General features: G+C 39.9%; 12 protein-coding genes, 1 long non-coding RNA gene and 1 pseudogene across 26 annotated transcripts in view; 11 read left to right on the top strand and 3 right to left on the bottom strand.

The window, feature by feature from the left end:
• Positions 1 to 910: 910 nt before the first annotated feature.
• On the top strand, positions 911 to 23,495 carry LOC120439311 (transmembrane and immunoglobulin domain-containing protein 2-like). 5 transcript variants are annotated; one of them, XM_039610163.1, is made up of 6 exons: positions 911 to 988; positions 5,708 to 6,076; positions 17,041 to 17,409; positions 17,698 to 17,799; positions 22,767 to 22,867; positions 23,171 to 23,495. In XM_039610163.1, the coding sequence occupies exons 1-6, from the start codon at positions 934 to 936 to the stop codon at positions 23,231 to 23,233; spliced, it is 1,059 nt and encodes a 352-aa protein (XP_039466097.1). In that variant the 5' UTR covers positions 911 to 933; the 3' UTR covers positions 23,234 to 23,495. The 5 variants fall into 5 exon arrangements, with proteins under 5 accessions (XP_039466097.1, XP_039466096.1, XP_039466098.1 ...); XM_039610162.1 differs by lacking the exon at positions 911 to 988 and adding an exon at positions 2,460 to 2,526; XM_039610164.1 differs by lacking the exons at positions 911 to 988; positions 5,708 to 6,076 and adding an exon at positions 11,563 to 11,873.
• A 10,113-nt stretch (positions 23,496 to 33,608) lies between these two features.
• Positions 33,609 to 34,568, top strand: LOC116335823 (protein S100-G-like). The gene is made up of 2 exons (XM_031759595.2): positions 33,609 to 33,839; positions 34,327 to 34,568. Exons 1-2 carry the CDS (start codon positions 33,702 to 33,704, stop codon positions 34,465 to 34,467), a joined length of 279 nt encoding a protein of 92 aa, XP_031615455.1. The 5' UTR covers positions 33,609 to 33,701; the 3' UTR covers positions 34,468 to 34,568.
• A 430-nt stretch (positions 34,569 to 34,998) lies between these two features.
• Positions 34,999 to 35,824, top strand: LOC116335821 (protein S100-G-like). Its single transcript, XM_031759594.2, has 2 exons — positions 34,999 to 35,228; positions 35,579 to 35,824. The coding sequence occupies exons 1-2, from the start codon at positions 35,091 to 35,093 to the stop codon at positions 35,720 to 35,722; spliced, it is 282 nt and encodes a 93-aa protein (XP_031615454.1). The 5' UTR covers positions 34,999 to 35,090; the 3' UTR covers positions 35,723 to 35,824.
• A 17,162-nt stretch (positions 35,825 to 52,986) lies between these two features.
• On the top strand, positions 52,987 to 65,179 carry kiaa0232 (KIAA0232 ortholog). Of its 2 annotated transcripts, none has more exons than XM_031759583.2 (8): positions 52,987 to 53,317; positions 55,086 to 55,655; positions 56,027 to 56,167; positions 59,892 to 59,961; positions 60,069 to 60,153; positions 60,282 to 63,633; positions 63,782 to 63,871; positions 64,307 to 65,179. In XM_031759583.2, exons 2-8 carry the CDS (start codon positions 55,419 to 55,421, stop codon positions 64,370 to 64,372), a joined length of 4,041 nt encoding a protein of 1,346 aa, XP_031615443.1. In that variant the 5' UTR covers positions 52,987 to 53,317; positions 55,086 to 55,418; the 3' UTR covers positions 64,373 to 65,179. The 2 variants fall into 2 exon arrangements, with proteins under 2 accessions (XP_031615443.1, XP_031615444.1); XM_031759584.2 differs by having other exon boundaries at positions 52,988 to 53,317; positions 63,763 to 63,871.
• Positions 65,180 to 69,720: 4,541 nt separating this feature from the next.
• tbc1d14 (TBC1 domain family, member 14) lies at positions 69,721 to 112,093 on the top strand. Of its 3 annotated transcripts, XM_031759579.2 has the most exons (14): positions 69,721 to 70,193; positions 73,164 to 73,926; positions 85,179 to 85,302; positions 96,577 to 96,701; positions 98,948 to 99,030; positions 99,204 to 99,321; positions 100,470 to 100,576; positions 102,029 to 102,109; positions 102,200 to 102,288; positions 102,539 to 102,610; positions 105,702 to 105,830; positions 106,302 to 106,411; positions 107,850 to 108,108; positions 108,213 to 112,093. In XM_031759579.2, the coding sequence occupies exons 1-14, from the start codon at positions 70,145 to 70,147 to the stop codon at positions 108,279 to 108,281; spliced, it is 2,178 nt and encodes a 725-aa protein (XP_031615439.1). In that variant the 5' UTR covers positions 69,721 to 70,144; the 3' UTR covers positions 108,282 to 112,093. The 3 variants fall into 3 exon arrangements, with proteins under 3 accessions (XP_031615439.1, XP_031615440.1, XP_031615441.1); XM_031759580.2 differs by lacking the exons at positions 69,721 to 70,193; positions 73,164 to 73,926 and adding an exon at positions 78,520 to 78,749; XM_031759581.2 differs by lacking the exons at positions 69,721 to 70,193; positions 73,164 to 73,926; positions 85,179 to 85,302 and adding an exon at positions 89,969 to 90,101.
• A 1,244-nt stretch (positions 112,094 to 113,337) lies between these two features.
• On the top strand, positions 113,338 to 114,344 carry LOC116335815 (C-C motif chemokine 3-like). The gene is made up of 3 exons (XM_039609408.1): positions 113,338 to 113,507; positions 113,604 to 113,715; positions 114,025 to 114,344. The coding sequence occupies exons 1-3, from the start codon at positions 113,438 to 113,440 to the stop codon at positions 114,116 to 114,118; spliced, it is 276 nt and encodes a 91-aa protein (XP_039465342.1). The 5' UTR covers positions 113,338 to 113,437; the 3' UTR covers positions 114,119 to 114,344.
• A 6,476-nt stretch (positions 114,345 to 120,820) lies between these two features.
• LOC120439210 lies at positions 120,821 to 130,041 on the top strand. Its single transcript, XM_039609986.1, has 10 exons — positions 120,821 to 120,979; positions 121,061 to 121,172; positions 121,911 to 122,001; positions 123,185 to 123,265; positions 123,882 to 123,942; positions 127,024 to 127,266; positions 127,388 to 127,543; positions 127,837 to 128,001; positions 129,302 to 129,413; positions 129,722 to 130,041. The coding sequence occupies exons 1-10, from the start codon at positions 120,910 to 120,912 to the stop codon at positions 129,813 to 129,815; spliced, it is 1,185 nt and encodes a 394-aa protein (XP_039465920.1). The 5' UTR covers positions 120,821 to 120,909; the 3' UTR covers positions 129,816 to 130,041.
• Positions 130,042 to 136,641: 6,600 nt separating this feature from the next.
• LOC116311232 (regakine-1-like) lies at positions 136,642 to 137,996 on the top strand. 2 transcript variants are annotated; one of them, XM_031728289.2, is made up of 3 exons: positions 136,642 to 136,783; positions 136,863 to 136,974; positions 137,712 to 137,996. In XM_031728289.2, exons 1-3 carry the CDS (start codon positions 136,714 to 136,716, stop codon positions 137,776 to 137,778), a joined length of 249 nt encoding a protein of 82 aa, XP_031584149.2. In that variant the 5' UTR covers positions 136,642 to 136,713; the 3' UTR covers positions 137,779 to 137,996. The 2 variants fall into 2 exon arrangements, with proteins under 2 accessions (XP_031584149.2, XP_039465426.1); XM_039609492.1 differs by lacking the exon at positions 137,712 to 137,996 and adding an exon at positions 137,360 to 137,654.
• Positions 137,997 to 143,557: 5,561 nt separating this feature from the next.
• Positions 143,558 to 144,388, top strand: LOC120438149. The gene is made up of 3 exons (XR_005611703.1): positions 143,558 to 143,687; positions 143,821 to 143,976; positions 144,267 to 144,388. It is a non-coding gene; the product is annotated as an uncharacterized LOC120438149 (long non-coding RNA).
• Positions 144,389 to 146,945: 2,557 nt separating this feature from the next.
• On the bottom strand, positions 146,946 to 150,946 carry LOC120439208 (annotated as a pseudogene).
• Positions 150,947 to 159,051: 8,105 nt separating this feature from the next.
• Positions 159,052 to 165,155, bottom strand: ccdc96 (coiled-coil domain containing 96). Its single transcript, XM_031728293.2, has 3 exons — positions 164,405 to 165,155; positions 161,118 to 161,465; positions 159,052 to 161,028 (listed from the first exon to the last, which is right to left on the bottom strand). The coding sequence occupies exons 1-3, from the start codon at positions 165,125 to 165,127 to the stop codon at positions 160,714 to 160,716; spliced, it is 1,386 nt and encodes a 461-aa protein (XP_031584153.1). The 5' UTR covers positions 165,128 to 165,155; the 3' UTR covers positions 159,052 to 160,713.
• A 176-nt stretch (positions 165,156 to 165,331) lies between these two features.
• tada2b (transcriptional adaptor 2B) lies at positions 165,332 to 171,606 on the top strand. The gene is made up of 2 exons (XM_031728292.2): positions 165,332 to 165,631; positions 167,190 to 171,606. Exons 1-2 carry the CDS (start codon positions 165,362 to 165,364, stop codon positions 168,393 to 168,395), a joined length of 1,476 nt encoding a protein of 491 aa, XP_031584152.1. The 5' UTR covers positions 165,332 to 165,361; the 3' UTR covers positions 168,396 to 171,606.
• A 1,249-nt stretch (positions 171,607 to 172,855) lies between these two features.
• Positions 172,856 to 176,551, bottom strand: grpel1 (GrpE-like 1, mitochondrial). The gene is made up of 4 exons (XM_031728290.2): positions 176,406 to 176,551; positions 175,234 to 175,381; positions 174,791 to 174,872; positions 172,856 to 173,991 (listed from the first exon to the last, which is right to left on the bottom strand). The coding sequence occupies exons 1-4, from the start codon at positions 176,471 to 176,473 to the stop codon at positions 173,645 to 173,647; spliced, it is 645 nt and encodes a 214-aa protein (XP_031584150.1). The 5' UTR covers positions 176,474 to 176,551; the 3' UTR covers positions 172,856 to 173,644.
• A 22,892-nt stretch (positions 176,552 to 199,443) lies between these two features.
• sorcs2 (sortilin-related VPS10 domain containing receptor 2) overlaps positions 199,444 to 243,793 on the top strand; it is a 377,677-nt gene continuing 333,327 nt past the window's right edge. For all 6 annotated transcript variants that reach the window (XM_039609304.1, XM_039609303.1, XM_039609302.1 and 3 more), the window contains exon 1: positions 199,444 to 199,883. In XM_039609304.1, coding sequence (XP_039465238.1) covers positions 199,548 to 199,883 — 336 coding nt within the window. In that variant the 5' untranslated portion in view covers positions 199,444 to 199,547. The remainder of the gene's footprint in view (positions 199,884 to 243,793) is intronic.

Genomic DNA, 243,793 nt, shown 5'->3' with positions numbered 1-243,793 from the left:
AGAGAAACAGTAGTTGGCAGGCTGAACATTGCAAACACATTGCGCAGGGCGATATCTTATAACTTAGAAGGCGATCTTGTAACTGACAGGATGATGTCAGTTACAAGACTGAAGACTTAGTGGTTTGTGGCTAAAGGTCTTCCTGTTTGCCATCACACTGACAGGCCAGAGGAGAGGACTAGGCCACTTCAGTTTGGTAGACTGTAAACTACATTTTACCAAACGTATTCATAAAGACTCTAAATAAGAGTCTTTATGAATACAAGAAGAAACAACTTCCATTTGTTGTCACTTAACAGTAGGAAGTGTGTATTGTTGTTTAATGTTCATGAAAGTTCCCCAATAGCGCTACAGTATCAAGGGGACTCATATACAGACTATCTTGAACTTTACTGCACTATGATTGTATGCTATGGAATTTACTCTTCACCTTATGTTGTACTACACTTTTTGTTCAAAGTAATGTACAGTAATGTAAACTTGCTGGATTTTCAATTCAATTCAATTCAGTTTTATTTATATAGTGCCAAATCACAACAACAGTTGCCTCAAGGTGCTTTATATTGTAAGCTAAATCCTACAGCACCACAAAGATAACAAAGAAAACCCCAACAATCATGTGAACCCCTATGAGCAAGCGCTTTGGCGACAGTGGGAAAGAAAAACTCTTTTAAACAGGAAGAAACCTCCAGCAGAAGTAGGGTCAGTAACATTGCACTCTCTGTGTTTCCAGTTTTTGCACCTTTGGATCAACATTAACTTGCCTCTGTTAAGAACCAGATTTCCTCTGATGCTGGTCCTCCTTCCTGTCTCACTGCATGCCAGAAACTTATCTGCCAGCTACTGTTTCTCGTACCTCAGGTCTTTGTGGAATAAGTCTGAAATCTCACCTGCCTGCCCTGCTGGTTGCTGCAACATACCTTTGGTCTGGAAATGGAAAGGAAAGGTCAAACATCTCGTTCTACAAGTTCCATCTCTCAGCCATTCAGTAGGTGAACAACCCCTCTCGATGGCCTTGTGTCTCACTGCTAAAAAAATAAGCAAACCTTCTTTCACTCCTTTTGCAATCATACTTATCTTCAACCTGAGCTCTGGAAGTAACTCATCTTCTCCCGCTATTGCAGTGGGTCCTGCTCCTGTGACGTTCTTTCTCTGCTACTCCTTGACCTTAGTGATCCCTGTGTTAAATAAAGTTTTGTCTAAAAAGCTGGGTTTTGAGTCTGCTTTTGGGCAATGCCTTTGCACACTGGCCACTTGGCCTTGATGGCCTGCTGTTAAGTGCTGAAGATCAGGCTTTGGCAGCAAGACTCAGCTCAGCATATGCTCAGTTTTAAACATCACTCTGGGTTTGCGTTAGCATTACCATCCCTCTCTTGTCCCTTCTCGCAGCAAAAATAAAAGTAATGTCCATGACTGCTGCTAAAAAATTCTTTCCTGCTCATTTTTGAGATTCTAAGAGACTGAGTTGGGTTTTTCTTTTTTTTTTAGTTGATAAATGGACGAGAAAATGGCACAACAGGGACATATTTAATTAAATTCAGAAGTATGTTATATAGTGCCTTAATATTTTATTAAAGACAAGTAACATACAGTGGGAACAAGTCTGGAAGTTTTAGTTTACCTTCTGTATTGATTGTGAACCAACTACGCGATGTAGCCACAGGACAGCTAGCTTTGTCCTATGACCACAGCCTCTATAGGAAAGACACAAATTTAACATTAAAAAAATCCAGTAGGAAAACCTCTCTTTAGATTTTAAATTTGCACTTCTCTGCATAAAGACTTATTGTACCAAATAATTGTGACACTTTCTTCACCATCAGGTCTCCAAGTAGAGTTTTATTTTCCCACGCACTCTGAATACCTGATGGGACAATGTACTCAGTTATTCATTGTGTTCGATATGTTTCCTGTGTACCTACATTGACTACCGTAAAGACTAATGGAAAGATTATACAGTTTAAATAAACTTACCGTAAATATGAGAAAAGTTGTGCAGAGTAAAACAGAAACAGTCTGGTAGTTATTTCGGTGCAAAGTGTTTTCAACATGTGTTTGAAATATTAACAGTGAACGAACACTTTAAATATACTAAAGAACACAATCCTACCTAAGCGCTAAATACAGCGCCATATAGCTGTCTGATGTTTTAACTAATACTCATTAAAGAACAGTTTTAATGGTGTTGGCTTTTGTATTACATTTTCTAGCCTGTGACTTTTAATCTAATGCTGCAGGGAATCTTTTCTTTTCATGTGTTTGAGTTCTGGCAACACTGACAATATTTTCTTATGTACTGAATTTTGCATAACAAAATATTAATTTTATTGAGTAAAGGAAATGACATAACTGTTTAAAAAAAAACAAATTACATCTTGGCGTAGTGGGGGTGGGGAACAAAGGTGATATCTGTGACTCTCAAGGGAAGCTGTCACAAGTATCAGTATTCAACGGTGAATTGTTTGAGGATGAGTCTTCTGCAGAGCAGTCTGCTACTTTTGTCCCTCCGTGTGCTCTCATCTTGGTGTAAGTAAAAACACCAATATTAATATAGAATTATGTGTACTTCTAAAGATGCAAAATTATATAATTTTTAAATTAACTTTGAGAAAATAAATTAAAAAATAAACCAAAGCTAAATTTTTGGGCATAATCAAAATCTAATGGGTACTAAGCTTTTGTGGAATTCTCACACAACTTGAAAACTAAAGTTTCTAAAAGTACTCAGATTATAAGGAATTATTTTTTAGCATTCAAATTATTGTTGACTTTAATCATCCTACTTATAATGCACAGGAACTGGACAAGATGAAAAGGGGGACCAGCTTAAACATAAAGAAAGAAAGACATATAATTGAATTTAAGTGCTTTTATGCATTTTTAAGCCCATCACTTTCATTTTATGACAAATTTACAGTGCATGGCTAGTTCTGAGCAGGAAACTGAGTGAAGTTTAGTTGAATTCACATGAAGGAAGTGTTAAGTGACTGAACATATAGTGAACCACATTAAACAACTTATGGACATCAAACAACAGTTAAAAGGAGAGCGAATACATTTCTGACTAAACTTTGAATGAAGAAGTTATATTGATTCAAGGTTTTTGAAACAATAGATGTAAAAGACAACCTAAAAGTTGTCAGGAAGCTGGGTCTGTGACCCAGCATTTTGTATGTTTGATTTCTTATGATGTATTACTGTAATGCTAAGTTCTAGTGTTACTATAAGTATGTCTTAGTTAGGTTTTGTTTAGTTAAAGTCTCATCCATGCTCCCTTGTTTATGTGTCGTTTTCTGTCTCTTGTCCTCTATGTATGTATGTATGTATGTACTAGTTACTAGGGAAAGTAACTTTGGTTTTACTCAGAATTCTCTTGTTAATGTGTTGCTTCCGTAACTGGATACCAGCAAGACTGCCAGTCTTCTAGCTTGCTTACTTGCCACAATTGCATTGTGCCACCTACCAACAGAAAGGAAAAAATAATGTGCACATTTCCACGAGAGAAATCCCACGCCTGCACCGTCGTTGACCGCCGCCATGATTCTAGCCTGCTTTTTACATCCAACACAAAAACTGCAGTCGTGGTGCTTTTGATTGTACTCAGAACTTGGAAATTCTGCCTTCTGAATAGGAAGATGTAGGTAACACCAGACTGCAGATGAGCTGCATACAGAGCTGGACTGGGACAAAAAAATCGTCCCGGGCATTTTGACTAGAGACCGGCCCACCATTATAGGAAAAATCATAAAGCCTTTGAATGAAAACAAACACTGTTGTGACAGTGATGTACACTGTTCTGATGGTATATATGTATCAATCTATCAATCGTTTGTTGTAAGACTCAGATAATTATTTTTTTAAAAGCGAGACATTTTAAATGAGAATAATAAAGAAAAGTATTTCCTTGTGTCCCCCTTTCCCTGTTAATGCCCTACCTGGCCCCCTGGCAACACTTTGCTAGACCCGCCCCTGCACAGTTACCAGCTGTCAGCTACTTAGAAAAGGATCCTGATGTTATTTGTCTCTCAGAAACGGTGCATAACTTCAACTCATCCGTGTCACCTAAAAGGTAAACCTGTTTCTCCATCACCTGTTCAGCTCTGATGATTCAGTAAGGACATCTCCTGGTTTCATCTGCATGTTTCCCTCTCACCAGATAACCAAACCGATATCATGACCAGCAGCTTTACAGCTGTGGCTCCAGCAAACATCAGCTGATACTAGAAATTAATATTAAATAAATTCTAACAACAGCTGATCAAGCTTAAACGTGCTGCTGTTGTTTAACGCGACATCCGCTGGTTTCCTCTTTCTGGCGCAAAGTGGGCGATAAATAAACAAGAGAGAAAAGCCGATCAGCTGATCATTGATCAGTTTCATGATTGAAGTAGAAACAGGAGAGGAGAGAATGAGAGAAGAAGAGGCAGCTGTGCAGCTTCAGCTTTGTGTCTTTTTCATTGTAGCTGAAGTCCGGGACAAACTGTGTTCCTTTTCACCTCAGTACGAAACGCGTAATATTTTCTCTGAATACCAGACGATGCTGTTTTTTACGGGACGGTTGGCAACTCTAATAATTAACCGTATGAACAAAATAAAGTTCAACATCAGTAACATAGCACCCACCCAGCTGTATAGAAACTCCGTCATGCTAGCTAGTACGCAGTACGAAAATGTCAGCATACCGAAAATAAACTCCACCTAAACTTGGTTTATATCTGACTCCGATAGACTGCAGGTCATAACTTCTTACCTGAAGTTCAGTTCACCTGACACGCGGACCGGCGGCCGCCGGGTCTCTCCTCTTGCCTCCTTTTCCTTCATCCACCTGCTGGCCTCCACCACTTGCTAATGTTATTGAATCTGTGGAAGCTCCGCGATATCCACCACACGAAGTAACGAGTAACGAGCCTATCTAAATCCCAGTAACGAGTAACGCGTTCCTGGTTTTGGCATAATAACTAGTTACCGTGCTCGTTACCACAATAATAACGTAGTTACTGTAACGCGTTACTTAATAACGCGTTAGTCCCAACACTGGTTATGCCTGTGCCTCGTTCCCTTTATCTGTTTCCGTGTTCCTCTCTTTGTGTATCATTCTGTCTCCCTAGTCTGTTATGTGTTTCATGTCTGCGTTTTCCATGTCATATTGTCAAGCTCCTGTTGTCATGTCTACGTCTCATTATGTTTCCTTTCCATTTTCACAGTCTGGTGTTCCATGTTCAGTGTGTTCAGTTTTGCTTCCCTTGTGGGATCATGCTCATTTGTGTCAGCTGTGTTTGCCAGGTGTTTCCACTTCCCTCATTACCCTTCTGTGTATTTAAGTCTTCTGTCTTCTTTGTTCATTGTCAAGTCGTCTGGTGTCTTTTGCACCATGTCTCCATGTTCCAGGTATCTATGTATCTGCGCCAAGTTTCATGTTTAAGGTTTTTCATATTTATTTTTAGGTTTCCCAGTTTAGGTTGTTGTTTATTCTTATCTTGGTTCGCCTTGTGCATTGCTTTGTATTTCTCCATCAGCCATAACAAACAGCTTGCTTTGAGTTAATATTAAGTTTGCTTCCATGCTTTGTTTTGTCTGGATTTAGGTCCTCTATTCTCAACTCCACACAGTCTTCATCCGCTGACCTTGACAAAAGTTACTGTCATGTCTTCACTTTACATTATTTTTTATTTACTTACAATATTATGTTCCACTCTGTCTCTTACAGGTGTTTCATCAGGCACATTAGTTGTGACACAGAGTCCTGATGATATTTCTGTCATGGAGGGAGCGACAGTAAACATCACCTGCTGCTGGACAGTGACGTTTGGAAGAGTTGGAGTGAACTGGCTGAAAAATCAAACAGTAATTAAGAATGAGGTCAAACAGAATCAATCTCAAGGGTCTCTGAAAGAGGAAACAAAGATGTGTTCATCTTTGAATTTCTCAAACATCCAAACAAAGGATTCAGGGACATACATCTGCAAGGTGACTTTGGAGATACCATCTTTATTTGAAGCTAAAGGAAATGGGACAGTTATCACAGTCAGAGAGAAGACAGAAAATGATAATGGAAATAGTAACAGAAAAGAATCCGGTAAGTGAATAAATATCCAATGCACAAGGTTCAGTATAGTAAAGGAAATGGCACAGTTATAACGGTTAAAGCGAAAAAAAAAAGAAAGATAAGAACGTGAAGAAAGGTGACAACACAGATCAGCATATTACTCGAGGTAGGTGACAAATCACCAGAATGCTATTAGTGTTATGTTGTTAGTGAATGTTATTAGTAATGTTTCACTAAAAATATGTGAATGTATACTAACAAATCAACGGCAGTGTTATACATCTGCACTAGGACGATGGTGGTTCATAGTCCCATGTGCAAATGTCTGTGTACATTTCTAAAATGGCACAAAGCCACAGTTGAACCAGGATTGCAAAAATTAAGTTGATATTTTGTCAAGTTGTTAAGAGGTGAGTGGTGAGGACCCAAAATGCACAGGAGTGGATATAGTGAACAAAAGCCGAGTCGGTAATTTGGCCGACAAATAAATACAAAAACATATAAAACGGAACTGAAACTCTAGCCCAGGGGTGTCAAATGTATGACCTGCAGGCCACATTGGGTCCGGGAGATAATTTAATATGTCTGAGAATCCATGCAGGCGGGGGTTGGACTACTTTAATGGGCGCACCATGCGGCCAATCACGTGCAAAGACAGAGATCACACCATTATGTGAAAGAAGGAAGGGCAGCAGACATTCCTAAGACACAAAGAGACATGAGCCGGTGTTCCAGGTTAACTGGTTTTCATCTTAGCTGGTTAGATCTGTTTACACAGTCCACACTCCATGCTGCAAGTGTTGGATTTTTTTACTGAATAGTCTTCTCTGTCTGTCAGTGTCTCATGGAGTTTGTCAAGGTCTTTAATCTTGTCAAAGGTTTTCATCTCCAGCTCATGCAAATAGATACACACATCAATATTATCCTCAGACAATAATTTCATTGTTGTTACCTGCATACATCCTGTTCACCTGCTGCTGATTTAGAAAACATACCCACATTACCTGGTGGTAGTCACAGTTTAATGTGGGCAGCTGCTGGTCTATATATAGAGACGTTGTAGGAATATTCTGCACAAAATAAGCAAATGTATCTGGTTTCCTGAGCATAGAGCTGCTGGGTTCTGCTCAGAGTGATTGATAGTTTCTCTTTTTCACTTTCTACTATAGACATTTCTGTTTTTTGGGGTGTTTTTGTTTTTGTTTTTTTACAACTACAGTCAACTTTCTGCTTTCTTTTTTTCCAATAGCAGCTTTTTCTTCAGTATGTAGAAAAACTGTTAAATATGTAACTTCTTTACACTGACAGGAAGTAGTTTCACTAGTCTGGCCGACTTAATTCTGCTGAAACAAAAAAAAAAAAATTCCCACATGTGGGACTAGGTTATCTTATCCATATGGCCTGTGGTGCAAAATGCGTTTGATACCCCTGCTCTAACCGAAACCTTTAATGGGAGGCAATACTAGAACTTTAGGAAGAGGGGACATGAGGGGATGGTCACTAATGCTCTGACAAAGGATAAAGGGAGACTCAGACAAAAAATACACAGGCAGACGATGAGAGGAAGTGGATACATGGGAACACAACTGAACTAAACACCCTAAATGATTCAAGGGGAAGTGAAACAGAACATGATGCAAACAAGACAAGTGACTACCAACATAAAATCAGGAAATAACACAGACAGCAGAAAGCTAGAGGGACAGAACACAGACACACCAAACAGACGTGTCGACACAACCAGAGAGACCGGGATCACAAAAGGGAACCCACAACCAAGGAACAAAACTACAAATGTGGTTAAACTCAAAAGTGTGGGGGGAAAACCTACAACAAGTTATAAACCCACAAAACTCAAAACACTGGCATTGAACATTGAGGTCAGCAGTTATCACTCCAGCCCATGGACTGTGTATAACCTGTGTGCACCTGATCAGATGCCTGTGTCGACTAATTTCAGAAGCTCCCAAGGAAGAAGTGTTCACTTATCTCATGAGGACTCTGCCCGTCCTCGCCTTGATCACAACCTTCTTCTGGCTCTACTATGTAGGAACCAGAGCTCAGCAGAACTCACAAGGTACAATACAACACAAAGCTCCAGTGACAGCCAAGCAGTTTTACTGCATTATACTGAATAATGACTGATCGATTGCCATATTTCAGCTTCTTCTGGAAATAAACCAACTTCAAGTCAAAAACAAGAGCAAGACGAGGAAGAGGAAGAAAGAGATGGAAGAGCAGTAGAAGCAGCTAATGAATGAAAAGTTAGATGAAAGTCTTATAATTAAATTTAATTACCAATAGAAGATCTGTATTCCTTTGTTACTGATCAAATACGAGTATGTTTATAGTTTTATTCTTCTCCATTTGTTTAAAACAAATCTTGGCACAACAAAAAGAGACTGCACATGTAAATAGGTTGAAAAGAATCTGTGGTTGTGAATAATCCCACAGCAAATGAGAATTAAAATGACTCGATGGCATCTGAGCACTGTGTGGAAGTATTGTGTCTGAGTATTGGTTTGTGACAGCTGTCACTGTTGATTCAGAGTGAAAGGATGAAGGTTCTACTGTGCCCTCACATCTTGGAGTAAGTAAAACACAACTCTTTGCTTTCAGATTTTTTCCTATTCTTTGTTTTCATGTTTTATTAAACTTCGGGTAATTCTGCAATTAAGCTACTAAAAAAAATTTCTTGCACATATTTCAACAGCACATTTGTTGTGACCCAGACAGTGTGAACAGATGTGTCTGTTCTACTGGAGAGATAAGTCTGACAGAGTGAACTGACTAAATAAGACAAAGGAAATGGCAGACACCAAAGTTGTAAAGATGGTAATACAGATAAGCTTGTTGCTGGGTGTAGGTAACAAAACACCAATGCCCTGCTATACTTACTTCATGTTGTTACAGTCCCCTAATGGACTGTATGATATTAGCTTGCTCACCTTTAAATGAGCAAAAACCAATAAAAATCTAGGTTGAGCACCTGATCCTCTAGGATTAATGTATCTTCACAAAGTTATACAAGTACACTAGCATTTTGCATCATTGTTATAGACCTGATCTTGTGGAAGTCTTCTTCAGCAACTGAAGAAATTACAGTATGTAAGTGCTGCTACAGCCATTGCAGCTATATCAGTCTCATCCATGCTTGTTGCCACTTTTTTGTATACCTTGGAGATCACATTTGCTCTAAAGACTGAAACGCAGACTTTGATTTCAGATGCTTCACCAGCAAGAATGAGAACTGATGGCTAGAGTCTGTAAGGTGTAAGCTGTAAGGTCCAACTGACTGGAGCATTGGGGCTAGCAGTTGCAATCTAGCTGTGCCTTTTAATCATGTTTTCATCTGATAAGAAGCAGTTCTTGTTACCTGGTAGTGTATAACCTGTGTTTACCTCATCAGATGAATTTCCCAGGTAGACACGTTCATTTCAGTCCTAAGACTCTACATCCTTACCCTCAGAAAAGTTTTCCTCCACTGATCGTGGGGCGATTGTGGCTCAAGAGTTGGCAGTTTGTCTTGTAACAAGGTTGCCGGTTCGAGCCCCGGCTCCGACAGTCTCTGTCGTTGTGTCCTTGGGCAAAACACTTCACCCGTTGCCAACTGGTGGTGGGCAGAGAGCCCGGTGGTGCCAGTGTCCGGCAGCCTCGCCTCTGTCAATGCACCCCAGGGCAGCTGTGGCCACAACGTGGCTTGCCATCACCAGTGTGTGAATGGGTGGATGACTGAATGTAGTGTAAAGCGCTTTGGGGTCCATAGGGACTAAGTAAAGCGCTATACAAATACAGGCCATTTACCATTTATGTGGGGCACGTAAGGCTGAAAAGAAACTAGTTTTCATTATCAAAGTGTAAATACTAGGGCTGGGCGATATATCAAAAATTTATCGTTACCGAAATTTATGACTCTCATCGACGTCATTTTGCCCATGTCGGTAAATTCGGTATTTAAAAAAAAAAGAAAAGGCATGTGCAGGTTGGCGATGTTCATGTCCCTTTAAGACGCTGTGCTACGTTACAGACTTGACGGGGTGGAGTCACATGACTCTACTACCTGGCCGTTTATCAATGCCCAAGTACGCGAGTACGTACTCGCGTGCTCGGTGAGTACGTACCCGCCGAGAACGCACGGGAGTACGTACCCGCCTAGAACGCGAGCACGGACTCGTTGGCCGTTTCTCAATTCTCAAGTACGCGAGCACGGACTCGTGATTTGTACAGTCGGAACACCAGCGTACGTGATGATGTCACAGGTCCGGAGTTTTTACTGCCGTCCCCTCTTAATGTAACTGTAAGTAACATGTTATGAAGCTTACCTTTAATCACAGCCAAACCGGTTTACTCAGGAACAAATAAAACACTGAAATGAACCAAACAAATTTAGAAGTGATCTACGTGACTTATATATCATTTTTAACCTCAGTAGTGAAACCTCTATTAATAAAAATAGTGTACATGTACATACGTGTACATACCTTAATAAAAACAAGCAGGTGAGATGTTAGAACGCTTTTATTTCTATTCTAGTGGACACTCAATACTATAGACAGCTGCTGGGGTTTCTTTAACCTCAGTAGTGAGAAGACCGCGAGCGGGGGGGCGATGTGCCGGGAGTCCGCTGTTGAGTTTTGGACGCAATGCATTCTGGGATATATAGCTGTCCCAAGTCTACACCGATGCATGCTCGATAAAACGGGCGGATCGAGAACACATCCGGGACTTTTTCGCGTTCTCGGCGTGATGCGTACTTCGAATTGGAACAGTACTTGGTCTCCGACTGATGACGTATCACGAGTACACGAGAACGCAAGTACGCACAAGTACGCATATTGATAAACGCCCCCTGTCAGTGTTGCCAACTTAGCGACTTTGTCGCTATATTTAGCGAGTTTTCAGACCCCCTTAGCGACTTTTTTTCTAAAAAGCGACTAGCGACAAATCTGGCGACTTTTTCTGGTGTTATTGGAGATTTATTTATGACGACTTTTTGACGTGAAAGTGGGTATCGCTTTTACTCTCAACAAGCAGCGGGTGCTGCCGTGGGCACCTCGCCCGTACCAAAGCGCTCACAGGCGGAGGATAGTCCTCCCCCAGCTGCTATCAGGGCAGACGATGTTCACACCTATGCGTCCGAACTGCAAATGAATCGCGCATGAGCGAAGCCGCTGCTCCCGCACTGACTGTAACGCAGTCAGTTCTTCTTTTACTGTTATGCTGTTTTGTGGATCACGAGGTTTAAAACTACTTATAAACACACACACACAGAAAAAGTAACTCCACCAGAGTGCCTATTTCGGGTCTTTTTTGCCGGTCCAAGCCCGGATAAAGGAGCAGGGTTGGAATTCTGACTTTAAAAAAAAACAATAGTTGCTAAAATAAATTTAATTTGTAGTTCTAAATAAATTCTAAATGCATTTAGGACGTTTTTTACTCACTTTATGTCTCTAACACAATGTTATTTCTCTCTCCAACAACGTAGGTTACAATTATATTAGCATGACCAATTATGCAGATTAGGCGATGATGTCATTTAGCGACTTCTGGCGACTTTTAGGACAGCCAATAGCGATTTTCCTTACTGAGGAGTTGGCAACACTGCTACCTGTAACAAGACGAGACACGGGTGAACAAATGGAGGACAATTTAAATGTTGAAGCAGCAGCGACGGAGGTAGAGCTGGTGGAGGAGGAAGAGGAGACGCTTGTTAACAAAAAAAATGCATCATCAATCGTTTGGCAACATTTTGGATTCAACAAGGATGATGTTGATCAAAAAATTGTTAAATGTAAACTCTGCAAAAAGACTGTTGCGTCAAGTCAAGGTAACACAACCAACCTCTTCCACCACCTGCAGCACAACCATGTGATTCGTTTGTTTCAACGTTTGTTTTTTTGGCACTTGGGGTGGTTATCGTCCATTTATCGTTATCGAGGTTAACTGCTCAATTTATCGTGATATTGATTTTAGGCCATATCGCCCAGCCCTAGTAAATACAAAAACTATTTATCTATTTTCTGGAGCCTTCCATCTGTAGCACTACATTTCAGTCTTATAACCATTTGCTCAAAATAGTATGATTTTAAATACTGTTATAAAGGATTGAATAAAGAAAGGAAGAAAAGCTGTGGCTTTGAACTCTGCAAAAACTAAAACTAAAAAGACAGATCATATCTGAGCTTTGTGTGCAAAAATTGGGTGTGAATAATTTGACCACAGACGTAGGTGTCAGTTGTCAGTGTTGGTTCAGTGTGAAGGAATGAAGCTTTTATTAAGTGGTCTGCTGCTCTCCTTTATCTGCATCCTCTCATCTTGGGGTAAGTAAAAAACACCGTGTGCATTTTCTTTTCTCTACTATTTTTCAGAATTTTATAAATCATTTATGATGACTGGTAGTTCTGTCAGGTACTATTTAGCTGTAGTAGTGTTAAGGCTCAATTTCACAACTTATTTTTCTCTCATTCTTTGTAAAATATTGAAGATTTTTACCTCTATATGTCCAGTGTGATAAAGCTATTTGAAAATCTAATCGATAGAAAATTACACAAATTCCTAAAATAGCATGTTCTGTCAAGGTTTAGAAAAAGGAGGAGCACAGTAATTACACAGTAAGAGTGAATGTACTTACTGTCTAAAATTAAACTTCCTGTTAATAATTTCACATATTAAATATGGTGTAAAAGTCTTTAGCCACTGTTGAGAATAATAGATTGCTTGGTATACATTGGAGTTAGAGAGACTGTAGAGTTTGTGATTGCTTGCAACATTATAATATGGTGGTTGCTAGGGGGTTAGAATACATATAGAAAAATAGTCTTGGAATATGAACAAAGGGCTGGGGAGCAGGGCAGGAAAACAGCCAACCTCCACCCCAAGGACAGGAAGCCACAGGTAAAAGCCTGGGGGAGGGCAAACCCCCTAAAGCACAAATAAAGACGTCTGATTTTGGAAGTAAACATCTCCACCTGATCGCTACCATCAAAATGAATCCGTGAAGTCGGCGTACTTCAACACCACTCCTCATTTTCAAATATTCATTCTAATACGTAATTAGAGAAATACAGCTGTCAAGGTAATCCACACTGTTACAGTAATTTTGAGATTAATGCTCTTGGGAGGACAATCCGTGACTCTAGTATACGTTTTTCTATCCTATCTATATATATATACTATTTAACTGCATTTGCAGTGTGTTTGGAATCATTGTAATGCTGAAAAATGAAACTGTTGTTCCAGATGGTACTGTATGATGGATCAAAATCTGTTGGTACTTTTCTACATTTAGAATGATACATATCATAATGATATGTTCTTTGCAAAGTTGTCTGTCATGTGTAGACTAATGTTGTCAGCGTTAATCTCGTTAAAATGACATTAACGCGTTAATCTGTGCTAACTCGCTAACGATTTGCCATGTTAATGTGGTTATGGCGTTATCGTCGTTTTAACGAAATTAACGCATACAGCGCTAGTGTAGACAAAACACTTGTGTCATTTTTGTGCTGGGTCTTCAAGTGATTCAAAGCTCACTGTTAACAAAATAAAAGTTAAACAATACAAATAAAAAAACAAAACGATATTAAACTGAAAATGGCCAGGTATGAGGAATGGACTGAAAGAAATGAATGAAATTCAAAGGAAAAAAAGAAAAACTTTGAACTGTTGTTAAGACTGAAGGATGGCTCGTGTGTTTTGCACGGTACTGTACAATGTTGTTTGGTTTTTGTTCTTTTTTCTCTGTGTCATTGTTTATGCAGCTTTTTGGTCATCCAGGTCATGGTAGACCTGAAGTATTTCAAATGCAGTTTCATCAGCCTGTCCAAATGCCTTGCTTACCTCATGACACACAGGTTGAGAACGACTGGTTCACCAAACAATAAATCTAAATGCTAAAGGCTATCAATTGAAATGTAACAGCTTTATGTTGCTCAGCATGTGTTCCATTACTTGGAGAGGAAAAAGCAGTGATGGCTGCTACTAAGTTTCCAGGAAGTTGGATTGTTAGCATGGTAACACTAGGGTAACACTAGGGTGATCAGATGAACTAAATGCCAGCATGACAGCATTTAGCTCAATTCGCTGCTGTGCTTACTTTCAAATTTACACAGAGTACAGCTGTGTTAGTAGCTCTTAACAGCATATCCTAAAAAAACAGACTCTATAAAAGATGGATTTAGATTATGATATAATTTTAAGTGGGTTTTCATTACATAAGTTGAAACTATAGGTGATAGGGAACTGTATTTAATTGGTATCCATGCTTAAAGGTACAGTGTGTAAAATCTCACCACTAGGTGTCAGTAGATTACACATTGAAGTGAAATGAGTTCTGTTTTCTTATAAGTCTATGAGAATGCATCAAATTCTTGGAAAATGTAACTCCACAGTAGACCATGTATATTTATGAGTGCAATATTAATTTTAACCATAACCTCAAAATATTACTGACTCACTAGCACTCTGAGTGCTCCGGGAGAGTAGAACAGCATTGTATGATCACTTCATTTACCGTTTACCGTGCCCTAGTGATAACTGACTTGTGATTGACAAGTCACAGATGAGCTGGTTGTTACAATGTTTCAAAATAATATTTCATTTGTAACTGTACATTCTAAAACTGATGCAACTGATAACACTTTAAATAGAATTATAACTTTGATATAATATCAAAGATAGGTTAGTAAAATACATGTATTTACACTGTTTTATGTTCTCACTGCAGTGTTACAATAAAGTCTTTTGTGACTATTATGTTTTGCACTTTCTTATTCATTCCTATCCTGTTGCTCACTGATGAGGTTTTGGCACTGAAAACTACTCAGCATGTAAAGCATGTAGCGTGTTGTCTGTGGGTTCACTTTAACAGAGCCAATCAGGGGAATTCACAGCACACTCTAAATAACAACTCAGGTTTTTCTCTGCTTGGACTGGCCCAGGCTGTGAAAGCTAGTGTGACTGGCTGCTTTGCGGTCTGGCTCAGCTCCCAACATGCAACTGCATGGCACATATGCAGTAACTGTGCCAATCAGCTCCACCCAGCACCACAATCTGCTCCACCTTTCCTTCTGCAGGCAAAACAACAAACCACTATCACAGTTAGGTTTAAGCATCAGTGCTGAAGGACACCTTGTAAGCCGCAGTGTTTGAAAATATGAGAATAATTGACACCTCTGGAATGAGACTGTGATGGTGTTTTTTGTTGTTGTTGTTGTTGTGTTTGTTTGTTTGTTTGTTTGTTTGTTTTTGGCTAATAGAAAGCTCTAGTATTTATATTTTACGACTCTTGTTTATCTTAAACTTCTTTCAGTTACAGTAGTGACCAACACTTCTGATGTGTGTGCCTGCAGCAGTGCTGACATTTCATCCTGTTCTCGTTCTGTGTCTCAGTGTCGCATCTGACATTTTAAACTCTGGGGACTTCTAGTGGCTAACACACAGCAGTGTTTAACATATTCGCTTTACACGTGAAAGAATCTTGGTTTGAACCTGAGAACAGGTACAAACACAACCTTGAGGGGTCACATGCTAGTGCAAGTCCCAAGCCAGGAAGGAAGAGCATCAGGTGTAAAATCTGTGCCAAATCAAAACATGTGGATCTGTCTACTGCTTCAAACCCTTGGGAAACACAGTAGCAGCAAAAAGTAGCTTCAGACTCTGAGGACTTCACTGAGTGACAATTCGCGTCATTTATGTACTCTCATTTCACCTTATCAGGTGACCTACATTAACTTCCTCCCGGATGTTTTCAACAAAATAATAATAATAATAACAGAAGAAAAGCCATACCACTACAATAACCTTGCAACCTAAAAACCCAAAAAACTGTGCAGTTAAAAAAAAAAAAATGTAAATAAAATAATGAAATAAATTAATATTAACATGTAAACTTTGTATGTATGCTTGTCTGTAAACTTGCAAAGATTGACTTTCAAACAAATTTAATGAGAATTCTTGAGCAGAAATACAGTTTTTTACATTGTCTGTCCTTCAGCATCTTTGCATGAGGATAAAAAAAGTGGCCTTTTCAGTCGCCTCAATCAATCGTAGGAAGAGAAAGTCTGAGTCTTAGTCACAGCTTCTATAGTTTGTCTGTAGCTGTTGTCTGTCTGAAGGAGGAAGCAGCAGCATCTGTGGGTTTTCACACTTCTCTAGAAAACAGAAGATCTTTGAAGAAAACATGGTGCACAGTGTGTGTGCGTGTGGTGGGTGGGACTTAGAGAAGCTGTGACAGATGAAGCAATTGTAACTGTTCAGTAATGAATCAGTGTAACAAGATGAAGATCTTGCTAAGTAGTCTGCTTTTTGCCTCTCTCTGTACCCTCTCATCCTGGAGTAAGTAGAAACACAAATTAATAAATTCATATTATTTTTATTCAATTCATCCTAAAATGGAAAAGTTAAGTTTTCCTAAATTTTATTTTTAATTTTATTAACAAGTGATAAATAAATGTATGATATCATAATTTCCCCTCATTATCTCAGTGTTCTAGGTTCAAAGAAGTGAGACTAACTTCGATTTTGAATGAGGAGCTTATAAAGATTAATTTTTTTAAATGCTAGATGTAATAGACAACATAAAAGTATGTCATGACGTCTTTATTTCTGAGGTGCAATCACTAGTTTATATTGTTTTTTTATGACAAAAATCAATATAATGTATTTAAAAGCATGTCTGGGTCTGTGTAGGTTCTCAGGCATCCAGGTCATGGTAATCTAAGGCGGATGCAAAGAAAAGCAACTGAACTACTTTAAGTTTCGTGAAGGCATCAGAGAGAGTTCTTAAAACTGAAGAAGCTTCTCTGATGAGAGGTGAAACATCTTCAAGACACTTAAAAAAGTTTAGTTGCTTTTCTTTTCAAACGCCTTAGAAACATGTCTGCATAATATATTTTGTACCAAAACCTGATACATTTACCTTTAGCTTTGTAAATCATGCAATATGTGTGTCTTGTAATGACTTACAATATTATGTTCCACTTTGTCTCTTACAGGTGTTTCATCAGGCACATTAGTTGTGACACAGAGTCCTGATGATATTTCTGTCATGGAGGGAGCGACAGTAAACATCACCTGCTGCTGGCCAGGGAAGTTTGGAAGAGTTGGAGTGAACTGGCTGAAAAATCAAACAGTAATTAAGAATGAGGTCAAACAGAATCAATCTCAAGGGTCTCTGAAAGAGGAAACAAAGATGTGTTCATCTTTGAATTTCTCAAACATCCAAACAAAGGATTCAGGGACATACATCTGCAAGGTGACTTTGGAGATACCATCTTTATTTGAAGCTAAAGGAAATGGGACAGTTATCACAGTCAGAGAGAAGACAGAAAACGATAATGGAAATAGTACCAGAAAAGAATCCGGTAAGTGAATAAATATCCAATGCACAAGGTTCAGTATAGTGACATGTTAAATCCCTTTTTACGAGTGTAGTAGATATTTAAACAATATGAACGGTAGACTGAAATTAACTGTACTGTCACTGTTCTTTTAGGTGGTTTTGGTGGTCTTAATAGTCTTAATGCAGTTTCTAGTCCTCTTTTTTTGTGAAATATTAAACAATTTTACCCTGATAGTACCAGATGGGATTACATTTTTACATTAGATAGACGGATGTGATTATTATTATATTATTATTACAAATTTTACAGATTTCGGGGAAGCACCAACCAAAGTGATCATTTCCCTGGCTGTAGTGGTTCCTTTGCTCCTCACCACACTCGTCTGTTACTGCACTCTGCGAAGAAAACAAGGTGCCAACTTTATATTGTTATTGTGCCATCTGAGGCACAGTTATAAGTGGTGGACTGAAATAAATTACAAAACACAAACATTTCTTTGTTACATCTGTTTTTGTTTATCTATAAAGATGTGTTGTATTTAAATCCTTGACATGACACAGGTATCACACACAGGTACACAGGTTTATTTTAAACAATAAACAAAATAATCACTCAATTATAAATGCGTAGTTGTTTTATGATGAAATAGTTCTCAGCGATATACCTCAACCACTGTGTCTTGATGTTATTAATGGAGCCAATTCAAACAAGTTAGGAGCTAATATTTCCATACATGTAATTAAAAGTTGCAGCAGGAAATATGAGGAATATTTTGAACTGTAACAGCATTCATCTAGTAACTTTTGCAGACTGCAGTTTTCACATAGACGTGGGAGGTCTGAGTTTCAGGATCATGCAAAACTCCTCCTGAAAAAGACAAGTGCCAAACAACCTGCATCAAAAAGCCTTGAAATTGGGACGCGTAATGTAGAGGCTGACAGTTTCCTCACTAATACATTTGCACAACTGTCAGTGTGCATGGCTTAACTGGTGCGGTAAAACTGATGAAAGAAGAAATAGTAACTGACCCACAAGGTTATTGTACTTCAGATTAAACTAAAACCAGGTGTGAACAAACACGTCTGTTAACTGAAACAAGATAATACTAGACTTTTACAAAGTACTAACTACAGTGTACTCACAAAGTAGTGAGTAAAAAAATATTTAAGTAAAAAAATATACATGAACTGTTTTTAGCTTGAGTCTTTGACAGCCTGTGTTGAGGCTCTGCTGCACATGTTTACGGGACATGTTGGTCTCTGCATGACTGATAGTCAAAGGCCTGCAAAAAGTGCTGCTTGTTTTGTAATATCTGTCACTTCCAACACACATCCAATTCATTATATTAAATACAGCAAAGCTGACCCTGAAACCAATAAATCACAACATTTTCAAATAATACAAACTAAGTCAAAATGAAGAGACTAACTGAATCTAAGCTGACCAGCTGGTTAAATATGGCATCTTCGCAGAATCTACACTTAATGTAAAAGTTCTTTGAGGGATCAGAAAGAGCAGAAGAATGCAGTTTATTTACTGTTCTTAAAAGAGATATTACTTTTGGTATCAAGTCAACCAGTATAACTAACGTAATGTATTTTAATGCTCCTGCCTGATAAGTTTCATTAGAAGAAATATCTCAAAACCTGGAAAATAGAATAGAACAGAATAGAATAGCACTTTATTGTCATAGTACATGTACAACGAAATTATGGGCGCTCCAGGCCAACTGTGCAGGAGTATAGAAGACATCAGCAATAAATAGCAAACAGAATGATATATACAGTGTAGATGAATATGTAATAGAAAGGCACACAATCAAAGCGCTTGGAGGTAGTTCAAAATGAAAATGGCGATTTCTCCTACAGGACCCTCTGTAAGATATTATATGATGTTGTTTATACAGAGCAGCGAGGTCTGTCATATATTAGTGGAGGAAAACAAAGGCGAAGTATATTTGAATGTTGTTGTAAGAAACCAGTTGGAACACAATTAGATGTATCCAGGTGCTAGCGTCATTTCATCACATTAAACAGTCAATATGAAGAAAGTAAACATCTACTTTTTTCTAATAATTTAGAAAAATATTTTGACACTATCAGTTCAAATTGAATTGTCAGTTCTTGTAACCTTATATTTAAGGTGTGCACCACATACACTCTCTTTACCTGTAAAACACTATAATACAACGTGAATTTCTAAAAACCTTTTCCTAAATGCCAGTGTTTTATATGCAATTCATAGAGAATAAGAGTTAAAAGAAAATATAGCAAAAGTGTGTGTGTGTGTGTGTGTGTGTGTGTGTGTGACTAAAATCCTTCTAAACCTATTTCTAAAAGTCATATTAATTGAGATTTTGCAGCAAACAATTCTAAACACATCACTACTGCTGTGGCGCTCATACAGGAAACATTAACAGCACAATGTTAAACAATAATACTATGTACAACCCACTGTAATGAAATTTGACTTGGTAGGAATAATTTGTAATTCTGAACAATCTGGAAACCTGATAGCAGTTTTTCAACCAGAAAACTTTGAGTTTTTGGATCAATTCAACTTAATTTTCAACAGTAACGTCCAGGTTTTTTCTTTTTATAAGTAAAGACCCTACAACTTTATCATAACACGCATATTTACATATTTTATGATATTTATAACACTGAAAACTCAAAGTTCTTCTACACTACAAGCTGCATTCATACGTTTATTAATACATGATTCACTAGGAACAAATTGGAGTTCAACCTCAAACTAGCAGATTCCCTGTTGATAGATGATCTACTCATGAAACAAGTCTACATTTAAAAATGTGGGATTTCGGATGTACTTAATTAAATTTATTTCAATTTAATTCAGTTTTATTTGTATAGTACCGATTCGCAACAACAACATAACATTGTTTCAATTAGAACTGCTGGCATCAGATTAGAGAAGAAGCACATATAGATATCGGCAAATTTAAAGTCAGATTTAATTAAAAAGTGGAAGCCAGTCAACTAAGTTTGGGTAGTCAATGAGCTGAGACTGGCACACGACGATAGCTGAAACAGCTGGTTCAGATACTGCTGGAGGTGATTAATTAATGCAGATATGGAAAACAAAAGACTGTGGTTGGTACTGTCTTCCCATAGCAGGAAGGTTCTTGGTTTGAATCTCCACAAGTGCAGATGTAAAACAGATAAAGTGTCCAGAATAAAACACTGTGTAGAAAAGTGAATGTGAATTATCGTAAAGTCCATTTCATCCCATAATAACAGGATGCCACAGTTTAAACACTGACTAGAGATAAGTTTGTTAAAATAAAATAAAAATGTAAGGAGGGATGAAGTATTGTAACATGTTTGTAACATTACAGTAACAGTAACAGAGACTGAAAGGATTGAATGCGGTTCCTAATTAGGTCATAATTTAAAAAAGAAAATGCAATTTCCATCCTAGTAATGTAGTCGCAAATTTTGAAGCCATCATGATAACCTTCTCCCACCAAGGATGTGGAGATCCAACCTCTTTAGATCCAATTAAAATCAAGACACTCAAAAAGATGCTCTGGAAAATCGTAGCATTCTTGGAACAGAGTTTAATACACTGAATCATGTGAACAGCAGGAAAAATACATACAGACATTTAGCAAGAGAAGTACAAAGCAGAAAGCAAGCAAAGCAAAACCCCGGGGTGTACAGCCTTAAGCACAGACAGTAGAGCAACACAGAAACAGACAGAGAGAAACAGCAGAGGGGAAAAAAGTGCTGGGGTGTCCTCTGGTCCCCTAATATATAGGGACCAGTATCCCTGCCCCCTGCTGCTGGGTAACTTTCCCACCCGTCCAAACACAGCTGCAGGGGTCAGGTAGCGGCCAAGGTCTTGGCCAGAGGCCAGTCAGGACTCCAGCTACCCTTTGGCTTTGGCTTATCACAATAGGTCATGACACGGTCAAACATCACACATTAATCCTAATTGTTAAATCTTACACAGCAAGTGGCACAATCTTATAATATATAATCTTATAACTACATAGGTTACATGCTTTCTCATATATAAAAACACCTCAGTGTATGTTCAAAGAGTGTGTGTGTGTGTGTGTGTGTGTGTGTGTGTGTGTGTGTGTGTGTGTGTGTGTGTGTGATTATATCGTATGATATTTTATCGTGATGTGTTCAGGATCTCTGTTACAATGTTACTGTTTTGGTCGTGCTGTATGAAAGACGTTGAGTGTGTATTAGGGAAGGTTAGTAACTGGAGCTGGAGAGTGAGTTATTCAGGAGAACTCTCAACAGCATTAACTGCCATGTTACTGTAAAACCTTAATAAACCACGGTGAAGCAAAATGTCTTGTGCTTAAGACTCTACGTGAAAGTGTCTGTGAAGGTTCTCAGTCATCCAGGTCATCGTAGTCAAAGGAATTTGCAAAGAAAATTTCCCTGCACGACATCCCAGTGTACTTCAGACCCAGCAACACACTCAGACAGAAACTGGTTCACCCGAAAGACAAAACTCCAAAACACAGACTGAACAACGTGGTGTATGCTGTACAGTGCAGCGAGGAATGCCCAGACCTCTACATTGGAGAGACCAAACAGCCACTTCACAAGCGCATGGCACAACATAGAAGAGCCACCTCCACAGGACAAGACTCAGCAGTCCATCTGCATCTAAAGGATAAAGGTCACTCTTTCGAGGATGCCAATGTTCACATTTTGGACAGAGAGGACAGATGGTTTGAAAGAGGAGTGAAAGAAGCCATCTATGTCCACTGTGAGCGACCATCTTTGAACAGAGGTGGTGGTTTACGACACCAACTGTCTGCCATCTATAATCCAGTTTTGAGTTCCCTCCCCAGACGCCTTAACGCCCACTCACATCCTGGGCCATCTGACCTCAGGAATTCACATGACAAGGTGGGGCCAGGTTTCACAATGGGCTCACCCGAAACCCGGGCTGATTAGGTACCACACCCGCTTTCACACCTTGGCTCATGTGATTAGAGGATCACCAGGGGTCCTTTGTCCCTCTTTGGGGGATACTCCCACTGGGTTTAAATCTGGGACTCTCGGCCATTTGACCTTAGAACTGAAGAAGCTTCTCGGATGAGAGGTGAAATGTCTTCAAGCAACTCAAAGAAGTCCAGACGCTTTTCTTTGCAAATTCCTTTGACTACTCTACGTGAAAGTTAAAATATATATGTTCAGTGCACACATATATATATATATATATATATATATATATATATATATATATATATATATATATATATATATATATATATATATATATATATATATATATATATATATAGTGTATATAGTTACATAGTTATATATATCATACAGAAATCCACCACAGTAATCATTTCTATGTGGATGTGTGTGTGTTTTCAGCACTAGCAGCCAGGGTCATCTACGAAGTTCCCCACGTAGACTCCGATGTGGCAGAGATGGACAAACACAGCACGAACTCCTCCTTAGGCTCATCTCAATGGGTGAGAACGGGGTGCATTTCATGGTAATGTTTTAGTTAGTTTAGGGGGACGTTAGCGAATAGTACTGAAAATAATTTTTAAACAGTCCAAATACATGTTGATCCAGTTTTACTGAGTTATTCAGGGTGACTTCAATATTGAGACATCATAAAAATATAGCTGACATAATATTTCTACCTATGTGTTAAACTCAGAATGCCTATTGAGTTTTAGGTTGTGCATTTTAGGAAACACTGACCTGTGGAGCACCTCAGTCTGTGATGTCTGACTGATGAGCTTCTTCTTTATATCTGTCTTTTTCAGCGTCAAGTGCCTCTGTATGAATCCTTCTACTTCGAACATGTGGATCCCAAAGAAAGTGAATGAGTTTCCACTCTGGAGTTTTCTCGTGTACTTTCTGTCCTGTATATAGCATATTTTCATTTTACATTTTTGCATGATTGCAAACAAAACCATATATGGTTGTAAATATGTATGTATTTTTCTATAAACTACATGTTAATTAAAATTAATTTCAGTGATGGAGAAAGTGATGGGGTGTTAGTCCCATAAAGCCCAGATCACAAAATAATAATATGTTTATGTGTTTATTTAACCTTCTGACAAATAAAAAAAAAATAAAATAAATGATGAATTTGCATAGTGTTTTAATTTGTGGCATCTTTGCTTTATTCAGGATTTTTGTGCAATTTCTTGCTTAAAAATGTATTGTGTAATTTATTTTGGTATTTCAGGGGGAAAAATCACTCTGATCATGCAGACATCAAATAGGACACACCCAACATCACAGGGTTAAACACTGATAATGGTATCAGGCAGAATTTGATCGGACTAAAACACGATCAGTAGTAGTGAGGGTTAAAAATGCGACACTGAACATGCAGGTTTTGTAATGATTACAGCTTACGATTAGGATGCTGAATGGAAAGTGTGGTGTTCAGGGGTCGCTGTATAGTAGGTCAGTGACAGGAAGTGGAAAGTACGCCTGTGACGGGCGAAGGTTTGCTATGTGCGTGTTTGTCATATCAACCACACAAAACTTGTACATCTCAAATAAATCTGAGACCTTAAATGCATGTCACTGATAATATAAATGTATCCTCATCATTCAGTAGATCTTCTCTGTATTTATGTTATAAGGTCAATGTTTCAGTGTTTTCAACATAATTGAAGGCAGAATCAGACTGCCAGTCAGCGAAGACCTCCTAAAATACCTTTTCTCAGAACACTGACCTTCAAGTGACTAAGCAGCCCATTTACATACATGATGTATATAACTGTAAACATTTTTCTTATCCTGATTCTCGCTGGCTCAGTGCTTCCACAGTACAAGCTACAGTCACACATTCATTCAAACATTCAGAACAATTTGACAACAATTGAAATTTGCCCAAGGAAATCAAACCAGCGGGTTTCCTGTTTTTAGATGACCTAACTAAGCAGCTGAGCCAAATCTGTCCTAGTAACATTTGGCGGTGAGCAAAGACTGACAGACCTCAAACTGCAACATATACTATTGCAGAAAACATGAGACGCTTACATGCAGTGCTCCGTCTTTGGGACAACAACAGCATGACGATTGTCACTGAAACATTCGATATGTATTTGAAGTGCAGACTTTCAAGGTTTAATTCAAACTATTTAAGAATTACACCTATGGTTTAATCCTTGGATGAACAAACAGCCAATGTCTTTAACCACTGGGCATCCCCAAATGATGTGTTTCTTCACTTGAGTTGCTCTGCTAGACCTTTACATCCAGTTCTGTTTGTTTGTGGATCTTTCTTCACTGACTGTTATATTTAATTATTTAATTATGCAGAGCGTAGCGCTGTACATATCACAATTCATCCTGCTACTTCTATCAGCAGTCACATCATTAGTGGCCTGGTTCCACTGGCAGCCAATCATATCCATGCCATAATGCTGCCTCCACCATGTCAGACAGTTAATCTTGCATGCTCTGGATATTTCATGAGATGTGTCTCTGTATCTCTGTACTTTTATCTTCCCATCATTCTAGGACAAGTTAATCTTATTTTCATCAGTTTTTATTTATTGTCCTCTGTGGTCTTTGAGGCCTTTTGGAGTTGCTGAGCTGGTTAGTGTATTGTTTCTTTTTACCACCCAGCAGATTGTTGATTTGGCCACTTCTAAAGTTTTTGCAGATAATTTGGGGGTTTTCAGCCTAATGATGGACTAACTCCTGTCTCCTTGGGCATCATATTTAAATTACATCAAATTCAACCCTGAATCAACCTCAGATATAATGTCTGCTTATTTGCTAAATGTTTTTTCAGTAATTTAGATTCAATTTATTTATACTGACAGGAAGTAAAACATTCACACCTCCCAGAGCTGGTGGTGTAAACCCTTCTAACAACTGAAGTTAAAGTCGGCTTTTATTGTCAAAGACCATATTCAATTCAATTCAATTCAATTTTATTTATATAGCGCCAAATCACAACAACAGTCGCCTCAAGGCGCTTTATATTGTACATTAGATTGTACAATAATAGATACAGAGAAAACCCCAACAATCATATGACCCCCTATGAGCAAGCACTTTGGCAACAGTGGGAAGGAAAAACTCCGGCAGAACCAGGCTCAGGGAGGGGCGGGGCCATCTGCTGCAACCGGTTGGGGTGAGAGAAGGAAGACAGGACAGAAGACATGCTGTGGAAGAGAGACAGAGATTAATAACAGGTATGATTCATGCAGAGAGGTCTATTAAACACACAGTGAGTGAGAAAGGTGACTGGAAAGGAAAAACTCAATGCATCATGGGAATCCCCCGGCAGCCTACGTCTATTGCAGCATAACTAAGGGAGGATTCAGGGTCACCTGGTCCAGCCCTAACTATATGCTTTAGCAAAAAGGAAAGTTTTAAGCCTAATCTTAAAAGTAGAGATAGTGTCTGTCTTCTGAATCCAAATTGGAAGCTGGTTCCACAGAAGAGGGGCCTGAAAACCGAAGGCTCTCCCTCCCATTCTACTTTTAAATACTCTAGGAACAACAAGTAAGCCTGCAGTGCGAGAGCGAAGTGCTCTAATAGGGTGAAACCGATGTACAGTCATACACAAGAATTTGCTCCCATGGCCCTCAGTGTACACTCAAACAATATAAAGATTAAAAAAAAAAAAAAAAAGGAATCTTATGTACAACACCATACAATACAATACAATCTTATATAAACGGCAACGTCCAACACAATCATAGTGATTGTGGGCAAGTTCGTGTAGGTGTGCAAGTGGGGGTAGGGCAGTCAGTGAAAGGGCATTGGTGGTGGGATGTCTGTGAAGGTTCTCAGTCATCCAGGTCATCGTAGTCAAAGGAGTTTGCAAAGAAAAGCGTCTGGACTTCTTTAAGTTAAAGAAGTCCAGACGCTTTTCTTTGCAAACTCCTTTGACGGCATTGGTGGTGGTTCAGAGTTTTGTATGTTTGGGGGTTGGGGGATTCAGAGGGGCGAGGTGAATGCAGGTCTGGAGTTCGTGTGTGTGAGAGCAGGGAGTCAATTCAGCATCCTGACAGCCTGACGGACGGAGCTGTCTCTCAATCTGCTGGTTCTATCCCGGAGGCTCTTCAGTCTCCTTCCTGATGGCAGCAAACTGAAGATGCTGTTGGAAGGATGTGTGCAGTCACCTGTAATACAGAGGGCTTTAGATGCAGGTGCAGTAGATGTCTTGGAGAGAGGGAAGAGAGGTACCCACAATCCTCTCTGCTGCTCTCACTACCCGTTGTAACTTTTCCGGCAGGACCTAGTGCAGGAGACATACCACACAGTAATGCAGCTGGTGAGGATACTCTCAATGGTGCCTCTGTAGAAGGTGCTCATAATGGGGTTTAAGGCTCTCACTCTCCTCAGTTGGCTGAGGAAGTTGAGTAGCTGTTGGGCTTTACTGATCAGTGATGCAGTGCTTTTTGACCAGGAGAGATCTTCTGAGATGTGCACACCCAGGAACTTGGTGCTGCTTACCCTCTCCACAGCAGCACCACTGATGGTTAGTGGGGTGTGCAGAGTGTAAATTCTCCTGAAGTCTGTGATGATCTCCTTAGTCTTCTCCACACTCAGGGACAGGTTGTTGTTGCTGCACTACTCAGCCAGATGGTAAACCTCACTCCTGTAGTAGGTCTCATCATTGTTGCTGATGTGACCTACCACAGTTGTGTCATCTGCAAACTTGATGAAAAGGTAGGAGCTGTGTGATGGTGTGCAGTTGTGGGTCAGCAGAGTGAAGAGGAGGGGCCTCAACACACATCCTTGGAGAGCCCCTGTATTTAGTGTTATTGCGCTGCAAGTGTTGCTGCAGACTTGTAATGTCTGCTGTCTTCCTGTCAGGAAGTCCAGCAACCAGTTTCAGCCAGTAACTGAATAGGGCCTGTAGCTGTCTCATGAGTTGGTATGAGTCAATGACCACACCGAGTATTATTCCACTGTAAACTTTATACCGTCCAAGCACATATACACATAATCGCCAATACCAAAACATATCCCCCCACATACTGTTCCGATTGGATTAGCCCACACAGGTGGCTCATAACAGACAAATGCTGCACAGTGATCATTTAACCAAATGATCTACAGGGCCTGTCAGTATAATGAAGCTGTATGAGATAACAGAATAAAATGTTTTATGGATAGTTACAATAAAAAAGCAAGCTAACTTTGGATCAACCCCCTTTTTAAAGTCAGTCTATAATAAAACAAGAATAAATGGTTTGTGCAGTTGTCTGCACAAATACTGTACACACCAAGAACATTACTTATCTGCTGTACAACATTTACTGGTAACTTTGTTACTACTTTGAGTAAAGGTTTTCTCATGTCTTTAGTTAGAAGATAGACAAAACTACACCAAGCGACGGCACTACCGATGATAAAAGGGTGTTTCCTCAGTCCTTAGTATAATGAGTAACAGATGCACCTTGCTCCAAGCTGTTAACTCTGCCTGTCTGTGGCTTTTGTGCAGAGCTTGCAAAAAGCATTTGATTCATGTAGTCTGAAATTATAGTTTATTTTATGATGCAAAAAGTTTTACAGACCAAAACATTTGAAGGGACTTGACACAAAAAGGACCGTCTGGTCTCCTACCACTTAGTGTATGTGTTTAAACTTTTAAATCTATTGATATTAGTGTTTGGTTTCATGCCCTTTATTAAAAACAAATATGTGTCAGCACTACTTTCTTTCAGGGTTAGTGGTATGTCACTAGTGCTATAAAATACAGTCCATTTACTGTTACAATTGAACAAACTAGCTGTTGTATTCTGATTTACTGGCACCTTATAATCAACATTGTCCTACTGAAGATGTGCACCCAGAGAAGTATCACCTATGGTCCAGTCGTTAATTCATTTCCAGTTTCTTTGTACCTTGACACTCTCTTAACAGTTTTTATAGTTTACAAAGGCAAAAGTAGCCCATCGTAGGTGTGATAATGAACTAGCCTATGTTTGAAGTATGGGCAGCACATACTGCCCATACTTCAAACACACACGCTACTTTCTATGAGAGCTCTGTATGTGAGAGTGTGCTACAATACTGCTATAAATATAAGTTCTCTGAAAAAGTTTTTAAAAAGAAAAAAAAAGCCTTATTCACAGTGAAACAACTGTTATTTCCTGTGGCTGTAGCTTCAGATGTGTCAGGTTAGAGAGCCACAGGCCTAATCTCACCCTTTACAATTTCACACCTCCAGTGTGTTGTAGTATGATATACATTCTTAATCTGGAGGTTTGCTACTTGGTCATCTTCTGAAACATACTCTGTTATAAATTCCAACAATTAAAGAAAAACAAGAAAGGCGGAAACATTTTAAAAATGGTTAGAAAGGCCTGAATGAAATTAAAAAGGAATTGGTGGAACAGCAGGTCTAAACTGTCCCATCCTTACATATAACGTTTAAGATAATTCTTTATTGTCATTGCACAGTCATACAAAGTACAATAGTACAATGAAATTGGAAAACTGTCCCACGTCGGCATTACGTACAACACGACACGACACATCACAACACAACACAGTAACTTCACTTAGTAATAAAATGAAGAATAAGTGTATGTGTATTCCACACTGTTATTATTGCACATTAATTATTATTGCACCTTGTTATAAATCTAAATAGTATTATTGTTATTGTTGTTACACCCCCCCCCCCAAAAAAAAGTCCAGGGAGGTAGCCAATCAGGTCAGCTGTTTGCACTGATTAGGGCTATTGTCCTGTTGTAAAAGCTGTTAGTCTATTTAGTCTATTTGTCCGGGACCTCAGCAGCCTGAACCTCCTGCCAGAGAGCAGAAGCTTAAGCACCTGGGTATGTACAGTCCCATAGGATGCTGCGTGCCCTCTTGAAACAGTGCGTGCTGTACAGGTCGTATTATGACCCTCTGAACAGCCTTTTTGTGTGCCGTGGTGCAGCTCAAGAACCACACACAGATGCAGTATGTCAGCACACTTTTAATGGAGCAGCGGTAGAAGATGATCAGGTCCATTTTTCTGAGGATTCTCAGAAAGTAGAGATGCTGTTCGGTCTTCTTCAAAACCGCAGAGGTTTTTGAGCTCCATTCGAGGTCTGTTTCTATGTGCACACCCAGGAACTTGAAACTGGACACCCTTTTCACACACTCCCCATTGATGCTGACAAGCTGCAGCTCAGACTTCCTCCTTCTGAAGTTGACTTACACTTCTTTTGTCTTGGTGGTATTGAGGTCCAGGTTGTTGTCTGCACACCAATCCAACAACTTCTGAACCTCAGCTCTGTATGCCATCTCGTCTCCCCCAGAGATAAGCCTCACCGTGATGGTATCATCTGCAAACTTAATGATTGCATTGTCTGGGCAGGAACTAACAAAGTCATGTGTGTACAGAGTGTACAGTGGGGACTCAGTACACAGCCTTGTGGAGAGCCGGTATTAAGGCAACAAAGAGCAGCCTGGCGTAACGCCCCTGTTGTTCCAGGTGAGAGATGGTGGTGTGGAGCGTTGTAGCAATGGCATCTTCAGTTGATCTGTTAGCTCTGTATGCGAACTGGAGCGGGTCGAGTGTGGGTGGCAGGCAGGACACGATGTGACGTCGGATCAGTTTCTCGAAGTACTTCATTATAGCAGGTGAGGTGTTAGAGCAACTGGTCGGTAGTCGTTGAGGCTGCTAAAGGCTGCTATATTGTACATTTTATATATATATATATCTTTTTCCCTATGTTAATACTGTCCATATGTACATAGCACTGCAGAACTGTACCCCCCAAGCATGTTTACACTGAGTAGGAGATGCTCTGTATCTCATTGTACAACTGTATAGTGACAATAAAGGCATTCTATTCTCTATTCTATTCTATTCTCTAAAGTCAGTATGTTTTGGCAGTGGGACAATTGTGGCCGACTTTAGGCACGGCGGGATGCAGGACTGGGACAGTGAAGTGTTGAAGATCTTAGTGAATATCCAGCTGGTCTGCACACTCTTTTAGAACCCTTCCGGTCACCCCATTTGGACCGGCGGCCTTCATGGGGTTCACTGCCCCCAGTGTGCGCCTCACCTCATATTCCTGCACCATGAGGCTTGGGCTGCTGCTGCTGTCCGATGTTTTTGCTGCTGCTGCCTCTGATCCCTTCACTTCAAAGCGTGCAAAGTGTGCGAAGAAGTGGTTCAGCTCCTTAAACTGATGATCTTGGATTATGCAGTTGTTTAGACATGAGTCCAAGACTCCTTCCCAATTTACATAAATCCACAATTCCTTCCGAGATCTTCACGGAGTTCCCTGGACTTTCCTATTGTTCTGAGTATTGGTCAAACCGATAAGCGCTGTCAAAAAATGCTGGCATGACAAACTACCAGTCGTACTCAATCATGTTTAGTGACAAGAAGTTAATACGCCTTGGTCTTATCAAGTTAAAACACACAGTAGAACTTTCAGCTCCCCTTGTGTATGTATACTTTTGACCCCGTGTGGATTAAAGAAAATCCAAAATTTATTTAAACTTATGAAAACTTGGAAAAAGAACAGTTCAAAGCAATAATTAAAACAGCAATGATGGCAGTCATGTCCACAATGAGTTATTACGAACACAACTGTAAATATATTAGAAGTAAATATTTATGGTTGTCCCCCACTGATGTGTCAGTAGTTGGTATATTCCAGTTACCATTCCCTGTTTTAGGGAGTGCTGCATTCCAGAACCATCTTTTGTTCATATGACTCAGGCAATAATCTTGTCTGAGTCATATGACTGTAAAAGATAAGATAAATACAATACACACCTCCATGTGATGCTATAAACAGAAGCAATGCATTGTAAATCGACTGATTCTTAAATAGCGTTTTTTGAGTACTCAAAGCACTTAATACAACATGCCAGATTCCCCCAAGCACTTAATTCTATGATTTTTACTAACGTACTTCTTACTGACTAACATTTACACACATCCAATAGACGCACCGGAGAGAAACTTAGGGTTAATATCTTACCCAAGGATATTTGGCATGGAGACTAGGGGGAGCCACGAACCTTCCGATCAGTAGATGGTCTGCTCTACCTCCTGACCTACAGCCACCCTGAAGTCAAAGATTATGTTTTGTTTGTGTGTATCAAAAAAAAAGTTGTATAAAGTGTCGATGCATTGGGTTAGCAGCCTTAAGACATCATTAGATCTCTGCACCTGTTTATCCAGGACTCCACCCAATACACCGCACCGTGTGTATAAGCACACTGTTGAATTTGGCATAATGCCAATGTACATCACACATTGTACATATTTTATGTTATATATTGTATATACCACTGATCTTTTTTACTGCTATTTCAAGATATTGTGCTCATCTTCAGCTTCTATAAAAATAATGACAATATTATCATATCATGTAATATCATATATGATTTTACAATAACCAGGGACATGAGTCTTGGAAGGCGCTCTAATGTTTTTTTAAATAGCAAAAGTCAAGGCACCGCCTTTCATAGGAACTCCTGACAGTGAACTTCCAAGAATCACTTTCATGTTTGTAGAGTTTGCATTGTTTAGCATGTCTCCAGGTCAAACTGCCTGTCAACAACACATCTGAATAGAACACAGCTTTACAGTTTACAGTTAAACCCAGTGTGGTTACCATACATGGAAAACTAACTGCTGTGCAAAGGAAAGATATTATCTCTCAGCATGTCTTTTGTGTCATAGTGAAATACATACAGTATACCCAAATGTATTTGCAGGATTTGTTGTTTAATACCTAAAATATTTGTCAAGTTGTTTGTTTCACACACAGAGTTACACACGGTGGACAACAAAAAGCATTTTCAGGGTGCATATTTAAATAGCTGCGTGCGAATAATTAAGTCATCACAATAAAGCTGAGGGATTTGGCTGCTTTAGATGGCAGGTGCATATAAAAGGAGAAAAGAGTGGGAGGAAAGAACAGGCACGTACAGATCTTTTATCACCTTTCACCACAGTGAAAAAGCCAGTGGCACAATAGAAACAGAAGCCATGAGACTAAGCTTAGTTTTCACCATGAAGTATTGAATACTGACAATATACAATCTGTGATATGAAAAGTCTACACCATTTGGCAAAGCTGTAAAATGTGCTGTACTGGAAAATATTTTGAAAATGGTGTGTTTTTAAGGTTTTTAAAATTAAAATTCCAGTGTATTTTTCATAACAGCTCTGCCTCAAGCAGAAGCTAAACACAGTAAGTGATACCAACAGCTACAAGACAGATCAGTTTTAGTGTCACATTACTTTGCATTAACACATTTGGGTTTGTGATAATATCAGAAAGTGGTGATTAATATGTACTAGCCTCATGGACGAAAGTAATGCAAATATTTGACCTGTTGAGTCAGCCAGGTTCAGACTGACAGAGGGACAAACCAAACTTACAGTGTGATACTACACCTTGCCTGCATGCCATGATGTACCCTCCAAAACGTGTTAACCACTATTCACTGGTCAGGTTTACAGTCTCACAAGCTTTCTTCTACTTGCAAGCTTGCACCCTTGCACTTTTACCACATCCACATGCTTTTTATTTTTTTAATAAAAAGTGAAATTCGAAAGCATGACTTGGATACTCGGTCACAGAACGTCATCATCTTTGATTCCTCCTTTGCCATCCATTCTGCATAAGAAACTTTATTTCTAATTGTGTTTGACATAATGAAGCAATGTGTTGTGACATGTTATCTGACCACAAAATTGCTTTTGATGTTTCATGCATAGATATATATATATATATATATACATATATATATATATATATATATATTAAGAGAGCACAATTTCCACAACATCATTTATGAGAGAACAGATCACCGCTCGCGTGTACTCAGTTTTCGTAACTTTCCTATTGTGGTTTAAATCCGACCCTACATAGACACGCAGACAGCCACCAACCACAGTAAATGCTGCACTGACAGCTGGTTTAAACTTGTTTCATTATCGTGTTTGGATGATAACGACAACAGACTTTGCAGCTCAGCTTGCATAATAAAACAATCGCTTATTTGCTGCTTGAAATCACAGAATTTATTACCTTTGTTGTTCTGTTAATAGATAGGCCTCGCCTTAAGTCAACAAGTAAATGACCAAAGCTGCATATGGCTTTTCAGGTGATGCTAATATTGGGCAATGCAGGTCCAAGGTTGTGTTTACTAGAGTCAAACATTTGAGGAAGCACTACCTCAGCAATAGAAGCTAGTGTTATCAGTGGTGCCAAACCTATTTTTCAAAAGGTATAAAAAGAATCCCCTCTCTAATCCTTCATTCCCTGTACAGCTACTGCTCTGTCCACCTCCAGTTTTTTTCTCTCTTTCTGAATAACCACCCATCAAACAGCAACCATGACACAGCTGGAGACATCCGTGGCTTGCATGATGAAGGTCTTTGATACGTATGCAGGAAAGGAGGGAAAACCGGACAGCCTAACAAAAGCCGAGGTCAAGGCTCTGCTGGAAAACGAGCTGCCTGGACTGCTCAAGGTACTGTTGACTCCTGGAGAGGCACGCACGTGCTGGGCCATGTACATGTCAGCGCTGGGTACAGTGGTGATATCTGCTCAGCAAGGATCAGGCACATAGGCTCAAATTTACATAACATGATGTATTTAAGTATATTTATCAACTAAATATACTCTATGCAAGAGTTTATCATGAAGTTAGAAAACATCCTGACTCATGGTAGGAGTTCAAGTACAATAAAGGCACTGAATGATTATAAAAAAATTTGCATCATGAGCTCCAGAGCTGGCTATACTTGTTTTTTGTTGGTTAAACAGTAATGCAGTGTTTCGATATCTTTTGAAAAGTAAAGACAATCAAACACATCTCAGGGTTTTTTGTCATCGAACTGGAACAACATGATCTTGAAAAAGGCTTTATATGAATAAAAATGATACTGACGACGACAATTTTGGCAGTTTAGAAAATGTAATGTAGCACTAGTGACATAATCTTTTGATTTATACAGGGAGCACAAAATCAAGAAGACCTGGACAAATTGTTCAAAGAGCTGGACTTTAATGGAGACGGTGAGGTCGACTTCAACGAGTTCATGGTGCTGGTAGCTTCTATCACCTGCGTCTGCCATGGCCGCCCTTGCAAGAAGTGAGCGTAGCGACCACACCCTGGGAACAACAGCAACAACTCCCTAGTATCTCTGCAATGCCTCTTGTTATGTAACAGCTGAATAAAGGGATTTATCTACCTGCACATGGTTGTGATTTAATATAAAAATGCATAACCTAGGATGATATTTACACAGTGTACTTTTTTTTAAACACAGGGTTAAAAATGGTATGGCTTTTAGTGGCTTGAGTCCAGCCCTATGCAGAAGCACAGACAAATACCAACCACAGGAAATGCAGTGGTGGAAAGTTAAACTCGTATCCAAAGCAGCACAATGTTTATCAACAATGAAATATTCATTTAATTTTCACCAAAGTCCACTAGCAAATGACTAAAGCTGCATATGGCCTTTCAGTATGTGCATACTGGGCGTTGGGAGAATGAGGCTGTGTTCTCAGAGTATGAAACCTGATATGTGCAACATCCTTCAGTAAACACTGCCACACCTTTAGAGGTTTTGTCTTCCCAATGTGGCCAAGCCCATTTTTAAAGGTATAAAAAGAATCGTATCTCCTCTTTTCCTTCACTGCCTGCACAGGTATTGCTCTGTCGATCTTCCATTTCTTTTTCTCTACCCGTTTAAAAACAACCCATCAATCAGGAAACATGACTCAGTTACAGGTCTCCATGTGTATGATGCTCGACACCTTTGAAAAGTATGCAAGAACTGATGGCGACCCGAACAGCCTGTCCAAATCTGAAGTCAAGACGTTGCTGGAAAAAGAAATGCCTGAAATGATCAAGGTAATGTACATCCCAAAGGGCATACATGTGTTTTTACTATATGCTGCAAAATATACAGAATTATGTGTTGGTGATTGGTTTTGGTGGTTAACTTGCAAAATGAAAGCAGTAAGGACATATCATCCTGCAGCTGCATGCTTCTGGATGTTTTTAGAAGTGTTTCCGACAAGTTGTGATGTTTAAAATTTAACAAAAGGTGTCAGCCTAACGGTATTTGCAGACTGATTGTTTAACTTTAACAACAACGTTTTGTTTAATTTTAACTGTTTTTATTTGACTAAAAAGCGAGGCCCTTTTTAGCAGCTTGCAGACTGTAGCTTACAGTATTGGTGTTCTGTTGGTCCTTATAGGGAGCAAAGAACCAAAAAGAAGTGGATGAACTGATCAAAGCTCTTGATTTCGATGGAGACGGCGTGGTGGACTTTGAGGAGTTTATGGCAGTGGTAGCAGCTCTGACCTGCTGCTTCCGTGGTGTGCCAAGGAGCAAGAAGTAGAGACCGCACCCTGGGGTGGAGACAAAAGCACCAACATCTGCATAACACTGCTGAAATTCCACTTGTTTTGTAACAGATGAATAAATGGTTTATCTTCCTGAACATGGTTGTAAAGTGTTGTCTATATGAAATTGCATACATTTAGAAGATTTTTACATCTAATACACGGTGTAACAGAAGTAGCAAACATTAGCTGTAGTAATAATAATGACTCAGGGCCAGCCACACAGAAGCACAGACAGCTGCAAACCAGAGTAAATGCAATGACAGAAGGTTAAAACATGATTCAGGATTATCTTGTGGCAACAAACATCAACCAGTGAAAATTGAACTGACAGTGGAGTTAAACCAAAATGATGGCACAGCAAGGTTTATATCTCAACTGACACAATTATTACCACATGTAATCATTTTTAAACTTCAAACAGAATGAAAAAATTACAGAAAATATCTCCAGTAAATGCACACAAATGCAGTATATGACCTTACAGAGCATGTGTATGTAGGAATTGTAGGTTGGCACAGTCTGAAACACCAGCTGTATGAAATACTTCCGTGGGCTCTACCTCACCTGTAGAAACTTGTCTTATTGTTGGGGCCCAATTTTACGAAAGCAAGAAAACAAAAGGGACATAGCTGTGCTTCACTCTAAGCACAGCTATGTCCACTTCCCATGTTTACTCTTTGCTTGATTAACCTATCATGCAGTGGCATTGTCAGAGCTACAGAAACCATGAATTATGGATAATGAAGATGTGTAATTAAATCCAGGTACATGTTTTTAAAAATGTTTTATTATGATGTTTTTTTAGCAGTAAAGCTTAACACAGTCTCAACATAACTTGTAGAGCACATAAATACAAATATGTTGTGCTGAATTTGAGTTACAAAGGACAAAAATGGACAATAACAGCTTACAATGCTGGTGTAAAATCCCCCCAAATCAGATGTAAGAGTGGTAACAGTAACATTTTATGAATTTTACAACATTATACTGTAAAACTGAGTCTATACAGCAAACGAAAATCATCTACAGTTCACGAAACAGTTTAACAATCCCAAATATTGCAAACAACAAAATGTGCAGTTTCTGCTTTAGATGCATTCTTTGCATGAATTCTAAATATTTAGGGATTACCAAGCATTCTCAAAACGAATTGTGCAAGTATAACCAAGTATAACATAATCATCGAGCTTTAACTGAAGCACATTTCAGTTCCCGAAATGCATTTCCTGAAAACATTGGGGCATTTTCTTAAGGCTCTTACAAAGGGTAAGAAAAATCAAAACCAAAAACAAGAACGGCAACGGCAGATTCACATTTCCGTATGTGTGCAGAGAAACATGACCTTTAGAAATATATCTGCAGTGGATGGCGAGTTGTTGGAATGGACAGGAAATGACAGAGTTAAGACAGAGGTGCTTGTTACGACTTAATTTAGCAAGTTGTAACAAGTCGTAACATACTTTCTACACAGACATTTGTATAGGATCACTTCTTACATGATGGCATCTGTATTAGGGCAGATGGGGTTATTGGGGTGGCTGTGGCTCAGGTGGTAGAGCAGATCAGCTACTGACTGGAAGGTTGGTGGTTTGAGCCTTGGTTTCCCCAGTCTGCATGCCAAGTATCCTTGGGCAAGATACTAACCCCAAGTTGCTTTTTGATCCGTCCATCGGAGTGTGAATGTGTGTGAATGCTTGGGTTGCACTTAGGTATAGAAGGAAGTGCTTGTATGAGTGGGTGAGGCATGTTGTATAGAGCGCTTTGAGTACTCAGGGAGAGTAGAAAAGCGCTATATAAGAATCAATCCATTTACCATGCCTCTGCAAAACCATACCCATTCTTTTTATGCATACCTGTTTTTACACTATATTTATTTCATGAAATGCCCGTGAGTTTAGAAACATGGAAAAATATTTAGTGCAAAATAGGAGATGTTTAAAGCAATAAGAAATGCACATGTGAAACAAAGTCAGTCATGTATTTGTATGCTGGGAAAATGAAGAGTGTGCAGGCCTGTATGAGGGAAAGCCTTTAGTGTTGTCAGCCAGACTCCCTGTCAGTACTGCGCACACGTTTTGGGCAATCCCTCATTTCTGTATATGACGCTAGGAAAATGGGAAAAAGGAAACAGAAATGTAAATCAAAATAAACAAACAAAAAAATAGTCACAGCCTAAGCTGTCCTAGGAAAGGTTGCAGTTTCTTTAAACAGGCTTCAGAAATAGTTTTTCAGTCTTCTTGCAGGAGGTTCAAGAGCTCTTCTCTGAATTTCAGCTGCTCACTTGAGGTTTGGGCTCAAGATGTTAGAGTGGGTTTGTGCTATTGTGATTATGTAAGATTCTCCTGTGTCACCTGATGTCATTAGACAGCAAGTCTATGAGCTTGAAGTGCTTTGATGTGATTAAATCATATGAAGCTCAGAACCAATCGGTGACATTTTCCATGTATAAGGCTTTCAATCACGTTGCTGAGTGTAGCTTTATTAGAGTATCACCAATGCTCGGAAAAAGTCCCTCTGCCTGCACAAGCAGGGGAAGAGGACATGTTCAAAATCTCAAGCGAGTGGTCAGAGTTGCGGTTTTGGTTCTTGTGCAACAGACTTACAAGTAGGCAAGCTTGTTGTCTGCTCACAAACACATTTTCAAACATGTGAGTGGTTTCAGAGTGGGCCTGTTTTGAACCTGAGTGGGAGTTTAAAACAATGCAAAAAGCAAATCACGATCTACACAAAGGCTGACAAGATTGTGAAGCAGTTTCACTCCTCACTATTGCCGACCTGCATTGTGTTTACACCCAGTTACTCAGACATCACAACAACAACAATTGCTGCAACAATAACAGAAGGACATGGAGCTGCAAAGATGCTGCATGGAAACACTTCAGACCAGCTTCTAGTTAATCCTCTGACATTTTAATCCACCTCTGTGACACTTTAAGTCAGGTCATTGCTGTATCAGCCATCCAGGAAGCACAGGCCAAGTAACACACTTTCTTCAGCTAGGACTGAAGAAAATGAAAGGCTCTGCTTCCCTCTAGTGGCAGAGGAACACTCTGCAACTTCACGTACACAGTACAGAGGTCATACATGTCCCTGCCCTTAACCTGAACTACATATGTCCTGATTTGTGAACCTTTCTTTTCTGTGTCAGCTGATTTTGGTGCTCAGGCTGCTCCCAAGGCCGTGCAGAGCCGTTTTTGAACCCTAGCCAACCTGTAATCCACTTGCAAGGTCATTAAACTCGAACTTGCCTTTCTTCACTTCCTCTACTCCCTCTCCCTGGCCAGGGCATTATGAAAGCTTATGGGGATTAGGTGTCCAGAGTGGAGGAGGATGTGGCTCTGGATTTTGGACATATAGGTGGAGAGGGAAAGTGTATTATGGGGGAGTTTACTGTGTTTGCTGAGGTTGCCTTCTTTTGAAAAAACAAATCATATTATACTTTGATTTGCATTTGTCTAATCATATATTTTTACTGCATTATTAATAATCAAACACAGACACATGATATTTATTCAATTCATTTTTATTTATAAACCACTAAATCACAACAACAGTCACCTCGAGGCAAGTGAATTGTTTATCTGAACATTGCATCCATGTCAGGTTTATATTGTGGATTGTCATTTATGCTTAGAAATATTTACCCATATATGCTTAGTTTTATAATCGATTGCATAATGATGGGATGTGTGATCCTTAGCAGTCTGCAAAGACTCTGTGTGCATCCCAGAACACTCTGGCATACACACACATCCTGGGGTCATGAGAGAGGTCGTACCTTCTTTTATTGTTTTATGGTATGATAAACACATCTATGTCTGTTTTTGTATAAGTGCCTTTTGTTTAGATGAACTGCTGGACCCCCCCACACACACACACACACATACATGCTTATATGTACACACAGACAAGGTACTCTTTGTTTACATGTATGCCTATGTAAGACGTCATATGTTAATGAACTTACGCATAGTCATGTAACCGCAATAAAGAGCAGTGTTATGAGGGAGCAGACGAGAGCGACAGGAACACGCTTGTCACAGTTCTCTCCCTCGTGCACGAGATCAAAGAGCTCTGCTTGATGTCCAATGTTTTTTGCTGTTGTAGTAGAATTGTCTCGTTCCAGCGGTGGGTCTGTGCTAGACAGACCCATCACTTCCATATATATTTAGACACTGACACAAGCTATATATTTTTTTACCTGTTTACTGACACATACATGTATTCCACTGACATAATGTGTAGACTCTAAGCTTTCATTTGAGGTTATCCACATTCAAACTGGATGAAGTCCTTTCAGCTCCGTAACAGTGGCCACTGTGTTTTTTTAAAGGGACTAAAAGGCTATTTTATGGACAGGTGTGGACAATTCCTTCATTTTGTCATTATCAATTAAACAGATAAAAGAACTGGAGTTGATTTAATGTGTGGTGCTTTCATTTGGAAGGTTTTGCTTTTAACAGACAACATACGGTCAAAGGAGCTCTTCATCCAGGTGAGCCGTCCTTAACCTGCGAAAACAGAAGAAAAAAAAACATCTGAGAAACTGCTACAATACTAGGAGTAGCAAAATCTCCAGTTTGGTACATCCTGAGAAAGAAAGAAAGAAAGCAAGCATTGTTGAACTCAGCAACATGAATTTACATGGAAGACAACAGTGGTGGATGATCGCAGAATCGTTTCCATGGTAAAGAGAAACACTTTCACAATGGTGATGCTGGTGATGTCCATGAGTTCAAGACATCAGATTGCCAGCAAAGTATTAGAAATGAACATTTTATTTTTAGTTATTTATTTGTCCAATTACTTTTGAGCACCTGAAATGAAGTGATTGTGTTAAAAATGCATTAGTTCATCACATTTTTATGTGTTTGTTCAAACCCACTGAATTAAAGCCAGAAGTCTGCACTTCAACTGCGTCTGAGTTGTTTCATATATAATATATATTTTGCTAACCAAGATTAGCAGAACCAAGATTATAAATATTTATGGAGCTAACTGTTTATAGTTTTTGCCAGAGCTCAAAGACTAGACAGCTGATATAGGGAAAAGAAATGCACACTATGTCCACAAAACAGAGGTTACAAAGTTAGAAGGACAGCAGAAACTCTGTTTACTTTGAAAAAAATACAGCAAGAGGCCATTAATTCTATATAATTAATAAGCCTACACATTTGGCCACCTGCACAACAAATTGAAGGTTTTAGATGCTTTATCATGATGTGGCTTAAAGCATCTGATATGCATTAATATGCAGTGTTAAAACCACGTGTTTAATGCACTGATAAAGGAATGTAACCACAATTACCAATGTGCAAACAATAACTGCTTAAGATAGCATGATGTATAAAGCCAAAGAGACACAAGTGGTCTAATGCAGCGGTCCCCAACCCCCGGGCCTCGGACCGGTACCGGTCCGTGAGTCGTTTGGTACCGGGCCGCGAGAGTCGAGGCTCAGGTGTGAAATGTATGGTTTTCAGGGTTTTTATCGGTTTTCAGCGTCATTTTGTTATCGTTTTTATCGTTAACTCGGTTTTCCTGGGTCTTTTCACGTGTGTTATGAATAAATCTTCTTTTTTTCGGTACCGGCACTAGTTTTATTTTGTTGTATTTATCCGCGACACCTTATTGCCGGTCCGTGAAAATATTGTCGGGCATAAACCGGTCCGTGGCGCAAAAAAGGTTGGGGACCGCTGGTCTAATGAATTCAACACACACACACATACGTAGTAATCCACTGTGAGTACAGAATCTGATTGTTATGTAAAGTGATACTATACTGGAACTAGGCTGTACATGCTGTAAAATTAAATGGTACTACAAATATAAAAAGACCATCTTAGGGAAGCAGTATTTCTCAGAAGTAAAGATTGGCGTGGTTCACTGAACTACAAAAAGTGCGTCTGCAAACTGTGGAAAGTTTCAGAATAACGTTCCTCATCATAAAATTGTAAAGATTTAATTATCTCATCATCTACAATACATAACATTATTAGAAGATTCCAAGAATCTGGAAAAATCTCTGGGAGGAAGGCTGATCTTTGGGCCTCTCATGCAGCACTAAAAAACAAACATGATTGAGTTGTTGAAATTTGGACCAAAGCTCTTTTAAAATGGACTGAGGCGAAATGGAAAACTGTCCTGTGGTCAGACAAATTGAAATGTCTTTTTTAAAAACATGGGCGCTACATCCTCCAGAGGAGACCAGAGGGACCATCTGGCTTGTTGTCACTGCTCAGCTCAAAACCTCGCGCCATGGAACCAGAAGTGTGTACATCTGAAAATGTACCATCAGTGCTGAAAGGCGTGTACAAGTATTGGAGTAACATATGCTCCCATCCTGAATGTGCATTGTTCTGGGAAGGCCACATTTAAGCAACACAGTGCTATCTACAGAGAATCCTCTGTGCCAGACTCCTGTTAACACAAAGTTAACCAACTTTACTGAGATGTGATCTGTTAGGTCATTTCTGATTCGCTCGAGCGAATGCTGCTCCATTGTCAGTGTGCTCCAGGAATCAGCAAAAATTGGGCTAATAAACAACAGCATGCATTAGTGACCCTCCAGGGGTAAATGTACACAGTTCCTATTAACCATCTTACTAAATTAAACTCTTTACAAACTGCAAACTGACTGACTTTGCATTATACTCTCAGTATAACTGTAATATTATAATTTTGTGTCTTTTTGTCAACTCCGTAATGTTTTTGACTTTGCAGTTGTAGAAATTCATCGGGTTTCCACAATATTTGACCCTACAGTGAGAGCTTGTGAAGGTGGAGAGTAGTTAGTGAAAGTCTTCTCTCAGCCTTCTTCTAATGATAAATCCCCATGGGACACATGATTCTGATATTGTATATTATAGCCAAAATATTATGACACAATAATTATCCAGAATAGCCAATCTCACTTTCATAAGATTAACAGAAGTCTCCTCCTGCCTGTCCCATCTCCTCCCACCAATACTACCCCCACACCTCACTCATCCGAATTGTAGTGACCGAAAATGAAATGAATAGTCTGAAAGGAGTGCACAGAATGCAGAGAGATGTGTGAAGTGGGCTTTTAAACCAGAGCAGTGAAAAACATGGGATGTTTCTTTATACTGGAAATGGCTGCTGAGAGAGCCTCTATAGTTATACATGGGAGGGTACTTGTGACCTTTTTGCATTGCAAAGCAGGACAGGATCACATGCCAAACAATGGCTATGTAAATAGGCATGTTGATGCGCTTTGCCTTCAAACCTCTCTTGCAGAACCAGTTTGTTCTACTTATATAATGTATCACCAAATTCCTCCCGTACCACACATTCCTTTGAACTCAGTGTCTTTGTTTGGAATTCTTGCTTTTCCTGTTGGATGCTGAGTTATGAAGACTGAGAGACAGAGAAGTCCAGTCAGACCAAAAGTCAGCATCAGTGTATCGGTACCATGACTTTTCACTCACTCACAACACGCAGGTTTATGATGTGGAGCACTTACTGTGAATTAAATTCAGGTGAACTGCATCTTATTCTCATCACTCTTTTTTAAGAACTTGTATAAATAATGTCCCGAGCCCTGACTGCATTCTTTGTTTTCTTGAAATGTCAAACAGTGAGTTCAATAAACGAATGTGAAGATATTTACTGACATGCACGAAGTCTTTATTTGATCTGCTTTTTGTCATTTGATTTTTACAGCTGTCACATGCTTTGATTTTTAACAATGGCTCAGAGATCCATGACATCAGAAAACACCTGAGCACTGCTGTTTTCAGGAAATATAATTTCAACAGGAGGAAAAACAGCAACTGGTCAGGGCTATTTTTAACAGTGGTTTGGTTTAGAGGAAACAGAAAGTAAATGGTTACTTCTGACTGTAAATGGATGTAGGTTTTGCTTAAACATTGAGAGAAGCACTCAAAAAGGACATGGGTGTCCTGTAACAAATTTGAAACATCAGGTACTTTGTTTCCTGTGTTCTGGGGCACCGTTCCTGCATCAGTTTATGTTAAAAATATGTTTACTGTCATAAAGGAAAATTCCAAAATCAGACACTAGTCAAAAATTCCATTTCTATTTGAATTATATTTATAGTACTATGTCTGATGAGTCAACACAGCAACACAGTTGCAGAGCTGATTTACTCTTGTGTCCTCTTTTGTGTCTCCCTGACTCAAGGCCTGAGGGTCAGAGTATAAAACGCTGATGTAATTCTGTCAGATATTGGGCTGCCTCTCTGTCTTTTGTTTAGTTAAGTAAGCTGCTTAAATGTGAACATGTGTTCAGACCAATGGCAATTTATTTTTACCTATTAACCAGTGAACTTTAGCAGGTTGGATGTGATTCAGCAAGCTTTTGGCCCACATGTCATCTATGCATCTATACTACAGGTATGTTATGGAGGCACACTAAAAACTAAATGGTTAGGAAACATTACTGTGAACTTAGCTGGCTACTGTGACTTACAGCTTGGGTTTCAGATTTTTTTCAGGACTAAACCTTCCTCAGTTTGTTGAGTGACCCACATAAATAACCATAAATAACCATAAAAAGATACCACAAAATCATTAACTATATGAACCATTTGGGGAGCAAAGTAGACTCAGTCATGAAGAGAAGAGATTCAAAGCTATGAGTGTCTGACTGAGTCACCGTGCTACGAATATGTGCTGTAAGTACTTCAGGGACCTTAAGTATAAAATGGTTAAACATGACGTATTGCAAAAATGCAAACAGCATGAAAGTTCTGGGCTTGAATGCTCAAGTCAGCTGGGGCCTTTCTGTATGGAGATGTATGTTCTCCCTGTGCCCACATGGGTTTCTCCTGGGTGCTTCTGTTTTACCAAAGACATGCTAGGTTATTTGTCCTACCTTCACCTTTGAAGTATTATCACAAAAGTATTATCACAAAGCTGACAGGAAAGTTGGTAATGAGTGCTCATCATTGCATCATTGCTTATCATTGCACCGTCATTGTGTCTGCATGGAGTGTTCTTTGCTCCTAGCTTTGTGTTAACATGCTGCATGCTAACTTACAGGTGCTAAGTGTTAGCACCAGTGGGTAATTGTTTGTGACCTGGGCCTGTCTAGCACGTTCTTGTTTTTTCATGCAATAAACATTAAAGAGCCTCTCATATTAAAAGTTGTAGAGTTCTATTATTTACCCCCTTCCATCACATGAACTAAAGTCAGATGACTGTAGTGTGAGTTTGCAGGAAAAAGGCACATCTTGTCATCTTGCTGATAACCAAAGAACTTTCGTAACATGAATCACAAAAAAACACACAACAATTGTTTGGTTAGTAACTGTTGCACGATTACGGAAGTCAGTACAGTAACATAATAATAATGTAAGATAATCTAAAAACAAGATGGTTTGTACCAAATCTTTTACTTTGTATGAAAATCTGGGTAAATTTACTGTAAATTTGCATTTTCAATCATTTGTTGTTAAACTCGATCTGATCAAACAGAGCATGAAAAAGAAAGTTCACTGTTGTGCTGTGTATGGCTGAAACTGTAAACCTGGTGAACTGACTATCAGTTTCATCATTTGCAAACAGCAGACAGGTTGACTGAGGCCTGCGAGGCCAGGGCATTTGCATCGAGAGCACATTCATGCCTGTGCTGCACTGATAACAGGCTCTCTGTGGAAAGACTGTGACCCCGTGCTGTGATCCACATTTTCATTGCTTTCACACCCATTTGCCTCTGACGTAATTAAAACCAGCAATGTATGTGTGCTTTCCTGACGTGAACAGGGCCATTCTCTGTATTACTCGATCATTTACTGACACGCAGCCAACCACATGACAGGAAGACTTTGTCCGCCTTTATCGTCAGTGGCCCAAGAAAAACCCTTCAGCACAGACACATTTACACATTGTTATCTTAGCGTGACATCACTCTCAGCCAGCACATATCTCAAAGCATCCAAAACCATTAGCACACACAGAAGGCCTTTATTTGTGCCTTTGCTTTCACAGTTACTCTCCCTGCAAAACATGTGCTGTGTTTAACATCTGCAGCTTAAATCCCTAGATATCACCGAGGATTATTATCTACAAAGACCACAATCAAGAGTGAAACCATTCAATCATCAGCTGTTATCAGTTAGCATTTGCTTGTGTGCCAAATTGTGCTGTTTTACAACACAAACTAGTCTGCTGTTGATGATCATAATGTAATAATCAATTAAATTTTACCACCTTGAGTTAAGGGGCTCCGTGTGATCACAGGAAGAGGCCCAGAGCTGTCGACACATTGATCTGCACTGAATGACTCACTGAGAGAGCTCTCTGGTCAAGTCATAACTGTCAACAGTGTAAACAGCTCATTTAGATCATGTACTGATGAGTTTTCCTACAGCAGAAACCAGGCTGACCTTTAACATGAATGTCGTCAGTAGAAAAGCATCTTCAGACAGTATTTGCTGCTGCTGCTTGGCTCACTGACAGAAATCCATATTTACACATTAACCCACAATGATATTTGGAGAGTAAAGTTATGATGTGGTCTACAGTTGCTCTGTCTCACATGTAGCACCCGATAGAGGAAGTCTGCATCAAAAGCATTCTCACTGTTGGAAATACTCTGTGTGGTTTAAGTGAGGGAGCTGGTAGGGTATTTGTGAGATAAGTAGACATATAAGGATTAATGCTTTGCACAAGTCAGGACAGTTGTTAAGCCTCCACTCAGCTAGTTTAGGTGAACTACAGGAGTATCATCTGCATCAGTATGACCACATTTAAAAAAAAGTGTAAAAAAAGTGGTAGAAAATTACTCGCATTGTTTTTTCCTAAGGAACTTAACCTTTTCTTTTACTAAATTTCTGGAAATTTTCTTAATATTTGAATGATCACGCATTCTTAATTTTTATAGATACAAAACCTCATATGGCCAAGTTATATGAGTTACACATTTACAGATCTGCACCATTCTATCAGCATTTTAATGCTACAGCGGTTGATACATATTTGCAAGCCGAGGCATGATTACAATAAGATGCAATAAAGACCAGAATAGGAAAGCTGACAAGACTGCAGTCAGCACTGCAGGTAAAATACTGGCATTGACAAATTGAGAGAAGATGATGAATTTGTTTTTATTAATATCTCTGTGAATGGCCTGAGGAGAGGTACAGTGTGCGGGCTGAGTGCTAGCAGGAGCATTGTGCAACTGTGAGCACAGGAAACAAAGCATCACTCAACCACACTAGTCACAGTTAGAGGAGTTGTTGTTAAAGCACATACAAATGCATGTATGCAATTAGTGGCCAGACAGACCACAGACAGTCGTAAACATGTCTGGAGATGAAAAAAAATGAACTTAAGTCACATTGGTCTTCTAATTATGTTGAGTGGTCTCTTTGAATAATGCATCAAGCTGTGATTGGTCTCTCCATGAGCATTTACATTCTGTAAATGGATTAGCGTTGTAAGAAGTGTGTCAGCCTCACAGGAGGTGAGAATTAACTTGCTGTTTGCGGCACATGTGAGCTAAAGTTTCTACAGTCAGCACTGAATCCTAACATGTGATTAGATTCTTATAATAATGAGGAATATGTTTCATGAATTCAATACGATTATATGGATAACACATAAATAACTTCCCTGTCTGAAATAAGCCCTTTAAAAGAAAAATACACTTGATACAGACAGTATCAATCTGCTCTTACTGATACTTACTGAACAATAACTAACTGCATTGTGTAATTGATAACAGTCCTTTAGTACTCAAAATAAAAATATAAAGTATTTTACCTAACTCTACATAAATACACACTGGTAATAAAATATAATGACTGGTGTTCTTTTTTCATTTATCATTACTGTTCGTAGTTGTATTGGTGGATCAGGAGCTAGTAGAACTAGCTATTTGTAACCAAGCTAACACTTACTTGACCCATTTATACCATCTCTTACCATGTGTGTTATACAAGTGCTCATAAAGCCCAGATAATCTGGTTAAAGCCAATGAACTAGTTTTTATATAAAAATTAGTTTTCCCTAACTACCATATGCATTTGTTGCTGAGATGACTGAGCTAGTTAAAACTCTTTCTTATATTCTTTGCTTATTGTTGTTTACAGTATAAGGAAAATGATCATTAGACTATTAGTTTTGTATTTTCCATGTTTTTTAATAATATATTTTAGTTTAGTTTCAGCATTAGGTTTCATTTTTTCAGAACATGGTGTGAATTTCTCAAACCTAATGAAGTCAAGTCTCTATGCTCATTGTGTTTACAGATTTGACCAAAATTAATTGTTGTTTGTTGTTGTTTGTTTACTTTTTCACATGCTACTCTTAGCACCAATAGCTAAGTGGCTAAATCACACAGTTAAATTAGGACAGTAACTATAAATCGTTAAACTAAAAAGGCTGCACAACCCAAACTAGTTGTTACTTGAGGATTAACTGTGACTAGTATTTATTTACACAGGAAAACTAGCTGCACTTGTTGTGTTGTTAGTGTTGCAACAAAACTTACTTTAGCTTATTAATATGAGCTATTTTGAATGGCATTCGGTACTATAAAATGTATAGAGTGGTTTACTGTACAACTGATAAAGTGCTACCTAATAATGACATAAACGGGGGACCTTTTCTTATATAGTTTAACTAGGGTGACCATATTTTGATTTCCAAAAAAGAGGACACTTGGCCCAGTCATGACGAATTTTAATAATACTGTTTGTTTAAAGAAAATGTTAACATATTTAAAAGATGCCTTCTCTGTGTGGTTAATGAATGGTGAAATAAAAAATGTCATATAGGCTTTTACAAGTCAACAAGTGCAAAAAAAATAACTTAAAAACCTCTGGAATTAAATAATGTTACAGAAATAATGCCTCATCTGTATAAGAAAAATTACCAGTGAGGTACCAGTGAGGTATTGTGCAATGGTTTCTGCTGTTTCATTTGGCGTTTCTAACCTCAATTAATTTTGTTTGCACGCCACCATTCTTCCAGTCAAAGTATGATTGGGAATATTTTCTCTGTTCCATGGTTACTGAAGTCTGAGAAATGCCACAGTAATGGATTTCATTAGCTTCAAGAGTGACAATAGCTTCAATCTTGGTGCAGGCACTGCTGAACTTTTTAGCTGTGTTAAAGTCTGGAAATGTTGGGGTTTTTTTGGGGTTTTTTTTAGCAACACACTAGTGCAATCCATGGGTCTAGGTATTCTGATGCCTCGTAGTATGGAATGCCAGTGCACCTTCTGCTCCAGATACAACAGCATTCTCGTTTTTCCCAGGTGTAACAAAGAACTCAGTCAACTTACTAGATGAATTTTCGCCTCGAGCAGCCTTTTTATGTTTTTCTGTGTCCATGTAAGCAACAAGATCTCCGGCACCTTTGTTAGACATACAAACGTATGTGCCAGCTCTGCACACAGTGCACTACGCCTCCCATTTATTCCGACCGGGATGGTACGAGGTAAATTTCTTTTGCAGTTTGTCTAAAAAGATGCACTTGCGCTTTGGCATCTTTTCAGCGTGCCGCTCCACGCTCTGTCCCATCTGTGAGCGGGAAACAACCACTTACAACACAGTAGTTCGGGGATGACGTTGCACATATGGGTCCTCTGTAGGAAAACCCGGACATTTTCATCCATCTCGAAAATCCCCCCGGACGCCCCAGATAGAACGTGAAAAGTGGACATGTCCGGGGAAAAGAGCACGGTTGGTCACCCTAGTTTAACAACATAGCTTACCTCAAATTACAAAATATCATGACTCAATGTTAGCATTGTTAGCAAGTTCGCTAGGTAAGCACAGATTTTTCAGTTATTCTATATACTGCACTTAGTCTGAAAGATGCTCAACTGTAATTTCTTGAAACCCACTAAAGGCTTTATAAAGACTGCTATACTCTCCACACCATTTTATTTGAATATCTAAGTTTTTCACAATTAATAAAATGTTAGGCCCTCAAAAATACCACAATGACATATGTCAATCTTCTAGAATATTCTCCTTAAAATACTTGCCACTTTATGCTGTAGATGTGAAGGTTACTACAAAATAATGGTGACTAGTCGTTGTCCTGTCTCTCTCTCATCATTGTTGTGACTTGACACTATGTAACTTAAATTGAAAATACACAGCGGAGTAGTGACCTTTAATGAGGCAGTCAGGTGTAGTAAATCTCTTCACTGAAGGGAGCTAGTTGTTTCTAAGAACTTGAAATGTATGTATCCCATTGTGTATAGTTTCTTTGAATGTTTATTGAAGCTTTCAGTCGTGAGTTCGTTTATATTTTTTGCAGCATGAAAATAGAGAAATTTGCAGGAAACTTCAAGTAATGAGGTGATATTTTAAAACTCAAATCAGTATCAGCTTTGGTTGCTCTCATGCTTGTGACAAATAAAAGATTTGACCCACCATGTGAATGAGAACCAATTTCACTTTGAAATGGTACTGTGTGCTCTGTTGAAAAGCAAAGCTATAGCATTATGAGAAACATTTTACTGTCATAACATTGTAGTGGAATCACCCAGAGGCATCCTTCCCTACCCCCACTTCCCTAACCCCTTTTGCTGCGAGAGGATTATAGGGCATCTTTTAACTCTGCCATCTGTTCCAAATTGACTTTCAATTAACACTGGCAAATGAGAAAGCTGTCAGAGCAAAGAGCAGAGCAGATTGAGCTGTTGCTCTCTGAATGGAGGGTCCTGTACCACATCCAGTCCATATTCAATTCAATTCAATTTTATCTATACAGCGTCAAATCACAACGTCAGTTGCCTCAAGGTGCTTTATATTGTAAGGTAGACCCTACAATAATGCATACAGAGAAAAGCTCAACAATCATATGACCCCCTATGAGCAAGCACTTTCACGACAGTGGGAAGGAAAAACTCCCTTTTAACAGGGAAGAACCAGGCTCAGGGAGGGGCGGGCATCTGCTGCGACCGGTTGGGGTGAGAGAAGAGTGGACGATTTACTAAATTTACTAAAGAAATCAACTTGTAATAAGAGAAAAATGAGGCCAAAATTGATATATATTTTATTACATTTGATTCTTGTTTCTGTAGATTAAATTTGATTTCAATTTGGATAATTTGAAATCTAATTTACATCTAATTTAGACTGCCTGATTGATTGTATTGATTAGGCTATCAGGATCTGCTAGATTTTTTAACCCGACTCTGTGCTTTTGATGAGTATAGGGAAACTTGTGGTATTACAAAACCGTACTTTCCACAGAGCCCAGCGTTGTGTATTTTAATCCTCACAAACCGTTTGGACAGTTTATAGTTACTGCTGTGCAAATTTGGTGATGAGATACATGTGAAGATGTCAAACAGCCTTGGGCTAAACTGCTGCTGTGCTCATGGCTGAGGCTTTCATGAGATGTTATCATGTAACAGGAAAGGCAAAAAAAAAAAAGTGAGACAGAAAGTAAACAATGAAAAAAAAAAACCATCTTGAATTTGCAGTGTGCACAGAATGTTGATGCTGAAAACTTATAATTCTTCCTCATGGCTTTAGTTTCCAGGTTACAAAAAGTCAATATGAATTTGACTTTTTATGCCCAGTGCTCTTGCAGGCAAAACAGAAATTCATATGTGGCTGTTGTGCACAAGCTTTGCATACCTGAATTTTTACAGGACTTCCCCGATAAAGTTATATATTACAACACAGTTGTCCAACACTTTCAAATGGGATATTAACTTGCCAGCTGCCAAGTTCACAGCCTATTTGATGTTGAATTGTTCTAATTTTGGAATATTGTGGGTAATATTACGATGTATTTACAGTTAGCTCTCTCACCATTAGTGCTAACCTGATTGAAGCACACTGTGCTGTGTCTGTGTGTGTGTATCTGCACACATGGTGGTAGAAACAGCTGGTCAATAGGCTTTGGCTCGTCTCAGCACAAAGGTCATAACCCCTGGGGTCAGATAAAGAGTGCCACACTATAGATCCGTATTAGAAGGCAGTCCATAGAACAAGCACCATCAACCCCCTCTCAAAACACACAGTTTTATGCTTTATTTATGTTTTTGTGATTGTATTTGCCTACAGAGAGGGGATTTTTACAAACATGAGCATGCTCTCAACTGTATTGCTTAACGTGATGACACTGTGCATTGGTTGAATACTTGATCAACATGCACAGTATAAGAGAGAAGCACAAAAAAACCATCAAAGATGAAAAAAATCATACAGCACAAAAACTAAAGACAGTAGCTGTTTTTAACACTCAGTTTTACTTTAATACTTAATATGTTATAATTTCTCCACAGTTGGCTGATGGATTAATAACAACACATGGAAAAATATGTGGGACTGGCTGCATCACATATTTTTGACACCGCTGCCATTTCTCAACAAATGCTCTCTGCAGGTAGACGGATGATCCATAACTGCCAGTGGACTGTCAACACACTACTGCCACTGAACCAAAATTTCTCTATTTGCAGTAGTCTGGAGATGCTGATTGTTCTTGTTACTAAATCCTACACTGTAAATCTTTTTTTCTTGTTGAATTGCAGAGCTATACATAGTAATAGTGGTAAAAGTGAATAAAAGCTGCACTCAAAGTAGTAATGACAGACAGTATGAGATAAAGCTCCAGCTGTAATTAATAAAGAGCAAAAAGTCAAAATGGTCAGATTTTATTCTGACATATGTACTTGTATTTGTGAATCATACAGATAAACATGCCGAGTGTGTGTGGTCATCAGCTGCATCAGTTCTGCATCAGTTCAGACTTAGCCTGCTTTATTAAAAATATATTTTTTAAAAGTGTCAAATTAAGAGGATACCATTTCATTTTCTATTTGGATTTAAATGATGTCTGATTGTGGTTTCATTTATAAATGTGTAATATGTGAAATATAAGATATTGGCATTCAAATGACAAAGAGACAGCATGTCACAGTAAACAATATTATTTAATTGTACCTAAATGTCTACATGAAATTTGAATAATGTCTACAAATTCTTAGAACTCAGACAAGAAGGCGTCATTACTGAATGAAATTTGCATTTAACTTGGTCAGTATCATCCGTTTTACTATAGGACACGGTGATTTTCTGACTTCTATCAACTCAAGTTTGTATTCCCACATAGTGAATGTTGGCGTTTCCTGTGTTAAAACAGCAATTTTTAGTGGGGGGACGCCGGAACCGAAACTACACTTCAGGGGGCGTAGGGGAGACCCCGTCAGACCCGCCTTTGTGAGTATAAACGATGACAGTACTAGATGGCCTTCTGATGCAATACCCCAGCGGAGGGATCAACCCATACGAGCAGGAACAGCAGCGGTTTGCGTTGTTGCTTGGATACGAACGCAAAGGGCGGTGCGTTTGGAGTCCGTTTCTAAATGAAACTGCCGTTACTCAGCGGACATTTTGGCTCTGCGCGTAGTCTCGTCACAGTGTGACCTTCTCTCATGTTTGAGCCCGAATGACGCCAGTTTCCTTGACGCTGTTGAAGACGCACTAGACGTGAAAACAGCGCCATTTCTGTCGGCGTCCATGATAGCTATGCGACTGGAACAGATTCCAGAGCTCGAGCTCGGAACAGCAGCGGGAGAGAAATTGCCGCTCCCCTCTCGCTGCTTCTCTTAACTTCAGCCAACGGCAGGTACGTAAACCAGCGACTCACATGGAAGTTTTCTTTTTGCATTGAAATATCCTAGTTCCTACTTGGTGTTCCATGCTTAAGCAGCTTACTTCTTTGCCTATATACGACGATATGACGCACAATTTTGAAGGGAAACGTCTGAAAGTCCTCTGTAGGCTACCGGGCAGCCGCTCCTCCTCCCCCTCGGTCACAACAACAAGCGTAGCTAACCTTATGTAATGGTTGTTTCGGTTTTAATAAAAACGCATCTCCGTTTTGTTTTGACTCTGTGCTTGCTATTTTCATGTGCCGTGTTACAGAAAGTTGCTCAAACGTTAGCGTGTTGATATATTTAATAGAGAACTGTCAGGTCTCTGTAACCGAAACAAGCTCCGTTTACCTGGTCACCACTTCAGTAGCGTTTGTCTTCAGATTAAAAAAAAAAGAAGAAAAGAACCAAATTAAACAAACGCCTCGTTATAATTATGTATGGTAGGTGGTAGTCGTATTAATATTAAGGTCCGTCCTATGACCAAAAATGAGAAGCTGTCGGCAGCTAACTTGGCTAACGGCTTATTAGCTAAAGGTCGGTGGTCAAGCTAACCTTGCTGTTTGACTGCAAAATGACTCTTATAGCATAAGTCAGCGCAACGTTAGCTGACACCACAGCTGTTGGCTAATGACAGACTAAATGGTATATTGGCATGGTGATGACATTTCTGTCTAATACTAAATATTGTTTTAGATTTCCCTGTAGTTGCTTTGCCGCACTCGGTAGCTCAACGGCGTAACGTTAATGTCAGTTAATATTTGCGCGAAGTCACAATAAACTCGCTAAAGCCGCACGCATTTGTTTTCTTATGTGGGATAATTTAAGTACTGCTGCATAAAGTTGGTCTGTTGGTGTGGTGTCGTGCAGTGAAAAGCTAACTGCCGGCCGGAGATGGTGTGCATATAAGAAACAGCTGGGTTGGAGATACTGGTCAGCCATATTTAGTAGTTTTCGAGCTAGCTAACCTTTCAGCTGCTGTCCATCTGCACTTCAATAAACATTCTTATACATAAAGGTGTCGGCTGCTGGAATCACGTGATGGCAAGCTCTAAGGCTTCGTATCTCGACCTTTTTATGTCGTAACTTATAATATACCACCGCTGAATGACGAGCACTGGAGCCAATCAAATCGCCGCAGCCTCCATTTGCTCTTCACGTCGGTGTCCTAATCCACCGCTGCTATACGAGCCTTCCCCTGCTCACTGCCCGCAGTTACACTCAGTTGTTGGGTTTGTCGCTAATACAGAACTTGTTGGCGATATTAGTCATGAAACAATGCGGATGTTTTGTGATCGTGATAAGTGGTATACAAAAGTAGTCAAACAGGAAGGATTTCTTTATGCCCTGCACTACAAACATGTTTCACTTTGTCTGTCACTTAAATGGCATGCAGACCTGAATAGCATGGACATTTGAGATTTATGTGAAGGGTCACAGTCCATATTTTGAGGAAATGCAGCATTGCTTAAAACAAACCTTTTTATTCTGCTGAAAGAGCTTGGGCTTACTTCTTAAGATTTTATAGTAACAAAAAATAAATAAATAAAGATTTGATTATCTGACACACATGCTGCAGTTGGACCTGTTATAACATTAAATTCTCCTTCGTTTGCTCCATAAAATGCACTATATATTCAGCTGAAAGGAGCAAAAAAGTCTTGATCCACGCTGCTTTGCTATGCTCACTTGCATTCTACACTGAAAATATATGTGAGAAACTTGTTTGCTCTGTTTCAGGTTGTGCCGGTGAAGTAAGACGTAGCCCCAAAATGGACCCCTCTGACTGAAATGCAAACACGTCTTGTGTTTTGCTCAGAAGCTGAAATCTATCAGCAGCATTAAGCCATGCCTGATGAGTAACATCCCCCCTTTTTGCTCAAAGCAATAAAAAAAAAGAAAAAAGGAAAAAAAAACATCCTACATGCCTCCTCATGTAGTTTGTACTGCTGGAGTGACGGCCTCCTCTTCCAGATAGGTTAATCGCCTCTGCACCTTTCTCCACCAACCACTCAGCAGTAAATACCTGTCATAATGTTGCTCTACCCGAGAATGGCCAATACCTGAGGTCCCATGCGTCCAGTGAGCACCGATTCAGACGGTCCTGCTCCTCCTGAGAACCTCTCTTGCCCCTACCCTCTTGTGGGCCCCCTGCCTGCCTCAAAGATGTCGCTGCTCCATTCGCTGGGTCCAGTGCAAAGCTGGCTAGGCCAGGAGCTTGAGAAGTGCGGGATTGATGCCATGATCTACACCCGCTATGTTCTCAGTCTTCTCCTGCATGACAGTTATGATTATGACCTACAAGACCAGGTGAGAATTTACAACCCTAAAGAAAACTTCTTTTACCCTAAAGAAATTATTTTCATTGCTGATGTAGGAATAAAAAGGTCTCATCAGGGGAATAAGTCAGTTTGCCAGGAGAGGTTCACAGTGTGGATTTTCTTTCACCTGGCAATTGTACCACTGATTCCTCTTTGAGTTTTGCTCTTTGCCTTTACATTATTAAATACACTGTTATATTTATCTGCAGATTGTTTTGGTACATAATGCTGAACAGAAATATTATTACATATTTAGGATACCATATAACAGTTATCCATGACTTGTGCAATGTTACTCAATGTTACCCATTTGTTTTGTACGTGCTTTGTGACTGACTTTTCTTGGTTTGTGTGCTAAAGGAAAATGACATCTTCTTGGGATGGGAGAAGGGAACGGGGAAGAAATGGGGCAAGAGCAAAAAGAAGGGAGGGACCGATCTGAGTCTTGAGGAAATGAAGAAGCAAGCCGCTGTGCAATGTCTCCGCTCTGCATCTGATGAAGTAAGCTTTCTTCTATTTGGCTCTTGTAACTCTGCGGTTGTTCAGATGTTCATTATGACACAACTTAGATTTTATTTTTTATGATTTTATTTTCTGTATAAAATAAACTCAAATCATCTTTGCTTCGGAACCTGATAAACTGGCTGGTGACTGTCACTGACTCGACTTTTGGGAAACTTGTGAATGAAAAGCAGTCTGAATGCAAGAGACATGGTGGTGCTAATTATGTAAGGAATCTGTTACTGTAGTATTCTTGTCATTTGTTAAGGTGCAGTCATGCAGCTCCTAATTGATTGAATCGCAGTGGATAGACTGTGAATAAAGCAATGTCAGTATGTGAAGCCAAAGCAGTGGAAAAGGGAGATCTGTATTGAAAATGCATAGTCACCTTTTTTGCTGGATGGTCACACCTTCAATTAGTCTGCATTAGAAGGGCTATATTACTGTCAGAAGTTAAGTTTTTATTGAACATAAAATGGTGCTATTCTGACTTCTAAATGACCTTCAAAATCAACATCATTTGTGTAAGGGTTTAGGGTATTACACAAGTATAAATTATATTGCATTTCTATGTTTCTGAAGGGGAAAGACAGCAGAAAAAAATGCTGGGATTTTCATGTATGGTCAGCTGTAGTAAGGGGGTGTGTGCTTCAGCTGAGAATGACACAGTGTAAATAGCTGGAAGGAGAAAGGGGGAAGGATCTGCAAGGCAAGAGGGAGGAGTGTGGAGCTCCTCCCTGGGGACTGGACTCTGCACTCTATTTTTTAACCAGTACACAGTACATGGAATTGCAGCAGAGTCTGTGGGTTGTCAGCTGACCGGCATTTGCACAATGATGCAAGAGGAAACACGGGGAGGAGAAAACTTTGGTTTCCTTTTAATGAAGTGGTATGGTAAGAAATCTTGTTTTCTGGAAGAATGAACAACAAATATGTGATAAACTGCAACAGGGCTGGTGTTGAGAAATGGCTGTTTTATTTGTTTCACGCTGGTTGCTCTGATTCCTTGGTTTAAGCTGGCATTTTAAACACGTTGTTTTGTTTATTACAGTTACTGTTTTTCACATTCTGTTCAACTGTTGAAGGAAGCAGTGTATTGTAACAGTATATGTAGCAACTGCACATTGTTAAAACATGTAAGTCAATTACTTATCGTTAGTTTTTTTTTAAATTTATATACTTTTTAAAGCATTTCTGTACCAAAGCTAAATATTGAACAGTCTTTTCTGAGCATGCCTGAACTTTTGTATTTCAGTTGGCTTAAGTTATGTCCATCTTGTGTTTTTCATTCTTTCGTTTGTGTCAGAGTAGTTGTGTAGTAGTAGTGTTAGGAACACTGCAGTCTTACCTAAGGCAAGATTGTGCTGTTTTTGTTTGTTTGTTTTTTTTTTCTCCATATTTGTCACATTTGCATGTTGCATTAAAAATATTGCTTGTCGTATCCTTGACAGCAAGAACTGCAGTCATTGCTGTGGACACATTTTGGCCCACTTTTTATTTTAATTCAGGCACATTGGAGGATCGAGGCGGCATGGTGCTTAGCACTGTTGCCTCACAGTGAAAAGGTCCTAAAAATTCCACCATCAGAGTGGGGTCTTTCTATGTGGAGTTTGCATGTTCTCCCTGTGTTTGTGTGGGTTCTCTCAGTGTACTCTGGCTTCCTCCCACAATCCAAAGACATGGAGTTAGTGGGGTGAAGTTAATTGGAATGTTGGGGATGTTGGATTTTCAATCTACGAAAAATCTGGGATTTTGAATCTCAGTGACCTCTGACTTTGAGGTCGAGGTCAAGTTTTCTAAAAATCTTGTGAACTCAATAAATCAGAACAAGGCGACGTAGAATATACAAACTGATAGAAACCTAGACGTGTGTACTAGCAGGCTGAAGATTAACACTGGCAGTTGCCAATATTTTTATTTTTTTCTTTAATTTTTGTTTAGCAATAACTAAAGGAAATTAACCTTGTAACTAGGGCTGCTCGATTATGGCAAAAATGATAATCACGATTATTTTCACTGAAATTGAGATCTCGATTATTTGACGATATTTATTTAACAATAACAATGTATTGAGTAATGGCTTTAAAGATTGTCAAAAAATAATATAAAATAGTGTGCAAATACTGATTACAGTGCAAATGTTTGCAATATAAAAAATAAATGAAAATGTAAACATCTATGTTTAGTGAACTTCAAAATACTGCACAATATTTGATCCACGTCTGACTCCGCGAACCCATAATGTTTCCACACCACTGAAGTCGTTTTACCTCTCTTTTCAACCAACGGCATTCTTTCTTCAGCAGCTGTTATCCTCTCCTCTCCAAATAACTTCTGCTTAGCTTTCTGAGCTTCCCTCGGGTCCTCTTAATTGTTGTGACGCGAGTTCGAAACGCAGACAGGTGCGCTCGATTTGCCGCACGGAGCAGCGCGAGAGTAAAGCACGAGGGAGGTGCTAATAATTGGCTCAGTCATTTTTAATGATCGTTGAAAGCCCAGATCGTAATCTAGATTAAAATTCGATTAATTGAGCAGCCCTACTTGTAACCCTTTAGGAGTTACGCAACAAGTGAAAAATGTTTTCTGCCTGGAATTTTGTATCTTGGGTCAGGCGTTTGGACCACCCCTACTTTGCTACCATGTTACTGCATCAGTAATTTCCATTCACCATTTGCTCTTCCTGTCCTACAAATTTGAACTAGTGGGTGCTTCAACCACACTTGGTCGAGTCATTTGTTTATATTTGGGTCATGCATCTCCAGCTGCTAGCATCTCCTCTTTCGTAGCTTGGTTGTACAACATGTTTTTAGATCACGCGGTGAAACGAGTTTGTGTTTCCGTCTTCAGAAGGAGCAATTTTCTTTCATATTTTGCACTGTAACTCTGTTGTTGGAATTTTAGTACCTAAAAAGAGAGAGAGTTCTGGATCAGACATATGCCTAATGCACAACTTTGGCTCATTGTTGCACATACTAGGAACATATGCGTAAAGATATATATTTTTTTATATATATATATCTATCTATATATAAACAATAATATGTGTGTGTGTGTGTGTGTGTGTGTGTGTGTGTGTGTGTGTGTGTGTGTGTGTGTGTGTGTGTGTGTGCAAAAATTCTTAGCAGTAGTATCCCAGACAGTATGCATCCACACAGCTGAGTTTTCTCTATTTGTGGATAATGTCACTCACTGTGGTTTGCTGGACTCCCAAAGTCTTGTGGCATGATGTGCTTTGTGTTGAGATGTTTCGGTCTACTTTACCTTGTCAGATGGGTTCTATTTAAGTGATCTCTCAATTTAACTGGAATGGCAGTAATTAGGATTCATTTGACTACGGAACTCGGCTTTCCAAAATATTGTGGTTAATCACAGTTCATTCATAGTTTAACAAAAGGGAGCAATTACTATTTCAAAAGAGGGCCAATAGGGTTGGATGGCTTTTTTCTCCCCCCATCACTGAATGAAATAATTATAAAGCAATAATTTTTGCATTAACTCTGGTTACTTTATTTAATATTACAATTTGCTTGTTTTGAACCATGTATGACAAGTATTTTTTATAAAACAATTTATATTGTTACTACACATAGGAAAGCAAGAAAACTGCAATGTCTTGGTAAATTTCCCTGTTGAGATTTGCTGTCCAAAGTTGGGTAGTTGTGGGAATTAAGTACAGCATAAAAATATGCAACTCTAATCTTTTTGTCTTTTTTAACCTGTGCAGAACTCCGGAATTGAAAGCCTCGTTGAAGAGCTTTGCTCCAAACTGAAGGAGATCCAAAACAAACAGAAAGGTTTGATATTCTGTGTTATCAAATCTTTAGTCCTTTCATTTAAAAACATGTGAAAACATTGAGTGATTGTTCTAAAGTGATGTTTTGGTGTTTAATGTTTTGTGCAGAGGAAAAACAGATTCGAAGGAAATCTGAAGGCTCTCAGTCTCCAGAACGTGTTGAGTCCCCCTCTTCAAAGGACCAGGTGGAAATGTAAGCTATATAATGTGGACGTTTTCATCCTAAGTGTTCGTTTTACTAAAAAATAAAGGTGACCTTTTACAGTTGTAATTGAATTAAATTGCATGTAACTCCCATTTCCCCATCTCTTATACCTGCAGGTATTATGAAGCCTTTCCTCCTTTGTCAGAGAAATCTGTTTGTCTCCAGGAGATTATGACAGTGTGGAACAAGGCTAAGGCCTGTACGTATTCAAGTTCCTCATCCTCTGCAGCCCCACAAACTAGCACAGACACCTCTTCCCCCAAAGATTGCAACAGTGAAGGCGAGGCTGCAAAGGAGCGAAACCTAGAGGCGTGTGGTACCATCACTACTGTAACCAGTGAGAGAGGCCAGCAACGACGAGGCAAGAAGGAGAAAGAAAACAGATATCACGGTGGTGCAACAGCAGAGGAGAAACCTACTGTCCACTCTAAGAGACAGATGAGACACAGATCTGAGGGCAAATACCGACCAAGATCTTGGTCTTCTGGCTCTAGTGAGGCAGGCTCGAGCTCAAGTGGGAACCAGGGTGACTCAAAGTCATCAAGAAGCAAGGCAGTTAGAATAAGGCACAAGTCCAGGGAGGCTGCAAAGAATAGGAGAACACGCAACAGTGGGCAAGTGAAGCTGCAGGTGAAGGTTCTTGATAAAGAAGAGCGAAGAAACACAGGAGGGAGCAGTAGTGGCACCACCGGTGGCACTGCCAAGCAACCACAGCCTTACAAAAAGGGGAAGAGACCGCTGAAAGAGATTCGTAAAGATCCAGGCTGGGTGGAAGCAAAAGAGTCCGGAATTGAGGCCAGGAACAGAAAAGAATACATGGAGGAGCCACTTTGGTACACTGAGCCCATAACAGAGTATTTCATACCTTTCAGCAGCAGAGAAAGCAAGCTGGAAACAAAATATCGAAGCAAGGTAGATTCTCCCGGTGGCTTTTCCTTGTCAACCAACATGGAGAGGCTGCCGGAGAGAATCCAGGGAATCTACATCGCCAATGAGTACCAGAGAGCATACCTAGCAGCAGGCTCATTTGTGGATGGGCACTTTGTAGAAGGGCCTGGCGAAGCAGACGATGAAGCTGCTGAACTCACTGGGACCTCGAGCTGCCCTCAGCCAGAGGATAGTAGAGATTTAGATGACAAGCATCTGTCTGAATTCACTCACTTCTATGAAGTAGATATTTATCAATCCATATTGGATACTAGTGCCTCAGATTCAATACAAGAGAGTCGGATCTTAAGCATGATTCGACAGAAAAGCAAAGAGCAAAGAGACGTTGAGGCAGAATGTTGTTTAGTGTTAGATGGCCTTGAGCAGCAAGGGAAAAGTGCAATGCAGGAAGCTTCAGGATCTGTTGGATATTTAATGGAGGATCTTGAAAACATGGCGCAAGTTTGGGGATGTTATTCACCATCTACTTCAGAGGATATAGATGGAGAAAGCTTCATAGGAGACTCTCCCATCCGTCTCTCTCCTCTCCTTGATAGTGTTTCATTCACACTGAGCAAACTGTCAGGACATCTGGAGGAGTGCCCCGTTCCTGAAGCCACCAGTGAACCATCCTGCTTCTCTCTTTTCGAGCTGCAGTACGACAGTCCTACTTTTCCTTTTCCTGGCGACTCCCTCACCGTTGGTCACGAAAACAACACCGATTCTAGTAGCTGTCTCGACCCACATTCTAATAAACAGTCTCGTTTGCTAATATGGACCAAAAATAGTGCCTTTGACGAAACTGAACACTGTTCCAACCTATCAACGCGAACGTGCAGTCCGTGGTCTCATTCGGAGGAGACTCGTTCTGACAATGAGCAAGGAAATGTTCCAGCAGAAGATGTTGCTCACATTGGCAGTGAAGAGATTAACTGTATAATACCTCCTCTGACCAGTACATATCTCGAGGATGAAATCTTGGATTTTTTGCAAGAAGACTCTGGCTGCAAGTGTGAGGAGGTCAGTGTTAGCACAGCGTCCAATCAGACCTTCACCAAAAAATCTAAATTGGAGTCCATTTGTGGTATAGCTTTGGAAGAGGACGAGAGTAAACAGTATAGCACTGGCATGTTTTCAGACAACACAAACCAACAGAGTGACAACTACACCTCAGGGATAATAAAAGACATTTGGACTGCAATTGGAAACGGCAAATCTGTAACGTCACGTCAAAGAGCAGAAAAATCAAGCGAGGGCCTCTTCTCAGAGGAGTCAGGTGGTTACTGCTGCAGCTGTCTGGAGGTGCAGGCGAAAGGAGCTCCAATTCAGGGACCTCAGAAAAAAGCAGTGCAGCGGTCAGAATATCACCTATGGGAAGGCAAGAAAGAAGAACAGGACTTGGCCAAAAACAAACTCTCCAAGGTAGATGGTGCTGGGGATTACATGACTCCGTCCAAGCCCTGGGACTTGAACTCTGACAAGGAGAGCACGTCGTTCATCCTAGGAGGGGTATATGGAGAGTTGAAGACACTAAGCGGTGATAAGAATTGGGCTGTTGTGCCGCCAAGTAACGCCCAAGGTAACCTGCTGCAGTGCGCTGCTGCAGCTGCATCTGCTTCAGGCTCAGATATGCTCACCATCACTGGCACTGATGTGTTCATGAACACGAGCAGCTGCTTTGCACCTGGGCACAGGCCCCTGTGGAGGCCCCTGGTGTCCTTTGGGCAGAGTGACCAGGCCATTAGAGGAGGCGGCGATGGATTGAATAAGGGATTTTCTTTCATCTTCCATGAAGATTTGCTTGGATCTTATGGAGGCCTGCATAGTGAGGATCAAGGTTTGGAATACCCATTTGCATCCTTCAACCTGAACAATCCCTTTTCTCAAGTCCTTCATGTTGAGTGTTCCTTTGAGCCTGAGGATATGGCGTCATTCAGTCCAGGGTTCAAGCCAAAATCTATTCTTTGCTCAGACTCTGAGAATGAAGCTTTTCACCCTCGAATATATGGCATCAATCGGACACAGTACAGGGCCATTCGTATTTCCCCCAGGACCCATTTCCGACCAATATCTGCCTCTGAGTTGTCTCCTGGTGGAGCGAGTGATTCTGAGGCTGAGTCTGACAAAGAGGAGACGAGTTTTCCCGTCCTAGCGCCAGTCGACGTCTTCGATGATCCTCAGGCAGACCTGAAACCTTTGGAGGAGGACGCAGAGTGCGAGGGCCCTTATTACGGGAAGTCAGAACTGGAATCTGGTAAATTCTTACCCAGATTAAAGAAGTCTGGCATGGAGAAGAGTGCTCAGACCTCTCTGGATTCACAGGAGGGCTCCAGTACCCTCCTGCCAATCGCTGAGCAAGAGATTTGCTTAGACTGCAAAACAGCAGCAGCTGTTACCAGTGCAGGTGGACAGACGGACACTTCAGTCACCAAGATTCAAAAAGAGGAATCTTCAGGAGAAAAGCGGTTCTGCTTATGTTCACCAACTGGTCACATTCCCAAGTATGGGATTGCTTACGACTTTATTGGAGATGTGTCAGAGGTAAGTCTTTATTCAAATGATTTCTGAAGATTGTCAATTTCTACACAGTGTTTTGTCATTTGCTGTGAAATCAGTCTGTTGGATGAATACTGATTTTAACAAAACTAACTGTGCATTTGTCTTATTTAGTTCTCTCTGTTAAATACAGGTGAACAGGAAGGAACTGGGAACCAGCAAGATGAGTGCTGGTGGCAGAACACAACTTGTTCCCCCCTCTTCCCTGGATCTCAGTGCACAGGTAAAACTCGGAAAACATTTGATCCTTATCTTATTCATGCCATTATTGTATAGAACACATGAAAAAAACTTTTTACCTCTCAGCTGTAAAAGTCTGATGGGGTATAGTCATCACCCCGTTGGCTGGGTGGGCAGCGTGGGCCTCTAAGTTTGTGTATAATTTGAGAACGAGGCTACATGGACAAGTTTGAATCTCAGTGACCTTGACTTCGAGACAACAGTTTTTTGGAAATCTTGTAAAGGCAATTTTATTTTTGGGAGATTATTGGAATTAGGTTTTTCTCAGAACATATAATTTATTGAACTGTCTGCTTTACTGTAGTTGTTTCTTTTACAATTTTGCTACTCTGGTATCTAGAGACATTGTGCTTGTAGCATTAGTCTACTCTAGTTCTAGTTAAGAATCTAACCATTTTTTCTTTCTGTCCTTCTCCAGGGAGCAGCAACATTTGAATATTCTACCTGTTGCAGAGAGGAAACCTTTCTTCCTCTCCTTTTGTGACTGGACCTCTACCAGCAAAGATTCAGGGTCATCTCAGAGCTGGAAAACCTAATGTAGGCTCATTTTTTTCCTGAGACGCCCCTCCAAATCCCACAACGCATAAACCCTGTTGGTTTTCATTTCTAACTTTAAAAAAGGAAAAAAAAAAAGGAAAAAAAAAAAAACCTTGTGTAATCAACAATCGGATCAACAAAAATAGGAAAATTAAAAAAATATGTTCTGTCTTTGAGTGATGCCATGTGCGGATGTGCATTTTTAGGCATTTTTTTTTTTTTTTTTTTTTTTTTTTTTTTAGAATTTGTTTGGGTTGATTCTTTTGTAAACTGGTCCTTTTTCAAATCTCACAGTTACCAGGAGGGACAATCTTTTGTTCTATTGTTGTCAGTTTTGTTCCCACCATTTTTGCTTTTGAACTAGGTCTCTGATAGTTGGTGGTGTTTGAATGGTTGTTCGGTATGTTTGTCCAGCCTCACTCCTCCTTTGTAGTTGTGCGAAACGACTGCTATCACATCCTCTACTTACAAAAGTGTGTTCAGAAAGACGATACAACATTTTTTTTTCTTTGAATGACATCATAAGACTTTTAAGAGTTCAGTTTAAAAGTTTAAATAGTTTGTTTGGATGACTTTCTGAATGTGAAGTAGAGAATGTGTGCAGCTTCATTCTGAATCTGTTCCCCATGTGTGAAAATTTCTTTCTTTCTTTTTTTTTTTTTGGAATGGTGATAGTCCTTTTAGAATCTAGCAGTAGATATAGCGTGGTTTGTGAGGCGCAAAAATATTAAACAAATAAATAAAAATAAGGAAATCAAATGAGTTTTTTGTTTGGCAAAAAATACTAATAATCTACTTGAAAATGCAATGCTGTAAAAGACACTGGGGGGCAACGTTTGATTTGGGGTAATAACCCATCATGATAAAACATGACTACAGTCTTTGTTTTCTTTTGTTTTGTTTTTCTCTCCAGAGACCTGCATTGCAATTGAATGAGATATTTGTTGTTGTTGGGTTTTTATTTTTGTTTGTTTGTTTGTTTGGTTGGTTTTTTGGGGTGGGGTGGGGGGTTGTGTGTGGTGTGTGAGAGTGTGTGTGTGTGTGTGGGCGGGGGGGGAGAGGTCTCTTGTTTCTTTTGTAATTTCAATGGTACAGACTATTGGTGCTATAAATACGTTCACAAATATTTTGAAGTTGCAGTTTTATTATATGACTCTTGATTTACAGATTATACAAATTTTGTTTGTTGTCCCTCAGATAACCTATAAGAAATTAATAGAAAACTTGCCCTTCCTGGTTAATTTGGCTGGATTTTATTTTAATGAAGCCTACCAGTAGTTCACCTGTAACAGCAGAAGGAGAAATACTTGCAGGTAGTAAGTCTTCATTTTCTGTCCATCCTTGGAAAGGCCAAAACTGGTTCTCCCTGCTGTAGCTAAACAGATTAATAGCAGTGTAAGTGGTGGAGCAAATGTTCAAACCAAAAACAGGCGTAACTACACTAAGGTACAAATGCTTTTTGTTCTCCATATGGGTTTTATTTTTTATTTTATTTTTTTTGTGTTTACTATATCATGTTGAAATGACATTAAGTAATGTCACTGTGTGTGTGTGTGTTGGCATAGAACTTGTGAAAGCACTGGTTCAGAGTGAGTGGTTGTTTTTTTGTTTTTTGTTTTTTTTTCTTTTGTTTTGTTTGTTTGTTTGTTTGTTTTTAAATATATGTCTATGTTGAGCTTCACCTTCATTAATATGGCCTAGCTTGAACTAAAACCCTGACCAAATTGGCTACCAATTTGACGTGGCACACATGCCTCAATGTGTGACCTTTGCATTTGAAACCCCAAACTATTTGCAGATAAGCATGTTTCCTAAAAGGTGTTTTTCTGTCTGATCTTTTATTATTTTCTCATTTGAGGATAGTAGCAGTGTGTGTATATATTCTTTTTTTATTTTCAGACTTAATTTTTTTTTTTTTTTTTTTTTGGTCACACCATACCCCAAACTGAAGCACAGATTACCAAAATCATCCCTCTGTCATGGGTACATGTCAGCAGTGTACACTGTAATGCACTGTCACAGGTAAAGGTGTTTTTATTTTGGGCATGGCTTTGACATGGCTCTGTAGAAAATTAAGATTTGAAGGTCCAAAGTTTTAGTCCAATGCCGCTTGATTTTTAAAAAAGGGCCCCCAAGTAGCTGAATGGAAGGTACTCAACTTCAGGGTTTTTGTCACCTTTCTTTGAGACACTCAGGAATTTTTTAATATAAGCATACTGCATAGTCTACACTCAGACCTGTGGCAGTGCATTGATGCATCAATGTAAAACATTTTCTTTGATTGTTGAACAAGTTATTGACAGGAGTTCTTTCCAAATAGCAGAGGTGACTTTCATTAATTTAGAGCTGTAGTTTTAGGAGGGGGGAAAAAAGAACTAAGCCATTGTAAATTGCATAAGCAATGTGGAAGGGAGTCCCACGAGCCCCGAGTCCTATGCAATACCTTGGCGCATGGAAACATTGAAGAGAATATGGAGAAATGTCATTTAGTTACTTTTGCATGTGGATCGCTTTTGAGTGAGGAACACATGAGACAGAAAAAAAACAAACTTATGGAATGTCTCTAAAAATACAGCATGCAAACATCACACTCCATCTTTTTTAGTTGGATTATTATGGGTAAAAAAAAATAAACTTGCGAGGTTAAAGTGATTGAAAGAATGTTATGACTGTGTGTGTGAAACTGTCAGTGAATGTGTGCAAGAAATCACAAAAGACACTTACTTGGGAGTTCTGTATTTAACTCTTCCATTTTGATAGGCTGTGTTTGAAACAAAACATTTGACGAGTAAACGCATTCAGAGAGGGTTTATGTGTTTGGAGAGACTTCTTACAAGCAAACTTTCAACTGCGCTGTGGTCTGAAGAGCATATCCAGCACAGAAAACCCAAGTTTTCCTCGTCTGTTCATTCCCAAATAGATGATGCTCCTTTGCCCTCCCTCTTCTCTATGTTCCTGAACCCTATGTGTCCTGAGTAGCTGTGTTCTTATTTCATGTTCACCCTGAGCAAATTATTTTGTTTCATTGTGGATTTTCTTAACATCTAATAAAGGATTAAACCAAAATGCAGTCTGTAGGTTCCTGTGTCTTTGCATTATCCAGAGTGTTGAAAGGAAGTAAGAGCAGCATTACATTTTAGCTCGCCAGCCTCACGGTGACACCAGAGAGCAGGTGAGGCACTGCCAGCTGCTTAAGTATTTATAGCACATGTCAGACTGCAGCTTTTATTCTTGTGGACAATGTTTTTAAGATCCTGTATACTTTTGTGTACCAAAGGTGGTTTTTCCAATAGATTATTGGATGGTTTTTGAAAGGCTAATATAACAGCAACAGCCTTGCTTCAGTGCAATGGAAAATAATTTATCCATTGCACTGAAGAATTGTGACTAAATATTTAACATTACGTTATGAGATTATCCACACATACACATTTAGATTTTATATTTCTAATGTAACAGAATAAAATGAATGTGATATTTGTGGTTGTCAAACAAACCCAATGTGTTTATAAGATGTAGAACTATGACCAAACAAGATAAATGATTATCCTGTGTGTGATTGTTGCTTCTGTCAGACTTGATCTGTGCCTTCTTGTTAAAAAGGTGGAGGCTAGCGACATGGGGGGAGGGGTTACACCACAAGAATGCAGAAAACAGGTTGTTTTTTTTTTTAAAACTTTGATATTTCTGAGCATAGCATTTAAGTGTAGCTTTTTATCATCTTGATGTCTACAATCAATATAAAGGCTTTCATTAATAGTAGCAGTAATAATTAAAGTTCACTATATTACTTTTTTAGTGTGTGAATGTGTGTGTGAATGGGTGGATGACTGGATATGTAAAGCGCTTTGGGGTCCTTAGGGACTAGTAAAGCGCTATATAAATACAGACCATTTACCATTTTATAATTATGCATTTGCTAGCAATTTACTATGTACAGAAAACATGCTGTGTACATAGTAAAAAGTATGTATTTGTTTCATTTATTTTAAGTTGACATAAAGCACACTTTATCCATCCATCCATCTTGGATCAGCTCATCTGGGGCAGGGTCACGGGGGCAGCAGCCTAAGCAGAAAAGCCCAGACCTTCCTCTCCCCCTCCAGCTTGTCTGTGGGAACACCACAGAGATAAGTAAAAGGCCAGCTTGTCTAAGTGAAAGGCCAGCCACCTAACACTTTAGATTACTTTTAGAAATTGCACTTAATAAAACTGCAATCCACCTGTATGGACACACTTAAATTTTTAACCTTGATATTTTTTGAGTATGCAACAATAATTGTTGCTTTACACAAAACTTTTATTAGTAATTTGAAAATCTGTTGTAAACTTGTGAACAAAAAGAGGAGTAGGGCTTCCAAATATTCAACAGTATCATATTACTTCATATTTATTCTAGCTATCCCTCATTTAGACCTATAAAGATGTAACGGGAATTGGGAATAGCTTGAGAATAAAGGTTTATAAGAAAATATACATTTAAGTAGTTGATATGTTACAATACAATCCTCCAGAATTCACAACCATGTTTTGCAGCGCTTTTGTCAAGTTGTGAGAATGCTACAGAATATGAAAATGTATGAAAAGCTGGGTATTCTATCAGCAGAAAAAATTATTTTATTAAGAAAATATTATTTTGCTAGTAAAATATTTATCTTTTTAAAAAGTTTTGTTGTAACTACAGGACTTGTACAACTAAAATACTACCATCAACTTTTTATTTATATAGCCTGTAAAGGGATGCTACCCAAAATGGTGCGGACATATAGGAGATAACTCTGTACATTATTTTGCGTCTTAACAACTATACATTTTCCCAGAGCTGCTTCTGTAGAATTCCACTTTATTTATACAGAGTTGATTTTCTTAAAAGTTGCAGGCCTATAGCACTTTAAATGACAGTTTTCACAATTTGATAAGCAGGTGCTCAGTTAATATAGCAATTTGTGAAATTTCAGTTTACAATGCTATTGAATATACTTCTGTTAATATTGGCTCAATATGATTTTAATATTAACATAAATTTAATAAAATGTGTTTCTAACATTAACCCGGCTTTAAAAATGTTGGGAGGACTACTCTTTTTCTACGTCATACAATCGTCTATATCTTAGAAGGAACATACGGTCAGTGATATGATAAATAATAAGCCCTCAGGTTGCGAAGTCGATTAATAATGCCTTCAGGTCCAGACAGGTGAACCATCGACAGGGAGCACTCTTTACTCGATTAGACCGCACTCTTCGTACAAGTTTGTTTTAAAATGGCGGCAGAAGCATCGACACAGGTATGAAATCTTAACGATTCCGGAGAAACTTGAGAAATGTGCTTGCTTCTGTAATTCACAAAAGAGCGGAGAAGCACTTCCTGTCCTGCTGTGATGCCGGGAAGGCTAAACCAACATGTCTCTCTCATTTTAAAAAGAGTTGGTTCCATTTGAGGAAGCGCTCGTGAAATTAGTGAGTTGGCGTCAGGGGCAAGTGCACTTGGCGAGCAAGTGCGGTTCGACGCGGCGTTTGTGTGTTCACTGGCCGCATTCCGTCCGTCTTTGTGGGGAATTTATTCCACAACAAATGAGCTGACTTCAGTGCTGTTCGTCTGGGCGAAACTCCGCTGAGGAGGCTGGGAGGTGATGGTGGTGCAGCACTAGTCACAGCATCATCATGGACCACTCCGGCCAGCGCCTACCTGTCACCCACCTGTAGCTTTAACCGGTGGCATGGCGAACACGGCCCACGACACGCAGGACCGGAGGGAGAACCACTGTGGTACGTTATTGTCGAGCACTGTCTCACTTCTGTCTATTTATCGCGGTTGGACAACTTGACATGTTCACCGTGACCCTGACACTGAGTGTGCTGCCCTCCCTGGTGACGTATGTCACACCAAGCTACATCAAAAAAACTTTTAAAAATCAAAACTATGTAATATCGCGAATTTACACAGCTATTTAACCATGACCAGTTGAGTAATTCGTGTTTTATAGAGACGGGCATGAATTCAGCATAGATTAATTATACATTAAACACCACTTGCGCAGTGAAAATGTAACCCTTTTAACTTTTATTTCGCCACATATCTCAAATATCAAGCGTCACTGAGTGAGTTTGCAAATTGCTATGGCTAGTCTTCAGTTCTGCACATCATTTCAAAATAAAAGTTTCTTGTAAAACTTGAACTTTGATTCAATTTTGTAGAAAGAGATATTAGCATGGAATAAATATGTGTATCCACTCCCGAAAACTGGAATCCCCCATATACGTGACACATATTTGGATTTGGGTTATGCCATAACACGTGTTGCGCTTTAAAACAAATACAGGGAAACTGAAAACTGGCTCCATTGCTTGTGAAAGCATTGGCCCACTTTTCACAATTTCTGCTGTTAGTCAGGGATATAGTGGCGTAATATTGCATTTCCTTATGATGTCCATAGAGTCATCATATAATGACTTGAAGAACCAGATTTGTGTGTGTGTGTGTGTGTGTGTGTGTGTATTCAAATGGGCGGCTCAGTTGGGCAGACAATGAAGGCAACCTTGTTGTTTCTGTTTCATGACTTTTAAAAGAACAAAAACTCTCTGGTTTGGCTGCATGCTTCACAGCTTTTACATTTCAGTGCTTAGCTGTTAAGACCTTTTAATATTTTCATAATACATAGCAGTATTAATAATGATGACTGTAAAGTCATTTTGACATTTGTTGGTGACCTCTCCTCTGCTTGTAGTTTGATTTCCACAGTGGCACAACCTGTTGCTGTGTTTTGGGACAAAGTCTGCCCGCCTCACATGACTACCTGCAGGTCAGGGTTTAGAGCTTGGGTAAGAATCTGGCTTTGTGTGTCAGTGCTTTGGCGAGCACTCAACTCTGTTTTAGGGTTTTGACTTTGAAAGGGTATTTATTTTTACTGATTAGGGCGCTGTTGGTTTAATCATGATCTGTTTACTGTCTTAACATGCCTGTCGTTAATTTCTGCGTGATGAAATTTAGGAAGTCGGGGCACTGCGAGTTATGTAGTAGGAACATTAAAGCCACCATGTGTGTCCTGAAGATTATGTGAGTTTCCTTTGTTGCCAGAGTTCTTGATATCTCCCCGAATCGGTTTAATGAAAGGATTCCTGAAATTCTCTCATGTCACTGCTAATGCAGCTTAGAGCTTAGACACACTAGCTCCTAAGCTGGGGTTGGAGCATGATGTAGCCCAGCAGAAAACATGTTCACATTACACTGCAGACTCCAGTTACAGTCGGGTTACTTTAGGATTAGTTTTCACCTAGTTAGGCTCACACGCTCGTGTATCCAATGTCAATTAGAGGAAACCTTTAATCCTATTGTATTAAAGCTACCAATATCAATGGGATGTGCAGTCAAAAATAACCTTTCTGCAGTTTGTCTGCCTAGACCTTTAATTCTAATTAAGCTGTGGTTATTTGATTAAGCAGGTGTTTATTAAAAGATTGGATGCCCGTATTAAACATAGACAAAGTACAAGTATATGCGTGTACAAGTAATTCCTGTGGGCCAAAAGCTCAGACTGATCTAAACACTTGTAGGATGTTTTTTCTTACTCTTGGGCCTTGACGATGTCATTGAGAGGCATTATCATAAATGTGGTTATTTGAGCTTAAGGTTCTGTGAGCACAGAAGCTTCACTCACCTACTCTTCAAACTCTGTTTGTGAAGGAGAGAAGTGGGATCTTTTTTACTAAAGTCCACGAATAACAACATGCAACAACAAAATGCAAATTAAAACATTTAAAAGATTTCAGTTATGGTCAATTTATGGTGCAGTTATACTAGGGAAAACTGTCATGTGGGACTGCGACATAACCAAAGGTATTCCAACTGTGTGCAGTGAGATTTATTTTCCTAGTTGCTTTGAAGACTGTGCAGTCAGTTGCTGTTGTTAAAGGGAGTTTGTTGACTCAAGGTGCCAGTAAAATGAAAATAAGATGATGTGCTATCAGTTTGCCATTGAATGAGGTCGAGTTGGTATTTGTGTGCAATCTGTTTGATGAGATGGTGATTAGCCAAATCTTTGAAAACCAAAAATCTTTTGGTGTCTGCTTATAGAGAAATTCACATTAAACAAAAATTTGCATGGACGTCTCGCATTCAGAGCAACAAACTGAAAGAGAAATTGAGAAATTCCTCCATAAATAGGTAGATGTAGATGCTGCAGGACAGTGATTTAACTTCAGGAAGTTAAAGCCATGTTCCACACAAGCTGTTTGGAGAAAGGCCGCCTCCCACCTGTGCAATCATATTTGGACCTTTGACCTCCTTTTCAAGGTCAAATAAGGTCAAACTTTCATAAATTGTCTTATCTTTAAAAATGTTTAAAATTGTACAGCCTTCTATTTGTATTGGCAACATTTGATACTGGTATATGGGGATCCTAAATGTCACATTATAGTTTGCATCTAAATGTCATGTCACATTTCACCTCTGATTTCACTCTTATAATGTAGATCTGCATTATTTTTAAACTTCAAGTCTATTAAAAAACAAAGAAACAGAAAAGAGACCATAGAATGAGCTGCCTTGCCAGAAGTTTGCACACTCTGTGCTTCTTTATTTTAAAAATGTAACAATGTGTGTAACAATGGAATTGTCACATTTTTTGCAAACTTTTTATCAAAGACATGAGCAAATGGGCTCAAACTAGTTATTGGGAGGTGAATGTATATATTTATGTTGTATAAACTGTATTAAACTGAAAGCTCTGTTTCTTACAGTTATCTCTGGAGGAACCATAGTGGAGAATGGCTCTGTGGTCAAAGACACGACGGCCTCTCACCTAAATGATCACATCAGCAATCACTGTCATGAGGCCAGAGCGGCTGCACACAGCAACGCCGTCCTGCCCATCTACAAGCCATCCTGCTCGCCCGCTAATGTCTGTTATAGCAGCCCACAGAAAAGTTACCCAGACCCGGAGCCCGACAACCACAGCCTGACTTCCCAGGACTCGGGTATCCCCACTCTGGAGATCAATCCTCCAGAGCCCTTCCTTCACAGTCACCAACGGCAAGGCGACGGAGGCCTTATGTTGGACTCGAGTCACGACACCCCCGCCACATTACCTCTGGACAATGATCCCTCTGATGGCGCCACCGTACGTAAATCCTCCACCTTTCCCCGCAGCGGTTATGACAACATCCGCCTCTTTAGCCCCACCCTCAGATTATCCTCCACTATGGGAGCTGGTGTTGGGGGCGGAGCATTAAACCGTAGTGACGACATCTCTGTGTGCAGCGTGTCGAGCATGAGCACAGAACTGTCGGTCTCCAACGAAGACATCCTGGATTTCACAGTTACCTCCGACTCCAGTGCGATTGTCACTTTGGAGACAGCCGACAGCAGCACTGCCCACTTTTCAGACGTGGCGTTGTCGTCTTCGGCGGGAACCTCCAGAGACTTATGGGTGGCAGAAGTCATGCAGAAAGAAGAGGATGGGAGGCAGAGAAAATTGGGACCACTAGCAAGTTTATTTGCAAGGTAGGTCCATGGTCCTGTACTTTGTATTTGTAAACCCCCACCCCCACAGACTACTTGTTCTTGTTGTTTAATTATGAACAATTATCATGTAAGAATTTAAAAAAACCTGAAAAGTCAATACCTTTTATACCTCTTATACATTTTAGAATATTCAATTAACAATCATTCAAAACAAATGATTGAAAATAATACAGCTGAGAAACATTTTTAGACAGATGTTATTATCCATTTGTCTTTATATATGAAACATTTTTGAGCTGTGTTTTTATTGGATGCATTTTTATTTTTTCAAAGTCTACAATAGATGTTTTTATTGCTTATAGATAATATATTTTAATGATACCTAGCCTATATAATCCATTTTAAATGATGTACTGTACAACCTTGACTAAATCTAGGTCAATTGAATTCATGTGAGGTAATCTCAGAGTAAAAACATCTAAGGGTAATAACTCATTCAGCCATGTATTTATTTCATTACCATATTTATTAATGTAAATTTGAACAAATGTGATTCCATAGTTTTAAGAATGCGTGTAATTCAAGTTGTTTAAACATCAAAACAAAACCTAAGCCTAGATGTAAGTCACTTTCGAAAAATCAACAGTAGTGGTACACGTCGCCAGCGGCTCCACATTTTCTCCCTCTGTACCGGGACGGTGCCTTTAGCACCAAAGGACTCTGCGCGCGACGTCTGTCTTGCCCTAGCATAACCTGTCCCTCTCCTCCTCATCATCAAGTCATCATATTCTGTGCTATGATTTCTTTCTTTCAGGTTTTGCCACATGTGCCACAAACCGCATCTTAGCTGGTACATGACTCTGCTTACAATCAGCCATTATTGTCAGCTGAGTGAGTGAGCACACGTGAGCGTGACACATTTATACAGCAGCATTTTGCATCTCACTACGACAGGAAGGAGTTGTTCCTACCAATCATTTAGATGATCCCAATAAAAGTTACTTTCCACTGTGTTCCTGTTAATGATAAAGTACAAATTTATTACTAAATTACTAAAATATCAATATTTTAATGAGAATCGATTCTAGAACATGAATATCTGGTATCAGAGGAATCAGTATATATGGTGTGATCCACGCACCACTACTTGTAATTTTCATAAATCTTTCATAAGTAGTTCTGCAGGATTTGTGAAGGACATTTGTAGAGTTCTTCTTTGAATATTGGATATTGCCTCTTGTTTTATTTTCAGTAAAGATGATCCCACACTGCTTCAGGCATGAGGCCTTTACTCAGAATGAATGAAAAAGCAGCAGTTGTCCAAAGAAAAACTTTAAACGACCTCCAGTCAGCCTGAAGAACTGATGCCCAAGAGCACTTAAAAAAAAAAAAAAAAAAAAAATCTAAAAAGCCTGTCTCTTGGGATGTAAACTACAAATTAAGGGCTGTAAGCTTTCTTCAAGATTTTTGCACCATGCTGGAGTATAAGAAAATATGTGTGCAGAAATATTGATCTATCACAAATGTTATGAGGCCATAAGAGGGCAGAAATAGAAGAAGAAAAACAAAAAGCAGCATTGTAGCCAGCCTTAGTGAGATAATTTTACATCGTCAACTTCCTCTTTGACTTGCAGAATTTGTATGCTTAAGATTGCTTCACAAACATGCATTAAGCAAAATATCCTTCTTACCCATTCCACCACTCTTGGAAATTGCAGCTCACCCAGAACATAAAAGGTCATGACCCTGACCTCTGCTTATCCAACTCATGGCCCAGCATGAGTCGGATAGCAGCTTTAAACCACAGCAGCGACCTAGCTACCACTTGCATGTTGTCTCTAATGTTTAAGATGCAGAAACAGTATATGAACACCCCTGGTAAATTGTTGCTGTAGCACATGTGAAATGCCTTCAAACACCTGACCCTTTGCTGTCGGCTTCCTCTGTGCTATGTCACGGAGAGGTTCTGTTTCAGTGATGGTAGCATGTTGCTGCTTTCAGATGGGGTCAGTGTCAAAAAGATGTGTTACATACAACTGGTCTGTTGACCACTGTTACTTGTGCTGATGTTAGCAACTCCTGTTTGCACTCGTCATACTGTGTTTTTGGATCTTTGTGGTTTTCTTTTCTTTTTCTTTTCTTTTTTTGGGGGGGCTTCAGTATTCAACAAATCCACAGTGTAATCCAAATGTGCAGTTGGAATTTTTTAGAGGCCTGCAGAGGAGCATATTTGTGTTGATTCAAAGCACTCTGTATACTCTCCCCCTACATCTGACTATCAGATATGTCCATCCCTACCCAGTATCTCAGATCCTGAGGAATTTTCTGTTTTCTTGCAGGGAAAGTCCTTAACAGCATAAATTGTCCTAAGAGAGTGTGCACTGCTTCTCTGTTTGTGAAGACGATACTGTCATGACGTTGCATCTAATGGGCTACTTCCCATTTCTGAATGTGTGCAGCTAAAGGTGTGGTGTTCCTTCCTCTTCCTCCTCCTCGTGCATGTTACAGATAGAGAACCTTAGGGGAACAGTGGTTTACTAAGACTGTTTAAGATGAAGTTGGAGGGTTAAGTGCACAGAAAAGGCAGCAGAATGGAGACCGTAGCCCTTGTAGTAAGGAGCTGCTGATGGTCGGTAAACGGAGCACAAACACTAAACTAGGATTTGCTCCCGAAGAGCCGTCTTTTAACTAAAAGATTTATTCACTAATCTGACTGACTGTAAATCTGTCAAAGTGGGGTTTTTTTGTTGTTGCTTTTTTATTTTTTGTAGTTTTTGTATCAAGCTTCTGGTAGGAAATCCTGTTCATTGCTGTGACCCAGCAACTGTTGTGCTGTTTAACATCTGTGTTTGTAAAACCTTTCACTCAGTCTCACTTACACCACGCAAAGTTTCAACACCTCCATAGTGCTTTAAAACTTTTTAGTAATAGTTGGGTAATAAATAATGCATTATTATTGTATTTACTGTGCACAGTTAAATATTAAATAACATGAAGTGAAATTGTATTATCGAATAGAGATATGGGTGCCTGTGCACCTGCCTGTGCATTGAATTTAGAACCAGTAAAATATTTTGGTCCTTTACTAGTTTTGCAATCACGCATTCTCTTCCAAAATAAGTCCGTACTGCATACTCATCATTTTGAAACATTTTATTATGTATTTATAACATTACACATACACACACCACCCAAGCTGCATTAGTTGCTGTCTGACAATACCTGTGATGTCAACATTGCTGTGGCAATGATTGCATACTAAATTCTTAAATAGCAGTGTTAGATTGATATTGATAATGGTTACATGTTAAGGTTTTGGATATGCTATTACACATTTTTACCACAAATGGGTTGCTGATTATTAAATTTCAATGGGGCCAGTATTAAAAATGCTAAGTTAAAAATACAACAGCCAACAAGAACATATCCAACTACTTAATTACCTGAAGAAGATGCTAATGAGGTTTTTGATGTCTCGCTACAAGTTTCATGATCATCCTTGGGTTCAACTTCTTATAAGCTGGCAGCAGACATGCTAGTTACCTGCTGGGACTTTCATTTGACTCTCAGGCTGTTTCACACGTTCTGAGGAACACTCCTAAGCTTTTAGGTACATTTTGTATTTGACCAGGTTTTTATTTCAGATCAAATGTGTTGTCATGCATAGCTTTGCATTTAGCACTATAGATACTGCAGAGATTGTTGTGTGTGTTGAGTTTTGAAAAGTGTAATCACAACTGAGACTGCTTTCAGGTTGAGGCTGCAGGTGCCATTGCCACGTGTGTCACATCGCATAGTCTCATTCTTTCTTCCTCTAACCAAGATGTACTCTGCTACCGAAATGTAACATTTCATTGATTTATTGTGTGTGAATCATTTCGTATTTGGCATCTGGTGCAAGACTCTGCCAAATCAAACATGTGGAACTGCCCGCTGTCGTAATAGAGCAGCTGAAAGTAGCGCTTTTCTTGTCTCTGCATTCATGTAGGAGTTCACTTGGCAAATGAAAGGTGCCAAAAATGTGATGATTTGAGATGACCTTGGTTTGAATCCTCTTTTCATCGGTGCCTGGAGGTTTTACTTGAATGTAAGAAGAGATGCTCTGATCAGTGGAGCGGAGACCATTTTAATTTTCAGACGCTTTATTTCTTTTAGGAACTTAAGCCAAACCTGGAATTTCCTTATTCTGTTTGACTTGCAAGAAATGTATTGTTCCTCTCTGCTGAATGGATCTTTCCTGAAATATATATATATCAGGAAAGATGCATTTGAATCAAAAGCACGAGTTTAAATTTTGTTTTGGTTGGAGTTATTAGTTGGGTTGAATGACGGGAATGAAATGATCCACTACCTGCTTTGGTTTTCATCAAATTGAATCCAAGTTCCAAACACACTCAGAATGTTTACTGACTGAATTAATCAGTTAATGAGGTAACATCACGTGTTAAATTGGCACTCCCTCGAACCCTCATCCCTGTTTTTATTCATTCGTCACAAGTAAAAGTTACTCATTTACTGATTGCCCTTCAGATTCTTGCTTCTCACTCATTCCTCCTGTTCCTTACATCCCATTTGTTTAGAAGTCAGCCTTGTGACTGAGGAGGTGGGGACCTAGAGGAGCAGCTCCCTCCTTTCCACTCTGCCTGAACAAAGTGGCTGAGTAGGGCTTTTTTTACACTGTAGTAAAAGCCGTAAATGCAGTGGGACTTGCTGATCTTTGAGTTTAACCACAGGGTTTTTGCTGTTTTTCTGTTCCTCGTATCGTCTTTTGAAGCTTAGACTCCAGGCTCTCGTTTCTCTGTTGTGTAATTGCATTAACAGAGCAGGATGGCAACTCCATCGCTCATGCTGTACACTGACAGGTAGGACAATACACAGTATTTGGTGGCATAAGTTTGTGTCTTGGTTGACATGTCATGGCTACTGTGTCCTGTTGGATCTTTTTTTTTTTTTTTCTGCTTGGCAGCCTGGAGCAGTTCTTTGTCCTGGTTATTTTATGTTTTCTATGACTTGAGTCTGCTTTTCTACTTGAGGTGGCTTGTGTTAATATTTTTGTGTCATGTCTCTTTATTGTGAATTCAGGCCTGTGACCTGTTGAGACACTTTATCACCTTATTTGCAGACATCGAGGCTGAAAACCAGATTTGTGAAATGCTAAAAATCTTAAAATCCTTTGGAAATAATAAACTAGTGCCGTGTCTTAGCTCACACTGACCATATAAATAAGCATTTCTGACAGTCAGTTCTTTGGTTCTTTCTAGCTGTTCCGTTTGAGTACTCGACCACGGCTGCACCTATTCAGATGTCACGCTGAAGCAACTTTGGCCCCGACTGAATGCAAATCATGTTCCTGCAGACACGAAAGCCAAAAACAAGCAAAAACAAAACACATGGCATCCACACGGGGTGTTGAGTAAGCCAGGAGTTGAAGTCAAAGTTTGCTTCTTAAAGGTGGCACCGTGTTGGCCTCTGTACTTTGATCTGTGTTGCATTCTTTTATAGAGGCTTACTGGGGTTACTCGCATTCACCACTCCCTGCTGACAGTTTACTTTTTATGGCACATCAGATATTCAGTATTGCTGTTGTGTTACAGATGTACACGTTCTTGTTTAAATAATTAGTTGGTTGAGCCCAAAAGTTGATTATTGACTAAATAATTTTTTCCTAAGCTTTGAACCACATTTTGAGATTCATTTGTGGGTTTATTTTTAGGTTGAGATAACAATATTATATTCTAGTAATCCCTGTGATGGTGGGCATGTTTACCAAGATTTCTTAAAGGTTCCTTAACGTGCAGCTGTTACTGTTAAAATGGGTGGGAGTACGGTCTCTGCAGCAGATGATTGCATCATCCACTCCCAGATTTGGTATTGTAAATTGCAAAGCATCAAGAGATGCTTTCCATTTTGATTTTAGGTCAGCCAAAGCTAGTTTCTCTAATATCTTCATCGCATGCCAAAGAAGAGCAGCTGGTTCACAGTTGTTAAGCTTAGAGTTGTTTAGAGAGCACCGCTGCAGACAGGTAGGAAAGAACCCCTTCCCTTATTAGCTCCTAAAGTAAATAACATTCAAAGACTTCAGGAGGAATTACCAGTGGTCAGCAAAGCTCCCATTTAAACTAGTGTGTTCCTGAGCCCAGATAATTGGGATAACTAATGCTTGCATCGAGAACCACATAAGGTGTAAAATCTGCCAGATCTTTGCCAAGTACAGTGAAAGATAAACCCAATTTATCTTTCCCTGTGGATCTCTGAGTCATGGTCAACTCAACACCTGCAATATTCCCAGAGCCTGTGATGCAAAACCACTGCATGTGCTGATGTTGTTTGTTTGTTTTTCAACTACAACACTACATTATGGTAAAACACATCTACTTTGGAATGATGTCCTTTGGGAAAAAAAGAAAAATCCAAAGTTTTTTATTCAAATGCAACTTTACAAACCTGTCTCATGCGGCCATTTTCTTTCTACAGAGAATAGGCGTCCTGCTGACAACTCTTCCAAACAAGCCATACTTTAAAAGTCTTTTTCTAAATGTGCTGTCATGAACGTTTACAAATGTCAGCATGTTAAATGTTGAGTCTGAGATGGAGTTCTTGGGGTTGTTGCTTTTAGCAGGTTCTCTGAGCATTCTCATTTTGCGGTGAATTTGCTAGAATGTTCATTTTGCCAAGATTGTTTTTGTTATTAATTTCTCTGGAAGACATAAGGGTGTAATTGGGTTTTTTAAGCTGTGAATTTGTGTTTTTCACAGCTGTGCAGTTTTTTAAGATTGTTCCACACCCTGCTTTTTGGTATTACTTCTCTAAGTCTTTGGAATTGCGATGGAGGGATGAAATGCCCATAAAGGTGTTGGAGAGCCCTGTTGCATGGGTCAGCTCATCTGTCCTCTTCACCAAAGAGAAGTGTTAAATTCTAGAACTCTTAGTAGTTTTGTATGATTAACACTTAAAATGAATAAGGGTTATTTATAAGCCAGAAGAATTAAACAGGAGGTAGGTTCTCATTACCAGAGAGATGAGATCAGATTCTAACGATATGTTCAGATTAACATCATTCAAAACCAAAAGTAGAAAAATGTATCTGTTTTTAGAGCTAAAGCTGGATTCAATATATGAAACTTTGCCATCTTTGCCAGTACTCATCTTTCTAATAGTAAATATATGACAGGAAATGAGAGATGATGATAATAATGGGATTCTTTAGTATAGAATTCAGTACAGCCTGTGCAAAGTCTGTGAAGCAGTTTTCTTTTAACTGCTGTGAGTTTTCCAAGCTTCAAAGAAATCTATGAAATAGTCCTCGTCTTTCCCCTGGTTTTTGTGGCTAAATGAATCTTTCCTCCGTCACCCCTCAGTTCCTCAGTTATCCTCCCCATCTTTTGTTTCTTTGTAATCTGAAGGCTAACGTTTCCTTCCTCTGTTTGCTGTGGGTGGAGTTAGATGGCTTTGATGTCAGTAGATATTACAACCTTAAATTGACAGTTTCCTCTATATTTGAGTGTGAAATGGTGCTGTACAATTTACCGATGTCTTAAACGTTCAACCACTTCTTTGTCAAAATTTTAAGAAAATAGCAATAGTATGGAAAATGGTGGTTACTTGTTGTTTTTTTTTTTTTTGTTCACTGGTTAGTCTGTGCAGTTGTGAAAATAGAAGAGAAGTTCATCTTAAATGTCACTGTGCATTTACAGTTTGTAAAATATTAAAAGTGCTGGCTTTTAACAGCTTTCTTTTTTTCACCTTGGGAGTTACATTCCATTACTTTGATTATCTTTGTGTACTATAGTTATCAGTAAGCAGAGCGGAAAATATGCAGGGTTGCTGTGAAACGTGCGGCTACAACGAGGCAGGAATGAGGCGTTGGCATTAGAGAGTAAATAGAATGGCGGCTCGCCCAGCTTCAGCCCATGGATTTGGCCGATAGTTACTTGTTAAGATCAAGTTATTTTGTTTTCAGGTTGTCACTGGAAACTGAAATGTCACCATGGTAAATCATTAGCAAAGTAAAAAGTGGTTAATGTGTATCTTTGTTATGTTTCATAAGCAATTACACCTGGTTGGATCCTTGAAACGTTTTCCAGGGTTGCAGTGTGATGGTATTGTCATCTTTCGGTCTTGTGTGAACTTCTGATTCTTAACAGTATTAATGGTCTGCAAGAAATGTTTTTTCCTGATATTTGCTCCTCAGATGGCTCATAAAACACGTTGCTTTCTGAATACTGGAACACCTGGAGTTTATGCATAAATAATAATTCTTCCCCATTAATTCTCAGCTAATATTGCCGAATAAGTTGTTCAGGCCTCAGCATTTTAGGGCTCATAGCTCATGGATTTGTTTCTTTTCTGAATTTAAAATGGAGCTTTTTAATTGGCTTCTTAGGATAATTAGAAGCTCCTGAAGAGATCTGACTTGGTTAGAACAAGGGAAGTTCAGCTGAGTTAGCTGCTCAGAGGTGGTGAGCTTTATTATAGTAGTTTGGTCTATGTGTACGTTAGTGTTTTTTTCTTCTGGAATATAGGTCATATTTACAACTCAGGCTGTTTTACTTAACTACAAAACTGAAATATTACCAAATCATAAAAAAGGAAAATTACAAACTAATTTTGGAGCAGCTGTAAGATTTGTTTAGTAATTGAAAATGTCAATTAGCGGCTTGTAGAGTCCACATAAGTGATCACTAGCAGGAAAGCATTGCTTGTTTGTGATATGATGCAGCTTTTTCTTGATTAGTATTAATTGCATTTTATAATAACTTTATAACTACTGTTATTAAGCAAGATAAGAGCCAATGTAATGTTGTTGTCCAGATGACAGATGAAGTTTTTACTGAGCACAGTAGAAGATCTTGAATTTCCGAAGCAAAAACAGAAGCCCGTAGCACACGTGGTGACAGTCATTGAAACAGAGTCTGTCCTGTGTTTGGCAGCATGTTTCCTGTCATCACCACTCTGGAGACCAGGCCACGGGGCACAGGTCAAGCTGTGCAGCACTCATCAGGTCAGGGGTCACTGATTCATCTGAGACAACTTGTGTATTTAGACCTATTTGACCCTTCCCGGCTCTTTCCACATGTCTGTACAACTTACTGAGAGCCAAAGCTTGAAAATGTAATATTTAGCTGATGTGTGAAAATCATTATATAAGACCCTTTGATGAAATTCAGCCTTAGACAAACAGCAGTGTGTGGGCTCCTTGATGTTACAGCCTTCTATTGTGCCTGTTCTTGCCCTGCTTGGTCAGAAGAGGCTTTTTATTTGACCAATTTAAATGTGTCTTTTCACAGCTTGCCTCTATTTGGGCTTTTAATTAAAGCCACCGCTAACAGCTCAGTGACATCAACGCAGTGATAAATGAATAAAAATAAAATCGAATAGCTGGCTAAATGGCTTAGTGAATGTTGCAGAACAAAGGAAAGCTTTTCAACAGTTTAGCATGTAGTATTTAAACCCCAGGTGGGCTGAAACCACTGCACTTTCAATGCAGTGCAGAGGAGGCTGGATACAATTCATTTGAAATGGGAATTCACAAAATTCATCGGATGAAGGTAGTATTCTTCAGTCAAAGCGGCAATAATGAGGGAAGTTTTGAAACTCTGCAGTTAGGCACTGTGTGTCTCAGCACATGGTAACCCTGCTCTGTAACTTTACATGATGTTGATGTGGTTTTTAAACACTTCAGTTTTGCAATAATACCACTTGCCGCTACGAAGTTTCACAATCTGACTTGTTGCAACAGTGGCCTCTATTTTACTACCATACTCAAATTCAGTAAGCGCTTTAGATGACCCAATCTTTTACAAATGCTTGTAAAAGCAGAGTGTATGGCTAGGAGCTTGAGTTTTATACACCTATGGCAGTGGGACAGAAAACGCCTAAATTCAACCATTTCCCAATCCTTTCTTCCATATTGTGCCTAGGTCACGAATAGGCAGACTACAGTCCGCATCTGGATCTGAACCCAGACCTATTACTAGATTTTGGACCGTTTCTATTTTCCGTTAGTACAACATTTCTCACATTTATCTTACTGTTATTTGAGTATGGTCAGCCTTTTCCTTTGTCTACAATAGCCGATGTACAGTGGGGGAAATGTTCTCCTCCTGAATTTGTAAGATTGGCCACATGAACAAGGGGGGAACTTGGAGCGCTGCAAGGTTTCAATCCATTAATGTGTGTTACAACTGGTGTTCTTGATGACTGTGGTCCCATCTGTCTTTAGATCATTAACAAGTGTAGCTTTGGGCTGATCCACAAACGTTTTCGTGATCATCCTCACCCTATGAGGGAAGAACTCCTTCAAGGGTGACAGTTTCTTCTGGATAATTGCACAGACAGTTGTCATTTTCTCACCAAGCTTCTTGCTGATGGTCTTGTAACTCATCCTTGTGCAGATCTGCAATTTTGTCACGTTCTTTGACAAATCTTTGTTCTTGCCCTATGGTGGTGGGCGGTTGGATTAAAATAAATTGATTCTGTGGACAGTGTGTGCTTTATACACGTAACAAGTTAAGATCGGTAGTATCTGTGATTGATTGACTGTAACCATAGGACAGAGCCAATCTCTGGGAATCAAATATTTATTTTAGTCAGTGACATACAAATCTCTTTACTTTCATGTAATATTTTTTTTCTGTATTTTTGGTTGATTTTTCTGTCTTTCTCCATTGAAAATGACATGACCATAAATTTAGAGACTTACTATTCTTATATTACTTTTAACTTCAAACGACGCCTGTCCATAATTTTAACTTAAGCATCTTATTTGAAGGCAACTTTTTCACCGACTTTTAATTTTTATTACAGATTTTATTTGACCCTAAATGAGAAAGTGGAAAATTAATAGTAAATATTGTTGAAATACTGTTAAATTGTACTTTTTAAAATTTTTTTTATTTTGACAGCTCTTTGAAAACTGTCTGACAGCCTACTGATATAACTATTGGGGTACTTTAGAATATATTGCATTGAATTATAATGCATTTGGAACTGATATTTTGGACCTTGGTTTGAGGAAATTTTCTCTAACTAGACCTCCTTAAAATTTAATTGAATATCATTGATATAAGGTAGGAGGCTTGCGACCTATACCCCCTTGTTCTTTAATTCAAATATGCAATCTGTGGATTTACATCAGCTGTCCTCTCCAGTAGTAGAGACACACACACTACAGTGTTTCACCTCACTGATTGACTACCTGCCTCCTGACTAAACCAATGCCTTCCTTTTTGTTGCTGTTATAATGAGCTAATTATCGTCCATTCTAATTCTGTGTCATTCTCCTCTCTCAGGAGCCTGTTTGCCAGGAGAGTGAAGGAAAATCAGCCTGTGGACCAGAAGGACCCTGGGTGGAAGCTGTTTGGGAAAGTACCACTTCGGGAAAGCCCCCTCAAAGACCCTAAGAAAATACAAAAGGTAGAATCTGTAATCAGACCAGGGGTTCAACAGAACTTCAGGGGCTTTATTTTGTGTGTGGCTTGTGGCACGAGCATACCTACTGAATTGCCAATAAGGATGGAGATGTGGGCAGTAGTTCAGAAGTCTAGAACCAAGTTGATTTAGAACTAAAATTAATAGTCACCATGTTGTGTTGGCTCCAGCTTCCCAGTCTATCTCGTTTTGTGAGCATTTTGTAGGTTGAAACTACGGTGCATGAAATGTGTTAGTTGTGTGAATAAACAATCAGATTTTCAACATCTGTCCCCTCATTTATATTTATTACTTATCTGCATCTGGGTCAGACGAACCACAGTCCAAGCAGTGATGTGCAGATCTCTCCTTCCCCACCATACTTTCAATTCTCCAATTCATTTCTTCACAATGTCCTTGGCCTCCTCCCTGTTAGGACATGCCTAAAACTCCCAACCAAGGAGGCATCCTGACAACATTCCAGAAAAGATTTCTGAGCCAAGCTCCTTTCAGTGGCGAAGCTCAATCTCATGTTTTATGCTCGATGCATAGCTTGTGTTTGTAGTGTTGCGCATCAGTTTTGATGCCAGTCAGCTGCTTATGCACATCTCGATTTTTGTAACTTGGCACGGTGCGCTGCAGCCGCTAGAGCTGGGTTGAAGACACAGCTGTGTTGGTTTTTACTGCCATTTTAATGATATTGTAGCACATGCTCAGAGATGCACAGATACAGAAAACTTGACAATTTGTGGAAAAAACTTTGCAAAAAACCTTTGACAACATCTTGGCTTCCAGTTTTGACTTCTTTTCCTCCTATATCAGCGCTTATGTATACATATTGTCTAAGTGGCCATATCTATCGTTCAGGAGAAAACAGATGTCTATGAAACACGGTTGTGGTGGTGAGGGAAGTGACCAACCGTTGCAGCAGTTATATTGTAGCTTTCAGCCATCTGCTATCCTATTGTTTCAGTCACTGCCTACAGCTTGTGGCCATAGGCGAGGGTAGGAACATAGACCGACCAATGAATTTACAGCTCTGCTGTACACTCAGCTCTTATTTCCAAAGCACACCATTACAGTGTCTGCACCACTACAGATGAACGTCTGCCTTCCCTGGTATGTGCCTTTAACTCTCTTCCAGGTGAGAACTGTTCTCCCAGACTTGGGATGTGCCAAATTTCATTCCTGTTGCTCAGCTGGGAACCGCCCCAGTGTGAGGTGGAGGTCACTGCTCGTTTGAGAGAAAACTAATCAGAAAAGGAGCTGTTTCTCCTTTACATGAAGTTTCACTGTCCTGTTTTATAAACCAAGGAGAGTTTTGTCTGTTTGTAGCCCATTTGTTCAGCTCTGTGTGTGCTTTGCTTGGTTGTCACAGAGAACATGGCCTTCCATGCTTCAGTAGAACAGAGGATTTGTCTTCCCAGAGCAGCTGATCTGCTGTTTGTGGTGACTATACAGAAAAATAGAAACCATCAAATAAAATTCTGAAGACTCCAACAGGAAAATAACCATGAAAGGTATAATTAAATGTTTAGTCTGGAGTTTGATAAAGCTAATAAGGTATCAACACCCTACTCCAGTTGGTCACTGTCCTTGAAAACCAGCCTTCCGCATGTGTGTGCTATGAATGGGGTTGATCTGGCCTTGGCATAGACTATCAGGCGCAGTTTATGTGGCTGGAGAAGGTGCTGCGATCACAGTCAAACTGTACAGCCAGCTGTCTGAAGCATAAACCGTTGGTATTATATTCATAAGTTAACTGACGCTAATACAAGTCAGCACTGGCTCCATGATCCAGGGTCCAACTCTGACCCAAAATGTGATCATTTCAATTCAGAAAGTGCAGATTTGAATTGGTGTTTCTGCAGAGTGTGCATCTGTTGTTCAAAGGTCAGACAGATAAGCAGGTAGCTTAGATTCAGTTTTAAGCAGAGCCTTAATGTTGTACCATGAGGTAAAGGCCAAGTACAGTAACTTCACAACTACTTCTTAAGACTGATAAAGAAGCCTTAGTCAATAGTTGTTACATAATGACCCTCATCATAAGTGAGTTCAAGATCATGCATACAATCTGCTGTATTCTCGAATAATAGGAGTACTGAGCTGAAAAATGAGATGCAGGTTCAGCTGCTATATTTAAGATACCACTTGCAGAAATTGAAGCGGTCCCTCTGTTTGGCTTCAGCAGCTCTTAGAAGTATAGTAGATAGCCCAGCAAATGTTTGGCTTGAGCTATTTATTCATTTATTCAGAGCTGGGAGCATGCACAGTCATGGTTTGGGTTTTACATGACAAGGGGAATTTTATTTGCATGGTCACTATAGCAGGAGCATGTTATTACAATACAGTGGACTTCAGGAAGACAGATAGCTGAAGTAGTTGATAATATACTTCTTTAGCGATGTAAGCATGCTACACGTATTACCACTGACAGAAAGTGATGTTTGGTTGCTATCAGACATTCCAAGCTGCAGTTGCTCACCTCGAAGATGAAAATGATCTGTATATTTTAACTTCATATGGTCAGTGGTTATTTTTTCCATCTTTTCTTGAAGTTGCTCAATTTCATTGACTTTCTGTGGTTGCTGGTAGTTGCTTCCTTTATGGACACCCGTTTGAGCTCCAGCTTTTTGATAATAATGAATCTTCAATTCTTTTTGTGGCTGCCTAAAATATTTTTTGTCTTTTGATGTAAAATGGCCAAAATAGAAGAAACAGGTATACAAGTAAAACCTTCTAAAAGATCATATATACTTGTTTTTCTGTTTCTCTCTATGTAACTGGGTTTAGTGGAGAGGAAGCATGGCATGTTTTTGTTATGCAGTATTCAAAATGTCAAGGTCTTTGACAACACTGCCAGATAGCCAGCTGGTGCCTGAATACTTATAATTTCCCACTTCCACAGAAAAGTGCTCGAGGCTCAATAAAAGCAGAGGGTCGCTCTGTGCTGATAAAATAAACTAAAGAACCAGATGCTAACATGTAATTAGAGCCATCAGAAACCTGTTATTGTGCTTCCATTTACCCTGTTTCTGATACAGAGGAAGAAGCGCTCTTTCAGTGATCTTTGTGCATGGGAAGCCCAGTTAAAGGTTCTGTTAATGTGTAACCTTTTAACAAGTTGGCTTTAAATCGTAAATGCACTGTCGACTGTGTATTTGTATTGGTTTTAAATTGCATGTTGATATACAAGTGCTCATGTACACACACAAGTCTGTCTGTGGCTGTAACTCTATATTGGACCTGAGGAATCAGTTAACAAGGCTCGGATTTCAAGCCTTTGTTAAGCCAGTGCTGCTGCTGTTTCAAGGAGGGGTAACTGGACTCTGTGTGGACTCTTATTTGCCTCGATTATTGTTGAGCCATTATGAGACACACTGTGCTGTTTCCACTAACAGTTTTTCCCAAAGTTATGAATCATTATTCTGTCATGTTATTTCTGCTTTGCTGAGAGAAAACATCACTGTGCTGCACTGTGTTTTAAGGCCTTGTTGTGACTTCGAGTCTGATTTCACATTGATAATGCATAAAAAGAGACAAAGATAAATTCAATGAAGGAAAGAGAATTAGATTACTCTCTTAATTATTTAATCTAGTCTCAATGTGATTTGTTTTTACTGTATAATGCAGTTATTTATAGCCAGTCCCCCTTTGTGTCCAGCACCTCACACACGTGTGTGAACAAAATAATAGGAGGAATGAAGTTACAACCTTTTGTCACCATAAATAAATAAAAAAGAAAAGATTCTCAACAAATGTTCACACAAAAGCTGATAGCCAAACATATGTTGTCTAAACTTAGTTTTAATAAATAATTTTTTCACATTTTGCATGGTTGCGATAATATGACTTCATTTCAAATAAAAATGTGCGTACCAGCCTAAAATCCTCTTAACTCTTAACTTAATCTTTGCTTTCCTCCATGCTATGTTAGTTCCCTCTAACAACTGGTATGTTGCTTCTAATGCATTTTTATATTAAATACAGAACAACATTGAAATAAAATGAATAGAATAACATTTTCAGACCAATATCTATTTTAAGTGGTGAAACACCTCACCAAGCAGGAAGTCTGCTTTATATACTTGGCTACACCCTTACACCCCATCCCTCATCCCCCCCCAATTCTTCCATCCCTCCATCTGTCCACAGTACAGATACAATGTTGCCACAGCACCTGAAGCCTTCATTAGTTGAACTTATTGTTGCTAAGGCTGAAACACAAGCTTTCTGGACACTTGTATCTTTGAAAGGCAACTGAATGTGTAGAAATGGAATCAAAGCCTACATTTAATTTTAGATCTCTTCATGTGTTGTTATGCTGTCTTTAAAAGATCTATCAGTTCTTAAGTCGCAGCTGCTCATTCTGTCCTGACTGGATTAAGAGAGTGGAGGGCAGAGTGGCTGTGAACTAATCTATTACTCGGGGTTTGATTAGAGTGCCTGCCAGAGCACAGCAGAGTGCAGAGCTCCTTTGAGCGCAGCGACACGGTGGTGCTGATTTGCTGACACACACACACTCAGCAGCGGCACTGACAGACTTGATGCAGAGTGGATCAGTGTAGCGTCACTGCTCCAAGTGAGGGACACTGAGAGAGAGGGGGGGGGGGACAGGGTATCATGGTGCTGCATCCTTTTGTAATGTGGGGTGTGTCGCTCTGTCAGCAGCCCTTCTTTTTCACCTCCTGGGTTTCCTGTTGCCAGGAGTGAGCCCTGTGGAGCAGCAATGATGCTAGGCTAGGGTTTTGAAGACGAACCCCCACCGGAGGACTGGCTGTCTGTACAGAACCGCAGCGTTCATGGTGAGTGAGCAGCTGCACTGTGAGCGTGATGACCCACTGTCTCTCGCCTTGTCTGGCAGAATCAGAGGACACTGGTAGTCAGAGGTTGGAAGAGAAGCAGCACAGGAAAAGGACGTCTCGGGTATCCCATAATAGCCTCTTTCAGGCTATTCCATAATAGCCATAGCTTTGTGTTGGGGAGCAGGGTGATGATTGCTGGAATGTCTCTAAAAAGATAATGTCTGGTTTTTGGATGTGTTGATGGTGGTTTGGCCATCTAGGGGATATAGCATCTCCACTGAATGGAACCTGACCTGTAGCCCTTTGCCAAGTATTACCAAAGTATGTGTAGCAGTGTGGAAGTAGCATTGTCTTTTTTTTTTTTCTTTTTTTTTTCTTTTTTTCTTTTTTTGAATTGTAGGGACATCCAAGGGATTTCCTCCTGCTGTCACCACTGATGCAGTTAAAAAGAAACAGCTCATCTGAAACGTCTCATTGGAGTGTTTGATGCCAGTATTCAGTTCTATGTTTTTGTCTAGATATTGTTCACTTTCTGCCAGATCATTACAAACTCCTCCTCAGCTCCCCTGTGAGAACTATTAATGTGTCAGCTGTCCTGTGCCAAAGATACTACATGCAGTTGGAATCCTTGTTTGAAAGCAATTCAGAAACATTTATTTACCCCAACATGAGTAAGGTCAGGTGTAATAGATGATATAAATGAGCAAATGGGATAATGACATGATGGAATTGGTTGGCATTAAAAACAAAGTGACGTTGAGGTTCTTGATTGTTCCTGACATAACCTTGATTTTTTTTTTTTTTTTTTTTCCCCCACCACAAGCCTTTTAATCTGTTTGTTAATAAAAACCCAATCTGGTACTCAGGCAGAATCATCTTATTGACACATCTCTACTGACAGAAGACGAAAAAGATTAAGAAAAAGGAGCCAAGACGTTTGTTTCAGTTTGAGTGCGTAACAAAAACAAACTTGACCTAACTTAACGGGCAGAATTTTATGTTTCTTGTGTGTCTACTATTAACATCATGGTGTTCTCATATACCAGACGTTGGTCACACCAGCTGACCACCGTAATAATCCATAGCAAACCTTGTCAAAAAGTACCTTTAAGTGTTAAGTACAGAACGTACAGTCTGAGGAGCTTGGAAAGAAAAGCTTCTGGGCTTCTTTAAGTTTCCTTGAAGACGTTTCAACTTTCATCTGAGAAGCTTCTCCAGTTCTAAGAGTAATTGGTGGTGAGTCCCAGATTTGTCCCCAAGACTAAACAGACCAAACAGCCACTTCATAAACGCATGGCACAACATAGAAGAGCCACCTCCACGGGACAAGACTCGACTGTTCATCTGCATCTAAAGGACAAAGGTCACTCTTTCGAGGATGCCAATGTTCACATTTTGGAGAAGAAGACAGATGGTTTAAAAGAGGAGTGAAAGAAGCCATCTATGTCCACTGTGAATGACCATCTTTGAACAGAGGTGGTGGCTTAGGACACCAACTGTCTGCCATCTATAATCCAGATCCTTTCCCAGAGGCCTTAATACCCACTCAGATCCTGGGCCATTTGACCATTCGAAATCACATGATAGGGTTGGGCTAGGTTTCACAATCGGTCCACGTGAAATATTGGATGATTGTCACCTACACCCTTTTTCACACCTTGGCTTGTGTGATTAGGTGGGGGGGGGGGTCCATGACCCTCTAAGGGGGCACTCCCATAGGGCTTAAAATATGGGACTCTCCGCCAGTTACTCTTAGAACTGAAGAAGCTTCTCGGATGAGGGGTGAAACGTCTTCAAGGAAACTTAAAGAAGTCCAGACATCTTTCTTTATAAGCTCCTTACACTACGATGACCTGGATGACTGAGAACCTTCACAGACATACACTATTGGAGAGTCAACCCCAATAGCTGTTAAATTCGCTGTGAAAAGGCAACATTAGGGAGGAATTTCACTAGGAAGAGACCTTCAACATAATTTACTATCCTTCTGATTAGATAACCTGTAAATTGACACACACACACACACACACACACACACACACACACACACACACACACACACACACACACACACACACACACACACACACACACACACACACACACACACACACACACACACACACACACACACCCCCCCCTACCTTCCTACATAACAAATGATAGAGAATCAATGAGTGTTTTACTCTGTTGTATGCTTGTTGATGCCTTAAGCAGCGTCTGGTGAAAAGCTGAGTTGGAACCCTTTGGCGACAAGGATAAGCAGACTGCTGTCGCCTCTCAGCTCCCAGCTTGCATTATTAGAAAACCCTATGGTGGTTTCCTGAGGATTTGATGCAGAGGCTATGCTCTTTGGCACTGTAGGAGGACATTTTTAAAAACAGGAGTGAACGTAACCTCTTCTCAAGCAGAATTTCATTTGACTTTGGTCAGTCAGTTAACATGTGTTCAAAGGCGATTCATTAAAGAAAACATCATGATGTCATCTTCACAGAGCAGCTTCCTCACGTCTATAGCTTTAAATCGGAAAGACTGTGCCAACCAGGCACCCAGACAGCTCTTACATCACTACCAGGAAATTGGAGAACTTTACTGAAAGCCAGAGTGACAAAGCAGGTTGCCTTGGCTGTAGGTTATCATGGGATCCAATTGCTATTGCAGCTAACGGGTATAACAGGTGACAGATTGCCTTTATTCCCAGTGCTGAGTCTCTAAGAAATATAGCACGTCTTACAAGTGTTATTTACAGCTTTGTTCCTGCACCTGGATGACACATGAATTAGATTTTACTATATCTTTCCACATGAAACAGTGATGCATCAGGAGGCGTGGCACAGTCTGATAAAGCTCTGTTATTTGATCAGTGGTAAGCAAAGGGAAACTGGGCAAGAGATCTTTGATCACCTTTGCATATCAGCAGTTTGAAATCAAGCTGTTTGGATCAAGCTTTCATTATCCAAAACAAGTGCAACAAACATCAGTGTGTAGTTTGTTTTTTCGTTTTTGAAAAGCAGAAGTTTTTTGTGTTATAAAACAAGAAAACAAGTGTGTTGCATTTATAATAGTGGACAGAACCACAGGAGGAAAAGTTGATTGCAATTATCTGAACATTGCTTGGATGAGTGAAATATTTCTCCCAGATGAACAGAATAAACTTTCTAGGATTTCCTTATCTGGATGGTTGAGCATGCATCAAGACTTGGAATAGTTGGGTTACCGTTTTGCTGGATTTTGTTTCATTGTCATAATGGCACAATAGCTTTTTGGCCTCGCCTCCCAGATGATCACTTCAATTCACTTCAGCTTTAAGTTCAGATAAATTTTATTTATATAGTGCCAACACACAACAGTCACCCCAAGGTACTTTTTTTATTGTAAGGTAAAGAATAATTTTGCAATAAGTTTACAATAATAGGGAGAAAATCCCAACATTCACATCATTCCTATGAGAAAGCGCTTGGTGACAGCAGGACATAAAAACTCCCTTGGATTTAACAGGAAGCCTATGAAGAGAATCCAGGATTGGAGCCTTGTCTCATCTTTTTTTATAACCTCACTAAGTTTAGATATTTTTTCTATCTCAGACACTTTAATACTGCACCAACTATTACACCTTCTCATCAGCACCTCAGCACTGCCACTCACACATCCTCTCTTCTTTAGTTTCACGTTGGTGCGTGTACCTGCACTGCTGCTGAACAGATGCCAGGTTGAACAGATGCCCACTCCTCTTCAAAATCTGCTCTTCCTCCCCCTCTCTGCAGTATCCATTGATTTCCAGGCAGCAGATCTCTGACTAACCTTTTTCTTTGACCTGCAGCTGCTTGAGTACACATAGTGTTTAATAAGCCATGCAGCAGCACATGACTGCTATTTCTTTATTAAGCAATTAAACCACTATGGTTGACCAGAAAAACCTGGTTAACAATTCACAAGAGAAATTTTACTATTCTAAGTTCATTGAACAACCTCAGGATTTCATTGGAAGCATGTCTGAGAAGACTGCTAGGAGAAATATCTGACTGACGGCTAAATACTTTAAATAGCAGCTAGAATCAAAGGTGGGCGGACTAATATGACGGAATAGAAATCTGTGAGTCAAGAAACCAAAACAATGAGCCAGAAGATTATAGCTGAGATTGAAGCTGACTTAGCCAGTCAGGGAGATCAGTGATCTTCAGTATGGTGCAGTTAAAGAACAGTCGAGCACCGAGTAAGTGAAAGACAGACAGATGCAAAGCAGATGAAAGAGGATATGGACACCAACGACAGGCAAAGCAGAGGGAAGTACACACAAATGGCACTGCTGGATAACCTTCTGTGTAGTACTCTCCTCTCTGACTTTCCTCAGTCACTTATAGTAGCAGAATTTTCCTCTTCCACACTACAAGCTTAGCTCATCTTCTTATCTTCCTCTATCATGTGCATGTTTCTGTTTCAGTCACCTTCACCTGACACCTAAAACTAGTGTTGTGTTTTATTGGTTTATTATTTCTCTTCTATTTTATTTGCACATAAGTAGCCTTCCTCATGTGTTTGTTACCAGTTTTCTTCCTTAACAGTTCTTATTTCTTTGTGAGTGAGAAAAACACAAAATTCCCGTGGCTGCTTTTTTGTATACTTTACTACTTTTGTCGGCTCTCCATCCAGCAGTTGTCCTGATCCAATATCGGATCATTCACTCACCTGAATCTTAAAAGACAAGCATATCTGATCTATTTTTTTCCCACTTGCTAACTGACCAGTTTAGCTTAACATAAAGGTCAAGTGTAGCTTTTTTCTAGAAATAGTATATTTGAGGATTTAAACAGTGTCTTGCAGTTTTTTTTTAAAGTCATGTCAGTCACAGGTACCCTACACTGTCACAAGTAGTTACTTCAATCATGTGCCTCAAAACTGAGAAACATTTAACACAGGAAATACACACTAATTTAACCCTTTTCTCTTAAAGGTTTTTAAACATTAGGTCACATTGAATATTAAATAGTGAATTTTTAGTACACTGTTCACTTTTCTTTTTAGTGCACTGCAGTGGTTCTGTTATTGTTGCCTTATTTGTCCTGCCAGTGGTAAGCAGTTGCATTACCACAGCTCTGTCACAATTTATACTAGGACTAGGGGTGCTGGTAGCTGCTGCATTATCCTCCTAAACAACAGGTGTCACCATTCAGACAAAGCCACTGACTCAGTGATGGTGTAGGAGTAGTTGTAGTTTGTTTTGTTGTTTTCAAAGTTTTCTTCTTTACAGTCTGTTGCGGCATCTCCCATATCATTAAAATTGTAGCTTAAAACTGGTGCGATCCTACATGCCATGTCTTCTATCTAGCTGTGATGGCGCTGGCTGCTGCATCACCTGTGTGAGGGGAGGGGGGGGACCTTCCAAAAAACAGAAAGGTGTGCAACTGCCTGACACCAAAGCCTGTTTGCATCAGGGGATGTGATATTTTAGGCGTGTGGTGCAGAGTACGACAAGTATACTGGTCCCCCACCCCCCACCTCAAGCAAAAATTCAGTGCAATGTAATTACCTTTATTTACTCACCCCACCCCCAATACCAATTGAGAGCAGGTGCAACAGACACAAACACAAAGAAATTAATGACATGGGCTGCATCACAAAAGTCATGAATGCACGTGTGCGCACACAGTCCTATTGAGGGAATAGATTTTCCAACTGGGTATGTGTGTGTTTGTGTGTGTCCCATTGGCGGTATAGTGTTGAGTTGATTGCTTGCAGACCTCAGCCTGCATTATTAACCAACACTGCACACTGGAGGCCGTTTTGGTCACACTTGGGGTGTTTGTGCACTCATATTGCGCTGAGCCCATTTATAGACGCTTCCTAATTGATTAGCAGCACACCGTAAGATCTATTAAAGGCCTTCTCCGAACACACACACACACACACACACACACACACACACACACACACACACACACACACACACACACACACACACACACACACACACACACCCTGTGAGTCAGCTGACGGTTGGTCTTGTGTGTAGTGTGGTCTTAGCTGTAATGACTGCCTGTCACATGGTGCTCTCTTCCTAAAAGTCCTGTATCACATTCCCAGTAGTGAAGCAGAAGCAACAGACTCATTAGACAGGAGCTGGCAAATGTTCAGAGGCCATGTCAAGTTTTCAAGATATTTCACACTGTTTTTATTACTTCATACAAATACAGAATAGAAGTCATTTCTTCTTTTATCAACTTTTTTCCCTCCATTATTAATCAGTCTGCATCAAGCTACAGCATGGACTGAGGTCTCCTGTGACCTCTGTTAGTGCTCTACCTTGTTCTGTTCTTCACTTCAGTTTAGATGCTGCAGATCTTAATGTGCACCAGTGTGAAACTAAATATAGACCAAATGAAACTGACCTCAAAAGCAAGTTGGTTTCCCTGTGACACAGTTACACTGTTACTTTCATGTTTCTATGTCTAAATTTTCTGTTTTTTGTTCTTGTCAGGAATATGAAACAAAGAGTGGCAGAGCTGGATCTGGCAACCCAACATCTCCCAGGCAGAGTGTGAGGAAAAACCTGGATTTTGAGCCTCTCTCCACCACTGCACTGATACTAGAAGACAGACCTGCGTATGTAAACACAAACGGCACAGTCACATTTTTCTTTCCATCTCACTGTCAGCTGAGTTTGCTTATCAGACATAAAAGCCAATCTCCTTCCTCTCATTTCTTATCAGTTCTCCTTCCCTTGCCAGGTCGTTAGGCTCTGTTCAGCATTGTTTCAGCTCACTGTGTCCCCGCTTGTATCACAGATGGTAAAAGAGACGTGCTGCTGAAAGTTTAGTGGCCCTCGCTGAGCTTTGTTTCATTACCCTCCCTTTTGTAATTTTTTTTATTTTTAGCATGCTATAATGTTTTTGCATTCAGGCATACAAACATATGCTGGGCGACATCTTTGAATACGGGTGCTTAGCTGTGAGCTAACTGTATGAAAACATATTTGGACACATTTCCTCTGTGAACACCAGGAAGTTTATTTTGACACCATGAATGGCAGAACTGCATTCAGCTGCTGCTCCCTTTGTGGCATGCAGCCTCTCATGTGTCTGCACACAAGCTCTAAACCTGCTAGAAAAGTTCACATGATGTATTTTATAACAAATATGACTAACCATAGCATATAAATTTTAACATTTATTTTGCTGTTAACAAAGATTATTTACAATTAGCATTGTTACTAATGTTGTTTTTCACATTGCAATTTAATAATTGAATACATTTAAATTTAATGCAGTATGTATTTATGTTTAATGTCACAGTTGATAAGAGAGTATAACAAATATATTCTGATGACTTTGGCACATATGTATATAGCATTTTATACACTGTTGAAAAAAATTAAAGGAACACTTTTCAATCGGAGTATAGGATCATGTCACTTAAGTAGCAGAGCTTCTTAATCAGTTTCAGCTGTGCTGGTCGTCTCTCCCTGAGCCTGGTTCTGGAGGTTTCTTCCTGTTAAAAGGGAGTTTTTCTTTCCCACTATCACCAAGTTGGGGGGCTTTTCTGTATGATTGTATGCTCTTTATCATACAATATAAAGCACATTGACGCGACTGTTGTTGTAAATTCGTGCTATATGAGTAACAGTGAATTGAATTGTGTTGTTCGTGTAATGAACAGGTGCACTTCGGGGGCAAGAATACTAGTTTTACATTTGACTAGGGTCAATGTCCTTACTGTTATCCTGAGGCGAGAAACGAACCCTGGAAAGGTTTTTACAGATATTCCAACTCCTCTGAGGTGGCACATTAATACGTGTCATTGGTACAAAGTTTGTGTGTCCCTCAGCTGCTCCTTTGTGCATTACTGGTGTGCCTAAAAATAGTAGTACAATATGACCTCCTGCAGACCACTGGTGTGACCCAAACAAACAGAAACAGACTGATGAGAAAGGCCTTTTTGTGACAGGGCCACCACTGGCACCATGTGCTGATCAGTGCAAACATGAAAGGATCCACAGAAGCTGTGGAGAACATGATGCTCCCTGAAGCATCGTTCAGCTGGACCAGTTTGGTGGTGGGTCAGTGATTGCCTGGGGAGGCAAGATCGATGCAGGCACCTACTTGCATGCTCTTAAACATCTGCTTGAACTTCATGAAAGCCGTCCAAATAATGAAAGTTGTATTACACATTGTTAACCATATACACAAAGTTTTGATACGTTTTTTTGCCATGCAGAAGACTCAAAGCAAGATAGTGGAAAGGAAAACAATCTGCACTGTAATGATTGTAAATGTTCCTTTAGTTCATTGTTTTGTTTTTTTTTTCTTTTCTCAAGGTCCGTTGTCCGTTGTAGTGCTGTGGAGTGTTTGCTTTATCAGTTTGACTGTTGTCTTGGAATGTAGATGTTTATGTTCCTCCTTTATGTTCTTTCCCTGAGCCTATTCCGAGTCATTATTCCAAGAATAAACTTTGTTGCCAGGGGCTGACATATAAAGTCAAAGGTTTAACCACCTTTGACTTTATATGTCAGCCCCTGGCAACAAAGTTTAAGTTTCAGCACAAGGTGTTGAGAAAATTTAAATGCTTATTGATTTTAACCAGCAACTAGCAAGACATCAGCCAAGTGATTTAGAAAGACTGGAAAAGATTAAAAAAAAAAAAAAAAAAAAAGGGTCATCTAATGTTTGTAGCATGTTAAAGAGGCAGTAAGTTGAATTTACTGGAATATAAGCAGCTGTGTTCACTCCATAAACACATGCAGCTTCCGGTCCTGTTGTTCTTTTTATACACTCCAAGATTGCTCAGCATGAGTAATGGAAGAGCACATAGTTGCTAACCCTTTATGTGTGTGTGTGTGTTTCCATGTGCAGTAACCTGCCTGCCAAGCCAGCTGAGGAGGCACAGAAACACAGGCAGCAGTATGAAGAGATGGTGGCCCAGGTTAAGAAGAGGGGTGAGTTCAGTGGAGTGAACTGAGGCTGCTGATTCAGCATCAGTGTTGCTTTTTTTTTTCTCCACTCATGCTACAGCCTGGCACACTACACAATAGTTCAGACTCTATTTCTGTCCAGTCTGTTGTCCGCTCCTCTCTTTCCCATGTAATTTTATGTTTAATGACTTCTGCAGAGTTAAAAGAAGCTCAGAGGAGGAAGAAGCAGCTGGAGGATCGATGCAAGCTTGAAGAGAGCATTGGCACAGCAGCTCAGACCTGGAACCAAGAGATCCTGCCTAATTGGAGTACAGTGTGAGTACAAAAAAGACTGGTTTGAATTATAACATATTTAACAATAACAGTATGATACTGGTAACTTTGGGATTTTTTTTGTGCTGATTAAGCTGATCATATCAGATACTAAACACAGTGAAATACCCTCACATAGAAATAAAGCTCATTGCTTTACTTCGGTATATTCAGTTGTGCAGTTAGCTTCCATCCCAACACTCGTACAACAAAAGTGCCATATCAGTGTTTAGGATTTGTTTTTAGCTGGCTATGAAGTCTGACGTTGGTCCTCCCTGCATGTTACACCGGGAGGATTACATGGAGCATTACTGCTGTTTTATTCTCAGTTTAATGCATGACTTGCCCTGGCCATAAAATGTGCAACATGCTCAATGTGCAGTATTTCTTGGTCAACAGGATTTGTACAGGTGGTTGAAAATGCTTGAATTTGACCCTGAAAAAAGCCTATGTACCCTGACTATAGGAGTGTACATGTTGGAAGAACAAGCAATAGTGTTGTTGTCTTTGGACTTTAATTTTTAATAAAAAAACAAAGAAATTCAAGTCAGAGAAAATAATGAACAACAAATTTAACTCTCTATTCCTTTATTACCACATAGACAGTTTTACTTTTCTGCCTGCTTAAACGTTTACTGAATCTTCAATATTTGATCCTTCTTGGGTTTTAATGTCAGCACCATATTAGGAGGATATTACACTGCTGCTGTTGGCCAGCACTGCAGGGAGGAAATGCAGTATGCAGGCATAAGAATATAACAAGACATAACTTGTTGTGGCAGTTAAGCTGGCAAAACACGTTCATACCAGTGTGGTCATCTCCGGTAATCTTCATAACAGTACCAGGCTCCTCCTGCAGGTGTACTCCTTGGATTAATATGTGACTAATTCACTTCACACTACCAAACATCACTACAGTACTGCTGCCAGATCATTCCTTTAGTCTAATGTATCTTTATTACTATAACAATACAAACAGAAGAGAGTATAGATGGTGTTAGACTGAAGGAAAGTGTTTTTCTTGCTTTCTGTCGAATCAGTGGTTTTCCAATGACGTTATTGTTAACCTATGGCCCGTTCTATAAAACATTTTTATCATAGACTCTGATGTGCTTAACATTTTTTTTCCCTCTAATCCCCCACTGCTACAGGTGTACATCTCGACGAGTGAGGGACCTCTGGTGGCAGGGCATCCCCCCCAGTGTCAGAGGGAAAGTGTGGAGCCTGGCTGTGGGCAACGAGCTCAACATAACACATGGTACATGGGAATGAGTGTGTGTGTTTTCTCAAGTTAAAAGATCCTGAAGATCTGTTAGCAGGCCAAACCTTAACCTAAAAACTACCAGCTGGGTTAACTTAACCTAGCCCTGAATTATGTCTGCAACTTAAAATGTAACAGTTTCTTTAATGCCAGCATTTTGAACCTCAAAAGTTGGTGTTCTTCTCATTGGGTGATTGCAAAAACACACATCCCCACAAAATAAGTAATAAAAGCGCACACACGCGCACAGATGGGTGTACCAATTTGTCTCAGTGTTTGTAGTTGAATATGTGGCAGTGAGATGGATGGAAGAGGAAGGAAGAGTGTCCATTAAGGAGCACGGTCCAATAATTCCCCCAGTACATGAGGGAATGGGCAGCATTTCAATGAGTTCGCTCATCCTGCACGGACGTCACACACACACTACACTCATCTTCCTCTTGAGAATGGAGTACAAACTGAAATTGCCATTCCTTAGACTGTGTGTTTGTATGCATGCGTGTGCGTGCATGCTCCTCACCACCCTCAGGGCTGCTTGCAGATAAGCACTCTCTGTGACTGCTGAGCTGGCCTGCTCCACTTTGTGCTACTCATCGTTTTAACTGGAGCCACACTATCCTACACACATTGCAGTCACACACACTCGTACAGTTTTCAGTCCCTTTAAAGTGGTGCGTCATTTCATGAGCAGCTCAGTGACAGCACTCCCTCACTTTCACAGAAGCATTTTTATTATTGTTGCTAATGCTGCTACTAATATGCCTTTGACTAGCTTGCAGGTGAGTATTATAGCAGAGTATTCATCTGTCTTTAATGATCATTGTCATAACGTGCCATTATGTACAGCAGCTTTAAATAAATATCAGCTGTTTTAAAATTCTGAGTTAACTTCACTAATCGGTTCCTCCAAACCATCAATGTCTCTATTAGACCAATCACCTGACAGGCTGCTTAAACTCCTAGCATCAATTAAGCTAATCAATTAGCTTCAATCTGTCTTTAACGAGCTGCATACCATAGGCTAACTGATCATTAGCTACCTGAAATTCTTCAAATAAATCATTTGAAGAATGGTTTTCATTTCACATATTTTTTTAACCTCTTCATCCTACAAGCAGCTTGTTGTAGTTCAGATTTGACTCGAGCACTAGTGTAAATCTCCACATCTCCTCTCTGAATGCTTAATATTAAATCCAGCATCTGAGCACCAGAGGGCAGCAGCAGTTCAAAGGAAAGACTGTAACAGGCTGCACAGCAGTGCAGTCACAGTCTTCTGTAATTGGGGGACATGTTTCCTTCAGTCACCTTCACGGTTTGCTGATGCAGAGCACCATAAAGCTGTGCTTTCATGTCCATTTATCATGTTCACATTTCACTGTCTTCGAACCTGTGCGTCCCTCCTATCTTTCACATTAACTGGACTGTGCTGCTGTTTGTGTGTCTGTGCAGAGTTGTATAACATCTGCCTGTCCCGGGCCAAGGAGAAGTGGAAGAGCACAGCGGCACTCTTCACAGAGACTGAAAGTGAAGGTGGAGTTTCAAAAGAAACTGCTTTAATTTTATAATAACATCATACTCATTTTTCCAGTTTGTTTTTTAATGTGCTGAAATGTCTTCCAGATGTTGGTTCCTCAGACAGAGAGTCGAGTCTGGAGCTCATCAAGCTGGACATCTCAAGAACTTTCCCACAACTGTGCATCTTCCAGAAGGTCAGTGAGAGAGAATTAGAATAAAGTATCAGCAGGATGTGTGTAATGGGATGCACCAAAGCAAAACATGACTACACCTGAGGAAGACACAAAAGGAACGTCTTGCTTATTTTTTTTAAAATAAAATTTTGTATGATGGAAACAGGTTTTGAAAGCTTGTAAATATAACACTTTAGTAAAAAGGTGTGTGTACATTGTGTGTTTTTGGACTCATTGTTTCATTGTCTTGTTTTTCTTTGTACATCATCAGGGTGGACCCTATCACGATGTGCTGCACAGCATTCTGGGAGCATACACTTGTTACAGGCCTGATGTTGGCTATGTAAGTCACACCTGCTTAACCAATATTACATCCTGTTGTGATACTCACACCTGTGACTGGTGCATGTCACATCTTCATGTTTAGGACAAAAACACAAAGTGCCACATGAATATCTCAAATATAGAAAATATTATTTAGTCATGAGATTCTTACATCTACTGGCACTGAAATGTAGCTCGATTTTTAGATTAAAGACCATAAAGAGCTTATTCATTTATATGCTCTGATTTAACAAATGAACAAATAAAACAATTTCTGTTTGATACATTTGTTCAGGTAGCAGATAAAACACGTCATTTATACACCACAAATATGAGTCTTGTTCCCTTGAAGTTGCTCCATGACTTTGTCTTCTTGAAACCAAAGTAACTGTTCTTGGAAATTTTAAGTGAACTTTGAGATATTGCACCTTGCGGCTCATTGTGTATTATGAAGGTTAAACAGACTTTGATCTCCCACGCAACACCTACAGTAGCCTAATATTAGCTTAATATAATACGATTTGATTTGCACCAAGTGGGAGGTTGTTGCCATATGCAAGGAGTTGAGTGGGTACTGAATATGAAGTATGCAACATTTTCTATGCCGGTGTGTGATACAGTTCGATACCTGGGCTCAATGTGAGTGCAGCAAAAAGGGGAAAGCACGGTAATCTACCTCAAAGTCACCAAATGAATAAGAAGACAGACAAGATGGTATGACTGTCTGTGAGGTACAGTTCTCAAATATTTCATCAGTCTGAAAAACAAAATCCTGCAAGAAATAATAGAATATTTAGGCCTGACTCCTTCTCATTAAGTAAATAAATGCTTTACCTGCTGTGCCATCTTTATCTTGTTACCCTTGGCACTTGGTATTTATTTAAAGGGCTGATATTTCACTAGGTGTCCTGATATTAAAGTACTTCATACTCATTGGCTTCATTTCATGCATTTTGTCTTTTTCATATCAATTATTAAACAGTTGTGCATCACCTTATTTAGCTCCATCATATTTTTTCTCAAAAACCTCCCAAAAACTGCTAATTGATTGTAAGTAAGGAATATATTGCACATGAATTACAGTTACATAAGCTTTGCTGTGGTGGTAGTACCACATGAGTAGTCGCTCCCCTCAATAGAATGTATTAATAGATGTGGTCTAACATTATAAAACATGACACGTATTAACATACACGGGCTTTTTTTTTTTTTTTAATGAAATCATCAGATTCATATAGAGGATGGTCCAGTTAGCAATCTGTGTGAGCTTTTCCACCCAACTAAAGCTCTGTCTGAGGAAAATGATACATTTTCAGATTTATTAAATTATGCCATTGGTTTGTTTTTAGTGTTAAATAAAGGTGCTTCAGATTTCCAGTAGATACATTTGGTACTGATGCTGAGAGCTAATCTAAAATGATAACTCTGCGTGCTTGATATCAATCATATGAAGGACAAATGTAGTTAAGTCTCATTTGATCTGGTTTTCTGTTTGCAATCATCTGTGGGTTTCAGTTGGGATACATCCATATGTATGTATTTCTTTTTAAGTTTCATGTTTCTGCCAGACTCACTTATGTTCCTTTTAGCAAACTATGATGAGTAAAAATGTAGGATGCTATTTACAGAATGTGGGGTTAGCCAACTGTAAAAAAAAGAGAACCTGTGATAAACCTCTGTTGAATTACTTGTGAACAAGAGCACACGTGAAAATTTACAACATTTTCTAAGCAAGCATATCACAAAAAGTTACTAGGAAATTTCCACTGTTAAAACGCATTTTACTAGTGGAAATTTAGAAGGAACATCTTTTTTTTTTTTTTTTTTTTTTTTTCTGATAGTATTAAATATTACATTTATGATTGGCATTAGTGTGTTTAACAGGTGATGTGCTCAGAGTAATTTCTAGAATTCTCTGAGCAACAGATTCATGTTTGTTTGTGGTGGGTGGTTTTTTTCTTGTTTTTTCTTGGTTTTTTTTTTTGGTTTTTTTTGTGCCTCATCTCGAACATTCAGTCAAAAGATCAGCTCTGTGTGACGTTCACTAACCCTAAAATACTGTGCCCAGGAGATTGGTCAGGGGGTTTCTGCAGCATGTAGGTTCCATTTTAAAGTTATTTTCCTTCCATTCGCTCTTTTTTTCCTTTCAAGGAGACTTTGCATTGAGCCTCAGTGACGTCCTGGATTTCCGACTCTCATTTCTCACAATGTCCTGACCTTCCCTTGTGATACTTTCATGGTTTACTTGATTCCTAGAAGTTAAACTGAATTTTTGGCTAAAGTTTTATTTTTTTTTAAACTGTTATTTAAAAATTTTATGTTTTTGTTGATTTGCAGTGTTGGCCTGTTTATTTAAAAAAACAACAACAACAACAAAAAAAAATCTACAGGGGGGATGTTTTCAGATTGATTACTTTATCATTAAATTATCCAAACCTCCAAGCACTGAATTTACAACACGTGCACAGGAACAGTAGCGAACAATCTGGACATTTACGAAGTGTGAACCCAGTGAATATTTGGGATAAAGAATAATGATCGCTGGCAGCAAATCAGTATTTTTTTTAAAAGTCACCCACTACATATTGTTTATGTTGTCAGTTGGACCAGACAATTGTACTCTGTTTTATTGTTTCTCTCGGTATCATCACTGTGTGCTCTTACAGCAAAATTGCTGCATTTGCACTAATGAGCAGTGCTTGTAGATGCTGTGGTTTGCCTTGCTGCTCCTACCCACAGCCCCATGCTTTTGTCTATAGACAGGTAGAAATGACTGTGACTTCCTGCATTGACCCCAACCCATGAGCAGCTACACATACACACACTCTCCGAGTCTGTGTAAGCTGTACGCAGGTTTAATTCTTTCCATTTCTCCATCAGCATTTCATCTCTCCCCCCAGATTTATTGTCCACACACTAGTAGTACTTGTACATCACTGTCAAAGCGCCTGCATCGATAGTTCAATGCAATTTTAGCCGTTAATGACTTCCTGCCTGTGTTTCTGTCTAAATATTAAAACATTTGGACACATACAAGCTCACACTGTCACCTGTTTTAGGGTTGCTGGAAGTATTTGCTTGTACTGACTTTGTGCGTCTGTGTGTTTAAGGTGCAGGGAATGTCCTTCATCGCTGCTGTGCTCATCCTGAACCTGGACACAGCCGATGCCTTCATAGCTTTTGCCAACCTGCTCAACAAGCCCTGTCAGATGGCCTTTTTCAGAGTCGACCACAGCCTTGTAAGTAAACAAAGAGCATAGCAAACACGTGCGCGCCCACTTATTTCACATGCAGTACCTATAAATATACATGACTCTGAGCTTTTTTAAATAAACATATATGTATACATATGTGTTGACTGCAAATCACCTTTTTCTGCCAAGCTCTTTGTTCAGCTATAAAGTTGAGAACTTAACGTATTTGGTTTTTAAAAAAAAAAAATCTGTTTGATTTTAAAAAACTTATCAGTAATACCTAAGACGTCAGTAAATTCCATTACCTGTTTTACTGAATATAGCAGTGGTAGTGCTGTTATTTCTAACCACATTTATAAAATTGGTAATGTTACTGTCCCATCAACCTCTCTACTGTGTTTACACATTTGTCTCCATTTAAACCAAAGTCTGTCATTTGTTTCTGACTCACTGAGCAAACTGTAAGTGTGGTTTGGGTTTATTTCTCTCTAAGACCACCTTCTCTCCTCTCCACAGATGTTGACTTACTTTGCAGCATTTGAAGTGTTCTTTGAAGAAAATCTACCAAAGCTATTTGCACATTTCAAGAAAAACAACTTGACACCTGATATTTATTTAATTGACTGGTGAGTGCTTCCCTGTATTGTGCTGTTGCCTCATTTTATTTTATATCTCCTATTTTCTTTTAACAGTGAACTTGCATCTATTGATGAACATGAATTACTTGGCAGTGTGTCATTTCACTGATGCAGCAAAGCTCTACCGATTCGTTCTCCACCCACATGCACAGTGCACTTTGTACCCCGTCTTGGTGAAAACACGCTACATGCCTTCATCTCGAAACATGACACTTGCCTCACATTCAGTTTGTCATACTTTCAGTGTCAGGTGTGTTTCTGAGAAAACAGGAAAGGGGTTGTATGAGTGGTCACTGCCCATTTGAGGTAGAAATTTGTGTCTGTATCCTCACTTTAACCACATATATGCCACATAACTAGGACAATAATATCTATCATTTATTTTTATTCACAGACTTCTGACTTTAATATTGCGAATCATTGTGTTGTTGTTGTTTTTTTGTTTGTTTGTAATTACACCTAAAATAACTGTTTTGTTTTATTAAGAGAGCGGATGGTAGTCAGCTCGCTTCTAAATCTCTTGAAGCTTGTAACAGGAGCCTTTTTTTTTTTTTTTTTTTTTCTTTTGAAAATGTTTTTTTTTTTTTTTTGTTTTTTTTTTTTTTTTTTTTTTTTTAAACTAGCATTTTATTTGCATGCAGAGTACTTCTGCAAATATTTGTGAAAGGATGGGTCGCTCTCAGGAGCTCAGTGAATTCAAGCCTGGCACTGTGATAGGATGCACCTGTGCAACCAGTCCAGACATTTCCTCACTACTACATATTCCACAGTCAGCTGTTAGTGGAATTATAACAAAGCAACTGGGAACGACAGCAACTGACAGAAGTGGTAGGCCTTGTAAAATCACAGTGGGATCAGTGGATGCTGAGGTGCATATTGTGCAAACGGCAATCCAATCGATGAGTCTAAGTTTGGTGGTTCCCAGGAGAACGGTACTTGTGTTACTGCACTATATGTCAAGTGTAAAGTTTGGTGGAGGAGAGATTATGTTGTGGGGTTGTTTTCACAGAAGTTGGGCCCGACCCCTTTGTTCCAGTGAAAGGAACTCTTGATGTTTCAGGATACCAAGACATTTTGGATAATTTCATGCTCCCAACTTTGTGGGAACAGTTTGGGGATGTCCCAGTGCACTTCTGGAAGAATGGTCAAAAATAAATGCTTTCCTAAACTTTATATAAAAGAAGAGTTGAATCTGTTATAGCTGCTAAGGTTTAGACATCAAATTAAACCTTATGGAATAAAAACGGGATGTCACTTAAGAAGTTATATATGCGTTTGAAGGCAGACAAGTAGTTTCATTTCAGACAAGTAGGTCATTTTAAATTTCTGTTGCTATTAGTGACTTTGTTTTCCTTTATGTAGTTTTATTTTTTAAATAAGCGCTAGGTGATAATAACTTTTCCTTCCCTTCTGTTTGTTCCTTCAGGATCTTCACTCTGTATAGCAAGTCGCTGCCGTTGGACCTGGCGTGTCGAGTGTGGGATGTGTTCTGCAGAGATGGTGAAGAGTTCCTTTTCCGCACGGCTCTGGGATTGCTTCGCCTCTACCAGGATGTCCTGACCAGCATGGACTTCATCCACATGGCTCAGTTCCTCACCCGCCTGCCTGACCTCATCCCTGCCGACCAGCTCTTCCAGCACATTGCTGCTATTCACATGACCAGCCGCAACAGGAAGTGGGCACAGGTGGGACGTTTTTCTAGATACTGTGCCTGAAAACATTGGTTACGCTCATCACTGCATCTTTGTTTTGAAAACCTTTTTTTGTCACTCCTGCTTCCTCCCCTCAGGTCTTACAGGCACTGACGGAGCAGAAGAGATCGGGAGCGAGGTTGCCTGGTGCCGAAGCGTTGAGCTGAGATCAGAACAAAACCAGCTCACGCTAAAGTACTCAATCAGACCCCCTCCAGCCTTTGGAAGAGCCTATACTCTTGCCCGAGCTGAAGGACCTGAGAGAGATCTTCTGTCAGGTTGGGGACAGGTTCAGTTGAGGCTGCAGTGATAAAGCTCTTCTCCAGAGGCGTGCCACTCCTCCGACTGGAACCAGAACACTGGTGGGGGTCTCAGTGACTGAGCAGGGGTGTGAAAAAGGAATATGAGGCCTTATTTAACTTCCAGCACCCCTCCTCTGCTCAGAGGCCCAGCAGCAAACTGGAAACTTGTAGCTGGGAAAGGCTGAAGAATGTAACACACACTCCCACATATATGAACCTACCCGACTGACTCAGTTCCCCACAGACAAAAGGAAACCACAGAGATACCAGATACTACATCAAATCCTTCACTGCTGTCAGCTCTCAGATCCTTTCTATTTGATTTGGCAAATGAAACTTAAATGTGTCTACAGCAATGTCCATCTCTGTAGTCAAATCTGTAAACGACATTTAAAATATGTGAGGTGGATCCTAGCTGTCTCTGTGTGTCTCCTTCTGCGTAGCGGCACCTTTTTTTCCATTCACTTTAATTTTTCTCACATTCCTTTGTGTCCTCCATGTTTTTATTTCCTTTTGATCAGTTTGCTTTTCATTAGCTTCTAATCAGGGCCGAATTGTTACCTTAGCTTTTTCCATGAAGACAACTCTTCTGAACAGGGGGAGTTTTGTAGGTTATAATCCATGAAGGCATGACACAAATGCACATAAGAAAACGTGTGGTGTGTCTGATAGCACCGCGTTACATTTAATGAAATGTTTTAGTTCATTAGAAGAGGTCAGAAGCTGCCTGTGTCAGCGAGACTGGAATAAATAATGAGGTAAAGTGTTAGATGTGTTTTTCCCCTGTCTTTAATATATTTGTGGTACATTTTAGCTTGTTTTTGTTATGATTTCAGATGTCTTGGTGTGAGTGTGAAGTCTTTTGTTCATTTATTTAGTATATTTAAGAAAAGGATTGCTTTGGTCCAGACAAATGAAGGGTTGTCATTGAGCTTCTGTCTGCACATTTGGAGCACTTTTAATCTCTTTTTAAACACATTCTAGATTGCAGGCTGTAACTCGAGCGGCGTTGCACGCATTTGGCTGCATAAGTTGCGTGAATATGAAAGATGAAAAAACATCTTTTTGGACAAAAACAACCACTTCACTTCAAGTTCAAATACTCTTAATGGTTCAGAACTTTGCACTGTAGTTATTTGACTTTACATCCATCCTGGTACACTGTCCCCACTGGCAGTTGCCGTGATTGCATGTTTTTGAGTAATTCCTGGCAGCAGAGCGCTTCAGAGTCTTGACCCTGAGTTCTCAGGCTTAGTGAGGTACTATTCCAGTTCATTTAAAAAAACAAACTGTAGAGCTAGAAGGCTGTTTCTACATGTCCACAAAGATCTGTGATAGGATCTCTTTAAATCTAAATAACTGATGATTGTGTTGGTTTTGGCGGCAGACACCTGTGTATTCGATGTGCGGTACAAGATCATAGCAGAATGTAGTACAACTTCCATTTTGACAGTCTCATGCTGCGTAACTCAGCCAACCATCCAAACCACAGAAATTTGGGTCAGTTTGAAGCTGAATTGATCTTTGCTCTCTGCACAGGTTTGAGGTCTGTGCACAGCGCGTGTGGTCAAAGCAGGATTTCCAGGGAGCAATCCAAAACTACTAACCACACTGGCCAATGAAATTAACTTTGAAGCATTAAGATGTGGTACAGAAGTCTGAGGAGTCTGCAGTCAGCTGTTAATGGTTTTTACTTTCAAGGCTCGCTATGCAGGAGTTTTGTTGTTGCTGTTTGCATCGTGGCTCCGTCGTCCTTAGCTTAAAAGTATTTTTTTCAATTGCCATCTGTGAAATTTAACCAAAACCTTCACTTTTTTTAATCAAGCGGCTGGGCTTTCCCCAAGCTGTCATTGTACATTCTTAGTGACGTGCCTGTTGGACTCGCTGCACCATCTCGAGGTACAAATTTGGCTTTTCGTGAAAGAGCGGGACAACCCAGGTTTGGTTCCAGGTAATTTATGTGACAAATTAAGGATGAATGGTTTGGGCATAAAGTTTAAATAGCTACACTGCAACATGCGGTGGGTCGTAAGTGGTTGTTCAGAGAGATTACTAAGTTTAAAATCGTGCATCCTTTAATTACTTGCATTAGCTGTGTGTAAAAGTCGCTCCTGGAGCTGTAGTTAGTGACTGTTGGTCAGATTACTAGCCTGCATCACTGTAACCATCTTACCCGTCATGTGGTGGTACCCCTCAGAGTTTGAAATCCTCCGCTCTGGAGCAACGTGCATTATAACAGATTTCTTAATGTGGTTTAAAGATTTGCTGCTTTTTTTGTTTTGTGGGGCTTTAATTAGGGTAGCAGATCTGATTATTTGATAATGGAAGCAATATTCAGTTAGAGCCCAACACAAAGTTGGAAGAAGGAAGCTGATTCTTGGATACTGAGCATCGCACAGCCCGCACATCTCTACTTTTAGTTTTTTATCATGAGATGGCACAGATTGTGTTGTGTTTTGTGTCACAGTGGCATAGCGGGGAGAGATCTGGCCTATATCTGCTAACTGCTGCATGTGTTGGAGTATTGTGGCTGCTTAAAGTTGAGGTTGTCACTGAGTGTTGAGGCCTTGACACTGCATTCACACTGTGGTTATTGTGTCACTCCATCCTCACCAGTAGTGGGCGGAGCCAATGCTACGTTGATTGGATACACTGTGCAAAGTCAACACACTGCATTTCTTGATAATCTGATCTTTTTTGTGAGAGTGATGACTTTGAACGCCCATTTTGCACAAGCCTCATCAGAGGAATGAAAGGCCGATGTATGAGGAAATGTCTCGTCGTTCCTTTTGAAGCTGCTTCACGTGCTGTGTTGTACTGCTGAATTTGTGTGTGTGATGGAGTTCCCGTCTGTCTTTCCTGTAATATTAGTGAACTCTCCATCTCTTAACCCTCAGCTGAGGCTGTGCTTTCTTAAATCCCTGGACATTAGCTGAAGTAGAACGTTCAGTCTGGGCTTTAAAAACAGGAAGGCGCCTTTCATTTTGTAATTCATCATCATCTCAGCCACATGGCCGCTGAAAGGGCGCCTGCTGTGTTTTTGACTCAGCACCGTGCAATACTATGTCTGATGATGATTCTTCTAAATGCACCCCCTCCCCCACTGTGGTGAAACACCACAGGACTGCAGTTAAAGCTTTTTGCAAGCCATACGTGCAAGCCTTTGAGTTGTGCCTCTGATCGTCTCGTGGTTTAAAACGGGTTGTTGATTTTCATGTTATTTCTCCACCTTTTCAGGTAGCTGTTTGCAAACTGTAGTGTGTGTTTGTATGTGTATGTCTTGTTTGTGTAGTTAAGTGGTATCTTCACAATTAGACCTGTTAGTTACCAGTTAATTGTTACATTTAAAGCTGGCCTGGGTATGAATTATCCCTCTCAGCTCTACCCATCAACACTACCTTTTGATCCTTTGTGGTCAAAAAGAACATTCAAACTAAATTGGGTTAAAAGATATTTTAGATGATGTACCATTGCTTGATAATCATGTTGATTTGCTGGGTGTTCTCAATTGTTTTGCATTGTCTGACTTGTATTCCTTTTTTTCCCCAAGAGACCTGTGTACTGTAGAGGACTGATAGATATACATGGAGACAGCAGAAGGTCACCGTGCAACTGTTTCTCACTTGAAATGTATATGATGGTTTTATTATAATAAAAAGATGTACATATTCAACCAGGAGCGAGTTTGTTTCTTACTGGATTACAACTCTCCTCCTGCCTTGTATACATCAACAAGTGGAAGTGAATTTCCCAGAGTGCCTTTGAGCCTAACCGGAGTGAGAAGATGATGGCTTATGTGGTTAGTGCAACAGTCATTGCTGCAGCAATGCGTTGTGGTGTATTTACACTTTCTTGTGAAAAGGTTGTCACACTTTGACCTGAGATAAAATCTATATGTTAGTATTGAGTGATCCACACTTTTGCTTTGATTCTCAATGAGTGGTGATAAACCACTGATTAGTGAACATATTACATTCAGAGGCTCAGCATAAACATCAAATGCGGTTCTCTAAAGCAGACCACCTCCTACGTCAGACAACAGCGGCCCAGTTTTAAATGTAAAAATCTCCTGGAGTCTCACAAAAGAGACTGATCACCTTTTGGCAACACAAAAAAAAGTGTGTCAAAAATCAATATTTCCCAACCAGTTGGCCGGTGGTTACTGGAGGCTGATGCCAATCACTGTTTAATTGCTTGTTAAAGCCCAAGAATACTCACTAGGAATAAATGTGTATTTCCCAACTGGTTAGCAAAATCCTCGATCGCTTTGCAAAGTAAAAATTGCATCTTTTGAAAAGTACTGACTGCATTGCTGAGGCACAACATATAGTGTGAATGTTAAAATTCTGGTTTGTGTCACACTTTCAAGTTTTAATAGTGCTCAGTTATTAAGACAGTTAAGTTAGTTTAACAGTTAAGTTGGTTAAGTTGTGTCTTCCATGAAAACAACGGATGACTGCAGCAACCCGCGACCAAAGCAATCGCAACGATTGTTGTGGTACAGCACATGATTATATGTAGCAGGAAAAGAATGATAATGCACATTGTTCAAATAGATTTGTTGAGTTTGAAATGTTACTCTGGCTAGCACAGCATGTGTCATTACACTAGAAAAACAATCCCCCCTGAACATCACTGTTGGCTATTTTTAGTGTTTTTGTGGTCATTATATTTTGTGACATATATTTTTTAAAACTTTTGGGGGGGCTGTAGAAGTTGGTTTTGTTAACAGTGTCATGCTTTGAGCTGCATCTCTGGGCTAAACCACAGCTTCATTTCCTCTCAATGTAACCGAGTGGAAAGTTCTGTCAGAGGCATTTTCAGCAACCTTTTGAAACCACAACAGCCCTCCCTCTTTCACACCAATGACACCATATGCACCTTTTTTTTTTCAAAATATTGATCTTGATAAATGTAACAGCACACCACCTAATATTTAGAAGTCCTTGCTTGCATCTGAAGAACAGCTGTTGTCTTAATCTTCTTCATCATCATCAACTCCTGAGGAATATTGGATCATAATGAAGACCACTCACATCCTTTTGCTGTGCATCCTTGGAGCTGCTTTGTTGTCTGCAGTTAACTGCAACAGTAAGATTATCTTAAATGTCATCATTTAAAAAGAAAAAAAAAGGTTATACTTTTTGAGTAAGTGTAATGAAACATGTTGTAATGCTTTTTCCTCAGGTGGAAATGGCCCCGACAACTGCTGTTTCAAGTTTTACCCAAGAAGAATTAGAGCAAACCTCGTGGAGTCGTATCAACTGACTGATCACCGATGCCCAAAGCCTGCCGCCGTGTAAGTGACGAAATCTGGGTTTATTTATTGTCACAATGTTTAACACAATGACTGAAATTACTGTAATAAAAAATATGCAGTATGACCATTTTAACTGGACAATTTTTGGACAATTAAAAATTCTCATTTTACACATGATGCTCAGGACATAGTATAAATTTCAGACTTTTACTTCTATTTGTTCTTTAATTTTTTGTCTCCTAATATTACCCTGTAGCTGTGGTTGTTTTGTACCTATTGGTTATTTTTACTTTTTTGTTTAAAAAAACAACACACAATGACAGCAGCATTTCTACCTCTTTGTTTCAGCTTCGTTACCAAAAAAGGTCGTTCAGTCTGTATGGATCCGTCTCTCTCCTGGGTCGAAAGCATCATGAAAACGCTGGACGAGAGCTCATTTTAAACCAGCTGCCTGCTCATCATTTCACTTTGTTCTGCTTTATCTGATAATATCATATCCAATGCGCCTTTATGATTTTTGTAATTAGTGCAACTCTGTCTCAACTGATCCAAAGCTAGTTATTAGCCTGAAACAATCCACTGAAAAGTCCTTTGATTGTATAATGTCTCTCTGCTTTGTGTTATGTGTTATCCTCCAAAATAAACACCACAAAAATACAAGAGTGTGACACTTTTTCTCGTCTCTTCTTTATTCCTTCTAAGCTTGAAGACAGTCAAGTCTTCCTTACATACTGTGTGAAATAACACTTTTTAAACAAATAACATATAATATGGTCGATTCTGAAAATATAATTAATTTAAACACAATCTATGAATCATATATGCAACTGATTTGTAACAGTATGTAAATGTTTGGCTTTCCTTCTGTGCACCAACTAAAAGATTCTCATGGTTGAGCTATCATTGGAATTTCATTTGGAATTAAAAATAAATAATCGACTCTTTAATAATAATAATAACAATAATAATAATAATAATAATAATTTTCTGGCCCAGGACAAACTGTCTTTTTTTTATTAACTACCACTGCTTTTACAAATTACTCATGGTTAACTGGTTGCCTGTCCAGACTTCACCTCTACTGTTGCCCACTGTCAGCTGGGACAGACTTCCTGAGCTACTGGCTAGAGGACACCTTACTTAATGCTACTCTGTCTGCTGGTCTCTGCCATTTGAACTTGTTGAGCTTTATTGAATGCTTGTCTGTTGATTAACTCGCTACTGACAACATATCAAGTAAGTCTTGACAGTGACATTAAAAAAACAGCAACAACAACTAAAAAACCCAAACAAAAAACAACTACTTCCTTCTGTGAGTTCTGTTTTGAGTCTTTATGTAGTTTGTCAGAGATATTAGAGAAGTTATATTAAAGGAAATGGCCCAGTACTCTCAGTGTTAGACCGATAACTCTTGTACAGCTCATTTTTTAACAATAGATCCTTTTTGGAAGGTAAAAGATGCTACAGACATTTAGAAACTGTCATTTCTTTTATATCAATATAAATATTTCTGTGGATATACAGAAAACTATGTAGCATCCAGTCTCTAAAAGTAAAAGTTGTTTTTGTTTTGTTTTGGGGGGGTTTTTTAAACACAAATTAACCAGCAGAGTAATTAGGCACAGTCTTGTGCTTGGTGTTGCAAATTGCTAAATTATGTTATGGCTGAAGATTAGAACATTCATCAGTGGTCAAAATACATTCATACAACTCTTTCCTCTTCCTGTTCCTAATTTCTCTTGCAGCCATTAATTGGATTTACAATAATGTCCAAAAGTCTTGAGCCAACCCTTGTTTCTGTATACTTTGCCACAAAAATGGGAAATGAGTGCAATGATTTAAATGTACATTTAAATAAAATTCTAGTTTGTACACTTCTATTCAGCTTTAAAGTCAATATTTAAGATAATCATCATTATTCTTCAACAACCTGAACCCTCTTAGGCAATTTCTTTGGTAATATCTTTAAGTATTCTTTGGAAATAGTTCTCAAGACTTCTTAAAGGACATTCCAAAGCCCCTCTTTGGATATTGGCTGCCTTTTGTTTCTGTGTCAAGATTATCTCGGAATGATCCCAAACTGAGATCTGCTCTCTGGGGAGGCCGATCCATGACTACGTTTTTATCCAGGTGTATGTTTACTGAGTTGGCAGTGTGTCTGGGATCAATGCTGTGCTCAAAACTGAAGTACTTGCCGATTAAACACTTCCCAGTTATTGCATAGAAAGAGCTAATTTCAACTACTCTCTTATTCACAATGGGTTACCACAACAGGTAGCTCTGCATATTAGATTTGGCAATTTTTACACCAGACCTTCCTGACATGGTCATAAAGGGATTCATGACTCCATGAGGGATTGAACCAGCAATATTTTGCTTGTTAGGTAAATGTATAAACCACTACACTATGGAACCACCCCAGATGTTATTGCATGATGCATCACAATCTAATGGTATTCTGCACTGATAATGCCATCAATTTTGACAAGATCCCAACAGCATTGGCTGAAATGAAGCCTCAGACCATAATGGAGGATCCACTGTGTTTCACAGGTCTGTAGACACTGTACCTCTCTCCTGACATCCTCCACACATTGACATACTAAATGATCTGACCCCCCCCCCCCTTCCAAAAAACCCCCCAAATTTGGATTCATCACTTCATAAAACCTATAGCCACTGATTTTAAGTCCACTTCTTGTGTAATCTGGAATTTTTCCTTTTGTCCTCCACAGTGATGATTTATCCTTTGAGTTAAGGACATTTTAAATGCTTGAATGATACACAGGTCAGTGTTAGGATTTAACAAACAAGAAAATGCTCAGGTACAAGGACTGGACTAAAATTAGTGAAAAAGCTGCCAAAGAAAAATTCTGAATGGCCTTCACAAAGCCTTGAGATCTGTAGGTCAAGACCACTTTAAAAATAACAAGAGCACTCAGAAAGCACAACTCCTCACAAAGGGCAAAGGCTAGACTAAAACTTTGAGTCCTGGAAAATAAGGGAATAAAGACTTTTAGGCTGGCTTAAGACTTTTGCACAGTAATGTGCATTGACCATTGTGAAAACATTATCTTTTCATCCTCATTCCTTTTTGTCAAGATGTGATTGTAGTGCAGACTTTCATCTTGTTTCAGTGGAGCTGAGAGAAATATTGGAATGGCAGAATTTTTATACATTAATTATAAAATGATTAATGGTGCAGGTCAACAGAGTCGTTCTCTACCAAATTTGACAGTAAGTGTGACAATAAGGCAAACAAACACACACACACACACACTTCTGTTTAACTGACTGGCTTTTGGCAGTGTTGGTGTGAAAAACCACTGCCATCATCAGGTCAAACTTGAAATTGCTAAATTTAAGTTAAAATAAACTAGAGCCTTTTACCGAGGCTCTGTGATGGCATGGCAAGCTCTCCAGGGTGCACCTACAACCATGACTGAATATGTTGCTCAGAAAATGTATATTATTAGTATTATTTAATTATTTATTCAATGAGTTATACACCCTGTAATGTTTATGGCTCTGAAAGAGGGGCAGGTCATCCAATATTCAGAAAGTCAGTGGATCAGTCCCAGGTTCCTCCAGTCTGCATGATGAAGTGCACATGGGTAAGACAGTACGCGCCACCTAGCCCCCTAAACACTCGGCAGTGTTTATGTGTGATGGATAAAGCATTGAATGAATATGTCATTAACACTTCTAGTGCTTAAGATTAGAATATATATAAATAAACCATCTCCTTGTAAAATATCATGGGTTAGTGCTGAAAAATTAAGAAATTAATATACTACACGGAGTTAATTTGGGGTTTCCACCAGTTTTTGGAGATTTGACTTTCATTTATATTAATGTGTGATCAGATTTGTGTGAAATAATTTATACTTTCATCATTTAACTACATATATAAATATTTTCATTTGAAATGCCCTAAAATAATTAATTTCAACTAGATATCTAGTTTCTGAACAATGCTGTAGCTGTCATAACATCTTTGTCCCAGCAGGTGGCAGTGTGACCTTGGTTTGGTCTGATGATAGCAGACAGAGGCACGTCTTCTTTTCTTATAATGACAGAATATTCCCTGTCTGATCATTTCTTTCCTATTTCAGGTTAATGTTTTGGCCAAAACAGAAGCTAAAAATGCCTCATATATCATATAGATTACTTATTTTACATTGGAACCTGAAAGAAATTAATCCTCATTTTCTCCTTAAATATTTAAATACCCACAGAAGACATAGTTGGGTTGTAAACTTATGGACATAAGTTCATTCAAGTAACTTTGAATTTTGAATGGTAATGAAGAAGAAGAGCATCTCTGAATGAACAGCATGTCGTACTTTGGAGCAGATGGGATAGAGAGGCACAAGCTGCCTTTCCTGTCGGCTAAGAACAGGAATCTGAGGCTACAAGTCAAACAGGTTCACAAAAATTGGACAATAGAAGCTGATCTAATTAGTCTCGATTTCTCCTGCAGCATTGAGATAGTTGGATCAGAATTTGGTGCAAATGTAAATGTTTGCATCCATCCCGCTCGGTATCAACATTTCATGCTGGTGGTAGTGGGAATTTGAGCATTATTTAAACAGCTGGTAGCTCTTTCTAGCAGGACAACACACCATCAGAAGGCTCAGATTATGAGTTCACTGTACTGAAATGGCCTCCATAATCACCAGATCTCAGTCCAATGAGAGATTTGCATCAGGAATATGCACTTAAAAACTCTGCATGATGCTGTTCAGTTAATATGAACCACAATCCCTGAGGAATGGTTTGGGGAATTATACCAAACAGATGATGTAAGTGAAGTGTCATCAGCGTACAGAAACATGCAATGGACCCACGGATCAGTGTGGTTCTCTTCAACATCTTATGGATTGGCTTCTTTTTATGACCAGAACCTTAACATATATAACATATTCATGTTCAAACATTGCCTTAGATTCACATCACGTCATTACATATGTTCAAACTTTTATCATAAAATGTTTAGGCAATTTAGAGATAGTCCAGCAGAAGGCCTGTGTTGATGTGGATTATTTTCTTTGTATACAGCTAAATAGTTTTGCCCTGTATTTCAACCCTTAGGAGACCTGAATGAGACAACAGCAAATACTTCTTGACTGGAGCTGAAGGTCCCAGCAGTCACCACACCCTCAGAGACAGTTTCTCACAGCAGCTCTGCAGCTCGTGATTTTAGAATGACAACCGAACACTCCTTACCAAGGAGATCAACATATGAGAAATCCTTCTGGTAGTGCTGCTTTCACTATCTGCATCCAAAAACATGGATGAATATTTTGTGAATTCTTTTGTACCAGCACTAATCAGTCATTGTACATTGCTCAGGATCCTCACATCATTAGTATTGGCATTAGTGCTGGTTCTAAATCAAATAAAAGGTCAGGTGACATCACCTCTACACGTCTGTCTGATCTGAAAATTATCAAAAAGTGAACAAACTTGTTTGTTTTCATATTTTGATAAATTTTATGTGGCTGTTTGGCTACTTTGCTTTCATAATATGTTACACACACTACTGGAATGCAGTTGTTTGAAATACACAGTACACAGTTTGTGCATCACTGCAGCCGCAGCACCAATTCGTCTGTCGATCTCCCGCTCCTTTCTCCCGTCACTCGTGAACAAGTCCCCGAGATACTTAAACTCCTCCACTTGAGGTAGGAACTCATCCCTGACCCAGAGTGGGCACTCCACCCTTTTCCGGGTGAGGACCATGGCCTCAGATTTGGAGGTGCTGATTCTCATTCCCACCGCTTCACATTTGGCTGCGAACGGTTCCACTGCGAGCTGGAGGCCATCATCCGATGACGCCAACAGAACCACATCATCCGTGAAAAGCAGAGATGAGATTCTGAGACCACCCAGGTGAAAGCCTTCCGCCACTTGGCTACACCTAGAAATTCTGTCCATAAAAATTACGAACAGAATCGGTGACAAAGGGCAGCCCTGGTGGAGCCCATCACCCACCAGGAACGACTTATCAGGTCCTTTTTTCGGGCTGTGCCTGGCCAGGACTAAGGCCTGGCCACCAGCTTGCCCTCAGGCACCCTCCCCAGGCCTGGCTCCAGGGCAGGGCCCCAGTAACCCTATCCCGGGCAGGGCGAACTGCAGAACTGGTGTTCTGCTCATAGTGATCTTCTGAATCGCTCTTTGTCTGGTCACTGACCCAGGACCAGTTTGCCAGTTTGACAACATTGCCCCTGAGATCCCTGGGACACACAAACCCCTCAACCAAGATACGTTAGCGATTCACAGAGGGGTTTGTTTTTTCGTTTGTTCAAAGTTCAGATTTCTGAACTATAAATTATGGAAATGAACAAATGTTTCCACGCTAAATTCCCTAATTTCCCTATAAAATATAACACTTTTAATACAAAAATGTCCCTAATCTTCCTCAACATTTTGGTGCTAACCTGCCAGGCAGGCAGGCAGCATCGGCACCCAAGTTTGTGAACTGGATAACTTGTGAAGGTTTTGGAAATTGATACCACAGGTGCAGCTACCTGAAATAGTGTATAAGCTTGAATCCTGGGGATCTTCTCAAGTCAAGGTGATCTCAAGGTCAGAGGTCAAGTTTTCTGAAAGTGTTGGGAATGCGATAATTTGAGAACAAGGTGCGGTGGACTTTAAATTCATACCATTTGATTATCTACAAGGAGGATGAGGGGCAGCTCTGGTGGTCATCAGTATTTTTTTTATTGTTATACTTTTTAAACAGTTTGATCTTAATCCTCTTTACTCAGATGGAAATAGTCCCAACAACTGCTGCTACCATGAAGAATTAAAGCAAACCTCATGGAGTCATATTATCTGACTGCTCACCGATTTTTTTATTGTTTTTTTGTGGTCATTATATTTTGTGACATATATTTTTTTTTAAATTTTGGGCGAGGGGGCTGTAGAGGTTGGTTTTGTTAACAGTGTCGTGCTTTGAGCTGTATCTCTACACCTAAACCACAGCCTCATTTCCTTTCAGTGTAACCGAGTGGAAAGTTCTGTCAGAGGCATTTTCAGCATTTTTGAAACCACATCCATCCTCCCTCTTTCACACCATGACACCCTATGTACCTTTTTTAAAAAAAAAAGTATTGATCTTGATAAATGTAACAGCACACCACCTATTATTTAGAAGCCCTTGCCTGTGTCTGAAGAGCAGCTGTTGTCTTTATCGTCATCATCATCATCAACTCCTGAGGAATCATAATGAAAATTACTCAGTTCCTTTTGCTGTGCATCCTTGGAGCTACCTTGTTGTCTGCAGTTAACTGCAACAGTAAGATTATCTTAGATGTCATCATTAAAAGAGAAGTTTTGCTTTTTGAGTAAGTGTAATGAAACATGTCTTTTTCCTCAGATGCAAATGGTCCCGACAACTGCTGTTTCAAGTTGTACCCGGGAAGAATTAAAGCAAACCTCATCAAGTCGTATCAACTGACTGATGACCGATGCCCAAAGTCTGCCGTCATGTAAGTGAAGAAAACTGGGTTTATTTTATTTTCATAATGTTTAACACAGTGACTGAAATTACTGGGATGAAAATTATGCAGTATGATCATTGTAACTGGACAATTTTTGGATAATTAAAAATGGTCATTTTACACATGATGCTCAGGACATAGTATAAATTTCAGACTTTTTATTTGAACTTGTATTTGTTCTCCTACTATTGTCTTTTAATTTTATCCTGTACATGTTCAAGAAAAATGCACAAACATGTTTGTTTTCATATTTTGCTCAATTTTACGTGGATGTTTGGCTACTTTGCTTGTAAATTGTTTGAAATACACATTTAAGTGTTTATATTATGACATTTTGTCAACTGGTCATTTAAAAAAATAAGTACATATTCGGGCATTCAAAACCACTGAACGGCTACCCTGAGGTACCCCTGCGCAAGGTACCGTCTCTTCACACTGCTCCCTGGGCACTGGATTGGCTGCCCACTGCTTCATGGGTTAAATGCAGAGAGTAATCTCCCTACGAGGATAAATAAAGTATACATTATTCTTCTTCTTATTATTACATATTTACTGAGAGAATTTTGAAGCTTATTCAAAATTCAGATTTCTGAACTGAAAATGTTGCAAACAAGGACATATTTTTGTTAAATTTCCCAATTTCATATTCAATATAACACTTTAATACTTTTTATGAAAAAACAAAGGAGAACCGATGATGACAGCAGAATTTCCTCTTTGTTTCAGCTTCATCACCAAAAAGTCTCGTTCAGTATGTGTGGATGCGTCTGCCTCCTGGACCCAACGCATCATGAAAAGGCTGGACCAGAGCTCTTTCTAAACCAGCTGCCTGCTCATCCTTACATGTTGTTCTGCTTTGTCAGATAATATCATATAAAACGCATGCAAACTTGATTTTTAAAATGACACTTGGTCCAAAGTTTATCTTTCAAGCGATTATAAGCCTGAAATGTCTCTTGGATGCTTTGTGTTGTATATATTATGCTCCAAAATAAACACCTCACAAATACGACAAAGAGTCTGAAACTTTTTCTTCTCTCTTCTTTGTTCTTTCGAAGCTTTAAGAGTTGTCAAGTCTAATTTTCCTTTGATACAGTTTAAAATAAGGCTTTCTAAATAAATAACACATTTTATGGACTGTTCTGATGGAATATTTAGCAGTAATATATACAGTGACGAAGGATCGGGGCCTGTGGGGGTGGGGGATCCAGGGCAAGGGTAACATGTCCACACTCCTCTTCACACACTCTGTGACTCACTCAAACCCGCTCGACAGTCATCCAACAGGGTCCACGGGAAACAAGAAGAGGTCCAGAAAGATCTTTACAGAGAAAGGAAACGTTCGTTAGAAAAACATGATCAGATTCAAAAAATGAAAAGACATTACCTCGCCGTTGGCTTAAGTAGTGGCAGAAGCGTGCAAAGTGCCTTGAGTACCTGCAGTCTGACTAATCTTGTTCCAGAGTGCATCTACAGTAAATCTGACCTGTCTCATTCTTTCACTTAGAAGTTGATTTTGTGCTTTCCATAGAATCAGCTCTGCTCTGTATCCCCTGACAGTAGATCTGAGGTGCAAACTCTTGGGAACAAGTCTGGTTGGCTGCATCTTACGCTGAAACGGAGATGGTTACTCTAATCCACTAGTTTGCTTGATTCCTTTTCATACTCCCGCACCAATTGAAGGGTGTTCCTCCTAAAGTGCCAGGCCCAATCACGAGTGATGAAAGGCAGGTCAGTAATTGCGACCAGGAGCAGAGGATCAAGGCGGGGAGCAGGAGCCGCCCTGGCGAGAAGAAGTGAAGAGGAAGACAGAACAACAAAAACACAGCACCAGAGAGGACTGGAGGACCATGACAGTGGCATCCAGTATCTAAATATAAACAGTTTTTCCTGGTTTACACTGAGCCTTAAATGACTTGCTTGATCTATAATACCGGATCTGAACTCTGGGGAGGCCAGTCCATGCCTCATGGTGTTGTATTGTGTGTTTTTGTATCCAGGTGTACTTATACTGCATTGGCAGTGTATCTGGGATCATTGTGAAAATTGAAGCCACTTGCCAGTTAAACACTTTCCACATGGTACTGTATAGATGGAGTTACTCTCAGCTGATTCTTTATTTATGAGTGACCACCGCAGCAGGTAGCTCTTCATATTTGATTTGAGCTTTTACAACAGATCCCCTTCCTGACACAAACCTAAAGCAATTCATGTCTCCTACTGGGATTGAACCAGAGGCCTGTTTCTTGTGCCGTTCAGTGGTGCATTTGGGTAATCTCAACATGTCCAGCATAGAGGACAGCACTGGCCACAACAGACTCATAGAAAATCCTGAGCATTGTCCAACAGATGTTGAAAGACCTCAGCCAACCTCAGAAAATAGAGACGACTCTGGCCCTTCCTGTAGAGTGCAGTGGTGTTTTTAACCCAGTCCAGTTTATTGTCAAAGCGTACTCCTGTGAAATGAAATGAAGCCTCAAACCAGGACAGAACCACCACCATGTTTCACAGATGTCTGTAAAAGCACACTATTGTACCTCTCTCTTGACCTGCCTCTGTACATATTGACTTGATTTAAATAAAAAAAAAATTCAAATTTGGATTTATCATTTCATGCCCTGTTACCACTGATTTTAACTCTAGCTCTTGTGTAATTTGTCATACCTCGGCATTTTCCCCCTACTTTCCCTTTCTCAGGAATGGCTTCTTGACGGCTTCACTTCCATTGAGATCATTTCTGATGATGCTTTGGTGAGCAGTAGATGAATCAAAGGTGCAAATGCAGCACTCAGATCTTCTGTATCAAGTTTTTTTTTATGGTTTCCATTTTTTGTTTTGTTCTTGTCCATTTTCATGAACTTTGTTTTCCAGAACACACTACTCACCATATCAAGAAATGCTAAGCTTTGACTAATAGCTCCTTGGGAATCAGTGGGCATAAAATGCAAAGGGCAACTTTGTTGTAGATTAAATTAAAATAATAACAACAAACGTTTGTTTTGTGACAGGCTTCTAATAACAAAGATACAATTTAAAACAGGTTCTTTGCTAAGTTGTCTGTTATTTGTACACACAAAAGTGGTTCATCCCTTGAGTTAATGCTTCAGTGAAGAAGAACTCCCCTCGATGGGCAAGACCTACACAAACATTTTGATATTTTAAAATGTTTTTATTACAACATGCTGACATCAGCCTGCTTTTATAACAATGCTTGACCTTTGACCTATATCTGTCGCTAAAGGTTCCCAGTCATCCAGGTCATTGTAGTCTAAGGAGCTTGGAAAGAAAAACATCTGGACTTCTTAAAGTTTCCTTGAAGATGTTTCACCTCTCACTCGAGAAGCTTCTTCAGTTCTAGGGTCAAATGGTGGAGAGTCCCAGATTTGAGCCCTGTGGGAATACTCCCCCAAGAGGGACAATGGACCCCCTAATGATCCTCTACCTAATCACATGAGCCACGGTGTGAAAACGGGTGTAGTTTATAATCAGCCAAGGTTTCAGTTGAGCTTATCCTGACACCTAGCCCTACTCTATCATGCGATTTCCTGAGGTCAGATGGCCCAGGATGTGAGTGAGCCACTCACAGCTAGATGAATCAAAGGTGCAGATGCAGGACTCAGATCTTCTTTGCCAAGTTTTTACTGGATTTTTTTTCCTATTTCTTAAGGACAACACTTTCAGATTCTGTTTAACTTCTGTAGACTGTTTTTTTTTTAATGCTTGCCGTTTTTTCTTTTTGTTGTCCACATGTCAAGTTTCTTTATTTTTGGGGGGAAACAAACTACTCACCATATCAAGAAATGCTAAGATTTGACAAAAAGCTCTTTGGGAGTCAGTGGGCATCAGGTGACTTAACAAACATGAAAACATTCTTCTGAAAATGGAAGGTACAATGACTGGACTGAAATAAGTGAAAAAGCAGTGAAAGGAAAACTAACAAAAAAAAAAAGCCTGGAGAACTGAAGCTCAGGACCACTTTAAAATTAACAAGAGCACTCAAAAAGCACAACAATATGGTTTCTTGATATATTTTTTCAAGATCAACTTTGACTTTGGCTCTAACAATGAAGGTCAAGGTCAATGCTTAGCCATCCTAGTTACACATTTCGCACAAGGCAAACTATTTTGTTGTGAAGTCTGAAGTCGATCCATAAATAATTGTGGGTAATACAAAGGTTTTAATGATTAGCACATGTGGTGTGACCTTGACACTACACTTGTAGTTAAAGAGTTGTTCTGTGCTAAATGTTTTATTCATGATGCAACATCATGTGACAATAAGACTAACACACACAATTCTTTCTAACAGTGACTGGCTTTTGGCAGTCAAGAAGTGAAAAAACACTGCCATCATCAGGACAAACTTGAAATTTCATAATTACTCTCTACAAATTTTACTCTGAACATTGGTTTGGAGGCTTTGTGATGGCAACTGTCCACTGCAGCTACCCTTGTTCTGAGTTAGGGTCCAGTCCCACCATGGCTGAAAATGTTGTTAAGAACATGTATTTTATTATTTTTTTTAAAAAAAATATGAATTATGGAATGTTTATTTCCTTGAAAGTGGAGCAAATAATCAAATATTCAAAGTCAAAGTCAAATGTATTTCTATAGCACATTAAAAAATAACAGCTTTTGACCAAAGTGCTGTAATAGAATCATTAACCCTTTTCTACTCTAGACACTTTATACAACTTAGCTCATTCACACTCATTGATTGCCAAAGTGTGTTCTAGCTAATATTCACATTCTAATTAATATGGAGTTCAGTTTACATATTTTCGATTTCAAATTTTTTTTTAACTAAACAAACATTATGGCCCTGATTTAACTCCATAATTAACACATCATTTGGAGTTTGGGCATGCAGACTGAAACAGGTCATCCACTTTTTCTAAATAGTAGATGACCTGCTCTCCCCTTTGAACTACAACAACGCCTCGTGTAATGGTAGATATGATATACAGTCTTGTACTATACAGTGTTCATGTGATAGATAAAGTGATTAAGAAACAAGTGATTTAAGTGCTTTTATAAAGTTTAGAAAATACTAAATAAATAATGATAACAAATCTTCAAAAGTTCTGTCATATACCATCTGCTTACAAACTATCAGTGGTTAGTGCTTAAAAATGTACATATGAAAGTTCTACAGGGAAAGAGTCCATTTGGATTTTTTCAACCCCCTTTTTGGACTTTTACTATCATCTATATTAATATGTGATCACAATTTATTTATACTTGTAGTGTTTTCACCTAAAAATGTCCTATATAAATAATCTCATCTAGAGATCTGGTTTCTAAACGGGACTGTAGCCGTCATAACATCTTTGTACCAATAGGTGGCAGTGCGACCGTGGTTTGGCCTGATGATAGCAGTCAGAGGCCCAACTCAAGTCTTCCAGGAAGGCTTTCTAGAAGCGTTAGCAGCGTATTTACCGGAACTCCAACCAAAACAAAAACACAAAAGGACAAAAATAGGAAAGGAATAAAAGGAACAGGACGTGAAATAACTAAATGAAAAGATAACATATACTTGAATAGACTAAATACAAGGTAACTGACACGCCAGGAAGGATTCTACTGCAATCATCACTTTTTCATATGAGATGCAATAAGTGAAAAAAATTATCACCTGTGATAAAAGGCATTACATTGTGGAGGAGGAAGCATGGATATATACAATATCAATAGATCGAATGAATGTTCAGGCAGTTTGAGAACAGTGTCACTGTCATTTGTAAAATAAGATCTGGTTAATTGCACTGTCCATATATTTTGTGCTCTGGAGACCAGACACTCTGAAGACCATGTGCTGTTGGTTTTCCGGTTAAATGAGGAATTGCTCGATTTAAAAACCCACAAACAGCCACAGAGCGAGACGAAGTTATTTTAAAATATCTGAGGGCTGCTGTGCATCCTTTAGCATGTCTTTATTGCACACCATCCGTTGCTGTGCTCACAGTGCACAGGTGCATGTGCAGTACAGCAGCACACAGAAACATGCAGTGGACTCATATTATTTTAGCTCTACTGAACATCATGTGGATTGCTTTCTTTTTACCTCCAGATCTTGTCCCAAGTAAGAGCTTTGCTTTTGGTGTTTTAAATAGAAAATGTTAATGGAAAATTATATATCATGTTTCAAATATAATGACTCAGTGTACATTCATTGTTTTGAGGTGGTGTCTTTTCATCTGCAGTGATTGTGAAAAGAAGAAGCACCAGCATCTCTGATGAGGAAATCCTGTTGAGAGAGTTTTGTATTCAGCCTCCACCTGACATAAACTGGACATCAAGTGTACCAGCAGTCTACATCCCTGATAATAAAACCAACTCCACCAACACAACCTTAAAAAGTAAGCTTCCTTTCCACTTTAATCCCTGCTCAAATCAGAATCAAGATTCTAGAGATAAGTGCTCTGGAGATCAACACGTACCAAACCACTAACTACTGACTATTTAGTTCTATAGAAAATGCTGTCACCTTTCCTGGAATATATGTGACATGTGTAGGAGGGTCTATAGTGTTTTGAGAAGGTTTTGTGTTCCTAGAAAGAAGTTTAAAGTAAGCTTGAAATGTTACATAGTACTTGCTGATGTTTGTAAGTCCATACAGTTAAACAGTGCTGTCCTGTATGTCAACCCTTAGGAGACCTGGATGAGACAACAGCAACTACTCCTGTAGTGGAGCTGAAGGTCCCAGGAGTCACCACACCCTCAGAAACAGTTTCTCACAGCAGCTCTGCAGCTCCTCATGTTAGGGTGAAACAACAACCGAATTCTCCTTTCCAAGTAGAATATCTTCCCGGTGTTGGTGAGTTAGCGTGCTGCTGCTTTCACTTTCTGAATCAAAAGACATGGATGAACAACTTTCCCTTAAATATAAAATGCAGTTTGTAAAGGAGAATAATTTGTCAAGGGAAATAAAACGCTAGCCAATGCTACCTGACCTTTGTCCATATGTAACTTGCACACCCCCTTGTTAAATTATGTAGTTAACTAATTGTCTAATTAAAGTTTCTGATTTTAATGTACACAAAGTTTTTTGGGGGTTTTTTTGCATAATTTTCTTTGTGTACAGCTAAATAGTTTTGTCCTGTATGTTCTGTCCTCACTAAGTGTTGTCATCATGAACAACACGTTAGCTAAACACTCTCCCAATCAAAATCCAAGGAACAGGCTGATATGTTGACTTTGATGATTTAATAAGGATAAAATTTCTCACAGCAGCTCTGCAGATCCTTGTGTTAGAGTGACACAACAGCTGAACTCTGCTTACCAAAGGTATCAACATAGGAGATGTCAATCTGGTAATGCTGCTTTCACTATATGGATCAGCGTTCTCTGAATTCTTTCATACCAGCACTAATCAATCATTGTACATTGCTCAGAATCCTCACATCATTAGTATTTGCATTACTTTAGTGCTGCTTCTAAATAAAATAAAAGGTCAGGTGACATCACCTCTACACATCTGTCTGATCTGGAAGTGATCAATAAGTGAACAAACTTGTTTGTATTCATATTTTGATCAGTTTTAACATGTTTGGATACTTTGCTTTCATAATATGTTACACACACTACTGGAAGGCAGTTGGTTGAAAAAATAAAAATAAGTACATATTTATTGAGATAGAATTTTGAAGCTGGCTTTATTCATAGTTCACATTTCTGAACTCAAAATTATGCAAATCAAGACATATTTTCCATGCAAAATTCCCTAACTTCCCTATAAAATATAACACAAAATTTTAATACAAAGAAATATTCCTAATCTTCCTCATCATTTTGGTGCTACCCTGCCAGACAGGACAGGGCAGCATCAGCAGCCAAGTTTGTGAATGTGATAACTTGTGAAGGATTTTCAAACTGATACCACAGGTGCAGCTACTAAAAATCAGACAAGTTTGAATCCCGGTGACCTTGATCTCAAAGTCAAAAGTTAAGTTTCCTAAAAGTGTTGAGAATACAAGTATTTGAGAACAAGTCGAGGTGGATTTTGAAATTTAAACCATTTGTTTATTTACTAGGAGGTAGGGTTAGCTCTGGTTGTTGTCGGTATTTTTTTACTGTCATACTTTTTTAACAGCCTGATTTTAATGATTTTTCCTCAGTTGCAAATGGCCCCGACAACTGCTGCTACAAGTTTTACCCAAGAAGAATTAGAGCAAGCCTTGTGGAGTCGTATCAACTGACTGATCACCGATGCCCAAAGCCTGCCGCCGTGTAAGTGACGAAATCTGGATTTATTTATTGTCACAATGTTTAACACAATGACTGAAATTACTGTAATAAAAAATATGCAGTATGACCATTTTAACTGGACAATTTTTGGACAATTAAAAATTCTCATTTTACACATGATGCTCAGGACATAGTATAAATTTCAGACTTTTACTTCTATTTGTTCTTTAATTTTTGTGTCCTAATATTACCCTGTAGCTGTGGTTGTTTTGTACCTATTGGTTATTTTTACTTTTTTGTTTAAAAAAACAACACACAATGACAGCAGCATTTCCACCTCTTTGTTTCAGCTTCGTTACCAAAAAAGGTCGTTCAGTCTGTATGGATCCGTCTCTCTCCTGGGTCAAAAGCATCATGAAAACGCTGGACGAGAGCTCATTTTAAACCAGCTGCCTGCTCATCATTTCACTTTGTTCTGCTTTATCTGATAATATCATATCCAATGTGCCTTTATGATTTTTGTAATTAGTGCAACTCTGTCTCAACTGATCCAAAGCTAGTTATTAGCCTGAAACAATCCACTGAAAAGTCCTTTGATTGTATAATGTCTCTCTGCTTTGTGTTATGTGTTATCCTCCAAAATAAACACCACAAAAATACAAGAGTGTGACACTTTTTCTCGTCTCTCTTTATTCCTTCTAAGCTTGAAGACAGTCAAGTCTTCCTTACATACTGTGTGAAATAACACTTTTTAAACAAATAACATATAATATGGTCGATTCTGAAAATATAATTAATTTAAACACAATCTATGAATTATATATGCAACTGATTTGTAACAGTATGTAAATGTTTGGCTTTCCTTCTGTTCACCAACTAAAAGATTCTCATGGTTGAGCTATCATTGGAATTTCATTTGGAATTAAAAATAAATAATCGACTCTTTACTAATAATAATAATAATAATAATAATAATAATTTTCTGGCCCAGGACAAACTGTCTTTTTTTTTTATTAACTACCACTGCTTTTACAAATTACTCATGGTTAACTGGTTGCCTGTCCAGACTTCACCTCTACTGTTGCCCACTGTCAGCTGGGACAGACTTCCTGAGCTACTGGCTAGAGGACACCTTACTTAATGCTACTCTGTCTGCTGGTCTCTGCCATTTGAACTTGTTGAGCTTTATTGAATGCTTGTCTGTTGATTAACTCGCTACTGACAACATATCAAGTAAGTCTTGACAGTGACATTAAAAAAACAGCAACAACAACAACAACAACAACAAAAAAAACCCAAACAAAAAACAACTACTTCCTTCTGTGAGTTCTGTTTTGAGTCTTTATGTAGTTTGTCAGAGATATTAGAGAAGTTATATTAAAGGAAATGGCCCAGCACTCTGTGTTAGACCGATAACTCTTGTACAGCTCATTTTTTAACAATAGATCTTTTTTGGAAGGTAAAAGATGCTACAGACATTTAGAAACTGTCATGTCTTTTATATCAATATAAATATTTCTGTGGATATACAGAAAACTATGTAGCATCCAGTATCTAAAAGTAAAAGTTGTTTTTGTTTTGTTTTGTTTTGTTTTTTTAAAACACAAATTAACCAGCAGAGTAATTAGGCACAGTCTTGTGCTTGGTGTTGCAAATTGCTAAATTATGTTATGGCCGAAGATTAGAACATTCATCGGTGGTCAAAATACATTCATACAACTTCCTGTTCCTAATTTCTCTTGCAGCCATTAATTGGATTTACAATAATGTCCAAAAGTCTTGAGCCAACCCTTGTTTCTGTATACTTTGCCACAAAAATGGGAAATGAGTGCAATGATTTAAATGTACATTTAAATAAAATTCTAGTTTGTACACTTCTATTCAGCTTTAAAGTCAATATTTAAGATGATCATCATTATTCTTCAACAACCTGAACCCTCTTAGGCAATTTCTTTGGTAATATCTTTAAGTATTCTTTGGAAATAGTTCTCAAGACTTCTTAAAGGACATTCCAAAGCCCCTCTTTGGATATTGGCTGCCTTTTGTTTCTGTGTCAAGATTATCTCGGAATGATCCCAAACTGAGATCTGCTCTCTGGGGAGGCCGATCCATGACTACGTTTTTATCCAGGTGTATGTTTACTGCGTTGGCAGTGTGTCTGGGATCAATGCTGTGCTCAAAACTGAAGTACTTGCCGATTAAACACTTCCCAGTTATTGCATAGAAAGAGCTAATTTCAACTACTCTCTTATTCACAATGGGTTACCACAACAGGTAGCTCTGCATATTAGATTTGGCAATTTTTACACCAGACCTTCCTGACATGGTCATAAAGGGATTCATGACTCCATGAGGGATTGAACCAGCAATATTTTGCTTGTTAGGTAAATGTATAAACCACTACACTATGGAACCACCCCAGATGTTATTGCATGATGCATCACAATCTAATGGTATTCTGCACTGATAATGCCATCAATTTTGACAAGATCCCAACAGCATTGGCTGAAATGAAGCCTCAGACCATAATGGAGGATCCACTGTGTTTCACAGGTCTGTAGACACTGTACCTCTCTCCTGACATCCTCCACACATTGACATACTAAATGATCTGACCCCCCCCTCCCTCCCTTCCAAAAAACCCCCAAATTTGGATTCATCACTTCATAAAACCTATAGCCACTGATTTTAAGTCCACTTCTTGTGTAATCTGGAATTTTTCTTTTGTCCTCCACAGTGATGATTTATCCTTTGAGTTAAGGACATTTTAAATGCTTGAATGATACACAGGTCAGTGTTAGGATTTAACAAACAAGAAAATGCTCAGGTACAAGGACTGGACTAAAATTAGTGAAAAAGCTGCCAAAGAAAAATTCTGAATGGCCTTCACAAAGCCTTGAGATCTGTAGGTCAAGACCACTTTAAAAATAACAAGAGCACTCAGAAAGCACAACTCCTCACAAAGGGCAAAGGCTAGACTAAAACTTTGAGTCCTGGAAAATAAGGAATAAAGACTTTTAGGCTGACTTAAGACTTTGCACAGTAATGTGCATTGACCATTGTGAAAACATTATCTTTTCATCCTCATTCCTTTTGTCAAGATGTGATTGTAGTGCAGACTTTCATCTTGTTTCAGTGGAGCTGAGAGAAATATTGGAATGGCAGAATTTTTATACATTAATTATAAAATGATTAATGGTGCAGGTCAACAGAGTCGTTCTCTACCAAATTTGACAGTAAGTGTGACAATAAGGCAAACAACACACACACACACACACACACACACACACACACACACACACACACACACACACACTTCTGTTTAACTGACTGGCTTTCGGCAGTGTAGGTGTGAAAAACCACTGCCATCATCAGGTCAAACTTGAAATTGCTAAATTTAAGTTAAAATAAACTAGAGCCTTTTACCGAGGCTCTGTGATGGCATGGCAAGCTCTCCAGGGTGCACCTACAACCATGACTGAATATGTTGCTCAGAAAATGTATATTATTAGTATTATTTAATTATTTATTAAATGAGTTATACACCCTGTAATGTTTATGGCTCTGAAAGAGGGGCAGGTCATCCAATATTCAGAAAGTCAGTGGATCAGTCCCAGGTTCCTCCAGTCTGCATGATGAAGTGCACATGGGTAAGACAGTACACGTCACCTAGCCCCCTAAACACTAGGCAGTGTTTATGTGTGATGGATAAAGCATTGAATTAATATGTCATTAACACTTCTAGTGCTTAAGATTAGAATATATATAAATAAACCATCTCCTTGTAAAATATCATGGGTTAGTGCTGAAAAATTAAGAAATTAATATACTACACGGAGTTAATTTGGGGTTTCCACCAGTTTTTGGAGGTTTGACTTTCATTTATATTAATGTGTGATCAGATTTGTGTGAAATAATTTATACTTTCGTCATTTAACTACATATATAAATACTTTCATTTGAAATGCCCTAAAATAATTAATTTCAACTAGATATCTAGTTTCTGAACAATGCTGTAGCTGTCATAACATCTTTGTCCCAGCAGGTGGCAGTGTGACCTTGGTTTGGCCTGATGATAGCAGACAGAGGCACGTCTTCTTTTCTTATAATGACAGAATATTCTCTGTCTGATCATTTCTTTCCTATTTCAGGTTAATGTTTTGGCCAAAACAGAAGCTAAAAATGCCTCATATATCATATAGATTACTTATTTTACATTGGAACCTGAAAGAAATTAATCCTCATTTTCTCCTTAAATATTTAAATACCCACAGAAGATATAGTTGGGTTGTAAACTTATGGACATAAGTTGATTCAAGTAACTTTGAATTTTGAATGGTAATGAAGAAGAAGAGCATCTCTAAATGAACAGCATGTCGTACTTTGGAGCAGATGGGATAGAGAAGCACAAGCTGCCTTTCCTGTCAGCTAAGAACAGGAATCTGAGGCTACAAGTCAAACAGGTTCACAAAAATTGGGCAATAGAAGCTGATCTAATTAGTCTCGATTTCTCCTGCAGTATTGAGATAGTTGGATCAGAATTTGGTGCAAATGTAAATGTTTGCATCCATCCCGCTCGGTATCAACATTTCATGCTGGTGGTAGTGGGAATTTGAGCATTATTTAAACAGCAGAGCCTACTTGGATATTCTAGCTGACCTAGCCTATCCCGGTATAACTGCACCCATTGTTGCCATCTTCTGGTAGCTCTTTCTAGCAGGACAACACACCACCAGAAGGCTCAGATTATGAGTTCACTGTACTGAAATGGCCTCCATAATCACCAGATCTCAGTCCAATGAGAGATTTGCATCAGGAATATGCACTTAAAAACTCTGCATGATGCTGTTCAGTTAATATGAACCACAATCCCCGAGGAATGGTTTGGGGAATTATACCAAACAGATGATGTAAGTGAAGTGTCATCAGCGTACAGAAACATGCAATGGACCCACGGATCAGTGTGGTTCTCTTCAACATCTTATGGATTGGCTTCTTTTTATGACCAGAACCTTAACATATATAACATATTCATGTTCAAACATTGCCTTAGATTCACATCAGTCATTACATATGTTCAAACTTTTATCATAAAATGTTTAGGCAATTTAGAGATAGTCCAGCAGAAGGCCTGTGTTGATGTGGATTATTTTCTTTGTATACAGCTAAATAGTTTTGGCCTGTATTTCAACCCTTAGGAGACCTGAATGAGACAACAGCAAATACTTCTTGACTGGAGCGGAAGGTCCCAGCAGTCACCACACCCTCAGAGACAGTTTCTCACAGCAGCTCTGCAGCTCGTGATTTTAGAATGACACAACCGAACACTCCTTACCAAGGAGATCAACATATGAGAAATCCTTCTGGTAATGCTGCTTTCACTATCTGCATCCAAAAACATGGATGAATATTTTGTGAATTCTTTTGTACCAGCACTAATCAGTCATTGTACATTGCTCAGGATCCTCACATCATTAGTATTGGCATTAGTGCTGGTTCTAAATCAAATAAAAGGTCAGGTGACATCACCTCTACACGTCTGTCTGATCTGAAAATTATCAAAAAGTGAACAAACTTGTTTGTTTTCATATTTTGATAAATTTTATGTGGCTGTTTGGCTACTTTGCTTTCATAATATGTTACACACACTACTGGAATGCAGTTGTTTGAAATACACAGTACACAGTTTGTGCATCACTGCAGCCGCAGCACCAATTCGTCTGTCGATCTCCCGCTCCCTTCTCCCGTCACTCGTGAACAAGGCCCCGAGATACTTAAACTCCTCCACTTGGGGTAGGAACTTGTCCCTGACCCAGAGTGGGCACTCCACCCTTTTCCGGGTGAGGGCCATGGCCTCAGATTTGGAGGTGCTGATTCTCATTCCCACCGCTTCACATTTGGCTGCGAACGGTTCCACTGCGAGCTGGAGGCCATCATCCGATGACGCCAACAGAACCACATCATCCGTGAAAAGAAGAGATGAGATTCTGAGACCACCCAGGTGAAAGCCTTCCGCCACTTGGCTACACCTAGAAATTCTGTCCATAAAAATTACGAACAGAATCGGTGACAAAGGGCAGCCCTGGTGGAGCCCATCACCCACCAGGAACGACTTATCAGGTCCTTTTTTCAGGCTGTGCCTGGCCAGGACTAAGGCCTGGCCACCAGCTTGCCCTCAGGCACCCTCCCCAGGCCTGGCTCCAGGGCAGGGCCCCAGTAACCCTATCCCGGGCAGGGCGAACTGCAGAACTGGTGTTCTGCTCATAGTGATCTTCTGAATCGCTCTTTGTCTGGTCACTGACCCAGGACCAGTTTGCCAGTTTGACAACATTGCCCCTGAGATCCCTGGGACACACAAACCCCTCAACCAAGATACGTTAGCGATTCACAGAGGGGTTTGTTTTTTTCGTTTGTTCAAAGTTCAGATTTCTGAACTATAAATTATGGAAATGAACAAATTTTTCCACGCTAAATTCCCTAATTTCCCTATAAAATACAACACTTTTAATACAAAAATGTCCCTAATCTTCCTCAACATTTTGGTGCTAACCTGCCAGGCAGGCAGGCAGCATCGGCACCCAAGTTTGTGAACTGGATAACTTGTGAAGGTTTTGGAAATTGATACCACAGGTGAAGCTACCTGAAATAGTGTATAAGCTTGAATCCTGGGGACCTTCTCAAGTCAAGGTGATCTCAAGATCAGAGGTCAAGTTTTCTGAAAGTGTTGGGAATGCGATAATTTGAGAACAAGGTGCGGTGGACTTTAAAATTCATACCATTTGATTATCTACAAGGAGGATTAGGGGTAGCTCTGGTGGTCATCAGTATTTTTTTTATTGTTATACTTTTTAAACAGTTTGATCTTAATCCTCTTTACTCAGATGGAAATAGTCCCAACAACTGCTGCTACCATGAAGAATTAAAGCAAACCTCATGGAGTCATATTACCTGACTGCTCACCGATTTTTTTATTGTTTTTTTGTGGTCATTATATTTTGTGACATATATTTTTTTTAAACTTTTGGGCGAGGGGGCTGTAGAGGTTGGTTTTGTTAACAGTGTCGTGCTTTGAGCTGTATCTCTACACCTAAACCACAGCTTCATTTCCTTTCAGTGTAACCAAGTGGAAAGTTCTGTCAGAGGCATTTTCAGCATTTTTGAAACCACATCCATCCTCCCTCTTTCACACCAATGACACCCTATGTACCTTTTTTTCAAAAAAAAGTATTGATCTTGATAAATGTAACAGCACACCACCTATTATTTAGAAGCCCTTGCTTGTGTCTGAAGAGCAGCTGTTGTCTTTATCGTCATCATCATCATCAACTCCTGAGGAATCATAATGAAAATTACTCAGTTCCTTTTGCTGTGCATCCTTGGAGCTACCTTGTTGTCTGCAGTTAACTGCAACAGTAAGATTATCTTAGATGTCATCATTAAAAGAGAAGTTTTGCTTTTTGAGTAAGTGTAATGAAACGTCTTTTTCCTCAGATGCAAATGGTCCCGACAACTGCTGTTTCAAGTTGTACCCGGGAAGAATTAAAGCAAACCTCATCAAGTCGTATCAACTGACTGATGACCGATGCCCAAAGTCTGCCGTCATGTAAGTGAAGAAAACTGAGTTTATTTTATTTTCATAATGTTTAACACAGTGACTGAAATTACTGGGATGAAAATTATGCAGTATGATCATTGTAACTGGACAATTTTTGGACAATTAAAAATGGTCATTTTACACATGATGCTCAGGACATAGTATAAATTTCAGACTTTTTATTTGAACTTGTATTTGTTCTCCTACTATTGTCTTTTAATTTTATCCTGTACATGTTCAAGAAAAATGCACAAACATGTTTGTTTTCATATTTTGCTCAATTTTACGTGGATGTCTGGCTACTTTGCTTGTAAATTGTTTGAAATACACATTTAAGTGTTTATATTATGACATTTTGTCAACTGGTCATTTAAAAAAATAAATACATATTCAGACATTCAAAACCACTGAACGGCTACCCTGAGGTACCCCTGCGCAAGGTACCGTCTCTTCACACTGCTCCCTGGGCACTGGATTGGCTGCCCACTGCTTCATGGGTTAAATGCAGAGAGTAATCTCCCTACGAGGATAAATAAAGTATACATTATTCTTCTTCTTATTATTACATATTTACTGAGAGAATTTTGAAGCTTATTCAAAATTCAGATTTCTGAACTGAAAATGTTGCAAACAAGGACATATTTTTGTTAAATTTCCCAATTTCATATTCAATATAACACTTTAATACTTTTTATGAAAAACAAAGGAGAACCGATGATGACAGCAGAATTTCCTCTTTGTTTCAGCTTCATCACCAAAAGTCTCGTTCAGTATGTGTGGATGCGTCTGCCTCCTGGACCCAACGCATCATGAAAAGGCTGGACCAGAGCTCTTTCTAAACCAGCTGCCTGCTCATCCTTACATGTTGTTCTGCTTTGTCAGATAATATCATATAAAACGCATGCAAACTTGATTTTTAAAATGACACTTGGTCCAAAGTTTATCTTTCAAGCGATTATAAGCCTGAAATGTCTCTTGGATGCTTTGTGTTGTATATATTATGCTCCAAAATAAACACCTCACAAATACGACAAAGAGTCTGAAACTTTTCTTCTCTCTTCTTTGTTCTTTCGAAGCTTTAAGAGTTGTCAAGTCTAATTTTCCTTTGATACAGTTTAAAATAAGGCTTTCTAAATAAATAACACATTTTATGGACTGTTCTGACGGAATATTTAGCAGTAATATATACAGTGACGAAGGATCGGGGCCTGTGGGGTGGGGATCCAGGGCAAGGGTAACATGTCCACACTCCTCTTCACACACTCTGTGACTCACTCAAACCCGCTCGACAGTCATCCAACAGGGTCCACGGAAACAAGAAGAGGTCCAGAAAGATCTTTACAGAGAAAGGAAACGTTCGTTAGAAAAACATGATCAGATTCAAAAATGAAAAGACATTACCTCGCCGTTGGCTTAAGTAGTGGCAGAAGCGTGCAAAGTGCCTTGAGTACCTGCAGTCTGACTAATCTTGTTCCAGAGTGCATCTACAGTAAATCTGACCTGTCTCATTCTTTCACTTAGAAGTTGATTTTGTGCTTTCCATAGAATCAGCTCTGCTCTGTATCCCCTGACAGTAGATCTGAGGTGCAAACTCTTGGGAACAAGTCTGGTTGGCTGCATCTTACGCTGAAACGGAGATGGTTACTCTAATCCACTAGTTTGCTTGATTCCTTTTCATACTCCCCGCACCAATTGAAGGGTGTTCCTCCTAAAGTGCCAGGCCCAATCACGAGTGATGAAAGGCAGGTCAGTAATTGCGACCAGGAGCAGAGGATCAAGGCGGGGAGCAGGAGCCGCCCTGGCGAGAAGAAGTGAAGAGGAAGACAGAACAACAAAAACACAGCACCAGAGAGGACTGGAGGACCATGACAGTGGCATCCAGTATCTAAATATAAACAGTTTTTCCTGGTTTACACTGAGCCTTAAATGACTTGCTTGATCTATAATACCGGATCTGAACTCTGGGGAGGCCAATCCATGCCTCATGGTGTTGTATTGTGTGTTTTTGTATCCAGGTGCACTTATACTGCATTGGCATTGTATCTGGGATCATTGTGAAAATTGAAGCCACTTGCCAGTTAAACACTTTCCACATGGTACTGTATAGATGGAGTTACTCTCAGCTGATTCTTTATTCATGAGTGACCACCGCAGCAGGTAGCTCTTCATATTTGATTTGAGCTTTTACAACAGATCCCCTTCCTGACACAAACCTAAAGCAATTCATGTCTCCTACTGGGATTGAACCAGAGGCCTGTTTCTTGTGCCGTTCAGTGGTGCATTTGGGTAATCTCAACATGTCCAGCATAGAGGACAGCACTGGCCACTGAAAGACCTCAGCTAACCTCAGAAAATAGAGACGACTCTGGCCCTTCCCGTAGAGTGCAGTGGTGTTTTTAACCCAGTCCAGTTTATTGTCAAAGCGTACTCCTGTGAAATGAAATGAAGCCTCAAACCAGAACAGAACCACCACCATCTTTCACAGATGTCTGTAAAAGCACACTATTGTACCTCTCTCCTGACCTGCCTCTGTACATACTGACTTGATTTAAATAAATAATTTCAAATTTGCATTCATAACTCCATGAGGCCTATTACTACTGATTTTAACTCTTGCTTTTGTGTAATTTGTCATACCTCAGCCTTTTTCTCCTACTTTCCCTTTCTTAAGAATGGCTTCTTGACGGCTTCACTTCCGTTGAGATCATTTCTGATGATGCAGTAGATGAATCAAAGGTGCAGATGCAGCACTCAGATCTTCTGTATCAAGTTTTTTTATGGTTTCCATTTTTTGTTTTGTTCTTGACCATTTTCATGAACTTTTATTCAGAACACACTACTCACCATATCAAGAAATGCTAAGCTTTGACTAATAGCTCCTCGGAAATCAGTGAGCATAAAATGCAGATTTTTTTCTTTTCCTGTCAAACTCTGTTGCCCTTTGCATTTGTTGTAGATTTAATTAAAATAACAAGAACAAACATTTGTTTTGTCACAGGCTTCTAATAACAAAGATACAATTTAAAACAGGTTCTTTGCTAAGTTGTCTGTTATTTGTACACACAAAAGTGGTTCATCCCTTGAGTTAATGCTTCAATGAATAAGAAAACATTCTTCTGAAAATGCTCAGGTTCAAGGACTGAAATAAGTGAAAAAGCAGCCAAAGAAAAACTCTGAAATACCTTCAGAAAGCCTGGAGAACTGAAGCTCAAGACCACTTTAAAAATAACAAGAGCACTCAGTAAGCACAACTGCCCTCGAAGGGCAAGAGCTACACAAACATTTTGATATTTTAAAATGTTTTTTATTACAACATGCTGACATCAACCTGCTTTTATAACAATGCCTCACTTTTGACCTATATCTGTCTGTAAAGGTTCTCAGTCATCCAGGTAATCGTAGTCTAAGGAGCTTGGAAAGAAAAGCGTCTGAACTTCTTTAAGTTACTTGAAGACGTTTCACCTCTCATCCAAGAAGCTTCTTCAGTTCTGGCCTCTTTTTCAAAGAGGAGTAAAAGAGGTCATTTATGTCCACTGTGACCGACCATCTTTGAACAGAGGTGGTGGCTTACGACACCAACTGTCTACCATCTATAATCTAGTTTTGAGATCCTTTCCCAGACGCCTTAATGCCCACTCACACCCTGGGCCATCTGACGTCAGGAAATCACATGATTTCCTGACGTCAGATGGCCTAGGTTGAGCTCACCCGAAACCTTGGCTGATTGTGACCCACACCCGTTTTCACGCCTTGGCTCATGTGATCAGGTAGAGGATCATCAGGGGGTCCTTTTGTCCCTCTTTGAGGGGATACTCCCACAGGGTTTAAATCTGGGACTCTCCACCATTTGACCCTAGAAGTGAAGGAGCTTCTCGGATGAGAGGTGAAACGTCTTCAAGCAACTTAAAGAAGTCCAGACATTTTTCTTTCCAAGCTCCTTAGACTTTCCTTGAAGATGTTTCACCTCTCATCCAAGAAGCAACATCATGTGACAATAAGACTAACACAGACACTTCTGTGTAACAGTGACTGGCTTTTCGCAGTGTAGAAGTGAAAAAACACTGCCATCATCAGGCCAAATTTGAAATTTCATAATTACTCTACAAATTTTACTCTGAAAATTGTTATTGAGGCTTTGTGATGGCAACTGTCCACTGCAGCTACCCTTGTTCTTGCTGGGTTAGGGTCCAGTCCCACCATGGCTGAATATGTTGTTAAGAACATGCATTTTATTCGTTTTTTTAATATACATTATGGAATGTTTATTGAAAGTGGAGCAAATAATCAAATATTCAAAGTCAAAGTCACATGTATTTCTATAGCACATTTGAAAATAACAGCTGTTGGCCAAAATACTGTACATCTAAAAGAATCATTAGCCATTTTCTACTCTAGTTGAGCACTTAAACACTTTACACAACTTAATTAATTAACAACTCTAATTAACACATTGGAGAGAAATGTGGAGTTTGGGCATGCAGACTGAAACAGGTCATCCATTTTTTCTAAACAGTAGATGACCTGCTCTCCCCTCTGAGCTACAACAACGCCTCACGTAATGGTAGATAAGATATACACTCTTGTACTATACTATGAATGTTTCTTAATCACTTTAAGTGTTTTAAGCTTAGAAAAGACTAAATAAATAATAATCATAAATCTTCAAAAGTTCTGCCATATCCCATCTGCTTGCAAACTATCAGTGGTTAGTGCTTAAAAAATTAACATATGAATGTTTTACAGGGAAAGAGTCCATTTGGATTTTTTTCAACCCAGTTTTTGGACTTTTACTATCATCTATATTAATATATAATCACAATTCATTTATATTTGCAGTGTTTTCACCTAAAAATGTCCTATATAAATAATCTCTAACGGGACTGTAGCCGTCATAACATCTTTGTACCAATAGGTGGCAGTGCGACCGTGGTTTGGCCTGATGATAGCAGTCAGAGGCCCAACTCAACTCTTCCAGGAAGGCTTTCTAGAAGCGTTAGCAGCACAGGACAAAAATAGGAAAGGAACAAAAGGAACAGGACGTGAAATAACTAAATGAAAAGATAACATACACTTGAATAGACTAAATACAAGGGAACTGACACGCGAGGAAGGATTCCACTGCAATCATTACATATGTTCAAATTTTGTACCATAAAGTTTTTAAGCAAATTGGAGCCAGTCAAACAAAAAGTCTGTGTTGGTTTGAGATATATTTACTTTCTGTGTTGTCATATTTTGTTGAATTTTAACAAGTTTAATTATGTCAAAGGAGTTTGCAAAGAAAAGCGTCTGGACTTCTTTGAGTTGCTTGAAGACGTTTCACCTCTCATCCGAGAAGCTTCTTCAGTTCTAAGGTCAAATGGCCGAGAGTCCCAGATTTAAACCCAGTGGGAGTATCCCCCCAAGGAGGGACAAAGGACCCCCTGGTGATCCTCTAATCACATGCGCCAAGGTATGAAAGCGGGTGTGGGACCTAATCAGCCAGGGTTTCGGGTGAGCTCATTGTGAAACCTGGCCCCACCCTATCATGTGATTTCCTGAGGTCAGATGTGAGTGGATGTGAGTGGGCGTTAAGGCGTCTGGGGAGGGAACTCAAAACTGGATTATAGATGGCAGACAGTTGGTGTCGTAAACCACCGCCTCTGTTCAAAGATGGTCGCTCACAGTGGACATAGATGGCCTCTTTCACTCCTCTTTCAAACCATCTGTCCTCTCTGTCCAATATGTGAAACGGTAGAGGTGAAACGTCTTCAAGCAACTCAAAGAAGTCCAGACGCTTTTCTTTGCAAACTCCTTTGACTACGATGACCTGGATGACTGAGAACCTTCACAGACAAGTTTAATTATGTGTTTAACTAATTAATTAATGAAATCAAAAATCCTTAATTGTGCATTATTTACAACAATATTAATACCATCCAGCCAAATATACTCAAAGACAAGCTCACAGAGATGGAAGAAGATTCCTCCTTTGTGTCCTGGACCACAGACTACCTGACAGAAAGGCCAAAGTTTGTCAGATTGGGGAACTTTCTAGGACAATAATGAGCAACATCCGGGCTTCATGTTGTTTTCAATTTCATTCCATTCTCATTAATATATATACATCTAGTATTTTGTGAATTAAATGATCATCACATGATTACATGATTTTGTAAGAACTGTATTTATATGTAATGAGAGAGCAGAGGATCATCAAACTTATTTCATCTGAGATTCAATAAGTGAAAAAAAATTATCACCTGTGATAAAAGGCATTGCATTGTGGATGGGGCAGCATGGATATAAACAATATCAATAGATCAAATGAATGTTCAGGCAGCTTGAGAACAGTGAACTCACTGTGATGTTCAAGAATTTAGTGTATTTGTGTCCAAACGTAGCTCTGGTTAATTGCACTGATGGTACATTTTGTGCTCTGGAGACCAGACACTCTGATGATCATGTGCTGTTGGTTCTTTGTGGTTAAATGAGAAATTGCTCAATCAGAAGCCCACAAACACCCGCAGAGAGAGATGAAGTTATTTTAAAATATCTGAGGGCTGCTGATGTATCCTTCAGCATGTCTTTATTGCACACCATCTGTTGCTGTGCTCACAGTGTCAGGTGCATGTGCGGGTGCAGAACAGCAGCACACAGAAACATGCAGTGGACTCATATTATCGTAGCTCTGCTGAACATCATGTGGATTGCTTTCTTTTTATCTCCACATCTTGTCCCAGGTAAGAGCTTTGACTTTGGTATTTTAAATAGAAAATGTTCATGTAAAATTATGCCTCCAATAATATCTCATATTTCAAATATAATGACTCAGTGTAGATTCATCGTTTTGAGGTGGTGTCGTTTCATTTGCAGTGTTTGTGCAGAGAAGAAGCACCAGCATCTCTGATGAGGCAATCCTGTTGAGAGTGTTTTGTATTCAGCCTCCACCTGACATAAACTGGACATCAAGTGTACCAGCAGTCTACATACCTGATAATAAAACCAACTCCACCAACACAACCTTAAAAAGTAAGCTTCCTTTCTGTTTTCATCCCTGCTCAAATCAGAATCAAGACTAGAGAAGAGCGCTCTGGAGATCAACATGTACCAAACCACTAACTATTGACTATTTAGTTCGATAGAAAATGGTGTCACCTTTCCTCGAATATATGTGACATGTGTAGGAGAGCCTGTAGTGTTTTGAGAGGTTTTGTGTTCCTGGAAAGAAGTGTAAAGTTAGCTTAAAGTGTTACTTGTTACTTGGGGATGTATGTAAGTCCATCCAGTTAAACAGTGCTGTCCTGTATTTCAAACCTTAGGAGACCTGGATGAGACAACAGTAAATACTTCTCCTGTAGTGGAGCTGAAGGTCCCAGGAGTCACCACACCCTCAGAGACAGTTTCTCACAGCAGCTCTACAGCTCATCGTGTTAGAGTGAAACAACAACTGAATGCTCCTTACCAAGCAGAATATCCTGCTGGTAATGGTGAGTTAGTGTGATGCTGCTTTTATTATTTTTATTCTAAAATGTGGATTAACAACTTGCCAAATCTTTTGTACCAGCACAGCATTGTACATTGTTCAAAATGCTCACATCAGTCATTAGATATGTTAAAACTTGTACTTACTTGAATTCTGAAGCTGCCTTTAAAAAGTACTTTCCCCTTGCTAAAGTTAGAAATTGAATATAGATTACAGTTTTAAAATGATAATAATTTATTAATGGAAATAAAACGCTAGCCAATGCTACCTGACCATTTGTGAATGAATAATTTGCATACCCCCTTGTTAAATTATGTAGTTAGGTAATTATCCCTCCATCCATCCATCTTCTTCTGCTTATCTGGGGCCGGGTCGCAGGGGCAGCAGCCTAAGCAGAGAAGCCCAGACCTCACTCTCCCCAGCTACCTCCTCCAGCTTGTCCGGGGGAACATGAAGGCGATCCCAGGCCAGCCGAGAAAATATAATCTCTCCAGCGTGTCCCGGGTCTGCCCCGGGGCCTCCGCTGCGTGGGACCTGCCCGGAACACCTCACCCAGGAGGCGCACAGGAGGCATCCTTGAACCACCTCGAAAGGAGCCACCTCAACTGGCTCCTTTTGATGTGGAGGAGCAGGGGCTCTACTCTGAGCCCCTCCCATATGGATGAACTTCTCACCCTATCTCTAAAGGAGAGGCCAGCCACCCTTCAGAAGAAGCTCATTTCCGTCACTTGTATCCGCGATCTCGTTCTTTCTGTCACTACCCACAGCTCATGACCAATGTTCCCTCTAAGCTGCGCACGTGCGCAATTGCGCACTGCTGGCACGGTCTCTGCGCACAGGAAATCTGCGTTGGGCACAAAAAAATCTAACCTGAATTGAAATTAAAATTAAAACTTTAACAATTCTGTTTTGCAGTGTTAGTCAGTAAGTGACTGGCTGCTCCCGTATGGGATTAGAACGATGCCACCTTATCCCATAGTCCAGCCAATAATGCGATTCACATTCGTATATACGCAGCCAATCAATGTTGTTGACAGGCTATGACAGCGTCCTTATGTGCCAACACCGGTGTTTTAGCTAGCAAAGCGGCGTGGCTGATGTGCAGTGAAGCCACATTAATGACAACGTGTACAACCATTGGAGATGTGAGCACGACAGACGGAACAATTGACGGAAAAAGTGTGGACTTTATACCAGTTTTTAAATTGTGTTGATAGGCCACGTAAAACCAGAGTTATGATAAAAATATATGCAATGTTTGGTTTTCTTCCTGAATACTATGGTTGTTTATATTTACTGCGGGAAGAAACGGTAAAAACGACGTTTTATAAGGAAAACGCTCGAAAGCACTCTCCACCTGTGAGCAAAAACAAAACCAAAAAACCCCCCACCCTTTCCTATTCGTCCAAAAAAGTACCATGTCGACCAATCAAAAAATGATATGGCAACGTGGCATCTAGTTGTTAAGAAACGGGGGGAAGTTTTAGGAGTGACGGCGGTGTTCTGAGATGTGAGAGATTTGAGACGTTTAGCGCAAATCTTGTGCAGTTAGTGTGTAGTGTAGTCAATAGTTTTGTTGGTGTGTCAGAACAATGAGGCGACTGCTGAATGTTACAGGTGTTACAGCAGTGATACATCTCCTGTTGTAAGGCCTGCAGGTATCAGGCTGTTGTTCTCCTTTATCTCATAGTGGACAGAAATTGTTTTTTGGAGTGGCACAAATAATTTGTGTGGCATCAGATTTGATGCAGAACAGCTGATTGTTCTGTAAATAGTTTGAAATGTTTATTTAAAAATGCCTTGGCTGCATTAAAAAAAATAAATAGCTGCAAAAAACTTTGTTGTTTGCCAAACTGAGTTACTTTTTTGAAGTAGTAACTATATAATTAATTGCCCAGCATTGGTCATTATATACTGTATTTTGCAGACAGAGAGTTATAGGACTCTCTCCCAGACCACAGACTCATAATACAAGTCAGAGCTTTATGAAAAAAAAGAAAACAAAGAAAGTTGTGTTTTCAAAATTGGAGTTCAAGTTATTTTTACTTCCAATAGTGTTAACATACTACACAGGTCATGAACAGGATTTTTTTCATTTTCATTGTATGTGGGCTAAAGCAGTTAATTAAAAGTAGTCTAACATAAATGTAGATGCTGTAATTTGATTATTTTAATAAACCATGTAACTTGGATGGATTAGATGCTGGCGTGACCACAGTTGTTATAACCTCAGGATAAAAATGCTCGGAAACTCAAGTGCCAGTTTCAGGACGTTTACTGACCACTTTGTTAAACAATCACAGCTAGTCGTGACACATACAGGAAACTGTCCCACACATAACATTCCGGCAGGGAGAACCCTGAAAACCCTCTGAAGGTTCCGGGGTGCAACGCCCCCAAACATACATTAACAACAACACTGTCTATAACACTTCCCTCCCCTTAAGCAAAAACCCACAACATAGCAATTATGCATAAGTACGAAAAGAGAGGGAGAATACAACACCACATTATTTTAACAAGTCAGTCTATCAGGGGGCTTGTGCTGCCTCTTTGACCTTCTCAGTCCTGCTGCTGGGTTCTCCAGGCTAGGAGCCTGCTGAGCTCCTGTGGCTGGGTTCGGCTCAGGTGACTTAGATTGCTCCACCAGCCCTTCTGGTGATACTGAAGAACCAATCCCGATCTCAGGGGTTGCTGACATGACTTCCCCTCCGGGTGAACCACTCTGAGGCCCCACGATGTCCACAGCCCTGTTTCCACCATGTGCATGCGAACCACTCTGAGCCCTCTTCTCAGCTCCATCCGTGCGGGCTCTCACTTGATCCTTGTGCCTGCGAACTCGTCTGCCATCCAATAACTCCACCACAAAAGATACTGGACCCGAACTGTGGTGAATGACGCCAGGCAGCCACTGTGAGCCACCCGTAAAGTTTTTGATATACACACAGTCTCCCTGCTTGAAAACACAGCCTCTGGCATGTAGATCATGTCTCCTCTTCTGCCCACTTTGTGACTGGGTGACCCTGGCCCCCACATCTGGGCGAAGAAGATCCAGATGAGATCTGGGCTTCCTCCCCATCAGCAACTCCGCTGGGGACAAGCCTGTGGTTGTATGAGGCGTGATGCGATACTGAAACAGGAAACGGCAGAGCCTCTTTTCTATTGAAAGACCTGGCATTTTTTTCAGACCATCTTTCAGTGTCTCCACGGCGCGCTCCGCTAAGCCATTGGAGGCAGGGTGGTAGGGGGCGGTGCGGATATGTCGGATCCCATTTCTCTCCATAAATTCTTGGAAAACCCCACTTGTGAACGTGGGCCCATTGTCCGTGACCACTGCCTCAGGTAATCCATGTGTTGCAAAGATTCTCCGGAGTGTGTCTGTGACGACTGGGGCTGTGATGGTTGGCGTTATGTGGGCATCCAGCCATTTTGAATGCGCATCCACCAACACCAGGAACATGTGGCCCAAAAAGGGGCCGGCAAAATCTAGATGAAGCCTGGACCATGGACGGCCAGGCCACTCCCATGGGTGGAGTGGGGCAGGTGGTGGCATTTTTTGGTTTGACTGACATTGAGAACAGGCTTTTACCTTGTCTTCCAAAGCACTGTCCATTCCCGGCCACCACACGAATGACCTTGCCAGACTTTTCATTCGAGAAATCCCTGGATGAGCCTCATGCAACACTTCAATAATCTGTGACCGACCTGGAGGCGGAACAATGACTCTGGAACCCCACAGGATGCAGCCATCTTGAACACTGAGCTCCTGCTGACGCTTGGCATACGGTTTGAGCTGATCCTGCTCCACTGTTGCTGGCCAGCCCTGCAGCAGCCACTGTTTAACCTGAGATAACTCTGGATCCCGTTCAGTCCATGCTTTGATGTTTTTAGCACAGACCGGAGTGTTCGCCAGCCTGTCCAGCAAAAACACAGTTTCTGGGGACATGTTGGACTGGTCGGGGACCTCCGAGAGGGGGAGGCGGCTAAAAGCATCTGCATTCGCATTTTCAGGTCCCGCCTTATAAACAATGCGATACTGGTATGCCGACAGTGTTAATGCCCAGCGCTGAACCCGGGCTGAAGCCATGGGTGGGATGCCTTTTGTTTCACTAAAAAGACTCAGGAGGGGCTTATGGTCTGTAACAACAGTAAATGGGCGGCCATACAGGTACTGATGAAAGCGTTTCACAGCAAAAACTATTGCTAAGCCTTCCTTCTCAAGCTGTGAATAGCCCTTTTCTGCTGCTGTGAGCGTGCGTGACGCATATCCGACCGGTTTCTCTTCCCCTTCTTCCATGCGATGTGAAAGAACAGCTCCTATGCCATACGGGGAGGCATCACAGGACAGGACCACCTCCTTCTCCGGATCAAAATGCACCAGGAGCGGTGCCGATTGTAACAGTTCTTTCACCTGTCTGAAAGCCTTCTCCTGTGCTTGGGACCACCTCCACTGACTGTCTTTGTGCAGTAGCCCATACAGGGGAGCAAGCATGCTGGAGAGGTCAGGCAAAACTTCCCATAATAGTTCACTAAGCCCAAGAATGATCTTAGTTCAGTTACATTCTTTGGACTCGGGGCTTCCTTTACTGCCCTCACTTTCTCTTCCAGTGGGGACAGGCCCTGAGCAGAGATGCGATGACCCAGGTATGTCACACTAGGGGCTTGGAAAACACACTTACTGCGCTTCAACCGCAACCCAGCTCCTGAGAGCTTCTTCAACACCTGCTCAAGGTTACGCAGATGCTCCTCTTCTGTTTTACCTGTAACTAAAATGTCATCCAAGTAAACAGCAACACCAGGAATGTTTTGCAGAAGATTGTCCATGGTGCGCTGAAAGATAGCCGGACTGGATGCAACGCCAAACACCAGGCGGTTGTACTTGAACAGCCCCTTGTGTGTGTTTATTGTCACATATTTTTTTGATTCCTCATCCAGCAGCAACTGCTGGTAAGCATGACTCATATCCAACTTGGTGAATGTCTGACCACCTGCCAGTGTGGCAAACAGGTCATCCACTCGAGGCAGAGGGTAGGCGTCTAGCTGAGAGGCTTGGTTTACTGTCAGTTTGTAATCACCGCATATACGCACCCCTCCGTCCTCCTTCAACACTGGTACAATCGGGGCTGCCCAGTCCGAGAACTCTATTGGCTCAATGACCCCTATCTGTTGTAGTCTCTCCAACTCTGCTTCCACCTTGGCCTTCATGGCGTATGGTACAGTGCGTGGTTTGAAAAAGCGTGGCCGGGCAAAAGGATCCACACACAGCTTCACAGTGGTGCCCCGGAGAGTGCCCAATTCATTCTTGAACACATCAGCATACTTTCCAAGTAATTCTGCTATTACAGTTACATACCTGATTTCCCTCCAGTTCAGGCGGATTTTCTGCAGAAGGTCACGACCCAGCAGACTAGGCCCTTCCCCTTTCACCACTAGTAGTGTTGCTGCAGCTTCTTGACCCTGATAGGCTGCATGCACCTCTATGGCACCAAGCAGGGGAATGCATTCACCCGTGTACTGTCTCAGGCTTATCTCAGTCGCTTGGAGAGCTGGTGCCCCGCCCGAGTGCCACAAGCTGTGGTAGGTGGCTTGGCTGATCATGGAAGCTGAGGCCCCTGTATCCACCTCCATTTGTAGCTCCTTCCCATTTACCTGGATAGTGGCATAGATGGGCTCCGCACGGCACTTATTAAAGCCAACCAGATTAAACATATTGAAAACACACTCATCCTCCTCAGGCGCCATGCTCTGCAGGTGATGTGTGTTTAGTTTGTGTTTTGTCTTCCATTCCTTCTTTGATTTCTCCTTAGTGCCCCTGCATTTCTTGGCTAAGTGCCCCTTTTTCTTGCAGTTATGGCAGGTACTGTCTTTGAAAACACAGTCCTTGGCAAAGTGTGCTCCCCCACACCGGTAACACTCCACAAGCTCCCTCGGTTTGCCCCTCACACTCTGAGACACATGATGCACCTCGGTTGATTGCATATTGTTGTTAGCTTTCCGAATGTCTTTAGTGTTATTAGCTGCCGTTTCTATTGCCTGAGCAATTTCTAAAGCTTTCTTAAAGTCCAGTGTGGGCTCCCCTAACAACCGACGCTGCATGCCATCATCATTTATACCACACACCAACCTGTCGCGGAGCATGTCATCCAGCACGCCTCCAAACTCACAGTGCTCCGACAGCTGTCTCAGCTCCGTCACATACGCAGCCACCGAAACTCCCGGCTTGCGTGAATGAGTGTGGAATTTGAACCGCTGAACAATCACGGAGGGTTTCGGGCAGTGATGATTTTGCACCAACGTCACCAGTTCTTTGAAACTGAAGTCCCCGGGTTTCCGAGGCGTCGTCAGGTTACGTATCAACTTGTAGGTCCTCGCTCCGCACGCACTGAGAAGAACTGACCTTTTTTTTCCTTCGTCCGAAATGTCGTTTGCCAAGAAAAAGTGTTCCAGCCTCTCGACATATTCAATCCAGTCGCCGTCTCCCTCGGCAAACTCCGTGAGCGATCCGATCGTAGCCATAGATGCAAAGTGGTAGTCTGACTGCAAAATCCGTAGCAAAAACTCAAAACGGTCCGCGTTCGGCTTTTATCCTCGTCGCCAAAAAGGTGTTATAACCTCAGGATAAAAATGCTCGGAAACTCAAGTGCCAGTTTCAGGACGTTTACTGACCACTTTGTTAAACAATCACAGCTAGTCGTGACACATACAGGAAACTGTCCCACACATAACATTCCGGCAGGGAGAACCCTGAAAACCCTCTGAAGGTTCCGGGGTGCAACGCCCCCAAACATACATTAACAACAACACTGTCTATAACAACAGTGCACACGTCTGATGTCGCTCACAGTGGTCCAAGGGATCGCTCAGGGAGTTTGTGTGTTCGCTCAGACACATGAAAAATTAGAGGGAACATTGCTCATGACCATAGGTGAGGGTAGGGACGTAGATTCTTTGACCGGTAAATTGAGAGCTTCACTTTTACACTCAGCTCTCTCTTCACCATGACGGACCGGTACAGCATCTGCATCACTGCAGCTGCAGCACCAATCCGTCTGTCAATCTCCCGCTCCCCTCTCCCGTCACTCGTGAATAAGACCCTGAGATACTTATAATCCTGCACTTGAGGCAGGAACTCGTCCCTGACCCCGAGTGGGCACTCCACCTTTTTCCGGCTGAGGACCATGGCCTCAGGTGGTGGTGGGAGGTGATGATTCTCATTCCCACTGCTTCACACTCAGCTTCGAACCATTCCAGTGTGAGCTGGAGGCCATCACCTCATGAAGCCAACAGAACCACATCATCTGCGAAAAGCAGAGATGAGATTCTGAGACCACCCAAGTAAAAGCCTTCCGCCACTTGCCTACGCCTAGAAACTCGAAAATTATGAACAGGATCAGTGACAACCGCATTGTTCCTCCTGTATCTGAAGTTCGACTAATGGACGGACTCTCCTTTCCAGCACCCTGGCATAGACTTTCCCAGGGAGGCTGAGGAGTGTGTTCCCCCTATAGTTGGAACACACCCTCTGGTCCCCTTTCTTAAAGATGGGAACCACCACCTGGTCTGCCAATCCAGAGGTACTACCCCATTATTTTCTCTGTATACAGCTAAATAGTTGTCTCTTATATTTCAACCCTTAGGAGACCTGGATGAGACAACAGCAACTACTTCTCCTGTACTGGAGCTGAGGGTCCCAGGAGTTACCACACTGTCAGAGACAGTTTCTCACAGCAGCTCTGCAGCTCCTGATGTTAGAGTGACACAACAACTGAATGCTCCTTTCCAAGGAGATCAACATATGCCATATCCTTCTATTAACGGTGAGTTTGCTGCTTTCCCTTTCTGTATCTAAAAACGTGGATGAATATTTTGTGAATCCTTTCGTACCAGCACTAATTCATTTTACATTGCTTGTCAGTGTACAAACAGTGGGGTAAGATGGCGACTGTGTGTTTGGCACGCTGTCAACTGCTCTTTTTTATCTGTCTGATTTTATTGTTTTAGCTAATGTTGTGCAACATGTCAGTTCAATACTGTCTTATAATCACCAGACTTTATTGAAAATCGGCTCCTCCACTAAAGTTTCAGTTTGGTTTGGTAAAGATAGCCAGGGTTTTCTGCCTCCCTACCTGAAAGCAGTACCATTGCGCTGGCATCCCCTACCACTGCCACCAGACATGCGGAAGCGACGCAGGAGACGGGGTACCCGTGGAGGTCGCCTTGTTAACCCTAGAACACTATCGCTGGGTGATTTACACCCGAGCAAATACATTTACATGATTTCTCTCTCCTGCAGCTGTTTGCGTGTCGAGGAGCCTGTGCCTTCACCAGGGAAGTCTCAAATGTCCCAGGAATGGGTGGACCAAAGACCAGCTTTCCAGAGTCATTATTTTGTTTTAGGAGTTTTGTTTTTCATTTTGTTAGACATGGCACAGTTGAAAGTAAAAGAAGACCACTCTAATTTGTCATGTGTTGTCATATTTTGATATATTTGATTACTTTTTATTGGTTATATTATATCGGGTAAAAATCACCCGGCATTAGTGATTGTGTTACTATTTATAGCGATAGTGTTCTAGGGTTAAGCTGTGAATCCGGATTTCTTACCTTCCTCACGATCGACGCTCCGTTCGTCAATCTTTTCCACGACTCTTGATTTCCTCTGTTTGACTGAAACCTGGAGTTCACCCGGTGAGTTAAGCGCCTTTTCTGAACTGCTGTTTGAACAACTTGTGTCCAGTCCCTCTGAGTTGTCCACCATAGATGGATTACTATCTCATCTGGACTCTGTTTGTAAATCTGCCCTTGATGTTGTTGCACCTCTAAGACTCAGGTAGTGCAAACCCAAGGCCAGTCCTTGGCTAACCGATTTTACTCAAGCCATTAGAAGAGAATGTAGGAGATGTGAAAGACGATGGAAAAAGGACAGGCTCTACGTCTCTCTGGAAGCTCTTAAGACGAGCTGGAAAGTTTACCAGAGTTCAGTAAAGACTGCCAAAAACTCCTATTTTTCTCAACTTATTGCTGTTAATTCGCATAACCCTTGTGTTTTGTATAATACCATAAATTCTGTACTGAATGCAGAGGATCATGTTCTTTTGCAGTCTTCTGAGGTTATGTGTAATAAGTCTTAATTTCTTTGTGGATAAGGTTGCCAGTTTGAGACCCTCCACTTTATCTTCTGTTGACCCGGCTGTGCATGTTCCCTGTTTAAATTTGCTTATTGCTTTCCAACCAATTGTTCTACCTGAACTAGAGAAGCTTGTGTTAACTGCTAACCCGTGTGGTTCTCTGAATGATGTCGCTCATCCCTGTTTTCTAAAAAAGGTGTTTCCTACTGTTGGACCACATATTCTGAACCTAATTAATACCAGCCTCTTGTCAGGTCAAGTACCAAGTGAGTTTAAGCATGCAGTTATTCATCCCTTACTTAAGAAGCCAGGCTCAGATATTTCAGTTATGTTAAACTTTAGACCCATCTCTAAACTTCCTTTTCTGAGTAAGAGCTTGGAAAAGGTTGTTCACACTCAGCTGATGGATTATCTAAACAACTCTCAAATGTTTGAAGTTTTTCAGTCCGGCTTTAAGCCGTTTCATAGCACAGAGACAGCTCTCATAAAGGTTATGAACGATATTCTGGTAGCGACGGACTGTGGTAAACATGTAGTGCTTATACTACTAGATATGACTGGTGCATTTGACACAGTGGATCACGACCTGCTGATCTCTCGATTACAGCATTGTGTGGGTATTTCTGGCTTGGCACTCCTGTGGATAAAATCTTATCTCTCAAACAGGAGCTTCTGTGTTAAGTTGGGTTCGTCATCGTCCTCTGTGGCCCCTCTGCCATGGGGTGTACCACAGGGATCTATTCTTGGGCCATTACTGTTTTTGTTGTATCTCCTGCCAATGGGTGCGATCTTTCGTAAACACAAAGTTTCATTTCATCTATATGCTGATGATTGCCAGCTTTATTTTCCTTTCAGTCATTCTGATAGCTCCCCAATTAGACTCCTGCTTGATTGCCTTAGCGATGTTAAGTCATGGCTGGCTCTAAACTTTTTAAATTTTAATGAACGTAAAACGGAAGCAATTCTGTTTGGCCCGAATCGTTCCTCTGATATCCCTGATGTTGACCTTGCTGCTCTGACCCCTCACCTGAAGAGCTCAATTACCAATCTTGGGTTAAAAATCGACTCTGCACTTACTTTTGATGGCCACGTGAATGGGGTGGTGAAATCATCATTCTATCAACTCAGGCGTCTGTCGAAGGTTATACCTTTTCTTTCAAGGCGTGATTTGGAGACTGTTATCCATGCTTTTATAACCTCACGCTTGGATTATTGCAACTCCCTTTTAATGGGGGTTGGACTGGGCACTCTGACACGCCTGCAACTAGTACAGAATGCTGCGGCAAGGTTTTTATCTGGTAGAAGGAAATTTGAGCACATTACTCCGGTTCTGGCCTCCCTGCACTGGCTTCCAATTGAATTTAGGATTCATTTTAAAGTTCTTTTATTATATGCACCTGCATATTTATGCACCTGCATATTTGTCGGATTTGCTGAAGCCTTATGTCCCTACTCGTTCGCTCCGGTCAGCTGAGCAGCTGTTGCTCTCAGTCCCCAAATCATGGCTGAAACTGAGAGGAGATCGAGCGTTCACTATCTTGGCTCCTAAGCTTTGGAATAATCTTCCTCTTCACATTAGGCAATCGACATCAGTGCTGGTTTTTAAATCCAGATTGAAAACGCATTTTTATTCGCTGGTTTTTGACTCAGTGGTTAACTGACTTGTATTTACTTAGATTTTATTGTTTTTGCTATGTTTATTATTTTTATCGTATTTATTATTCTTATTGTATCTCTTATATTTCTATTGTTCAGCACTTTGGTCAGTGTGATGGCTGCACTTACAGCCACACAGTGGTAATACCCACCATGTTAGTGTAGAGGCTTATAAGTAACATTGCATTCACATTTGTCTTTCTTTAAATATAGGAATTAATTTACAGGACAATAAATAACTGGTTTTGGTTTAGAATTAATTCACATATCCACATAACACTGCATTCTAAAATAAGTGCGCACATTTTAGTTTACACTGTTATGTATGATTAATCTTTTGTTTTCTGAGTTACCTTAGTGGCAGCTGTTCCAGTCCCTTGATTAAGGAGCCAAGAGGTGGAAAAGGGGCGGAGCGAGCTTTAAAGGAAGACTGCAAATTGGTTCATGCCATAACTTGGGACCATGGGGGGGAATTGGAGTTCATTATGTTAGGTTTAGTTAGGTTTTGTGTGTTTTACCCCTTCTCGTGTTTTTTGTGGGCTGATCAGCCACTATTTAAGTTTCCCCTTTGTCTTGTTAAGTTAGGTCAGTTTGTTTGAGTTATCAGTAGTGTTGTCAACTTTGAGTAGAGTTCTGTTATTTTGACCTCTTTTATGGGCCCAAGATTTTGATTCTTTTTGCATGATTTAACCAATTATGTTTTTGGGTTAAATAAAAAAAAAATTTTTTGGACTTTAACCTGTGCCTAAGTTTCCTTCACTGCTCGGTCCATCACAGTCAGGCTTGTGTGTTTTTAAAGTGCTATATAAATAAACTATGATGATGATGATCCTCATATCAGTAGTATTTTCATTACTTTTAGCATTGCTCATAAATTAAACAAAGAGTCAGTTGACACCACCTCTACTACACCTGGTCTGGAAATGATTAACAAAATGAACAAACTTCTTTGTTTTCATGGTTTGATGAATTTTGACGTTTCAATACTTTGCTTCCCTAATATGTTACTACACAACACTACTGCAAGGAAATTGTTTAAAATACACATTTAGGTTTATATATGAGAGCCTAGTTGTCATTTATGCAAATGAATATATTTATTGAGACAGAATTTTGAAGCTGGTTTTATTCAGTGTTCTAAAACAGTATTATTTCTGAAAGAAAAGGTGCGCAAACTAGGACATATTTTTATATAAAATTAAATATTACAGTTTGTAATATACAAAGACATTCATTATCTTACTGTGACTCTTGGTTTATAAAGATTTCTTACTGTCTTACTTAATAAAATAGTCTAATACATTTCTTAATGTTCTTTGTCCAGGATGTTGCCTCAGGTTCTCTCAAAGAAGAATTAACCCGGGTTTAATCGTCTCATATTACATTACTGATCCACGGTGCCCAAAAACTGCAATCATGTAAGTTCCTCTACACTAAGTTTCCTTACATTTCAAAATATTTATTACACGTGTAAGTGTAACAAATAATTCTCAGAATGACCATTGCTTAGGAAATAAAGTACAATTCGGGGATATTTAAAAATGAGAGCTTACATTTAACATGACATGTCAAAACATATAAGTTTTTATCTGATCCTAGTTTTCCTCTCACCGTTGTTGTGCACATTTTTATTTTGCAGCTGTTTTTATTTTGTAAAATAGATAAAACGATACATTTTAGTAATGCTAATCATTTCTCTTTGTGTCAGTTTGGTTACCAAAATGTCTCGTAAAATCTGTGTTGATCCCTCTTCGTCCTGGGTCCGCAATACCATGAAACTTAAGGATGCAAACTCTCCTTAAACTGGCCTCCTGTTCATCTATACAGTTTGTTCTGAAATATAAAATGTAAAAATGTGAAATGCTTGTAATTGTGTGGTCCAGTTTTTTTTGTATTAATCTGCACATTAACACACTTAAAATGTTGCATTATTTGAAATAAAGCTCCTGCTCAGTCAGTGAATTTATGATCAAAAGTGTGTACGAGAGGTTATTCATTGTTCAGATCTGCCAACCGATCTGCATATGTATATTAACACACACACACACACACACACACACACACACACACACACACACATAGATAGACAGATATATACTGTCACTATCTTGCATCCCAAGAAAGTGACAAAATTAAAAGTTGTCAGGCTGGTGCCAGCAGCAGAATATAGCGTGTAAATGATTAGTAGGGAGGAATGGATCAGACATTTCTGGGTGCTGACACAGAACAGTGATATGACAATAAAATGCTCCTCTAAAAAATCTTTGTGAGCCTCTTCTGACTTTTGGTACAAAATGTTGCTGGTGTGAAAACTGTCTGTTTCAAAGACACTTAGCTAGGTTAATATCAACTTTACACTGGAGTGACACAGTTTGGTAGATGTCTGTGTAGCTTCTCAGTCATCCAGGTCAGAGAGCTTGGAAGGAAAAGCGACTGGACTTCTTTAAGTTTCTTGAAGATGTTTCAGACGTGGAAGACAGTTGGCGTCGTAAGCCACAGTGAGTTACAACCAACCAAACCACACAACCTCTGACACAACACAGAAAAGCTAACATGTCAGACCAGGACTCTGCAGTCTATTTACACCTACAGGTCAGTGGCCACTCTTTCAATGATGAGGATGTACACATCCTGGACAGGGAGGAACGCTGATTTGAGTGGGGAGTCAAGAAGGCCATTTACATGAAAAGAAAACCACTATCTCTGAATCGAGGAGGGGGCCTAAGCTACATCTTTCACCATCTTACAGTGCTGTGATTGCAGCCATTCCCCAACTCTCTGTGAATGGTAATCATGGCCATGATCAACGGTTATTGATCAGTGGTTGTTGATCAATGGTCATGACAGTTTGCATATTAATGAGCAAGAAACTGACCTCACAGCCCACTGTTCATTCATTCAGTGTCTCAGTCATTATGCAACTGTACTTTTTTTAAGGTTGGGGAAACCTGCAGTCAGCTGAGACTGAAGAAGTCACCTGGATGAGTGACGAAACGTTTCTCCAACTGAAAACGCTACATCCAGATGAACAGAATCAATTTTTTAGGATTTTCTTACCTGAGCATGCATCAAGTCATTTTATTAGGAATTGACAGGCTGGGGTTAAAGTCTCTCATAGCCTTGGAGTGTCTGTCCATGACAGCATGTGTGTGATGTATATACATTTTTTCTAATATAAAAGGCATTGGTTGTTATAAGCTGCCAGTCACACAATAAATGATGTATCAACTGATATCCTTCTATCCATGCAGTTGTCAATAGGGTGGGTTATTTAAGCTGCTTTAGCCTGCCCACAGTTGCTGTGCACCTGCATGCTGCTTAGCAACCCACTTCCACCCCACGTCCTTTAAACGCAGTTTCTACTGTTCCTGATTTAATCATTGTCTTATCTGTGAAGCCTACTCTGTTCTGCACTGGCTCTTGGTGCTGTTTTCCATGCTTCAGACTCTCAATGTATGCAGAAAGGTTGGAGATATGTGCTGGTGATTTTTACATGTATATGGAAGGACAAGGAGCTTCCAAACAAATGAAATAAATGTGGTCCTCACTGAAATTTTGTGTTAAATTACAGTTTTAAGGTTTACCCTATAGAGATGTGCATGCACTAGGATGATTCTGTCTTTAAAAAAAAAGACTGACCCAAAGAAGGTTCAGTGCCTGAAGATTAAAACACAGTCACCTCACTGTCCTATCAGCATCATGTAACTCTCTTGCTGTGACACCAGGTCTTTTACATTAAGTGTAAAATTGCAGTGTTAGAGACTGATTTATCAAAACCCAGAATCTTCTGATCAAGAGCTTCTGGGTTTCTAAACAATGGATTTCATACAATTGCTGTCAAAGTCTTCTTGTCTTTATAATCCATAAATAAATGTATTGCTAGTTTATACAATACAATACAATACAACTGTATTTATATAGCACATTTAAAACCGAAGGTACACCAAAGTGCTTCACGACAAGGTTAAAACATAAGATATAAGATGAAAGGCTATAAAAGAGTACAAAAAACCCCAAAAAGTACAGACAAAAAAAGAAATAAAACATTAGAGCATAGTTTAGAAGATAAAATTACTGAGTACTCATAAATATAAGGTGGGGGTATTTATACAGTGGAACATTAGTAGAAGATAAATAACATAAGGGTAAAATATAGGGAATGTGCACTAACTAACTGAAAACACTCGGTCAAACAGGTCAAACAAGTTTTTAACTGAGATTTAAATGAACAGAGGCGCGAATAGCAGCAGGAAGATTGTTCCAGAGCCTCGGGGCTGCCAGGGCAAAAGCACTGTCACCTCTGGTCTTTAGCCGGGATCTAGGCTGCACTAAGAGTAATTGTTGGTATATGGACTAAGGAGACTAAGGAGTTCAGTGAGGTAGCACGGCGCAGTATTGTTTATGATTTTAAAGGTAAGCAACAGAATTTTAAACTCAGTGCGGTATTTGACAGGGAGCCAATGCAGGTCAGCAAGGACTGGGGTAATAGAGGCAAACCTTGTGGTTCCAGTCAGAAGGCGTGCCGCAGCATTCTGGACAAGCTGCAATCTATGAAGAAGGGCCGAGTGGAGACCAAAGTAAAGGGAATTACAGTAGTCTAATCTAGAGGTCACGTTTATCCTTAATTTTTGTTTGATTCAACAAACAACTTAACCCTTGACTCTTGGGAGTTTCCCTAAAGTCAGGAGTCAGTATATTCAATGCAACGTGAGCATTTACAGAACCAAACTGATGTGTATGTGAGAATCAGACTTATTATGACGGGACATACCTCACCAACAACACTAAGTATACACATAGTTAAATGTATGGAAGAAGTGGACCCTGGAGCAAGAGGCCGTGAGTCTGATTCATCTTTGTTGTCTATGTTGTATCTTTTTTTTTTTATCGATCATGAATGTTTTGGTTATTTAATTTTATTCCAAGGAAAAAAATATTAAAAAAAATTTTGAACACAAACTTCACCAGTCACTCTCACATCTTCACCTACAGGCAATTCAGAATCACCGAATTATTCCCACACAGAAGCTGAAGCCAGCCAGGAACTATAAATATACAACCTTCTAGTTGTGAGGTGACAGTATTAACCGCTACTATGTTTTCTTTGTAAAATTAAATTAAATTAATTATTTCTTTACCACAGGACAAATACACTAAAACCTTGTGGTAAAGCAAGTAAATTTTCATATTAAAATACAAAAAGTCCACAAAAATGTATCTTTATTTCTATCAATGTTTTTAAGATTGCAATCAACATCTCTGAGTCACCTTATCTAAGATGATTATTGTTTTTGAGAGGATGCATGGAATCCCGACCATGACTTCTTATGCAGATTATGTTTTTCCAAGTTTTACAGCATGCAGGCAGGGAGACACTACACTGAATCAAACTGTAAGGGCTAGTGCTCGTTCTCATTCCTGGTAGCTCCTTGTCAGCTACATGTGTTCTTTTCTCATTTTTTTCATAGCTTTTTGAAACCTAAGATAAAGTTTTAGTCATTATTGACTTTTCCACCCGCCACAGCTGAAGAGGATCTCGGCTTGCCGGCACTTCAGATGTTCTAGTTGTTCCTCCAGTTGGTCAGAGGCATTCACAGTATCCTCAAAGTCCTGCAGCAGGACCCTGTTGCCCAGCAGCCCACGCTGCTCCTTCAACCTCAGGTTTTGTCTGTGCAGGCGACTGTTTTCTTGCTTGACCCTGTTTAGGTGGTCCCTCTTCCCAGCCACCACGGCCTCCACCTCAGTCAGTTGCTCTCTCTTCACCTTGACCTCCATCTGGCACCAGTGCAGCTTCTCCTTTATATTTGACAGGCACTGACACAAGAGGAACAACAAATATCACTGCTATTGCTCATAATGAAAGAAATTAGAAGCAATCTGTATCCATGGATTTGTCAGCATACCTCCAAGCTACTGCTGATCTTCTTCTGCAGCTTTAGTGATCCCTCGTGCTGCTTTTCGGCTTGTTTTTTCTGCTCTAGCTTCTCAGCCTGCAGCTGCTCAAACTGGATCTGTATGGGGTCCCTGTCATGTTCCTCCCCACGGCGGAGCTCTGCCTCCAGCTTGCGAACCTTCATATTCAACTTGATGTGCTTCAGCCGCAGTTTGATCAGCTCGTCCTGCCGAAGCTGTTCAGCTCGCAGAGACGCCTCCACTTTGGCCCGAGCTGCTTCTTTACCCAGGCGTCTGCTTAGCATCTTCACAGCTGTATCCTGTTTCAGTGCCATCAGTGCTCGCCATTCATCTTCCACCTGAGGATGAAGATGAGACAGTTTTTGAGTACATTAACAGTTTGCTAAATTATTTTAATAACAGGGTTATATGTACAGTCACTGTATTTTCAGTGTATTTTTTATTAAATTGCCAGCAGATTTGTACTTAGTTTCAAGTTATATTTAACAAACGGTCTTTGTGCATCTTCCACAGCTTCCACTGTGTCTGCACAGTTCAGTATGCATTGCACATCCATCTAGCTTCCCTGCAAGTGTGCATGTGTGACTCACTTGTGCTCATTTTCCCTGTAGAGACCGAGGTATCATTTAAAAGCTTTTCCCTTTTTCTAAACAGGCAAAAATAATGATAATAATGAATACATAAAAAATGATTTACTGTTTCATGCATTTACTGTGCTAACATCTATGTTTCTAGTTCACCCATGTTTGAAATGAAAATGAAGTCAACAAAAACAAACAAACAAATAGATGGATTTTTGGTTCAAATGCAGCTAATCGGACTGCTGAACTGAAATATATCACCTTTTGCCCTTGCAGAGCACTGTACTAATTCCATTAAAGTCGTATTTTTGTTGTGGACAGAATGATCCAACACACACAATTACAAAAATAACACAATTTTAAGTGTTATCAACTTAATTAGGGTTGTAAGTCTTTCAATAATTTTGATCCACAATGACTGGAAACTGGAAAATTTTGCCATATCAAAACTGTGATGTTAAAATCTACTTATTTTTGTTTGTGCTTTTAACGTTGAATTCATATTTAAAATGAAGGACAACACTAATGAACAGAAGCCTGTATAGGCTACACTAAAAACAGTCTCAAGAAAAGATAACTGTGCCCCTGTGAAGACAGAGGCTGAAAAGCTGCTCTCTTTTTCTCATTTGTCCGCCTCTCTTGCAGATACATTGCAGTGGGTGTTACTGTGAACAGCAAGAACGGGGGCAGAACTGTGCTCATATTTGTGAGCAAATGAAAATGTTTATGTCTCTTTTTTCTTGTACCCTAAGTACATCAGTTTGAGGTGACAAAAGATCACTCGTTTAACTAATCCTCTGTTGCTGTAATTAAGGCTCCTTTTTAAATACAGGCTGAGGAATGACTGAACATTTCAGCAAGACACACTGTAACTGTGTGCAGCTTTCTCTTCACATCTACTCTCAACAATGGCAGTAAAGTTGTAGCAAATCTAATCTCATGGGAAATAAATGTTTTATTGATAACGCTTCAGTCAGTTGAGGAACACTGGACATTACTGTATCACAGAATTTCTCTTTTTGCTTGTAGCTTGACTTTGATCTCTCAGGACTGTAATAAGTGCAGCTATCCTATTGTTCTGTTTGGCCTGTAAGAAGAGGCCTTATGGTGTAGACTGTGAATCTTAATTTACATAACGAGTTTCTTCCTAAAAGGTGTAGTGGGTTTGGTGTCCAAACAAATAAGTGTGAAGCTGTTAAACGTGTCATCGAGTCAGTGATGGAGTAGGTACAAAGACATGTAAAATAATGCTTACATGCCAATCAGCATAAGCGTTTTTTGTTTTTTTTAAATTTTTTGGGGATTTACATTTAAAGTGTAAAATGAAACTCCAGTACCTGACAGAAACTGTGGCTTTTTCAGTTGACTAAACTTTGTTCTTTGTTTGGGTTTCTCACTTCACCTAAATAGTGCAGAGCGTGTTTGTATTTAGTCACATAAACACTTTACATCACATTGTTGTTATTTTTAAAAGTGGATCTAAATTGTGCCTGTTGAAAATGTGTCTTTGCAGAACAGACAGAATGTGGAATCCAGCTTTCTGGAAAATCCATCTTACAAGCAACAGGAGTGAGTGATTAAAGTCTTAGCAAGTTTTAGACCATCTGCTTGATGAAAGGTTAAAGCTTTCAGTTTTTTACAACCCTTCTGACTTGTTTAAGGGTTAAGATTCGGAGTCAAGGTTATGGTCAGTTTAAGGCAAGCAGGCAAACCTGTGCATCCTGTCAGATGACAAAAGCTATGCCACAGCAAAACCAGTAGAGTCACGAAGGCAGAAGTTATAAAACCCGCTTTAGGGCGGAGTGTGTTTCTTTTCAACTGTTAAGTGCTTGTTCACAGGGGGTCAGCTAAGGAGCTTGGAAAGAAAAGCGACTGGACTTCTTTAAGTTTGTTGAAGATGATTCAGCTCTCATTCGATAAGCTTCTTGAGTTCTAAGATCAAAAATGGAGAGTCAGAAGTATTTAAGCCCTTGATTATGTGGCTCACCACATGAGCTAGGGTGTGTGTGATATCTGCAGAGGTTTTGGATGAAACCATTGGGAGATATTGCCTCACACTATCATGTGGCGCCTGGGAAGGGATGTCAAAAATGGATTATAGATGGCAGATAGTTGGTGTCGTAACCCACCCCCTCTGTTCAAAGAGGGTCGTTAACAGTTGGACATAGATGGCTTCTTTCACTCCTCTTTAGAACCAAAATGTAAACATTAGCATCCTCGAAAGAGTGACCTTTGTCCTTTAGATGCAGATGTATCTAAAGGTTCTGATTGGGGCTTTCACTAAATTTCCACTAAAGTAGGGTTAGGGGTTAGTAGGGCCAGTATTTGCCCCCTCCAGGCCCAACACTGGTAACAGAAGTGGGATGCAGATAAAGATTGAGTGGGGAACAATGAAGTGTGAAACAACTACTGATTAGTAAACGACACTTTTGAGTAGTAGAAAAGGATTCTGCCTGAAAGCATAAAAAACAGAGACAGAATTTTTAATGAAATCAGACCCATCTCATTTCTTTCAGTTTTTATGAACTCTGGAGTTAAACCAAACAACAATAAATCACATCATCTATGACCTACCAGATACCGAGGGAGACTGAAGCTTTAATAGGCTGGAAGTTTAATTGTTATTGTGCTACTGCAGATGTGAATATGGGATGTGCTTTAATGTAAAAAACACAATCCCTTAAAACAACACCAACCTTGCCCAGCTGCTCCTCGGACTGTAGCCTCAGGTCCTCTGCCTGACGCTGGGCTGCCTCTGATTCAGCACAGAGCTGCTGCTTCAGGTCAGTCAGGGTGTTGATGTACCTCTTGTACTCCTGCAGCTGCTCTGACACAGGCTTATCGCCCTCCAGCTGGACACTGTCCCCAGCCTTCTTGAAGTATTGCGCCAGTTTCATCTGCAGCTGGCTGCTGTTATGCCTGGCCCTATCTCGCTCCTTGCACAGCTTCTGGAGGAGCTGTCTGTATTCTTTATACTTTATGTTTAGTTTTTGTGCACATGGAGATGTGGTTCCCTCTTTTTCAGCCTCTTCATCTTCGTGGTGTAGAGGGCTGGAGATCTCCGTGTCTTGGGTCTCAGGCTGTAGCTTGTGAGCGTCATCGTGGTAAGTGCTGTTCATCTCAGAAACCACACTTTCTTCTTGGGACAGTGGCTGTTCTTTGACTTTATTCATCACATCAAACTCAGTGCAGAGCTCATCTTCACTTTTGGCTTCTGGTTCAAAAGTGGCGGCCTCTTCAGGGGGGGACTCTTCTGTGACTTTCCCGCTATCACCGTGCTTTTCTTCAGGGTCTGATGTGGGCATTTCAGCTGAGACAGCTTCATTTTTATCCCCACTAACAGTAATAAAATTCTCCTCTGTGTCTCTGTCACTGTGAATTCTTACCTTATTTTCTCCCTTTCCCGCCTCTCTGTCCATTTTAAATAATATTTACTTTGTATACAGAGATAAGGCTCGTGCAGTTCTGTGGTCAATGAAACTGTTCGTTTTGTTTCGGTTGTCCTGGAAACTAAGCAGGACAACCAATCACAGGAGCCCTGACCCATTCTCATTAATATTTATAAGCAGGATGTGAGTAGCTCGCGCTGCGAGGCTCGCTGTACGCAGGCGCGAAGGTTTGCCTCCAACAACAAGAAGCAGACGCCAGGCAAGATGGCCGACTTGGGGAAGAAGTACTGCGTTAACTGCCTTGCAGATGTTACAAACCTGCGGCTTCGCTGCACCGAGTGCCCTGATATCGAGCTGTGCCCAGAGTGCTTCTCAGCGGGCGCTGAAATCGGTAATCACCGGAGATGGCACGGCTACCAGCAGGTCGACGGCGGTCGGTTCTCTCTCTGGGGTCCAGAGGCAGAAGGAGGGTGGACCAGCAGGGAAGAGCAGTCGCTACTCGATGCTATCGAGCAGTATGGATTTGGAAACTGGGTACATCACTTTTTAAGTTATTTTTCTGACCTTTAGAGCTTTCTTTACAAACTCATAGGAGTTTCATTGTGCCTAGTGCTTAGAAAAGGGAAACAGTAGCAGTAGGCTTGTAGCGGTAATATAAGAATAACGCTAATGACCTTTAAGATAAAAATGATTTTTCCTTCTTATTTTCGTTGTTATCGTTGTACATAATTTTCGAGACGTTAAAAACAGAAGAAAAGCCTGAATAAAATAGGTGTGAGAATAGTGTTACACTTTACTTTAAGAAACGTGGAATGTTAACAATACGTCGCATAAAAAGGAAAAATAATCATAATTATGATTCAATAATTGTATTACTCCGAGTCACAAAACAACAAGGGACAAGACAGGAAGCAAATAAGTAAGGAAAAACTATATTGTTATGTAGTAAGTAGTAATTAACTCGTTATTAACTGAAACCTAACCTGAAACGTGTGTTAAAATGCAGCATATTAAAGAAACATGTAAAGTGTATCAACCTCTGAATTAAATGTGTACCAAAGACCAACTGTTTTGATATCAGACTGATGGAATCTACACAAATGTTAAATTTATATATTTATATAATAATATCCCACGAATCCTTGAGTCACAGTGCTTTTTAGTGCCTACTTTAGCTTAGACATTCATTCAAAACTCTATTTTTATAAGAAAATTAACAAAAAAGAGCACAAAAGAAAGAAAACAGCACGAGAAAGACCACAGAGATGCTTGTGGATGTAGTGATGGAGGGTATGCAGAGGGTTGGTGTGACTATAGGGACAGGGTGAGATGGAGGCAGAAGATCTGCTTTAGTGCCCCCTGAAACAAAGTCAGAAGAAGTGGAAAGGGAAAAGAAAGAATAGTTCTGTTTAAACACAAAAAAGCAAAGTAATGTAACTGTAATCAAATCTCATTTTTCATAATGCAAAAGTGTATCAATCTATTTTGTTATCAACTTATCCATCTCAAGGTCAGGAGAGGGTTGAAGCCTATCCCAGGGGTCAAAGGGCCAAAAACCAAGGCTAACATTTAAGAGTGGAATAGTGTCACAAAAGGTTTGCTGGAAATGTTACAGATATGCAAAGTTATCCCACCAAGGATCTTGTGGTACAAACCAACCACCACCTAGTGATGTTTAATTTACTCAAGTATAAAATAAATTTTTGCGTGTCAAATGGTCAGAAAAATGCACAGACATCTGTTAATGGACAGCCTCCTTTAAGTATATGTGGACCAGTTACACTTCACCTCCAAAACCCCATTTAAAGTGAATTACAAAGTGCATATGGCTTATGTGTAGCGTATTAGAATATTTGTCTGTGTAAAATAAATTATATTAAGTTTGACTTACTTGGAAATTTTTAGATAAAATTATGCACCCCTATGATGCATCAGAAAATGTACATTTTCAAATATCTCATGATGATGTCTAAAGTTAACTTGTTTAATTTTAAAAACAATCCAAAATTGAAAAGCATAAAATATGAATATCAGTGATCAGAAATGGTGTAGGTGTCCTCTTAGTAACAACTTCTTTTTTGTGGCCTTTCAGGAGGACATGGCCGATCATGTCGGAGCATCCCGGACTCCTCAGGAAGTCATGGAACATTATGTCACCATGTACATCCATGGAAACCTGGGGAAGGCCTGTATCCCTGACAGTATTCCAAACCGGGTGACCGATCACACCTGCCCGAGTGGGGGGCCCCTGTCACCCAGCCTGACCACTCCGCTCCCTCCGCTGGATATCAGCTTGGTTGAGCAACAGCAGCTGGGCTACATGCCACTACGTGACGACTATGAGATTGAGTATGACCAGGACGCGGAGAAGCTCATCAGCGGACTGTGTGTCAACTATGATGATGAGGACGTGGAAATTGAAATGAAGCGCGCCCATGTGGACATGTATGTGCGTAAGCTCAGAGAACGCCAGCGGCGTAAGAACATCGCTCGTGACTACAACCTGGTGCCTTCATTTTTGGGCCGAGACAAGAAGGACAAGGAGAAGGACAAAACAGGGATGTTGGGAGTCGTAGGAAGTGCAGCTGGCGTGAGTGGGACAGGGGCTGGTGGTGGTGCAGTCGGATCAGGATCCATGACGGCATCGGGAGCTGGTCCTCTCCCAAGTACACCTAAAAGAAAAATCACCAAGGAAGAGAAGGAGCAGCGGGTGAGGCTGCGGGCGCTTTGCCAGTTCATGGCCCATCGGGAGTTTGAAGAGTTCTTTGAGAACATGCATAAAGAGCGAGTGCTGAGGGCCAAGGTGCGCGAGCTGCAGCGTTACCGCCGAAACGGCATCACACGCCTGGAGGAGTCAGCGGAATACGAAGCAGCACGCCACAAACGGGAGAAACGCAAAGAGAACAAAAGTGTGGTCACCTCAAAGCGAGGCAGCTCGGGAGGAGGAGGGCTTGGTTCTGGGATGGGACTCGGGGGTGGAGCTGGAGGAGGCGTTGCTGGAGGACTAGGGGTTGGAGGTGGGATCAAAGAAGAGGGCAAAGATGGTGAGTTTGCTGCCATTGAGAATCTGACGGGCTTCGAGCTGCTGTCAGACAGGGAGAAGGTGCTGTGCAACTCTCTCAATCTCAGCCCGGCACGCTACCTGACTGTCAAAACCATCATCATCAAAGATCACCTGCAGAAAAGGCAGGGCATTCCCGCCAAGAGCCGAATGCCCAGCTACCTGGACAAGGTTCTTAAGAAGCGCATTCTCACCTTCCTTACAGAAAGTGGCTGGATATCTCGAGACACCTCTTAGCACTCCATCGTTGCTCAGGAAATTATAAACAGATAAGCTATAAGCGCTGGAGGCAGGAAAAACTACTGGTTTTCACCATTTTTTTTTTTTCAGGAGTGACCTTGTAAATATGTAAGTTGAAAAGAAATAAGATGCCCAACTGGAGAAAAAAATATTTTCATACAAGGGCAAGGAACAAAACTGCCTATATTTTTGCATTTGGAAAGGAACAGGGGATTAATACAGCTGTGTGGGTTACAGTACTTTCTATTCTAAATGTTTTGACAAAATAATAACTGCAGTGTTAACAGTTGCAGGTATTGCAGAGCTGTTTTGGTGTTGTTACAGCAGGTACACTGAAGGTAGAAATAATGTAATGAATGCAACCGGCGACAGGGCAAATAACCTTCTTGCTGAAAAGAAGGGTAAATAACAAAATGTGATTTTATGATAAACTCTTACCCCATTGGTGGCTGCAAAATAAGGTGATTGGAAAAAAAACACAAAGAAAAAAGCTCCAAAAACCAGGGTTTGCCCATAACCTGGCTGGTTTTAGGGCAAACTTAATTAGATAGCATGATATTAGTTAGAGCAGGACTGATATATGGGCTCGCTGAACTTTACTGTCATTATCGGCCTATCAGAGTTTGCAGTTTGCACCAAATGTTGAGTACAGTAATGAATACAAAAAGATGAGTTTCCACAGGTCCCTTCGACTTCATTCCTATCCATACCTTCCGGTTGATATCATTGCTAGCCTATCACTGCTTACTTAGATCAGCTAGAGCTTGACCTGCTGCAGGTGGCTGATCATCTGCTGATGTCAGCCTATTACACATGTCTTAGTATTGCTGTATATCTTCCCCCAAAAAATTTTTACCAAAAAACTGATGCAGAAAAAGGCGTTGGGGTAATTTAGAAATTTAATTTAGAGTTTTTGCAGGAGAGTGTGCTCCAACTTCCATTCCATACAATACTCTCAGTACATGTAGCAGAGTAGAAACTAGTTTGAGAAATGCATTGCTGGATAATTAAAGTGAAACAAAACAAAAAACGACACCCATTATTGTCCCTTTTTTAATGTAACTAACATTAAAAAAGAATATATATGTGTATATTTATATTAAACAAATATTGACCAGTATATCAATATTGGAATCTTTTCTTATTCCTAAACATGACTCTTAAAAATCCACTAATGCTAATATCAGCAGTGTCACCGCAGGTTTGACCAATAAATGACAAGAAATGCCAAAGAAGAGATCATAGTCAGCGCCAGTCACACTCTGTCCACCAGAGGGCACTGCCAGGCTTATTTTTAACCTGTAAAAAGTCCAACTCGGAATGTATTTTTGTTTGATAGCTAATTTTAAAAGGTCCTACTTAAATATTTTTTTTTTTTAAATTTAAGTTAAAATTATGTATGGCTTATATTTGTTTTAAAGCCCCTAAAATCTCAGCGTGAAATATTTTCTATATTTAAAAAGAATATTTTCTTTCATCCTTCTATGTTGTAGAAAATGTAAGTGGAGCGATTTGATTGACTGCGTCAGCAACCCACCAATAACTGTTGTATTCCTTTTAGTTTGTCCTGAGGAAAGTGTGGGTTCAGCTTCAAAACTTTAAATATTTTACAGTCCACGTGCTGTACTACAGATGATAGGACTTTAAAAGTACAAGACTGCTGTTTACCGAGCGAGTACACAGAGCTAATACATCATCACAACGTTGCACCTTAAGGTTTAAGGTTCAATAGTCTTTTAGTCTTATAGCTGACCACATTTACAGCTGCCCAACAAGGCTGATGTGCAGCCTATCAATATGCTTTCACTTCACTTTTTACATTGGCTAAAAGTAGAAGCAGAACAGTGGCACTGTGTGGCATTATTTTCTTTTGTATTGCTTTTTTTGGTGACCCAAGCTGAACATTAGTTGCCTCACAGCTGAAGCAGGAGTACGTTTAAAAACAAAAGGATTAGAAAGACAAGAGGTAGTGTGGGTGTTACCTGTGCTGGAAAATGTCTAGATTCACATTCTCTTCTTTTCTTTTTCTGTAGCTGACTAAAATTTAGTTTCCTGGATGGAGCGAGGGTAGTCATGCAAGTCATGCAGGGCATTGTTTTTGTAGTGTTGCTTTAAACGTGGAGCGTTGCGTTTTGTTTATGACGATGTAGCGTCTAAGAACGTAAAGTTTTGCTCTGAGCTTGAGGATCATTTGTGCAGGGTTTTAAATTTCACTTATATGTTAACAACATTCGTGGCCAAAGGAGCTTCATTATGCTAAATGCTACAGCTGATTTTTTGATTGTCAACAAAGTCTTATGAAAAGACCCTGACAATCAGTCAGTGTATCATACAAATAGTGTGTGCCTGTTGCACTGATGAGCACAAACAGTCCAACGTACATTGTCTGCCTGTAACCAGCTAGAGTACCAAATGTGTATTGATCTGCAGCAGGAAATAATCCCTCTTATTTACAGTATGTAGAAAACACTGAAAAATTCATTCAAGCAGATTTCTTTAGGTCACGGATATTGTTTTCGGGTCCACTCCTGTACATTGTTGTAACCCTTAGCTAACATCTTCCTACTGGATTTGAATGTGTTCATTGGCTGTAGTGGGTTTCCAGAAGATGCTGGTTGAACGCTAGATGAGTGTTCTGTTGATTTTGCAAAACGGATATAATAAGCATTTCTTTAAGCCTCTGGCCCAGAATGTTTTTCGAAGGTGATGCTGAAACCATCTGGTCATTTTTCTTTAATTGTCACTTTTTCTTTTTTCAGGTTTGCACGTGCAACTAACTGTTCTAGATTGTTCCAAAATGGTGTGTTTTGATATTAAAGTCTCAATCAAAAATTGAAACTGAAGAATTTGCTTTTGTTCTCATTGGGAAAATACTTTTTGTAAGGGGATTTGCTGACTTTACATTACCAAATGTAAATATCTTTATAAGATACATTTTAGGGGAGGGGAGAACTATGCTGACCTGTGAAATGTACAGTATTTTATGTCATGGAAATTTTTATAGCTTTTTGTAATTAAAAAAAAAAAGTTTTTGGAATCGCAAAGAAGAAGAGGCTTTGGTTCTAGTTGTGGCATGCTGTCGAGCTGTCCTAAATCTTGTTGCCCGTCTCATTATGTTGAGTTGTTTTGCTGTTCTGTTACTTTGTTGTTGAAAATGACAAAGTATCTGTGGAGATGTATTAAAAGTGCAAATACTTTATCATTCTAAGTGGTGGTGTTTCAGTGTCAGTAAATGTGATCTTTCAAAAACTAACACAAAATGCCAGAATTTTGTTGTGAGTCACAAAGAGAGGGTTTGTTACTTGTATAGCTGACCTAACGTCCACACCAGGGCAGAATATAAATGAGGTGACAGAAGTTTCAATGATCCCTTTCACTGGAAAAGAAGACTTGATTTGAGAAAGCAAGAATAGAATGGAGTAACTGTAATAACATGTCAACAATAATAAAAATGTAAATAAATAAATAATAAAAAAATGTAACAAAACTAAACTGAAAAGAAAGAAAAATAAATTTCATAAAGAAAATTAGCTAAACAACAACAATAAAAGCTTAACCTACTTTACAGTACAGTAGTGGATTGCAATTCTAAAGTAGTTGTAAGTAGTAGCTGTTTTCCTATTTCAGCTCTTTTCTTCTTTTTTACTGTAATCATCCTGTCCTGCAGGTTTTAGATGTGTACTTGCTCCAACACAGCTGATTGAAATGGCTAAATTACCTCCTCAGTATGTCTTGAATTTCTCCAGAGGCCTGGTAATTAACTAATCATTTGATTAAAGTTTTATTTTGACCCAGGGTGATATCTAAAACCTGCAGGACACCAGCCCTTGAGGCCTGGAGTTCGACACCCCTGATGTACACGATGAGCAAAAAGGTGGCTCTAACTCAGAGGCTGGGGAAGACTGAACGAGACTTGTCAGTTCCACAATGAAGCACATCTTGCTATGTCTGCATAGATGATAATGTTTATTTTGCACATTTAAAAATGAAGTGATATTTAATCATATGAGAAATTAGTAGCTGAACCTTGAATTTGCATGACCTACTTTTCAGATCTGGGAACCATATAAATCTTTTAGTTACGGTTTATGGAACAAATAAAAAGTACAGGCAGCTTTACAAGCTTACTCTGGTATTACAGAAACCTAAGGTCAGTTCTGGAGTTATAAATGAATTAGATATTGGTCAGAATGGACACAACTGTTAATTATATCCTTGAGAGAAGAAAAATAAATTAATTAATTAACCAAGCCTGTACCCCGCCTCTCGCCCTATGACAGCTGGGATAGGCTCCAGCGCCCCCCGCGACCCTGAAAAGGATAAGCGGAAGCGAATGGACGATGGATGGACCAAGTGTAAACTGATTTTGGACTCTGAACTGGTTGCATGAGCTACCTGCATCTTTCATTAAAATGCAGTCCATTAAAGATGTGTATAAAAGCCAAACAATACCACAATAAGGATTTCAAAATTCACCAGTTTATTTGGATGCAGTGACAATTTGGACAAAAAGGTCCATATACAGAATTCTTCTTCTTGACAGATAAAGCTCTCACATCACAGTCCACCACGACTCTGGGAGAGATGTTACACTGGCTGAAGTTGGCTTACCCCACCTGATCACATCCACAATACCAGGATTACTTTAACAGGGCTGATAGCACTGATAGAAAGCCGCTATCAGCACAGAGCAAATGTCAACCTTTCTATCATTTCCTGTTGTACTGTTCTTTCACTTTTTCACAGGATGAATTGAATTATTATTCTAATTACGGTTATTAATATGAGCACTTTACACTGAAGTCTGGAATGATAACAACATTAACCACTTTGTGAACATATTTTATACCTCATCTCTGCCCAAAAAGTCTTGCAAGCAGGGGTTCAAGATCTCACTTCATACTTTTCCTTATTATTTATAGTTCTGAGAACTATGTATATGAATACCTGTCCTGGGTTCCTTGATCAAAAGACAAAGATCACAACTTGCATGACTAATGAAAAAAAAAATAAAAAAAAATCCTGTGCGATACATAGTGTATCAGTTAAAAACTGTTGGATACCGTCCAGATACAAAGTTCAGCTGGGCTCCCCTTCTCTTTGAGGCACCCTAGGAAGGGGATGTGTGGACAGACATGTGAGAAGATGTTGGTAGGGTGCCTTGAGCAGTCTGCTGAGCCTGAGGTCAACCAACAGTCAGGAAAGAAATACTAATCCCGCTCTGTTACAGACTTGCAGTGTCAGTTCTAGAGAGCTTTGGCTACACCCACCAAAGCTGGTCTGAGGGTACGACCATGAAGCTTGTAGCCCACTTTGGTTACTACGGCAACAGTGCCAGGCTCTTTACCCTCGACAGGGGCGTGGAAGAGGGCCTCATGCTCATAGGGGTCAAATTTCTGGCCATCTGGGTTGAGCTTGATAAGGCCGTGCTTGGTGAACACCTTCTGGATCTGGACCTCAGTCATCACCAGGCCGTCGTACAAGTTCTTCAGGTGAGGGTTCTGGCTTGTCACCTCCTCCTTGGGCACGCTCTCTGTGGCCTTCTCTAAAATGTCTGCAACTTCCAGCAGGTCCTTGCAGAAGCTCTGGATCCCTAGTGAGGGTAAGATGTTGGATAACTATTCAGGTTACACCTTCAATTATATCATTATTGTCCTTGCATTTTTCCACGTCTATCAACAATCAACTCTAACCTTGTATGATTTTCAAACTACTCAGCATTTTCTTGAGTCATTTTAACTATAACCTACCAACATATACCAAAATCTAAAAGATATGATGTCACTATACAAAAACAACTGCATTAAACCACATAAGAAAATCATTTTTCTAACAAGGCTAAAGTTGACCTCTTCTGACATCTAGTGGTAGGAACATGCAACAGCAGATCGTTTTAGCCTTACCACCTAACAAACATTGAATCACATGGCACCTGTTTACTCACCGCATTACACATTGATGGTTTATACTAGTGACAAGGGTGTGAATAGGTGCTGCAGTATTCTCATGACTGATAAGTATCTCCATTTAGACAAAACCTCCACATCAGCATTGGTGAAGGAAGAGAAGTTGTCAAAACCAGAAGCAGAGAAATCTTTTTTCCCCTCGTAGAAAGTCTCAAAGTCTTTAAACTGTTGCCAAATTTCCCTCTGTATAACCTGTGAATCTCTGAGCTTCTGTAATACTTCTCTGATATATCATTAAACTATTGCTATGTTCGTGTGCTCATGTCTTCAACCTGGCTGCAACAGCAGCAACAAAGTGTGTGAGGTTAAAAAACAAAAAACAAAGGGTATAGGACCAGCTGAAATGACATCGAGGCAGTGGCTTGCACCAGCAGATCCAACGTCCACAGGTGCAAACTGAAAGCCTAAATGGAAACAAGCCCTTACCATATAATTTCGCGTCCTCTATCATCTTCTGAGTTCTCGTCCTGAGGTTCTCTGTGTCTGCCAACGCCCTCTTGTACTTTTCCTGGAAACAAGGTGGAAACAAACTGCTGGCTAAAAACTGCACTTACATTTGTTAAGCCCCTTTATAAAGGCTATAGTGTTCTATCACTAAGACTAAAACTCATTTGAGCTAAAAAGGGCCAAATATTTTAATCACATACCCACTGGAGAATCCAAGCCTCATTTTTTAATTTTTAATTTTGAGTGATAGATTATAAATGTATGTGCCGCTGTGTGAAGAACAGTAACTTTACAAAGAACAGCGTAACTTGACAAAAGATGAAGTACAGAAAAAGGTATCGACATGGTAATATTTATACCAGATCAGTGTAACTTTGGTGACCACTGAACTGGAGGCTGATCTGCAGCCCACACTGACTTACTGTCATGTCTTTGAGCTGATCCTCCAGCTGGGTCTTCTCCTCCATCAGGGTTTTCTCTGTTGGGCTTGGTTCTGGCTTCTCAGCCTCCTCCTCTGACCCGTGGCCATTCTTCTGCTGGGTGGCCATGCATAACAATCGTGGAGACCCCCTGGGTGGCAAGGACACTCAGAATAAGTCAAACAAGTCCGCACTTTCAAATTTTAGCAAGATTTACACCATATATGCACCACAGAGACTTTACTGGACGTGGCCAAAGCACTTTGATGTACAGTGCTAAAATATTTCTGTCCATAACTTGTGTTACTCTAAGCACTTTGATAACAGAAATCTGAAAAAGAGCTAATACAAATGTTTCCTCACAGCATACAAGGGTGTGAAAATGACACATTCAGTGTCCCCATCTGAACACAATTTCATATTCGTCAGCAAGGCATTTAAAGTCATTGTACATGTGTAGTAAATGCACAAGACACATTAAATATGAATTCCACTGGAGGAGGATCAACTTAGAATTTCTGCCACTCAATGAAAAATGCCTCGTATATCATATATGTCAGCTTTATTTTGTTAAACTCATTGTAACAGCCCATTTCGACGGATATCTGCATCTTTCTCTAGCCATTAGGAAAGTTTGGAGACCTGACGCAAATCTTGACATTACATTATTTAATGTAACATGAGGTTTTAGTTAAACAAGAGGGGCTTGTGTAAGGAAGGTATCCACATATATGAAATTAGTTTGGTCCATACGCATTGCGTCAAGACCCACATAGAAACACAGAAGACGGTTTAGTACATAAAAGAGATCAAATAAATACAATTTTTTAAATCCCACGTCCACAACAGCGTTTGTAACAGACCCCTGAATCTTTATTGTAGCATGGACTACTTTCAGGATACGTCAGGTTATGTCATCATCCTCCAGTTTCTAGGGAGTACACGCCAATACGGTGATTAGGCTTCAGTTTGACCCACTATATTATCAAACATACGTTTTTAAGCGTTTCTTTGAGCCGGACTTTCACGTTAATGTTAAATAATTAACCTTGCAAAAGCTAACTAGGCTAGCCGGCTCCTTCCATGAGCTGAAAACCACCTGACCAATGAAACCCTGTGGTTACTGTAAAAACGCCCAAGTCAGGAGACGTAACTCACCAATAAATACTCCTTACCTTGTTAGCGCAGGCGAAGCTACAAAAGAGTAGCTCTGTCTAACTGCTCGTACACACCAGCTCGCCATTTTCAGAATAATTAGCTGTGCAGTTCAAACCTCCTCGTAACACACGCTGACGGCACGTACAACCCTGCTATAAGCAGTGTGGGGTTCGCACCAATCAATGACAAGTAAAAGGACCCACTCTCGCAGTTGACCAATCGTGTTTATTAACGCGCTTGACGACATAATATAGTTCGGTTGAGTTGAAGTTAAAGGTGAAAACTGCATATGAGACCAAGGACAGTTTTTTCAAACCCTTATCAAACAGAAGGTTACTCATCGCTTGGTTATTCAACCGTAACTGTTTAAGTAGCAAACACGTAGTCTTTATTTTATTTATTTTGTAGTGTATAAAACCCGGTTTGGTATTAGAGTCTCATTCAGGTCTGTCAGTAACTCTTTAGAAGGATCAGCCTTTCTAGCTGCCTTTCCTCACCAACATGCTCTGCCGTGTTGTACTATTTGATTCTGATACTATTACTACTACCACCACCACTACTACTACTAATAATAATAATAATAATAATAATAATAACAATGTCTTGGTTTTTCAACAAAAAGAACAGCATAGCAGAAAAATAAGTTAAGTTATATGGGAGACCTAAGATTGTAAAATGTACTTCAGATTTTGTTCTTAATTTGAAAATCAAAAGACAGGTTATGGTCAGTGATCACTGAGGTTCCTTTTTTTGTCTCATCAGTGCATGGAACTCAGTAAATTAACCAGAACCATCAAAACAGATTTACGGCTTAGAGTCCTTTATACGTAAATCCTATATAGGATGGCAGTTTGGAGGGCTGAAAGCCCTTAGTTAGGTTGAAACAAGTTTTAATGCTGGATTATGTTTCAACAATTCAACAGATATAAAATTGTGATTGTGAGCTGTTTAAAGTCAGTGCGAAGAGTGTTATTTCTGAACTGAACTTGTAGTGTAGAAACTTTACCAAACATAACAAAAAAAGTGGTCCCATAAGCCAGACATAAACCTCTTATGTAAGGAAATCAATGAGCTTATTACTAAGTCAGGCAATCCAAATCAATTTTATTTATAAAGCACTTTTTAAAAACAAGTTTAGCAAAGTGCTGTGCAATGCACCAAAACATCATACAATAACAACAACAACAATAATGACGATAATAATTAGACAGTAAAAACACACCACTTACATTTGAATTAAAAGCTTTGCAATAAAAATTATTTTTATGTCGCACTTTAAAAACTGAAAATGACGCGGCTCTCTGACATGGGCAAAGCTATCATTCGTAGCTCAGATATGTATGGTGGTGCTGATCCATTAAAAGTTTTAAAACCAAATTATTATTCCTAAAAACAAACAGGGAGCCAGCGGAGGGAGGCAAGGGCAGAGGAAATGTGCTCCTGTTTCCAATTAAAAGATGAGCTGCAGCATTTTAGACTAACTGTAGGCAAGCAAGGCAGGCTTTGCTAAGGCCAACATAGAATGTGTTATATTACATTAGTCTGTGTTGTGATAAAAGTATGAATGAGACGTTCAAAAATGTGAAAAGATGAGGTGGATTTGATCTTGGATAAAATCCTCAAGTGATAATAACTAGCTTTAATATCATAATTTTTGTTAATCTATCATATATAAAAACCATTCAGTTTTACACCAAGTTTAATAACTGTTGGTTTAACATAACAGAGGGCCCAGGTCCAAGAGAGATTCAGCGCACACACTTTGATATCATTCAGACTCTCCAGTAGTGCTTTAAAGGAGACAACATTTCTTTTTATAGGCATATAAATTTGGGGTCATCCGTAAAATCCATAAAAATGGTTGGCAATGCAATGTTTTTTTGAAAAAGGCCATGAAGTCAAGCTTAAGTTGCTTTAGCTAGCCACCAGGTCTTCTAACTCTGCTAATTTATGTGATATTTTTTCATGTGTGCTTGCTCTGTTCCGCTGTTGCTCTGTTCTCTCATTTCCTACAGGCACAAACGTCCCACGTCAATTCAATTCAATTCAATTTTATTTATATAGCGCCAAATCACAACAAAAGTTGCCTCAAGGTGCCAAACGTCAAACTATATACTGCCAAATATAAACTGCTACAAAAATAAAAGTTTTTTGAGTAAAGTGGTCCAGCCTGTCATGTGGTTTATGGTTCATTTTTATACTTTCTCGTATAAGCATACGCTACCCTGCAAACTCAAAACTGCCACTGAAGAGACAAGAACGCCTGACAAACCATCCAGCTGTGATAAGCTGGGAATGAGAAGAATGATCATCACCATAAGATCCCGGAGGTTTAAGGTGATCAGAGGCTTCCAGCTCTTCGCGAGGAATCTCCTCCATGCGCTTGAGACATGCCGGGAGATGCAAACCTTCTGGCAATGATACATATGTCATTCCAGAGGAGTTGGACTACCCGTTCAACCTCTGTAGCGGCCAGGTATTGCATCATGCTACCAGTAGTAACACTGACCCAAGCCAAATGCAAAACTAGTAAAAAAGGAGCCATGAGGGAAGGAGGGAAAACGTCAGTAGCATCCACCTCTAAGCTGTTCCTGTTTTGCAATGATGTCTCATTGTTGCCCCTCTACTGCACCTGTTGATTTCTTTAACACCAAAGCAGCTGAAAGTGACTGACCGGATCTCAGAAGTTTAATCGACCTGATGTTATGCTCTGATTAAAAAGTGTTCCTTTTTAATTTATTTAAGCAGACAAACACATGCACACACAAACTTCCACTTGTGAGCAGTTATAGGTGAAATGTGGCTCCATTATGAGAGTTGTGACAGTCAAATTGCTTATATCTTCCACCGTGCTCCTGTGAATGACATTTCCACTTACAGCCTGGTATTTGAAGATGTGTTGTCACTCTGTCTGCTTCCCATCAGTGAATCAGCTTCATTCTACATGAAATGAAACCTTGCATCATTTTTCTGTCTCTTCATGTCACACACACAATTCAAGCTCCTTTTCATTTCCTCTGTTCTCCTCCTCTTTTTTAAGTGCACATCTGACAAGGTGGAGCTAATTGATCAGCCTGCCAGCCCTGTGACTCCACCTGTTCACATTTCTCTGTCGCTGCCTTAAAGGGCTGGAAAAGTAAGGAGGGAAATGACTCCATTTTGCAGTAAGCGGAGCAGACATGTTGGCTCTTCCTCATTAGGAGGGGGTTTGTTTCATGAGGTGGAGCACAGATCCTTCTTGTTTCTGCTTTGATGAGGCTGCTCAGTGTCAGACTTTGATGTCTGTCATTAATGAACCTCTTTAAACATTTTTGACTCAGGCAGCTTGGTGCTGCCGAAAGCTTAGCAGCAGCTACTCTCACTGACTAAAACCATCAGACAGAAGCTTTAACCCAGTTTCTTTTTTCATGTGTGAAGGCATGTTCAAGGTTTTTTACCAAAATGTTCTCGCATTCTAGCAGCTTTTGTTGAGACATCTGAATTTAAGCTGAGTTAAGTTTAGCACTTGGTGCAGTGTACAGTTAGCCAGAGAGGGCTGCTTCTCCTCAAGCTATTGAGATGTTATCTGAGACACAATCGCAGTAATCTGAAGTTTACAACAGGGAGTTATTACACACTGAGGCTGTTAAGCATTGTTGGAAAAACCAAAGCATACTTTTATTTACATTTCAGAAGGAAACAATTTCTTTTTGACAGTTATATCTGTTAAAAAATACATTGTTATTAAGTGAGCTCTTTTTTCATAATGAACAACTTTTACTTTTGGTGCTACAACTACAACTTACAAACTTGAGTATATTAAAAAGCACTCTAAACACCCTGTAAAAAGAAACTTGAGATGAGCATGAACGTACTGTCAAGCACATATGCATGCAGTTTGAACTTTGGTGGCCATACTACTAAATTTTATTTTGCTACAAAGTCACTGACCCATTTAAAGCACTTTCAGATTTGACAGGTGAGTCTATACATGGAATTTTATGTCCCAGTCTCCATTCACATAGAGAATTATAACTCTATAATGCAACACAATGGTGACCTTTCCAGGGTGTACCCCACCTTTTCACTCAGTCACAGCTGGGATAGGGTCCAGCACAACCACGACTCTGAGATGGACAAGCAGAAGAGATTCAGTTCACAACAACAATTGCCTCAAGAGACTTTATATTGTAAGGTTAATTTTTCATGTATTCACATAGGCTCCTAACTGATTTTTTGATAGGTCTCATCTATTTTGTTGACCCTCATTCTTGCCCCTCTTCCATCTTTCTTCCTTTCCAAAGTTTGATAGAGGCGACACGATGAGTGTGTTTGTCAGGCGCCTATTTGGGTTAAGGCTTTAGTCCTTATGAATAATCATGATGAGCCCTCAGCCTTGGGGATAGTGCAGCAGACAGACTGTTTGTTTACCAGTGATGTTGCAGCAACTCGCCTCTAAACCCAATGTGCTAAAATAGCAGAAAAAAGAATTGGAGGCGGCTGATGGTAGTCAGGCACAAATGAGGGGCTTAGGCACTGAAGGAGAGCATGAACACAAGGGCACAGAGGAAAATAAACCTCACTTCAAAGTTGCTCGTACTGGAAGAAAGGTCGAGAGCCGGTGGGTGGATACAGATTGAAAGTTTGTTGTTTTTTTGTTTTTTGCGCAAACTGGAAGACAACATATTCAAGGTTGTTCAATTATTCATGTGTGGGGATTCACTCCAAGCCCTTTTACTTCTCATCCAACAAGACTAACAAGACCTTCACAGTATTACCAAGGGGAAGTTTGTTTACACAGATCAGATCGAGGGCAGGAAAATAGTTCGCTTGGGTCAGATGATTGCCACAGTTTGATGGGCACAGTGTGCAGGCCACCAGCAGGGGGCATTCAAGTACATATTTTAATGAATGGCCTAGGAGCAGTTTGCTGATATGAGAATCAGCGAGGAGAGTGCATGCTATGCACAACAAAGCCTGGAGGGACTCTTTCACAGTGTTAGTGACACTTGCAGGACAGCCGGATTCCCAGAGGAGCACTTTCATTCTTTTTTTTTGGTATTTCTCTGAGAGCAGCTCATACAGTCGTGCAGTGACGCTGAACGTGCACAAAGAGGGAGAGGGACCCTGTCAACAGCACTATTTGTACAGCCCATCACTTTGTGTAATGGAGAGGGAGAGTGCTCTGATGCTGCATAACTGCTAAATGCAAAACTTCAGTGAAATGAAAAGAATTTGTTCTCAGAAGATCCTGGGGTCTTTAAGCTTAGTAATGTACTAGCAGTGAATTGCATCACCCACTTAAATTCTCATAACTACAAGTTTCAAACTAGGGATTTGCTGAATTAGGCAGTAATAAGAGATGTCTTAGTTTGTAAAGCCTTCAGTAATGTACAAATCCGTTACAAAGCAGAAAGCATTCATTGATGTAAATAGGGTGTTTCAGTATAAGTTACATTATAATGTTTAATTTCATGCTTTTGGTAGCAGGCAAAAAATATCACTACAAAGCTGATGCACCTTATTATACTCTCTCCGGTAGCGTGTGTTTAGCCCTGTTTACCGGTCATAGTCTCTATGTTCCTCTTTTCTCTCCTGATCAACCACAATAGTCACGGTAGATAGTAGGCCCTCCCTGAGCCTGTTTCCACTTAAGGTCTTTTGCTTTTAGAAGGGAGTTCTTCCTCCCCACTGTTCAATTTATTCAGTTTTATTTATACTGTATCATTTTACAAGAGTCACCTCAAGGCACGGCTGTGCAGAGATGTTTGAGGGGGCAGGTGCTCAAAGTTAAAAGGGGGACATAGAACCAGGCTGAATAACAACAACCCACATTCATCAAGAATCTAATATGGAATCGCAGACATTGAAAAGTCCATAGGAAAGATTAAAGAAGTGTCATGAGATAATAATAAAATGCAAAGATTGGTGACAATACTTGGAACCATAAGGCAACCAATTAAAAAAAAACAGTGGGAAATAAACTAGAACCAGAAGGGCAAAAGAAAGGTCTTGTCATGGTACTGTAAGAATGTAACAAAAAAATCTATACACATAAAACACACACACACACATGCACATACAGTGACATTTTATGCCTTCTCCAGAATACTATATATATACTATGGCCACACGTTTGCATCATGGTGCTGTTCCAGAACCCTTCCTTTATTGTTTATAAGGGAAGGATTCCCTTATAAACAACAAAGGAAGGATTCTCGGGAAGGGAAGGGATTGGTCCTGTTTTTGAGGTCTGGCCTCTTGGTTAATATTACTGATTGTTGGTTTCAGCTTAGTTTTATTGTTGCTTTAATGTTTGGAGCTTCAATTTTTGTGTCTTAGCTTTAGGTTCCTGCCTTGGGTTTACTAATCTTGTGACACATTTCACTTCAGTGATATCTTGTTTTCCGTATTTACTTTATTGTCAGTATTGCCTCCTGAGTGTATTGTGTTTATCTTGAGTTTTCTTGTCTCTGTGTTTTGTTAGTGCCTTTTGGATTGTTTCTTGATTTACTCTGATAGTTTTTTCAGTCATCTTGTTTTAGTTGTGACTTCCTGATTGTCTGTCTGTCTTCAATGTTTTTTAACCTGCATCTCCTTCCCCCCCTGTGTCTCATTTTCAATCAGTTTCCTGTGTATAAATAGTCCTGTCACCTCTTTGTCACATTTTCTGTATTGTTCTGTATATGCTGGGTTTCAGTTACTCATTCAACAAAACACTGAATGGTAACATTAACCAAGTCTGCTGTAAGTGAAATAAGAGATTTCTCTTTCTGGAATCCCATCTGTTTTATAATTTCTGGTGATTGACATCGTTTTTATTGTCTTTGCTGATTTTTTGTCTCAAATAAAATAATAAAAATGCAAATAAGGTAAAATTAGGTTAAAATGTACAGAAAACATCAGTTAAAGTAGAAATACTATGTTATTTAGTGCCTTCACCAATGAACCAAGTTGCAAATTACATCCGTGTTTGTCTGGACTCATTAATATATCAGTTAGTTATGTGGAGCTGGCTGAATGCCCAGTGTAGTTTGGTTTAGAAATTACCCCTTGACATTTATTTGGCTTAAAATGATGATCATTGAGTTATTATTGGTAGTAAATGTGATATATCACATTTAAAATATTGACTACCTTAAAATAATTTCTCACCTGTGGAATGTTAGTCTGCTAAGTTGTGTCTGTTCAACTTCCTGCTTTGTTCTTGAGGCAGTGAACAGTTGAAGTGTTGGCTTCATTTTTCATGTGTGAAGAGGGTGAACATAGCGGTGGAGGGTGGACAATTTCCAAATCAAAGCTTTGTGGCCATCAGACAAACACTTCAGTGTCACAACAACAACAAAACTACTGCAGCAGAACACTGTAAGAATCACTCAAAAGGAACAGAAGCACAAACATTTCAGTGTTTGTCCCTGTTGAGGCATTAATTTGAAAACACCTATTAGCCACTTGAACTTTTAAAATGGCCACAATTTTCCAAGATTTCAGTCCAGCCTAGAAAACAACTGTTTCATCACAGAATTTCAGGTTTTGCTCTTGATTTCTATATTTTTGACAAACAGCGAGCCAAACATATTCAGAGCTAACTTTTTATTTTTGACAGTATTCTGATTAGTATACTTGAATAAGAATATATCATCGGCTGGTCATGAAATATTTATACTGTAACAAAAACTAGCCTCGATGTTCTTTCAGCCTGCTAGCTTTGCTAACAAATCGACTGTTGGTGTTCCAGCTCTGACTTACAGCCATTTGACTCAGTCATGTCATGGCTGCAGAGCTGGAGACAGTAGGCTGCTCTGCTAGCTACCTTGTTGAAATGTTGAAAGTCAAATTAAACAAAAGAAATGATTGTTAGTGGAAGTTACATTATCCATTAGCCTCTTCCCACAGTTAAGCCTAGAACAGTGGCAGTTATGTGGCTTTATATTTAATAGTTATTATCTGCTCCACTCACCACACTCTTGTGTCTTTTCTCCTCTGTTAACTTTCACAAACATAACTCCTCTTCACTTTCACCTGAATGACTTTGTTGTTCTCATTAGGTTTGCTTAAAGAGAATCATACATACCACTTGTAATAGGAGTGAGAGTCGTAAGAAGGAACCCCCTCGGCTGTGCTTTTAAAAATTTTAAGGCCTCAGGGCCCCCTGCTGGTCTTGGGCCCCGAGTGGTTGTATGACTTGCTTGGCAGCAAGTGGCACCTCTGACTCTATGCCAGGATCTAACATACTGTGGAATTTATAATGCACTTTTCTACCTTTACTTAGGGCAATTTTTAGACCACCATCGATTCAAACTACAGCCCCATGCCCCTGTTTGAAAAGGATTTCTAACAAAAAAAGTTTGTATATGTTACATTATGTTGCAAAAACATTGTCATACATGTGTGATTTGAAACTAAATTTTATATCATTTTTGTCTTACTTTTGTATGATTAATTAGGAGGAGGCTTCAAGATAGGTCCACTAGACATTTTGGCTCCTACTGCACTGTGTTCAGTGTTGGGGAGTAACGGAATACATGTACCGCCGTTACGTATTCAGAATACAAAATATGAGTAACTGTATTCCGTTACAGTTACCGTTTAAAAAGGTGGTATTCAGAATACAGTTACTTTGTTGAAATAAATGGAATACACGGCGGTACTTCCCTGTTTCATATTGTCGCGGGTCAGGACTGTTTGGGTTTGTTTGACAGCTACGTTCTGTTGTTCCAGGCGGCAGCGTTACGGTTGCCATGGTTACAGGGTGACGCTCTCTCTGCGTGTTTCCTGGGTGAGAGAGCGCTTTTTTTGTTGTTGTTGTTGTGCTAAGCTAAACAGGCAGAATGCTACAGGCATGGCCCTAAAGCATGTAGCCTGATGGGCAGTGTAGTCCGTGCTGCAGGGAGAATGGACTACCATACCCGTTATGTGTCTGTGAGCGAGGGAGGAGAGAAAGGAAAAGTCCGAGCTGTCACGGAGCAAAAACGGGAGCTGGAAGCATGTAAATATAATAATAACCACAGCAGCCAAGAAGAGTGCCTGACGAGCCCAGCTGTAAGTAAGCTATTAAGACTCAACTGTACACTGTGTTCGTGTTTTCCTCCGGAAAAATAAGTTCCGTTGGAGAAGCCTTTCAACCTCTCTCTGTCTCCGCAAGCAAAGTTGACCCAGACAACAAAGTAAAGCTATTTTTCGGCTACCAGCCCGACACGAACCCGACGTATTAGCCAGAGGTCTCTTTACTACGTTTCGGAGCCGCGGACCTTCAGTAACAGTAATAAATCACAGCAATAGGACATTCATGTAGTTGTAAACAGCATGATAATATATTAAGTATTCCAAAGTATTCAGAATACGTTACTCTCATTGAGTAACGTAACGGAATACGTTACAGAATACATTTTGGGGCATGTATTCAGTATTCTGTAGTGGAATACATTTTAAAAGTAACCTTCCCAACACTGACTGTGTTATTTATTATCTTTGACATTTTTTGTGTATTTTTACATTGTGCAAATTAATAAGTTTAAAACTGAAGTTAAATGAGTTACACAATAGCAAACCTTATCTTCTTTATCTCAGAAAATTATATCTTCTTAGGGGATCCTGAAAATAGTAGCCATCATCAATTTTCAAAATGGCTAATCTGTTTACAACTGTTTATAACTTTTATAGTTCATATTTCATATTTCTGTATAGTCTTCATATTTATATCCTGTTCATAGCCTGTACATAGCTTGTACACTCACTACAGCCTGTACATACCTATAGTTATAGGATATTCATAACATACCTTCATACTGTGTACATTGTAACATACCTATAATAGACCCATTTTGTAATATATCTATATATCTATATTATTGCTAATATATATTTTCTAATATATCTATATTATTGCTAAGCACTTTCTGGATGGATGCAAACTGCATTTCGTTGCCTTGTACTTGTGTCATGTACAATGACAATAAAGTTGAATTCTATTCTATTCTATTCTATTCTATTCTATTCTATTCTATTCTATTCTAATGAGTAATGGACAGGTCACCAATCTGTCCCAGGCAGTCTTTCCCACTTATGTAATTTCATGATGCAATATGTTGTTGTATGTATACATCTGGATAGACATCTCGCTGAAAACCTTATGTATTTAATAATATATTTGTGCTGCTTGATTTCTTGATATGACAGTGCATTATTGCCTCTCATCTCCACACACAAGCATACCAGCCGGTGCACACTATCCACACTAACACACACACATAAATGCTTTTCATCCCTTTTCTTTGTCCCACCTTTCCTCTGACAACAATTAAGACATTTGCCTTGCACAGTAAACAAATCACACACAATTAGCGTTGTTACAGCAGGGTGCATTTCAGTAGCATGGTGGTGTGTGTGTGTGCGCGTGTGGTGGAGAGGGGAGGAGGGGTTACAGGGATGCTTTTGTGTCTGTGTAGCTCTCCTGAAAATAAAAGCCCAGGGGAAGGGTGGGTTTGACTGAGTGGGAGTTGTGGGTAGGAAGGCCGGTGGAAAGTGGCCAAGCTCTCTGGGGAAATCTGACAAATGGAAATGTGAGAATTCCCAAAGCAAAAATTGACATCAAGCACTGGCAGAATAAAGCTGCTCCAATGTGTTTATTGCTGCAGTGAAGAGTTTTTAACATGCTTTACAGTGATGGAGCTGGAGGACATTTATTGTTATATGGCAATAGAACTTATTCTTATTGTGGAATTATATGGTGTTGTTGTGACCTAAACACTGTGTTACAGGCCTTTTATCATTACAAATGATTTAGCAATAACATACAGAATAGTCTAAAAGAAGGGTTGCATTGTTTTTCTAACAAGGTACCAGTTGAAAAGGTTTATAAGAGGAAGCTTAGCCCTAATTAATTGTTGATAAATCACCTACTATCCCTTTAACATCCATTAAAATCATTTGTAAGCTATCAGTGTAAAAGGGATACCATGAGACTAATAAATGACCAGGAGCCCAGCCCTCTTCCGGCTGGGCCACTTGGTGATCCTTGGCCAGCGTGATCACTTCCTCAAGGCTCACAAAGCCACACCCAGGCTTATTGTGTTGTCTCTCTGAGAAGACCCTCCACAAATTGTTCGAGGACCTCCAGCACCTGCCTTTTTTCTCCATTGGGCTGAAACCACCTTGCCACACATAATGGAGACGTTGGGCAAATGTGAAGGGCTGTTTCTCAGAGGAGAGGCCCAGCTGGTACACAATGGCTCTGAACACATCAAGCCTGTTCAGCCTGTGGCCTAGAGTGTCCTGGTGCCACGTGCACTTATGGACAGCCTTGTGTTTTAACATGGTGTTTGTTATGGATAAAGTGTGGTTTGCACAGACGTCCAATAGCAGGACACCACTTGGGTTCAGATGAGGCAGACTGTTCTTTGCCATCACATCGCTCCAGGTTACACTGTTGTTCCCCACGTAAGTGCTGAAGTCTCCCAGCAGCATGATGTAGTCACCAACTAGAGTACCCTCGAGCACTGCACCCAGCTACTCCAAGAACACTGTTATTAAGTGAGATTTTAATTAAACTTCCAAACCATTTGTCTGAAGTGAAGGGAAGTCCGACCCTTTTCAAACATTTGGCTCTTTTGGCTCAACTCCCTTGCAGCCTTCTATTTTAGGCTAATTTAGCAAAAATGAATGGTTTGTATGTTCAGCAACAAATTCACTTAGAAAGAAGTCAAAAGGATGTTTATCAAAAAATGATACAAAATAGAAGTTATATGTACCTTGCTAATAATTTTAAGCTTTAATATTGGTATAAGTCTTCAAACCAGTCAGATTCCATTAGACATACAGTTCTGTTAATAAGAGGAACATATACTGTCCTCATAGATAGCGCCACTCTGATTAGTCCATCATCCTTGAAGGTTTAATGTAGGTCAGTGTGATTGCTCGGAGAATTAAACCATCCTGTGATGAAGCTTAGCACATCATTCATCAGAACTCAGCTTCAGCATAACAACATAACACAGAGCTTCTCAAATGGGTCAGCACAGGGGAAAAAAAGGAAAAACTGTATGTTAAATAATGCAGTCTGATTTGCCTGAAAACGTCATTATCCAACATGAAAAACACCCTGCACACACATATTCACAGAGTTCTAATCAGTCAATCTTGCAAGTGGATTTTCCACCTGTTGTACTTATTATCTGTTAACGTTACACCCTAAAATCTTGCTTTCCCTGTTTGCTATTTGCTGCTGAGGTTTCTGCAATAATGTACGACTTGGTGTGAGTACAGTGTGAGTATACATAGTACAGCCCAAGATGTAAACGCGACTATGCATGGCTGCATTAACATGAAAACACTCATGTATAGTCATCTAGTACAAGCATTCCTGTTCATGCACTAGTGGCGCCAACGAACATGGAGGCATTCGATCCACAAGGTAGGGTGAGTTATCAACCTCGCTGCTTTTAATCTATGATGACAGAGTGTGACTGCACGAGGTGGAGGGGGGACACAGTCTTGTGTGGTCCTTAATAGATGGTCACGCCTTTTAGACCATGCAAGATGAGATATGAAATACTTAGTGGGTGACTGCTGCTGTGTGAGTGTGTTGAAAAAGGTGTGTGTGAGTGTATTTCCATTTATATGTGCTTTAAGTTCCCTGAACTGAGATAATTACTTCTCAGGAGTTCAGTAAGATCAATTGCCCTGTGCTTCATTATTATGGTGGAACATCCCTTTAACGTGACTCGGAAGTTTGACATTCACCAGATCAAAATGTGTGTATGTGCTTCACTATAGGGACTAGAAATGTTTAAATGTTAATATAGACATTTTCATAATTGTCTACTTTTTGAACTTTCACTTTATCTGTTTTTAATTTCAGCTGAATGAATTTAACATTAAGGCTGCACTAATCACTTTTTCTAAAAGTTATATTCAAGTCAGAAAAGTAGCTGTAACATGAAAATCATCTAGTGACCGATTGTTAAAGAGTTCCCGAAACTCTGCAGTTTGCTTTGCTTTCATGGCACAAATGGCAAATTTTTAAGGAGGTTCTGATTCCTGTCTTTTTTCTCCTTTCATGTCATCTTATTAAAAGAAATCCATTTAAAGTGACAGAAGGCAAAATCATTACAGAACTGCAGCCAAATCAAAGAAGAACAGGACTCTATGGTAAGGTCTGCATCAGATTGCTAAGGACTGGACTACTGTAATTCGTTATTATCAGGATGTCCTGGAAACTCCTTGAAGAGCCTTCAGCTAATCCAAAGTGCTGCAGCACCTATATTGGATTCTCTTCATTGACTCACTGTTAAGTCCAGAAGCCTTCTCATCCCAAACAAGGTCTTAAATTGTCAGGCCCCATCATATAGTAATATATCACCCCATTAGAGCACTTCACTTTCAGAGTGCAGGCTTACTTGTGGTTTCTATTTCAAAGTAGAATGGGAGGCATGGCCTTCAGCTTTCAGGCATCTTTTCCATGGAAGCAGCTCCCAGCTTGGATTCTGTACACAGACATCCTCTCTACTTTTAAGATTAGGCTCAAAACTTTCCTTTTTGATAAAGCATATAGTTAGGATTGGATCAAATGGCCCTGAATTCTCCCTTTATCCTCCCTCGCTTGGCTGTTAGGGGCTTCCCATGATGCACCGAGGGTTTCTTTTCCACTGTTTATTGTTTATTTACCACTCTGCATTTAATCATTCATTCATTATTTTTCTGGCTCTCTTTCACAGCTTGTCTTCGTCCTGTCTTACTGCTCTTACCCAAACAGGTGGCAGCAGATGGCTGCCCCTCCCAGAGACTGGTTCTTCCTGTTAAAAGGTAGTTTTTCCTTCCCAGTGTTGCCCAAACGTTTGCTCAGAGGAGGTCATATGATTGTTGGCCACTCTGTTTTCTTTTTATTATTGAGTCTTTACAATATAAAACACCTTGAGGCAACTGTAGTTTTTCATTTAACACTACATAAATAAAAACTGATGATGATGATAACTGAAACAACTTAAAAATGAGCAAAATGCTGATGAGTACTTAATGATGGCTCATCGACTTAAATCAAACTAGTGATATTACTATGATATTCAAAGCTAAAGAGCTCTGCTCCAAACAGAATGTAGTTACTAGATAAAGACTTGAATATGTTTGTTTCTTTTAGGGGACAGAAACCTGCCCCTCAAAGAAAGATGCAGGTTTTAGTGACCCGTGAACAGCATCACTGTTGAAAAGGTGATCTTAGTTGATTATTTACATGTCTGTTGTTACTGATGTTTGGGAATAAATGGAGAGAGTGGTGTTATTCTAAATGAGGACAACACCAAAAATGAGATCTGAGATCGGCTGCCTGAGTGGCAGAACGGGAGCACACAGTTTGAATATTTAATGGTTTTGAGGGCAGGAGGTGCATCAGCATTACACCAAACACATTTTTTACATTATCACAGTACCAAACAGATTCTGGGTACACGACACTCCCTTCTCTGACTTTTATAGTTTCACTTTTTCTACACCCGCCTTGAAAATCCACAAGCTTTTTCACAAGTCAAAGCCCTAGTGGGCAAAGTTGAATAACTGCCTCTGAGCAAGTATTGCAGGACAGCTATGGGAGGGGCTCAGAATCAAGGATTTTCCAGTATCCTCCGCTTTATTTATTAGCAACTATTTTTACTTATTTAGTCATTTTAACAAAATAATTCAGAAGACAACATTGTAAATAATACATGCCTGGATAATGATGAATAATTTACTCAGCATTAATAATATGTTTCAACATGAAAACCTTACCTCAGTGTGATGTGTTACGAATTCACGGATCATAACAAAGTCGTATTGTTGAGTTGATGTGGCAGGACTTTGAATTAAAAATTTACTTGTGATCTAAGAAACAAACTTGTAGGCGGCCTTACTTCATTCACATGCACACATGCGCGCGCGCGCGCGCACACACACACACACACACACACACACACACACACACACACACACACACACACACACACAGTGTGCCCCCTCCATGACCTCTAATGTCAGCATACTGCCTGCAACTGCACCCCCCAAACTGGAGCGTAAGCTTAAATATTTCACAGTACTGTGGAAATATGTGTGTGTGTGTGTGTGTGTGTGTGTGTGTGTGTGTGTGTGTGTGTGTGTGTGTGTGTGTGAGAGAGAGAGAGAGAGAGAGAGAGAGAGAGAGTAGGTAAGGTGGCGAGAATACAGATCACAGCTTGCAGATGACCTGACTCCATATGACAGGCCCAATATGAAAGCCAGTGAATGTGGAAATAAAATAAAATATGTGAATTGCAAATTTGAACTTACCTGGAGTAACTACACAAAAAGTTTTGTTTTTGAGTCCTAGTGAGTTACTCCACTCAGAACTTCCTCTACCACCATATATTAGAAACTTCCTATGGAGCCCCAGCAGGAATTTTTTTGTAAAAAAAATATTATAGACACAGGGAAAACTAATAAATAAAGGAATATCTCTTTGCGGTTGTTTGCTTCACATATTAACAGTTCATACAATCTACTTTAAACCAGGTGACCACTGTCGGGTCCCTAATATCACTGGCTTGAGGCATGTTGGCCCTTTTTAGGATTGTCATTGTTATTCTCTCAGTTCAGATCACATACTGAATACAAAGAGAAAAATAAAAAACATGCGCTGATTTAAATTCAGACTGATCTCAGGCCATCTTCTCATGAACTTAATGACTGTTTTTTTCTTTCAGTTTAAGTCCAGGTTTGCCTCTTGTACTTGTGCTTCTGTTATGGCCATGGGCCTCCTCCAGTGTGTCAAAACTTTATTTCCTGTATTTATATTTCATTTTCTTGACCCGGACAAAACTGCAACGAGGCAAATCTGGCGCACTAACAAGAATGAGGTGGTTCATTTCCTGATTGTCCCTCAGACCGCTCAGGACCGGCACCCTTGTAACTAAAGCTAAATTAGTACTGACTGTTATAAAAAACTAAATTTAAAAAATATCTTGATGATCAAAGTTTCAAAGGAGAGCAAAGTCTTCAGATCATCAACTAACAACTAATAACAGGCTAATGGTAATTTATGCTGTCTACAGGTCTGTAATGGCACAGCATTAAAACTGGCTTGACCTACTGCTGATACTCCAAAAAGCAGGCTATGTTTTCAGGATTTACCCTGAATAGAATAGAATTGCTCTTTATAGTCAATGTACAATGACTCTGTGGGTACTTTACTGTGGGTAAAATATAAATAGTAGACACCAAGAATAAAGGATAAATATATACAATCAAGAGAGACATATACAAAACAAGAGGAATATAGAGAAATAAGAGAAAGGTGCACATTAGAGAACAAAATAGTTGCAAAGTTCTTTGGAAGTAGTGCAAAGAAAGGACTTGGTCTGAATAGAGTGTGAGTGGCCTGAGTGATGCCGGTTACTCAGACCATGGCTCAGATTGGTGAGGTGGGTGGGCAGGGGTGGGGTATGGGTTGATAGTGTTTTTTGACAGTTTGAAAGGACCAGGGGAAGAAGCTGTTTGTGAGTCTGGAGGTGTGAGACCTAAATGACCTGAGGTACTGACCAGAGGGCAACGGGTCAAACAGGTGGGCGGGGTGCAAGGTCACCTGTGATGGCTTTGGTTTCCCTGAGACAGGAGGAGCTGACGGTGGCCTCCAGGGGTGGCAGAGGGCAGCCAATTATTTTTGGGGCCACAGCCTTCCTGTTCTGAGTCGTGGCCCCTGCGTACCAAATACCCAGGCAGTAGGGGAGCACGCTCTCCACTGAGGAGCAGCAGAAGGTGAGCAGCAGCTTCTGGTTCAGGTTATTCTTCCTCAGGGCATGGAGGGAGTGCAGCTGTTGGGCCTTCTTTACCTGGGTGTTGGTGTTGTAGGTCCACACGTGGAGATGTGGGTGCCCAGAAACCTGAAGATGGACACAGATTCCAATCATTCACCCAGTAATGAGAAGGGAGTGGGCCTGTCTGTGTCTCCTGAAAACCATTATGAGTTCTTTTTTTTTTAAGGATGTTCAGCTAGCGAGTCAGACTGATTGAGACCACTTAGCGAGGAAGCCTTTGATGCAGGAGCAGGTGGCAGGGGGGATCTGAAGGTGCCAGTTTGGTGGTGAGGATTACCACCAAATTGTGATTGTGATTGTGATTAAGGTGTTGAACTGAGCTGTAGTCCACAAAGAGCATCCTCATGTAGCTCACTCTTTCTCCAGGTGGCTCAGTGATCTGTGAAACTTATGATCATGCTATTAATACCCTATTCATAGCTTAAAAAATGTTGACCTTCTGTTCTCTTACCAACAAATAAATAGCCAACACACAGGCTATCATCATTAGCACTGAAGGAACAGTGTGCTGAATATGATAATTGGCTAAGTTTCATTATTTTTCAAGAATTCAAATTGCCTTTTGCACATCCATGTTTTTGTGAAGCTTGGCTGTTTATTTGTGATGAAAACATGTGGGCAGTGACATACTTAAACGCAAGTAGCCTTTGATCCATATCCACAATTAAAACAATATAACAGAATGTGAAAAATACCAAGAAGAATAAATAGAAGTTTAAAATGATTTATTTTCAAGTAGCTGATGGACAGTGAAACTTTTTTCATTTCATTTTGTTTTTCAAACAAACACCTTTATGGGAGGAACATTCTGTTTGTATATAATCCTACAATACAATGATTGAAATTATGATGAATAAAAGGAAAAACATTTTGAATTTTTTGTAAAACAATATGAAACTTTTTGCAATTACAAATGGAGAAAAAAAAATCTGTAAAACTTCTTGAATAGAAGCAAAATGTTCCCAAGAATACCGAAAAGTTTGCAACACTGCCAATATTTTCATAAAATATAAATCTTTTTTCACCCACAAAATTTCAAAAGAGACCTTAAAATGTGTTCAAATGAAAACTCCTTCGATTTAAAATACACGTAGACAGAATTTAAACAGTTCCAATGTGCCGGAGAATGCACGATCAGTAAAGAAAAACAAAATTCAAGAGAAAGCATTTTTCATCCTTAGATCTAATATTTTTTCCCGTGTTTTCTCCTAACCTCTTTAACTCCCAAACATAATTTGAGACACGCGAGATTTTACTCCAAGGAGCCTCATATGTGGAATGTTTTTCTGGTTGATTTATGATTAAATATATTACAGTCTACAGCGAACAGAAGGAAATGTTAGTAATGAGAGTGAAATGTACAATTAGTTTTGCTTCTGTGCCTTCCTTAATTGCAATAAATTACAATGAAGTTAGACTGCAGATCCTCCAGGGCATGTGAGAGCACAGCACAATATAGACGCTGTAGAACCGCTGGCTCAAATTGCCATGATGTGAGTGAAAGGACCTAGTGAATCAAGCTGAATGATCAAGGTAAGACCATATCACGTATCTGCTAAAAAGGCCAGAGACATCCTCTGGAAGGTGTTGAGTGTCAAAGTCTTTCAAGGTTCTCCTGCAGCCCTGTGAAACTAAAGCACATTAATCTTCATAACATCCAATTATCCATGAAAATTTCATGATGAACAAAGCTACATTCAGGAGCAGCTCAGGAGCATGCTAACAAGCTGGGCTTCTGCAGTCCAAGGTTCTCCTCCCCTTGAGCTGTCTCTGTGCTCAAATGATACAAGACCTGCCTTACTGATCCATACTTCTCATCTGTGATCACATACACACAGAGATGCCACAGACAACTATCAATGAAGGCCAAACTGAGTTTGCTAAGAGGTCATAGAGATGCTGTTTGAAATTTCTCTATGATTTTGCAGATGTTTAAAATACAGAGCTCATATCAAGTATGTTTAAATTGATGTGACTATCTTATTTATGATCAGACTCTTAAAGTATCACATCACATTCTTTTTGGGGTCTCCTGTATATGTAAATCTTCAAAACTATAGAAAAGGGGTTTTTGTCTTTGGATCTTTTATAACTTGCAAAAAGAAAAACAAGGCATGGTTTACAAAGGTTAATCCTTGTGTTGGACTGGTGTTAGATCTTTGAAAAACCTTGTTTCGTTTTTCAGTATCTTTTTGGTGATGCTTAAGTCTAACCAAGCTGACACTGGGTGGGAGTCAGGTTGAACCCATGACAAGCTGCGAGTCGTAGCAAAACAACCAGCTTAAGGCTGTTCAGAACCACAGATTAACCCACTGATTCTCAGTGCAGCGTCCACATGTCCACTACAGTGCAGACAACAAGGTGAAAAATGAAGTGATGAGGTCAAATAAAACTGAGATGACTGTTGTTGAAATTTGGAGCTATATAAATAAAGTTGAATTGAATTGACAAAAATTATGGGGTGAAGCATGAACTGTTTTTTAACTGGAATGTGCTTAAACATTTTTAGGGAACCACAAAACTATTTTAACATTCATGTCACTGGACTGTGAGAGTACACCAGAGCATCTGAGAAATATCCAAGAAAATTCAAATTCCAGAGAGAAAGATGCCGGTGATCCACCAGAGGAACATGAGGCCAGTTTCCCTATTGAATTCTGCACAAGCAGAAATCCTTTATGCAACCACAGTTGCATAAAAACATAATCTTGTCTGTTTTCCTCCTAAATCTAAAGATCCCTGAGTCTCTGGTAAGAACAAGATATTGTTAGACATCCCCAAATCTTACAAACATGAAAACACAATTACAGATAAAACATCTGAATAAGCAAGAATACTTATACTTATACTGATTTAAATTATGTATGCAAACCATATACGGTAATGTGAAAAATAAAGCTTTCATAGGTTGATGTGCAGTCCTGTGAAAACTGTAACTATAACTATATTTATAGTTGTAACTAAAGCCCACAGTTCATTAGCTTGTAGAACTACCTTTAGCAGTATTAACTCGAAGTAATTATTTTTGCAAATGGTAAACGGACTGGTTCTTATATAATGTTTTTTTACTCTAACAGTGCACTTAAGGCACTTTTACAACTTGCTCCATTCATCCATTCATACAAGCATTTTTTTCTACACTTGTCCAGTGCAGACCGCAGCAGATGGGGATCAAACCACCAGCCTTCCAATTCCAATTAGCCACAGCCAGGAAGTAGAGCTGTATGACTCTACCAGTCTCTTACATTTTGGGATTTTTGCAAATTCTCTGATTATTAACAGTCTGTTGGGACATCCACTGTTGGGAACACTGTGTATTAGCATGCACCCAAATGCACCAGGCCAGCAACCTTCCAAAAAACCCTGCTCCTTTATAGAGATGGTCACACTTGCTGATGATCAGTTAATCAAGCGCATTTCATTAACAGCACTTGGCTGCTAGTCACCATCTCAATTCCTATGGAAGCAGCAACAACTTCCAGTCTGGAAACAGGGTGTAGCTAGTTTTTCACAGGACTGCACAGAGTTCTGGGAAAACCTTCTTTCATATGACTATAAATATAAGATTATTGCTTATTAACAAAGCAATGGAAATGACATAGAATGTGTAATGATTATGCATAGAGGGAATATCTGTTAAATTGTGTAGGAAAGCTTATATAAAGCGAATCAATTCTGTGTGTAACAATAAAACCTAAAAAAGTTTAAGGTTTGTTCTTAAAGAAAGTAAAGTGTCAGAATTGCTGTGAGGCAAAGCAGGACCCGAGCGCAGGAATCCTTCAGTACCGTGAAAAGGTCCACAAGATCCCACTCCCAGGTGCAAGTGATTCCTCTCACAAGGCTGCTCTCCACTTCAGCTTACTCAGTATTTAATTTGCTCTCCACTCTCTCTACATGTTCCTGTACACATGCAATACCATAAATTAATACCATAGCCATATTTACACTGACAGTAGTCCTTCAACAATCCAGCACTGACTGAAGCTCAGCCACTCCCCTAAGTAGTGGCTCTTAACAAGGTCAACACAGGTACATGATTGCCATCAAGTGTCCGGAACCAAAAGTTGGGAAATCTTCACTGAGTCCCGCTGCTGCACAAAACCCAACATACCCAGATACACATGCACACACAGAAACATACAAACTGGGATAGAAGAGCAATGAGGTGGCTAATGTTGGTGGCTAATCTAAGCTTTACATCACTTGTACTTTCCATGCTGTCAAGCTGATAGTGACATCACGGGTCTAGTCCAATCGTCTTTCTGCCAGCCTTCTTCAGGCCATTCAGCCTTCACTCAGCATACTTTAAATCTCACTGCACATTTGTCACTCTCCCTTGCAGTTGCCTTCGTGCAATCCACCTCTTCCCCATCACCATCTCTCACTTGTCACTCGGGCTCCATTCAAGCCTCCATTGTCATCCCTATCACCAGCGTCTAGACTCCGGGGAGTCTTGCCCTAATTCCAATCACCACTGGGATTCTGTTCTGCTGTGATGGGCCATCGGAGTCTAATTGCCAAAAAGCTCAAACTGAATTCTGTACATCAATAAATCACATTAAATTCCCTCTAATTATCTCTACTTATTGAACTTTTTTTTGTTTTTGTAATATAATGATGTTTATTGTTCCTGCTGTCTCTATGCTCTCCTTTTCTTTCTTGTCTTTCCACGCACCCCACAACCAGTCACAGAAGATGACTTCCCCTCCTTTAGCATCTTTCTGATTAGGCCTTTTACTGTTAAAATTGAGTTCTTGTTCCCCACTGTTGCCAAGCGCTTGCTACTAAGGGATTATCCTATCCCTGAGGTTCTGTTTGTAATATTGTTGGGCCTTTACTTCACAATATTTAGCAACTTGAGATTCTTTCAACACTTTGTAATTCTGGGCACAAACTGGACTTTCCCTCCTTGTGGCATCTATCATATGAAAGAGACTTTGACAAATGACAGATATTTTTAAATAGCAAGGATTCGTATTGGATGCTTTACAATTGCAGGTGAACGCCCCTTTAGATCATGGAAAGCCTGATTTGAAGGAAGAAAGCCACAGGCAAAATTGATATTCAATGGAGTTTCATTTTTATATGCCTAGAGCCACAAACCACTAGACTCAGGGCTTTACAGGCCCACAGTTTTGTAAAGAAATTGGGATGGTAATTCTCACGGAACTGTCGCAACATAAAAGCCCTGGAACTATAATCACCCTCAAAATGTTCCATGTTTCGCATCAATCCGCACTGAAATGGCAGTTACTAAGGTTACCGTAGTTAAACCCTTCAGTCTTATAAGCAAACCCAGTGTTGTACAGTGTTTTTATGGATTTAACTCTATGATGAGCAAAAATAATGCCTGCTATATTAGAAAAACATGTCATCTGAAAGTAAAGGTGAACTCTTGTTTACATCTAACCCCAAATACTACAATCCCACAGAGTCATAGTTTAATTCAGCCTCCAACTGTAATTGGATAGGAGAACAGATGCAGGGAGGGGAGCTATTACTTTGTGAGATCAAATGTGAACTCTGACCCATTGGCCAGCTGGCAACCAATACACAGAGGGGCTGATGTCATGCATGCTTTTTTAAGGTCATCTTATGGTTTCTATCAGTTAAATTAAAGAAACAGCTAAGTTAAAGAAACAAATATAAATTAGAACATATGACCAACTCATTCAACCCCGTTCACTTTATCTGCCACAAAGTTACTAAACATGTCCATGGTACTCATAAATAGAACAAACAGAATAAAACAGATAGGCAATAAGCAACTAAATCTAACTCAGAAAATGTCAGTGTGTATGTAAGTTTAATACATACATGTATTTTCAGCATATTTCCCACCCGAACATAACAGCTATAGACTCAACAGTGGTTAAGCATGTTACTAAGTGACCTTCAGGAGTTGCTGATTATCAGTCTATCAGCAGATCAGCAGATAAGCAGACGAAGGTCGCGAAGACTAAACCACTGCACCACTACGTCAGTTGTGGATCACTGTGACACTGATCACGGTCGAATTCAGTGTGAAACCAGCAAGAAACACATAATGTTGTTAAAAATAACGGCAGTGATTTTAGGCAGTGCTGCCGTCATGTTGGAACTCTTTATTTAGATGGATGGAGTGATGCGAGCTCACTGCAGCTGCAGGACAGCAGATGGCACCGCTGCATCGTCCTGTGGTTCGTACTTGGCACCGAGACTCGTCCACGTTGTTCTCACTGTCTGACTTCGCTCCAGTTCCCCTCCCTCTACCCTCCCTCACTCTCTCTTCCTCGGTTTACAGTATACACCTATCTATCTCCCACAAGCATCAGCAGTCTCTTCATCAGTCTCCGCGTTACGGGCGCTAGTACGGCGTAAAGCATGGCACCTCTGCGTCCTGAAGAACCGGGCTCATCCGCTGCGTACCTCTGCGTCTTTCTGTTGACCGTCTCGGCCTGGATGGCACTACCGGGACCCGTGCGCTGTGGCAGCGTGGCTTTAAACCGGCGAGGCTGGGAGGATCGCACGTTTGACTTGAACGGCGGAGAAAGAGGCTTCCTGCCGGGGCAGAAAGCAGTCGGGGCGGGGAGCACACCCCGCTTCAGAAGAGCCCTGTCCTGGGATAAACAAATGTCCCTGCTCAGCAGCTCGTTTGTGCTCAAAGGGGATGCGACCCACAACCAGGCGATGGTCCACTGGACAGGAGAGAACAGCAGCGTAAGTAGCCTCTCTCCTCATCCTGTCCCGTCTCGATCCACTGGTTCATGCACCATCCCTATAGCCCCTTCTTTGTCACCTTCCACCATCCGTCACTCCAGCGTCAGCGCACATCACTAGAAGTTATTGTTCTCGCAGTAGGCTGCTGCTGCTGCAGACGCACACTGCGCGCCTCTCAGGGAGGAGAGGCACGGTGTGGTTTTTATGCACCCAGGTGGTCCACCTGGAGGCGCGGTGGATGTTTAAAGGCTCCGGGCTTTGTTGAAGCATCAGGACTTTTTAATCGCTTCGTGCAGGGGGTGGGGGTGGCTCAGGGTCGCGAACATCTTGTTATTGCCTGTTTACTCTGCTCAGAGAAAGTCAAACATTCATAATGGAACGTATTATTACCGGTTTCCTTACTATGAACTCCCTTTTTTCGTACGTAACGTAATTGAAGTAAAAGGAAGAAATGGCTCATTTTAATTTGGGGCAGAGGCCAACCGGATGGGAGGCGGTTTAATGTTCACTTAGTGCCCCGGGTCACCCTGACCCCAATTTGAATTACAACCTCCCGTGCCATTGTGTACCATGACATTAGGAAGGAGTCCAAGGACGCACCGAGCGCACGGAGCCAGTGTGGAGACAAGGGGTGCGCGCTAAATAGACAGCTGGGCACTTGATTTAGTTACATGAAGCCATAACTGAAATATTGATGGAGCCTTTTATTCATGAATTTTGCAGTGCCTTGTTTATTTGTGGTTTGGAACCCAGTTTGGCTTAAACGAAAATGGATGTCCTAGTCTAGGCTACTTTTCTACGCCTTCACCGCCACTGTCTGTTTAAATAAAGCACATGTAGGGCAGATTTCAGACATTTGTGGCATATATATGACATAGATCCCCTTGACAGCATTTAACAATGCTGACAGTGGGGTCAAAACCCATAGCCTACATAGACATATTTTTTTTAGATAATCTGTGTTGTGGGTGAAACAGCCCAAAGTATGATACAGCTATTCTAAGAACATGCTGTGTTTTTTCTTAGCCTTCACTTTAATCACAGCAGCTACACTAAACAAGAGTAGTCTTTGTGATGTATACTGACAGAGGCTGGGGTGGGGAGGTGGAAAATGGTGTCTGGTGGGGACATCACTTGGAATGAGAGCCTTTTTGTCAGACTATCACATTAAATGTGTCCCTGGAGCTGTAACCACCCCTGGGGGTGGAAAAATAATGTGAAGGAGGAATTTCCTGAACTTTCATAACAAATTGATTGCTAAATAACATAATGTAACAAATGTAGGATTATGGAGGCTAACGAGAATTTAAAGGTCCTGCAGGCAGCTCTGCTTGTTGGTGGGTAGAAATGCAAGTAGAATTTAAGGTCAGTGCCAGTAGCTAGAGCTCTTGAAAGCACAGTAACTGGTGTTTGCTGTGGGAGAGAGATGGAATGATAATTTGAATGCAAGTGTCCTAAATTTTTAAGTAGGGGAGACCGGGGATAGTTGTAACATTTTTGACATTTCTGTCTGTAAATTGGAGCTCTTTTAAGGTAGTGGATTGAAAATTTAATGCAAAGTATTTACATGTCTCTGCTATTAAATAGTGCAGCTATTTTCTCTGCAGCACAATTACCCATTGCATGGTATGGTCTCAAACACAGAGTGAAATGTTACAATTAACCCCATAGTCTGGGTTAGTTGTAACATATCCTGGGGTGAAATGTAACACAATGAAATAAGGGTACTGACAAAACATTAACATGTAATCTTTTTTATTCAACACATGAATGCACTTAGAGCCATTTATGTAGCTATGTGTGTGTGTGACAGAATGCAGAAATCTAGCTTTTGAACATATTCCAACCCCACAAAAAAGACAAATGATGGAATTTTCTGCAACTGAATATATCATTAATTTTGGTTGGTCTTCCTTGAGTTTGGCCTCATTGGCTCAGTGGGCATTATAACCTACAACTCTTGCACCAACTTTTGAACATAACAGTGAAGCTGAAAAAATGTAGTTGTGCACTAGCATCGCAAATCCATTACTTTTTATCATGGCTTACCTTTGTGTGGTTTGCAAAGTGCTTCAGAAAGATGAGGAAATCTGTTTCTTGCACCCATCCTGATTTATTTCCACTACCAATACTTCCTACTGGTCCATCTCTGACACAGTGGTCTGCATAATGTATGTGTGGGAACACAAACAGTGGAGGAATTGTGTTGCATTAACCACATATACAAAGGCGACCAGTGAACCTCTCTCTGCTGATGTCGTTGCCCCAACTTGTTTAATATAAGTTAAAGTAATAGTGTGGTAAGTTGTAACATCTGCGTTATTGTTACAACTAACCCAGACTGCTGCTGTTACAACTGACCCAGACTCCTATAGCCATGAACTAGCTAACAATACAGCCAACGGCTAAAACATTAGCACTAAAGACCTACACAGAATATATCCCCATAGACATACAAATAACATAATTTAAGTTTGATGAGTTTAACTGCAAAGCAGATAATGCTATTAGAAATTGAAATAAAGTAGAAAAACTTACTTTTTGGCATACAAATTACTTTTTTTCGTGTTAAATTGTCTGTGTTTGACAAAATGTGCTGATTTTTCACATGTGATAGAAGAACTGAATTGGGCATGCACAGGATGAATCACATCATTTGAAACTTAGCCCTGATTGGAGAAATTGGAAGTGTTACAACTGACCCACGTTCCAACTATCCCCGGTCTCCCCTAGTCTAAACTATACTTTGTGTCCAGCTATTATGTGTTGTTGTTTTTTAAACTTTTCTAAAGGATTACTTGTGGAAACTAAGTCTAAGCCTTAAGCCTCTATATGGGTGTTTCCAGTGGCTGTGGTTGGCTAAATTCATCCTATAATGATGTTTTTCTGTTCTTTTTTTTTTTAGCAGGTTGAAAATGGTTGGTTTTAAATGGTTTCTATAAAAATTCTAATGTTACGTGCTTGTTAGAACTGCTTTTGATGTGAAGTTTTTATTCTAATTGGAAAGGATGAACTAGCATGCTATGCTTGATTTCATTGGGAATGTTAGCACTAATTAGCTTAACTCAATGGTGGCATTAAAAGCAGCTAGATGTTACTCTTTTGACAAGATCATCAAAGCCCTGATAAATAATAAGAAGGTGTTAATATATATTTTTTTTCTAAAAACAATAACACAACAAATCAAAGCAAAAATAAATAAATTTATTCAGACAACAGTACATTTTACTGATTCTTTAGTAAATATAGTTATTAATATCAGTTTGAGATCAGAGTCTGGTTTGAAATAATGAATGTGCTCAAACAAACAGCTGAAAGTCACTACTGAGAGCAACTCGCTACAATTCAGTAATGACTTGAGGGATTATACTACTTTGGCATTTAAGACGGGGCATTTAAGTAATAAAAAATTGACATTCTCCCAGTGGACTCTAGCCTATCTTGCAATGAACTTCCTGTCTTCATCTCTTCTTCTTCTTCTGTTTTTTTTTAATCGAGGCAATTTGTCCTCGGGGATCTTAGTGCTCAGACTCTGCCAGCCATTGGAACTCCAAGTTTGACTTATCCTCAATTAACTTGGTGTGGGTATGTACTCTGAAAGGTCGATGAGACTGAGTTCATCCCAGCCTAATAAACACAGAAAAATGGTGCCATTCAATTTCCCTAAGGCTGACATTTATGAACAGCAAGCAGATTGATGGAAAGGAAAAATGAATTTCTGCCAATCTTCTTGTTTCATGATGTCATTTTTGCATCTTTGATGTTCCAAATGTAATTCCTTGATGAAAGGGTCAGGAGTGCAGGAGACTGAATTGTCACATCTGTCTTGATGATGGCTTGTCAGAGATGTAATAGAGACCACCTAGCAGTTAAAAAAAAAGGATAACATGCATGCCTTCCTTTAGTTATTCGGGCTAATTACTGCATGTAATGTGTATATGCTGTTCTGGGCCCCGTCAACTTCTGACCAGACTACAAAGTGTTTTTGTGACTTATTCAGGTACCTTTATAGTAAAAGTACTGTCATTAAAAATAGTTTGCTCTGTGTACTCTCTTCTGTCCCCGTGGCAACTGTCACTTTACTTGGGAAATCCTTGATTGGTCAATTGATGGCTTAGAGCATAAAAGAGCCTTCCCTCAGGCTACCTCCAGAGGTGTCTTTGAAGAACAGAGAACACCGTTATATGTGTGTGTGAGAGAGGCTGCTTTAGAACAACAGAGCAGTGAGAAGAGGTGGAATTTAGATCCAGACAGAATCAGTACAGCAGTAAAAATTATTTTCAGTCCAAGTTCTACCTAATTGGTATTTAATAATCCAAAATGGAACATGTTAAAGGTCACAGCTCCTTGAAAATATTCATGAACCACAAAACGACTGAGAAGATAAAATAATAAGTAAATAAATAAATAACCAGATAAACCACTACTACTTAGCTGATTATCCAGTGTATTATATGTCTGTAATTGTAAATATAAATGCACTGTGTGTCTCTTATTAAGTAAATACAGTTAGATACCATATATATTTGGACACTGACACAAGTGTAGTTTTTTTTTTTACCTGTTTACTGACACATACATGTATTCCAATTATAGTTATATAACGTACATGGACATAATGTGTAAAATGTGAGCTTTCATTTGAGGATATCCACATTCAAATTGGAGGAAGGGTTTAGGAGTTCCTGCTCCTTAACATGTGGCACCTTCTTTTAAAAGGATCAAAAATTGTTGGACAATTGACTATTTAATGGATGGGCATGGGCAATTTCTTCATTATGTCAATATTAAAAGGCCTGAAGTTGATTTGACTTGTGGTGCTTGCATTGGGAAGATTTTGTTGTGAACAGATAACATGCAGTCAAAGGAGCTCTCCATGCAGGTGAAACAAGCCCTCCGTAAGCTGCAAAAACAGAACAATACAATCCGAGAAATTGTCTTGATGCATGCTCAATCATGCAATCACACTGAAGACTAAACTTCAGACAGAAGGGCCGACAAACAAACAGCAGCTGACAGCGGCTGTAGTAAAGGCCTGGCAGAGCCTTAAAAAGGATGAAACCCAGCATCTGGTGATGTCAATGAGTTCAAAACTTCAGGCTTTCATTGCCATCAAAGGGTTTTTCAACCAAGTATTAGAAATGAACATTTAATTTTTGGTTATTTAATTTGTCCAATTACTTTTGAGCCCCTGAAATGAAGGGATTGTGTTAAAAAATTCTTTAGTTCATCACATTTTTATACAATCTTTTAGTTCAACCCACTGAATTAAAGCTGAAAGTCTGCACTTCAACTGCATCTGAGTTGTTTCACTTAAAATTAATTGTGCTAATGTACAGGACCAAGATTAGAAAAAGTTTGAAAAGTTCACTGTCCAAATATTTATGGACCTAACTGTATGAAAGAGAAAAGAAAGCAGCAGGCTTGTTATATCACACACTTTCAGGTTGATTGAATTCTTTTATCTGCACTACCATTGAGTTATTTCTCAATGTTAAAATTCGCTATTTAAACCTGCCCCTGCTGCTGAAATAGCCATTGTGATGAAATTCTTAATTGCTTTTCATGGAAATCAAGTTGTTATTAATGATAAGAAAATTCTCCCTTTTCCAGAATACAAGAGAACTCACCAAATTACTTGCAATGGCACCACATACATTTATTTACCCAGTGACTGATTGTGTTTTACCCAAATATTGCTCATATTCAGAGAAATGTTCAAAGAAAGGTATATTCACATATCTCACTATTATATTACAAATATAATAGTAGTAGTTATATGGACGTGGAGTGATTTCTATATGACACTACTAATGATGTATAGTCCATTAAATTGCTTCAGTCCTTCCATAAACTGAAAATGAGACAGCATGTCAATCATAATGTTGATCAAGTTGAAAAATGTACTAAATGAATATTATGTTTTAACCAATAAGACTTCAAACTAACAATTGAGACCACAGATACATCAGGAAAGTGTTTGCCTGAGTCATAGGTTAAGGTATCTGAATTTTATACAACTGAAGTTCTTTTTGAAGCCAGAGGATCTGCTCCCTGCGGATCATTAAAAGGAATGCAGGTTTAGGGAAGCACTGAACTGGAGTCACATTGGATGGAGTGATAAAACCAGACTTCTGAATGATGGAAACCTCCGCTATTGAAAGCACTGTCTTTGTGATTCTCTCTCTCGGCTCTCTCTCCCTGACTTGTCGACTAGCCTGGGGGAATTCTGTGTTTTTTCTCTTGCTTTATTTCTAGGTCCTCTCTGTGGTGATGTGAAGCATTAATGTCTGCATGTGTGTCCCTGATGTGCGCATCTGTACTGGCTGGGAAACAGCCCTCAATATTTAGTAGAGTTTCTCTATTAATTTTTTGTGGATTGATTGTTTTGTGGCAATAACATCGGCATGTCAGTCACACTTCTTTTAAATTTGCAAGCCTATGTGTGCGCTTTCATATGTCCCTGCTGTTGCTGATTTTTTTTTAAATTTATACAGCTCCAAATCACAACAACAGTTGCCTCAAGGCACTTTATATTGTAAGGTAGACCCTACAATAAAGAGAGAAACCCAAAAATCATATGACCCCCTATGAGAAAATGCTTTTGCGACAGTGGGAAGGAAAAACTCCCTTTTAACAGGAAGAAACCTCCAGCAGAACCAGGCTCAGGGCGGCCGTCTCACTGGTTGGGGTGAGAGAAGACCACTTTGAAGACCATTGTGGTCTGAAAACTCTTGTTCACTCTGTCTTTAAACCTAACCCTAATCCTAAGGCCACATTTTGGAGTAAAGCAGAATTTATATATTTTTTGTTGTATGCTGAATGTTGGGCAGCATGGTCATGCGGTGCTTAGCACTGTTGCCTTGTAACAAGAAATTTGTAGGTTCAATTCCACCATTTGTCCTGGGTGGACTGTGTGGGCTTTGCCTGCACTCCCCTGTATACGTTGGTACCCCAGCTTCCTCCCACAGCTCAAAGACTTGCAGTTAGTAGGGTTAGGTATACTTTGAATGGTTGTCGGTTTCTCTATGCCAGGGGTCGGCAACCCGCGGCTCCGGAGCCACATGCGGCTCTTTAGTCCTTATACTGCGGCTCCGCGTGGTTTGGGCAAATAAATTAGAAGTATTTAGCTGAAGTGTATTTTATTTATGTTAGTTCTTTTTAACTCGTAGTTCTAAATTGGAAGATTATTGTGATATTGAAATATAAAAATAAAATTATATTCTATTATTTTTGCATCGCTCAAAATAAGAGTCACACTCGCGGAAGCCGGTATACCCGCCGAAACGCCGTGCATTTATCGAGACTTTCAACCCCAGGTATAGGCCAATTATGGATCTTCGGATCCACATTATGTCAGCAGCTGTTCTCCACCGTGAACTGTTAAAGACAAACACCGTTCACGCCTGACAGATGACAGCTTACAGTCCTGCGTAAACTGACTTCGTATAGCCCCGATTTGCGGACTCTGTGCGCAGAGGTTCAGGAGCAGAAGTCCCATTGTAAACAAATCATGGCAGACCCGACGATGTTTCCATGAGCATGCTTTTGAGCATCTCTTTATTGAGCACTTTTCACACACGGTTGCTGTACGCATACAGCCGGCTATAGCTTTTCAGCTCACAGCCCGACATACACCACCAACAACACAACAGCACAGATAGGGCAGACGTAAAGGCAGCGAGGCGTGATTGCGGGTGTCGCTCAGGTGTGTCCGCCTCCCCTGCAGCGGCGCTGCAAACCACGCCCCCGCATGCATTAACCAGGTAAAATACATATTTAGGCAGAATTTTGCAAATATCTATTTTTCATTTTTCAGCAGCATAGTGCTTTTTTCCAATTATTTTTTAAGAGTCAGGTCAAGGCTCCAAAAGCCCAAAGGCGATATAAGGGTGGCGGCTGACAACAGTTTTTGTTTGCTACATGGATCATTTTAGCAGGTTGGTGTCTCTGCTTTTGTTATATTTCTTTAAGAGTTCAAAATGTGTTGATTACATAAATATAATTTAATTTTCTCTGTAGCACTTCATGGATTTCATAAGCAGCACACCTTAGTTGTTCACACAAAGCATAAAGATAAAAAACAATATATACAGTGTTATCTTCATTTTAGATGTCAAAAAGTATTTGCGGCTCCCAGTGTTTTCTTTTGCGTGGAAACCGGGTCCAAATGGCTCTTTGGGTGTAAAAGGTTGCAGACCCCTGCTCTATGCTAATCTGTTACTGACTGGCAAGCTGTCCACAGTGTACGTATGGAACAATTTGGACAGTGTTGGGGAGTAATGGAATACATACGTTATGTATTTAAAATGCAAAATATGAGTAACTGTATTCCGGTACAGTTACTGTTTAAAAAGGTGGTATTCAGAATACAGTTACTTAATTGAAATAAATGCGGCGGTCTTTTCCTATTTCATATGTTAGTCTATGCCCTCTCTATGTTTGGTAATTCCACGCCCAAACAAACAAAACACACATTAAGAAGCTCTAATGCCTGTGTCTCAATCTCGCGGTCCAGGTCACCTCTACTTGCGGTCCGCATAATGACATGAAAAAATATTTTTAAAAATTATTTAATATGAAGGCAATAGGCAGAGTGTTACAGGCATAGCCCTAAAGAATGTAGCCTCATGGGAAGTGTAGTCCGTGCTGCAGGGAGAATGGACTGCCATACCCGTTATGTGTCTGTGAGCGCGAGGGAGGGAGAAAAGGGAGAGCCGAAAACGGGAGAAACGGGAGACGGAAGCATGTAAATATAATAATAACCACTGCAGCCAAAAAGAGTGCCTGACGAGCCCAGTTGTAAGTAAGCTACTAAGAATTTGACTGTACACTGTGTTCGTGTTTTCCAGTAAGTTCCGTTGGAGCAGCCTTTCAATGCCTCTCTCGGTCTCTCGCTATCAAAGTTGACCCAGACAACAAAGCAAAGCTAGTTTTCAGCTAGGAGCCCAACACGAACCCGACGTATTAACCAGAGGTCCCTTTACTACGGTTCGGAGCCGCGGACCCGTTTAATATACGCGCGGAATAGTTTTCCATACGAGATCAGTGCAAAAAGTGCAGCCTTACCTAATGTCCACCCTACTGTTACTCATTTTATATTAACATGTAAAAATCTAGTTGGCATTGGTATGGCGAGTAGCCTTCAGTAATAGTAATAAATCACACAGCAATAGTAGCTACATTCATGTAGTTGTTAAAAGCATGATAATATATTAACTAATCCAAAGTATTCAGAATACATTAGACTCATTGAGTAACGTAATGGAATACGTTACAAAATACATTTTGGGGCATGTATTCTGTAATCTGTAGTGAAATACATTTTAAAAGTAACCTTCCCAACACTGAATTTGGGTGCAAACCACATTCCCAACTAGGGGTGCAACCAAATAATTTCTTATATAGAATATCAGTCAGATATTGACTCAAAGTGATTGAGTGGAAATCTGTCACAATCTATTTAATTACATTTTACATCACTCTGCCCAAAGCAAATGTACCACTCTTAGTAGCATGACTGAAAACTATTTTCAGCTGCTTCCTTGTCACAAGGGTCCCACAGCAGTTGGCACTGCATGTTTGAATTGGCAGAGTTTTACACCAGATGCCCTTCCCTAAGCAAATCCAAAGGGGGATTTGTACCTCTGGCTGGAATTGAACCGGCAACCATAGCGAATATGTAGTAGCACGACTAAAAGTCCTAATGTCAACCTAAAGATGGCACTAGATCAGGAATGAAATTTAAGTCTAAGTGATGCACAGCAGTGAATCGCTTACCTCTGTCATGCTCCTTGTCATTGCACATAGAATGTGCAATGAGTATACCTAAGTATACTCATCCTTCTTTTTTACCCTTTTCAGTCTATTCCTCAATTGATAGTATGACGTTAATGTTATCATCAACATTAACTGTTGTTTTTGCGTTGCATATGTACAGAATATTAGGTAATGCCACCTTTAACACACCATCCCCATTGGATACCTTGCTGACACCATCTTCAGATTGCATGCATCATTTCAGCCAGTTGGGTCCGGGGATTATCTGTCTGCTGCATACGTCTTATCTAAACATCACATTGGTTGAATTTAAATAGAGTACTTAGAGGGAGCTGGTTTCATAATAAGGTTGCTTTCCTTTATTTGCATGCAAAATCATGGCTCATGCAGGTGTGTACACATAGACACACACACGTCCAAGCTGTAACAATACGTGGCCATATTCTTAACATGCACGCGCACACACACATTCTAGGTCTCTTGGGTCCTGACTCAATGTGAAAGGCATTTGTTCACGCTTCACATACTGAACAGACAGTTCATTTGGCCCCTGGTCGTTCTGCGGTGGAAAATTGTTTGCACATGTGAGGAGAGCCTTTCTCGTCATTTATCTTGTCTGTCCTCATTGGTCCTGCTTAAAAAGATACTCCATAGCCCAGACTGTAAATCGTCAGAGCTGTTTGCTCACTTCTCCTCTATCTCTGTTTAAAATGAATCCCACACTGTCTCCAAATTATAAAGTGCACTATCACCACAACACGCTTGCCAACCAGCAAGGCCTTCAGGACACATCTAAGCATGTCACAGTGTCACTCCACAGTATTGAATGGCTCCTGGCTTCATTGTCAATTGATGCTTGCTGTGCATAATGTTACTGTAAGGGTTTGGACGATATATCTCTGTCATCTTATGTCATCCCAGGACTGCTTTAAAATATTAAATGTTCCAAAAAATATATTTTGAATTACAAAAAGTCTAAGCCACTTTTGCAGAATAATAATGTTAGTTCAATATTTTCTTAGTGGATTGTGACCAGAATTTCTTTGGGATATCCAGCTATATTCCAGCATGCAAAACACAGGAATTGTCTGTGACTACACTATTATTGTTTCATACTAATTCCATCTACAACATGACAGTTGACATTTTGATGATTTATGTTCTTTATCATGAAAATAGATTGCTATTGTGACCAAATCCATTAATCACAGTGAAGGAGTAAGATTATAATTTTATCAGAATTCCCTTCAGAAATTGACCAAGGTGCTTCATTACTCTTGATGCCAGTGGAGATCTGTATACTGGTGAAATAAAATCTTTATACTAAGTGAAAATACATGATATGACAAACATTCTAAGTAAACTTGCCTTATTGTTACTTTGTGAATATTATAGCAATTTAAGTGGTTGAAGTCAAAAACATACCAACATAAATATGTAACTTAAACGAGTGTCAGGTTTAGCTACTCACAACCACATCACTTAAATCTAATCTGGCTATCTAACACTGCAGGATGGTGATAGTCCTGAGTGTGAAGCACGATGTGCATATATCTATTGGCACAATTAACACAGACTACAAGTGCAAGTTAATTATCTGAAAAATAAAAGCACAGCAGACCATCAAGCTCATTGTTCAGTAAGATCTTTATCCGAAGTCTTCATCAGCGTTGGCACATGGCTGCTCTTTGCCACTTGGCGGTAGGTAGTGTTTGCCGATTCGATGCTATGGTTGACTTGCTAACGAGACCTTGGAAAAGTACATGCGGCAGCATGCTACTGTAGTGTTACTGTCTAATTAAGTGTTCGGTGACACCAGGCAGATGCTGGTTGCCCAGGAGCTAAATAAAAGCATTGAATCACCTTTGAGTTGGAGGCTATTCTGAGGCTGCTGGCGTCAGTGCTCACAGACTGCTTGCTCTGTATTGAGGTGCATCTGTATGTGAGGTGCATTGTTATCCAACTATTCTCTTTTCCTGTATGCTCTTTAATTTGTTTTCTGGCTGGAAACCTTCAAAGACTTTTAAAGTTACTCAAGATGTGTGTTTACTTGTGTATTTGTACATGCGATGGATCAGAGGGATACTGGTTACCAGAGCGGCTGCCAAAACAGCTAGTTGGCAAACTGCAGGACACAAGAAAGCCCCTCGTCTGCTTGAACATTCAAATTTTCAGCCCTTTGTTACGGTGCAAAAATATTGTCAGCATGTGTTCATTGTTTTTCCAGATTTGTCCCTGTAAACAGAGGGCTCTCTTTTCTCCTTCGTTCCCTGTTGTTTTGTGCTCCTCTAAATGTCTTCTGCAGCTCAGCTGTCATGGTCGAAAGTTCCTGTTCGTGTTGCCCTGGTAACCTACATTGGAATCCTGTCAGGGTCTTCCAGTGGTTTGGTTCCTGATATGAATTTAGAATGGCCCCTCACCATGCACGTCTCTGAGGTCCTGCATATTTTATGTAGAGCTCTGGCATAAATATATGCCAGTCATATTGAGATTGTCAGGTGAAACCCTTGTACCTCCAAGCGTGAACTTTTCACTAACAAAGGAATGTGACCTTTGGCTTTGAGGCAACCGTCGTATTGGATTCTGACAATATTTGTTAGTCTTTGTCTCTCAAAGTCAGATATCTGGACGACCAGCATGATATTTCCAGTGTTTGGATTCATGGTTCTCTTTGCGTGATTTCATTATAAGTTTAGTGGTCTGCTGACCTCTTTTACAATTAGGACAAACACCATATTAGATCAACATTAATTACCGAAGAGTTCATGGGACTAAACCTTTGTATTCATGGTGTCCAGAGGATAAATGCTTTCATGATAAATTAGATTTATCGTGAAAGCATTTAGAGTAGATGGCACAGAGCACCATAATGTTCCCCACTGGATGCTTCATTGAGCGCTTTTCACACTTTTACTGTCATTTGGTTACTGGTTACTTAGGCAAAAATATAAGCGTTACACACAGTGTTATAACCTGTGTCTTGTGATCTAAAGCAGATAAAGTTCACAAATATGAATTTTATTCATCTCCCAAGGACAGCCCCTTATATATACTGTATTATATTATATTATATTATATTATATTATATTATATTATATTATATTATATTATATTATATTATATTATATTATATTCATTGGCCTCTTCATGAGTGTTATCCTTTTGGGTGTAAATAAAAAAAAAACTGTCAACAGATGATTGAAAATGAACTCTTGAAAAGACCAGTTAACTTTTCACACAGTTTTTATGGCAATTAAAATGCATAGATATATAAGGCTTGCTGTTTTTTTGTAGGGTTGTTGTATGTTGTGTGTGTGAGGGGTGGTGGGAAATGTTTGCCTGCCTCCAGCCATCGGAGGACTAGTGGGAAAACTCTCCCTATAGCGCCCCTCTGAGAATTGTGAAATGCAGTCCAGCAGGGTTTCTCCAGTATTTCGCGTTCACAGTAACACACTTAGAGATTGGATCTTCTTTCCTTTGTGCTAAGCCTTTGCCTTTCTATCAGCCCCCCTCAGAATCTGAATCCCACCTCTCCCTGTGGACTGGGTTTATTTTCATTTTCTTTTGTAAGCCAATTGTGCAACAACAGCATGAAGCCTTTCACGCAAGCCAGGCATCAAGAAGAATTGTCCTTGTTTTGGGTGGCAATTGCTGAAGCCAAATACAAAAATACATAGTAAATGCATAAAGTTTAAAACTTCACCATTATGTTTGATTTTTATTTATTCATTTTTTTTAAGTTCAAGTTTTTTTTTTACACCTTGCCTCGGAGTCCACTAAAAGTTGTACAAAAAAAAAGAAAAAATTAATTCCCCAGTCTGTGACTTGGATGCAGTGTCAATTGGCAGTGTTGATGGGGGTTTGTCCACTGTGTTTCTTGTGGACAAACCACATGAAACACAGGCGATGCAGCATCTACAAGAAGAATTTAGGGTGTGTCATACTTTCATATCCTGACAAATGAAGTGGAAGCTGAGAAACACTCAACTTGGGCTTCAGTGACCTCTTAGTTGTGCCAGAAGCTGATCTCCTCCACGTCATGCTGCACTGATGTCAATATCAATTTTATCTGTATTGCACATTTCATTCCATGTAAACTCAATGTGCTTATCAAAAGAAATAAAAACATAATTATTTTTAAATGAATTGGGTATTTTAACAAATGATCTTAGGCTTTCTGATTTTCATGAGCTATAAGCCATAATCATCAAAATTACAAATTAAATCACAAATTTGAATTTTAAATTTAATTACATTTACACAAAAACATCCTAAAATATTTGACTTTATGTGTAATGAATATAGAATATATGAAAGTTTACTTAATTCAAATAAATTATAACTTCTTGACAATATTTAGGTTTTTTTTTTAAATACACTAGTCTTACCTGGGCAATGTGGATTAGCACCTAGCATCATGAACGTTTTCTCCTTTATTTTGAAAGGCTCTACGAGGCCCAGTCATGCACTCCTTCTGGCTTATATTCACTCAGACTAATTCGATTTTTCACACCCTTTCTTTTTACTTAAAACAGTATTAATTAAAGGTTCTCTGGTGATTCCTTGTGGATGAACGACATGCTTTTCAAAATGGGAATTCTGAGGATTCTGTGAAATGCTCTTTTTATCATTGTGAGAATCTGTGTAAATGGATTTCAGAAAAATGCAAGGGAGCTTCTTCAGGTTTACATCCAAGGGACCCAATTTTGCGTTTTTAGAGAAATTATTTTATAGTTGATGTAGTTTAATAGTTTTCCTGCTTTCCTGATTGGGTGAAAATTTACCTTAATACTAAAGTCCAGGTTTGAAGTCAAACCTGTATGCAATTCAAAGCAACCTTGCCTCCCAGGTTCAGGAATGATGTTCTCTCTAGCTGTGCTCGCATAGCACACTGACACACACCTACACACAAGTCGATTCGAAGCAGTAAAAACAGGAATTATCCATGTGTTGATGGACATGAAGCTTGCCAGTAATAATTCTCTTTCCCTGAAAAAAAAAAAAGTGGGCTGAATGTTTGTGACTCATGTTGATAGCAATTAGCACACCGGTGTATCATGGGAGGTGTGGTGTTGGTGGCGAGCATGTGTGGGAGGGAAGGAAATGAAAGAAGGGAAAAAAGGAGAACAGGCAAACAGTAACTGTGCACCGAGGCTTCTTTTATCTAAACTCTGCATACTCCTCGGTTGGTTTTTAACAAATGTGCTGTCAAAAACAGTGGTTGTTTTACATGAAAAAGACAAGGCCATGCGCTGTGATCTGACGCTGGCAACAATATAACGGGCTCCCAGGCTGCTACTTGCAGCTTGCGCTCTGCCTGTGTCTCTCGTCCTCTCTGTGTGCTTTACTTTTGGTTGATTGAAAGGAGATGTGCGCCAGTGAGTGAAAATAAAGATGCAAAGGAGCGACAAATTCACTTAATGTTTGGAGTGCAGCTTGTCACAACAGTGGCATCAGGTGATTGCAGTCTGCATTGTAAAAGAAGAAGTTGGCAAGATTCTAAAAATAGTCTTAAATACAAACCAGGGGTGATTATGTGGCTTTTAATTGGCAGGTTAGATATTTTAGTGCAAGGTGTCCATCTATGGATGCACCAGTAAGCACAAGTATTTCTTCTTTTTCCTTCTTTCTAACACAGTTCTGCAGTTCTGGTTAGGAAGCAGAAGATAGCACACATATGCCAAATAAAGCAAACAAAAAAAGGACTCGGTTAAAAGGTCAGAAATGCAGGAAAAAGGTAAACTATTACAAGAAATCCTAAGAAGAGACACCAAAATTCAACCTTGATATCATTATGTCTGCAAAAAGTTCCAAAATCCTAAAACTAAAAAAGAGCAGAGGTGCAGAATCTGCAGCGCTGTATCCACCTTCAGGCACTTATTACTGCATGATAATCCTCTTCTCTATCAGCACAAAAGCTGGCAATAACACCACAAGCTACATGTGAGTCATATGGAATAAATTATTAAGTGCATAATATGTACACGAGTGATATTTTATTTTGTCCCTCCCTGCCAAAATTACACAAATATATCTGAAATGATCCTCGAGTTTTATTGATCACTCAGATTGCTTTGCACTTGAAGCCACATTCACCCATACATACATATATACAGCACTTTATTCTACACCCTTAAATTACTACAATATCTTCCTCTAAACTATTGGGGTGCATTTTAGACCCCATTCCTACATGTCTGCCATATTTGTACAGAAAATGCATTTGCAGGTTGAGCAGCAGAGTTGAGTATTGAGTTGTGCCAATGACAAACTTGCCCAATCTTCTCTGCCAATGCCAAACAGATTTATTGCCAAGAAGCATTGTTACAACAAAGAAATAACTGACCAAACACAAATTTACTCTTTTTTTATGATAAGTTTGTCTTTATTAACAGGTGATGAAACTATTACTTAAAAAGCCCTTACTTGGTGTCTTGACTAACTGTAGACTAATTTTTAAGAGTAGTTGTTAAACAACCACCTGATCATTTATGAAAGACTGGTTTATATGAAGAGTTTCAGTCGGGATTTAGAGTGCATCATAGCACAGAAACAATCTTGTTATGGCCTCTGATATTTTTTTGGTTGTCCTGTTACATCTCAGTGCAGCATTCAATTCAATATTTTACTACAGAGATTACAACAGACCATTGGTAAAGGAACTGCGCTGCATAAATTCCAATTTGTGCATGCAAATGGGGAGTCTTGCTCATACTCTACAGTTAGTCATGGAGTTTTAAAGGCTTACATGCTGGGACCTATACTTTTTACATTATACATGCTTAACTTTGGCAGTATTATTAGAAAACCATGCATTTTCATTGTTATGCAGATGATACCAAGCTTTATTTTTCCATGAAGTTACATAATATAAATCAACTACTTAAACTACAAGGATGTCTTAAAGACAAAGGCCTGGATGACATCTAATTCTCTGATTCTAAATTCAACAAAACTGAGGTAGCTTTAGATGTTGGCATTACCTTGACCTCCAGTAGCAGTGTAAGGAATCATGGAGTCATTTTGGTAATGATGTGTCCTTCAGCGTTCACATTTAATTGTTTGCCTTCATTCAATTGCACTATATCGCTACCATTAGAAACATCCTGTCTCAGAGTGATGCTGGAAAGCTAGTTCATGCATTGATTACTACCAAGTCATCAGTTGATCCAGAAAGCTGCAGTAAAAATACTCACAAGGACTAGATAGAAAGAGCATAGCTCACCCATATTAGCTGTACTTCATTGTCTCTCTGTTAGATTCAAAATTGAATTTGAAAATCCTTTGCTTCAAATAAAAGGTCTTGAATAATCAGGCCCCATTTTATCTTAAAAAAAACACATAACACATTGTAACACACAGAGTAATTCGATCTCACACTGCAGTCGCACTCCTAGGGTTCTATAGGAAAATGGGAGGCAGAGCCTTCTTACTCTACTAAGGAAAAAGCTCTCAGTTTGGATTCGAGAGACAGATCTCTCTTTCTTAAAATCAAGTTTGAAGCTTTACTTTTTGCTATAGCATATATTTAGGGCTGGATCAGGCAACCCTGAACCAACCTTTAGTTATGCTACATTAGCCTTATGCTGGGGGGGAGGCGTTGCATGATGCATTGATGTTTTCTTGTTCACTCATTTTTTTTTCACTCCCTGCAAAAAAGCTTTATGACCTTGGTTGCACCACAAGTGACAGGTCAGCTCTCTGGGGCACACATTGCTTGATTTATTTAATAAGAAGATAACTATCATTGTGTACATAACTTTAAGAATACTTTATGGCCTTTTGGCAAATTTATGTCATAGCAGTATTGGCAATTTTCATTGGTATTTGCCTTCATGCAGCCTTTGCAAACATGCTTGTGTGTAGTCCTCCAAAATCCCCACAGCATGTAGCTTGATGTAGATGTAGTAGATGATACTGTGCATAAGTTGAATGCTGACTGGTTGAAAAATGAGCTGCAACAAGAAAGGAGGTGATTGTAGTGTTCAGCATGAGTGGGAAAAGCACAAAAATACTTTTCAGTTCTTAATATGCTATAAGTTTGCTCTTTTCCTGGCTGGGAACAAACAACAACAGCATGAGCACGAAGAGTTCACAGGGTTTGTGACACCGCCCCCTGGTGACAGTAAACAGCTACAATATGTAGATGACTTTTCATGACTTTTTTCATACATGCCCTCCCACCCCCACCCAAAAACCCCCCAACAAAACAAAAGAAAAAACAACACACACACACACAGACACATAGGCACACAATTATTTACTGGCCCATGCTACACCACAATATAGAGATACAGAGAGACAGTTTTCTTCCTCGTGGCTTACCTTATTGTTCTTACCTTCTCAAGTGCTCTATTTGAGGACAAACTCAGAGAAGTAATCCTACTGAAGCACCCTCTCTGTGACAGCGCTGCACTGGGAAAAAGGGACATTTGAACCCTCCCTCTGTGCTTGAGAAGGTCTGTTTATTATTACAATTGGAACTTGTTTTTTTCTGCCAAGAAAGAAAAAGCGAGGTGAATGAATGAAGGAATGTTGAAGCCTCTTTGGAATTATGCGTGTAAACACAGGCAGTGCATCACTCAGGTAATGAGATTCTCCACTCTGCTTAAATTTGAAAGCCCCTCAGCACCTAAGGAGAAGAAACAATCCTCCTTTCCAACCTTCTCTTTCAGAAAAATCCAAAATGCCACATTTGCCTCTTCTCCTGCCCCTTTCCTTCCTCATCTACTTCTCCCCACTCTGTGAATCTGGACAGGCTGTTTGTATGCAAATATATTGTTTGGATGACCCCCTGCCCACACACACACACACACAAACACACACACGCACACACGGAGCTTCAGAGCTGGCGTGCTGAGGTGAACAACACTCCAGCAGGGCAGCAGTGGCTGGCAAAAGAAATCTTGCTTTCCCCCGGCCCCCACTTTAAAAAAAAAAAAATTATTGTGTGTATTCAGCAACAGGCCCAACTAGTTATCTCCTCTCTTGCTGTGGTTAATCCCCTCTTTCATTATCATCTTTTTCTTTCCATTTGCCTCTGAAAAACAGCTTAGGGCCAAATGCAGCTCAAACCACCAGGCGATTTCCGGCGTGTGGTGCTTTTTTCTTACTCTGGGAGAGATCTGTGAAGCTGCTTTTGTAAAGAATTCCGTGTTGATTTGTGGGATCATCGTGTAGGTCATTGCCAGATGCGTGTATGTTTCTGGACTGTGTGGTTTTTACAGAATTACTCATCAAAGTCAAAAAAGGGATTCTGATGATACACCTAGCCTGTAAAAATCGGGTGTCAGCTAGTAAATGCCAATGTGAAGTCAATTTCCTTGACAGTTTCAGTTATTACAGTCTCAAAACTTTGACAACTACTTGAAAATGTAGTTTTGGCCATTTGCAAGTTCATAGGACACATGGACATCTGGGTAGTAATGTAGACCAAGGAAAAAAATCATTCTTTATCTTGAAAAACCTAATATAAGGTGAATTTTCTACAGTTGCTGACACAGCACAGTTGTTAGCCTTTTAGTGGGACCAGGTTGCATCTGTTATAAAAAGTCAACCTGCCACCATTTAGTCTGGAGCACTATAGTGACTATAGTAAAAGGAAGATTATTTCCATCTGCAGTCATTTATATTTGGCAGCAGGGCTCTGTTAAGGGACCTCCCTGTCTTCCTTAAGGGGGGAGAGAGCACAACTTCCCGCCCTTCCATGTGCACACGTGGAAAGCCAGAGGCAAGGACAGCAGCAGCATGAATCAACATAGAACAGAGCAGGCATTAGCAGCAAAAGATATAACACTGTTTGAGTCAGATACAGCATCACGGGGGGAGCACTGGTGAAAGCAGCCTGCAAAGCGGCTTGCAGTGTGGAGCAGCTGTGGGATAAGATTTGAAGGGTATTAGCTGGGCCATCAGATGATATAAGCTGGCACTGAGATCAATTGATCTGATGGGATGGCAGCTGAGCTTGACTTGTCAGCCTACCTGAACCAATGCTGTGCATTTCAATTTTGAATGTCAACCGTTGTGCAACATTCAATTCAATTCAATTCAATTCAATTTTATTTATATAGCGCCAAATCACAACAAAAGTCGCCTCAAGGCGCTTTATATTGTACAGTAGATAGCACAATAATAACTCAGTCAAGGTGCTTTGTTGCATCAGATTTGGTGCTGACCAGAAGTTTCAGAAGTGGTTCAATAAATTCAAATGAATCTGGGCTGTTTCTGGTGGAAAATCAATATGGATGTAAAATGAAGGTGATAGGTTATTTTATAAAGCCTGTAAATGATGAATGAATGAATCCAGTCTTTAAGTGATGATGTATGAACCCTACATCCAGGTCCAAACTGCTCTGTGTTTATTAAGGCTGTTGTGTTTTTAACATGTTTTAATGCTTTGTATATTGCTCTATTTAATATGAACAAGCCCCTAAAAAGAGGCAGTGACCACCGTCAGCCTCTCTCAGATTTATTAATGCTATTCATTTTAAAGCTCAGTTTTTAAAACCTTATGATGTAACTACAGCCCAGCCCATGCAGCAGTATATTAATGACTAACCTCGTATTGTGGATGGATTATCTCAGTTGTTCTCCTGACTGAAGTTTGGTCCATTTACAGCATCCTGCCATGCAATTGCATTTGTCCCTAACCATCAGACAATCACGTTAACTTTTATCACAGCTAATCACGTTAGCTGTGTAGCTAGCCACCACGTAGCACATCATTATATCCATCTAGCCCAACTCCAGTAATCCTACAAACGTCACTGCTGTTTAGTTTTCTGTCTTCATTTATGTTGAAAGTAATAGCAGAGCTGTACGTTTTAATTTTTTCAGAAATCCCTCTTCGAACTCTGTTAAATTTCATAAATTCTGTTTTCATGGATACGTGGATGTTAAACTTCATTGTTACACCTGGTAGAGCAGCCACACTGATCAGTTTATTAAAGACGAAAGAATTTAGACAGTTTTTAACTCTCAGTGATGCCGCTGTGTTCCTTTGACTTTGGGACCTGAAGTAGAGTTTGGACCCGGAAAACGGCCCATGACGTCAAGCTTAAAGACCAGATACTGAATTAAAAACCTTTAGTTGGGATTATTTTTTTCATTTTGACTAATATTGAATATTGATAAAGATTTTTTTTAAATTGACTTCCATGTCAAAAGTAGCCATTGTTCTTCCAGTGTCACCGGCTTTTTATTAAAACGGTAGTTGAAACATTCTTGAATGATCTGAACTAAATCAAGTTTATCTCTTCTCAAATATCCAGGTGTATTTTGACCAAATCAGGTACATATACCTCGGGTAGATTTTCATTTATCAAATGAAAGGGGAACTGGTGTATCATGATGTAAGTTCTAGGCAAAAAAAAAAAAATGATTAGAGCAAGTAAAGCATTAAGTACTAAGTAAAGCATCATTTTGGAACTAGCTTTTTGAGGCTCACATCACTGCAGTGGTTTCTAATGAAAGTCATTAATTGAAACTAAGCCTAGATTCTTTTGAAGTAAATCTTTCTCTTAGGAAAGTCTGCAAAGCTGCTTTCTGAATGACGTCATTTGCAGATATGTGGTCACTGTTGGACCTGGCCTTGTTTCTCTACCCACACAGCACTGTGAAGAATAGCTTAGTCTGAGTAACATCAGAACAGGAAGTTCTTTACGATGAAAAACTGTGTCCTTGATGAAACACGATACTGGATTGCTTTTCAGCTTTTATGCATGCATGTGGGTTGCTGTTTCTGTATCTGTCCCATTCCAGTGGCCCATGGAAGGTGGACATTCTTTTCTGCACTGCTACAGTCTTGTTAAACCCATTTCCCCCGTTAAACCTCATCTTTCTCACAGCGTCTTTTCTCAATCCACTCCTCCTCCTCCTCCAATTCTCCTGCCAGTGAAAGGCGGTCAGTCACTGGCTATTCAGTGGCAAAAGAACACAGTGTCTGATTGGTGTAAATGAAAACTACTGGGGCTATTTTAATTGATTCTGTTTGCGTCCTTTATCGCTGCATCAGTTTGGTTGTTTGTCAAACGGAAAAGATAAAGCGAACCTTTTTTTCCTTTCTTCCCACTTCCCTCATAAATCCTTTTACTGAGCTGGCCTCCAACATGGCTGCCAGTTGCCAAGAAGCTGCCCTTATTTCCCCATCAGCTGCTGCCACTGGCCCAACACTCAGCATGTTTTGACACACTGGGTGGGGAGAAAAGGGAGAAAAGCTCTGGCTTGTGTCTCTCTCCACATCCGTCACAATGGCTGCCAAATTCCCCATGACCTCATTCTCATTAGCACTGCCTCCAATATATAGAGCCAGGTTGAAGCTCCTGGGTGAGGTGCACTGGCCCCGAATGGATGACGCCCGCTGCATTTATAAAAAGGGTTGGAGATTTGCTCATCACCACAGAAAGTGCACACAAAGTCTGCTGGTGTGTAAACATGGTGGATAATTATGCAAGCAGGTCTGTCGTCTTAGCGTGAGCTGCAGGAGTCCTCAAAGGTCTCGCAAATTAATTAAGCCGAGTGGTGGACTCTCGCACCAAATTTGAGAAGTGGTAGACCTCGGAGAAAAGCAGCCGTGTGGAATGTTTTTAACGGCAATTTGCCATTCTAATTAATAAGTTGTTGCTAGAGGCTGACAGCAGGGATATTAAGTCAAGGTTTGCAGGCAATTTAATAGGTAGATAAATGTGTCGGATGTTATTCTTTCTTTCAGACCTTTTATTCATTTGGAAAACACTCTTAGATAAGACTGATATATAGTTAGAAAAATAAATAAATAAATTAGACCTTTCAGAGGCAGGGCAATCTGCCATCATGATGAGGTCCACAATGTTTCGACTATCCCTGTTATTTACAGTATTTCTTTTATGCTTAATCACTACATTAGTAGCTAAAATCTTCTTACATCACTGTCTTTCTAACCTAAGGAGGCATTCTCTCTACCCAGAAGACATGCTGCTGGATAGAGAGAAGATAAAGTAACAAAATAAAAGACAATAAAAAGGTTCCTCTTCTCCAAATCACCCACCCAGAAAGAGGATTATCCCTCAGGAAATATCTCCATCTTTAAAGGCTCCTTATTTTCTGTCTTTCTGTCAGTTTTTTCTTTGTATCGGTCTCTTCTAATTTTGTGCCGCACCAAAGAAGCTTTACCGCGCACTGAGATCCACCCTGATAGAAAGTGAAGACAGAATGAACTCTCACCATTCCCCCACTTCCTCCTGACCTGTGCCATACATTTGTACTGTTAAACACAGCAACACTGATTCAGGCAAATGCTGCTGGAAAGTGTGAAAATGAAAGAAAGTGAAATGAGCAGTGCACTGTAGGGAATTTAGGAGTTTGTGACCTTATTATACAGGTGATGCTAACTGTGTGAAATGCCGATTGGCTTCAATTAGTGCCCGCACAACATGTGGGTCCCCATGGTACCATCACCATTACTGCTGAGAAGATTCCTTATCTGTCTGGCAGATGAGCTTATCTTTAGATAGATGGGATGCATGATTTTAATGATGCTAAAGGGGTGGTAGGGAACACCTGGTACAAATCCATGTTATTGTGTAATAGTGGGGGTTGTGAAAACATCTGTACTGGAATGGAAAGTGGAATAGGGCATGCAGACAGAGGGTGTGAATAAGCAAGCTGATTGCCTCCTTGTTGTCCGCTGGCAGAGACGCACAATGCTGTTGATATGCAGATGAATTTCCCTCAGGCCATAAGAAAGGATATAACAAATTCTGGCTGTGCTCCGCTGCTGTGGACTGGAAACACTCACACATTAACTATTTTTCTCCATCATAAACCCACCTCACACTCCAGTATTTTGGCCTATTGTAACAGACGTCCTCCGCTTGCTTTTTCAATTTGTGACACAATCCACTGGGTGCGGTACTGCCTCAATGTCATGCCACAAATCATCCCAATGTGTTGGAGAAATTGAATTTCCCATGAATATGTGATTGGCCGTGATGTGCTCCCCAGCATGTGGGGTGGCTAATCCTCCCGTAGTGGTGGTGGTGGTGGGTGAGCCCAAAACAGTGGCGTGGGGTCACGACAGCTGCGTGGGCGAGTATGCACACATACCATCGCTTACACACACACACATAGAGACACACCTAGTTGACAACACGCATATGAGATACAGAACCCCAGAGAGTTACAATCACACACTCGCTGTGGGCTGCCAGCAGCTGCGTATTTGTGTGTGTCTGCAGACCATGCTGTGCACACATGCTGCAGTGATTCCAACCTGCTGCGCGTTTGTGGAGATATGTGTGTGCTGTGTTTATGAGTGTTCCAGTCTGGTCTGCCCCCTCTCCACGCCACATTTACAGACCACTCGTGGGCTCCTGTAGTGTGCCATCACAAACTCTCGTATCACACCTGTCATCAGCCCTCATGCTAAGAGCCTCTTGAATTCAGCCCCTTCTGTCTTTTACACAAAGGACGCCATCATTTCCTTTGTCGCCCGAGCTCCATGTGGCAAGCTGATATAATTTTCCCATGTATTTCAGGAAACAGTAATGAGTGTATATCCAGGCGAGCTAATGTCTATGGGCTCGTCTCCCATGTCAGACAATGGCTTGTGGATGAGTCATTCACACACAAGTGCACATGATTGTGCATGCAGTTACACACCGACTTTACTTTTAACAATGAACTCACACACACGCGCACTAGGTTTTCACTTTAGAATAGCACCTGCACAGTCGTGCTCCAAGGAACTCCTTTCACTCAAGAAGCTGTCATCTTGGTTTGTGATAAATTCAGACATTTAGACATCTTCACACATCGCTAGTTTTAGTGACAGCTTTATGGTAGCTGTATTAGGGCTGGGTAGTATGACCAAGAATTTGTATCAACGAAGTTTTAAAGGTTCTGGCAGTTTCATAGTATATCTGTCTACATTTATTGTTATTATCATTATTATTATTATTATTGTTATTATTATTATTATCATCATTATATTTGCATAAGTGAACCTAGCCATGGGGGAGGGGCACAAGCTACTTTACTCCTAGTGCCGGATCCAAGTCTGCATAAAAGGGGAGAGTGGTATCAGGAAGGGCATCCACCGTAAAAAAAGAGATTCCCATACTGGGTCATTCAGGGCCCGGGTTAAAAACTAACATCTCCGGTGCTGTTAGCAAATAGAGTGCTGGTGGAACCTGTGCTTCTGTTGGCCAGAGAGGAAAAACAGAAAAGAAAAGGGGGAAGTCATGCAAGGAGGCAGCAAGATAGAAGTTAAGGCAGGAGTGAGGAGGAGAGTGGGGACTTTAAATAGATGGACTGTGACTAGTAAAGGGCGAGATATAGTGTGCAGGAGACCAGGTGGAAGAGAGGTGGATGGAGCAGGAGATATGTTGAAGAAACACCATCCCACTGCGCAAAGTGACGTCAGGATGATGTCTTTTATTGGTCGTTTTTGGACCTAAATTTTGGTCCACTGAAGGGTTTGCTTTGTAACGCGAGGCAACGTCTTTTTTTTTTGTACCTCTAATGAACTTCTAGTGTTGCTATTTATAGTCCAAATGTGGTCGTTGTAGACGTCTTTTCAATGTCAATCTTGGTCTCATTTTAGTTTTTATAATGCTTCTACACGTATAGGCTCTGTAGTCCCATGTTTCCAGAGGGTGGAGGCCATGTTTTCTGTAAACAAAACAGTTATGTGTGAAGGAAAGCAGAGTGACCCTCAACCCACATGTACTGAATAAATCAATAGGTTAACTCATAATAAATTGTTTTTATCAACATGATATGTATGAATATGCATTATTTATAAACAAACACAATTTATATATTTGTAAATAAGGAAATATTACATTTGTTAATCGTGTAAATTTCCTGCACCTGTCATAGATGTCCACATAACGTCAAAAACAATTACCCAGTCCAAAGTTCAAATGTTGAACATCATATCCATGTCCGGATGGGTGATGGTCAGGTATCCAAATTGTGGACCAAGTTCGGACATTGTTTAGATGTCCAGAATTGGTCATGGACCGAGTGACCCAGAAGGCTAACATAGGGTATAGGAATGGAGGAAGGTATACAGAGGTATGCTACATCTTGTACAGAAGGTGAAGAAGGAAGGACTTTGCAGAAGTTGTGAGAGGAACTCTTAAGAAGGTGTTTGGTGTATCTTCTGGACAGAGGAAATTAGACAAGGAGACTTGGTGATGGAATGAAAAAGTAGAGTAAATTATTCAAAATCAGGTGAAGATGAAGAATGTAGACTGGGCTACTGGGAGGGTAGGCGCATAGCAGACAAAGCTGGCGAAGCCAAAAGAAAAGGGTTATAGTGAGTTGCATGTGTTGCTGGACAATGAGGAAGAAGAAAAGTACTTGTGTTGATTGGGTAGACAGGAAGATTGAGCTGGAAAGGAGGTTGGACGAGGAGGAAGCAGTTAGATTGTTTAAGTATAGAGATGTAAATCTACTAACGAATGAAGAGACCGTGTTGAGAAGATTTCAAGAGCAAGGGTGGTGTGCAGAGCAGTAGGAACTACAGAAGGGTAAAGCTGATGAGCCGTAACATGAAGACATGGGAAGGAATTGTTGAAGCTAGAGTACAGGCGATGATCAGCAAGCAGCAGTATGGCTTCATGCCCAGACAGCACAACAGATGCAATATTTGCTTTGAGAGTGCTGATGGAGAAATATAGAGGAGGTCAGAAGAGTTGCAATGTGTTTTTTGAGATCTTTAGAAAGGCTTTAATAGGGTGCCAAGAGAGGAACTGTGGATCTGCATGAGGAAATCAGAAGAGGGTGTTGCAGGACATACATAAGGACAGAGAGATAGTAGTGAGGTGTGTGGTACAAGTAACAGATTACTGGGTGCCTTCTTGTTTGGGAGGGTGATGGACAGGCTGACAGATGAGGTCAGGCAAGAGTCTGTGTGGACTACAATGTTTGCAGAAACACTGTCATCAGTAATTATACTAGTCTGGAGAGGTGGAGGTATGCACTGACGAGGAATGAAAGTCAGCAAAAGACTGAATACATGTGAATGAGAGAAAGACAAGTGGAAAGGTGAATATGCAAGTAGTAGAGTTAGTTTCAGTAGATCAGTTTAAATGCCCGGGTCAACCATCCAAAGCAACACTGCACAAGAGATGTGAAAAAGACAGTGCAGACAGGGTGGAGTGAGTGGAGGTGTCAGGGGTAATTTATAATAACCTTTGACACTACCATCTACATCATTTGAAGATTTGTGATGAACAGTGTAATTAGCAAAAATACAAAAGGCAGAGCTGGAGGTGGCAGAGTTAGGATTTTCATCCGGAGTGACCAAAAGGGACGGGATTCAAAATTGGGGCATTAAAATTATATTTAGAATGAGGAACAGCTCGGATTGAGCTCAGTTTTGGAGAGCTTGAGGGCTCACCTTGAGGTGAATGTTGTGTGATTTGCCATTATATAAATAAAAAATTTAAATTCAGTGTGCAGAGGAGGGATCATGGCTATACTGAGCAAAGGATTTTGAATATGGAGCTGCCAGGCAGAAGGAAAAGAGGAAGCCCTCAGAGAAGATTTATGGATATAGTAAAGGAGGATATGAAGAGAGTGTATTCCATCTAACATTGATACACATTCACAGTTTGATGAATGCATTGGAGTTCAATAGCTTGCCTAAGGACACTTTAGCATGCAGGCTGGAGAAGACAGGGATTGAACCACCAATCTTGTGATTAGTAGCTGACATGGTCTATCTCTTGAGCCATAGCCACCCTGATGAAGAGAAAGAAGAGATGTCATCCACAGCCTTCATTTCACTGCAGTTCACTCACAAATATGTCATTTTTGCACTGTTGGCTTGAGGTGAGCTATGCAGGTGAAATAGGTTTTTCTAACAGGGATGCCTGACAGGGACATTTTCAGGATGTTTTTAAATGGGGTGGCACAGTGAGCCACAAGAACCAGTTGGGCAGCCAATGGGAAACCAGAAAAAAATCTGTCAGGAAAAAAACCAAACCACTTGAAAGTTGGCTGAAAATGTTTCACTTATGCTTTTTATTGTAGAATTCTCCTATCAACATGCATTAGGAAATGTGCACAAGATTTGAGAGTAATGTGAGGTAATGGAGCTGACAAATGGTAGATTTGAATCCACTCCTTTTTCTAATGAATGGTAGAGGTAAAGAACATGTTGTCAAGGTATGTATTTTATGCCAAACCATTATCTTCTCCTAGAGCTATCTAAGCAGTGTGGCAGCCTGCAGATATAATATCTGTAGTGAACTGTGTCTAAAAATAGCTTTCCTACATGAAATACACCCTTTGATCTTCTGATTGAAAGTCATTTGCTTTCTTCACATCCTGTACCACATCCTCTACCTCTGAATCTGGATTTTGTCGGTCTTTAACTGCCTCTACTATCAGTGTTCAGAGCTAAAAAATTCAGTTCTTGGATTTTACAGGTTTGTTACTAGTTAGCAGGTATCTGTCTGTTGTGTTGGATCCATACAGGTTATACATGCAGCTTGCTAAGCAAGGATACTAGTCTTGTTTGATTCCATTCCAGCTGGCCTAGACTGCTGAGCAACCACTCAAGGAAAAATAAGTATTTCCTGACTGATTGTCAGAGTTTGCTAGAGGTTGTTGGCAGTCCTGTGTGAAGGTATCAGATGTTAGTCACGCAGACACCCCAAGACTGTTAAATTCAACGATTGTAACTACTGGTCACTAAGGAAAAATGTATATTCCCCAACCAGTTGGTGAGTGATTGGGGTTAGTTGCTTGGTGACATTGGTCACCAAGACATATACAATTTACAGATTTTGCCATTTTTCCATATTAATTTTCTCAGTCCTTTCTTAATGTATAAATAATCCAACCAGATTTTCAGAAATTAGAGACTTCTGCATATTCTTTGTTACACCTCTCTTTCCTCCTACTGCTCCCTGGCTGTCTTTAAATCTGGGCACTGATGTGTGCATTTTCAGGCCACTTTTGTTAAAGAAAACCTCACAGTCCTGGCAATTAGTTGCAGGGGTTTCCCCCCCCCCATTTCCATAATGTGAGGTGAGCCTCCACCAGGGTGAAACCCAGTATATTACCAGAAGAAGGTCATAAAGAAGTTTGAAAAACTTTGTGTCATTGTATTAGTGTTCTTACTATTCAGGAGTAATTAGACTTAATTGGCTGAGTGGACAGTCAAAGGAAAGTATCCAGAGTCTCGGAACTCTGGGTTTGTAAGTAGTTGCCAAAAGCAAGTATTACATTGAAAATGAACTTCACAAACCCACATAATATCCTATCATTATCATTCCACAAGCATTTTAAAACATTAGTAGCACAAAAAATACAAGCAGGACGTTTGAGATTTTGCAGAAATTATCCAGCACATATGGCTTTCAGATGGCATCCCTTCGTCAGTTCTGTACTTCAAACTCCATCTTTTTTCTATAGTGGGCAGCGTTGCTTGCATGTAGTTAGACAGGAACATGTAACCTGGCACGTTTGGGAGACCAGAGGAGAAAAAAAAAAAAAAAAAAACAGGCAGGCAAAGAGGCATATAGAGAAAGAAACAATAAGTCAGCAAAAAGAAGAAAAAGACTGCAATGATACCCAAACCCAGAAGATTGTTAATCTGATGGTAATCTCATAATAACCCCTGAGCAGAATGAATCTTGTAATTATATATTTTTCATGTAGATACAGTCTGGGCCTCAGAGTGTACAGGACAGGTCAGCACACTGAGATGTGTGATGACTTAAAAGAGACTCAAAAGAGGGTTGTTTTCTCTGACGACACTCCGATATGAGAGAGGGAGAGACACAGTTTGGTACAGGTTTGTACAGTGTAGTTGGTACTGTTGTTATCCAGGCTGTTGTGTTCACTCTGAGATAAAACGGAACAGTATTTCAGAGGGTCTTTTGCCATTTTGTGTTGTGATGTACACATTCATTCTATCTGACTTTGTCTGCAGCGGTCCAGACAGGCAGTTCCTTAGATTTGTTGTGCAAATTTGTTATCTGATGTGCTTCCACAATCTGTGATTAACTCTTTCAATGCAAATATACAATGAGCTCCTTTCATTTCCAGAATTTGTTGTTTTTTACTTATTTCTACCTCCTGAAATAGTTTAGGCTAGACCCATATTTCTGTGAGTATATATGGACAGGCAAAGACTACAGGACTCCAGGTTATACCCAGAAGATAGTAAAGTGATGTAGTGAAATAAAGCATCAAGGGAGATGCTGGAGTGAAGGTGGGTTGCAAAGTAGCTTGTAGATGCACTGCAGCTGGGTCCACTGAATCAGCTCAGATAATGTTACCCATGCTCAGTTTATTAAGCTTTCTTAGTATCACATTCAGTTCCCAAGTACTTCATTCTCTCTGTCCTACCTTTATGAGCTACTGCTTCTCTCTCTAAGGCCCTGTGGGTTTGTTCAACTCCGGTGTGACGAAGTGGGTGAGAGCGCCACTTGTCCCCATATTCTTAGTTAACATTCTTGTTTTGATTTAACCATATTTCATATGTAGTCTGCAATAGGCAAACATCTACTATCCCGGGTTTGTTTATGTTTTACACTTTTACAGATTATGTAACATAACATCTTCGTCTAATTCTGACAAGTTTGTTAAGTTAACATGTTATTTAGTTCAACTGTTAATTGGTTTAGTTAGAACTCACCTTACCTAGCCGTGTTCCAGGAACAAAAGGAGGAAATATAGTTTTACTTCCTGTATTTATAGCTTCCTGGTTAATATGAGGTCACAGGAAAAGACCATTTGAAAAAGGGGGAGAATCTTTGTAATTTAATAAAGTTGATTTTAGACTGTGTTTATAAAGATATGGATTTATCGGTGCAATATGTATTGAGTACACTGTAGAGTTTTATTGCTAGGAAGGAGTAGCAGTATAGGTTTGAGTATTGAAATGTTTGTTTCACCTACCTAATGGAATAGTCCAGGGGGGAGTGGTTAATTTAAGCAGACAATGCAGGTGTTCAAAAAAAAAAAAAAGGACCAGGTTAGTGTACCCGTGTGCAGTTTGACCTTAATTTCCATTGATTTAAGTTCAGTTATGTTTATTGTGTTAATTATGGAGTTAAGTTTTTTATTTATTTTTTGTAAATATTGGTTGGTCACAAAATGGTGAATAAATCACTTGCTACACTGGACAGCATCTGTCTCCTGCACTTCTTTAGCAGCTAAGGTCAAGTCCTACCACATTCGGTCAAAGACACAACTGAACAAGACAGATTTCAGATCATCTTCACCTTTTACTCAGTCAAAAAGAGATGAACAATGAAAACCCCATTCAGTTGACTGCATCAATTACATATATAGACCAGATGGGGGAGTGCTGAATACGATAGCACTCGTCGGTACCACTATCCTACCCCATCTCATATGGAGGTGGATCATATAAAGGCCTCGAGAGCTGGTTTGTTTAGGAAAATAAGATGGGTTCCATACTGTGTAAAATTTGCCCATGTATTTTATACTCTGTGCAATATATCACAAGCTATCATGGACGGTGATGCCCAAACCATTGTGGAGTCCAGGTCAGACAGGGAAAAAGTCCTCTGATCAAATTGTGCTCTTTGCTCCAACCCTTTTCTTCAAATGTTGTTCAGATTGTGACTTTAGTCTGAGCCATTTCAATCTGCGAGTGTTTGTCCACTTTCCAGCTGTAGGCTTTTTCACATCATGAGTTGCTGTGCAGAGTGGTTTGTGTTGAGCCCTAAATGGCTGCACATCCTGGAGAAGACTTCACTTTGTGAACTTGTCCACAGATGTCAGATTCAGACCGACAGGCCAAAACCAGAAAAAACAGGCTGTTGTACATGTTTCTGTTTCTGAACCATTTACTTCTTGGAAGTGAAGATGTGATGGACTGGTTTGATTTTAGAAAGTAATAATAGTCACATCATTCAAAACAAGTCCTCAGAAAGTTGCAAGCGATGAAACTGAGTGTATTGTTGTGTCAAATAAAACAGCAGCGTATAAAAACAGCATAAATACTACTTTTTTTTGCATATCTTTCTCAGGAATTTCTTGCAGGCTCATTAAGCAATTTGTCCTCCACTTGCTTTGTTCTGAATTGAAAAAGATATTTGCAGACAGACAGAATAGTTGCTCTCCCGAGTAGCTGAGCAGCTGTGGAGGTTTATGTGGTGTCAAGCCTTTGTGAGTCAGAGTGGAGAGAGAAAAGGAAACTGTGCATGGACATCTGCTGACTGTCCTCACCTCATCCAGGTGTGGTGCTTGAATTACCTCACCTGACAAATGTGCTGACAAAAGTTTCCATACTGGCTTTGAATAGAAACTATCCTTCAGTCTGACAGCACATTTGCACACTTTTCCTTGTCCTTTAAACTCTTCAGATATTTTCACCACTCCCTTCTTCAGAGTCAAGACATTGTTGCTTTCACCACTGTTGTGAACCTTTTGCTTGGTGACACGATAAGATCAAAGCCAGACACAGGCCTTAGTCCTTCAGTGAGTCATGGCCTGGGCCGTGCTGAAAAGCAGCTGTCGTTGGTGAACAGAAGAGAGGAAGTAAAAGGATCAGTCTTGACCTTTGGTGGTGATTGGACTAGCTCTTTCACAATGCCTTGGAAACTTAACACTGTCTGTGACATTTACTGTCTGTGTGTGTAGCCAGTGTAGCTAGTGCATTCCAATGAATGAAAATCATAATGAATAGAAAAAAACTAGAAGAGCAGGTTACTATATTAAATACAATGTAAAGGCTAAAGGTTGTTTTTGCATGTAAACAGTCTATTTGTCTTTTAAAAAGTCAGTTAAAGACATCTGTTAAAATTGTTGCAACAAGCAGTATATGGAAAGCCAGTGGAGCAGTGCCCAATATGATATACGACAGAGCATTCATTTGGTGCAAATAAAGCAATCTCTTTGCATTATTATCACTACTATCTATACTATCATTTAGTTACTAAAAATGCATACATTTGCATATGTGCCTGACAGAGCAGATATGCGGATGGTCATCAGGTTTATCAGCGGCATAAACAGACACAGCTGGATCTTAGTCACTGACCATCAAAAGCCTGTCAGATGTCTGGGCTTGCCTTTTCGCTGCATTTAAGTTCAAGAATATGAGCACACACTGACTGTGCTTTTACTTTACGTAGACTTTACTTATACTTTATAGTAGTTCTGGGTCACTAACAGGGCCACATTCAAGAGTTGAGAAAGAAAATCATCTTCATATGTTCTGCTCTCATAGCTAGTCCTCTAGGATGCTAAAAATATATTGCTAATATTGTGACAGGAATGAATCATATTAAAGTAACAAACACTCAGGACCAGCAGTGTGTCTGTCTGCAAAGTCCTAACAACACATCTGTTAATATTGTTCCACCATCCATCGGCCTCCTCTCTCATGTCTAACCTTTAAGTAACCCAGAAACAAGACAGGACTTTGGTTTCATCATCACATTGGTCCCTCGTGCATACTTGTACAAATGAAGTTTTTCCTACGACTGTAATTTAATTGTGCCTTTGGCAAGTAAAAAAAACTTAAAAAAAATAAAGAAAAACGGGAATACAGGAAGATAGGCATCAAAGCATACAGAATAGTTGTACTGAATTAATGTTCGCTAGATGTTAGGTTTCTCTGGCAACTAAATCCTTTTCTTTCAAATACTTCTTAGCAGAGAAAAATTAAGATAGTTTGGATTAGAGTAGTTTTACACCATCTAGTTGATCACAACACAATTAGCTACCCTAGATGTTTAAAGAAACATCCAACAGAGCAGCTTTGTTAGTACTTTTGGGTCATCCTCGTCTGTTTGGTTGGCTGACAGTCACCCAGGCTAGAACTCTGTGTCCTACATAGGTTTTGGCTCATACGGGATGTACCATTAAGTTTATAATCTGCTTCTCTATATTTCAAAGGAGGCAACCTGGTTCAAGCAGAGGTCAATGTAGTGTTGATTAGAGTGACAGTGGGTTTAGTTGAAGAAAGAGGGGGTGGCAGCAGCTGCCATCTTCTTAAACAAGTCACCTTCAATCCTCTGTGACGGGCTGCATGTTGGACAATGGCCCTTTGTAGAAGCTTAAGCAAGACTGCCTTTAAAAGCCTACCTGTCCAGTAGCACCTGTAATTAGTATGGGTAACCTTAGGGGCAACAGGTAATTATAACTAAGCTGAGCTGTGATGATAGCGCCTGAGGGGGAACACTGCTTTGCAGAATTTTGTGAGGAATTCCTCGATACTAAAAACTTCTCGCTTGCCAGTTGTGTAAAGGGAACTTTTGTGAAAGTATTTTAGTCATGCATTGGGGACATAAATTTCTCTCTGCCTATTACATGAGAAAACACCCGAAGGACAAAAACTGTAAGCTGTGAAAACAGCACAACTTAGCAACACTACTTTGTTGTATCCTAAGCGCGGCCTGTCTGTGTGGGTGGAAGCTTTTCTTGCATCTCCTTTGGTCTTCTGGGTACTTCTTCCTCCTCACACACCAACCTGCAACTCCCAGGAGTGTCATCACACTTCTCTTCTAATTTCACACTTGAGCAGAAAAGGGACCCGTTCACACCCATGTAGAGTTATGTTCACGTATAGTACCTTAAAGAAAAGGAATGCCTTTACTTTTTATGTAGGGCATTATCATTGGAATTACAGTGCAATTCCAGACATTATACATGGAATTTCTTCTTTCTGTGGGTACGGTCTCTCCTGTCATGCAGCAGTGTCCAGCAACAGCAGAAGAACAAAAAAGGGACTATACCCACTGGAGTGTGGAAGTGTTTGAATCCCTCCTGCCAGATCCTGATAGTGATTACACGTTGTCGCAGACAGAGCTTCACCACGAGTGTGAATCGAACCACGTGTCATTTGTGTAGCGCCGTGCCCTCAGTGTGCGTTTGTGTCTAAATGCACATGACGGATACTGCATCCCCCCATGCATGTTAATGGAGAAATTGTTTAGTTGTTCAGCATGCTTGCTGGAAGGAAAAAGAAACTGGTATATAGCAGCAACCAACTGTGACAATTGAAAAAACTGAGAAAGATGAGAGGAAGAGCAAAAAAAAAAAATGGAGATGTGGGAAGAGGGGGAATATCTGACATGAATAAAACTCCTCTATTTCAAAAGAGGCACCTCAGCCTGCCTAGACAGCCCTGCTGACACTTGAACGGGATGAATATGCTAATAGGAATTAGGCCAATGCATTTGCAGGTACTGTGTGGATGTTAAATATGCTATTCTGTGTGAAACAATAACATATAAAACCATGTCAGAGCACTGTCACATCAGTTAGCTAAAGAGATATAAGAGCTGCCAAACATGGAAGTATAGAGGAATGACTTATTAATGAGGAAAAAGGAGAAGAAGTCTTCTACTAAAAGCTTTTTAGATTAGCTCTTTCTATGTGATATCCAAGGCAATGAGGGCAGAGTTAAGCAATATGCGGGGCTGTTCTCCCCCTCTAAAACACTGCATGAGGGATGTACATAGGGGTGTTACAAGGCTTTGGGTTCTCCACATTCTGATGGTTTCCACAGACTCTCCAGTGGCATTTGGCTCTTCAAGGCTTAATAATACAGCTAATGACTGTCACTAGTGTTTGATTAAGCCTCTGCCCTAGCAGCCCAGGGGCTCAGGTGTACTCGCTATAATTAACACATGATAATTAATTTACAGAGGAGCTGGAGGAGGATAAGGATGCCCCAGAGGATAAAAAAGCCCTTGTTAGAAGAGATGGAATGAGCTATGTCACGGTCCTACACAGCAAGTCTGACAAAAAGGAATGCCTTCAGATTCCAGCCTGATGAATTCTTTCATACTTTGACATAGTTTGCACTGTGGAAGTTTAGAATTCTTTTGGCTCTCTTCTGGAAGATTCTTTAGCCATGGTTAACATCAGAACCAGGGGTGGAGTCTGTGTCTTTCCGTCCCCAACAGAGAGCATGTCTTCAATGCAGTGCAACTGATTTCAAACATTTTGTTAAATCAGGTGACATCATGATGCTCTTAGAGAATTATGCCTCATTTCAGTCACATGAAGCGTGAAATTATCTCGCCCCCACTGGCATGTTTTGTGCGAAACAAGCAGCTCTTTTAAAGACTCATTTCAAGTCTAAATGACTTGACATTATTTGCAGCAATGATACCTGCTTTCTTGCTCACAGACACCATGAAGAGCAGCTAGACGCTCAGGAGCTGCTTGTGTTTAGATCAGGATGACAACTGCAGCACGAGAAACGAGCCAAGGGGCAAAGGCTATCTCAGATTTAGTGGCTTCTATTCTTTCATTGCATTAATGAGTTTACCTCAGTCAAACTAGCTTTAGCATATTCAAAGAAAACTCTGTTCATTCCTGGGCAGTGAAAAAAATGATCCCACTGATTTCTGGCTGTTCTGATGGTTATATTGATGTCTTTTTGGCAGTAAGGGAATTAGGCAGATAATGGAGTGAACATTTCAAATGAAGAGAAACTATACTGTGAGCTATTATACTGAATTCACTTGCAAACTCAATCCACAGAGTACCATTAAAATCTGAGCTCCCTACAATGGCTTCCTCCAATCATATAGACCGATTGTCCCTGTTCAGTCTACCGTGAATCTCTCTCATGCTCATCCTCTTTCTTTCTTCCTCTTTCTTTGCTCTTTCTATTTCAGCTAAACCATCCTCCCCTCCCTTAGATATCTTTTCCTTTTTCTTTTCTTTTCTTTTCTTTTTTTCTTTTCTCTGTATCTCTTCATTGTACTTTTCTCGTTATCTAGTTCTTTTCCCTCTGCCTCACAAGTCCTCTCCTGTTTGCCTCTTGTACTGTTTTCCTCTCTTTTCTTATCCTCCCCATGGCCTCACTATGATCTCTGCTTTTCTTTCTCCATGGCACTGATACATGTTGATCACACACACACACACACGCACACGCACACACACACACATCCAAAGTCATCCACAAAAATATATATAACCCAGAAACACAAAGACAGTCTGCCACACATAGATAAGGGTCATGTGAAGATTAGGGATGTGTTGTCTTAAGCAGGCCAATATGAAAGAGCATACAGAGCTAACATAGTTTATGTACACCTCTGCTGGTACCCATATGTGATAGTAGACACCATCATAATATTGTAGATAAAGCATTATTGTGATCCCACTGGTGTTGACTGTATCACTGGGCACAGTCAACACAGAGTGGAGACTGACAGATAGCCAAATAAAGAATAATGTCCCTATCTGTGCAGCTTTTATAGGTTGACACAGGTGGCCTATGATAGAAATGTTCAATAAATGTTCAATGCTACACTGAGGGGAAGCCACAAAGCATTCATATTCATAAATCTTCAGTAAAAAAAATACAAAACAAAACAAACAAACAAAAAAATCCTTTAAAAGCACAGTTTTATTTTTCAGTATTCTCTCCTATCAGGGGGATGAAGAAGTGGTTATTGTGTAACAATTCATGTTAGACTATTTTCTTTGATACCAATCACCTGAAGAGTTCCATTCACTGAGAGGCAGTTTACTGTAAACAATGCCAGTGCAGCTTGTAATCTATGGTTTTTTTGGCTAAGCTAGTTTCGGAACACTGTTTATTAGTTTTTTAATTTATAGGACTAACCTAAAGAATCCATTGACATTATGCAAAATGCTGCTGTGAATCTAAAGAAAAAGAACCATTCAGTCTTCATAATTTTATTTAGTCCTTGAGGTGTGTTTGAAAAGAAGTAATCATTAATGGTCAAATGAAGCATGACTCATAACAAAACCTGAACTCTGTACTTGAATTGTTAATGCACTGAGTGCAACTGGAGTTAATTTTCTCTTAAATGTTGGTGTTCAATATGACACATGGAATAAAAAGATCTTGAATTCTTTGAAAGCATGCTCTATTAAGACATTATTGCTTTCTTATTTCAGCGTTACCTTCACACGAACCATCCCGACTTCAATAAATCACCTTTAAGCACATTTAACCTGGGTAAGAATTTGGGCCAAGATCTGCCATTTGTGATGAAAAGTACGAAAGTGTTTAATACCAAATGTCAAAGTCAAAAGGAGCTGCAGTGTGTAGGGGTTTAAAAATGAGAATCTGGAATCAGACTTTATTAAGAAGTGCACTTCTGAAGCACGTGTCTCACCTCTGGTTGAAACAAGATGTTTTCAGCTGCTATAAAAGCACAACATTTTACTATGAGTAATGTGTGTGCTGGGTTTTGCTAAGGAAGAAGAATGCACTAAATAACACAAGTTTTGTTTTCAATTTTCCCACCCCACATTTTTTTTCATTTATCTATTATCTGATAACAACCAGGACACATATGGTATATTTCGCGGCTCGGCACATGAGCAGCAGAGCTGATTGAGATATTCTGGGTTTTGGTCAACACTTTGACTGCTGCCAGGAGTCATCTCAAGGTCACATTCTGTTGAACAGCTCCACACCCAATTTTCTGCTCTCGCCATGTCCTCCACATATTACCTCCTGCTTCCCCAGACACATCAGCATGTAAGAATTTCTCTTGTGTATCTCACCACCTTGTTGTTGTGATTGTCTCTCTCAGCCACGGCTCACTCAGCTGTGGATCGATACACATCTCTGTTTTCAGGCTCACAGTGGCACAGAGGTCGCTCAGTGTAGGTTGGTGTTTTGGAGCAGCATCTACAACTGTACTAAACCATGTTGTTAAGCTACGACAAATATCGCATCGGTTTTATGGCTTTATTCATTAGCCGCCACCCACTCACAATGTAGGAATTGCCAAACCTACTTTGCTAAGCAGTGTACTCGTCCGGCAGGAGATTTTCTTGTCTTTCTATTTTGCTGCATTAGGGCAGCAAGCCAGAACACAATTTTACTTATTTCTATTTATTCTGTGCTTACAATTGTGTAGAATAATACGGCTTAACCTTGCATTGTGGGTAATTAAGTGCTCTGATTGTCTTTGTCTTCTTGGCATGTTTCTTGAACAATACAACGCTACCGGCCGTACAAATGCATAATACTTGGGTGTTCATCAAAGTGTGAGCTGCCAAAATCATCCTCGTAGCTGAAAAACATCCATTCTCCAGAGGAAGCCTTGGCAGGTGGCAGTGGTCCAATCCTACAGAGCCTGGAGGAACAGCACATCCTGGGCGTGGGTAGCTGCCAGCTCACTGTATCTGTCTGTATCAACTCTCAAAGCTTTGCATAGGTAACTGTGATTACTTGATTATTATAGAGTGAGTGGCTAGAGTTCAGGTGTCTGAAACAGTACGCAAATATTTTGAAGTATTTGATCAATTCTTAATGCAATTGGACTGCATTCAGTTTTTTTGTTCCTTTAGCTTAACAGACTTGAGGAAAGTATAGCTTTCACATGTTTCATGTGACCAACAGTCTAAGCCACAAAAATTCTGTTTTGTTTATTCTTTATTCTCTCTTGAGAATAAAATTAGTTAATTGTTTCAGTCTTATTTTCATTTTAATCACTCCACAGTCTGACCTCAGATAACTTAGCAATTTACTAATTCAAAGCCATTAATCGAAAACCTAAAAATGTTTCCTATTAACCTGTTAACATCAGGTAGGGATAGTGTTACATCACACATTCACCCTTTTTATAGAATTTTTATCACTTTTGAAATTGTAACTGCAAAATCTTTTACTAGAAACACTGTAGTATTTATAATAATTTGTTAGAAATGTAATATCTTCGATATTCTGAAAATGTTCTTATTCAGCCTGTGGCTAACACAGAACCCAGCCACAGTCCTCAGTGAGTCACTTGTGACCTGGTGGATGTTTAGAAGAATATCTTTTAATCTTTTGAAGCCAACCATAACAAATTTCCCACCTGTGGGACTAATAAAGGCCATCTTATTTCAGTTATTATGTTCCAAAAAATGTTGTGTCAGATCCTTACCCTCTTATTTGTTATTATAATACATTATTAGTAAAGTATGTCTGAGTGGTGCCAAATGGCAGACAAATGATACATAGCACTCACGAACTGTCACTTTGGAACCACAGAGCAAGCAGAACTACTTTTAATACCAAGTCATTTATCTTCCAAAAACACAGAGAAGACTTGACGAGTGCCAACTAGCTCACTTCCTGCTCAGGGCTACTTGGCTTTGATCACTGTCTTTCCTTCCAGTTGTCTTTTCTCTGCACAGCCTGCCCAGAGCAAAACTATATGTGATCTTCAATCTGTCTTCTGCTGCATCTTTGGCATGTTTGCCTGCTACGTCTGGACTCTGTGCGGGAAGGCATTACGGTGTCTATTGTGAGTGCAAGACAAAAGGAAGTTGATAGTAGAGCGTCTTAGGCGATAAGGCTAGTGTCTGTTTAATAATTTCCTGTTTAAAATCCTTTTAATGTTTCAAGATGATTAAATCTCTTAAATAAGGATCAGAATGTTGAAAGATGCTATTTGTGAAACTCAGCAGCAAACAGCAGGCTAGTGGTTACAGGAAAAGGGTAGATCAGGAAAAGGATCAAAATGAATGTTTCCAAGCTCTAGCTGTCCTCTTTATTACCTCCTCCCACTTTCTGTGGTTATACTGATTCCCTGGATCGCTGTTGTGATTCCAAACCACACATACCAACAGGCGGTTCAGTGGTGGCCGCTTCTAGGGGGAGTCCTAAACCAAAAGGCATGCTGGGTATGTGGCACTAAACACACAGTCCTCCTTTCCACCATTCTTCACCTGGAGCAATCCCACAAGGGCAATTCAGCTGGACACAGCTGGACATTCATTCACCAAAACATAGCTTACACATACAAACGACACACATTTTTCTTTATCACAGCTAAAAGACTTATTATTATTTAGAAAGCAAGCCTGTTGGATCTGTAGTAATGGGAACCATTGTTAGCATGTGATGCTGTAGTGCCTAAGCTCCTGGGTATATCATCTAATAAGTAAATGGATCAGCGTGATATGTGGTATCCAGTATGATATATGCTCTGCCAGACAACGGATTATGATATCTTGTTCGTCACTCTTCAAAAATGATATTGATAAAAAATGTAGAGCATTCAAGCCTCAGCAGCTGAGCACATGCATTCTCATCTACATTCAGTGGATGTGGTTTTGCTAAAGGATTAGCAAGGAATCATGTATGCCCATAGTTCTTGCAGTATGCAGTGTAATTTGAAAAATCAAAGACAGAAAACAGAAAGAACACCTAGCCTGCATCAATGAAAATATCTTCTTAGGACGTCTGAAGTTCTGAAAAATGTAAAATATACAGTATGTTTTAAGAGCACTTGTTCAGTGTGATACATTGTCTGACTAAAGAAGTGTACAGGCAGCACAGTGGTGTGGTGGTTAGTATGGTCACCTCACAGCAAAAGCTCCTGGCTTTGAATCCAGGCTGGTGGAGTTCACCTGTTCTCTCAGTTAGCTGAGGTTAGCTGAAGATGAATTTAAATTATTGTGAATGATGCATGTGTCTGTCTCTCTGTGACAGACTGGTGACTTATTCCCACCTCTTGCCCTATGTTTAGGCTCCAGCCACCAAGTAACCCTGAACTATATATCTAGTTAAGGAAACTGACAGACTATATAAACAAAAGAAAAAAATTGATGATCTTTAATCTTTGATCTTTGAGCTCTTTTTTTCCTGTTACAATTTCCACAGTTACTCCAGATGTTTCAGCTTTCACTACTACAGCTGCCTGGGGAAGTTCCTGATAGATACAAGGAAAAACAAAAGCTTCTTCCTATCAGGGGTCTATTTTTCAAGAGCTTCTGAGCAGTCAACTTTTTCATATTTGGTGGCAAAGTACTTAAAAATGACCATGTTGCAGACAACACAGGCCACACGCACACACGCGCCAATGCAACAAAGAAGTGTAATTTTAAAAATTATACTAGGAAACAAAGGCTGCTGCTGAGGGAGGATGCTCAAGGATGCTCGGGAACACTTATTATTGTAGGACCTTTACCTTACAATATAAAGTGCCTCGAGGTGGCTGTAATTGCAATTTGTCGCTATATAAAATGAATTCAGTTCAATTCAATTCAAGGACAAATAAGCAAACAGGGTAACTACTCTAGGATAAACCAGAAAACAGCAAAGAGAAGGTACACAACATACATGGAGAGAACAAAGACCAGTGAGATTATAGGATCCTCTCTCTTAGACAGACAAAAAGAAGGGCAGGGAAAAAACACAGAAACCAACCATGGAAAGCATTAACCTTCAAAATTAAACAGGAAGTCAGCTGAAAGGGAGACAAACAGTGAGACAAAGAGGAAATACGTGGCGCTTGGAAAATAGGAAAAACATGCAAAAATTTAAAGATTTACTGCAGAAACAGTAAATCACTGCAAAGACCATGACACCATTACCACACCTTGTTATCAACATTATGTATTCCTGGGAAGTGAGTGCACGGCTAGCTCTCACAGTCTTTATTGTAGTTTGCAGGAAGCATACAGTCATGTTTGACATGCTAATGTCCACAGATAGTGTGTGCATCAAGGTGTGGTGATAGAGAGCCTCGGCTGCATTGTGTTCAGCTGACTGAACAGCAGAGGTGTTTGACATCGCACGATGCGAAGTAACAGGAAGTGACACTTAATTGAATTTCTGGTTACTGTGGTTGTTAAATGGGTTATTAAAAGAGTGCAATATGTTAAATGATGCATGTGGATGTGTCAGACCTGACAGGCACACAGCTGTTTGTGTGCAAGCAGGGTACTGTTTGGAAAATTCACACTGGGCTCTGGTGCTGATACTGGACTGTCATCAAGATTTGAGCTACGGCACAGTTAGAAAGAGAAAAGTTTCCCTCAGGCACTGACAGAAGAATTGAGCATGAAAAGGTCACATTTACCCAAGACTGAGTGCCATGGATGCAACTGTTTTGTTTTTACTACTGTGTTTTCAGTGCTTGTAACAAAGGGACGATACGTAACGTGCATATTTTCAGTGATTTGTGATAAACATCATGAGTAGTTAGAGAAATGATGACACCTTGAGCCTTCCGGGTTGGAGTATAATGTTGCCCCTAAGCATAGAGTATGAGCGAACTGAAACACCCAGGGCCTTATTTGCCAACACGAGCACACTCACACACACACAGACACACACACACCACCACCACCGCACACTCTGGATACATGCTCAGCCTTTTTACCTGAACAATGGCTACTACCTGCAGAGATGACTTGGATCCTTATTTTAGAGTTTCCTTTGAACAGCCACTAACGCAGCACTCAACAGGATATTACTGAGGAAGTGAGCAGTTAAAACGCTCAATAAATCATATAAACTCACATGTATCTTAATAGATAAACTGCTTGAGCTTCCTACTTTAACCCCTCTCCCCTGGTCTTTATGTTTTAATTTAGTAACACAGCGCAGGGGCGCAAACAAACGATGGGGGCATAATTATAGGGTGCGACTGGGGAGTGAAGTCTTTACCCCGCCATGTTTATTTACAGCTCGGATGAAAACGACACTCAGCGGACCTCTAATGGAGCTTTTACTCACTCTTTCTCCATTAATACCCCCCTCCATCTTTCCTCTCTGTTGTTGATGCAGTTAATTTGGGTTGGGGTAATGAGTTCTTGCTATCAGCTGCGACAAGTGCCTCGCTCCTTATTCTGAGGCCCGTTGTCATGCTCCCAGTGGCCCCTCGCCAGCCCTTCCCCCGACCCCCAGTTCCAGCAGCAAGGGAGTCGATTCCTGTGTAGTAAGCATCTGAGGACCCCTTGATACAGAATGTAATCGCTGAATGACCTCTTCACAGTCTAAAACTGCGTTTCCCCACGGGCAAGTTAAGCAGCAGAATTTATCACTGTCGTATAATACTGTATACACACATATAAACACCCATATACACAAGCGCGCTCTGTCTAACCTAGTGAAATGCATATACCCATTTAAGTGGAACAGTGTGCATAGTAGCAAAATCAAAATGTAAGTTCAGCAAGTTACATAAAAGTGTTATGACCAATAAAAACAGTAACAAAAAAACAGTACAATTCTCTGTATAGAAAAACAGTTTTCCCTGTAAAAAACTATTTCCTTTGTTATTATTCAGTTAACCACTTTGCTGCCACGCCACAGTGCCCTGGGGTAGATATAAAACCTTGTGCAGCACTACCACTGACAGCCACATGACATTTATTAGGGTTTTTGGCTATCTCCAATATTTCCCCTTGTATTTTATTCCACGCTTCTGTCT

This window comes from Oreochromis aureus, linkage group 3 (assembly GCF_013358895.1).
Source record: "Oreochromis aureus strain Israel breed Guangdong linkage group 3, ZZ_aureus, whole genome shotgun sequence".
In the NCBI taxonomy this organism is placed as follows: domain Eukaryota; kingdom Metazoa; phylum Chordata; class Actinopteri; order Cichliformes; family Cichlidae; genus Oreochromis; species Oreochromis aureus.
Note: the sequence above shows the minus strand (reverse complement) of the source record. Positions and strands in the feature narration are given on the sequence as shown.

Bases quoted from the DNA above. Each gene is read 5' to 3' on its own strand.
- tbc1d14 (XM_031759579.2), top strand. From the start codon at position 70,145: ATGGCGAACACGGCCCACGACACGCAGGACCGGAGGGAGAACCACTGT. The intron at 85,303-96,576 runs GTAGAATCTGTA...TGTTCTTGTCAG, and splicing joins ACCCTAAGAAAATACAAAAG to GAATATGAAACAAAGAGTGG. The intron at 105,831-106,301 runs GTAAGTAAACAA...TCCTCTCCACAG, and splicing joins TCAGAGTCGACCACAGCCTT to ATGTTGACTTACTTTGCAGC.
- LOC116311232 (XM_039609492.1), top strand. From the start codon at position 136,714: ATGAAAATTACTCAGTTCCTTTTGCTGTGCATCCTTGGAGCTACCTTG. The intron at 136,784-136,862 runs GTAAGATTATCT...CTTTTTCCTCAG, and splicing joins GTCTGCAGTTAACTGCAACA to ATGCAAATGGTCCCGACAAC. The intron at 136,975-137,359 runs GTAAGTGAAGAA...ATACATATTCAG, and splicing joins TGCCCAAAGTCTGCCGTCAT to ACATTCAAAACCACTGAACG.
- LOC116335821 (XM_031759594.2), top strand. From the start codon at position 35,091: ATGACTCAGTTACAGGTCTCCATGTGTATGATGCTCGACACCTTTGAA. The intron at 35,229-35,578 runs GTAATGTACATC...TGGTCCTTATAG, and splicing joins AAATGCCTGAAATGATCAAG to GGAGCAAAGAACCAAAAAGA.
- tada2b (XM_031728292.2), top strand. From the start codon at position 165,362: ATGGCCGACTTGGGGAAGAAGTACTGCGTTAACTGCCTTGCAGATGTT. The intron at 165,632-167,189 runs GTACATCACTTT...GTGGCCTTTCAG, and splicing joins AGTATGGATTTGGAAACTGG to GAGGACATGGCCGATCATGT.
- LOC120439210 (XM_039609986.1), top strand. From the start codon at position 120,910: ATGAAAATTACTCAGTTCCTTTTGCTGTGCATCCTTGGAGCTACCTTG. The intron at 127,544-127,836 runs GTAAGCTTCCTT...GTCAACCCTTAG, and splicing joins CACCAACACAACCTTAAAAA to GAGACCTGGATGAGACAACA. The intron at 128,002-129,301 runs GTGAGTTAGCGT...ATTTTTCCTCAG, and splicing joins AGAATATCTTCCCGGTGTTG to TTGCAAATGGCCCCGACAAC.
- LOC116335815 (XM_039609408.1), top strand. From the start codon at position 113,438: ATGAAGACCACTCACATCCTTTTGCTGTGCATCCTTGGAGCTGCTTTG. The intron at 113,508-113,603 runs GTAAGATTATCT...CTTTTTCCTCAG, and splicing joins GTCTGCAGTTAACTGCAACA to GTGGAAATGGCCCCGACAAC. The intron at 113,716-114,024 runs GTAAGTGACGAA...TCTTTGTTTCAG, and splicing joins TGCCCAAAGCCTGCCGCCGT to CTTCGTTACCAAAAAAGGTC.
- grpel1 (XM_031728290.2), bottom strand. From the start codon at position 176,473: ATGGCGAGCTGGTGTGTACGAGCAGTTAGACAGAGCTACTCTTTTGTA. The intron at 175,382-176,405 runs GTAAGGAGTATT...CTTGCCACCCAG, and splicing joins GCTTCGCCTGCGCTAACAAG to GGGGTCTCCACGATTGTTAT. The intron at 173,992-174,790 runs GTAAGGGCTTGT...TACCCTCACTAG, and splicing joins AGAGGACGCGAAATTATATG to GGATCCAGAGCTTCTGCAAG.
- LOC116335823 (XM_031759595.2), top strand. From the start codon at position 33,702: ATGACACAGCTGGAGACATCCGTGGCTTGCATGATGAAGGTCTTTGAT. The intron at 33,840-34,326 runs GTACTGTTGACT...TGATTTATACAG, and splicing joins AGCTGCCTGGACTGCTCAAG to GGAGCACAAAATCAAGAAGA.
- LOC120439311 (XM_039610162.1), top strand. From the start codon at position 2,469: ATGAGTCTTCTGCAGAGCAGTCTGCTACTTTTGTCCCTCCGTGTGCTC. The intron at 2,527-5,707 runs GTAAGTAAAAAC...TGTCTCTTACAG, and splicing joins CCGTGTGCTCTCATCTTGGT to GTGTTTCATCAGGCACATTA. The intron at 17,800-22,766 runs GTGCCAACTTTA...GTGTGTTTTCAG, and splicing joins CACTCTGCGAAGAAAACAAG to CACTAGCAGCCAGGGTCATC.
- ccdc96 (XM_031728293.2), bottom strand. From the start codon at position 165,127: ATGGACAGAGAGGCGGGAAAGGGAGAAAATAAGGTAAGAATTCACAGT. The intron at 161,466-164,404 runs GTTGGTGTTGTT...CTTCATCCTCAG, and splicing joins CCGAGGAGCAGCTGGGCAAG to GTGGAAGATGAATGGCGAGC. The intron at 161,029-161,117 runs GTATGCTGACAA...CTCTTGTGTCAG, and splicing joins AGATCAGCAGTAGCTTGGAG to TGCCTGTCAAATATAAAGGA.
- kiaa0232 (XM_031759583.2), top strand. From the start codon at position 55,419: ATGCGTCCAGTGAGCACCGATTCAGACGGTCCTGCTCCTCCTGAGAAC. The intron at 56,168-59,891 runs GTAAGCTTTCTT...TAACCTGTGCAG, and splicing joins TCCGCTCTGCATCTGATGAA to AACTCCGGAATTGAAAGCCT. The intron at 63,872-64,306 runs GTAAAACTCGGA...GTCCTTCTCCAG, and splicing joins CCCTGGATCTCAGTGCACAG to GGAGCAGCAACATTTGAATA.